This window comes from Sinohyriopsis cumingii, unplaced genomic scaffold (assembly GCF_028554795.1).
Source record: "Sinohyriopsis cumingii isolate HCF-2022 unplaced genomic scaffold, ASM2855479v2 utg001392l, whole genome shotgun sequence".
NCBI classification, from domain to species: Eukaryota; Metazoa; Mollusca; class Bivalvia; order Unionida; family Unionidae; genus Sinohyriopsis; species Sinohyriopsis cumingii.
In genome coordinates, this window is record NW_028315992.1 from 120,468 (window position 1) to 344,884 (window position 224,417).

Genomic DNA, 224,417 nt, shown 5'->3' on the forward strand with positions numbered 1-224,417 from the left:
ATATACCGTCCCATTTTAATACCTATTCACCTTTTTTACATCTCCCGTTGATCGGGAAGCTTTATTTTGCACCGTTACCATCTTACCGTTTTTAATTTCAACCATTTGTTCTTTCATATCGCTGGTCGATATAGGACCTTTTATAAGTTTTAAAAGATTATACAAATAACACTTTGTTTGGCGCTAAATAGCCTAAAAGTGCTGATGCGCCGTTAAAAAATAAACAATCAATCAATCAATCAACAAACAAACCCAATGAAATACGCCCGTTAATTTATCGAAAGAGCTTGAATGCTCCTCAGACCTATCACGTTCCACTTCATACAATGTAGATACAGTTGACGTTTCTGTCAAGTAAATCGTACCATACATACACACATGCATGCATGCATACCTACCTACGTACGTACATGCATGCATACATACATACATACATACATACATACATACATACTGAGGCATACATGCATACTTACACATCAAGACAGACAGACTAACATTACTATATCAAATACCTTGTTCAATGCATCTAATTTCCACAATATATTTGAGAAGTTATATAGTCATATCCCTTTATGGCAAGGAGACTTACATATAGATAGACAGACATACCCTATCATAGGACACCACCGGTAAAATGACCTTGAACTTGATTCCATGGTGCTTTATTTAACAGCGTGCTTAAAATTACAGTACAGTGTTTTTTGTGTGCTAATAATTAAGAATATTACTTTAATTAAATGGAAAAGAAGGATACCATTTGTGATTTCCTACACTAGCTGTTGGTACAGTCGTAAGACTCGTGATACTGTATCGATTCAATACCATTTAGAGTGGCCACACTTGCGAGGTGTTCTCACTGCATGACAAAGCTACTGCAATAACGCAAAGCATGATCATGTTTAATTCACCCAAAGAAATCATCGATGTTTATGTGAATGTTTAGACACCACCCAGACAGCGTATTTACAACAAGATTTACATTTTGTATGGATCGATATGACTTGCAAGAAACGGATCAATAGAATCTCAACGGTAGAGACAAGTATTGCAAAGTATTCCAACATATAACCACTAATCGGTCAGTAAGATAATAGAAATAACTCAAACTGTTAATTACAAATTTCACCAGACACCTGTCAATAAGAATACAGAAACAATTCAAAGTGAAATTGGCACGTTCTTCTGAAAAATGCCATCAATAATTTGATGATCGCAGAAAGCACATCATTCATGAGCCACTGGAATTCTGTTGGAAATACAGCAACGCATTCATTACCGTTCATGTCTTAGAAATTATGCATGCATAAATTTTATTTTAAGAAGACAAAAGTACACATTTTAAATTAAAGTTTTATAGTCTAATATCCTAAAGCAGTTTTTGAAAATCTGTACAGTTCTGGAATGCATTACATATTTAAAGATAAAAGCACTTGGAGTTCTCGACATCTTAAAAATATAAGGTATCAAAGCTTAGTTTCTATGCCAGTTAGAAATGTTTAAAAGTAACATTTTTAGGATCTCATAATTCAACTAGAACATTTCAAGACCACACTTTTAAAGAGAATATTCTCGAATTCCAAGAGTACTGCGTTATTTCTGAGCGGACCGCTCATATTGAATGAGACAAATTACCATCGACTTTACTAACCGAAGTGTTGTTTCAAGCTAGACCGCTTGGCTATATTCTTAACTAGCAACAGTTCACTGAGAGAGCAAAACAAAGCAAATGAAAATATATTCAGAATGTAACTAATGAGCAAGGGACACAAATTCAGTGTTGTTTGCAATAATTCGAGTTACTTCCCTTTTCAATGATATTATGAGATATGCATATAGTAGTTAAAGAGCAACTGCTTCTTTGTGCCTTTCCTATATTTTGTTTTCAAAGCAAATTTAAAAGATACCAATGAGAAAATTTAAAAGGTAAGGAAACGTAATAAAGGGTTCATTTGAGTCTTCCTTGTTTCTAAGAAGTTCAACAATTAGCATCTTTAATATTTGGGCACATATGTACAATTAGACTTGATTTGTTGGGATAGTTCTGAGTCGGGTAGTATAGCACCAAATCAAGGCTATTGGTTAAAGCTTCTTTATACGAAAGGAGCTGTAAGACTTTGGTGCACCTTTGACCTCTGCAAACGATTTTCCTATTCCCTCGTCTGAAATACCTTTATGGCATGGAGAATTCAACCATATAATTGAACTAATTCAGCGACATCCCGGTTGACAACGTAAGAAACAAAGGCAACAACCCTAAGATGGCCACCCACTATTCCATCATTTAGACCTTTTCGTAGACTAGTACCACGCTCTACTTTGGGCTATAAATCGCTAACTGAACTAACTTTTGGCCGGCAGCATACTGAATACGAATACGATCGATTCTCGGTAATGGAATTCACGTCTTTCCTTAGCTACTTTACTTACTATCTAGCAATTCATTGCCTTAAATATTCCAGACATAATAATATCAATTCCTAGAATACGTAATTCATACCATTAAGACATATAGCTTTACACAGTTCTCACAATTCATGAATTTATTATAATTCAAGATTCCTATTGTACACAACGAGTAAATTTGAACAATTCTCTCAATATTCATATTAAGGAACTATCTTACTAAATTTAGAGAACACATGAGTCATATTATATTCAAGACATATTAATGCAAACAACTGAGGAACTCAGAATTTTCGTTTTATGAATTTAAAACAAATACATTCAAGCAAAGAATTGTAAACTTATATCAATAAACAAATGAGATTGTGACACCACCCCGTGCCGCCCTGATATCCCCTCTTTCTATACAGCTGAATCTCTATTCCTTTAAGTTCTCTGCCCATCAACTTCCTGACACACGTCCCATGGACAATATATAACGTGAGAATACTTTTTAAATCTACCCCCCTCCCGGAATCATGATCCCCCTTCCGCAGATAAACTTAGAAAACTAATTTCACGAGTGAGAATACTTAAAACATTTAATTTTTCTGGGACCTCCTTATTTATCTTAGCCAATCAAAATGATCTTTATGTATCCACCAAAAATTTAACACGCTCATCGAAGCGAGAACAATTATCTCTTTTCCGCCTTTATAAATAGCTATTTCTGGAAAAACTCATTCTATCACACTTATTACCAATGGCAACAAATTTTCTCATGATTATTTCAAATTTGACAATTTTCCCGCTGTTCAGTCTGTTAAGAGTCTATGTTCCTACAATAAGTAACATAAAAGAGTGAAAGACATCAAACTTTACAAAAGTTAACAAATGTAATTTATTTCCCTAAAATACAAGTGAAAATGAGAAAAAAAGAACTTAAGTATTGTAAATTAAATCCCAAAGTAATCCAAGAATTATAGATACAAGTCCTAATAATTTAAAGTCATGGAAAAAGGTCAGTACAAGCCCCGATGAATCAAGAAACTGAAGGCGATGACGTGTTTGTTATACCTTATAAATTGTTGATGTGTCAACGGTCTTTTCTTGAATCACATTAAAATAATAACAGGTTTGAATTCAGTATAAATTCCAGTGAGTGTCTTTTTCCAGGAATTGTATGAGAACACTTTTGTATTTCCAGAGAAAATAATCATTTGAATTCAATAATTTGAAGAAATAAAATTCAGCCAAACTGGTCACAACATAATACAACTTGAAATTGGATGATGTTAAAACAGGAATGACCAAGTCTTCCCAGATATAAAATATTATAGTTCTCTACTTGACCTCAGGTCACAATTAGTATTTGCTAAACAAACAACATTACCTAATGAAAAATATCCTTCTAGAATGATCATGATGTTTACAAAATCAAACCCATAACCTGGATTACACAGGAAAATCCAACATGTGAGCCAAATAAACATATTTATTTTCTATTAATAATGATCATGATATTAATCCCGTACACAGAGAGAATAATTTTTATACGTTGTGTGCACAAACTGAAATAAAAAATATGTCAGGTCAAGCAGAAATGAACTCGGTTTTGGATGAATTCCAGTCCAGCATACAATGTTGCATTACAATAGCATATAATGAAATAAAATATTAGAAAAACTCACAGACAATTAAATTAAATATACATAACAAATCTCAAATAAACCTTGTCTCTCTATGTCTCTAACCATTATCTCAGTTGAAAATCAATCATGCCCCAAACAGGAACATTAACACTTTCACTGGCTAACGATTTGTTGCGGGCCAAGCCCATTCATCAGTGTTGATTATTACGTGACACGGTGTCGTCTTTCAAAATTCACACTGTTAAAGAAAAATACACCAGACTGAGCGAACAAATTATGTGACCTGTACACAAATAGAATTTCAGCCCATATTGTAAAGTAGCATCATGCATAATCCAATGATTACACTTTCGCCTGTGTCCGGAGTATCTCTGTTGTTGAACCGTGCATTTGCAGATATTCATATATGCTGTTTTGGACATTACAAGTTCATAAATTCGTGTCCTTTATGTGTATTGCATAGCCGCATAATTTCATACAGTCAGCATACGGTCCCACTTTCATATCTCTTTAGCGATCAGAATAGTTTTATATCAGTCAAACTGAACAGGATATCAGTTTACGTTTTGTTGTCAGAATTATAGTATAATACATGTGTGGAATATGCATACAATAGTACATAATGTTGAATAGGCATGGTGTCGAAAACTTCTCAATGCTTTATTTTGTAATTCATCACGTTATTCATGCTGCAGTGTTTAAGGTAATTGTAGAACAATTTTAGACAATATTTGCTTAAATTATATTAATTTGATAACTGGCATTCGTCCCTTCATTGATCCAACTCCCATTACGTGTCCTTGTGACGATTTCTGCATTTCTCCTAACTTGTTGTTATTGTTATCTGGCTTGAATCGTCATTATTGTATACATATATTTTACACTCATACCTCTAATATTATAATCTGATTTGAATGCGTCATAAATGTGTGCACATATTTTATATCCATAACTATAATATTATTATCCTATTGTATTCCACCATCATATATTTGATATTGATACCTCTGATATTGTTATCGTATTTGAATGAACCATCATGTTGTAAAAATATTGTTTATTCACGCAGCGTATTTTGCATCTGGAAATAAACATGCAATACCTATGCTGATCTGAGTAGTTCAGGTGTATTTTTGTCAATTAAATACCTACGCTGATCTGAGTAGTTCAGGTATATTTTTGTCAATTAAATACCTACGCTGATCTGAGCAGTTCATGTGTATTTGTTACAACTATATACTACGCTTATTTAAGTAATTCACATGTATTGTCGTCAATTAAATACCTACGCCAATCGGATCAGTTCAAGTGTATTTTTGTCAATTAAATATCTATGCTGATCCGAGTAGTTCAGGTGTATTTTTGTCAATTAAATACCTATGCTGATCTGAGTAGTTCACGTGTATTGTTGTCAATTAAATACCTAAGCTGATCTGAACAGTTCAGGTGTATTTTTGTCAATTAAATAACTACGCTGATCTGAGTAGTTCAGGTGTATTTTTGGCAAATATTTGGCTGTAGTAAATCACAAAACCAAACGTTGACATCCACTCTGCTGAATTAAAATGATCATAACAAACTTTAACTTTAACGAGAACCTGTGATCAGCATCGCTCCATGGCTTCCTATCATCCAGATTTGGTTGCAGTGTCAGACTTTGTCTGGTTCACAAACTTAAATAGATCTATTTCCTGTCATAACCATAATCTCATGTACAAAATTACCTATAATGACTTGCAAAGATATGGCTGTTTCGTTTCATGTAAATTCAATGTGCTATATTTCAAACTGAACCACTTATCTCATGGTTGTTAGTTTATTAAAAAAATTCTTCATCTTTAGTTTAAACTTTACTGCGAAAGTTAAATTTGTTTAAAAGCAAATACAAGATAATGGAACATTTTCCTTTTTCATGGTGTTTTATTAGTCCGATAAATCGACCTTAAACTGTTTATGGTATTGATGTGTAACCTCCTCTACAGATTTGGGGGATTATCTATTGGACCAGGTGTCTTTTTACGCGTTAGCTTTCTTGTACTTGGCCACAACTGACCAGAAACATATGAATGTATTATGTTAATTCGAATTTACATCATTCGGGATATTTTGGACTTCCCTGCTTTCCGATAAATCTCGGTTTTTCCGAGTACTAAATTATGCCTTGGCTGTAAGTTAGCGCATTAATTTACGTACAAATTTACATACATTTTTTCGACGGAAATAAATAAAGCTTTAATCAATTCTGACTTTCTTGGCTATTTCTGCGGTTGGATTAGCATAGGATTACCCAAATTGTTACGAATGAAAAATATAGTTGAATAATTCGTAGCTTCTCGGTCAATAGCTAAAGTGGTCCGAATCTGATCGATCAACATACATTGGAATTAGGATCTGTAGGATCAATCTCAAAGTTGCTAATGCCGTACCTAATGGACAGACTTTTGAAGTGGTGGCACACGCAGTCAGATCAGCCATTTCCGACAGACAGTGAAATAACATCGGAAGTGGTTTTAGGAATACACATCAATTTGATGTGTTTAGTCTTTCGCCTATGATGACTCGGGTCACAATCGTTACTTGTGTCTCAGTACCCGCAAATGTAGTCCCAGTCTATTTAAAGCAATTTTAACTATCTCATTTTGATGGTGATATAAGAGTTAGATTAAGGCATTGTGTATTGATTTATAGGTAATTGTTAAACTAAAACAATTAGCATCATGGTGCGGTTGTTACGGTGCTTTGTTGTCAGTTCAACCTCTCAAAAATAGCAACATGTGATTTGTTAGGATATGGATAGTGTGGAAAGTTAGGTCTTAAGAAACAAACGTAGAGACCATACAGGAGAAACAATTGTGATCTGTGTCCTGATGGAGTACACCACCTATTTATGCGACAGTTAAGGCTGAGATTTTTCCTGTTGTGACCATGTTGTGAAAATGATCTTCGGGCTTGAAAATCGCAGGAATATAAATTTGGGTTTGGGGTGTGCGGTCTTTAATCATTGGTGATACCATTTCGTTAATTTTTGTGCAAGTTCATGTTGTTTGGGGCTTGTTTGGCGTTGTTGTTAGGTTCGTGATTTGATTTTATACATAGCTGGAAAAGTGGCGCACGAATCAGTTTCATAATATGAAAAATTGGGTGAACCTATGAGAAGTCAGAAATAATGGAACTAGACTTAACCCCGATGTAAATGATTGGGAGTGGGTGCAGTATTTATTGAAGTGAATGTTATATATATGAAACATCTATTCAATGCAGCAGAAGTTAATTCCTTCTTGGAAGCCATGCAATATGTAAGTTTGCCCATAATTCATTTTCTGCATTCACTTTCGGTTTGATGTGAAAATTTCCAAGTGTCTATCAATATTAAATTTTAATATTAGTGTGTTAGTTATCAATGAAATATGAGCCGATAGCTAAATTAATGAGCTCTTTGACAAACTCACAAATTCAGCCAAAAAAGGAATCTCTGAGAATAATCTTTATCATATATACCCCAAATGCATCAGTGATGGACCTTTTCATTATTCTTCTATCATTACAGAAATGTTTAAGGGATGTCATCCTCGTCTCTCGAGAGTGTCCTGCATGCATCTACTTTGAAATTAGTACTTCTGTTTGGTAACCACTAACACTGTCTGTGGAATTTAAAGCAGTGATTCAGCACCGCTAGAATGTTTCTTCCTGGATCTTGTACATGGCTCAGATCATTGAACATTGAGTTATATTTTGAATCTATGCAATATTATTAATTGTCTAAACAGTTTACGTTGATCCATTAATAGGGTCAGCCAGGTACATATAAAAATAATCAGTTATCTTCGAAATGCAATTTGCAGATGCAAATGAAACAGTCATAAAATTAATGCGTAATGTTAGTTGTACAGGTGTTTTGAGGAAAGCAATTTAAAAATATTGTTTTAAAAAGGAAACAATCAATAAGTGTAGTAATACAGTGTATGACTGAAAGCCTAATACATCAGCCAGTATTCCTGTTTTCCTAATGTTATCCCTGTGATGAATCTTTCAGTTGTGGCAAATGCCAGAAAATCGCATGAGCTAATTCTGGGACTGGGAGGCGGTCCCTGTCATAGTATAGAAATAATCCACCCCTCAGTAAGTCTCGACACTTTTGTAAATGGCCTCACATAATGTATACCTGATTAATGTGGTATAGTACTCTGCATTCACTGGTTTTTCTGGTATCATGTGGTTAAAAATTATTGCTTGTGTGTTGAATACCAGATTTGGAAAATCATACTTATACGTTTGTGAATTTGAGTGCTTATGCTTTGATTCATACTCAAAATAGTGTATCCAGGTTTTGTCATCTGTAATGATCTGATTTAAGAAATTATAGCCTTCTTCTTCGTACCTGTATAATAATTCCCCATGAATCTTTACCTTAAACCCATATAATTTTCAGACTTTTCTCTTACTAAGAACATACATATTTGAATTTTTTCGGCAATATCACAGTACACACTGCCGTCATCAGCATTTACTTTTGAAAAAATTACTTGTAATGAACACGTGATACAAGGAGACTAGTGTATATGGGTGGTAATTCAAGCCTCTTCTCCCCCTAGTGTTGGCCTCAGCTGTTGTATTTCAATTGCCTCCTCCACCTTCCTGTTCCAAGTGTTGTCCTCAGATATGATGACCTTGGTCTGATTGGGAATTATGGATTTTCCCATGTTTCTACAATGTTTATGTATTAACTATGATTCTCTACAGATGTGTTCCTTAATCCTTGTGTTTAACACTGCCAGTTTGACCAGTATATTCATTTGCACAAACAGTACATTTGATATGATAAAGCACACAAGATATTTTTAATTTTCCATTTTGTGTAATCTGTTCTTTCTTAAATAATTCTATGATATCTGTTAATCCCATATTGTCTGAATACTCTTGCTAGGACTTCTAATGTGACAAATTGTTGTTGGTTTTTATTTTGGCCACAGCTGGTTTTATTTGCTTTGTTTCTTCTCATGATTGTTGAAAATCCACTCTGGTTAGCCATTTACTGGCAGTGCAGCATTCACGTGCTACTTCTTCAAATTGATCTGTCCCATCAGTGACTAGTGTGTTAGCTTGGTGCAATTGTGATCTCACTACTAACTTCTTGTGTTCTTGATGATGATTGAAAAAAGTTAATGTTCTGGTCAGTGTGGGATGGTTTTCTATACACACTGACTTTGGCTGATCCATAATCATTTCTGCAGTTTGCCTATTTCTTTTTGTTCCAAAGCGAATTGAATATGCGAGTCAATGGAGTTGGGATCATTGGAGAACTCCTGCACACTGTACCCAGGTAGGTCATCAACGTATCGTCCACTTATCTGAATCACAGTGATGGTGGGTTCGTGGCTGATTCCAAGGCTATTTACTTATAGAACGCCATGCATAATTTGGCAACTATTGTTGAGGATGGGGACCTCATTGCTGCTCCCTGCTTCAGTCAGTACAACCGTTCATTATACATAAAAAAGGAAGTAACAATGGCGCACCGAAATAAACAACAATATACACGTTGACGTGATATATTTCCATCCGCTTTGACTTTTGTTCGCTATTTAGTGTGACTCGTTCTATTTTTATATATTGATGTTATAACATTTTGCAAGTCTATTAGAATCAGTAAATGGTAAGAGATTAGTTTTATTTGAACAACGCTTTGAAATCTATATCTATTTTTAATCGACCAATGTGTCCAGTTTGACAGACATGTTGGAACTATCCATTGGACCATGGATCAATAAGTAGCGTTAACAAGACTTGAGAGATATCCACAATGGTGTCCATATTGCCGGCAAGATTGGTATACTTTTGTTAAAGAACAAGTAGACAAATATGATGTATTCTGGTGAAAGCTGCACGTCGACATGATTTCCGTTATTAGTAGCAATAACAAGATTTCAAGACGGCTGCCACAGCAGCAATATTCGATATCATATCAGCACAATTTTTAATAAAGACAAACCATACATCATAAAATGTATTTAAGTGAAAACCCCGTGTTTATATTACCATCCATTCACGAGAAGTAGCAACAACTAAATTATAAAGATGGCTGCTATGACGACCGTATTGGATCTCAGATTGGAACTACTGTTTTGTTGAATACACACTTAAAAGTGTCTTGTGGCAAAATCCTCAAGTTGATGTAAATTTATTTTAAAGTTGAGTAGTACAAACAATAATTTCAAGACAGCTGACATAGTAGCTAAATAAAATATCACGTCAGCACTATTTTCATTTATGATCAACTAGACATCACAACATACTATGTAATTGAAAACCCTATGTTGATGTGGCCATTTACTTAGGAAGGGTAGCGATAAAACTATTGTCGAGATGGCTTATATAACGGCGACATGGGATCTCCAAAGGGAATCGTTTTCATTTAGGCCTAATGGAACATTCTTAAGAATGTTGCAGTGCAAACACTACGTCAACATGAATTTTGTTGAAGAAAACTAACAATAATATGCCGTGGTGGGAGCCATATTGGATGTCCAAGCGGCACTATTTTCGTTTGGGGCTATATCGACAATGGGATCATTGTAGAAATTTTAAGAGTAGTTTTTATTTGATAGCGCTGACAAACTTGTGCTAACGGATGGATGCTATACAACATGCCATATAATCGCTCCTGGTTTAGGATCAGTTGAGCGAAGAAACCTTTTCATTTATATATGTTCATAGGGTAGGGGTCTAAATAGTTTCTTTTATAACCCAATAACTAATTTCCGTCCATGGGATACGATAGGACACTACCTCGTTACGCACAAGTCCAAGTGTAATACATGCTGACATTGGGTAATTGATTCAACTAGGGACACATTCAATATCAGGATAATTGAAATGTACGTGAACGCACAAAAGCCCCAATCCCCAAAAGTATTGGCATAGTCTATGCTGATAGTACCCAGGTTAACCCAAGCCTCGCGTGTCTGTAATCTGTTTGGATGTAAATGTAATGTATACTTACATATAGGCAACGGTCATATGAACCAACGGCCTGTATCACAAAATACTGTATACATCATTTGGTTTGTAATTACAGAAATCATGTTTTGAAATAGAATATGTTCATTATTGACATGAACACTCGTTTTTCATGGTTTTCTTAAGTCATTATTCGTCATTTTCGTTAATGGATACTGAAGCATCCATATATCATGGCATTTAATTGAAAAGTTATAGAATGTGTTAGTACATAGTTAGGAAAAACACTTTTCCGATTGCAATATAAGTAATTCAGAACTTACATAAATGATGTTTGTACTTTCGTTTCAAAGTGCAAGGAAATTTTGAAGCAGACTGCAGACTACTAAACCAAAATACCACGTTCAGGCTTAGAATTTCGTGCCCATATCAATATGATCATTTGTTGTATATTAGGTCTTGACCTTATACAAAATCAAGAGTGAAGTACAAGCTTAATCAGCTGTGAACCTAAATTTTCTGGCCAGCTCAGCAGATTTGTACTATATCCCTCCATGAGGACCGAAAACTGGAGATTAATATCAGGTGTAAAATAGATCCAGTTATAAAGCTGTGTAGAAGTTGTAGCATGTACTACAGATATGTTGAGTTGCTAACGGAGTAATGATCAAGTATAAAAAGACCGGTAAACTAAAGATAAACACAAAATGAATGATGATCAAAATCTGTAGAATGCATAAGAATGTTTATATCCCGTGGATGACAGAATATCAATAATATTCTGTGCATATTTATTGACGATGAAGATACAATTTTCACAGAAGTTTCATATTACCTCTAGTAGAAATTGAAACAAGAGAGGAAAATGGAGAAAATGAAAACTGTAATTAAGATAGTATACATGTAATGACATGAAATGAACGAACGGCCATAGATGATCAATACGAAGAAGAAAATACCAATCACATTATGTCATGATTTGCTTTTAATATTGTTTAGCTATTGCATTAAGGACGATGTCATTCAAATGAAGTATTAAAAAACATTTCGTATTGAAAGAAATAATTGTTGTATGACATCACTACTCAAAGTTACAAGTATATTAAGATGGCAGACATTTTTGTTTAATTGTGTAGTAGATACTGTCACAAGCTTTCCATGTATTCATTATTAGTCATAAACAAATGCTACTGAACTTTGCTGTACAGCAAATATTACAGCAGCATGTATAATGTAGCCTAAAACGAATACAATTTAATTAAGTGTCCGGAAAAACACAGGTTTCCAATTTTCTTCTTATTTTAAAATTAAATTATGTTTAGTGTCGTTGTGTTGAGATACGATCGCAATATTAGAAAACTTGCCTGATTGCTGTGCACAGGTACACTTACATAAAAAGCGCATACATTTAGAAATTATTGTAAATTATGAGTAGAATGAATTTTATTTGATATATTTTCATTTAATTTTACACAAAAGAAACATGTCATTGTAAAAGCTTTCGTTTGTCTAGTACTCGCTAGACTACCGGCATTAATGCTAGTTATATGTATTCACGTTTAGTACTTATACTAGTGAATATCAAGTCAAAAAAGACTCTATAAAGTAGAAAAAAATTGTTATCAAGTTGAAGAAACGACGATCGGATTTAAAAGCGGTTACTGAGTTGAGCATACCGCATCAAGTTTAGAAAAGCTTGTATCCAGTTAAACAGATGGAGTATCAAGAAGAGAAAAGCAAGTATAGAGTTGAATAAAGCAGGTATTCGGTTAAAAATGAGTGTCGAATAGAGAAAAGCGAGTCACACAGGACATATGTCTGATAAAATATCATAGTGCTATATACTTCAGAGTCAATACCGCATATAAAGTCATAATGCTTTCATGTATTTCGATCCCAAGAGATGTAAGCGAGTCAGAACATAACTTGACATGTCAAATGTTTTGACTCTGTCGTCTTAAATTAAGTAACAGGAAAGAGCGAAGACAAGTTTTGAAAAATGTAACAAATAATTCTTTTCTCCCTAAAACACAAAGTGAAAATTAAAAATAGCCTTGAATAAGGTGAATGAAATCATAAATAGTCCTAACAGGTATATTACAAGCCCAAAAGAAGCGATTATTCTAAATGAGTTACAGTGGTGTTCTGAATGAAATCCAATATATTGTGCTGATTTGCTAATAGTCTTATTGCATCATAAACATATCATCCAAAATGTCTTTAAATTACTTCATAGTAATTCCAACCAATTACTAAATCTAAAGTATACGCTTTGTCCAATGAATAATTGACACAAATTAAATCCACACAACTGAATTGAACACAACTATCTGACTATATTACTGATGTTTATGCCAGGATAAATAACTGTCAGCAAATCATCCGTTATATACAAACCTAGGACGTAATGCAAAAACGGATGAGAGTCGAATATCCATTATATATCTATCTGTCTGTCTATCTCTCTCTCTCTCTCTCTCTCTCTATATATATATATATATATATATATAGTTGGCATATATATATATATATATATATATATATATATATATATATATATATATATATATATATATATATATATATATATATATATATATATATATATAGTTGGCATCGGTTAGTCTGGAGAGACGATGGAAAAACGCCCATGAGAGATTTCCCGGCTGGTGGTTGTGCAGCGTCTGCTGTGGTATATAGCCCAACATGGGAGTTGCAGTCCTTGCTGCGCTTGAAGGTTGGGTCTGGTGTGAGCTGGAGCTGCTTCTTCTTCCTCCGAGATCGCTTTTCATCTAGCAAGCGTAGCTTGTCCTCGCAGTCTTTCAAACTAGTGATAAGAGCGTGTTGCCAGCTGGGCCTGTCTAGACCGAGCTCTTCCCAGGTGTTGACATCGATGTCAAGGGCTTTCATATTGCGCTTGCAAACATCCTCGAAGCGGAGATGTGGCCGTCTGATCGACCTTTTGCCAGGGGCAAGTTCCGAGTAAAGAAGATCATCCATCCAACGTACATGGCCCAGCCATCTGATGCGACTCTGGCGGAGGAGAGTTGCCATGCTGGGAATCTTGGCACGTTCAAGCACCTCGTTGTTTGTTACTCGATCGCTCCAGGTGATCAAAAGTATGCGTCGGAGACATCGCATGTGAAAGGCGGTCGGTCTTTTCTCTTGTGAGGCAGGTTTCACTGGTATACAGGGGAGTGCTTAACACACAGGCACGATACAGTGTTCAGCGTCTGCATGCAGTTGTTCCACACTCTCTGCGACAACCCGGAGAGAGTTGTTCATGCCTTTCCAATCCGCTTTTTAAGCTCAGCATTGGGTGATAGGTTGTTGGTGAAGGTAGAGCCGAGGTACCTGAACTGACTGACTACCTCAAATTCGTAGTTGTTGGTGATGATGCTTGGGAGGTCAGAGTTCTGAGCCATCACGTTTGTTTTCTTTAGGCTGATGGTCAACCCAACCTCATCGCATGCATTATCAAAGATTTCCATCAGATGCTGTAGCTCAGCTTCTGTATGAGTGGCTATGGCAGCATTGTCTCCGAAGAGCATGTCCCTGATGGTTTGCTTCACGCATTTTTCGCTCTTTGCTTTGTTCGTGCCAGGTTGAACAGTCTGCCGTCTGATTGCATGAGCAGGTAGATCCCTTCTGGTTACGTCCCAAAGGCGTGCTTGTGCAGAACAGCGAAGACGATGCCGAAGAGCGTGGGGGCTAGGACGCAATCCGATTTCACTGCGCTACGGATGTTGAAGGGGTCGGACGTTGAGCCATAGTACTGCATTGTGCATTTCGTGTCATCGTTGAAGATCTGGATCATGCTTAGCAGCTTTGGATGGCATCCAATCTTCGGCAGGATTCTGAAGAGTCCGTCTCTGCTGACCAGATCGAACGCCTTAGTGAGGTCTATAAAGGCCTGGAAGAGGGGTCTGTGTTGTTCTCTGAATTTCTCCTGCAGTCGCCTGACGGAAAAGATTATGTCGATTGTGGACCTCTTTGCGCGGAACCCGCACTGCGACTCTGGATAAACTCTGTCAGCAAGCGTCTGCAGTCCGTTCAGGATGACGCGTGCGAAGACTTTTACCCATGACGCTGAGAAGGGATATACCCCTGTACTTGTTGCAGTCACTTATGTCGCCTTTGTTATTGTAAAGGGTTACGATGTTGGCATCTCTCATGTCATGAGGCACTGCACCCTCATCCCAGCACTGGCACAGGAGGTCGTGCAGGGGGTTTGAGCAGCACGCTGCAGCCGCACTTGATGACTTCTGCTGGAATGCCATACTTCCCTGGGGCTTTACCTAAGGACAGTTTCTCTAAGGCCTTCTTTAGTTCGGCTACGGTAGGTTTCTCGTCCAGTTCGGCTATGAGCGGGAGGCTTTCAATGGCGTTGATGGCATAGTTGGTCACGTGGTTCTCTCTGGAGTACAGTTCAGAGTAGTACTACACCGATCGCTCCATATGCTTGCCTTTGTTGTGGATAGTAACGCATGCGGAAAACTTCAGTGGTGATGTCACTTTCTTCGTGGGACCCATCGCTTTCTTTATGCCATCGTACATGCCTCTGATGTTTCCGATATCTGCTGCTGACTGGATGTTCTGGCAGAGCTAAATCCATTATTCATTGGCACACTGCCGTGCTAACCTCTTAACTTTGCTTCTGGTAGACCTGTATGCCTGTAGAGTCCTCTGGCAGGGAGATCGCTTGTATTCCAGGTGAGCGCTGCGACGCTCTTCTATGGCTGGCATGAGAGTGTCGGAGTTATCCTCAAACCAGTCGTTGATCTTTGACTGCTTCTTACCAATGATCCGTGTGGCTGTGCTGTACACAGTCTCTCTCATATGATCCCATCTCTCTCTGGCACTGCCGTTGGGAGGTTCTGAATCAAACGCCTTGGAGAGGGCATAAGTGAATTCCTCAGCCTTGTCTGAATTTGACGTCTTGCTGTTGTCAATGCGTGGTTTACCCTCTTGCCTAGAGCGGTGTATCTTCTTTGACTGGAGCTTACTTTTGCAGCACAAAAGCGAGTGGCCAGTGTCGCAGTGAGCGCTGTGGAAGGTACGGGTAAGAAGCACACTATTCATTGCAGACAGTCTCGTAATGATCAAGTCCAGCTGATGCCAGTGTTTGGACCGGGGATACCACCAAGACACTGTATGGTGTGGCTTTGTCTGAAAGAATGAATTGACGATGCTGAGGTCGTGGTACAAGCACATATCTAGGAGTCGCTGCCCATTCTCATTCATCTTCCCAATGCCAAACTTGCCAAGACAAGAAGGCCAAGCATCATGGTCCTCACCCACCCTAGCGTTTGAGTCGCCCAATAATATCAAGTTCTCCTCCTTGGGAATTTTGTCGATGAGCGATTTTGTATACATGTTTTGTGTGTGTAGTAGTAGTAGTAGTAGTAGTAGTAGTGGTAGTAGTAGTAGTAGTAGTAATAATAATAATAATAATAATAATAATAATAATAATAATAAATAATAGTAGTAGTAGTTTTTACAGAATCCCAACAAGAGGTTTCTCTTTCGCAAGGAAGAAAACATCCAGCTTACATGGAACTTAGTCAAGACCACAACACAAACAAACAAAAAAATGAAAGCTTCAGGCCGACTATTATCTTCCAGAAATTCTTTAATGAACTGCTGGATGTATGGTCTGTAACTTCTGAAACAAAGAAGAAACTATTTTAAAGGAGTTACCAGTACAGTATGAAAGTAGCAGGTTTCGAGATGCTGGACTGGCAGAAAGTAAAAATGCTAATAGGTCTCAGATCCATCAATCGCACCCTATACACAACCATGACCACCTTCTAAGTTTTCTTTCTATTAGAACAACACTCCCTAATATATACTACCAATCATCATTATAAAATGCCATTATATGCGAAGCAAAGTACATTTGGGCCCCTGCGGGTCCGGGGTTGTAGAATTGGCCCGACGTGCCTCGCTACGTGTCGTAAAAGGCGACTAAGTAGAGGCAACCTGTTTGCCGTGGGTTGCGTCCCGTGTCGGAGGAGGAAAGGATCCTTGTAGTTGAGCAGAGGCTTTCCCTGCAACACACTACTTTGGCCTCTACTTCTCTTAGACGGGTGGTCGGGATGGGCCCGGTTCCGACAAATCGGCTGGTCACGCCGAGCCCTAGGAGGTCTTTATTTACTCTCTCACCTTCTTTATCTGTCTCCTTGTATCTCTCTTGATACCACCGTTGCCCCTAAATTCTCTTCCTTTATCTTTCCCTTTTCCAAGTCTTAGAAGACTTCCAAGAAGGCGGTGGCTTAACGGGTCAATCGGGGGGTAATTTTACCGACCTTAGAAATTGGCGACTTCAGGGTCATTCAAAGGTAATTTTATCAACTGAGTATGGCATCTGTGTATCCCTGACACTTGAAAAGTGTCCCCTTGTTGGGCTCCTTGGTGGGTGGGGAGCACGGGTGCTGAATTTTTAATCTAGCCAAAATGGATATTTCCAAAAAAAATCAAAATAAACGTACCAAAACTTTATCTGACTCGGACGACGAACCATGTAGTGTGGACGCATTTCCACGCTTCATGGTAATACAATCTAAAGATGCCGCAAAATCCCTTGCTTCACTCTCTCCGTTTGTGATTGAGAAAACAATTACAGGTTTGATTGGTACGCCAAAGAGCGTCAAAAAATGAAATCGGGTTGCCTTCTCGTGGAATGTGAGCGACGAGGTCAGTCAGACAATATCGGGAAAATAAAAACTTTCTTCGATATTCCAGTGACCTCATTCGCTCACACCACACTGAATACGTCCAAAGGCGTGATTCGCTGTCGTGACTTGGCTGGAGTCACCGACGCAGATATCATCGAAGGAATGAAAAGTGAAGGTGTCACTGCAGTCCGTCGAATACGTATCAAACGTAATAATAACCTGCAGGACACCAACACCATTGTACTCACCTTCAACAAGCCAACTGTACCCAAAGTGGTCAAAGTTGGCTTCTTGCAAGTGAAGGTTGACATCTACATTCCAAACCCCCTTCGATGCTACACATGTCAAAAATACGGCCATCACGAAGACCGCTGCTCTAAAATCCAAATATGTGGCCGATGCGGAGAAAATTCTCATCAGGAAGCTGACTGTAGAGCAACTCCGCATTGTGTCAACTGCGGAAAAGAGCACCACGCAAATTCCAAGGATTGCGATACCTGGAAACAGGAGAAGGAAATTCAGATGGTAAAATACACAAATAATATTCCCTATCCAGAAGCCAGAAAACTTGTACAGGCGAAAACAGCCCATCCTGGCCCATCCTTCTCCACTGTAGTGAAGAGCAATCCTAAAACAACGAAGGACGCTCAAACACAAACAGAAGCACCCGATTCAACACCAAGCTCAAACACCCCTCATTACCAATCACAGAGAAACACGGCATCTACACAAACTACATTCAGCAATACCCAACAACCTAAATCACCAAAAAACAAAAATAAATCTCATGGAAACAGGCAACAAAAGGGGTCAGATGACCCCATCAAACTTTATGACAGGTTTGGAGACATCGAGAGCATGGATGCAGAAGAATCTGCTCCATGCGCTCAAGGGAACTCCAGACCTACAAACAAAAAATTCACCCCCGTACTTCCTCCAGAGAAATAACAAAACAAATTCCCTCTGCGAAAGGTCTAACCTAGCTCCACAATCTTTAATTTAAATTTATAATGAAAAACACTATCATACAATGGAATTGTCGAGGACTTAAAGCAAATTACAATGATCTTCTCCTGCTTTTAAACGAACATGATCCTGTGGTACTTTGCCTTCAAGAAACATTCTTGAAAGATACGGACAACATCACATTTAAAAACTACTCCCTGTTTAACACCTGCTCTCCAAATGTTGATAGGGCACAATCAAAGAAAGTAAACGAGCATCATGGATGAAATGTTTCCTCTTTAAACTCTCGTTCCTCAATTAAGAAAGTTTGGGACACGATCCGAAAAATAAACGGAAAGAGAAAACACAATTCTTTCCGACATCTAAAAGTGAACAATAACAATCTTAGCTCAAAACGTGACATAGCAAATGTTCTTGCTGATACATTCTCTAAAAATTCCTCATCATCTAATTATTCCGAAGCCTTCCAAAAATTGAAAACTCAAAAAGAAAAGTCACGTTTAAAATTCACATCCAACAACTCGGAAAGCTACAACCAGCTGTTTTCACTATCAGAACTTATGGAGGCTTTAGACAAGGCCCATGATACTTCCGCTGGGCCTGACAAAATACATTACCAGTTTTTAAAACATCTTCCAGAATCATCTTTAACATCTCTTTTAAAACTCTTCAATGATTTATGGATTACTGGTAACCTACCTAAAATATGGAAAGAAGCAACAGTAATACCAGTTCCCAAACCCGGTAAAGATAGTGAAGATCCTACCAACTATCGACCTATTGCACTCACAAGCTGCATGTGCAAAACAATGGAACGAATGATCAATTCTCGGCTTGTATGGTACCTGGAAACTAACAATTTAATATCTCCTTTCCAAAGTGGCTTTCGTTATGGACGGAGCACCAACGATCATCTGGTTAGACTAGAAACATTCATTCGCGATGCATTTATCAAGAAAGAACATTTAGTAGCGGTTTTCTTTGATTTAGAAAAGGCCTATGACACAACATGGAAGTACGGGATACTAAAAGACCTGCACGATCTAGGTCTAAAAGGCCGTCTGCCCTCTTTCATATCCAACTTCCTCTCCGACAGAGAATTCAAAGTACGAGTGAGCTCTACTCTCTCAGATTTGCACGAGCAAGAGATGGGTGTGCCCCAGGGCAGTATTTTATCTGTGACACTTTTCAATATCAAAATTAATAACATCACCAAGTGTTTGACTCCTGGTGTGGATTGCTCACTATATGTTGATGATTTTCTCATATGTTATCGGTCAAAGCACATGCATACAATTGAAAGACAACTACAGCAAAATATCAACAAGATTCAAAATTGGGCTAGTACGAACGGTTTCAAATTCTCGAAATCAAAAACGGTATGTATGCATTTCTGTCAATTACGACGACACCACGATGAACCTAAACTCACGCTGGACGGAACTCCTATTCCAGTTGTTGAGGAAACAAAATTTTTGGGTATTATCTTTGACAGAAAACTGACTTTTATTCCACACCTAAAAAACTTGAAAGCCAAATGCTTAAAAGCACTTGACCTACTTAAAGTAGTAGCGCACACTGACTGGGGTGCTGATAGAAAAGTCATCCTGAATTTATATAGAACGTTTATTCGCTCCAAACTAGACTATGGTTGCGTTGTGTATGGTTCAGCCAGAAAATCGTATCTTAAAATGCTTGATCCGATTCATCATCAGGGAATAAAACTGGCTCTGGGAGCATTTAAAACATCCCCGTGTGAAAGCCTTCTAGCTGAGGCGAATGAACCACCGTTATCGCATCGTAGAGAAATGCTTTCCGCACAGTATGCTCTCAAATTAAAATCAAACCCTCTGAATCCTGCTTTTTCGGCTGTTTTTCAACCCAAATACAAAATTTTATACGAAAATAAACCAAACGCCATACCTTCCTTTGGCATTAGAATATCATCCAGCCTTGACACTACAAATATAGATCTTTCTAAAATTCAGAAAACATCCATCTCCGAAACACCACCCTGGCTAATTAAACAACCAAAAGTACGTTTTACGCTACACGATGGAAAAAAATCCGAAACAAACCCTTCTATCTTCCACAACTCTTACCATGAACTCCTCACCGAATTTAAAAACTACACCAGAATTTACACTGATGGATCAAAGGATGAGGAAAAGGCTGCTGCAGCCTTTGTTTGTGGAAATCACACAACGCAAGTTCGCTTACCAAATGGAGCATCAATTTTTACAGCCGAAATCAGAGCAATAGACCTTGCTCTGCAACATATAGAAAAGAACCGTATTTCAAACTGTATCATCTTCTCCGACTCGCTATCAGTACTCCAGTCACTACACAATAGAAAACTGGAGAACCCATTATTGAAAAACATACTTGTAAAAAATACCGAGTTGAGTGTCTCCCACAATATAATATACTGTTGGTTACCTAGCCACATTGGTATTAAAGGTAACGAAAAAGCAGATCGCGCTGCTAAAATGGCCCTTTCTCAAGAACCATCTGATTTTAAAATACCATATACGGATTTTAAACCTTGTATCAGAAAGTTCTTACGTCAGAAGTGGCAGGCATCATGGAATGATGCTGTAAATAACAAACTTCACGCAATCAAACCAACTCTAGGAGAATGGACTCCTTCCTACAGAACCATTCGTAGGGAGGAGGTAGTCATTGTAAGAATCCGAATTGGTCATACTTATATCACCCACACCCACATACTAAAAGGTGAAGACCCACCAGAGTGCGTTTCTTGCAATGAACCATTCACTGTCAAGCACTTTATGATAGAGTGCTTTGACCTACAACCTATGCGCGATCGTTATTACATTGTGCCTGACATGAAAGAACTTTTTGATAATATAAAAATCACTCGTATTATAGAGTTCTTGAAAGCTGTAAATATTTACTCTAAACTCTGACTTTTATGCTATCACCTTGTGCAGTTTTATGCAATATATGTACCGTCCCATTTTAATACCTATTCATCTTTTTTACATCTCCCGTTGATCGGGAAGCTTTATTTTGCACCGTTGCCATCTTACTGTTTTTAATTTCAACCATTTGTTCTTTTATATCGCTGGTCGATATAGGACCTTTTATAAGTTTTAAAAGATTATACAAATAACACTTTGTTTGGCGCTAAATAGCCTAAAAGTGCTGATGCGCCGTTAAATAAACAATCAATCAATCAATCAATCAAGCAAAGTACATTTGCACTTGGGTACATTCCCATTTTGTGACAGGTTATTCTCTATTATTTTTAAACAATTGTATTATATTATTGAACCAGCTGTGTGTAAGAAGAATGAAAACACTGAACACGATGTATGCGAAAGAAATACTTAAGATAATGAAGTATGTGGGTCTCTACGTATAAACATTCATAATGAATAATTATCAGGTATTTATTATACAGAACTGTATTCATAAGTACAAATCCCTTCCCACCAGCCACCCCGCTTTGGTACACAACACAGGTTTACTGTTATTTATGTCATCTCTAAAAATAGCAAACAAGGCTGTGTTAAGCTATTGTAACACGAACTTTAATAATATTAATATCGCGTGTTATATCTGAAACAATATTTCTAAAGGAGGCGATATTTTTGTTATTTGTCAAGTTTCAAAGGTTTGTAAGAGAAGCGTCAGAAAATAGTAATGCCAGCTCTGTGAGATTTCAAGTTTTCATTTAAAATGACAGCAAGAGCTAGTGTGCCTTGTACTAATTGAAGTACTTTTCGATAGCATTCAAAATATTTTCATTGGTTTTCTGCTTACGACTGCACATGGATTTTCCATTAGCGATACAATTAAATGTCAATCTAACAAGATGAAAGATATATAAGTATATGGTAGCTTTATCTATGCTTTGTCGACTTGCAGCTGTTCTCAAATACCCAAGAACAGAAACTATATGCTATATACGGCGACAATGCCTGGAGATGACGATAAAGACATAAGTATTACCCATGCACACGTGTACATGTATTTCAAATAATAATAACCACAGCATTCAGTGTGACGTATAAAATCTTTGTTTCAGAGTTCCTTCTTCGAATTGATTTGATAAAAGTTAGAGATGGGTAGCCGTACTTTGTCAACAATGAGATATGGTTAAATCTACTTTTACAACAATCAGGTACGAGCAAATCTACTGTTCTACAAAGCAAAAGCTTTGACACCAGTTACAAGTACCTCTATTTTGGCACCAATTGAAGACGGATAAATCTGCTTTGACAACAAGCAGATACCGATAATTCTATATGGGCAAGAAATATAGACGGGTAGCTCTACTTTGACAAAATTTATATACGGTAACTCTTCACTGATACCAATCAGATACAGGTAACTCTGCTTTGACAATAATCGGATATGGGTAATTCTACTTTAACAAGAAACATATACTAGTACCTACGTGGAAATTATACTTAATGGCGCACTCCAGATAACATCAACATCTGAGAGACAGATATGTGCAAAGTGAAGTTGTTTACATTTGCAGCATGAAAAGTGGAGACAATATCGCAATACATCTATGTTATTTTCATGTGCTGTTGTGAAATGTCTTTGGATATTGCACTTGTGGAAAGTGTTGATAAGTAAAACGAATTTTGACAGACTAGACAATGCCACTTTAGAAAAGTGCAAGAAATTAAATACATAAATTTATACAATGTTAAAAACAAATACTGGCTCATTTTGTTAAAATTCACCTCTGAAGTCTAAGACGTGAAAATGACCAAGCAGTGGTAGTATTTTGTTGGGAAGTGTACATCTGAAGGAAAGGCAAGCTGCCTACTCTATAACCCATATTTGCACCCATCAATCATACACCAAAATAAAGGGCACTAAAGGTTATTTCAACAATACCTCAATAACTGATACAATCAGTGAGGAAAATCGGGAAATTCTTTCTCTATATAAATCTAACCCTATGTATAGTACGAAATTGTAGAGCGCCAAGTTGAAAATAAAAAGGAATATTTGTGCAATTATTTTCTTATCTTCATATCATCATGTATGACGATTTCGGCAAAACTGTACATTAACACTGACGTTATGCATGAAAGTAAGTTAATTTACTTATTTTTCTCTTGCTTACACAATATGTCATGGTTCACATTCCTGTCTTTCAGCATATTTTGTATTCTATGTTGAGAACATGCAATGTGCATTTTTCAAATAGCTCAGTTTTCATTATAAGTGGAGGGTGGTCATGGACTTGTGTGGGACTTTGCTACTAATATATACTGTTTTGCGGGGAAAAGAATGAGAATTGTACAAAAGGACTGTTTGGATGCTCGCGACTTATATGGTTTAGCTGTACAGTTAAACCATGCAATAATAATACTTATGTGGTTCTTATGGGGCGTCCTACATATATCTTGAAATCTGACAGTGACAGGTGTAAGGTAAAGTTGTTTATATTTGCAATATGTACAATATATATAATGTTTTCATATCTTCATGTTTTGTATGTACTGTTGCTGAAATTTATTTTAATATTGTACTTGTGGAAACTGTATATAATCTAAGCACACAAGTAACTAAAAAGACCGCTAACATGTGCTCAAAAAGCATGCACGAATTAGTGTAAAGAACACTATCTTTATAAGGAATTAATAATGGAAAACAAATTTACCAGACTAGACAATACCATCTTTTGTAAGTATTGTTAAGCAGCTTCGGTAAACATTCCAAAGATTTTTTTTATATTATCGTGTACACATTACTATTGCATGTTAAGGGCATAATATATAGGTAGATAGACAAATATCATTTTATCATGATGGCGTCCTAAATGAAAAAAATTCTATTTCACAAGAGGCAAATGACAGGATAAGCACGTGGGTATCACGATCTAATGCATGCGCACTGATCCTTAGCATAACTTTATCTTAATTTCAAAATGCAATAAATTACACGCACACATACACATAAATAGTCAGGGAATGTGAAATATCTTCCGTGATCGTCTATGACGATTGCAAATATATATATATATATATATATATATATATATATATATATATATATATATATATATATATATATATATATATATATATATATATATATATATATATATATATATATATGCAGGATAAGACGAAAAGTCTATAAATTCATTTGCTTACTATATCTGATGGCATCCATTATCACATCTCTGGAGACAATTTGTCTCATTTGTGCTGAATCGGATAAAGACTGCAAGGGCTATTACGGAGCCCCTTAAGTGACATGGATGCACATATTTTTATTTCGTTTAATCGAAATATATTTCGTTATTTCGAAATGATATTTCGTTATTTCGAAATACTATTTCGTTATTTCGAAATGTTATTTCGTTTAAACGAAATACTATTTCTTTATTTCGAAATGATATTTCGTTTAAACGAAATACTATTTCGTTATTTCGAAATACTATTTCGTTATTTCGAAATACTATTTCGTTTAAACAAAATACTATTTCGTTATTTCGAAATGCTATTTCGTTTAAACGAAATGCTATTGAGTTATTTCGAAATGCTATTTCGTTTAAACGAAATACTATTTCGTTTAAACGAAATACTATTTCGTTATTTCAAAATGCTATTTCGTTTAAACGAAATACTATTTCGTTATTTCGAATTAATATTTCGTTATTTCGAAATACTATTTCGTTATTTCGAAATACTATTTCGTTTAAACGAAATACTATTTCGTTATTTCGAAATACTATTTCGTTTAAACGAAATAATATTGCATTATTTCGAAATAGTATTTCGTTATTCCAAATATTTCGGATTATTTTCGAGATAACAGCTTTTCACTGATATTTAGGCGTTTAGTATTGCTGTAATTGTGAGAATGGATGAGGACCGTTTTGCTCTGATAAAAGTTTATTTTCACTTAGGTTTAAAGTATAAGGAGATTGTGTTCATTCTGAAAGAAAGACATGGATATAATCTCAGCATTAGACAGCTGATTCGTATTTTGCATGTTCTTGGTCTTTACCGTTATAAAAATCCCACTGATATGATGACTGTTGCCGAATTCATAATGAATGAACAGCGGTTCTCTGGTACCATGTACGGTTATAGGTGGATGTATCATAAGAAGAAATGCAGAGGTATACGGGCAAGAAAGGAAGAAGTTCGCCTTTTGATGAGAGTTATAGATCCTGAAAATGTTGACCTCCGCCAATCACATCGACTTCTTAGGCGTATGTACCTATCAAAAGGTCCTAATTACATCTGGCATATGGACTCCTATGACAAGTTGCACCCCTATGGTATTTGCATCAATGGTTGTATTGATGGGTTTTCACTGAAAATGATATGGTTAAATGCATATTGCACAAGTAGTAACCCTCGCGTTATCGGGAGTTACTATCTCGAACCTGTGAAAGCCTTCTGTGGTTGCCCCCTTATACTTCGAGCTGACAGGGGCACAGAAAATGGATATGTTTGTGAATTCCAACGTCTCTTTCGCCGGCATGGAAATGATTCATTCAGTGGTGATCGCAGTTTCATGTACGGACGCAGCACAAATAACCAAAGAATTGAAAGCTGGTGGGGCTTTTTGCGCAGGGAATGTGTAGAGTTCTGGTTGTCACTCTTCGACCAAATAAAAGTTGAGGGTAAATTTGACGGCGGATATCTGGACAAGAATCTTGTACTATTTTGTTTTCTTGGTATGATACAGGTATGGACAGTATAGCTCTGTCTCTGTCTGTTTGTCTCAAACACACACACACGCACACACAAACGCACACGAATATATATTAAATATGCATAATTCATCGTAAGGAAACACAAGTGCTGATTACAGATTACAATGTTCAAAGAGCACATACTATACAATAGAATTATCACATGACGCTCCTTTGAGAATTTTAATGCAGATTGGGAATATTTGTTTCAAAGTCTTACCGGTATTATAGATTCCGAACCATTATGTTCCCTATACTAGCTGATGTCACTGATAACAATTACTCTTACATGTTAGAGTTGCGATTTGATACATCAGTTGCATATTTTTTTAACAAAGCTGTGTTACCAAATATATATTTACAGTGTTTCGTTATGCCTCATAAAGGTCATATGTTCACATGAAGAAATTCTTTCTCAGCCTTTCTTTTCTTTTCATCCCTATTATCAAGTATTTCATGCGTGAACATTTTTTCTTATCTTTTATTTCCAGGATGAATTAGACTCATTAGCCGAAGTGTGGGATTCCCATGTGATTCGTCCATCCAAAAACTTAACAGTTCCAAGTGGTATTCCAAACATCATGTTTTCAGTTCCAGAGTTATATGAGACGGAGAACTACATGTGTCTGATAGATGAGGAAGAATTCCAGTTATGTCAGAATGATGCAAGGTACCGTGATGGAAAGGCTTCTGACGAGGATGTGTACAGTATATGTGTATATATAATGGCTGAGCAAAGTTTACACATGGCAAAGGATGCATATGAAGCTCTTGATCTGTATTTGGAGTTGCGGCAACATATTAATGACATACTGTAAAGGGCATCCTCCGAATAATATATGTACAGTCATTTTATGCGCTTGGATAATGATCATATTTCTGTTCCAGATGAACCGAGCTGAGACCAATGTTTAGAAATAAGAGGAGATGATATTGAATGGAACTTTGTCATTTGTGTTTATTATGAGAAAAATATAAATCTCGCACTTAAATCGCTTGAAAAATACATACAAAACTAAGTTCCTCGGTCATTCAAGTTCATTTACATAGCGTGCATCTATTTTAATTGGTAGCACGTGTGTTTTTGTCTTTTGATGTCGCAAATTTGACGACATAATTGATCTCTATGATCCGCCAGTGTTATTAAAACAACGATATCTGACTGTAGTTAAACAAGTTTAAACAGTTTCTAAACTATACTCATTCTGCATCCTTTCCTTCTCTCCAGTCACACAGATAAATGTTTTAATTAGTATTGGGTTCAATTTAAATTTATTCAATAAGTTTCATAGTAAACATGGAATCAATGCTGTGCTTGTAATTATGCACAAAGCATTTTGATCTCTGTAGCCTTCCCCCATCCCCCCTCAAATTTAAAAAAAAATTATTTTAAACAATTTGGATTCGCATCATTTTGTAGAAAACTAGGGTCAGTATTAGTCTGAGCTTTTCTTAATCTTGGTTTACCGTTTTTCTTAGAACTGAAAAAGGTGTGCTTATCTCTATTCTTACGAACTGCTGAAACATAAATGTTTGCATTTCTTGATTAACAATAGCGCCAAACGAGTAGGGAAATATCTGCAATGGAGTAAGTGACCAGCAATACACTCATATCTTATACAAATTAGGGTTCAAGAAACAAAAAGTGTCTGCTAAGAAAATGGAGAACTGTTGCTTGTAATTTTAATTGGTTCTATTTATTATGACTTGCTGAACTAGCAATGTTTACTTCCATAGGCCTATCTACTGTGGTGACATGAAGTGCAATATGGGAATTTTATCCCTCAGAAAAGATCACAAGGAATCTATTTTATATGTTTCAAACAATTTCTGAATTCAAATAGTAAGTTCAGATCGGATTTTACAGCAGGCTGTGGAAGCACGAGGGTTTTAGGCGCCCGGTGGGCAATATTGTTTGGTGAATCCTCTACCGATCCGCCCGGGGGCAATATTGTTTGGTGGATCCCCTACTGTCGCTACCGATCGGCCCAGGGGCAATATTATTTAGTGGCAGACCCCTACGTTGTCTCTCAGAATAGTTTTATGTCAGTTGCCAACCTCCCTACCCCTCCTTTTCTTGTGAAGAATTGCTCCTGTTTCACAAAAGTGAGGTGAAATACTACGAAAATCTCAGCTGAAAAAAAGATCCCGACAGCCACCCTCCTCTCGCGCTGTTGTTAACTGTAGAAATCATTGGATTGATCCGATTACCTAAACATTGCATTAGACACCGCATACAAACATTTAATATATAATGTTATTAACCGTGTGCATATGTGTGAAATTACTTATACGTCACATAACGCGCAATGTAAAAAATAAAGTAAATATCATACTGTTATCAAGCCATTTATCTAACTTTCAGCGTCATTTCCATCCATATAATACTAAAAAAATTATGACGTCAACCTTAAGCTGACAGTACAATATAAAAAGAAATTTGTTGGCGTTTAGGATTGTAAATAGCTCAGTTTGAATAAGAATGGAATATTGGAACAAAGCAAATAAGCGTCGATCCGTACATACAAACATATATGCATTCTTATATATTTGTCCATTAGGATTTGCTTTTCTTTGGCAAGCGTTGGTAGATATTAAGACAAACGTACATGTTTATGCGAGGTAGCCGGAATGGAGATGGTTGAAAATCAATCATGTTTTTAGTTAGTACCGTTTCATGTGCTTAAACTTAATACAGCAAACATTATATTTGTGTTAGCAGAGGAGACAATGCGATCCCTGAAAAACTCTACCAAAGCTTTTGCATCTTTTCTTTCTTTTGCTTTAAAGAAGGCCGACTGGGCCAAGTTTGAAACACTCTGTAAAACTAGGCTGAATGAGGATACAGTTTTCAATATTGACGACACCATTCAGCATTTTACATCTATTTTAATAGAGATTGCAGAAGAATCTGTTCCCAAGTCCTCGCCAGATTGTAAAAGAACCCAAAAACCTTGGGTCACTAAGGAATGTAAGGAAGCCATTAAACTACGCCGAGAAGCATTAAGGAAATTTAATAATCAACCGACGCCCGAAAACTTAAATATATATCGCATTGCACGGGCCAAAGCGCGCCGCATAATCAAAGAATGTAAAAGAGCATCATGGAAGAAGTATGTTTCTTCTTAAAACTCAAAAAGAAAAGTCACGTTTAAAATTCGCATCCAACAACTCGGAAAGTTATAATCAATTGTTCTCACTATCGGAGCTTAGGGAGGCTTTAGATAAGGCCCATGATACATCCGCTGGGCCTGACGAAATACATTACCAGTTTTTAAAACATCTTCCAGAATCATCTTTAACGTCTCTTTTGAAACTCTTCAATGATTTATGGATTACTGGTAATGTACCAAAAATCTGGAAAGAAGCAACTGTAATACCAGTCCCCAAACCCGGTAAAGATAGCGAAGACCCCAACAGCTATCGACCAATTGCACTCACAAGCTGTGTGTGCAAAACAATGGAACGAATGATCAATTCTCGGCTTGTCTGGTATTTGGAAACTAACAATTTAATATCGCCTTTCCAAAGTGGCTTTCGTTATGGACGGAGCACCAATGATCATCTGGTTAGACTAGAAACATTCATTCGCGATGCATTTATTAAGAAAGAACATTTAGTAGCGGTTTTCTTTGATTTAGAAAAGGCCTATGACACAACATGGAAGTACGGGATACTAAATGACCTGAACGATCTAGGTCTAAAAGGCCGTCTGCCCTCTTTCATATCCAACTTTCTCTCCGACAGAGAATTCAAAGTACGAGTGGGCTCTACCCTCTCAGATCTGCACGAGCAAGAGATGGGTGTGCCCCAGGGCAGTATTTTATCTGTGACGCTCTTTAACATCAAAATTAATAGCATCACCAAGTGTTTGACTCCTGGTGTGGATTGCTCGTTATACGTTGATGATTTTCTAATATGTTATCGGTCAAAGCACATGCATACAATTGAAAGACAACTGCAGCAAAATATAAACAAAATTCAAACTTGGGCCAATGCAAACGGTTTCAAATTCTCGAAATCAAAAACGGTATGCATGCATTTCTGTCAGTTACGAAAACATCATGATGAACCGAACCTCACGCTGGATGGAACACCTATTCCAGTTGTTGAGGAAACAAAATTTTTAGGTATAATCTTTGACAGAAAACTGACCTTTATTCCACACCTAAAGAACTTAAAAGCTAAATGCTTAAAAGCACTTAACCTACTTAAAGTAGTAGCGCACACTGACTGGGGTGCTGATAGAAAAGTCATCCTAAATTTATACAGAACGTTTATTCGCTCCAAACTAGACTATGGTTGCGTTGTGTATGGTTCAGCCAGAAAATCGTATCTTAAAATGCTTGATCCGATTCATCATCAGGGAATAAAACTGGCTTTGGGAGCATTTAAAACATCCCCGTGTGAAAGCCTTCTAGCTGAGGCGAATGAACCACCGTTATCGCATCGTAGAGAAATGCTTTCCGCACAGTATGCTCTCAAATTAAAATCAAACCCTCTGAATCCTGCTTTTTCGGCTGTTTTTCAACCCAAATACAAAACTTTATACGAAAATAAATCAAACGCCATACCTTCCTTTGGCATTAGAATGTCATCCAGCCTTGACACTACAAATATAGATCTTTCTAAAATTCAGAAAACATCCATCTCTGAAACAACACCCTGGCTAATTAAACAACCAAAAGTACGTTTTACGCTACACGATGGAAAAAAATCCGAAACAAACCCTTCTATCTTCCACAACTCTTACCATGAACTCCTCACCGAATTTAAAAACTACACCAGAATTTACACTGATGGATCAAAGGATGAGGAAAAGGCTGCTGCAGCCTTTGTTTGTGGAAATCACACAACGCAAGTTCGCTTACCAAATGGAGCATCAATTTTTACAGCCGAAATCAGAGCAATAGACCTTGCTCTGCAACATATAGAACAGAACCGTATTTTAAACTGTATCATCTTTTCCGACTCGCTATCAGTACTCCAGTCACTACACAATAGAAAACTGGAGAACCCATTATTGAAAAACATACTCGTAAAAAATACCGAGCTGAGTGTCTCCCACAATATAATATACTGTTGGTTACCTAGCCACATTGGTATTAAAGGTAACGAAAAAGCAGATCGCGCTGCTAAAATGGCCCTTTCTCAAGAACCATATGATTTTAAAATACCATATACTGATTTTAAACCTTGTATCAGAAAGTTCTTACGTCAGAAGTGGCAGGCATCATGGAATGATGCTGTAAATAACAAACTTCACGCAATCAAACCAACTCTAGGAGAATGGACTCCTTCCTACAGAACCATTCGTAGGGAGGAGGTAGTCATTGCAAGAATCCGAATTGGTCATACTTATATCACCCACACCCACATACTAAAAGGTGAAGACCCACCAGAGTGCGTTTCTTGCAATGAACCATTCACTGTCAAGCACTTTATGATAGAGTGCTTTGACCTACAACCTATGCGCGATCGTTATTACATTGTGCATGACATGAAAGAACTTTTTGATAATATAAACATCACTCGTATTATAGAGTTCTTGAAAGCCGTAAATATTTACTCTTAACTCTGACTTTTATGCTATCACCTTGTGCAGTTTTATGCAATATATGTACCGTCCCATTTTAATACCTATTCATCTTTTTTACATCTCCCGTTGATCGGGAAGCTTTATTTTGCACCGTTACCATCTTACCGTTTTTAATTTCAACCATTTGTTCTTTTATATCACTGGTTGACATAGGATCTTTTATAAGTTTTAAAAGATTATACAAATAACACTTTGTTTGGCGCTAAATAGCCTAAAAGTGCTGATGCGCCGTTAAAAATAAACAATCAATCAATTAATATTTCTTTGGCCCCCCTCCACTGATATGATTATTTCATTCTGTCACCACCAAAATCTATTTACTTTGTTCATCTCTTAAATGGTGGCGTAGTGGTTAGAACGTCAGCCTCGGATGCGGAAGGTCGCGGGTTCGAACACCGGTCGAGTCATACCAAAGACTAATACAAATGGTATTAACGGCTGCCTCGCTAGGCGCTCAGCATTAAGAGGATTGTGTTAGGAATGGTCAGCCTGGTGTCAGGATAATGTGACTGGGTGGGACATCAAGCTACATGTCTGCGGCATGATGCCCAAGTGCTAGACATCACTATAAACTACCACACTGAAGACATCGTAGCGATATGACTGAAAAAATTGTTAAAGCTAAGTAAACTGACATTGCAAATTCTGGACCGTTAAGAAAACGTAGTATACATCTTGCATTTCCCAACAGATATCCAGTGGGTGCGTGCATATAGCTAAGTATTAAATGGCCGTGTGGGTTTGGACACTGATGATAGTTGCCGTTACTAGCGGCATGTGTATGATTCACGCCGATATCGCGATTGCCAAACGATGACACCCATTAATCCTAATACATAAAATTTCCTCTTTCGAAACTTTGTCACAAAATCAATAGAAATAAGCACACAAACATGTAGCTGAACTAATCAAATTCGTTTTAATTCTTATTTCTAATATGCAAACCGTAATACAGTAATTAATATTTCCCGATTTTTAGAGGTCACCGAGAAAAGGATTTCTCTTTCAAGAATGGACTTGTTCCATGTTATATGGTAGATGTACGAAGAACATTAAGAACACCTTGACACGGAGCTGCAAGTGATAGCTTTTAGAATTCTTATTTTAAAGGAAGGACAGACTGCAGAAAGGACAAAAAGGTTTCATACAAAAGACACGGTGCTCTAGGAAAAGCAGCTCAAAGTATTTTAAAAAATTAAGAAAACAAACGTTTCAAAATATGAACACATCAACCAGGAAATAATAAATTCTGACTAGAAGCTTCTTTCCTAGCCATGTGGCAAGATAAAGCAATTTATGTGAGTTGAGGCTCAGGCATTTTGGAGTGAAGGTCATAAATAACCCTCATCCATTCTATTGCACAGTATACATTTGCCATTATTTATATGGAGGGGTTGATCAGACATTTTGGTTGGATTGAGAAGGAATGGAGGTAGGCTTTGGGCTTGCATTACCACCCATATCACACATGCCTGAAATTTCGGCAAGATACATACAATCCATCATTGCTTCAGGACACAGTGACTTTAATCCCAAGTCTTTGTACATCATTTTATCAAGGTTATCTCCTTCGTCACAGGATAGATTTTCTGAAGGTTATTAAAAGTATCTTCTAAGATATTCATCTGCACACAGTCAAGGGAATAATAACCTTGAACCACTTCATTCCACAGCTGATACAGGTTGTTTTTTATATCCTAAGAGAATGTGAAATTTAGTGCATTATATGCAAACATGTCAGTTTATATAAGTTTTCCAAAATTTTCGCCATGCGTTCTATCACCCAAGAAGTAGTAACATATGATTTTCTTATCAAACAACTTTTTTATTGGGAGGGGTCCCAGAATTAACTTTTACCAAGGTGAGCGAGAGCTAGAATTTCTTACTAAACCACTGTTTAAAGTAAAATAATCACCAATTAAATAGCTGGCCTCTGCAAAGAAAAGAAAGGAAATAATTTGGCTTTGAAATGTTGGCTCCTGTAACTGGACAAAAAAGAATAATAAATATTCTATTCTACAATAACAATTTTTGTTGTTGTTTTTGGGTTTAACGCCATTTCTCAGCGTAAGAAAGGCTATATATGGCTAAACCCCGGTAAGAACCACTGACCCACAAGAAGCTACTGGCAGCTCTCTCAAATACTGTACCCACATTTCCTGAGTCCAAGACTCGAACCCACACAGACTAAGGTGAGATGGCAGTAATCGGTAAAGTCAAACGCTTTAGACCACTTAGCCACTGGGGGTCCCCTACAATATCAACGTTGAAGTACTATAATTAGTTTAAGAAAATCAAAGGGTAATTGTTTTTCTTTTTAATACAACACTGATTTTTGAACCCTGTGGAAGTAAAGGCTTTGAGTAACCTTGGAATGATGGTCAGGAAAACCAATATTACAAGCATGAGTAATCACCATGATTAGCCACTACAATCAAGGCCTCACATGCAATGCATGCAGTCCACTGTTCTACTAACAACTCATTCACGTGTACTATTAACATCCAGCCTGTCAGAGTAGTCTACACCATTATACAATTTGTAGTAATTAATATGTTCAGCTTACCATTTAATAAAAATGTTTATTCCAACTGTAAACTGTGATGGTCAGAAAATGGCCTTATATGTAGGTTTGTATGTTTATAGCCTGTGATGTCATTTGTCATGAGCCAAACACAAATAATTAAAAGTTAGTAAGCATTAAATGCATGTGACAGTTATCATCTTTTAATACAAAGGTGTAGTTCTATTTTCACAATAGTCATGTTTTGTGCCTTTAAGATGAACTTTTATGATTAAATTTACAATAGTATCTATGCAGGCTGCAAAAAACCTATGTGGTAATGAAATACATCTAAAAATGGACTGTAAACAATTTAATGTTTTGAATCAAACTCCCAACTGGTCTCATGTATATATCTCATCAAAGGCTATATACACATTATATGCTTGGCCAGGTTGCACAACAAAGTTAATGGAGACCAGACAGAAAAGATGAAATTATACATCAGAAACAGTATTTAGATAGAACAGCCATACTAAACCTCTAGTCGATACAATAATCTTAACATCTAAAGCAAATATCAAGAGGCAATGAAAAATAAAATGTACTCAATCAAAATAACAGCTGTTTGCGTATTGATTACATCAAATGTTTGATTCTTCTTGAGATGATAAACATGAACGTAAGGAAAAAAATGCTTGCAAAAATCATAACAGTAATGTCTTTGATACCTGTTCTAATATCAAACGCAATATCTGTCAGTAATCATTACTAACTATGCAGAGACTAAAATATTATTATTTATCCCGAGAAATAAATTTTCATTTAAAGCACATCACAACAAAAAACATATATGTTCCTCATACACACACTGAACTTTTGTGTGTAGGTGAATGGCTACACAATAGCAAAATATAAAGTATGTATGGAATAAGTTCTTTTATGCCATATAACAGGAAACTCAAACTAACAGATTGGCAAAAGAATGAACTGTGGTACAAGAAATGAAACTTCTTCAGCCAAACAATTTTGAAAAATAAGATAAATTAAAGAGCTTGATGCCAAATACTATATTCTTTTCAGACAGACTAATGTGACCTCTTCATCTGAATCATGTTCTCACTTTAACCCATAACAGATATTTTATCTGTAGCATATATGGCATCCATGTCATCACTCTGCTTCCAATGCAAGCAATATGAGCTTAATACATATAACGTATAATGTAAGAAACAAACCCACAATGCGGATATGCATGGATTGCAAAATTTAGTTTGTCGAAAAGGTCTAAAGCAATAATATAACTATGCAAGCAATGATGTATAAAACATGCACAGCAAAGCAAATTGATCATGGGAACATGAAATAGCAACAAAAAATGACAACTATGTGAAAACTCAATTGTTAGTGCAAATAAGTGGATAATGAAATATAGGTCATGCAACTTAGTTCTTACTACAGTAAGTGGTTTTTGTCATGATGCTCCATATACCATGTTACACAACCTTTCAGGCAATAATGTACAATGAACCAAGATAAACAGAAAAAACTCACTGCACTGTACAAGCTGATAAGAAACATAAATATATGAGACTTCTCATTATTGTACAAATTAAAATTAAAGGTTCAAGAGCAGTGATATTCTGTATCAAAAGCTTCATAAAAAAACTTAAGGGATAGTTCTCTTACAGTAAGATTTGTCATGGCTAAAAACATCATAGAGTATGTACACACACATACACATGCACACACACACACATTGAAAATGCACATGGCATAGAGGAATCTCATGTGCCTGAACATGGCTTGGTTGAACAATTTGGAAAGTTCAAAGTTGTTTTCACATCAAACAGAATGGTTTTTATTCTTCACATATAACAGAATGTTACCAAAATGTTTAAACAGAATTTTACAAGAGTGTTACACACTGTTGATCTAAACTTTAGATCTCTTAAAATGATTTCCTAGGTTAGATGGGGTTCAAGCTATTCACACCCACCCACATGTAGACACACACACAGATATATATATATATATATATATATATATATATATATATATATATATATATATATATATATATATATATATATATATATATATAGACACACACACACAGAGAATATTGCAGAATAGTGTACCAACAATCCAACTCTTGTTACAATGGACTGGTTTGATTACATGCAAGTTGTACAAATGGTTGATACTATTTACCACAAAAATGCAAATAAAATGGTCACTATTTTCTGCAGTTATAAGAACAACTACACAATGTTCATTTCCATGCATTCTTTAGATTCAAGCATGCTTTCCCACTCAGATCTAAAGTCAGGGTAGTTTGCATATGTTGAGGGAAGTTCTAACATGGGTCCACAAGTGTGGACACTGGGAAGTCTTCCTTTTCCATGATGTACAATAAACTGAACATCAATCTTATCGACACAAATTACATCTGATCCAATCAGAAACCTGAGTAACTTTCTCAACTGCCATTTATTTCTTCCCCAAATAAATCTATGAAGAAATCCAACAGAAGCGTTTTCTTCCTTTGTTCTTGGTGAAGCATGGAGCAGCCCTATTAGTTTTGGGATGGTTGGGTTTAGTCTCCCATACAGGGTTATGATTCAGTATCTGGAAAATCAATTTGCCAAACACCTTCACCAACACTATTAATAGCATCCAGGGCATATTTAGATTCTTGGATTAATACTTTGTGTGCAATATGTATAATTGTTGATGCCATCTCACTCAGTTCTGGGATTTTACGACACTGAAAGCGATCAAGCAGACAAAGTATTTCATCTTGGTCATACTGTGTTCCTGTTAGAACAGCCTCAATAACACCCTTTTCTGATTGTGAAATATGCAAAAGGAAAGATTCTTTCAATAACTGTGGAGTGACAGAATTTTCCCCATGTACTACTGCAATAAAAAAAGCTGGAGCCAAGCTTATTGGATAGTATTTGTGTTCCTTGTATCCCTTGATCAAAATTCTACCTACAGCCTCCCATTGTTCTTTGCCGTAATCCTGAGTTAAAACAGGTATGCGATAAACCTCACCATCTGCATTTCTCAGGAAAAATGATTCCCAAAATGCTGCATAGGCATCCCTTGATACTCCATCTACATCATGGCCACACTCATTTACAAACTTGAATTTTAATGTTGTATTCAAAATATCAGATGCTTTGAAATATTGCAACATTTCCTCCTGTAAATTGGAGCGGTGCAGCATAATGGTCATAACACTTTTGTAGCCTGATGATGGAGCTTGTCACAGATCAATGGCTGGCTGAAACTGCTCTTGGGAATAAACTGCTGTCATCAGAAACTCATGCGAATCAAGTGTTAACTCATACACATCATGATTAGGACTGTTCGAAGGCAAATTATCATTGGAGCCAAAAGAATGAATGCTGTTTACTTCGAAGCAATCCCCATGACATGTGTTGTCAGAAGCAGTGTTTGATTCTTCAAAACCAATCATATTTTCAGCTTGGTTACTATCAGTTATCTGTAGTTCATTGGTAGACACAGATGTTATTGCAATTGTACCGCCTTCTGCTTGAACCCGAGGAGACTGTTGACCCAAATCGGACTGGTTTGGATGTATAGTCTGGGCAGAAATTTCTGGTTGTGTATTAGTTCCTCTTTCTTTGCTGTTGTTACCATTCGAGCTTCTTGTGTGTGCTGTTGTTACGACATAAAGCCTAAGAGTCTTCAGTTGTGTGGATTCATATATATCCTTCAAAGTCAGTTTCATCAGACAATTTTTCATGAGTTTGATCAGCAAGATAGAAATTAAAGTCATCAACATTTCCTTACTTTGATATTCCACTGGGAAAGAAAAGATCCTTTCCTGTGGATAATATGTCCGAGACAGTTGCATCAAGGTGGACTTTAACAGTTCTTGTTCCGCCACCATATGCTGACCTAACCTGCTTTGGACCACTAACACCATAAGTATTTAACCAGCCAATTTCCACTTTTCTTAGGATTTTTGGTGCATTTTTGTTACCAGCCTAAGGTGCTGCTCTCCTGAAATGCTCCTCTTTGTTCCCTGTTGCTCGTAATTTCTCCAGTAATCTATCTCTCAGAGATCTTTTTCTATCACTGGGAAAGCTTGCAGTCTCTTCAAGAGCTCGTTTTTGTTTGGCATAAGCTATTGTTGCTAAGCAATCTCCATATCTTGGCACATATTTCTGTAGCTGTTCTACATCCATCATGGAAATCACATTTCCATCTATCTGAAATAAAAGAACAGGACTAATGAAAACATGAATTACAATATGCCTGTCTTAAGGGTCAGTAGCCATATGGTAAATTTAAAATTCAACCCCATCTGTACTGCCATCCATGTTCCTGTCACTTTGTAATGTAGTATAGCTCCACCTGCACCAATGAAGACATGGATTTGAAACCTTAGGTTCGTATAGAGTGGTCTGTAGTTGTTCAAAAGGCTGAGAATATTGATATGACTTGCACATATATCCCATCTGATCTGGAGGCATGAGTGAGTTTTAGTTCCTCTTCACAAAATCCTGAACAGGTTATTTTTTTATTTGCAATAATAGATATAAAAGGTGCATATATATATATATATATATATATATATATATATATATATATATATATATATATATATATATATATATATATATATATATATATATATATATATATATATATATATATATATATATATATGAGAGACACATGCACACATACTTAAAGAGCATAAGAAGATTGGTTATCTAATAGTCAACATACCCTTTGTCCATAATTGTTTATTTACTCCCTTGTGAGTTTCTCACTCAATAGTTTCTTATGTGCATACTTCCATAACTGTTCATACTGTTGATTTTTATCAAGAAATAGTTATTTTCTCTGGTATACCTTGGAAGTTATGGTACAGAAATTTGGCACATAGCTTCAGAACACATTGAATTCCCCTCAAGGATGACCTAAATCAGAAGATATTCCCAAAACATAGTACCAAGTTTGATAGTGTGTTTCACAGGTTATTTGTTGTGAAAGGGTACAAGCTATAAAAATAACCAAAGGGTAGACTTTAAAGTTTAACAACTGTAAAGATAAATTTCTTATCTGCAATGAACACACAGATATGTAAAGTGTCACCTCATTGCATGTCCTCATCCATTTTGCAGTAACTTCCCTTGAGTAAGTCTGTTTACCATATAAACATAAAAAAGGGCTTTTCAACCCTTGATGACACTCTCCAGATTTTAGGCATCACTGTGAACTAGCTTGTGTAAAAATCTATCAAGTTCCATCAGTTATAGCAACAAATGTACAATAATGAGTGGTTATACATAACAAAAAGGAAAATAATTATGGTTTGATGCCCATGTCTCGCTATAATAGTGGATATTTCAACATCATGTCTTTTGAATTAAACAATATGGGCAAGTGATAACTTAATGAAATGAATCCTGTTTCACCTACTCATCCTGACTCATAAAATAACTCACACAAAGCAGTGTATCATGATGAACTGGCAGTGTTACTGGTCTAAGATGGTACATTAACACAACATCAAATGTGACCAATCACAATTCACTAATATGTGTACATGTACCTCTGTGTGCCACACACAGCCTGGATAAGAATGTGCTACCTACAGTACTAGGACCATAGGAAATGTTCACCCATGCATCAAAACATATAATGATCTTCAGGAACCCCAGGTCTCTATCATTGATGACAGTGAGTAAAAGGACACAACTCAAAGCCATGTTTCACTGGGGGTCATTTCTAAATCAGTGGTTGAAGAATAGCTTTTAAATGGAGACTTTTACCCATACAAGTCATCCTAAATGCTTTTCGTGTGCTAGTTTAAGTCATCCATACCATCTCAAAATTACATGACTACATGCTTAAACATGATGAAGATCAATTTTTCAATACATCCCTAACACTACTTGCTTCTTGTGGAGCGAACAGTGTCCTTTACAAACTTGTCCGTACGATATACTAATAATATTTAAATGCTGTAACTACACAATCTATACATGCCAGAATTATTTTTCTTATGTATTAATATCCTTCATCTTCATTTAAATCATACAGACCAGTCACAACTTCCAAGTTATGTTTGGCCAATGCCACACTAAAATCAAAATCACAAAGATTGGAAAAGGACAGAAAAAATGCCACAGTTATATTTTCATAGAAGTGATTTCAAATGTTTTTTTTCTTCAGATGGGTCACCAAATAAGTCTATGAAATCCATAGTTTATTTGACATTTTTTAAGACGTTGTTAACCCCTGGTTGAGCTGACTCAGATAATGTATCAATCTGATATAAAACTGTCATTTTGAAATACAGCAATCTATAGACTGAACAGACCAATAAATTCTGTTACTGAAGAGATTGTTCATAAACTGTTTGTGCTTTTCAGGTTATGTGTTCCACTTTTAATTAATGCACTCTCTAAAAACAAAAACATCAGAAAAAATAAACTTAACAAGCTTTTCTATCTTGTGTTATGGTATAATAAACAGATTGTTTTACACTGGTACCATTGTCTTCAAGTGAAAAAATGTTAATAAAATTATGACTTCTTTTTATCAGAAATTGTTTGAGTAAATTTACCCTATCTTCTTTCATCCTTGTGATGGCGTCTTCACTGATCTTTCTGTGTCTCAGAAATTCCTCCATTCTGTAGTAGACAAATTAACACATTTCTTAAATAATGGAATATTATTAAAATAGCTATTATAGAAGATAAAAGACAATATGTGTTATATTTGCATAATACAAATAATCAATTGAGGAAAGCACTTTCCCCCAAAGTGTTCCTTATCAAATAGTGCTGCCTAAAGTATCTGAACCAAGCCTTCAAATTTACACATTGTTTATACAATATATGGCACATTTAGGCCACCTTACTCTCCAATCTGTAAACAAGTTAAAAGCAAATGATGGTATGACTAGATTGCAAATGTTTGTTTTGTCTAAATGATGCAGTACTTCTTAAGGTGCACATATCAATAACATCACTATATATCAAGTTATATCTTATAGACATATATTATGTTACATCACATTATATCAAGTTATATCCTATATATGTATATCATGTTACATCACTATATATCAGGTTATATCCTATATACATATATCATGTTACATCACTATATATCAGGTTATATCCTATATACATATATCATGTTACATCCTATATACATATATCATATTACATCCTATATACATATATCATGTTACATCACTCTACAGTAATAGTGTCTAAGAAACTGTTCCCAGTGCAAAAAGGTAATTTAAATGCAGATCTCTGGTGTGTTAAATATAGGTCACAGTGACGTCATTTGGACTGATGGGTGAAGTACTTCTCAAGTAACTATACAGAAAGTTCCATGAACCTGCAGGAAACAGTGCATGAGAAACAGCTCAACACATGAAAAGTCAACAATTAAACAAGAGGCCCTAATGGACTGATATCACATACTTGGATTACATAGATTAACAGCTGACCATTTTACTAAACAGGTTCTTTTCTTTTTCTTTGTTTTAATGTTACTTTTAACACATTCTTGCCTATATTATGCCAAGAAAACCGGAGCTAAGTGCCTTTCCCATGGACACACTGAGGCAATCAACTTGGGCTGGTGGATTTTTCCAAGTAGTTTTGGAAGAACACATCCTATGTAAACAACTTTTGTATCTTCAAAACTTGATACCATTGGAGTTTACCAATTTTACTTTATCCTGATAACATTTCTTTTTAAACATAAATCATAATTAATATACACAGTCTCTTGCACTTCAGAAATATAAGCTTAAAAGATGGAGAAAATCCTAATTGAAATTTGGTCTCTGGAGCGATAACAAACTTCTCAAATATCATTTTATGATTATGCATTGATCATGCTAATAATCAAACTCATGCAAAATCTGTATGATATAAGACTGTTTGGCAAGTTTGATTAAAATCTGATCAAAAATAGTTGTTACATTAGTTGTTACATTATTGACATCAGCTGCATTATCACACCATTAATGAGCATGCTTTTCTCTCAAAATCATACTCAACCAAGAACTTGATGAGAGAAGGCCTGATTGCCAACTGTGGTCAAAATCCAATCATAAATAGTCTATAGACTGGTAAAAACTTTCCAGATCAGTTGCAAATTCACTTCATGCATATACATAGGTGTTTCTTAATAGAAGTCATCCAACACCTTGATGATATTCCCAAAATAATTCATATATGTGCATTTCTCACATGGAAACTGGTACCAAATTCAAGGTAAAAAGATCTCAACTAATTTGAAACTTTTGATTTATCACTGGTATTTAGTATATGTGACCAATTTACTGAATCCATTTTAAAAACAATTTTAAATTGCTCTCAATTTGTTTGATATTATTAAGTTTAAAAAAATTAGGTTTTCATAAAATATGTGGCTTTTCAAAAGCTGGTGTATAATATTTAAAGAGTAGTTTCAACTCAGTGTTTTCACAAAAATAGCAGTGCTAGGTTAAAGTGAATTGATTAATGCTCAAATTTTGGGGTATTTTTCATAACAACACAGGAACTGTTATGACATCTTTATTAATTTAAAAAATAAACGTATTCATGAATAAATGTTGCTTTTATAACCATGGGTTATAATACATAGGAATTGTTACCACTTATACAATTGCACAAGATTTCCATTGAATTTTATGTCCATATACTTTTTAAAATGCTTATCTGATATTCACAGGTGAAAAATGCTCATGTTCATTCTTTTTCTGAAAGAAAATTAAACAATTGTTAAAATATGAATGTTTCTTTGATAGTGAAATTTCAATTGCAAAGCATTACTAAGAAATATGGGCCAGTACAGCTGGAACAGTGAATTTCCCATAGACCTTATTCAATACAAAATGTAAATACAATTTTCATCAAGAGGTAATGTGTTGTTTCTCTATGAACATTACAATTTTACCTTGACCTTTCATAGAAATTTACCATTAGAATTGCCATGTTTTAATACATAGGATAATTCAATTTATCAAGCTGTTTAATTTCTATAGTATCTGTAGAAATATATATTACCAGATAAATCTACTGGACTTTTTTGAAAACTGAACAAACATTTGGCAAAAGAGTCAGATCGATCTACAAAAGCCCATTATTATGAAACCATGAAGTACATCCTTAAAATCCCCTTCAAACACCACAAGGCAATGGTAGAACATGAACTACTAAAAACAAGTTAACCATGCCAGGAATCATGAGGAAATGCATGTTGAAAATCACTCACCTCCTTGTTTATTTGAAACAGTCATAGAGACCCCCAGAAAAATGTTTCCTTTTGCACTGGTTTTAAAATTAGGGTAGCTGGGTATTTATATTTTTAAAAAATTCTTTTCTCTAAACGTTATATATTATAATGTAATGATTAGTATATATAATGTACTAAGCACTTAAAGTACTGGACTAAACCAGCTCAATTTGATGCACAAAACAATTTCAGAAATTATTTTTTAGATTTTTTTTCGTTCCTTCTTTTAACGGGGTGGGGTGGGGTGGGGGGTGCTAGGGTCGTCACCATAAAACAAGGATGGTCGGCCGACCAGAAATGCACACGTTTTTTCTTGCATAATATGTACAATGCTAAAATACACTGACAACAACAAGAACTAATACAACCACTATTATTATAGCTTGACAAATATGCAATGTCATGGTTGGGATTTTTAATATACATAGCGATGTTACAAATAACTGGGGCCCCGAGTGGCCGAGTGGTCTAAAGCGCCAACCGTTACGGATCACTGCCATCTCACCTCTGTCTGCGTGGGTTCGAGTCGCGGGTTCGGCCTATGTTGGTATGTGAGAAAGCTTGCCAGTAGCTTCTCGTGGGTCGGTGGTTCTTTCCGAGGTTTTCCCCTGTTCTTCCTCCACCATTAATACTGACCACCATGTACAGCCTATCTTGTGCTGAAAAATGACGTTACCCTAACAACAACAACAAATAACTAAAACTGGACCCAAATGAAATATCTGAAAGAAAAAAGCCAGACAAATTGCTCAGATTTACTTGCATGTTCTTACAAGAGTGATAGTGAATGAAAGTCCTGTGTGTGGTATACATTACTAAGAATAGCATGCACTATGCAACTGTTTAATGATTCAACGGCATGTGTGTGGTACACAATGCTAAGAAATGCATGCACTATGCAACTGTTTAATGATACATGAGTGTGGTATACGTTACTAAGAAAGCATGTACTATGCAACTGTTGGGTGGCTGATTCGTATTTAATCGTATCATGTGAATGAAGACAAAATATTGACTACTAATCATTTAGAGATAGACATGGAGGGTGAGGCACCCCCACTGAAAAATTATCCGTTTGAAATAAAGTCAGGCCAAAACATTGTCAACCGTTCGAGAGTATTCACCCACACTATACAGAGTTTGCATGCTACTGTACCACAACAACAGTTTATGTTTATTTATTGCTACATCTAGGTCTTACATAGAACTAAGCCTACACCTAACTCACCTTCGTATCTTTCACATAAATGGACATAGGACACAATTAATTTTTGCTATATGTTCTCTACATTTGTTTTTCAGTACTGACCTTTCCACTGTGTGACAATCAATACAAATCATATGTTAATCTAAAATACCTTCAAAGATGACTTCACGGTGAAGTTCTCGTCAAAGGTTGACCTGCTCTTTTTTTAGATGCTGAACTGTCAACACATCAACAAGTAAACAGAACACAGATTTCACTTCCGGATCATCACCAAGGCCTTATTACTCACTGTGCACTGTCGCCGAAATACACACATACAACAACACCCTGAGCTCATATTATCAAGAATAAACAGTTACCTTTAAATCCGTACCAAAAATGCATAAATAAACTCTTCTATCACCACCAAAATGAGAGAGGAAAAAATGTTCTAAAAATAGACTAGAACTACATTCGTGGGTACTGAACTGGAAGTATTAATTGTGAACCGATTCCAAATGACAAGACGCTGGCACAACACCTTTGACTGCAATATGTATCTCCACGTTAAGAGACCTCAACAATACAAAGGGCGATAATCGACACATACATTAATTTTTCAAATTTAAGTTACATATATGATTCCCAAGAACGAAATAGTATTTCGAAATAACGAAATAGTATTTCGTTTAAACGAAATACTATTTCGAAATAACGAATTACTATTTCGAAATAACGAAATAGTATTTCGTTTAAACGAAATAGTATTTCGAAATAACTAAATAATATTTCGAAATAACGAAATAGTATTTCGTTTAAACGAAATAGTATTTCGTTTAAACGAAATAGTATTTCGAAATAACGAAATATATTTCGATTAAACGAAATAAAAATATGTGCATCCATGTCATTTAAGGGGCTCCGTAGGCTATGACATAAGTTAAGTTTCACAGTGAAATATCACAGGAAGCTAGCTAATTTGTGTCAGTCATGTTTAGTTATTTAGCCACAGAGGGTGTAATACAAGCTTTGTCATACATGCACTAAATGTCGCTAAGATCGACTATGTAACGATTGTTATTTATTATTTTAAAATGCAGACTAAATTAGTGATTTTTTAACCTTATGTTGTTCGCTAACTCTGGAGATTGCGTTATTTCTAGCGACAGCCAAGCAGAGGTTCGAGAAAAATTATTATCATCTTCATATGTCACTGCAATTACAATTTTCGATGAGGACGAATATCACAAATATCACCAGATTGCGTGGCGTGAAAATAGTGAAAGAAGAACTACTATTTAGCTATGATCATTTACAAACTGTTGATTTAATAATGCCAAATTCCCATTAATTTTTGCTCTCTTGTTTTCCAGTTGACTTCAGCTTCTCTGTAATGAAATCTGCACCCAGCTGAGATAACAAGAGTTCTTGGTTTGTATGTCATTTATATGTGATTATTTAGAAAGGTCTTACTAAAAATGATCATGCTCATTAGAACTTTCTTATTACATCGAGAAGACGGTATAATGGCTGCCTTAAACTGTAGATGCTCTTACACCTGATGTATCATAACTGAGCTTCCAAAGACTTACAAAAATGGTACTAACAGCAGCCTTAATAGGCGCTCAGCATTAAGAGGTTAGTGTTAGGACTAGTCGGCCTGGTGTCAGGATGATGCGACTGGGTGGCACATTATGCTACATGTCTGCGATATGATGTCCTAGTGCTAGATATCACTATAAACTGCCACACTGCAGACATCGTAGCGATATGACTGTGTTTCTAAAGCTACGTTAAAAATTCTAACCACACACACACACACACACACACACAGCAAGTATTTGATGGGGACTAAAATTAGCATTCAGTCACTGTGATCATCAAAGGAGGCTCAAGCATGGAAACTAACACTAACTGTACATGCATCGCAAGCCTTTGAATCTGTGAATTTGGAATTTATGTAAGGGAGCAGTGAAACAAAATACAGTACTGCTTAACAAATATTGTTTTGTCATGTATTTAATCTTTCACAGGTTAATGCAGTATTGCGACAAGTATATATGATAAATGTTGATGTGCCTTCTAAGAAAGATTGCATTCTTGTGACACGTTACGTAACATTCAAGTAGTTGATTTCACGACAATGTATGACATATACTACATACTGTGGTATGGTTGTAACCAAAAGTTGATTTCCTGCCTATCATGAACCATACATTGATCAATCACTTCTCATGCACATCAGTAATAATCGTCGACATTTCATTATTTTGGGTTTTATTATTTTTCGGTAAACATAAGCCATTAAATATTGACCATTTAAATAATGAAGATGCTGCTTTTGTCCAAACTGGCTTTCTCACGTACCCACGTTAGCCGAGTTTGACACTCGAAACCAGGCATACAGAGGCGAGATGACAGTGATCCGGAACAGTGAGCGCTTTTGTCCAAACTGTAATCAAAGAATCTGCTTTATGATATTGGAATCTTGAAAAGTATTAAGGCTGTACTGAAATTTTCCATCTCACATAATTGGTGAATATACAGTATATATTACTTTCAGAACGTTAGCAGTTATCATAAAAACTTTATAAATGTTCTCTTAACATAACAATAGTCTTCTTTGGAAATTGGATTCAAGTCTTGACAAAAACTGTGCGACGAGTAAACTACTTGCCCTTTAAGGCTTGAAAGAATGGACTTTTGAAGTCAATACATTTGCTCTTAAAATACAATATCGAGAGTCGCATCCTACGCTGTTGTTAACAGTAATGTATATAGATTTAATCTGAACATGGATGCCATATCAAAATGCCGTCAGAAGTATTTTCAAGCTGACTGCAAATAGACACCGTCACATCCATAACGGGGGAACTAACCAGCCAGAAAGATCATAGAGAAGTATTTTTAATTCTATGCATGCATGTTTGTATATAGGGCGTAGCCTGTCAATGTTATGATAAAAGCATTGTCGTGTGTCTTGGGTTTGGGATATCAAAGAAAGTTAAATCACGTGTCCTTGAGTTTTTTCTTTTGATTTGCTTGCTATGCCACTATGTATGTAAAATTCACTAGTTGATACTTCTATCTACTGCTATGATTTGGGAGGGATCTTACTTTCTTCTACCGTCTGCCGGCATACTTTAATATGTTCATTATAAATGACAAAAACAGAGTTGTTAAATTAGTTTGGTTTAGACTTACCGACTTAGGTTAAATCTGAATCCAGCGTATGCGCTAGCCTCTGTCGTGACTAATATTTTGTGTATGCTACCCTAAACCTGTTAGCGAATCGAACAATAATAAAAAAAGAGAGAAATGTAAAGAGAAGAACATACTGACATGAATCATATTGTGCATTGACTTTATTTCTTACTTTTGTGTGAACTTTTAATAATGTACGGTGATTTAACTGCTACTAAAATTAGCAACTCGGCATTGCTACGTCAAAGAAGATTTTTGTTGTTGTTGTGGGGTTTAACGCCATTTTTCAGCACACTTTAGGCTATACATGGCGGCCAGTATTAATGGTGGAGGAAGAACCCGGGTAAACCCCGGAATGAACCACCGACCCACGAGAAGCTACTGGCAAACTTTCTCACATACCCACATTGGCTAAATTCGAGACTCGAACCCACGCAGACAGAGGTGAGATGGCAGTGATCCGTAACGGAGAGCGCTTTAGACCACTCGGCCACTCGGGGCCCCCGTCAAAGAAGAGGAATAAAGATTAGATACTGCAGTCAAGCTTGATTATAAAAATTTGCATTCAATGAAATGTGTGAAGAATAGTGCCGACTTGATTTATAATCAATGATCAGTAGCTTAGTAATGAGAAAATAAGTCTCTCAAGGCTTAAATTACATAATTACAGAAAATAATACTCATGCAACCTTTGTTTCGCATTGTGTATAATATCAGGCACATACTTCCATTCGCCTCATTGCTATGCAAATCCATGCATGGATTCAGACAGAGATAACAAAACCCTGGTCAAAGAGGTTACATTATTTTTCTTCTCTACCGCACTGCCAACTAAAAGATATATGATGATTCCCAGGATTAATATAATGATGCTTCAGGTCCAGGGCAATAACAAAATGTCACCGATTTCTTTATTTGTTTCGGTTTTATGATTGAACCATGACATTATTATCTTTCTGACATACAACTAACACATTTGTCTGAAATCTGCATCATCTAGATAACAGTCGAAGTGTGTCCGTTAATAAACGACTGAAACATACAATCGACATAGCTGACCTGAAATAACTGGCCGGAGACCATTATAATGTATGCCATGGATAGCATCGACTTAAGTAAATCATATTATTGGGTTTTTGAGGAAGCTCTGCCGATCAATTTCTAAGTAATGTAACTCCAACACTAACGGTTTCCTTGTCTTGAAAATTTTCTTCTCAAATATATTTCTTTTCTTGTTTATTTTTAATTAACCAATCTCGCTCGATCTCTCTCTCTCTCTCTCTCTCTCTCTCTTTCTCTCTCTCTCTCTCTCTCTCTCTCTCTCTCTCTCTCTCTCTCTCTCTCTCTCTCTCTCTCTATATATATATATATATATATATATATATATATATATATTTGTAAACAACATATTACATAGCTAACTTTTCTCCGCGATTGCACATTATACTTTAAGATAATAAACAATTAGTTTACTTGTATTTGAATTCAGGACATTATATTTTCACTTGGAAAAAATGTGGTCTAACTTATCTTTGTCAGATTGTTTGGCTACATTTTAAGCAAACAGTTCTTACCTTGTTTCTTAATTTGATGAAAATGTCCGTTGGAAATGAGGTAAGTCAAGGGCATTGTGTTGTGTCATAAGTCAGGTGACAGTCTGCATATAAGTTACACCTCTAAATTTGTTTTAGTTATGCTTAGATATAATTTGAGACGAATCATATATTTAAAAATGTATTCATTGGAAGTACACAGGACTCATTAGTATTAAATTACTGCTTTTGGACTATTTTGAATTTATTCAAGGTTATTTTGTCTTAAATTAATGTGATGCATCATGACTTTTAGCACATCAGCACATTCAATAATGGAATCATTTCAGACCACTCTATTCTTTTGGACTTGTGATAGAACGGGTATGATTAACTGGAATTAAGCTCACCAAACTGTATGTGCCTTTTAAATTTTCACTTTGTATGCTAGAGAAATAAATTGTTGAATTTTACTAAACATATTTGTTTTGCTTGCTCTTTACTTTGTTTAAGACCATGAAGTTTTAACATCATATAAATTATTTTTATGTCATAAATACTCTTAATCACGCTGTTACAATAGCAGCGCTAACATAGCCTTCCTACTAACATATCACATAATACCGACAAAAAACGTCTTTTCCATGTCACGCATATTTCATCTGGTTCGATATTCTTATTCTGCCCACTTGCATATGGCGATTTCTCTTGAGTCCACTCTAATGCATATGACTTATTCTATTAATCTATAAACTTCAGTATGATTTAATTTGGTGAATGGCAGTAGCTCAGCTGGTAGAGCGTCGAATTAGTCATTCCCTGTGTCACGGGTTCGATATACGCCTAGGTCATACTAGGTCGGCTGCCTCGGCTTGTCCTTGGGAATGAACGTTATGTTCTGTATCCTGGGTACGATATACGCCTAGATCAGACAAGGTCGGCTGCCTCGGCGTGTCCTTGGGAATGAACTTTATGTTGTATATCCTTGGTACGATATAGCCATTAATGTGTTTAAAGTGCCATTAAAACCAACCAAGAAGAATACGATTCAACTCAAAACTCACCTTCCAGAGACTAAGCATGCAAGTGAAAACGTCTCTGAGTTCTCAGACGATAAGACATTAAGGACATAAATGATACAGAAAGGAATTACCTACAGAGGTCACAATACGTTTTCTATGTCATTTGAAGGTTAATAGATAGGGAAGCAAGTTAATATGCAGTTAATTAGTTAGGAACTTATGTATGTATGTATGTATGTATGCATGCATGCATGCATGCATGTATGTATGTATGCATGCATGCATGCATGTATGTATGTATGTATGCATCTATGTATGTAACGTAGTTTTAGAAGTTGACAGGTTTTGCATTGCATGTAAATAATGTAAGATTTCTAAGTTGACGCAGTTTTGCATGCATTCTTGACAAGAAAAGATAAATTGGTAAATAAAGGAGAGTTGAAAGAATCGAAAATCAATACGAACTGAGACGCACTAATCCTTAAAGGATAGACACACGTATAATACCGTACCTTCTCTAGTAGCAATCCAATATCGGCATTTCATTTTCTTGCCAAATTTGTTTCGGGAATAATCTTTGAAAGTAGCATAGCCTTAACGTTTGTAAAAGTACGCGAACAAGTAATATGACCATTACAGGATGTCGAACCAAATATGTAGCATATCCTATCACATGCAAAATATGTGCCGCTCAATATGTGGCGAAAGCATTGATTTCTGAAAACAAAGGAATAACTGCAAGAAGCACAGTCACAACAAATCAACGAGAAACTCGCCAACCACTACGACTATACTAGGCATCCAGTCGAGTTTGGCGAGATGCTACCGATAGCATGGACTGATATAGATGCATACATAGAGAACTATACTGGATACTACGATTGAAAACCCCGGAGGAGTTCGTCCTGAATGATAAACTGTAATGCACGCACACACACACACACACACACACACACACACACACACACATATATATAGTGGGTAAATAATGTATGCATATGTGTCAACCTAGGAAGCTTGTGGATTATAACAACCACGAAATCCGAAATTGTTGATATCCGACGAAAAATTAATTTGCAGTAAACAAACATTTAAAGCTGATCATCATTTAACCCGCAAGTAATCTTTCCTTGTTCCAACAATATATATATATATATATATATATATATATATATATATATATATATATATATATATATATATATATATATATATATATATATATATATATATATATATATATATATATATATATATATATACATGCATATGGAGCAAGCTTTTTATTATTACGGTAAACCTGGAAAACCTTATCCAATACCCTGCCATACTTTACATTGTCAATCGTCCACTTATATGTGTTTTTGCTTTTGAACTGATGAGGTATGTTCGCAGTGAACAAAATGTGTGCAGTAAAACAGTGGATTGCTTTGTATTGCTTGATCTATTATATAGGTAAGAAATTAACTGACCTGGATGATGATGATAACGACGATAAGAACGATGACAGTTACTGCATATCCTGATCTTTTTCTCTCCTACTTAATATGACCAGTATATCAGCAATTATAACAATGACAAAATCTAACAAAGAAACAGATTTTAATTTTACCACCTCCACTACTGACATCACAACCAGCTACTACTACTACTACCATCATATCGACCTTTCATCTATGTCAATACAGTAATATTGTTCTCAACATGCACAATAAGCGAAACCATTACTACCTTGTCTGTCCACTTCTGTTACAAATTCTTGTATTGCTTCACCCATAGTTCAGACAGTTCTGCTTGTTAAATTTGAAATCTCTTTATCATTTAAAATAATTAAATTTATTATTATTATTATTATTATTATTATTATTATTATTATTATTATTATTAATTGTATTATTATTATTAGTAGTAGTAATTCCATTCATTCTGTTCAAAGTGTCGGATAACTTCGATCTGTTAGTTCACCCGTCAATCCGTCCGTCCTAACTCTTCTACAATACACCTGGGTGAGGCATGATTTAACCATGTGGTACCTACGCACCAATGATGTAATTGTTTTTAATTTCTTCTTTTTGGATTCATTGCAGGGATAAAATATTTAACTGCACTAAAATTTCAATTACATTGATAATGTCAAACTTTTCTGGACGAAAACTTATATCTCCAATTGTAAGAAGAAGGATAACGCGTTTCGTGATGCCTGGGTCAAGCTCCATGGTGTAATGGGAGGGGGTTATGGTGAAGGGATATGTTGCATTTGAAAATCAACCCACTTGCTGATATTATTATTATTATTATTGTTGTTGTTATTATTGTCATTGTTGATGTTCGCGTTGCTATTAGCACTTTGTTTTGTTAATACTTATATTCAAACACAGTTTGCTTTCTGGAATAAATTATTTGGCTAAAATGTTTCAAATGTAGTAGGAAGAACGTTAAAATATTAAAAAAGGCCCATAGGCGTGCTCAGCACACCAATAATGCCTTCGATCCTGTAATATTCTTTTCAGCTCCTAGCCAAACTGAGATTAATCCATGGATACAGATAGAAGGTAGTTTTTCCTTATATCAGAATTTGAGAAAGGTCGCTAATTTTTATAATTATTAATTGATTAGTGGTATTTCCATTTCAAAATTGTTCAACATGTAAATGTAATGTTTAAATATTAGGCTATACACTGAAATACACACTATACCATTCAGCATCTGCTTTCCAATTAAATCCAAACACATATCTGATTATCCATCTGGCGTTTTTTGATATACACTCGAACTCATGCCCTACGATACAAGAATGCAAGATGCATCCTACTATATAGAATCACCTTTTGAATTACACTCCGACAACACCACCTTTATTCACATCCAAGAAAAATGCTGGGAGAGTTTATAAACACGCTATTCTTATCAATCACCTAGTGTTATATATATATATATATATATATATATATATATATATATATATATATATATATATATATATATATATATATATATATATATATATATATATATATATATATATAATCTAAGACATGCTTAAATTACTATCCCACTTCCTGAATACTACTTTGTACATGTTCAAGTGATACCCATATCAATATTGTTTCCGAAAGCGGCTTCCAGATAGTATGGCATGTGTTGTATTGCATTATTACATACCTCTCTGCAACATGTTAAGCCTTTTCAAAATAGGATTTCCTGTAGACCCTTCAATCGCCCATCCTCCACTTTACCTATGGTGTAATATTAATTCCCCGTAGATCCCTCAATCGCCAAATTGTGAGATCGATTCAACAAATGTAACAGTTAAACCTCATTTGAGTTCAACCGCTTCTAGCTCTATAAAAATAAAGCCTCAGTGTTAAACCTATGAACACGTTTAATATAAAGGCTTTCCGGAGACCGCATTAACGGCCCACACTATAAACCTATGGCGTAATGTTAAACCCCTGAAGTCCTCTCAGTCTCCACATATTATTACCTACATTATTTATTTTTCTCCAGAGTCTGCGGATATAGTTATGTTCGAAGCCATAACTTCCCTATAGGACACACGGAAGAACTGTGAACCAGTCTAGAAATGGGTGAAGAAATAATAGAGTATTTACGGGTTTGGTGGTCCATAATTGGTTAAAAATGAAAATTAAAATTTTAGGAAAAATACCTTTTGAGAGCTTATCCTATATGTAATGTAAAAAACATATTGACAAATTTCTACTGATGCAATTTTAGCATTCTTTCAGGCTTGACTCAGGAGTACTCAATACTGAAAGTAGCACCTAATTCATTTGGTGCAAAATCAATAACATGTGTTTCATGCACAAATATGTAAACAAAATGTCGCGGGTCATATGGTGTTCTCCACACATAAGCTTGCACCAAGGTTAGATGTGCATGGAGAATTATAGGTCTCATCATCAGCACCAATATATTTTAAGTTATTGAATTTTGAATATGATGGTGTTTTCTTATGTTTACTATTGGAGTTGAATTAGTACCGTGTGTCATAAAATAAAGCTAGCTTTGAGATTGGGTCAGATGAAAGGAAATTTATTCAAAAGTCTGGTAAATTATACTTTTTCGAGACTCTTAATGTCAAGTGTTACTAATTGATCAAATATGTGCAGGCATAACTTCTTGTATCTAGAAATATAAATTAGTTTTGATATCTCTCTCTCTCTCTCTGAGGGAGTTAACTGGAGGACGAAGATTTCTGTCGCAAAAACATATATCTATATGCATCTTTCTTTCAAATTCACTGAAACTGAACTTGTAAGTTTGTTTGAACATTTCTTTATGGCTCAATCTGAAACGTCTTCTGAGTACTTTCTAACTTGAATATTATATGAACGACACGGAGAAAATAAATACATTCAGTAAAAGGTATCGCAAATTGCTCATCAAAAATAAACTTAACTTCGTTAAAATAACATTGGGAACCCCGCTCCCTTCAAATGTAACCCATTATTGTCTAACACGATGTGATTTCACCATTATCTCTTTGATATTTTCTGCTCTTATTTAACCATCATAAATCTATAAATCTCAGGTTGAATGTAGATATCTGCTTGAAGTTCAAATATCCGTACCCAAAATAAAGGGATGATTTATTTTTCAACATTCCCCTATCTATCACTCTCTTTTTCCATGACGATTGCTTACATATGTCCAAATAGGTTTTAAAACGTTTCGATAGATTTGTGATGAATTTATCGCTTGGCTTGGGAAACATTTAAGATATCAGTAGAGCCAACTATTTTTCTTTGAGCTGAGCATCAAGCATGATATAGTGTAATAGTGATTTTTCACTCGAACGTCCCGAAATGTAGCTAAAAGTTCAGAAGCTGAGAAAGACTTGTCCTTGTTATATGTAATCAGTCATTAGGACCACGGACATGAACTGAGGTCCCTACAAAAAATTATCCAGGAGGACCCTATAAAGTAGAAAAAGTTCTTCTCTTAGGCGCCCCCCCCCCCGCCCACGGGTCCCCCCTTTCCCAAGTTTTGTCCCGATTGCCCTACTCTGCTCGCTGTCCTGTCATCAATATATCAATATTGGTTCTGGAGTTATGGAATGGCCCATTTTCGATAAGGTACTATGCGGTTATGGGATGCGTCGAGTGCCACAGGTAAACAATGTCTACTCATCAGATGAATCATATCATAAACAGGCATCAATTAGGAATTTAAAATCCTTTTATGAAAACGAAATGATATAGTATCAACATGGTGAATTATATTCACATATACCACTATTTTTCTGCATGTACTAAATGAATGGTGTTGCTCTCTATGTTGATACACATGGTGTTTAAATCGTTCGTGCGCGAAAAGTTACGTACGTTTGTCCACATTGAGATATGCTCACGTGAAACTTCACTTTCATTCGTGATGCTGAGCTTAACTAAACTAAAGCTTTTTTGTTATCTCCCTGTCTGACACAGTATAATGGGTACATCCCAATTTTCTTAGCGCTTCTTAATTTAGAGTTTTGACAAAAATGAAATAATTACCCTTTCTCTGTCCTAGAACAATTAGTGACCGTATACAGTACGAACTCCATCTTTGTCTTCTAGTTATAACATGGCAGTGAGTAACATTCTATATTAGTGGCTGGTGGGCGTTGAATGGCGTCAAGGATAACACCAAACCATGCTTTATTGGGGAGGGGTGTGAGCAATGGATTCGTTAATTTTTTGACAATCTTATTTTATTTTGATTAACAGGAAATATCGGAAAGTCGTTTGAAGTAAACGAATATATCATCTAGACATAATGTGCTGTAAAAGAATGAAAATTATATATCTTGAAGATTTTCTCTATGATTGACCTTTACAATTCGAAGAAAAACTGGATTGCTAAAGAGTTGAATTTGTATATGGTACATAGTAAATTCTATCTAGTTACTCTTTTCGGTTAGGCAAGCTGTTTGTCCGGCTATCGATTACATATTGGCTCAAAGTTACGTAAATACTAAATTGAACCATATACCAATGAAGGCATTCGTCAATCGACTATTGCATATCAAATATTTAATTGGACCGCAAACCGATTCGGTCGCCAGCTAGGTGTGAAACGTTCCAACCTAGTAGCTCGATATAACTTTCAGAATTGTACTGAAACTTTCACAACATACTTAATGAATGTTATTTCAACGAAAAGGTTCAAGTTTGAAGTAAGAACACATATTGTAAAGAAATAAACATACATATAATTAGGCAGCGCATTCTATTTCTATAAGTTTCTTTTGAATTACTGTTATGCCCATGGTTGATTGATATATACAACCCTCTGTTGAGGGGTATATTATTTCTTAGCCCTAAAGAAAGCACCATACAGGTGTGCAGTGACTGATGGGAGACATAGACTAATTCGTGGGAAAAGTGTTGTATCGCAGACGAATGCAAGTTGCTGTTGCGTATCTTTCTATTTGTGCAGGTTGCTACAACATTACAGTCAATTCTTCGTATCCTCCAGGCATCAATATGGTATCACCTGCTCGACCTTCAGAATGTTTCAGTCTTTGTAATTCATCGGATACAGTGGCACTTCAGGTCTGATGTTTGACAAAAGCGGTTATTTATAACTTTTAGCATAGCAATGTCCATTTTCCCTGCTGTTAGCGGTTACTTATTGAGATTGGTGATAAGTTTAATTGGGTAAAATTGAAACAGTAGACAGTTGGCAATTTTACATTTAGCAGCCGTACAAAATAAATGCAAAACAGCTGTCATTGCATTCGCTCATTTCTAATTTTCAACTTGATTGCTACTGGGTAAGGGTGGATCTATAAAACTGTCATCTTGTTTGCCCCTGAAACCAACGGGTGTTTCTTTACTAACACGGCCGCCATATTTGCGTGGGTGAGTCTATTTGTTCAAACAACAGGAGTGAGATAGTTCATCGTCTTCTGTAAGCTCTGAATAACGGCCCTTTTTTGTTTTGTTTGTTTTGTTTCGGTTTTATTTTTTTAATAGACATATTAAAGCTTGACATTGCTAATATTGGATGCAGACAACTCTTGTTTTTACATTTTGTTGAACACTGAAAATGGACTTTTCCAGGAACACGAAGAGAGCAGCTAACAGGCTCATTGTTTACTTTGAAAACTTCCAGATGGTTTGATAAAGAAACAAGCTGACAGTTTTAGGGAAACCCTAATGAGAATTATGTTAGAAGTGATAAATTAATGAATTGTGCATTTTTTCATATCACCTTATGTTTTTCGTTCTTAAAATCACAAAGGACGTGGGAACAAGCTTCCAGGTGATAGGCGAGTACTGTTGTATTTTTATCACCCACCTTCAATAGCAGTTCATTCTCATATATAAATATGTACATATATGCGCGTGAGTGTGGGTACGTGTGGGTGCGTAAGATCATTGCAAGATGAGAAAAGTTTAGAACAACTTCTTAAGCGCAAATGAAGGTAGATATATGCTAATGTAAAAAAGTGTCCCGCATTTAAGAACAACTCAGTGATATATGATAAGTTCCAGGTTTGTTTTACCAATTCCCGGTTTTATTTGTTGACCGATATAAATCTTATATGTCCATTGTTTTCTTTTCAGGGAAACAGATGTTATTGTAATCCATATCGTAGTTATACTTATCAACCTCATAATTACCTATATGATGGGAAATGGTGCACAAACGAATGTCAGGATAAACCAACAGTTTTCTGTGGGGGTAATCTGTCAGCGATGTCGGTATACAGGAAAGGTAATTTCATATTTGCTTAATTGGATCATACTACATGATATCTACTTTTCAAACGAAAATGTAGGGGATGGGAATGATCGATAATATAAAGAGGAAAACCACCAACAGTCGATGAGTTTACCTCTGACCTCAATTGCTCAATGTAACTGACAATAAATTGAATTTTAAATTGTTTTTATTGGAATGTCTAAGGAGTACACGTAGAAAATAGGACAACATGATAACGAACGCGTTTCTAGAAATCTTTAACCGCGTTAAAATCAGATATTTTTGCTCCTAAAGCAATCAACATTAGTTTGTCGGGATTTCAAGGTTTCATAAGTAGTAGAATAAAAGGACCAAACAATACAAAATAATACACAAACATATAAAGCCTAAACAAGGAACAAATAAGCTAAATGTATTTTAGGGGGTCTTTTTCGTACCTTTTCGCCTTTATGAGAGAGAAACTTAAACAGAGCAAAATGAATACAACTTTGTCAATAAAAGAGTGTTCGATACTTATAGATTCCTCCATATTATCACTACTGGGAAACTATGCCTCTCATCATGGTTGCGTGTACGTGCAGGTGACTGACGATACTGTCATCAAGGGAGAGGTTGACGAATTTTGTGATCAAACACATGGAGTCCTTTGTTTTTCACGTAAGTATCCAATTAGTTTTCTTTACATTTGAGCATAAGTCTTAAATTGAAATTTGAGCATAAGTCTTAAAGTGCACGAAAGTCAAATATCAATTGCACCTTACGTGTGACTTTTGTTAAGAAACTTGGCAATTAATATCGTTTGAAAGCCTACAACAACAAGGAATTTATAGTTAAAATACAATATTGCCAATGAGAACTTGAGCGAAGTCAATATCTCTGCTGAACTCAAGAGGTAAACAGAAATTACTTCCTGTTGATAGTCACTTTTAAGATCCCAAATTCAACGTGAATTTGACCTATATATCCATAAATAGTTAAGTGTTCACTGAATTTCTGTAAACATCTTAATAATATTTCTGTTTGAACTGACCACTTGATGTGCGCTAAAGATTCATAATATTGTCAGTAATACGATCTTCTTGGAACCTCTAAACAGTAATCACAATTTACATGAAAATAAAACACTGAAACAGCGTACAGTGTGCGTAGATACTTTAAAAAAGGAACGTATTATTCGAAAAGAAAAATTAGACGATTCTAGGTCAGGTAACAGGAAAAATATCTGACTGTTGTGTGGAGTGTGATTTGCCAATCCAAATATTCTAGACCCTTATGATAATCCCTGGCAATAAGACATACTTTGTTCATTAACAGTGTTTTTGAACTCTATCCTCTTAAGATGCGACGGATTTGTTTTTGTTCTGTGAGTTTCGAAGTTCCTGTGTACTTAACTTTGCACCAATAAACTGGCAGGTCTGAAATGTGTAAAGGTTTTCAAAGCCATAATTTGATACGTCTCATATGCAGTATTTGCCGTACCAGATGATAGCTGAATTACCCAAGGAGAGACAGTACAATGCTATCTAATTTATTTAAAGGTTTCACAAAGAGATACTTAGTACAGCCGTCACATAGCATGCGAATTGTTGGAATATTATAGTTTTAGAACGAAGTTTAAGCTATATAATTGTTTTGGAAAGACTGAAAATATATTAAAGGTCAGATCTCCTTTGTTTAGTGGTTTACCTGTACTTATTTAATACGTGTTTATGCTATTAACTTTTGCAGCAGTGCAAAACAAAATCTAGAAAATATGACAATCCGATCTGAAAGCAGTGCAATAGGCTGACGAACAAAGACATTTATCACAAGAGCCTTGACATACACGTATTAATGCAAATGAAAATAGATATTATTGCCTACATGTGGGGTTACTTTATTAAAAATTTAATGTTTGCAACTGTTCAAGTTCTTTACACTAGCATACGTGCAAGTGAAACTGAATTTATATAAGCGAAAGTTGTTTAGTTTAAACTTTATCCTTAAACTATGGCAAAATTGTTTTCTGAATTCATCTTTGTCTTAGTTTTGAAATAATATACATCCCCTTGTTATATTTCCACCTAAGATTAATGTATAGCAACTGGCACTGGACCACTAGTGAAATTTTGTGCACTAGTATCCTTTCGCTTTTTCTCATCCTCGTCAATATCTTTGTGGGCTCTTTCTTTTCCCCTCGTCGTAATATTATTGTCGTCTTCTCTTTAGTCAACATAAATAAAGATTGTCATTATGTCAATAGTCATCATGCACACAATATTCTTCATCGTCATCCTTACTGTAGGCGTCGCCATTGTTGCTCTCTAATCACCGTTAAGTCATCTCTTCTTTCAGGTTCGACATCCAAATGTTGTAAGTCAAATACACCATTAAATTGGACTGCTGCCTTGAGGTACTGTACACAACTTTTGAGGGACATAACTGCGATCATTGCTCCAAACGATCGTGCTCTTCATTGCACGTACGATTCGTCCAGTAACTGTCCAGCGTCATCAGACGGGTTGTTTTGGATTGGACTATATAAGGATCAAGTGAAAGGTAAAATTATGCTTAATAAATTACATTATGAATGTTACAAGATATAGACTGAAATTCACTGACGCAATAGGAAATATAGGACACTAAAATTCCTCAGGCGGATTGAAATTCAGATCACTTGTAATAAGTAAGATTGTACAGACACCAGTCATGGTTCCTGTTCCCTTGACCATTGGAACGAATTCTGTTTTACTCAACAGATGAAGAGCTGCATTACGTGTTGGGGGTGAGTTATTGTTCGAAACCTAGGTTTGGGAAAAGGAAGATCCATTAAACATAACGTCGTCAGATCTCTAATATGTCGTAGGTGTCGATTTTAATCAGATGTTATTTTTTAAAAATCAGAAAAAGAATAAAATTTCAAGATTTTGACATTGCGTCTGCCTTGGGTTGTTTCCAACTGAAATATTTTTAAAAATACTTTTTTGCTAGTATCAAGTATAAATATCAAAATTTTAATAACAAAGAAATAGATAGAAAATATTTGTCTGTAATCTCACATTAGTTTCGATCTTTTTATGAGTTGTTAAATATGACGAATTGCAAACTGCTCACATTAGTTTAAGTTAGCAAATCTGTTACATCGTGTGTAATGTGTGTGTTTAAACAAGGGAAGTGATCATCTGGCCGGTTAGGCAACAGCTTTGAGGTATCCAACCGGGTTGCCATACAAAAATTTTCATACGGGTTATTCATCTGGCTGCATAGGCAACAGCTTTGACCTATCCAACCGGGTTGCCATACAAAAATTTTCATACGGGTTATTCATCTGGCTGCATAGGCAACAGCTTTGACCTATCCAACCGGTTTGCCATACAAACACTTTCATACGGGTTATTCATCTGGCCGGTTAGGCAACAGCTTTGAGCTATCCAACCGGTTTGCCATACAAAAACGTTCATACGGGTTATTCATCTGGCCGCATAGGCAACAGCTTTGACCTATCCAACCGGGTTGCCATACAAAAACGTTCTTACGGGTTATTCATCTGGCCGCATAGGCAACAGCTTTGAGCTATCCAACCGGTTTGCCATACAAAAACTTTCATACGGGTTATTCATCTGGCCAAACATTTGCATCCAATCAACATGTATTTGTAATCAATGTTCCAGCACTAATACAATATATGATTAAAACGGGAATGCTTGAAATTGTAATGTCCTGACCAATAACATTGTGACTGACTTCGTATCCAAACTTCAGATGTGATGCATTGTTCATGTGTTTAATAATAATATGCTGCTTCAGTTTTGTTTACTTATCCTTTCAATCGTGTCTGCTCTAAATAAATATTATTTTATCGTTGTTCATGTAGTTATTGTATTTGCGAACAAATATTTTTGGGGAGAGGTAGTGTACCTTTAGTCTTGCCATACGGGTTTCTTACTATAGGATACCAAGTCAAAAACTAAGATTACACGTCTTTCACTTCTTGTAATACATAATGAGATTTAAAAAGTTCGTCTTGCAATTTTGCTTTTTTCTTGATCACAGTTAAGCTCTCATGCTGATCAACTCGTATAATTTTGTGCAACAGCATATCGTGATCTCAAATGTTTTTGAAGGTTCAACTTCTGCAGCACAGGACAAGCTTTCAACAACAACACTTAGTTCTGCAATTTACCCATCATCAGATTCAGGGACAACTAATTTGTTAAAACCAACATCATCAATGAAAACCACGTCATCAGCAGTCACAATTCCGGTAGAGTCAACACCATTGAGCAAGTCGAATACAAACTCTCCCTCCACACAATTTAGTGATTCAACAATTCATTCGTCTGATACGAATGTTGGCGCTGTAATCGGTAAGTATTGTACATTTTGAGGTTTATTGACCATCCGTTTAAGAACAAGAAGAATAATTATTAGAAGAAGATTCTATGATAATGTAAGATGTAGATATCCTATAATCATTTTGAATTGTCCATCAGGACAGCAAATTGTCGAACAAAATACTTCACCCGAGACATATTATACAAACCAATCATTCACAGAATCGTCGCTTTTATTGTTTTGTTTGGAGGATGTATCCTTTAAATACACTTCCACTTAAAATAACTCTAGATACATTTCGTATTGCTGAAGCTTAGATTAAATATAGCCCGTAGGCAATTCAGAAATCATGTCCAAAAAGTTGTAGATTTTAAATCAATCAAATTAAATCAATGTTCATGTACTACATCTATGAATAGAGCAATGTCAACGCCTGATAAGATCCCTGTTTCAAACAACCATTTCTGTTTTTCATGTACTGCATATTCGAACATAGGTCAATGCGCCCTCTACCCGCCATTACCCATTCCATCGTTAATACCTCTTTTCTCGAATACATCTAAGAAATCGACAAAGATTACTGGCACTGGCCCGTATACAAATTTAAATATTGTGAGAGAAAGGTTCCTCAATTATTTATTATTATTTATTATTATTATTATTATTTCATCTGTAAAGGTGGATGTGTCAGCGGCATTGCAGTAGCTGCCGGAGCTGTTGTGATTTATTTTTACCGGAAGTATAGGTAACTATACTTACCTGCTTCATCTTACATATTTTAAACAAAATATAAATTATAAACATCAAACATTTTGCCAACTCAAATCTAATGAAAGTAATGTAATTAAATAGGAACCATGTAAGGTATTTTCAAATTTATTTCAAATTTATATCATTGTCTTCATAGGAAAGGAAATGGCATTAGAAGTGTGTCACTCTTTTAACTTTCATTCTATCACATTTTGTGTGTGTGTGTGCGTGTGTGTGTGTGCGTGTGTGTGTGGAGGAAGAACCTTGGGTACCCTGGTAAGAACCACCGACTCATAGGAAGCTACTTGACAAATTGCTCACACACCCGCATTGGCAGTGCTCGAGACTCGAAACCACGTGGGCTCAGGTGAGATGGTAAGATTGTAGTGATCGGTAAATACCGGCGCCTTAGATCACTTGGCTTCCATGGTCGCACACACACACACATCTATGTATCTCTCTCTCTCTCTCTCTCTCTCTCTCTCTCTCTATATATATATATATATATATATATATATATAAACTCGTGTCGCCTACAACCACATTAAAATGGAATATTGAAATTACGTTAGAAATATTATGGATGCAAACATGAGATATAGTAAATTTGTTCATTAGAACGAAATATTCATATTCAGCATATGTGTATGCATGTGTGTTTGTGTGATGGTGGTGGGGGTGGGGCGGCTGATCTGAGCAATATCGTTTTGTTTCTTCTTGGCTGCACGAAAGCTGAAATGAATGAAAGCATCAAAATTCACGCCAAACAAAACTGACAAAGCGTCATACTTTTTTGCCACTTTTGCCCCCCCCCCCCTTCGTTTGTCACGTTGTCCTGTTGTGGCTTTGTCTTGTTATTGCTTTTGTCCCTTTAATGCGTTGACATATTGTGGCTTTGACACCTTCCAGTACATCTTTACACTGGATATCTTCCAGTATTTCCAATGGTTTTAGTAGACGAAAGTAAGTAATGTTATATGTAAGGAGCATGTATTTACAACAAGACTGCACGTAGCAGCTGAAAGGCACCAAAACGACGGTGCACCTACCAAACTACTTTGCAGTAAATCATGGAGGGCAATTTGGACATATTTTGTAACATTTGTATTTTAATCCAAACTGAAAAAATAAGTAGATGAGACCTCTGTTTTAAGTCATTAATATCGACAATAAATTTAGATGGCAAACTGGTTCTTCAAAACGGTACACGGAAGAATCTGCCCCCTTTATCAGTAATAAGTTATTTCAACACATAATTAGTAGTATTGGAGGTCGTTCTGGGGACAAACATGTAACTCTGAGAAAATGGGAAATTACACTAGGGCACCATGTTTGAAAAGGATGTCGCTTTGTTGACAATGTGAACTAAACATTATTCTATATGATTAACATTATGATTGAATTACAATTTTCTAATGTTACAAAGGTCCATATGTTTAACACTGAGATATCATTCTTGGACAAAGTGAAATATAATGTTAAAATTACGTATCCTTACCAATATGCTGCTTAGATAGACCAACGCCTAGTTATCTACTCACCGAGACATACACTTACTAAATGCGCTTTTTTGACTGACCAACATCCAGTCATCTACAAATCAGCATCTATGCTTTTGTTTTACCATCGGAAATGGTAAGACGACACACACACTATAGACACAATTGCACCTTTAAATTATAACAGGAGGATGAAGTGAAATCCATTAAAAACAAAACGTTATCTCCCTATTACTATGAATCCTTTATGACGTACCTGCCATTCTTTCATTAACAAAGCTATGACCCATACCATTCATACAATCACTATACTCCCAGCAGTTAAGTGTAAGAAGCGGAAAGGGTACGAAAATACACACTATACAAAAACGAACATATATTTATAGACTGTCACACACAAGAGAACAGGAGTGCTTGCACGCTATACACTCAAATATCCATTGAAGATTTTTTGCGAATATACAAAGGCTAGACATACATACATAAAAAGAAGCAGAAGCGAAACAAATATTGGCAATGACTGAGTAATATCTCTGCATCTGAGAGAGTACCTGAACGCCATGAAAAGGGCAGTTGGTTTTATCCTTGTAAAGGGCTGTTTTTTGCCACATTTTTCTTTAGTGGTCATGTTTGACTCTTTGCTCACTTTCCTTTTGCCTCTGCCTAACTTGAACAATTTTGGTTGAGGTATTCCTGCTTCTCTGCATTTCTTTCAATCTCCCTGTTGTTCTCATCCCACGTTATCATGATCTTCACATTCTCCTCTTCCATCACCTTTCTGAATCAGTTCCAATCCTATACATTTTGATTTCATCTCCATAGTCCAGGAGGTGCTCCATGCTCCTCAGTAAACATTAAGTCTCAAACAACATGCCCACTTTGCAGTTTTGCGTGATCTTATATAATCTACGATGAATGTCACAAGAGATAAATGGTCCTCTTTATATTGTCTAATAGCGAATCGAAACCGATTCGGGGGTTTCATCAATCAACAAATACTTTAGCTTCAGCGTATTTTGTATCACTCAATCAGAATGTAGGAGGAGGCATGAAATCGTGTTTAGATCAGAACGTTGGAATACGTGGCTTTCAGGTCATGGAATGCTCTGGCGTAGTTTTACACAGGCCTGTTATCACTCACATTGATAAAAAATCATACAAGCTAGAAGAGTAGGGTGTAGTGGGTTCGAGTTTTTGTTGCTGTGTAAGACAAAGGCACGCCAAAGAAACATGTACAAAGATTGACAATAGTGCGAGTAGAATCTATTTCTGAGAGATTTGGATTTCCGGGAAAAGGACCTTTGGAGTTTTGTCAGACATTCTTCATTAGTAGCAGTACGTCCTGTGTTGGGCTCCGCAGGCAGCACATTATCGGCTCCATTGTTTCCTAACCTAAAGGTTAATGGACAGCGTGACAAGTGGGTATGGTACACAAGTGAGTATTGCACGCCTCACGCTACTGTGGTTGATACAGCTGTTGCTTTCGTTGTCATTGAATAAACATCTGGCATTGTTCCTTCTGTTTATTTTCATCCACCCATTCCATATTCTTGTTTTCTTCTCTTTCATCCAAGACTACCCTCACCATCGTTTTTGCCATCTTAAATGAAATCATTTCCCGCTTCTTCGAATATAGTTCCGTTCCTTCAAGCCAGTCCAAGAGTTACTTTGCTCTCAGTAAATACATAAGGGCTTCCCCTAAAATTCTGCCAATGTTCTGGTTCATTTTCTTCTGGTTTTTGTGGTGCACTATAGATCTGCCGACTTGTGAACGCACCACTTTATTTGCCAGAGACGCAAACGTAAAGGAAAAGTCCTGTAATAATTCAAAGATAAACAGAAGAAGAAAGGAATAGATTATGTGAAAAGTGCAACAGGATTAAAACCGAATGGATTTTTGATAGAGTTAAAACACCAATCTCGATGTATGCGAATGAAAAGATTTTACGAAACTAAAATAAAGGTATGTGACAAGGAAAGACGTAAAAACTAAAAAAAATTAAAGATAAAAACTGGATATCTGTGCGAGGCATTTAAAATACAGAATTAAATTACAAGTTTGACTTGTGTATAATTTACTACTCACCCCTATGGCTATATTAGGTCGTGTACCATAGACACTCCCTGATAAGACCCAGACGATCATTTTGCCTGTATATGACAATATGCCTTATACAAAATACAAAATAACATGCAAGAACCAGAGGTAAAGTACTCGTGCACATCGTGACATATGCGCATCTCGCTGCGAGCGACCTACTACGAGATGCATGTATTACTCAGTCAACATTACAAGAAAAGAAAAATCAATTACCCGCGGTAGCGCAGTACGCATCGACGAAATCAATTGCACTAATTGTCCAAAGGCATTGCCAAGTTATTTTCTTGCCTTATTCCGTGAGAAAACGAATTTAAAAACACAATCAACGACCACCATTGTATTGCTCTTCAAATGCAATATTTGAAACAAATAAACCCTGTTAACTCAAGTATGAATAAATGAAGAGAGAGGATTGGGGCTAGCCCTTTTATTTTCATGTCTGACTGACAAATAACCAAACAGATGTTAAATATAAACGTATCTGCAATGTTGACACCGTTGTGGAGTAATGCTACACTTCAAATGATCTATTACTGTGACATTTTTCCATCAAGTTATTTTCTTGCCTTATTCCGTGAGAAAAAGAATTTAAAAACACAATCAACGACCACCATTTTATTGCTCTTCAAATGCAATATTTGAAACAAATAAACCCTGTTAACTCAAGTATGAATAAATGAAGAGAGAGGATTGGGGCTAACCCTTTTCTTTTCATGTCTGACTGACAAATAACCAAATAGATGTTAAATATAAACGTATCTGCAATGTTGACACCGTTGTGGAGTAATGCTACACTTCAGATGATCTATTACAGTGGCATTTTTCCATCGATGGGCACTATGTTTCTAAGCTAAAGGAAACATATAGGCATGGTGGTTATTGGACCACATTCCATTTTTGTATTGCGTGTAGAGCGCTCACATTTAGAAGAAGTCAGTAAATTATCCAATGCGTTGACGATGAAAGTACGCAAACACTTTCGTCGAATCCTATCATTGTAATCTCACTTGACTGAATTAATTTAATCCAGCATTTCTTCTCCTAAAGTCTATAATATTTTCTTCGAGAGGATGTAATTGACTGCAATCAAAATATTCCACACTGTGGTCAGTGAAACGTAAACGATTACCCAATAAATTCTTGGGCGATGAATGTCGTCCATGATCATAACATTAGGCTGAACGTCTTTTGGGGTTTTGATGAAAAAGTTAAAATGTAGCACAAAAATGACTAGCTTCCATCAAGCTGAGTATGAACTGTGAATTCAAGTTAATACAGTTCCTGTTATTCCAATAATGATAGGCATGAGTTTTCACTTCTTTTGAAAGATCTGTCTACTAAGTTGATTGGCCGAAAGTCTCGGTACTCGTTGGAAGAGAGCTTCGGTGTGCTTCGTCTCTAAAGAATTCGCTGTATACTTGAGAATGGTAACTTAAGTCTTTTTACCACTTTATGTGATGATTTTTCGTTCTTCTTTTACTCTTCAACCTTTCCTCTTGCCTCATCATCACACTTCCGTCGTGTTGCACTTGAGTAGGGTGATCTATTTGACAACTATAATAACGTTCTCTGGTTCGGAGTTCGCTTATGGTGTGAAAAAAATGACTTAAGGTGTTTTTGATGTTTCCGGTCATAGTGACATCATGGCTAATTTTCATTTCTTCTTCTTTCCAATTTACAGTTTGGATTTATGACAGCCTGAGCTGCATGGAAAACATCATCGTCGCCTATGTCCGTGGCTTCGAGCTTTTGTTTTGTTTACTAGTCTAGACTCACTTCTGTAAGATGTTGAATTTTACAGCTGTATCAAATTATGCATGTACAATCACTGTATGTTTGTAGGACAAGTGCAAACGTAAGTTCAGCACGGAGTTGACCTGATTTATTCGGTAGAAATGTTCCTCTTTGCTGTCTTGGGCAGGAATGACATCAAAACCCTACAAAGCATATCCTCATGCTTAATATCGCACGAAATGTCGTGGGCAATGTTAGTTCCTAATTGTCCCTTGTTTCAAAGAGTCACGTAAGATATCATATCATTTTTATCGGCTAAGTAAGGTTCAAAAGGTCTGGTACACAAAGCCTGACCGTCTCCAGACCATCTCGAGTGACTTTTATCTTGAAGACTTTGAAATGGATAAAATGTTTGTGGAGCACAGATGACCATGCCAACAAACAACGTTTATGCAGTTGACATTCGAAGATATGGTCTTCTATCTTAGATCGGAGCCCTGGGCAATGACAAACCTTTTGACTTCCACTTGTTGCTTGGGATACTTGGCTGCTATTTTGATCAGAGCTTGACTTTTCCCACTTTAGTTATATTTCCACGAGACATACCTAGAGTCCGGTTTCTTCCATGTTAGTTTTGTTTCATCAAATGGAACACGGTACTGCTTACAGTCTTTGACGTACATCAATGCTATTCAACACATACTTGTCTTGCAACCACATATCAAAGTGTGAACGATTTATCATTCATAAACTACGCGCATATTTTATTTTCTCTTACCGATCGTTGACGGGAGCCACGCTGGCATCGATGTTCCGGTTGGTGTTATTCATTGGAGAATTGAAACCTGTGATTTTCTAGTACAAGTAAAGGATGTTGAGATCGATGTTACCTGCAGCTCTTCCTTTTATTTCAAATTCAGTATAAGCTGAGGTTGTTAAAAATGGCAAGGAATGAAATTATACCTATTGGATTTCTCGCACTCTCGTCGTCGTCTCCGATATGGCAAACATAACGAGGTTGTCTTGGAGCATTCGTAAGAATCTCGGTGCATCATTGTTTATCAATTACATAAAATGAAATATGTTTTAAGATAGGTGCCACCGTAGAAATTGTTTTAACATATCTCCAAAATAGGTCCTCGTTGACGAGCTACTCATTGGCACGCATGATACATTAATAAAAATTTACTGTAAGATCATTTTTGGAAATATACGTTTCACGGTGACTTATTTGTTAAACAATAACATATTATGTCCACGATCTCCTTTAATACTAGTATACAGACTGACATATTTACTGTCACGAAGATAACGTGTATGTCTACATTCTCGGTGCAAGTGAAACATAAGAAGCTATGGCTTAATCCAATTTGAAAGGAATGACTCTCTGCAACGTAGCGGTTGAGCTTTCCACTGCGCTATACTCGACAACATCAGCGTAAACAAACATCAAATTCAGTACTTCATTCAATTCGATAGGGTATTGAAAACATGCTTGGAGAATCAGTTGCTGATGTTGTTGATGATGTCTTTGGTAGAATCGAGGGCTGTGATTCCATACCGAATAGAAAACACAGTAGGAAAAACAAGTGGCGAAGTACTTTTTGCCGTGGAAACAAATCTAATGTTGTTGAATGAGAGAGTGAATTGTACATGATTAGTATACTTATGTGAGTTTTACCAAGTGCTTTGCCATACGGATCGTGGAAGCGGTCTGAAATCATTTCAAATAGACGTCGAACATTAAAATAACATTCTGAAGAAATTCTCAGGGTATCTTTGTTGTGCCGCTCAATAAATTAATCAACTACCTGTACTCCTTTCGTGCTGTGGTATTTCTTGCTTTCTTTTGCGTTACAATGAGTAGTGTGAACAAATAATTCATGAACATGGGTGATCAGTTCTTGTTTTACTTCTTCGTTCACTTCTTCTGCCAAGGGAATTGGCATTACCTTTCGAAGTCAACCAAACCTTAGCTGATGTTTCTTTTAAAACTCTTGAAAGTTTTTTCTTTTCTATCTCTCTTCCATCCGCCTGGCGGAGTCACTGATTACTGTTATTTTGTATTGCTTTTCATGATATTTTTGAAATCCGAGAACACGTAGCATTGACTTATTAACTTTTTGATGAAACCGTTGAAGACGTTGCAATAATTATTCACATCTTTGCGAAGTTTCCGTTTCTGACAAATCTGTTCGATCCAGAAGCAATTGTACCTCTTGCTGTAAGTGGCACGTTTCTGTGAGATTAGCGTTTTAGCTAAGTGCGGCATCAGTTATTCGTACCAACAATGGTGTTCCACAATGTTCATTTCATTCGTCCATAACATCCAAGAAACAGATGTGATGTCCTTCCTGACATGTCTATGCTTTCTATTTTCACCAGAAGACCCCTTACAAAGGATATCAGTAATCAATCATAATATAGGAGCACCAGCGTTTAATAACGTGTATATGATCTTCGGAGGAAAATATCCTCGCTTAGGGAGCATTTGTTCTTTTGACTGACTGGAAACATTTGGAGAAGAATGCGACAATATCACCGAATTTCTAGGTCTGTATCCTGGCCAAAGAAACAGTTCTGTTTAAAACGTTCGAACAACATTCTCCCACCGTACTGATGACTTCTTAAGGTATTTTGAATAAATGATTTCACATAGGCTCTGGTAGGTGTTTACAGGACATCATACTGTTTAGCTATATGAGGAAGGGTCGCATATTGTTCGAACAAATCCAGTAAAGTTCGTAAAATCCCTGTCCTCGCCTGTCTTAGACTTGTGTGTTATGGAATATTATCAGCAGCTAGGACAGTAGCAGAATAAATCAAATGAGGTAACACTTGTCTTAAATCACGTTTGGCCGGAATCGTCAATAAGGTAGTAGGAGAAGACAAATTTGGAGACGGTCACATATCGAACAGTTTCATAGTTATCAGTCTTTCCAAATCATTCAGATACCAATGGTTAAACTGGCTATATCATAAATGATGCAATTGTTCAATGCATTTCACTTAAATCTGAACATGAATGCATCCTCGTAGCTCCAAAGTTAAGCTAGAACTCGTCTCCTCTTCTAAAGCATGATTGAGCATAATTATCTGGACCGATGAAGGGAATGTAGTGATAGCAGTCATATCAAAGGGGCATGCACTACGAAAGCTGATTCGTCATACCCCCATTCGTGGATCGTCACACCACACTCTAGTTTATATGTGTAATTCATCATTGTTGATGGTCACAATGATCTATGTATCGTCAAACTCTATCCAATATTACGAGACGACAGTACCCATATGGCTGCGTGTTGTGATCGGAAGCCGTAAACAATCGGATACAGTTTTTCCAAAGGTCTACTCACAACTTGACAACGCAAAATCTTGTGAGGATCGACCGTTGTAACCTGAAAGTCTTCATCTGCCTTTTAACTATTCAATGTGCACCAGTTGACGCGAGTGATAATGCAAAGTGTGCCCTTTAAGTTTTCATTTGGTAAAAAGTTGTACATTGTTATTTCGGTATTGATTGCCTAAATATTACGATCTGCCACTGGCAAAACTTGGAATAGTATCTTCGGAATGTAAGCCGGTTTACGCTCCTCAGCCTTCATCTACTATGTGTGGGCCATCGATGTACATGCAGCTATCGTTGTCGAAGTAAAAGTTCCAACACCGAGCAAAATTTCAAACAGGCAATGGTTGTCACATAGGCTGCAAATATTACATTGCCAAACTTTGTAATTCACAAAGATCAAATATTCACGTATGATTTCAACGCGTTTAATGAATTTTCCTTCATCCTGAGTGAGCTGAAAATATTGACTTGGATTCATTCGCGAACTGTTCGGTATTTGGCAATATCGGACGCTGAACCATTTTCCCCCACATATAAGTCTGAATAACTTTAGCAAAGGATCGTCTTCTTTCGCTCTGATCGACATGTTCCAATATGATACATTCTAGGGATCGATTCAGTTGTTTTAATTTATATTTTCGTCTGAATTGTGACACCAATCTTGTATTGTCCTTTCGTTGGAAAGTGCCAACGTTCGTAAACATGTAATAATCAGTATCCACCATCGAAAGCATGTAACAATTCGACACTCAAACACCTTCCTGCCAAGGCACGTTCATGAAAGTCGAGGCGATATGGTTGCTGCTGATAACCCGTTGATGGTGGTGGTGGTGTGGGGTTTAACGCCATTTTTCAGCACACGATAGGCTATGTATGGCGGCCAGTATTAATGGTGGAGGAAGAACCCGGGAAAATCCCTGGAAGATCCACCGACCCACGAGAAACTACTGGCAAGCTTTCTCACATACCCACATTGGTCGAATCCGAGACTCGATGATAACCCGTTGAAACACATATACAACATAAAGGAAACACCTTGGAGGCGATGAAATAACACGGAATTGTACGAGATCGTAGGGTGAAGAACTGGACATTTAGTCAGATCTTGGTATTGGAGAATATGTTCAACGTAATAGTGTTCTGTTAACATTTCAGGATGACTTGTAGAGAATCACGCATATTTATCTTTTCCTCTGTAATGTGACACGAGGAATGATATCTTCTGGCTTGTTTCAAATTCGATCCGGCATTTGTTTCAATTCAGGCATTTACTGAAGCAGCCTTAAAAGATCTATAGACTCGTGTCGTCACATTATTTGTATTGTTCATGAATATTTGACCAAGCCTTCGTATTGGATAATGTGTTTGAAGCAAATGAATTCTGTCAAAATGTCTGAGTGACTTGTAGGAAATCAAGCATATTTTTTAATATAGAGATTGACACCAAGCAAAATATCGTCCTGCTTATTTCAACTCAGACATTCATTTATGTAGCATGCACGAATTCCAGTTATACAAGGAACACATACCGACACATTGTAATTGTTCTCCTGAGATCAGTCAGCTTCGTACAACAAGCGCGATGCGTGTGTTCGCCCTCCAAACAAACTGTCGCCTGAATAAAAAGGTTCGATATCCACTAGATGGTAGTCTTTGACGATCGGTTGATATTCTGGATCTGTTTTGAAACGTCAGTCATAGTCGTGTTCCCATATGTCTACTACTTTTTATCTTTGACTTTCCAAACTCATACATCATTTGTAAGTTTTGTCTTTCAGCCCTTTCATAATGAACGTTGTCAAAGAGGTTTATTATTTGTTTGTGAGGAACATAAGCGGACATCGATGAAAACAAACAAACAAACAAATACAACAACAGAAAAGCAAGAAACGAACAAACATGCACCTCTCCTCAACCCTGGAATTCGTAGATAGTTTCGTTTATCACCTTGTGTTTTGCTTGAATGTACCAATAATCGTCTTGGGCTATCAAATGCCTTTATTGTTTGGTCGGTCTTGATTCTTGGTCTGTGGTCGTGTTGAATAAGAATCACCTATATCTTCTTCAAAATCGCGAAGGTGAACATCTGGCAAAACTACCTGGACAATGTTTGGTGACACAGAACCTCGTCGGTGCTTTCCAACTGGTCTCTCCTTGGAAAAGTGCCATCGTTTCATGGCCATTCAAAAGTTATTTAACTAGTGTTACCGCTCTCTAACTATACACACAGACACACAGACACACAGACACACACACACACAGATATATATATATATATATATATATATATATATATATATATATATATATATATATATATATAACCTCACACACACACTAAGGAAATACACTCATTCAGTTTCAATCTGTGAAGATGGAAGGGTCACAAAAGGTTACAATTCTTGTCAGAAATGTACTGATATTCATTCCAAAATACACTTTCAACATGACGTCTGGCTGACTAGAGAAAATATTTACTAGAAATAGATCTTTAATCTACACGTAATGTGCAACAACAGGGTATGATAAATTAGAATTGGAATATTTTCTCCATAAGTGACCTTTAAAGAACCTATAGGTATCTTATATCTGAATTATTTGGTGAGATTAGGCTTGAGAGTACAACGATTGACATTACGTCTGGTACACAGTCTATAAAATTACAAGATCTGCATGACATATCTTACTAATAAATCTTGCAGGTATATTAGAAAAGATGCTGAGAACGTTTGAATAGTTTTCTTTTCTCACAATTTCATAAATGAACTTCCAGAAAATAATAATGCCTACACTGTGAACATTAATTTATGTATTTCAAGGACAGGCAAAATTTATGGGTTTTTTTGAGCTATAACTTGTACCTTTTCCTAGCAAACAAAGGGCAGATCAATGCATGTGCTGTCTTCTTTCGACGTAAATCCAAGTAGATGAACGACATGCAAGCTTATGTTCACTTTTTTCTAACTGTACGATTTGCAGAGTAAACAAACGTTGTCGTTGGATTTTCTCACTTTCAGTGGTGCTCTAGAACTCTGGATCAGAGTCTAAAAAGACCCAAAATAAATGTTATTGCTGCATAATTACATTCTGGTAATATAGTTAATAATTGTAAATGTAAGCCCCTAAAGATTCCTACTAAACAATCATTATACATTTGTTCTGACTGAACTATATATATATATATATATATATATATATATATATATATATATATATATATGCTTAAAAGTGAAGTAAGTATTAAGCATTTAAAGACTACTTTATGTATAAGCTTTATATATAAGGCTGAATAGGCTGCAAATTCTCATTTTCAGAAAACGTCAAGGAGATGATACAAATGATGAACCAATCACTACCCAAGTACCCATAGAAAACAATGGACACACATTAAATATTCAAAAAGACAAAACCGAGAATGGACGGCTCATTGGGGAAATTCGAAGGGCCCCCATCGTCATGAAAAATGTCACCCCTGCGAAATATCCTACTGGTAATGATTTGGATTCAAGCATGTCACCTAAAAGGCCACCTCTTCACTTGGAACAATAAACGGTTTATCACCTGTACACACTGATAACTTATACATAAAATAATACTCCGTTTCACAAAAAGTTTTATTTTCTGTATTGTCCATAGAACAAATTGTGTCATCAAAATCTCAGATCCCCCAATATAACAATCTGTTTGATGGTTTTGGAAATCTGCTTTCTCAAACGGCAGAGTATTGCCTATATTTATTGAATAACTAAATAAATAAAGAAAATACATATTAACGAGTAAAACGGTTTCAGACTGTAATTTGTTAATAACTATGCTTCCTTCATTTTTTCTTTAACATGGTTCCTACACCCCTGGAGATTTCCTTTATCAGAACTTTTCAAAGACTTCCGAAAGGTTCCATCTAGCATTGTTTCCCACAGTAACAAAATTGTCTCCACGTGACATTGTTTGTCATTGCATAAACAGGTAGAAAAGTATAATCTTAAATTAAACAGCGAAGGAATTCAGGTACAAAGATTCGTAACGGTGCAAATTCAAAACGGTTTTTCAGGATTTTGGGCTAAGCAAGCTCTTAACCATGGGATAAAAAAATCTACAAACTCTTCTGGCTTCCTATATGTTAAAATCACTTGGTGCACTTTGCAGCAAGAGATAACAATACAAAGTTGTGCAGAAATAATAGATGAGTGGTTTTTCTGTGTCTAACTCATAACGACCTAGTCAGTTAGTGTATATATATATATATATATATATATATATATATATGATTTAGTTTTAATGTTTTGGTTTTCCTTCTGTCTCTAAAAAATTCAAGGAATTATTTTGACACAATTCAATGAGCTTTTCAAAAGCTGAAGAATTTTTCAAGCGAAAAATCACATTTTTCGAATCTTGATCAATTTCAAGGCAATTCCTTACATTGACCGATTTTTCAAGGTACATTTAAATATATTTTATGTTCATATACAAAAAATTATGAAAAATGCAAATAAGAGTGACTCACAAGCGACCTTTGTTATTAGTCGAATATAAAATCAATATTAAAATTTAGCTTAATAGAGGAAGAACATTTACATTTCAATGCCATTGCGATTAACATTTTTACATATCTTTTCATTTATGCTCACATAAAGTCATTCATGTTTAATTTCTTTCCGTTTTTATTTTTTTTGAAATAATATCTTAATGCCACTGACACACTGAAATTCTACTACTGTCTCTTCTGTGACAGAACGCAGTTGTGCTACCACTATTGGTTATATAAGAATGGCAGATATAATAAAGAAGGAAGACACTATTACTTGATTACAGGCTGCCAATGGTCATTAAAGAATATTAAAAGGAGGCCTTAATGACCGCTTATTTACTATGTTAAACGTATCTATATTTTTTTATTTAATACCCTTATTTACTATGTTAAACGTATCTATATTTTTTTATTTAATACCTTTATTACTCAGTATACTGAGTAAAAATGAATCATTTGTTAATATTTCAAAAAGATTGAAACTACCCCTTTTTGATCTGTGGAAAAATAGTGAATATTAAGGACTATTATGTATGTTTAATTTGCTTTGTTTGTTAGTTATATTTAATTTCATTTTATTCTATGGACACTTTAAGTTTGGATTTGACCTTGTCCAAAACGAAGTTCATTTTCTACCTGGCATGAATAATTTTTCTTAACTCTGTAAACAACTAATACATAGCTAATATTTTATCTTTTTAGGCCTGTGGACATTTAGTGGATATTAAGGATTGTTATGCACATTTAATATGCATTGTTTGTTGGTTTTATTTTAAAAACATTATTATATGGATAATTGAATTTTGGACTTGACCTTGTCCAAAAGCAAATACATTTTCTACCTGACCTGAGTCATTGGTTTAATTCTGTAAACAACTAATACATAGCTAATAGTTTCTCTATGAGTATGAGCTAACTATCAGAATTATTATCTTTGTCAGGGTCAAGAACATTGTTCTTACTTTGTTATTTTAATTTTGCTAATAGACTTTCTAATTATAACTATGATTGTATCTTGTAAACATTTGGTAACTTCCAGAATAAATTTTCTATTAGGTAATAGTTTTGTTTTAGAAAATGTTCATTATGATCCGAGATCAATTCGAAATCTATACAATTTTGTTTTTCTACAAATTACTCTTTCATAGAGAAGATCTTGAGGAAGAATCGTTGTTGTGTCCAGTATTTCATTCGGGCTGAAATTTATTTATTTAAATTATTTTTTCACTGGAAATACAAAGCGCTCATCAAGTAAATGATACTCCTGGAATGAGTCATTAACTGGGAATCACAGTGAAATTTAAATATGCATATATTCTTGGATTGCAAAAATGCATCCACCAAAAGACTGTTGGCACATCACCACACCACGGGCCACAGGCACATCAACACTTTCAGAATTGGATTTATTTCGGATTGCGATTATAAAGTATTCTGAACTTAGGACTTGTGTTAGTAATTCTGGGATTATTTGATATTTAATTCACATTGCAGTATGTTACTTTATTTACCTTTTCAGTATGAATTCTAAGGAAATAATTGAGTTGTTGAATGTTAAAAAGCTTGATGCTTCTCGCTTACTTAGTTTATAGACCATATAGTTGTAATAATCTGATATGGATAATAAGGCAAATGGCAGTTGTGGACAGAAGTGATTGTGTAGTAATTGATTATCCATTTCCAATATATATATACTCAACATTTCATAGTGCTATAATATATACTATTTTAGTTAATGCGAAAATATATATGGATTGAAAGCTTGAAACTGTGATAATGAATTAAATTCAGTGTGATCTAGACTAACAGGGTTGTAGGATCTCACACTCATATGATATATGTTTGCTATAGATATTTAAATTCGTGTTGATTTTCTTGCTTGTTGTGTTTTGCATTCCATATAATCATGATCAAATCTTGATTATTAAAATGTTTGTATTATGAATAAGACTTTTCAGCATAAGTCTTTAAACAGAAAGCTATTAAAATGAAACCATATTTTCACTAATGTATTTATTCATGTGGTGTCAGACCTTAAGGATCACCTCCATGAAAACAAAGATGTAGAATTTATAAATCTGAAGAGAAGCGAGCAACTTCAACTTACGCAGATCCACACAAATTAAACTCGTACTGCTTCAGAAAACATAAAATTAAAATTAATTATGATAAGGCATGTTAGCATGTAATATCTACTTGCTTACAAAATGTATTCTACATAATGTTGCTTTGTCCATGGTATGGACTAAGATAACATAGCCTTCTCTTTATGCACATAATTTGGGAATTATAACTTCTAAAGGTACAAACTTATTGCATACTTTAATAATTCTGTACCAATGTTTAAAATTAATACAGTCAATTATATTGAATATATATATATAAATACTTTAACACAAATTTTTTTTGATGATGATGTGACTCCATCATTGGAAGAAAAGAGCCATTTAGATCTATGTATAAACAAGGTTGGATAAAATTGCTGAACAAAATTGGAAAACTATATCTAGAAGCAAATACATATTTCTGGTCACTTTTTGTACTGCTTTGATGCATATTGGATACACTACAGTTCTTTATTCTAATTTAGCATCCTTCATATTTTCATATGCAGTGTGCATATATTGTAAGGTATGTAGTCATATTGACCCGCTCAGTGTATTTTTTCAGTTTATTCTTTGTTACATTATTAAAGGTCATTGTGATCATACATATTAAAAATTGCATATTTTTTATTTAACATTGACTGCTTCTTTATTAACCTATTGTATATTATTTGTATAGGTTGCAAAGCTTCATTCTGATTTGACACATTTTAATTTTACAAATCCATGTCTTGGTGATTAAAAGAATAATTTGAACCTCGGGTTTTTAATTGTTTTGTTGTGATACACTAATTAGCTATTTTTTTGAAAATCAAATTATTTCTAATGATTTGCTTATGCACAATATTTAAATAGAAAAAATTCATACACACAAACGCACAAAATGATTCCTAACACATTTCTGGCAAATAATGATATTTTCAAAGATTAAGTTTAATATGAAGATGAGGCAAGAAATAAATATGTGTTTTGGGATCCACAATAAAATCTGAGTTTTGTTTTCTCCTTTGCACGCGATCTTTAGGGCAAGCTCACATTTTGTAACACAGCTTTGAAGGCTTCTTGAGCAAGCAGTGACAATCCAAAAATAAAATAAAATGAAGTATCCTAAACGTTAATCGATGCTTTCAAAGTTTTTCGTTCTTTTGCTTTTTCGCAAGATTGTGCATTGTGTGCTATTTTTATTGATCAGGCAGTTTAAACTAATTCTGCATTCGTACATGTCTTGTTGAAATGCATTATTTAATTCACATGTTCAAGTCTATAATACTGTAGGTACCAAATCTTCCAGTTAACATGGCAGTAAAATTTTAATTAAAATTAAATATTAATCAAACAAATTGTCTTTTAAATGTCAATTACCCACAACAGACTTTAAAACTATTTACCACCATGGCATCTGTAATGATACAATGCTCTTAACAATCAACTGTTACCTGGAATTAAACTAACCCATATTCATGAAAATATAATAGTAAAATATTTATATAAACACTGTACATTACCCATAATATCAATATATAGTCTATGCTACACACATCTATCAATATACAGTCTACACTTTACATACTATTTCAGTATTGCAATTTATCATTTGCTTGAGAGAAAACTGTTAACATAAAAGAAATTTTCTTTTCTGGAACCTTCTAATATCAGAATCATGACTGTACATTTAATTCAAACTAACGTTAGCATGTTTTTAATTAATATTGATCTGAATATTTAATTTTTATCATTGAGAAATATTAGACATAAGTTATGTTGTTTACAAAATAAATGCCACAAGTCAGGTAGACCATTCAATTTATTTTGGACAAAGACCAAATACAAAATACAGATATACATAACACATATCATTGCAAAGAGCCAACAAACAATACAAATTGAAAAGACATAACACCAGTTTCCCAAATTATATTGCAAATGTTCGTCAGAGTGTTGCGGGCTTTCTGAGGCAAGTATTTCAAAAGTTGATACTGGATCTCAACTGGTCCAAAAGTCCATAGTGGATTTCATCTGGTCCAAAAGTAGATACTATATATCATTTGATTCAAAAGTAGATACTGGTTCTCAGCAAATGAAAATGTCATGAGTTTGATCAAGAGTCTTGTAACTCTTTGAGAGTGAAACGATTGACTGAAGTTTGGAGATGTATGATCTGGTGCACTCTTAAGTAGTGCGTTTAACTTATTAAAAGCCTCCTGACATTTTTTTCAGTCCAACGAAACTTGGCTTTCCTGCTCAATAAATTTGTCAGGGCTTAAGCAATTATAGAAAAATTGAAACAAAATTTCCGATAGTATCCCGCCATACCCAAACATCGCATCAGTCGCTTTTTACCGATATACACAGGGCATTAAAATATAGCCTTGACCTAGCAGCTATGGGTTTAACGTGTCCATGCCCCACAATATGTTCTGAAATGTTACACAAACACGGCAAAACTCACTTTTGGATCAAGTAATTGTCTGTCAAAGAATTTCCGAACTGTCGCTAAATGTTCTTCCCAGGTATCGTTCCAGATGATAACATCATCGATGTAAGCATCACAATTATATTTACCAGAGTTAATCATGTTCATTAAATGTTGAAAAGTACTTTACGACCCTTCATCCCAAACGGCATCATTTTATATTGATAAAGTCCATCTGGAGTCACGAATGCCGATATTTGCTTTTCCCTTTCCGTCAGTGGAATTTGCCAAAATCGTTTCAGAAGGTCAAATTTGGTGGCATATTTGGCATTTCCAATTTTATCAATGCAGTCATCAAATCTTGGTAATAGAAATTAATCTTTTTTAGTGACATTGTTCACCGTTCTATAATCAGTGCACATGCGGAAAGATTTATCTGGTTTCGGAACATGTATACACGGTGGACGCCAGTCACTTTTACTCGACTCTGTGAAATCATTTTTCAGCACATACTGAATTTCGTTTTTCAAGTATTCTTATTTGAGACGGTTTATCCTGTAGGGGTGCTGTTTCACAGGTGTAGAATATACGATTTCAACGTCATGGTAATTGTCTTTGTTCTTGAAGGAACATCTGTTAAAAAGTGCTCACATTCAAGTTAAAACTGTTTAAGTTCATTCCTTTCTTCGGGTTGAAAATGTAAAAGTTTCTGGTCTAGATTATTCACTATTTCTGAATTCCGAAGATTGGTTACTCCAAAATCATTATAGTCCTATTCCATTCCTTCGCTTAAATCTTCAGTGAGTGGGACAGGTACAACTAAAAATTATTGAATGTTTATCCTGGATATCTGTCTCAGTATACTGGTACTTCTTTAATTTATTTACATCCCAGGAGCACTGTTATTATAATTTGACTCATTCACTTTCTTCTTATCTTTGTAAGGGCCGTAATACCTAATCTGAAGAAAATTCTGATGAATTAGCAAGAGAGATAACTCTATCACCAGACTCAAAAGTTCTCTCAATTGAAGTTCTGTCATACCATAATTTCACTTTTGACTTAAATTCATGCATAACAAGCTGGAAAATTCCAAGCATAAAAATTGACCCTTGATCAGATTGGATAGTTTTGGGAAGGACAATTTGAGTAAAAAACTTTATCAAAGCTTTTACTATTGTTTTAGTTTTAATATTCCTCAAAGGATTTGTCTCTAGGAATCCCGTTGACACACACACTATGGTCAGCAAGCATTGGTTGCCTGACTTGGTCTTAGGTAAGGGACCAACACAATCCACTAATTTTCTGCTAAATGGTTCGTCAAATGCAGGAATATGTTGCAAATGAGCCTTAGGTATCTTCTGATTTGATTTTCCTACCATTTGACAAGTATGACAAGAACTACTTTATTTATAAACATCACTATTAATATTTCGCCAGTAGAAGTGATTCAAGATCTTGTGACAGGTCTTGTTAATCCCTAAATGACCAGCTACAGGAGTCTCATGGGCCAGACTACATCTTTCCTGTCTGGATGATTTTGGAACTATAAATTGATAGTTCACGGTCCACTCGTTATCAAGAAGTACCTCGGGAGGTCTCCATTTTCTCATAAGAATCTTATTGTCGATTGAAAAAGTAACATGTACTTCTGTAGTTTCAGTTTCACTAATGGCTCTTTGAAACAAACGGGAGATGTCATGAACTTTTCCTGTTCGACGACAAGTGTCTGTCGTTCGTTAGCCTGATTATACTAAATAGAATGAGTAGTTTAAAGAGGATCAATGTGATCGATACATATTGATTGATCCGAACAAGAAGTGAACGTGATCTCTAACAAAATCCTTACCTATTAATACGTCAGTTAAAGGAATACTTTCCTGTTCAACGTCATTCTCAAGAGCTCTCTTTGCCATTGCTCTAGAAACTACATAAGGTGGGTATAAATCAGCGAATACTTCTTCAACACGATCGACTTTCTGATCCAAACAAGGCCTCTCAGTTACAAGTTGATTAACCACAACCTTATCTCGAGCTAGGTAGTTGCTTAGTAATAAATGATTGCCCTCAACGGGTAAAGAATGCACTATTCCGACTGTCACGGGTCCTGAGACTAAGTCTGATAACAAATTTACACAATGGAGAGGAATATTAACAAAGCCGCATTCTACTTCCTGAATAAGAAAACTCTCATTAGAAGAAGACTTCTCAGAAAATGGCAAAATACCTGCTAATTAGAGACTCTGATAAGCTCATGTGTCCCATAAAATTTTAATAGGGATGGGTTTGGCTGAATCACTATTAAGTGATATAGAACCCTTTGTACGAATGGTTCATAATTCTCCATAATGAAATCAGACTGGGGTTTATTAGACCCAACAAATGTATTGCTTTCAATACATAACAGTGACTTTCACCTCTGAGAAATAAGAGCGTCTGGAATATATCTATTTTGATTCTGTTACTTATTTTTCAATTTGTAGCAATTAGGAATGACGTGTCATTTCTTATAACAATATATACACGTAGGAAGAGATAAGGATGTTTGATCATTCTTATCAGAAACATGATTTCTAAAAGTTGTGCCATATGGAAATTTGGAATTGCTCGTATCAGGCTGAAATACTTTTTACGAGACGACGGCTGGCGGAAGACTTATTTACAAAAGAAACTTTATGAGCTAAGATATACTCGTCAGCAGTACGAACCTCATTTTCCAAGGTGTCGACCTGATGCTCATCAAGATAAGTCTTATGGACACAGTTCTTGAACTCTTCAAGTAATACGAGTTGCCTCAGATTTTCATATTCTTGATCAACTTTCTTGGCTAAGCACCACCTATCAAATAACTGCTCTTTATATCTTGCAAAGTCGACATGAGTTTATTCAGCTTCTTTTTTATAGTTCCAGAATATTTGCCGATAAGCCTTAGGGGCTAACTCATAACCCATTAAGACCAATTCTTTAACCAGATAATATTCGGCACTTTGCTGTACCGACGGGGATGCATAGATATTTCGGGTTTTGCCAAAAAGTGCACACTGTCATAACTGAGTCCAATGCTTCCTTGGCCATTTTAAATTTTTAGCAATTGTTTCGAAATAAGGAAAATATTTATATACTTTTTTTTTCTCTAAAAGGGGTCAATAACTTAATGTTCTTAGTAATATCAAAATTTGAATTTGTGTCTGAAGTAGGAATGTGATTTTCATTTGCCAGCTCTTATTCTCTTAATCTAAACTGATATTCCGTTTCTTCCTTATCACTTTGCATTTGTATTTGCATCTATCTCTCTCCCCTTTCTCCGATTATAACTGCATTTGTTTCTCTCTCCCCTCTTTTCCATTTGCAACTGTATATTTTTCTTTCTCTATTCTCTTTCTCCAATTGAATCTGCAATTGGTTCTCTCTCTCCTCTTTCTCCAGTTGCAACTGCGATTGTTTTTCTTCTTTCTGAAGGTCCAGCTTTCTAAACTCTAATTCCATCTTGTACTTTAATTTTAATTCCTTTACTTTTATGTCAGAGTCTAATACAGACTTACTGATCAAAACACTTTGATCCAAAACATTATTTTCCACCAAATATTTGACCAAACTATTTTTTATTTCTTGCTTAGTTTAAGAAGCTTTGCCTCAGAAATATCATATTTTCTGGCACGCTGAATCGACACATTTTTTCTTAAACAGTCTAACTGCCTCTGTGTAGGATTTGAAAGAAAGATGTCCACTTTTGATGACATTGTAAAAAAACTTGTTCATTCCACTAAAGATTTGTAAAATGTGAAATAATACTCGGGATTTAAAATTTCGAATCTAGGGGAACTTAAATATCAAAAACAAAGGATTTTGAATTTTTTTAAAGCCATAATTCATATCCCAAGGTCGAGTACCCTAATTTTCTGTTAAAAGTCTATGCTCTTAAAAGAAATAACAGAAAATAGTGAAGACAACAAGCCTTGTAAAATTTAACAAATAATTTGTTTCCCTAGAAGAAATAGTGAAAATGAGAAAAAAGAATTTACCGAATTGCGAATTAAATCCAAAAATAATTCAAGAATTAAACACAAATCCTATCAATGAAAATTTCTAAGTGAATCTGAGTTCAAATTCCGATGAAACGCAAGATGGAATGCGATGACGTCTGTAATATTCAGGGCTGTGCTGATGTGTCAACAGTCTCTTGTTGATTCACAGAAAATATTCCCGTTTGTGAATTCCGTATAAATTCCAGTAAATGTCTTTGTCCAAGAATTATCAGAATACGTCTGCATTTCCAGGGAAAACAATCAATTAAATTCAATAATTTGAATAAAATAAAAACTCCAAGCGCCAAACTATACACAACATAAAACATTTTGAAGTCTCAAGTGCTTAAGCACGACTGATATAATTCTTATCATAACATTAGTTATTACCAAAGATACAAATCGCAAGACTGAACTGTCTGTCCGTGTATATTGTCACTTTGTTTTGTATATGTAATTTAATTATTTGTTTGTTAGCTTCAGATTTTTTAATTTTATTCCACTACATGCTACTATAATATAATTTTGTTTAAATGAGTTCAGTTCTGACTTTTGTTTTTTAAAATATATTTTGGACGTAAACAACTAATAAATTATGCATTGGATCTTTCAGCTGACCTTGTTTCACAATCAGTGACAGTTTTAGTAAACAATCTTTTAAATGTTTAAAAATATTCTTTCTCAGAGTAATAATCTTTAAGTTGAGTCAAGGTCACAGCTGGTCGACGTGATATTTGACATGTAACAAACTTCCATTTCTTTCTAGATAATTGAACTCTAAGCCTTCATCCAAGAATGTTTTGCGTTGTGGTTAGTTTTATAGCTGATGTTATGATAAGAATTGTATTAGTTGCGTGTTAACACTTGAGACTTCTTGCTGTTTTATGCTGTGACCAGTTTGGGGTGAGTTTTTTTTAAACATTTTCTTCAAGTTATTCAAATTTAAAGTGATTCGCTTCCCTGGAAATACATAAGTGCTCTGTTAATTCTTGGACAAAGACATTATTTTGAAATTACACAGAATTCAATAACTGGAATAATATTTTCTGCGACTCTACAAGAGAAATTTGACACATCAGTACAACGCTGATTATTACAGACGTCATCGTCTTGTCTTCCATCTTGGATTCCATCGAGATTTGAACTCTGAGTTACGTAGAACTTTTCATTGGTAGGACTTGTGTTTTGAATTCCTGGATTAGTTTTGGACTTAATTCGCAATACCGTAAGTTCGTTTTCTTCTATTCACTTAGTATTTTAGGTAAAAAACTTAATTGTTTAATTTTACGAGGTTTGTTGTCATCACTCTTTTCTGTTACTTATTTCAAGAGCATAGACTCGTAACAACATGCTGACACAACTGAAGATGTAGGCGCTCCATATTCTAGTATGTGTGCACGTATAAGATACGAATACACAATTCTGTCCGTTTTACCTTTGAAGGACCATTGATACACACATATATATCTTCTCTCATAATTTCGCACTATTCGTCTCTCTCTGTCAATCTTTATCTCGTAACTACCAGCGACCACAACCTCGTCGACGACTCTGCGAATGACTCAGCGACACAGTCGTCAACTCTGCGACCAATTTAGCGATACAGTTGACCACACTTCTACTGACTCGGCAACCCAGTCGGCGAATTAGCAACCAAGTCAGCAACACATGCGACACACTTGGGGACTCAGCAACACAGTCAGCGACTCAGTCGACGACTTTTCGACGCAGCGACCCACTCAGTGATACAGAAGGCGAACCAGGAGGACGACTCAGCGGCTCAATCGATAACCCAGTCGGCGACAAAATGCCAGGAATAAGACGGTATCCCGTTGGGTAGAGATATGTGGCACTTTGGAGCGCCAGTCGTCAGATAGATAGGTGGGGTATCACTCCAAATGCAAAGACCTATCCTAAAGAACCCGAGACAGCGAGGCTCGGGGTAGTGTAGCCGAGGGAGTTTCCGCTACAGTATCATTAGTAGATATCATTTCCATTTACTTTCATTAACAATGCGCTATTTATGCTGGACGTACGGGCATTTTGGCATTTTATTGTAGAGTATGAAAATATTAGAATTTTCTGTGGGTGGGTGGTGGTGGAGAGGAGAACTTGAAAAAAATAGTTTTTCTGTTTACATTACTTTTCATTTTAAATATTCTAATAATTTCATACCATATTCACAAAATTATCAAGAGTTGTGATCGAAAGTACCCAAGTACACAATTTTAATTGGAAAAAGGATATAGAGAAAGTTTGAGGCGAAGCTTATTTGCAATACAACCAAGAGATAAGTACAAAAGAGCGAAAGAATATTTCCCCTCCAGAGAGAAACAGTCTTTGAATATCTATATCAAACTTGAGGCATATTACAATTATTGTCGTTATCTGATAAGGCTAAAATTAGGGATCTATAAGTTTGTGTATTATTTTTCATACCAAGTTTATCATTATGTAAGAACTAAGTACTCTTAGAATCAATGATTCTATTATGTATGAATATTACCGGTATTATCGGAATGCTATCTTTTCCGTTACTGGTTGCTGGGGCTGGGGGTTGAAGATGAAGCAAGCTCCCAAACTACCGTGCCAACGCTGCGTCATGCAAATAATGTATGCAAGTGTACACGTGCGCGCTCTTGAGCACAGTATCGCTAAACTCCTCTAATTCTGTTAATTCAGACCAAACTCCATTCGTACCATCGAATGTGGTTCGAAAATGTGTAACTCCGTTTAGGGCAGTAATGTCCGTCTGTCGATGACGGCGATGACAAAGTTAACAACAGAAAGCAAAGATGATAAGGACAGAAAATGACAAAGATGGATGTGACGAAACATGCTATGTTGATTTTGATCGTGACAATTTATTGAACACTGAATAATGTTGAAATGGAATACCACTCCGGTGGCCTAGTCGTTAGAGAGTCCGATACTGATGCTAGAGGACGCGGGTTCGAAAACCAAGCACGTTATATCAATGACTTATAAAAATGGTACTAACAGCTGCCTCGCTTGGAGCTCAGCGTTAAGAGGTTAGTGTTAGGACACACACACACACACATGTTGAAATATTCGTATGACATGCCTAGTGTGATATTGTTTATCTTGCATGAATTTTTCACTGATAAAACTCTGTTACTAAATACTGTATTCTTTGTTTTGGAGACTCATATACTTGGACTTTTTTCCCAAAGAAACGGAACTGAATGTCTGCAAATTTTATTTTATCTTTATTGACATGATTCAAGCGAAATTATTTACTTTAATGCGACAGGTATTGATAAAATCTGTGGAAAATGAACCCTAGTGTCTGATACTTTATACATGTGTTATTTGTAACTGCTTTAATGGTGTGGCATAGAATCGTCATGATACCATCATGGAAGTACTTTTGAAACTAGAGTCGTAACCCAGGTATAGCATTTTATGATATGTACGCGACTGTTTGACAAACGTCTAGTGGTGACGATGAAAGTGAAACATATGTAGTTTATCCAATACATAATCGGATTCTTTAGGTAGTTTTGTCTAAGGGTCATGTGTAATGTATATTACACGGGGTTTTCATAATACATAGCATCCGATCATTGTGGTTAAGTTTCTTTTATAACTTTTTGATATTTCTTTCCGTATAACAGATTACAGTTTGCGGATACTGATGTATGCTTCATTACTTGCAGTGACATATTCGTCATTTGGTCGCTGGCTTAAGCACAATATATTATAGACCCAGACAGCATTACTCGCACCATTCATGTAGGCCATATATGAAGGAAAACGGTAAATTGTGTTGAGAAATACTCATGCATATTACTGTCTTTGATTCCAAGATGTTTCCATGACACGTTTTATATAAGAATGTTAGTGTGAATGCATGTGTTAACGATATTAATCTGTCCATTTTTCTAATGCATCACTTCTATAGAAAAATTGATCTTTGACATGTCAAGCCACTTCCTTTGTGTTTTCATTAGAATGAATGTTCGTATCACTTGCCATATGGATAAAATACTGAAGAAATACCAACGTTTTAAAATAGCCGTGTTTGTATTTATTAGAGCGTCGACGTCTGTTTGTAAATCCCTATGGCCACATAAAATTGTAACTAAATCTGAGATGAGTGCTGCTATTCTCTGAATGGCGCTAACTTGGTCGTATTTACTGTCAACAAAGATTTCTTGGTCAATGTACATTGCAGGTATCCAACAATAATCTTTTTGATAAGTGTGTTGTTTAAGTATAAATTTTGTAAATGGTATTTTTCGGGAGAATTATATCCCATATATTGTTTGGTATTAGTGTTCTTAAAAGCTGATATAATCACGGAGACTCCATCTATGTACCAGAATGGTTTGTTATATCAGGACGTTTCACATACATACAGCTAGATGATGCAACAATCTTGTTTATGTGTAATGTAAAAGATACAGGATCAAAATGTAGGCAATAATTTCATGATAACGGTGTTCGAAAAATCCCCATCGTGAAAAGATGAACTTTGAGTATTCATTCCGTGTCGCTTAAATCCTTTCAACGTACTGTTCGTTTTAGAGTAGGATGACCTAACATATATGTGGAATTACTTTAACCGATTATATAGTAGTGAGGGACAAGTCTTCAACCTTGAATAAAAAAGTAAGAGAAACATTCGATATTATAGGATGCATCTTCTCAGTTCTTGCATTAATTTGCACGAAAGTATTTTGGGCATGTCATCCAGATAATGGAAGAAAAAATACTTAATAAAAGCAATAAATACGTATCACGTACCATGATATTTGAATTATGTATCAACTACAATGGAATTTGGGGTACGTATCACGTACTGTGCTATTTGGAGTACGTACCACGTAGTCTGCTATTTGGAGTACTCTCTGGCTGACAATCTCCGGCCATTTAATATTTTCATGAGACGTATGAAAGTCATGTACAAAACCTGTATATGAAAATCTCGAACATTAGTCGGTACGTGCACATTGCTTTAGCAACCAAAGAGTTTTAAACCTTATACATGTCTCACTATTTGATCTCTACTAAAATCTGGAGGCGTTCATTTTCAAATGACGTATTTAACGTCTTTACTTCTTTTCAGAAGTTTGTAACCGTCCACTGGGATTAGAAAATGAGACTTTAAGAACTGATCAGTTCTCAGCATCATGTACCTACAATAGCAGTACTTTGTTTCATGCTGCTAGACTCAGCAGTGGAGGAGGTAAATTACTGTCTCATTTTGTCTCCCTTTATTGATGAATTTGCGTCCACTGCACACAAGCAAAGAGCAATAATATGTAAACTGTACCAAAACTGAACTATGCTATTCATTATCCCGATGCTCTTGATGAATTTTATGTACATAGAGTTATTTTGAAATTGTTCCTTATCTATAATTTATTTAATATATTCTATTTAATATTGAATGTATCCTAAAGTAGTCAAACCACTTATTAACATAGATATAAAGACAGTACAGTTCAAAAACGATTTGTCTGAAACCAGATATGTGCTGAGGTTAACTCGAAAGCAGGGAGCGAGATAAAAATGGGCATAAAGGAATCCCTGGGTTGTGTAGAAGAAAAGAAGAAGAAGAAGAAGAAGAAGAAGAAGAATTAGGATATGTCTCTTACGCGAAGATGACAAAAACCAGGTCAAAATTGCCGAGTGTTACTGCAGGCGTCAAAACGCACTACAATGCAGATGGTGTACAGGCATCCATATGCGCCCACATGCGCCTTGGGCGTCGAAAGGCATTTCTATTGGAATAAGGTAGGGTGTCCAAAAATTGTTAAGTGAACAAAAGCCTTAACTAAATGATCAAGAAACATATACTCTTCTGAAACGTTTAAGAGAAAAGGACAAGCCGTTAAAATATTGGCATTTCAAGTCTCTTTTTAATAATTGTAGTCTCTTTCAGTTGATTTTTTGGTTGGGCTAATAAAGGCTGTCATTAAATAACAGCTTTGAACTATAGTTTTTAAATATTGGTATTTTCTCTTTACTTTTTCTTCAGTCCTAAATGACGTTAAAGCAGATATCTCTATATGTTGTGTTTTTAGCGTGTTGTGAAAGATTACACATGTCTCATAAACAGTTAGGGCATTAGAGGCATTATTTGGGCAATTATATTGCAGTAGCGGAAACGTAATTCACTTTAAGCACTTGGGTTCTTCCCAATTAAATTTTACTCAAAGTTACTAACTGTGCTAAATATCAAAGTTTAATCAGTAGTCACTTTCAGTTAAAGGTACTTAAGTTAGGTTACTAGTTTGGCGAATATTTTGAGGACGAAACTTGAGATGAATTATTTCATCAACATTACATCAAATGTAAATCATACACAATTTGACCAGAAGATTACAGATTGCACAAAACGGGTTTTTGATAGATTTGAATACGTAACTCTGGACATCCGAATTTACAAATGTTTGTCATGCTGCTCATATAATCAACTTACTTGAAATTCGTTCCATTTAGGAGTGTTTGTTTCAATGTCACCAAAGTACATAGAACGGAGACCATCAATGGCAGAAGCAAAGCATACACTATATTCAATACGTTCAATACAGCTGCAACATTATTCACACCAAATAATGACACTGATAATCAATTCAGTGTTACAGGATAAGTTCATAACGTTAATTTTAGGCTCGCCAATTTAGAACATAACAGTAGAAAATTATATAACGTTTCCAATGATTTAGAGTCAAATGGGAGGGACAAGTATCACCAGGAACACTATGTGGATAATAAAGCTTACAAAAGCCCTAAAAATGAATAAAGGCGAAGGCAGTAAGTCAAAACCCAAATTCTTCACTTTTACATAGGCGCAGCCACCTATTATATTTAGTCGTGCATTGTTGACTACAACAACTTGTGCAGAAGTCGAGTATGTTACATGGATAGAAGACCACCTTATTACAAACCAGAAGATAATGAAGCTGGGTTCACCTTATGAATGTATTTGGAAGTGCCACATGCCTTGAACAATTACTGTAATAACTATCCTGTGTCATCATAAATGATTTTACCACCTCTAAAAGGAATGAAGCATATATAACCAATATTTCAATGAACAACAAAAACAACCCTAATTTAACAGTTACAGTGCGTAGAAAAAATAAAATTAAACAAATTATTCGCTTCAGCAATGTAAAAATTTACATATGGGTAGCTATACAGCTAAACAATGAGAGAGTATGGAATTCCTGGAGCTAGCTCAAAACAAATTTGCGACAAAGAGCCACGAACGAATTCAAAAAGAAATTTTTAAATTGGCGAACGACAGTGTATTCGGTAAACAAATGAAAAATCTATTTTCAAAGAACAACTTCAAAGTCATGTCGAAACTAAGATACATTTTCTGAATGGGAAAATATATACTTTTCTTAGTTTTCCAGTAAAACAATAATGCATCAGAATACGGTTTAATTAGCTACGTTAGTTTCACTGTGCTAAATCGTCTAAATATCTAATGTGCTACTATTAAGTTGAAGTTTGTAGAAGATAATAAACAAAACTATTCAAAATTTAAACACACTCAGTCTGAATCTGATTGGAAATTTGCAGGATTGACTGCGATACAATTCACAACACGTGTAATAAAAAGAAGGAAAATATTTTCAACGTAACACAAGTAAACAGAAAGATATGACTTTGTTATATGGTTCAAAATTATTTGTTTATAGAGTTGAAAATTGTGGACAAATGAATAAAATGATTAATGAAAAACTATCTTAGGTTTGATATGTACTTTGTTGTTATTCTCTTCTGTTAAGTTCGGCTTTGTTGCGTTCGTTCTTTGCTACTGATCAAGATTATAAGATTCAAAACATAAGCATGCTTATGTTTTATTATAATGAGACGTGCATGTTGAAATTGGTAACTTAAGGCAAAAATAGAAATATCATGATGGATTTCTTTTAATTACTGTTAATCTTTAACGTGTTCCGGAACTCGGAAAAGACTGTAATATAAGAAGAGCACACAACATACCAGTGCACTTGTAAGATCTTTTTATAAAATCACTATGTATTTGGTACAAAGTCTCATTTACCAGACAAATCTTAAAATAAAACGTCAATCCCTTGGGAAAGCAGAGGCACTCTTTTTTCTACTAGGTTGCTTCAGTGTTTCACTGCAGAGGCAACTTACAACCTGAGATGAAATAAATTCATCAAACAAAACAGAAATGATATGCAAGGTAGAAATAAAATACTAAGTAGTGTACCATTGAACATTTGAAAAATATCCACGCATTGTCCATTGCCCTTTCTGAAAATCAAAATGTCGAATATTTTAATTGAGATTCAAGGAAGTTATTTGCATTATTGCTAGTAAATTCGTTCACTTCGCTTGATAACCTTTACTAAATTATTTCGAGCCTGGAAAATGTTTATGCATCCTTTACAATGCTTTTACCAGTATAGCAAATGAGAGGACCCCTGAAATATCTACCATAATGTGGTCAGTTGAAAAGCATGAAATAAAAGTACTGAGTTGAATCTGTTGAATGATTCACATCTATCCTTGTACACAAGTGCACAGTTAACACTATATTCGTTGATGCCTTGTCACCCTTAATTCTACAAATATTGAAAGCATTTTCTACACTCGACTTGGGCGAACTCTGTGATTGATATTCAAAATTCTGAATAGGAATTATTAAAGACAACTAAGCAACGTGTATGTAATCTACGAAAGGAGAATAAGTGATCATTACAGCAAAAACATTGCCGACAACCTCGGAATTAATAGGAACTGTCCTAGACAAACCGGAAATAAAGGGTTTTACAAGCTCCGAAACCAAAACCTCTTTTACATCTAGTACGGAGTAACCACAGTTTTACAAGGGATGCCTGTTTAAAACCATTACACTTTACAACCCACATTATTAAAAAAAGCAGTGCAATTAGTATACATTGTGTTAAGATATTCGTTTGATTTAAAGTACTATCTATCTATCTATACAGTCTATCTATCATTATATCTATATTCAGCTGGATGGATAGCTTATGGACATTATGGTATTACCAGTACCTCAGAAATGATCTGGAAGGTAAATGGAACATCAGTAGATTTGCTGTACAGGGGGGCTACAAATGGATGGTGTACAAGAGAATTGCGAATATCATATTGGTATAAACTTTTGATCTAAATTTTGAACACCGTTGACGTGGCTGGGTTTCATGTTTGTTTGCACGGTACCTCGCATCTGTTTCAGTGTATATCTACGAATTAAGGCATATATAAAGCTAATTAGGTAGATGTGGTTTTCGATACATATAAATATGCATATATTTACCGTTTTGTGCTTTGTATCCCATTCCACATGCAATAATTTTGGTCTACCAGGGAAACAATAAATTGTGTCATAAAAGCATATAAACTTAAACGGTTGACTCTTGGTTAGTAGCTAAAGTGGTATAAAAATTGATAGTTCAAGATGCTATTGCAGCTTTAGACGAGAGTTACACAATCGAGAGACCAGACCATATGTTATCTCTAGATGAGTTCTGCTGAGGGGTAGCGATTTCTTTTGGTGCACTCAGCAATGCAGGAAGCATATGATCCTGCCAGTCTAATGGTAAGGTACATTTGTCTATATCTCAATAGATTTTTCTCCTAAATGGGTGATGAAGCTTCAAATCGAACAAAGCTTAAATATATCCAGCTTAATATTGTATGGCTTAACTAACCCAAATAGATTGTATTCAGTGTTAACACCTGAATGTAAGAATAAAATTGTATATTTTCAGGGAACACTAAAACACAAAGTCATAGAAGAGCGAGTCTCTCTTATCGTCCCCAATAGCTTGCGTTGTTTCTGTAAAGCTTGAGTAGAGAAGATTGTATCTGATTATTCATAATTTGTAAATACATATCCCCCGTCAGCGACATTACGGCGCCTTGGTAGGACCTGAGTTACTCGTTTCATGTTTGACTTGATCAAAAATTAGTAAAATTACATATGCAATAGGTTGCGAAACTTCCATTAATAAGTCATGGTTAATTGCCAAGGTCAAAATAAACAACGATTTTGGTCAATGTACTGCAAGAATAAGTATGAATGCAAGTTATGAAAACATCACTTGATCCAAGAAGAGCACGTGAACTCTACATATATCGTGAGAGCACTAGCAGTTGATTGAATCAATATTATGAAAAGGTCAGAAGTCACTGCTAACAAGTTTCAAAATAACATGATTTAAATGTTTGGGAATATTTTAGTGAATCAGAGTGTTGTTTCGATGCGCACATGGTGGGTATATAAGAGACTTAAATACGCAGCGTGTCATTCTACTGTTATGTTCATCTTTTGTAAGAATCGTGAGAGGAAGTTAGATTTAGTGATAACTTGTTCATTGAAATTGCAGAGAGTAAACTATTCAGTATAAATAAATCGTAGTTTGTTGAACTATTGTGAACTTATTAAATTACTTGCCAAATTTAAACAAGTGAATTGGATTCTATGAAATATTGAAGGACTTCAGTGATATTCTACTTTGATTTAAACTATCTTGAAACACAAATATTTAGATAAAATATCTGTTCTGTGGTGCTCTCATAAAAGTGCATTAGAGTCTTCGTTAGGAATACCATTGGATATGATCCGGATTAATGTGAAATTGATAATACATTAAGGATGTTGATCTAGGATTAAACACACTGACAGTTAATTTTAATTCTTTCACGTTGATCGAATTATATATATAAGTTATACTGATATATAATCACTCCGTACAAAGAATGATTTTACGCGAAAGTGTGAAATACATGTTAGCGTTCATATAAATGATATTCAAAGAAAAACATAGTATAAATGTTGTGGTCCATTGTGTAGAGTCGACACTATGCTAAACATAACTACAGGGACCGCATATACTGTCTGCTGTGAACAGATGCCAATATACATAATTAAACTGATATGAAACGTAAGACTATCAACACAAACAATAGTGACGCATGAAACATTGCCTTACATGGGAGGTGAAGGTTTGGGTAGGCTTTAGAAAATCCCTCGCTGATACGAATGTTTTCACTGCATGCCCATTTGTACAAACAAAATAACATTTATTCACGTAGTCTAGTAAATAAATTGTAGCCGAACCAAAGTTGTATGCTTGTTTCTTTTTGCATTTTATTATATTATCTTTCTTTGCTGTTTGATTTTTTCCGAATGTCATGACTACCGGAGCCATATTTTTGGCTCTTAATGTTCCTATGTTAGTATTTGTTCACAAGATAAAGAAAGACTTTATTATTGTTTTGATTTTTAACATGTGTACCACACTATTGCTCTTTAGGGAATCATTCTGAAGAAGATGTATATTTCAGTTTATTTAATATAATCTGTTTTATTTATTCAATCAAGGTTTACCCACTTAGTGTTGTAGTAATAAAAACAACATGAATTAATGGTAGGACGATGAATACAGTAAATATCGTGCCGAACAACGAGGCCGGTTAAAATGTGCAATTGCAATATGCAAAGTGCTTCTAAATGCCATAAAACTCGCTTCGACAAATTGCTACTGACCATAATGTAACAAACTGTATTAAGCAAGGTTCACAAAAAGCGCTAGGACGTATGAAAGTTCGTTTATAGGTTTACCGCTTGCTCCATTTCTTTTAAATCTGTTTTATCGAAACAACGATTAACGTCATACATATTTATGTTTAATATATTATCACATTTGATACTTAAATAATTCAATACTGGCCGCCATGTATAGCCTATCGTGCTGAAAAATGGCGTTAAACCCCACAACAACAACAACAACAAAAATTTCAGTCTCTTATCATTCGAACCAATCGGTACAAAATTTATTTTATGGTGTATACTTTCCTGAATGTTTGAGTCGAACAAGACTTGTCAAGGAAAAGGAAAATAAAACAATACAGTAAGAATAACTGAAGTAAAAATCGTTTCCCAAAGAATCTATGCAAAAAGTCTTTTCGATCAAATATGTCATTTAAGAAATTTCGGTGAAGTTCTAATACAGTTCGTGTCTCACAACTGGAAATGGAATCAATGCACGTCAAAACAACTATCTTTAGATAATCAAATTTTTGGACCATTTTGCGTTAATGGTATTCATTATACACATTAATTCTTGCTCCTTGTTACTCCGTCTATAGCGTAGCTTTTTATAAATTAAACTTGTTAAGTTAATGCTCTTGCTGCTACTTAACCGTATGAATAATACGTCAAAGCTTTCTCATTATTTATGGAACAGCGATGACAACCTGGTTTGGTATCTGTACCATTCCCATCTATCGGACGACATATTAAGCAAGATCATGGCTGCAAATAACCAATTTAATCAAATAAAATGAATTCAACTAAATTCAACAATTAAGATAAGGTGTTATATTTCAATATTGTTGCGGTGAATTTACATTTGAAAATTGACATAATGTATTTCAACTCATAGATAAGTTTGAGAACAGTTATTTACTACTGTTGTGCAGTTTTATTTGAAAAGACGTAGGTGTTAACACTGACCACATATATTACGTATACATCCAAACAGAACAAATACTCCAAATGTATAAACAATTAGTCCATGTTAAAGAATCTAAAATGGATGAATATAAAAATTCAACCGAACTTGTTGTGATTATATTTTATGAATTTGGCCTGGCTTTCTACACATTATTGTATTACACGAACCTAGTTCTCGATGCCTCAAAACCAACAGCGAAACATAAAACAAAGACAAAAGAATACACACGATGGTTACTATGGTACATTATTAACTGCCACAAGTTAACTTTTACATATATGCGCCAGTAAATATCATTCAAGTAATAAAATGCGATATTTATACAAATGGAATCATATGTATCGAATATCATAGAAATAAAAACATTATATTATACTACGTAATAAACCTTTCACAGTTACGGTTAATCGATTGCAAGCTGCGAGTCCCAGAGGAGTCTCGACATTGAATCTGCTTTACTCTAAGTGATATGTCTAAACGTCTCTTGTTTGTAAATGTTTTAGTAGGTGGATTTTGTTAAAACTACTGACTGTTTTATCCAATGAATAAACCTCCAAAAATGTCGAGAAATTTTTGACATCTTTTACTCTCAGTATATATCATATATACATATATTTAGAGGCAAGATTCATAGCTTTCAATTCTGTTTTCTTCTCCGGCAGACCATCTCTGACACTTGAACTATACGGCGGAACATCGCGAACTATAGTAATCCCATATTCACAGCCATTGACAAGGATGTCGAGTTAGTTTTTCATAAACGATTTGTTCAGTTTAGTTACATTCAGTTCGATTTTATTCAATTCAGCTCGTTTCAAATATATCTTTATTACACTTAAGATATACTGATTTATTGTGCCTGCATCCTTCACTGTGTATAATGTGCTTTTGCCAGGCATATTTCTCCATCAATTCGTATATTAACAATTGCTTGTCAAACCAAACATTTACTTAAGCGATATTGTCCGTAGCATTACGTTATTATTTGTCAAATACATTCTCATATTTGGTTATAATAGTTTCAACCATTTCCTGAGGGACAGAAGACTGGAAAGATAGCAAATTAACAGTTTTATAAATATCTCCCACTGTCACTAATTTCAATATTTTTTCTTGGCTTTTATCTGTATGCTTGGGAAGGAGTTGAGGGATATTGAAGCACGTTCCTGACTGATTGTTTTAATAAGGTGTCTCGAATTTAATCAGCTTTGTTCCCATCAATTTTACAAAATAAATGATAGCTATGATGAAACAAATTTTAGGATAGCCGAACATAGATTCCAAGTCAAAGTCCAGTTGTCGTTGACATAAAAATAAAACTCAGACCTTCCGGAAATGTATCAATACAACCAGGCGTCACCACTCCAGAAGCAGAACTAAGCGTATTTGGTGAGTAGATCGCTCTCTCTCTCTCTCTTGCAATGCATTGAGGGTCACACTGCTATCCAGATCAAACCAGTTAGTCTGCCCTCTACTAAACAAAAGGTAAATCTATCATCCTTGTTTGAGTAGTGTTAAGAATGGAAAACTCACAAATGGGACGACCTCTATATATTAAAATAAGTTTTCGTCTCTGTGGTCAATTATTTCATAACTTCCACGGACATGTTTTAAGATGCTTTCATGAAGCCGTTAAGATCACATTTCAAACATATACCGTAAACATAGAATATGAGTTGTAATTTAATGAAGCGTTGCAAATCATAATCGCATAAATTAAAAATGGAACTTTCCGGTTACTTGGTAAGATATAAATTAAAAATAATGTATTGCATGCAGCACATATATGCAGGTAAATATTTAGACAAATGGTTAAGGAGACTGACTTTGCCCAGAGTCCAATTTATCCATAAACGTGGTATCTTTCCTTTATGCTGTCACTGACCATACTAATCATACAATTCTTTATTTTTAATTTTGTCAGAATCAAATGTCTTTTGCTTTTTGAAAAGAGACATTGTATGTCATTCTTTATGGAAATCTAATCATCGTGCAACGATTATATGTGTGAAGAACGAGATAGTTCCGTATTTTAATCTTGCATGATATTTCGATGTAACCTCTAAATTTTGCTTTCATTTAAAATAAGTTTGATACTTTTTTATAAAACTGACTGAAGTAAATTAGTTGTGTGGCAAAAGTTTCTGGTCTTATAAAAAATGAGGTCCGTTTAATTTTTAAACAACTGTTTTCAAACATCATCTTTAAATGGTAGGAACAAAATCTAAAAATATTTTGCAGTCTATAAGACGCGAGTAACCTTTAGATAGTTTAAGCAGCTGCTGATACAAATCACAAGTTCCTTTTTTAACGCTTGTGCGCAACTTTTGCATAGTCAGTGGGCAAATGTTTTTGTTTCCTTCAGCATATAATTTAGAAATAGTGGTAACCTTTGTGATGAAAATATATTTGGCCGATGAGACACAAATTGTATATTCTAAAAGAATTATAATTTGGTGGCTGAAAACTCTTTTAACTGTAAAAGTTTGAAATGACAATTTATGTTTACTTTTTAATTACAATTGCATTACAGGAAGGCCGTCTACAAATGGGGTCAATGTCGTACCAGTTTTCTTCAGTGGTAGATTCACGTTGATATTATATCTTTCGAATTGCAGCAGCATAAATGATGACCGAGCGCTGCTTTAAACGCACGAACCGTGTTTGTATCAATTGTGCATTAACCTTGTCTATCGAAATGCATGTTTTTTAAAACCCACATAAATTATAAATATAATTGTCAGAAATAAGTAACATAAAAAAATGTTTAAATTTGTATACATACTTCAATGCATCACTTTGAACATGTAATTTATAACGACACATCCTTACCCTAAACTGAAAGTGTTAATCGGATTTGTTAAAAGAAGAAAGTAAGGTTGGCGGAACATAATTCTTTATCTGTACCTGCCACGTCAGCTTATAATAAGACACAGATGATTTTGATCAGGTTAGGTTTGATTTTGTGAATGGCCCGTGTGGGTCAGCTTGCGTTGTTTTGGAGTGGAGCAGACGTTACCAATTGTCTATCATGCCATAGCAACATAACAGTCAGCTTGGTCGTCTACTTATTCTTGTTTAATATGTCGCTAGATATTTAGAAAACAACTAAATAACCCAATACCGTTAGTATGGAAAGATCTTTTATAATTGATTTTTTCACATGTTTTAGTAACTGAGGTCGATTAACCTCGGTGCGGTGCACTGATGTAGATATCAAAGTGTGTATGATTTTGTTTAAACCCGGGGATCCCATTAGGGTAAATTCAGCTCTGAAATTTGAAGATTTCGCGACATCATGACCTCACCGTGAGGAAAGGCTGTGAGTACTGTCCTTGAGGGCATACATGTGTAGGCAAACCTAAAAGAGACGGCTTCAAGGTTCAACGTCAATTGTCGAAGAGCACGTAAAGTAACAATAATTTAGCACTGCCAATATATTTATAAAGAAATCAAACAAGGATGCTGATACCTGATATCACTATAGAAAATAAAACATAATGAAACTACAACCTTCGTTAATACGTATTTAAACTAAAAAGTAAATAAGTTTGATAAAAATAAAGATTGGAAACAAAACCTTACTGAAAATATTTGGAACTTCATTAAAACAATATTTGACCTTGATTATAGTATATTATATTGGAAAGGATCATTACACAATAAACTCGACAATTTGAATCTGTAAGAGCTAAATTCCATTTACCAATGAGATCTATGAGAACCACATCTAAGAGAAAGTTGAATACAAAGAATCGTATCTTAGATCGTGGTCTCTAAACGTATCAAAGAGAGGCAAAATTAAAAATAAATATTGATATCTCATTCGACATTATACATACCATACAAAACAAGACATTACCAATAACGCATGATAGAATTGAATACTTCACATTGCGCAGGTATATGTAAAATCCTTCTACAGGAAGCTCATGCATACAATTTTTTTCTGCATATATATGCACATTGATACCGTTTATGAACGTATACACGTTTTGAATATAATCTGTTTCTTTCCGATTCTGGTTTTGTCGTTTACCTTATATGCTGTGGAAAGAAGGATAGTTATTCTGAAAATGATCCTAAGAGAAGCTGAAATCAATTATTAGTTCAAGCATTTTCCAGTCAATATAGACAACATTGATAAAATAAATATTAATGTGATTATCTGTAAATAATAATGGCATCGTTGGACCATTTCAAGCTAAAAGACTGAAAGAGAAGTTAATTTGTCTGTTATGTTTAAACATAATTAAAACTAACGAGTAAGTAAGTACCATTATTCTGAATTATTTCTTTTCAAGATTAGTATGATCACATATAAACATGCATTATGGAATGAAAATAATCTGTAAACAATAAAGAAAGAAAGAATTAAAAATAGTCAATGCACCAGAGCAAATTGTAACACAAACGACAATACAATTTTAAAATGGGATGAAACACTAACACAAATTGAGAGTTTCAAAAGTTTCTGTTTTGAAAGTAATACTGTTCATTTGAGAGAAGAATACACAAGAAGACTAATTCATAATCGTCCTTAGTAAAACTAATCAAACACATCCATCTGTTTGCATGTTACCTCATTTCATATTAGATAAACGAATCGTCCTTAGTAAAACTAATCAAACACATCCATCTGTTTGCATGTTACCTCATTTCATACTAGATAAACGTCAATAGTTAATCAGTAAATGATTACTGCTGAGCAATTTAAGCTGCTTTGAAACAAGATAATAAAACTAAAGTGTATAATCAACTCGTATAAAAAACTGCAAATGAATGGTGTCTACAAACTCAAATGGATAATATTAAAATCCAACAAATACATGCCATAATCAGTGGTTTGCGGTAAACGATAACAACGATTAAGATCATTATTATTAAAGCTGTAAATAAAGAGGTACAGCACACAATAACAGCAAGTTGCATTTCTAAATATCAAGAATATGTACCTTGTTCATTAAGCACCTATCTTGTCATAATAATCATTTGTTCATCAATAATCTTGCAAAACGAATCCATAGGAAGCACTCCGAACAGCGTAAAATGTATAGTTTAACCCAGGCAGATGCAACTTCCTTCTTTGCGCAGGCCAAGTGCAATGATGTTAATAGGCGGAGAAAATTGTCCGTAGCCGCATATGCCTGGTTTATCCAATGATAGATTCACCAGAGAAGGGAACGGAATAGCATTTGAAATTACATTAAAGTCTGTACACATCTTTAGGTGATATTCTATATAATTGTTGGCATGATAGGCAAGTGATGCAAAATCTACAAAGATCCTAACCACAGACATGACACCGAACTATTTGAGGACATACATTCAAACCTACGAATTAATAGATAGTTTTGATAGGTTTTCCGAAGCAAATATGTCACCTAATGAAAATATTTATTCGAGGTTAGATGACTGAAATATGTAAGATGAAAAGTACCAGTATTCTCTGGATTTCATGGAAGACATCAGCATAGAGAAACTCGGGCCCTGGATTAAACATGGTTGAAGTTTAAAGACACCTGGTTCAGATTTAGAACTACTGAGGATGATGTTTAGCAAACTTTACAAAATGCTCGTGAAACAAAATATTTTCTTACCACCACATTCATCCAGAAATGAAAAAATCGAAACGAAGAAAAAGAAGAAGAAAAAAAAAAGAAATAAAAATCAATAACAGTAAAAATTAACAAATATAATTAAAATAAAAACGTTATGTTCAACTCATGAAATAACGAGATGGATAAAATAGCTGACTTTGAATCTCTCTGGATACATCTAGTATAGAGCTTCAGGAGTTTTGTTAGTCTCGTTGTTTACTTTAGTTTATGTGTCGACAAGAGGTCGACAGAGGCTGATTGAGCGGTAGGATTATAAACATTTTCGTTTGTGCAGTTGTTACGATAACCACTGAGAAACTGCGCCTGTACCATAAGAGCATTGTGACGTGTTTACATGAACCTATGCCAGTCTCCAAACATTCTTCACACGAACTGTTAAGTGTATAAAGTCGTCAAAATATCCAGGTCGTACAACATATATGTATGCGTATCTGTTTGCATGTATCATGCGTTGGGTTTCCTTGTTTGCCCATTGCCATATGACCACAGATGCGTCTACACAGTTATTAGGTCAAAACAGGTAACTTTCGTACTGTTAAAGCACAACCTTTACATTCGTAACACGGTCACATGTCCTACTTAAAAATATCGCTTTAGGCCAAACAACGCAAACGAAACGTACGATGGAAAAATTTTTCACCGAGTTTTAGCCTATGTATCAACTCTAAAACAGTGTATTCGATAACTCGAAATAATATGCTCAAGATTGGGTTTTCCGAGTATATCAAATTGATCATTTGCACAGTTGGGTTATGTCTTTGATGCATGCTCTGAGCTAGGAAATATTCCATAAAGTTTATCCAGTCTGTGTCCGTTAAAATATTAGTCTTTTTTCAGTATTTTTATTTATGATATAAGTGTGAAATACAGACTTATTCGTTACATAAGTTTAATATTTTTTTCAAGTTTTATTCTGGATCAAGTCTGGTACATACTAAAAGAAACTTTTGATTTCCTACATTAATATGGGATATATTTCATCTTGTGGTACCAAACATGCTATATTTTAACTCGTCGCATTGCCACTCGTTTACAAATCACGTTGTTGGTGCCACATGATGAAATATATATAGTATTAAGGTAGGAAAAGAAAATATCCACCCCATATCTGTATAGAGTCAGAAGTGAGCATTCTATTCCTAGTATCATTGGCAAAATACTATATATATATATATATATATATATATATATATATATATACGTATTCCATTTTCCATTTTTGTGACCATTGCTACGAAAAATGACCTAAACCACAGACTTGAAGAGCGCTAGCTACTGCATGATAGTTTCTTGATCCTGAATTTTACTAAGAAACATGTATAAGATCGACCTGTGCAGTAAGGATATATCGTTGTATCTAGGAATATGACGTAAAACTTTAATCCATAGTCCACTACAAATACTAACTATTTCATGCCATGCTATGCACATTATCATTTAAATTTAACACAAAACGTATTGCATGTTTAAGTTAGGGTATTTTGCAGATCACTGATAGATCACAATGAAAAAGTTATTGGTGTATTTGCAACTAAGTGTCAGTGTATTATCGCATCTGTGAGTCGATAATAAAAACACATAAACATAGAAACTAGGAATTTATTTTGTAAAATATTTATACATTATACTTATAGTTATTGAAAAAGATGCAATCGAGATTCTGCAATGTTCTAGATTTCGTTCAAAAAATATATTGGATATACGTCATAAAAAATGAAAGCCACGTTGAAACGATAAGAGACAAAAACTGGTCCTATTTTCCTAGACATCACATATGACATCACACACACACACACACACACACACACACACACATATATGTATATATATATATATATATATATATATATATATATATATATATATATATATATATATATATATATATATATATATATATATATATATATATATATATATGGTTCAGCTGGATAACGATCAGAGATGTTCGAATCTAGTTCGGTATTCAATACCTTGGGTAGGACTATTCGGACTCATTCATTAATGTACGCGGGTCTACGCTCCCCGATGCACCAACTATAAATTATTTAATGACAATTTAATTTAAACTCTATTCAAAAGTAATTCTGACACTATTCGGAACGGATAAAGGGACTGTTGTATGCTCTCTCTCTCTCTCTCTCTCTCTCTCTCTCTCTCTCTCTCTCTATATATATATATATATATATATATATATATATATATATAAGCTTTATTTTTGACTTCTTCTGGATCGACTGAGACAGCTCGTTAGATTTGGTATAATAATTAGTGTCTGCCTGATGGCCTTTATATAATTAAGCTATATTAGACTTGTTCCGAATTGGAACAGAACGCGTATCCAGATTTTGTGTAAATCTTGTACAAGCACCGCACGAGCGTTGATAGCCTCTGATATTGCAATTTTATGAGACATCTGCATAATGTAACAGCTTAAATGAAAATGATTGTTATAACCTACCTTGAATTATCGTTTTAAAAAGACCTTGAAGGTATGTGGTCCTGAACTCATTTAGAACATAATTTTGACGACACGACTAGGTTGCATAGGTCAATGCAAAAGTTACTGGGCAAAGATACAGAGAGATAAGATAGAAAATAACAAACAATAAAAATGCAAGAAAAATAAATATAATGAAAAAGTTATAAATACATTTAAACACGAGTTAGAGGATGAAACACATTAAAGTATCTTGACTACTAGCTGCTAGAGAACAATAAAACAACAATATGTCAAAATGGGTATAATTGTGCGATTACATTCATAAAAATCAGTTGAGATCATATAAGACTGAACATATTTTAAAAAAGCTCATAAAACAGCATAAAAGATTACTGAGACCAGCGTAAACACAATGCCTATTTTCTTATTATTTACGAATTTCAGAAACAATTGGTATTTATGAGAGGTCAAGTCTAGCCAACACTTCTTCCATATATGTTTTGGAAGAATTTGTATGAAATTCATCATGATCGAAACAATGATAAGAAAATCAACAATATGGTTAACTTTTGTTCATGTAGACTCTTTTCGTATAAACATCGGATCAAATGTGTCGCAAATGGGGATATATTGAAAAATATAATTTTAGATGCCTCATTTTCATCACGTTTAGGAAACTGCTTAGAGAAATAAACTCAAATTAGGAAGGTTACATGATTTAAACGCACAACATTGTGGTTATAAAGCAAGTGAATTGCAGGAATCGACCTGTATGTGACGGCATCAATACTGGAATATCTAAACATTACATGATCAAGGAAAACATATTTTATTCTATTCTTTAGGTATAATCTAAGAGAACGAATCTATATCGGAAACAAACAACAACGAACAGAGATAATATTAGGTCGAAAAGAGAAGGTTGACTGAATCAGGTCTCCTGTGATGAGATTTATGAGAAAAAGTAGCAATGTATAAAAAGGACTGTGCTATATACGATATTGGTATACATAATAAATGCATATGGAATTCATTAAATGCAGTATTATAAGATGGCTACATGTTCCATAAAATTATTTGCAATTCGCAAAATATGTTCTTGATAATTAAATATTCCAATAATGCATGTTCATTTTAAAGGCTTTAGTACTACTGATGTGTCCCTGTTATTGATAGTATTACTAGTACCTGTAGGAGTATGAGTAGTAGTAGTAGCAGCAGTGGTAGTAGCAGTGTTTCTATTTGCAATGACACCACACTAATTATTAATAACTGAACCATACGGACATGAACTCAAACGACGTATGCTTTTAACAATGACCTTTTCCTTAACGCATAAATTAAACCTAATATGGTTATCACTAGTAATACAAGAACTGCTGCGGCAATAGCAGTGGGAATGACCCAAAAGGGTGTGCTTCCTGCTTGTTCCTCTTTGTTTGTTACATTTCTTGGCGTAGTTGACATTATGATATTTGTAGAGCTGGCTAGAGTATGTGTAGATGATTTCTCAGTCACAACAACGAAACTGGAAGATGGCATTGTATCAGTTACAATCGAATCCGACTTGGTAAGAGTAGAAGCGGTATAATTTGGATTAACATGCGTTGTAATCACTGTTCCGTTTGTAATAGCATTAGTAAGTCTTGTGGAAGTTGCGTTAATTGATGATGTTGAAGGTGACGTTATAGTATGTATTACCAGGGTAGTATTCAGTGGCGATGAGGTCATGTCTCCATCATTTACTTTCACCATCACGACCGAAAATGATGATTTGGATGGGATACCAGAGTCTTCAACGACAACCTCAAATGTGATAGTGCCTACAGAAGTAAATGTCTTCGCCACGGTTATTTCTCCGGTGCTCTTTTCCACAGAAAACTGTTCAGAACTTGCATTCTTGAATTTAAATGAATATGTGTCGTTATCTATGTCATGTGCTTTCAATGTCAAGACTGTGGTACCCAGTACAGCGTTAATTGAAACTTCTGCAATATATTCAGAAGAGCTGAATTTTGGGGCATATATGTTTCTTGGTCCGAATGTAAGGTTGTAGCTTATTGCGATCGCTTCGTTACTATCTTGTGATATAAAGTCCAATAAATGAAACAGGAACATATTCTTGATATGTGTGGTTTGCCATGCATTTTTCTCCACCCAAATTTCTCTTCCATCGGTTCTAACTACTTTTAACAAATATTCATCATTGGCAAGGTTTGGATTTGTGACTTTGTTTTCAGCTCTAGCGTAGAACCAAGAGGATGCATTTGTAACAACTGTAAGCTGCACGACTTTATATCTTTTCGAAGATGGCTGAGTGATTTTGTCCAAAAGCTTGAATGTCGTTACATTACCAACAAGTACTTGATGGACATCACTTCCATTAGCGCTGTTAAAAAGTCTATCTGGCATGTCATTTTCGTCAACAACGTCATTCACAAGAAAGTCGTCTAGACCGTCGTCTTTGGAAGAGAGGTCAATGCGAACTAAATATATGAGCTCATGGTATCCAAGTTCGTCAAGTAGGGATAGCTGTGGATCACCAAGTGGATTTATGTTTTCAAACGTTGCACTGTAATTATAGAATGTACCTTTCAAATTTGAGGTTAGTAACCACCTTGCGGTTTTTGTTTGCAACGAATTAATATCGCCAAAATTAACTGTAAGTGAGGGTGCAAGAGGATTGTTTCCAAGTTGAGCGCCAATAATTTTAAATGTGATGAGAAGCCCCTTTTCATTTTCTATAATTTCAGGTTGAGCAGAAGATATTTTTAAAGCACGTGCAATTCCATATCCAGCATTCATTACCATTACAGCCAAAGTGAAGGGCACAATAGGTTCAATAACGTTCTGAGTGAGAGGGTCATCGCCTCTCACGTACTTTTCGTGGAAGTAATGTACGACGAGACTTGGATTAGGTTTCACTGTTATCGTGTCAGGTAAAAGGGGCACGGAGAAATTGGAACCACCCACAGTATAGGACAAACGTCCACCGACGTCGTATCGAGTATCATCCTGCGGTGCAGCGTTTGAATGAGGTATCATCAGCCATTCTGCAAATCCAGATATATCGATGCCTAACCGCCCAGTACCGTCAACTGCAGTTATACCATTCAACGTTGGTTTTCCTACAAACAAATGAAATAAGAATAACTGCTGAAATTTAACGATGTAAATTTTATCTTGCAAAGTGATGACCTCCGCTAAATTTGAATTAATTAAACATGTAACATCGTCGTATTCCATGTTAATGTATTCCATGTTAACGTATCTACTTCATCTATAATAAAACCATGGTAAGAAGCACTGGACTACAATATCGGTGAAAGATGTTTCATTGTGGTTCTCGAAAAAAGGTTGTTGATTGCGCAATGTTTTCTACAGAACGTGTTTTTTGAACGTAGTTTTCACATAAACCAATGCCCAATAGTTCAATGTACACAATTTGCTTCCAATAGGAAAAAAGGGATACATAGTATCCATGCATTCAACAGATGCTATTAAATGTGACGTTCCAAAGATATTATTGATATAGACCAGTTAGTAAACATCTTCAATTATTTACGGAAGTCTCAAGAAAGGAATACACTTCAAATCGTGGACAATTATGGTATAGCATGAAAATGTTGCATCTTAGTGAAGATAAATCGCTCATAGAGGTCTTATTCTAGAGTAAATATTCCATGCCTTTCATTTGTAAGCAATATTCACAAACAATACTGAATCTTAATTCACAACAACAAAAACTATTGCTGATTTAGATCGGTTGATCTATTCAACCTAGAGTGTTTTATATAACGTTTCTTTGCGTAATTTATGGTCAATCGCAATGATGACGTCGTTTTAACCGAGTAGCCTGATGCAAACACGCCTTCATCTGATGACACCAATATGTATTCATCAAGGAACAATTTCCGAGGAAAAATGGTATGTCGTATTGGAAGGCCTTATAACATACGAAACATCAAAGGGAGCAGTATGGGTGGTGTAAGAAGCACCCTTTCTTACCAATAGAAAACTTATTGTTTGCAGGTTCACCAATTCCATAAGTCTGTCTAATTTCTATTTCAACCTTGATATTTTCTAGAGAAGCCTTTTCACCATTCTCGATTTCAAGGCGCGCATTAAAAGCGTCTCGTGTGAAAACGAGCTCTTGGACGATCCGGACTCTAACTTTCGCACAGACTCCGTCATCTTTGGCACTACCCTGCAATAACGATTTAAATAGTCTTTTTAGGACGTGTGAATCAATACATGCAAAATACTATTACAGTAAGTTACGTTTCAGTAAAATTTTTGTAAAAGTCACTTCGGCGGAACTTGGGTTTGCAGTAACATTATACTTAAATCCAGTGTCAGTCTGAAACCACTTTATAATAGATAAACAAATTTCATCATCATTATTACATGACACAGACCATACGGATTAATGTGCTTGTCAAGCTCTAGTCAGCGATTGAACACTAATGAAGGCTCGTGGATCCAGTAACATTTGCATGAGTCTTAATGAATTTAAGAAAGGAAATGAACTACAAATTATCATTTTATATTTCTAGGAAACGTTGGATTCGAAATATTTGCCTTGCGTTCGTGTCTGACTTAGTTTTAGGCTCGGATAGTGGCCCTTAGCACCGCAACGACCAATTCATATTCCGATATCAACATTAAACAAGTTTTTGAATACTATTTAAATCGTTTTGAAACTAATATATATATATATATATATATATATATATATATATATATATATATATATATATATATATATATATATATATATATATTATATAGATATATCAGTTAAAGTTACTAAAACTGAGATCGATGAAAGATAGTACAAAACGGATGATGTAAACTAAGATAATATTTTCCTCAAGACCTATGGCTAATACTTAACATAAACTGTATGACCATGATGAAAGCACATGTATTGAACTGATTAACAATAAAACGAAAGATCATATCAAATGTGTTTCTTTGTTAGTTAGTATTTTTTTGGTTTATAAATTCATTACATGTTGTATCACTCTCAGAAATGGGCAGGTATGCAAAGAAGAGTAAATATGTACAGTGAAATTACTAAATATTCCATGGACTACGCCATATGACTGGATGAAACTAGTGTCATTAAACAAGATAAGCCCCTGCTACGTCAATTTTATATGATAGTACCTCGTTCAGCTTCTCAGCAGTCTTGTACGTATTTGCTGCATTGTCAAAATTGGCGAATATTGAATCAAAGCCTCTCTAAAAAAGAAAATGAAACCGTGCACATCACATTATATTAGAAATTGGTATCTGTTTTGAAATATCCTGAATATAAAACAATATATTATTTTGAATGGTGAATTATGCTATTTTAATTAATTTGAACGATAAACACACGATATGCTGTTAACCGTAAACGCATAAATAAGTTGATTCACTTTGAAAACACCGTTACACTTTCATTTGCATGAAACACTCGAATAACTTTGATTCCAATTACCTTCAAAAATGTATATAATTTTTTTAATGTTACTTATACCTTAAACTAGATTCATCGCTATTGTTCATAGGTATTTAGTTCTGATACTTTATAACCAGCTGTAAACAGAGAGATCATTTCTTCCTTTGTACATCCAGACAGTGGAAATATAAATATCTTAATAATGAAAAGCAATTTACGGCTAGAGGGATTAATCGTCAGAAGCTCTTAAAGACAGAAAAAAGAAAGCAGTTACAGCTGAACACTAGTTTTCATGGATTCTGATACTTTGTATTTCGGTTGCAATTAGTAAGATGTGACCAACACAATGCGAACATTCGCGCCAAGCTCTGACAAAAAGAGACAGAAAAATATCTACATATGCCACGGACAAAACACGACAAAAAATCCCAAGTTATTGTGAAAACTGAAAAGATGAAAACAAAAGGAAAATAACAAGTTAACAATAATATTCTATATGAAGAATGAGAATAAGAAGTATGGAGGCTTCGAACAGGATCCAATGCAATTTTGTAGCATGATGGCAATGTACCCTTAGAATGGCTTAACTATATACGTCATTACAAAGACTTTGGGCTACATACGGTGAGATCTATTTCGTTGCTTTAACTTTCGCTTCTAGTCTTTACATTTAAGAAATAGTTTTTGCAGCTTTAAATCAAAATCGGCTGAATTCTGCGGCCTCTAAAGAACCTACCCTACTGTACCTTCCGATACGCAATAATGAAGCCGCGCCAGTTGTATATTCTTTAGCAATAACATTTAAGTCATATTAGAAAAAAATGAAAAAAATAATATATGTGAAATATGCAAATATGAATTTGTATATGTGACCTGCTTTGCAGTAATAACATCATTCAGATATTGCTTAATTCTAGGTGAAAGTTTATTTAACGGTATCACAAGACTGGTATCCGTAATTTCCGGGAGAGTTCCATTTTCCCAGGAGGCAGCTGAAAGAAAAAGAAAGATATATCAGAGACACGCATATGCTTGTTAAACTTATTTGTGTCCATTGATTAATTTCAATAGGATTTACTTTTTAAGAACTTACAGAACCAATGTAACATTTCTGGTGCATGTAAATCGTGTATTTTAGCAATTATTTTCACCGATAGAAATAGCACATGATTAGGACGTTTTGAAGGACGATACGTTAAATATATTATTTCCTTTATTTCAAAATAGAAAATGTGAGTGCTGGGGAAGAAGAAAAATAAAGATAATTACATTTTAACAGGAAATTGTATATTAAGGATACCAATGAAAAGCATTTTGTTACGAGGTTACCGAAGGCCGCATACATCAAGCATCAATAGTTTTAGAATAATTCTGCAAATAGAACATAAACAGTCTCTGTAGTTTATTTGTTTAAATCTACGAACGAACATATTCTTATTATATAGACAGACTTTGAAGTATTGGCCAGGCGAAAGATTATTTCTGTTCTGTACATTGTTAATCACTAATTGGTGTATTAATTGTTTCAGTTTTACCTGTGTTATTCCAGCGAATAAGAAACTTGTTCAAAACTGTTTTCGATTCTTGGTTTCCCACAGTTCCAAGTACTTTGGTTCTTTCATCTGCAGTTAGTAAGGTTCCCCCAGGACTATTGTCAGATACAGCCATTTTGAAGGAGTCAAACCAGGTTCTGTTCAAATTGTACCTGTAAAAATATAGTTCTGCTTATTTCGAACTATTAAACCTTAATAGATGTGGACGGGGAGAAATTAGCTTCTATTTAGTATATGCAAATGCTGTGGAATGATTCAACACAATCGCCAGGAAGTGTCATTGTCGTCAGTATACTATGAATATCCAACTGAAACGACGTGTAGGCGATAGTGAAAGCAATTAAGCGGATGAAAATTTCTGTGACATGGTCTCTGACTCACGCAGGCAAAGACTGAGAAGATTGAGCTAAACGAAACAATGACTTGGTAATATTAAGTTGGTGGAGATTGATCAGTAGAGGCGAAACTGTCTTAAAAGTGAATCTTCCGAGTTTAGAAAGAGACCATGTATGCATTAATGGAATATACGAATATCCACATGCATTGCCTTAACACTGACATAAATGAAACTGGAAAGAAAAAGAATAAAAAATCGGAAGGAGAAACGAAAGTACAAGGGTATAAATATATGCTGCTACCATATTCGCTTTGAGGTACACCTTGGACAATGTATAAAACATAAGATGAAAAGGACTCATGTATGCATTAAACCCATAAATGGAGTAATTTGAGCAAACATGATAACAAAGATGATAAACATATACATAGCGTCATCTCCATAGATGTCTGCCATCATTTTTAAGAAGTTGTCTACTGGTTTAGTGGCTTGTATCATGTTTTCAACCACTTCAGAACTGACGTCACGTCGTCGTCTCGCACTACCACAGTTGTTAGCGACATCGATGACACATCTAGAACCAAAAGGAAAGTAAGTATTGACGTAATTATACGAGAGGACTTTCAAATACCAATAGCAAAAAAGTAGAGAATCCCAGCCTTATCTATCTCAGCTTGTTTTATACATATACAATATAAAGGACAGATTCCATTTAAAACAATGCCCCGAGTACCTCGGTGAATATGTACATTCTTGTACGTGTGAAATATGTTATATTAATTAGACTATTACTCATTATAATTAATGTTATTTGCGTGATGTAATAGTAATGGTTCCTATTCATGCATTATTAGAAAGGAGGCAAGAAATAAAATTGATTTGCTCGATATTAATAATTAAATACAGTAATGCAACATATGAAGAGCATGGATAATGCTCGACGTTTCTGGTATGCAAGCTATTTGATCTGTGCAGTAGTGGTAGTGGCTGTGTTAGGTAAACGAACAAAGAAAATACATTCCTCCTCTCTTGGTAATTCAGTTGAAAAGTAATGCTGGGTAAAAAACACAGTGCATTTTGTTCTTAGTTAGATGGAACCAATTTCGTTTGGCAAGTTCATATCATAACGGAAAAAGTATGCTGAAATTATTCCGTAACATTTACGCGGCAGATCCAGAATCCATACCACATTGTGATTGTTATGCAATGTACAAATGTATCCTACCTGATTGTTGTGTAAAACAACCCGCATAGGTTGCAAACGACACCGAACACACAGGCGAATGCGGTATCGGCTAATCCCAGAACGGCATTTAAGGTTCCAAGAATGGCATCGCCGCCACTTCTCTGGGTTAAAAAAGGGATGTCGTAAGTTTATTAACTTGTACGCTTCATAACGAGAAATAGGCAGATTTTGATTTGATATATCAATGAAGATGAAACAAAGAAATGTTCTCGAAATTAGCAGCCTTCATTACAATTATTTTTAAAACAAATTGATATTGAAATGATCGATCGTAACAATACTATTATATTTAAAGAAACAATGAAAACAAGATAATACATTAAATAGATATTTAATAATGTGTATCAAAGCATATCGAAAAGCAGTAATTACGAATGTTAACGACTATATGCTATTAATTTGAAACAAATGCAACTACTCGGTATTCAAAACCCTCTCTCATTACGAACTCTGATAAAACATATCGGAAAGCACAAATAGAATAATCAATAACTTTCACGTTTAAACTAGTGTTTTTCGGAGTATTTAATAAAATGATAGATATTTGTAAAGCATAAGCGTAAAGTATTGTATCTGACTATGTATCAGGTTTAAAACCTCAATCCAAGACAATCATGACGGCTTTAATGACTTTAAGAAGAACAACACTCACTGCATATGCAGTTCCCAAGTCAGCCACAGCATAAGCACATCCTACAATGGGATGATAAGCTAGAGCGCATGATTTGATTAATGTCTTTGCACAATCACATGACAATGGCGTCACGGGATTATAGGAAACCGATGAACCGGAACCACTAGAGCCACCGCCGCCACCGTCTGCAAATATTTATATGAGACAAACATTATTTAACATCTCAGTAGAAAATGGTTTATAAAGTTTCTAAGTTCGGTATGTTTTACGCATTTGTGTTTGGTGAATTATGTTTTTGAAAATATTAAAGAATTATTGACTCAAGATTAGTATCTGTATAAGAAATGTGTATAGAATATTGATTATATTTTCATAAGGACATATTCAAATGATAATAATACTGCCACAATGACCATATTATTTTCATCGCCACAGTGAACGATCTCTCTTTTGGAACTACTTTCTTTTCCCTTCAGGAGATATATGTGCCCCTTTTCTGTTATTTGAACTCATATTTCCATGTTTTTATTTTTTACATGCATCATGGACACTCACAGTGACTACACGCACATGACCTGTTGATTTGCGAAGAATTACCGTATACTGGCACACTATATTTGTCAGATACCAATCAAGGAGTCATACATAAAAGATGACCAATTAGCTGTAAATGAATGTTGCAGTACTAGTTTATTTTGTCGTTTCTCTCCTTCCTGCTAACATGAACTATCGTAAGTGATGCCAATTTCGCAATGCAACGTACTGTGTCTACTACATCCTAAATCGATATTCACGTATTCTTGAGAGAAATGATTTGTGTCTCTGTACTGAGGACCAACTTTGGTATGAAATGAGTACGATGTACCTAATAACACATCTCACCATCGTGCGCAGCAGAAAACGTACAATTAATAGCTTCACACCATATAATATCTACAGTCTTTATGCGTCCCTACACTTATCTGTTCAGTTATTCTTTGAAGAGGCCGTGCAGACACTTGAACATTGTATACATATAATACGCTACGATAAACATTTCTAGGAGAATAAAAACTAATAATTATATATAGCGATGAGGTGTTCAATGTAGCAGTTGTTACATGCACCATAGTCGTCTTTAAAATGATCGTTAAATCAGGCGTTGATTAGTATTCATAGCGAACAGAAATGAAGTGACAATCGAAAATTGGATGCATCCTCTGCTACCGACCTAGACTGAAAGCTTGCCAAGGCCAAGCACAAATCATTTTTAAAATTTACAAATAAAGAAAACGAAGAACCATTTCATTACAAGTAAATTAACAATCATTATACTATTTTGTGCAAAAATATTACGCTCTGAAGTCTATCAAATACAATCGCTCTTTTATGTTACTGCTTACTCCAAAACGGCGTCGTCAAAATCCCTGCATAAAATATGGTAGTAAAATAAAAAGGTATTATTTACGTACGAAACATAGTCCATAATTCAAAATTCACATATTGAAGCATGGTATGCACGCGCTAATTTCGTCAAACATCGCCCTCCCCAAACAATTTGTAAATGTATTTTCAGCGATCTAGCAATGCAGCTTTTAATAAAGTTGGATAAAAACTGAGTAACCCAATGGAAATCGGATTGTTTTTGCCTTTATACATGTATAATAAAAAGCAACTTAAGGCAGATATTCGAAAATATTTCAATCGTGAAGTGGTAACATTGTATAGTGTGGCTGATGGTTTACCCACCCATGATATTGCAATGTTTGCACTTTATTCTTCAAGCATTTCCGTATTTCTACTCAAAAATGCAAATAAGTTCCACGCATTATTACAATATCGATTTAAACATCCCTGGATGAATATAGGGCATATCCAAAAATCGAAGGGGGTATTACATGAAATATAAATTGAATGTGTTTTTTTTAAAATGTAAAATATTTAAAATTATTGAAGTAATGGAAGGTTCTTTCTATATGTTTATGCTGTATTTGATTATATAAAAATTATGTTAAAATAGTTTTAGTATCATTACTCACAAGAAACACCTCCTCCTCCACCACCACCTCCACCACCGAATCCACATGGCAATGGCGGACGTCGAGGGTATTCTCTTGTTAGTGTGACGTCAAGATTTCGTGTCTGCAACCCGGCACAGTCATAGTCGTATAGAAGCAAGAGTCCACAAAATGCCGCAGCAGCTACATTTCGCTTTGTTTTACTTTTTAATGTGGCTTTCACCGGAACGATTAGAGTTGTATTTGCTTCTATGCTGCCTATTGACTCTATCGTCTTGAAATTGAAAACAAAATCTATGGATTAATCTTTTCACCACTTAGTATTAGCAATTTCATCCTCCTTGTTTGTCGAGTTTGTTCAGGTGAGGTCTGAACACAGCAATTAATTGAAAGCATGACTGTTTTACATAACTGATTTTATCATTTGCTTTTCCTTCCACAGTTTTTGATGTTACAAGACAAGCGAAGTATATTCAAATATTGTTGTAGACGATATACCAGTAACTCATCAAACAAAAATCGATCAGGGTCGGAAAGGACTTTATGTCAAGGACGAGTACACATACTTCGCGTCAGGGGCACCTCTTGTCAGTGGAGCAGAAGTGCGACTAAGCAATCCACAAAGACAATACTCGGAAAAGCGTTTCACTACCAATGAAACAGGTATGATTGTCATTAATATGTGTATTGCTGTCAATATCTCTGATCATTTCTATACGCAGACGCATAGAACCACGGAGATGGTCCTCCTTACGGCTGCGATAAATTATTGTAAACAAAATGCTTTCTTAAATATTATGCACTCCTGATCATACGTCTTTAATATTTTAACTTCAGTTCACTAGTAATAACTCCTTCTATCATTTTAATTTAATAATTATGATTATATAGTTGTAAGTCTTACTTTTTCATCCAACATCCAGCTTTAATTATCATGATTGAATCGTTTCGTTACACATTATCATGATACTATGAAACGCACATATATACATGTGTGTATATGCATATGAATGTGCATTCTTGATTGGATATTACACATTACATTATCAGAAACAGTGGGAGAGTTTCTTTCTTACCTGACGTCTTGTATGAGATATTTCCTTCTAGGTGTTGATGCTGACGTTGGTGATATAATTTATTCATTTGAATGTCTTTCCGAAGGTCTGGACTATCCAGATCAAGTTATTATTTTAAATAATCTTATATTTACATTGCCAGGCCAATGAGAATTAAACATTGCTGTAAATTAGCGAAAGAAGCAAATAACTCATGGTATCACAAATACTTATCGCATTCCAGGAACTGCATAGCTGTTTAAATAACTTGTTAGATTAACCCTACAAACGTAATAATGTGTATGTCCTTTATTTGAAAACGCTACAAAAATATATGCACTTCAACGTGCTAAGCTAATCGACCTCTACAACTAATATAAAGTCTAACAACTTGTATAATTTCCATTCAGCAAACTGCAGTTGATGATGTGATAAAGACGTAACAAAAATACAAAAAGCTAAGCAAATGAACATAATTCTTATTATCTTTAAGATACTGAACAATTATACGCTTTGGTAAATTCAGTGCTAAAGTGAAAAATATTGCAAATCACTAGAAACTAGATAAGAAGCGCAATTTTTCAGTAAATATCTGTCACAATAAATTTAAACAAAAAATAGTATATTCTTATGTTACAGAAACATATGGTATAATGGATAATTTATTAACATCATTTGCATTTCCAATGTTTTCTCACTAGTTATCTATTATTTTATATTACAAACGGTATTTCCTATAATATTGGTTTGATTTCTAATAAAGCGTATTGGCATAAGTTTGTTTCTTGTCTTAACCTCTATGTCAAAGATCATTGATTCCGTTAAGAAAAAGCAACTCTTCAATACGATAAATATCTTTCAAAACGATAGCTTATTTCGTAGGTTATTCAATCTGTAGAACATACTATCTTTATCAACGATTTACAGGTCGCGTGACATTTTAAAACATCTGCGAGGACCAGTATACGTTCTTTGCAGGAGCTGATGGCCATTCCACATACAGTGCAGTCATATTGGCAAAACCCGAAAATAATCATATGGGTATATTCCTACAGAGAGTTGCGGTAAAATATACCTGGACCGTAATCCCAACTACTGTTCAGGATATTTACATCATTAAACTGGAATCTACATTTGAAACATTTGTAAGTACTAGCTAGCTGAATGGTGATTGAGAGTAAGACAAACGTGTTTTGAATATTGATGTAAATGATATCTGAGTATCTGAACTAGTGCAATCTCTGCGACATCATGGTTAGGAGACAAGCATGACAAAATTGTTAGGTGTTGAGGAACTGTGAAGAAAGCTATTCCAATTCGTGCAGATCACGACCTTTTTTCAAAATTGAACATAATAACGTTAGAAAAGTATCCGAGGTTTATGTGAATAATAGGAGTTGGTACCGTAATAAAAATGTATATTTAACATATTTAGATATCTCCACCAAATCACTGAATGATTCTTAACATCATTCTTATTCAAGGACTGCAAGACCAAGCATATTTGTAAATGTATATTTAAAAACAGATTTGGACGTCATGGTGCTTAAAGGGATACTTTTTTAACTTATTCCTCGAAAGAGGCGAGTGGTATATTTTTAACTGCATCTCATGTTTCCTCAGATAAACGTATTTGTCTCTGAATGATGGGTGGTAAACTTCAACATTAAAATTTAATTATGCGGTCTTGATGGATACATTTACAAGCGTTTAAGACTGTTGGAGGTTAGCCGTTGTTGAGCAACCATTTGTCACAATGTATTTTGTGTGCAAAATCTATTTCTTTTCTTCGTGTGAATTCTGAAACTATAGAAACAGAAGTTAAAAAATGAAACATTTGCATACTTTTTATCCTTCTAAATTAATCTTCTCTACTTACTGTGGAGCTTTCTCTTCGTTAGATCTTTTTATCGGTTTCTTCCGCATGTAACAATACGTATGAAATGTATGCTAAGATAATCTCTTGATTTGTTTCGGCAATAACTAATTAGTCAAATTTCTTATTTGCTTTCTAGATTATTATACAATGTGGTCTTTTGCTCAAGAGTATAAACATACTTAGACAGTGAAGGTCAAGTTGAGGCGCCGAATAGATGTAATAAAGAACCTGTAGCCAAACGTGGCAGAAGCTAGATCTGAATTTACAGCTATTGTTCCGCTCATTTCTCCCAACCCTGCGTCTGGTGGTATCGTTACGGCAATCAACATTGTTGCAACTTCTCCAGGAGCTATATTTATATTTTCTGAAGTTGTGGATGAATTGTCTTTAACGTTAGAAAATTACACAAGAGAAAGGCGCCGATCATTTGAAAGGTCTGGAACAATATTTGTGGCTGCGACTTCTCCCTGGTTACTCAACTTTACCTTAACTATAGCCTGTGTCCCCCGAATAATATTTTCTGATATTGAAGTTGGGTTGAAAATAAGTAATGGTCTTCTAATTGTTAAACGAATGTATACTTGTAGTCTGGCTGTTGTGCCCTCATCAGAAGCGAATATTACATATATCGTCCCACACAAAGGTTTGGCTTCAGTCACCACTAAATCAAATGCTATTTCTTGTGCATTATTAAGAGTTGCCAGGAATGGATCAGAAGACCTATTTGAATTGGAACCTAATACTCTTACAAATGCACCACTTAATCCATCAACCTGAAAAATGTCAAGTATTACATGTATAAAGGATTCATAATGGTAAACATTACATTTGAAAATACCTTTATTGACAGAAAGACGCGGAGAGATTGGATCACTCTAGGTTTAAAATTCGACACTACTGAAGAATATAATGCAATATTATAGCAGCAACAGAAGTCAGTGGTTTTTTATTACTGAGATATACCTTTATGTCCAAAACGATCTCTTTCATTCGAAAATTTTTTCTAAATAGAACTAAACAAATAGTATCTTATAAATATAAAATCTGAGTTACTATCTATACAAGTCTTATGAAATTCGTCCTTCAATATATAATGGTATCAGATCATATGAAATTCTTCCTTCCATATACAATAATTTTTGAGATTATTTATACGTCCTCGTGTTCATCAGTTTTAGTGAAAAGGCAGATCTATGATTAGCCATCTTGTAGTACTTTTCTAAACTAACATGTCCGCATGGTAATTATCTTTGCAATACAAAAAAAATAATAGTAATAATAATTAGTACTTTACTTGGGAAAGTCAAATATTTGGCCTAGGGTTGCAGTTTCTTAGGAAAAGAATAATTCAATTGTAGGGTTACATCATCATTAAACACTCTCGTTTGGTCATAAATGCCATATATGTAAATAATGTTGTATAAATGGATAATATATTGTTCTCGCTAATGAAAACCATTAAATAACATTTATCAGCTGTTATATGTACTTATTTTTCTTAAATATTACGAAAATATACATTGTCCATTTCCAAATGTACTTTGAGACATTCTATTATTGCCTCGTAGCCTCAACATATCAGATGTACGAAGGTATTACGTGTAAGCACACTGTACATACAAGAGTGAATGTACTTAACACGTAAATGAAATGAGCAGTACGTACCTCTATAAAATAGACTCATTTCTTACGTCATCAATGAAACGTTGGCACAGACAATGGCTATATTGAATAAGTTTGTACTTACCTCATAGCTCTCAAACTGATTAACCTTTAACGTATTCTACATATTATATTATCATGTTATTGATTCACTATGGAACAAATGAACTTAACATTTCTTGAGTTTTCTCTTTACTTAAGATGATGTCCTTGTTTTTAAGAAAATCAGTGAAAACTAACTGAACAATTTCAGTTGAACGGATACTAAAGTAGCGCCAACATGTGTACAAAATTGGATTATGTCTGATTTTGATTTTCTACAAATCGTTATCCTTGTTAAAGAGAATGATCAATTTGTCCTTAATACAAAATGTGATCTTGAGATATGATTGAAATAATTTATTACAGCTAACATTTTTCATTCCGATATAATATTATGTGTCTCACATTTGTATCCATTGGACCACATTGAATGATGAGAATGTATTTGAAGTAATTGAACACGACTTGATATTTCTTAGATCTAGATATCATTATCATGAAATAGAAGTTGGTGATTTTAAATATATATCCAAACTGTGGCTGATCACATTGAAAATAACAGTGCATTTGTTATCATAGAAGAGCCAGTAGTCTTATAAAACTAGAGTGAATTGTGTGATCATTTAACCTGACCCAAAGGATATTAATAGTCACAGAGTTACATTTATTATCCGATAAAACATCTGCCGGTCTATAGACTAATAAGGGTAGATGTTGAAGCTAGTTGTCTACAAACATTTGTAAATATGATGTTTACTCTGCGATCGAATAGTTTTGCGCAGAGGACGAACTATACATTTTGCACATACCTGATACTCTAGAACCGTAAGACAGCTAAGTAAATAAAGTCAGATATTTACTGACGTTACTCCATACTGCGGAAGCTCGAATATGCATGAGGAATTGGCTGGTTTAAGCATTATGCAGACAAATATAAGGACAATTTAGAAATATAATCACACAAACATTTTGCACACAATTATCTGCGTTAATAAGGATCTGTGAAATGACAATTTAAAAATCGTTCAAAACGCAGAGGGGATAACAGCATCTATACTAATACTACTACCGTTTGCCACACTACCTGTTAATTTCTACAATATATATATATATATATATATATATATATATATATATATATATATATATATATATATATATATATATATATATATATATATATATATATATATATATATATATAAAGCAAACAAGTAGTGGTTCAGCAAGTGAAGTTTTCCATGAATAAATTTGATAGATGTTACTACCAAGTTACTGACAAAAGAGTGAAATGGTCACAAAGAATAATTTCGATATACGATGCTGTGAGCGCTAAATCACAACAAATAATGTAATCTCATGTTTGCTCATGTCTCATCAATGCCTACATATTACATTAGTAGTTAGAAAAATCGATTTAAATAATTACGAATATAAAATAACTGTGACCTTAGAACAAGGTTTTAGTATGATCGGTGTAGTTGTGTGGGTGTTGAACTAAATGCACGGATTCCGACTAATATAGACTTTTTCATATCATATATGGTAGATTTCGTAAGATTTCATTGATATTTAATTGGTAGTTGACATGATCCTCGAATAGTTTATTTGTTTCATTTCGACAATAACCGATGGATTATACGAGTAGAAGACCTAGTTTTCTAGGAAACATTGGCTCTGTCACGTGTGCACTTGGATGTAAGCATCATCACCAACTGCAGCTGTAAGATACGGGGCACACGTTATTGCCTAAGTGGGAAAATATGGATTGCGTTTGTTTCCTTTCTTTACTAGTAGTTCATGCAAACAACTGTAGTTTATTTTATCTTGTAGAATGGCTGATTAAACAACAATCCGTTTAAATATTGCTGATATAACTGAATATTATGCATTACTGTCAATACGAAATTACCTGTAATTGAACTTGTATATATTAAAGTTGCATCAATTATAGATTTTAAAATGTGCTGACCGATTTACACAATGAGTCTAGTTTGGTCCATTTTTGCAGAACCATTGCATTACTGTTACAATATATACTGCAAAGAACTCGTATCGTTGAACTATGTAGATCTAAACGGCATATACTATCTCACAAACAAAGACTTTCATATTCAATAACGTTAGCTAAATTTTATACAGAAATATGAAACTTTCTAACGACAAATGAAAGTTGTTGCAAATCATTAGCATACAGATATACGCTGTATTATATTTTCAAATCTTAAGCCAGTGTTCTTGATGTTTAAACGTGGTTTTAGACATCGGTGTACAATATGATTTAGTTTGCGCTGGTGCTTAACGGCACAACCTTGCAAAAAAGTTAGCTCACGCAAGCTGGTTCTGTGGCAGTCCCGAGTCTGTAACGATAACCGATGACTCAATGCTCAGCTTTATAAATTTTGCAAACTCCTTGATGTCATAAGTTGCTGGGTTTCTATGGTTGTACTGTGAACGACTTGCCAAATAGTCCGCTAGATTACTTTTCAAGTATCGAATACAATATTATCTCTTGCCAATTTTATATTCCAAGGCAAACGCATACAATTCAAGCACTGTAGTTTTAATTTTAACGGGAAATAATCAATATTTTGTAAACAGACGTAAATAAATACCTTTGTGGTGATTGCAGGTATTTGATATCCACCCACGTTGATAAGTTTTGATAGTCCTTGGAAAATAATGGTTCCATCTTCAATAACTTTTTCAACGGATACTGAACTTGGCTCACAGCGCATGTCCAAAACTGACCAAGTGACGGTCGAATTGAAAGTAGGTTCAGCAGGATGATAAGCAGCCTGAAGTTAGACATTAGATATACAACAATTATTTTCGGCAGGTAATTCGTGCCATTGCAAAGAACATGTGATATCGCAGTAACGGTTGATATCTTTGTACCTTTGTTTAAAATCGTGACGCTATCATTATGTTGATATTTGTGAAGATGTCTCCCGCAAAGATATATTGCAAATGAGTATATTGTAAAATTAGGATAATGCCACCAATTCATTAAATTTTCTGACTAAGAGAAGCTAAACTGTAGTCAATTCTTCTCGTTTGATAACGAAGTATATTTTTATGAGAAAGATATAAATGTATTATTGTAAATTATATAAGAAAAACATAAAGGAAAAATGCAATTGTGCAAAAATGTATACAGTCTTAGGTACATTTAGGCTTGGAAATATACTTAACTAATTTTGTAAAATATGTATCGGATAAGGAAATCTTTCTTTGTCAGGATTATTGCTGAATATTCTAGATATACGTAGAAGATACCAGATCTGGAATAATTACCACTTCAAACGTTCCAGCATCATCCGGTCTTGGGTAGTAGGTGGCTGTCCAACTAGTAGGTTGCAGTGGATTGGTCAACTCTGATATTACTGATGTCCTTCCCGTGGAGAGACTTCTAACTCTACAAAGTATCTTATATTTTCAGCAGCCAATCCCAAGTACAGAATCATATAAGCCACATTAAACATTTGGACTGTGATGCTCTGAATTTATATCGATTTAGGTGTGCCATTTTCACCCAATAATCTCGAATAAAAACTGACAATACCAGTTGCGTTTGCGTTAACTGCTCTCCCAAGTAATTGTACTTAAGAGACAATCATTCTTAGTTAACTTTGGCGAAACGTTATATTTCTGTTGTTTAACATGAATGGTAATGTTCTTGTTTCCATTCGGGAATTATATATATTTGATTTGATATTAAACGATATTGTGAATCAGTTACTGAACGAGCGATACGTATATAAACCTGATCACAATAATTTACTGTTTAAAAGCAATACTCTTTCTGTCATATTATCCGTAATATGCCACTTTGAATTGAATGCAGTTCTAGTTTATAAAATTAAAAAGTAGGTAAATACCATAATGACAATAATAAACTAAAGTTGGTGGAGCATCCATTGATATAAATATCAAAATGGCATGTACTCAAAATTACCCGCTCTAACATATGACTGGGAAAGACACCATGTAGACAGGAACGTGATGCAAAAATATTAAGAATATTTTTTCACAGACAAAAAAAATACAGTAAGTGCCACTGGTTAGAAATCAGCAATATACATTTGCAGCTGAGGTTCAGTGGCCGTTTCGTATTGTACACCAACTGGAGTAAAGACAATTATGCACCTAGACCGGCTTTAGGACAAATACAGGGCAGTATTCTGGACATTTGACGATCCACTATAATATCTGTTTTGCTCTATCTACTGCGAGACTCGTTCTAATTGTAGGAGAGGCTTCAAATCATTATTCGGAACGTATTCTTCGATAAGGAAAGACGGTAGTTAATTAAGTATGTATTCGATATTAAACACATTTAATATCTCATGACATTGACTACGTACATTAATTTAAGGTCCAGAATACATGATTTAGGATGTATAATACTCAGAACTAGGCCATATATACATTATCTGGATACGGAGTTCCTAACATGTCAAGTATTCACTAGTTAAATCAGTATTGTGGAAGTTGAATATCTGTATCCAGTGCAAACATATGATTCAGTGAAAACTGAAGAATACGATGTTAAGAATAATGAAACTAAAATATAAAGATTGGTCAGAAAACGATTTTGCACAATTCTTGCTTTAAAAATAAATAATGCCCTTGCCCAATTGTTTGATGAAGATGATGGGAATTTATATTTAACCTTTGTATATTCTTCAGTTTTGTTTCCCAAGAAACCTTTTTGGAATTATCATATAAATAAAATTTCGGGTAAAATGACTTACCTATGAAACAACAAAAAAGAACCTTGGCCCAGTTAGTAAAATAACTATACAACTATGCAGAAGTAATTGTCTTGGGAACAGCTCTCTCTCTCTCCCTCCTCTCTCTCTCTCTCTCTCTCTCTCTCTCTCTCTCTCTCTTAGTCGTCATGCGATTGTCTGTGCTACACACGAGTACAAATAAGACCGATTAAGTAGGATGACGTTTAAAGTTTAAAATGTTACTACAAAGCAGTGTGGTATACCAATACCTTTTTCATATCAAATTGTGATCCGCCCGAATGGTATTTCATAATAGTTTTTTAATATTAGGTTATATTTCAGAAACAGGCTATCGTTTCGACATTCTATAAAATAACGATATCATTATTAATAACTCCAGACTTCTATCTGAATTAAATATGTACACAACTTCATGGAAATACTCTCTGATTTTCAATTGATTTTTCTCTCTCTCTCCCTCCATCTCTCTTACATAACGTAGAGAATACGGGAAAGTAGGTGGTGTGAGAAAAAAGAAACCTATACTTGCATCAAGTAATATGCAAGATCAAGTGACTTCTTAACTGTTAAGCGTACACTTTTCATGGTATTTTAACACAAAGTTCACAATACAAAAGATGCAATTTTGCACATATAGCATTCACGTGAATAAAGAAACTACTTTCTACTGTAAACAAACAATGGATGCAGACGCCAGCACTTTTGATTTATTTAATTTGTCCGCGGATGAAGTAAACCAGTTGTTTGAGCCATTTGAGAGCAGAGATTTCAAAATTGAAAATGTGGATGAATTCATAGAATCACAAAATAAACTTTCAAAAGGTAGGCGACTGAGCGTGAGATCAGAAATGTGCAGCGATGAATGTATGATAACAAACTTGAGACACGGTGCATTGAAAATATAATTCCGGATCATTTAAACACGTATTTAGCCGAAATGTTTATAACGATTCGCAAAGTCAATGGTTCTGAGTATGAGCCATGCTCTTTAGATTCCAAAAGAAACAGCATAGAACGACATCTTAAGGCTAAAGGGTATCAAGTCTCTCTGAGAGACCTTCAATTTCAGAAATCAATCGAAGCATAAATTCGATAAAAAAATCAACTGAAAAAAGCAAGATAAAGTGACTTCTTAACTGTTAAGCGTACACTTTTCATGGTATTTTAACACAAAGTTCACAATACAAAAGATGCAATGTTACAATGACCTGTTAAACATGCACCGTACACTTATTGGTTATCTTATATCATTGTAATGGTTTGTTTGTTTTTGTTTATTTCTTCTTGGTTTCTAAACAATATTAATATGGGTTTATAAAACTTAAAATATCCGACGGTCGCCCTACGCTTATCTAACATTATACATCACAGTGTGGGCTGGTAAGGGTATAGACTGCTCGATTAATACAGAAACATAGGGAAGGACAAATAATAAATGCCTTTATATTAAGTCTCATCACCCCCACCCCCAGTCCGTCAGTCTGTATATCTGTCTATCTGTCTCTCTCCAAGCACATTGCTCTCTCTCTCTCTCTCTCTCTCTCTCTCTCTCTCTCTCTCTCTCTCTCTCTTCGTACGCAAAGAACCCTTACAAGAAGAGCCTGACTTATATTAAATTGTGTCATGCAACGAGGATTCTTGACTTACAAATGTTGGCATAATATTTAGGTACTTATTTTGTGTGTGACGGATGTTTTCTCCACAATATTAACCACGCATGTCATTGGACTCTGATTTATAATCTTCGTTTGGTTGCATATACATTGTTAAAATTACTATTGGCTGTGTACGCACTATCACTTGCCCATTGTAACGTATATTTAACTGCAAGCCTGTGATGTGTTGTCGGAAACTTCTTTCTATCTTGCTGGTTTGGCTGTATTTATATATACTTGCAAGACACAATATATTAATTTTTTAATTGTTCGTAAAAAGACACATTAACTACATATTTGGTTGTAAATTTTGTCTCAATTTATTTCTTAATTTGGGAATACAGAACACTGTCACGGTCTTTAGTTTGAAATCTTGAGCTGGAGTTAACGTACCTGACATCAACTGGAATAACTCGTGGCAGGCTCCCATCTGCAAAGTTTACAACACCTGATATTGACACAGGTTTGGGTAATGGTAAAATGCCGCTCGGTTCAATACTAGTCGCCTGTGCGGAATATGAGAGTGGAACCATTATTGACCACGTGGTACTATGAGAACCAATAATATTGATTGCTTTTGCTGTAATTTGATAGGGTGTTGAACCAGCCAGTGTGCGCCTCCACTCCACCAAGCCATTTCGTTCATTTATTGTCATGCTACTTGGATAGTTAGTCAAAGTCCATGTTAATGGTGCACTTCCCTGGAAAAAGGTGGATGAAATCGTCATCAGTTTTTGTGAAGAAAATGGTTTGTATGGATACTTAGTTATACGTTGGATAGAGTTAGTACGTAGTGTGACATTTACAATATTTTGTTTTTCAGTGCATTTACGAGAATGTCTGAATAAGTATCTGCTAGTTGAATATTAGGTTGGTTGACTTAAAACAGGCTTAGTGGTATATATGTGATCAGGATTTTCACATTTAATCAGTTATTTGTACATTTAAGGTGTATCATACGTATTATTGCTAATGACTGCAAAATGACACTGCATGACACTTCTATCGGATTTAATATTTCGGAATCGCAGTTGATTTCATTGTAAATAATTAATAACATATGTGACAAATCAAATGATAAAAAATACGTATATTTGGAATATAATTTTAAGGAGAACGACGATGAGTTTGTAAACAAATAATGCTTTAATTTCTTCCACAGCATTTCTCATATATAATCATAATGTCACAACAAAATAAAATCGGTTATTTAAATGATGCAAGGAGAAATAAATCAATAACAAAATTAAAGCTACAGTTTTGAATGTAGCGCACGAGTAAATGTATACCAACCTGAGTTAAATTCAACTGGTATAAATACGAACTTGATTCAGAGACTGTTGATTGTACAGGAGGGGCTTGTATGATGGGAGCGAGCAATTCTACAGTACACCCATCTCCAGTCCATGGAAGGTTGCAGGAACAACCACCGAATAGACATTGGCCGTGGGGAGGATTCAAACCGCGCTCGCAAGCTCCTGGCGGACATGTTGCATAGTATGTGTAAACGAGCTGAAATTACGTGCAATATGCATGGAATGTAAATTTCATATTAACGTTTGAACCATACAAACTCAATAATAACAATATCAGAACTCAGGAAATGAAAACCCTATATTTGGCACTAAGAAGTAATTCTAATGAAACATTTTGTCATTACAAGTCATTGTGTTCTCTCGAACTCCTTAATAAAATAATTAATCCAACTATAATCATAATACAGTTTCATAAATCGCTAAATAGTCTTCCAAACACGACACCATTGTTTCGGGTCGGAGGGTGAAGTTCCAATAGCAACTCAAATATATATTGTAGTTCTTATTGTTTTGTCTTTGTAGGCGGAGCTAAGATATACTTTCACGACTATTATTTTAAAGAAGAAAAAACAGAAACTGTCACCGAATTGTAAAAAATGAGAAACATGTTTTAAACGTTTTGACTTCATTTTTAGTTCTATACAGACAAAATCATGTTTTCAAATCCACGAAGGGTATCAGAACAAGGAAAACGGATTGATGACAAAGGATGTTTCACATGCAGAGATAGGCTATTTTAGCAACACAAGAGTATATTTTGTAAATAGAACAGCCTTGACAAGTGCTAACTTTGTTGCTAGTATATATCGTTCCATTTGGTGAAACTTCAAGTATGATGTCGCCAGAAGGAAGCGCAGGAGCGTTACAAATCACATGATTCCAAGCTACCCAAGTGCCATTGGAAACGTTTGTTCCAAATTTACAAAAGCAGGTATTATTTTGAGTCTCAGGAAAATTATGTCCCCAGACATGTACTAGGTTACCTCCCTTGTCAGTACCTTGACTTGGTATGATATTTAATGCCATGATCAATGGCAAACAGTTCGGTCCATAAAATGTTTCATTGCATTGCATCTGTCACGTAAGTGACCAGTCCAGATGTTTCCATTAGAAACGCAGAGTCCTGTAAGTACAAAAGCGACTGTTTATGTATATATATATATATATATATATATATATATATATATATATATATATATATATATATATATATATATATATGTATATATATTTTATATATATATGTGTGTATATATATATATATATATATATATATATATATATATATATATATATATATATATATAACTAGAAAGTCAACTAGGGTCTATACTGATCGCATTGTATTAATGTATATAATCTAATAACTTACATTACTGTGTTGAATGATGTATAATATCTACTATTATTCGGAGACATTCGGCTTGATTGCACAGTTTAGGTTCAAATACATCTCACTTTTTCCGAAATTGTAACTTTTCTTGAACTCTACCATCAGCTATGAAACTTTTCTAATCTTGTCAAGTAAGTTATAGACTTTTATGATTTGTCCAAACCTATTTCAGGAATAAATAACGTCAATTATGTGTAGACCTTGTTTCATCCTTGCTTTATATATTCTCTCAATTTTATAAAGTTTAGGAGGATTATGAACTGACGCCGGGAACTGAAAGTTATACTGTTATAGTTTCGTTAAAATAAAAATGTGTCTTGAATGTATTTGGGAAATTGTTTTTCTTTCATTAAATTCTTTTACAATGAGGAGTTTTGTTTACGAAAATGATACCTGTGTTTGTGTCGCAGACTCCATTTCTACAATCTGGTCCCCAGTGTAAAGCAACGCATCTGCTGCAGTCATTGCCTGTAAAGTCACCTGCGCATGTACACACATTTGGTCGAATACAGACTCCATGATCGCTACAGTTATTGACATTGTTACATGTAGCATAAATGTATTCATCACCAGTCCAACCGTCCAAACAACTGCATCGGTCAGGTCCGACACATTCTCCATTTCCATAACAGAAGTTCACACCTGCGCAGTCATAGTCTAAGCAAGATTGGCCCGCCAATCCTGAATTACATCTACAGCCATTTGGACGCACGCACTCTCCATGTCCACTGCAGTTGTTAACACTAGAACAGTCGAACGTTTGATCGGTCAAAATAGGTGTGATATTAACACTTAAAAGAGTAATATCTCTTCCGTAGTCAAATATTCTATTGGAAACAAAAGTTGGGTTGGCACTACCCCACCAATTATTTGCAGCTGTAATTGTACTGTTGCCTTGCTTGGTCACGTATAAATCAAACGGTGAACCCGGATTATCGAAAATATTTTGCGAAAATTTGTAATGCCGGGTATTGATTTTAACAACAGAATCCCTGTCTTTGTTGGACAAAAGCTTATTATAGAAAAATGTTCCATTCACCACGTAATCGCTCGCATCCAAGTATATAGCACACGCTGCATCGTTTTTCTCAAATACATTTGTTGAAATATCAAATCGTCTGTAAGCGAGATCAGAATTTCCACTTGCAAAAGCATTTAACATGCATTGGTTAGTAGAACTTGTCTTGTTATCCTTCTTCACAATATTATCATGAAATGTCAAATTCATTAGATTCCATGTTTTTAACATGATATCTCCATTATTCTCAAAGTAGTTATTCCCTATGTCAATCTGTTTTGTAAATTCATTGTCATACACGCCCCACCGATATGATGGATCATTTACATCTGAAGTTAGGCCCTTGTCATTCATGAAGTTATTTTTAAATAAGTTAATGGTATTAATATTGTAGTAACTCTGGTGCAGTTCTCCATGTAGAAATTTCCGGCATCAGTTGCGGAACCGAATGTCACTTCGATGGCTTTGGCGCAGTTACTTATAGTGCTTCTGCTTAGTTTGAACTGACCCCAGTCTGAGTTCAAATATATTCCTCGTGACGATGCATTCCGAAATGTAACGTTCACAATGGAGATGATTCCGTTGTTTCTCAGAAAAATTCCATCTCCATTCGTGTTCTCGATAATTGTTCCCAAGAAATCATGAATGGTGGCTCCTTGCTCGAGACTTATAGCAAGTCCAAAACCGGATGAATCCGATATAATGCACGACGATAAAACAAAGTATGGACTTTGAGTCTTTAGACCAAATCGTGTTCGTAATATCTGTGTAAAGATCAGCCTTGACTCATCTGAAGAAGAAAATATGGTAGAATGGGAATAAAAGTTCAAAGTTTCATAAACAAATATTAATATTCGGAGAAGTGGCAAATATATATGATTTTTGATTGATTGATTGATTGATTGTTTATTTAACGGCGCATCAGCACTTTTAGGCTATTTAGCGCCAAACAAAGTGTTATTTGTATAATCTTTTAAAACTTATAAAAGGTCCTATATCGACCAGCGATATAAAAGAACAAATGGTTGAAATTAAAAACAGTAAGATGGCAACGGTGCAAAATAAAGCTTCCCGATCAACGGGAGATGTAAAAAAGATGAATAGGTATTAAAATGGGACGGTACATATATTGCATAAAACTGCACAAGGTGATAGCATAAAAGTCAGAGTTTAGAGTAAATATTTACAGCTTTCAAGAACTCTATAATACGAGTGATTTTTATATTATCAAAAAGTTCTTTCATGTCAGGCACGATGTAATAACGATCGCGCGTAGGTTGTAGGTCAAAGCACTCTATCATAAAGTGCTTGACAGTGAATGGTTCATTGCAAGAAACGCACTCTGGTGGGTCTTCACCTTTTAGTATGTGGGTGTGGGTGATATAAGTATGACCAATTCGGATTCTTGCAATGACTACCTCCTCCCTACGAATGGTTCTGTAGGAAGGAGTCCATTCTCCTAGAGTTGGTTTGATTGCGTGAAGTTTGTTATTTACAGCATCATTCCATGATGCCTGCCACTTCTGACGTAAGAACTTTCCGATACAAGGTTTAAAATCAGCATATGGTATTTTAAAATCAGATGGTTCTTGAGAAAGGGCCATTTTAGCAGCGCGATCTGCTTTTTCGTTACCTTTAATACCAATGTGGCTAGGTAACCAACAGTATATTATATTGTGGGAGACACTCAACTCGGTATTTTTTACAAGTATGTTTTTCAATAATGGGTTCTCCAGTTTTCTATTGTGTAGTGACTGGAGTACTGATAGCGAGTCGGAGAAGATGATACAGTTTGAAATACGGTTCTTTTCTATATGTTGCAGAGCAAGGTCTATTGCTCTGATTTCGGCTGTAAAAATTGATGCTCCATTTGGTAAGCGAACTTGCGTTGTGTGATTTCCACAAACAAAGGCTGCAGCAGCCTTTTCCTCATCCTTTGATCCATCAGTGTAAATTCTGGTGTAGTTTTTAAATTCGGTGAGGAGTTCATGGTAAGAGTTGTGGAAGATAGAAGGGTTTGTTTCGGATTTTTTTCCATCGTGTAGCGTAAAACGTACTTTTGGTTGTTTAATTAGCCAGGGTGGTGTTTCGGAGATGGATGTTTTCTGAATTTTTGAAAGATCTATATTTGTAGTGTCAAGGCTGGATGACATTCTAATGCCAAAGGAAGGTATGGCGTTTGGTTTATTTTCGTATAAAGTTTTGTATTTGGGTTGAAAAACAGCCGAAAAAGCAGGATTCAGAGGGTTTGATTTTAATTTGAGAGCATACTGTGCGGAAAGCATTTCTCTACGATGCGATAACGGTGGTTCATTCGCCTCAGCTAGAAGGCTTTCACACGGGGATGTTTTAAATGCTCCCAGAGCCAGTCTTATTCCCTGATGATGAATTGGATCAAGCATTTTAAGATACGATATTCTGGTTGAACCATACACAACGCAACCATAGTCTAGTTTGGAGCGAATAAACGTTCTATATAAATTCAGGATGACTTTTCTATCAACACCCCAGTCAGTGTGCGCTACTACTTTAAGTAGGTCAAGTGCTTTTAAGCATTTGGCTTTCAAGTTTTTTAGGTGTGGAATAAAGGTCAGTTTTCTGTCAAAGATAATACCCAAAAATTTTGTTTCCTCAACAACTGGAATAGGAGTTCCGTCCAGCGTGAGTTTAGGTTCATCGTGGTGTCGTCGTAATTGACAGAAATGCATACATACCGTTTTTGATTTCGAGAATTTGAAACCGTTCGTACTAGCCCAATTTTGAATCTTGTTGATATTTTGCTGTAGTTGTCTTTCAATTGTATGCATGTGCTTTGACCGATAACATATGGGAAAATCATCAACATATAGTGAGCAATCCACACCAGGAGTCAAACACTTGGTGATGTTATTAATTGTGATATTGAAAAGTGTCACAGATAAAATACTGCCCTGGGGCACACCCATCTCTTGCTCGTGCAAATCTGAGAGAGTAGAGCCCACTCGTACCTTGAATTCTCTGTCGGAGAGGAAGTTGGATATGAAAGAGGGCAGACGGCCTTTTAGACCTAGATCGTGCAAATCTTTTAGTATCCCGTACTTCCATGTTGTGTCATAGGCCTTTTCTAAATCAAAGAAAACCGCTACTAAATGTTCTTTCTTGATAAATGCATCGCGAATGAATGTTTCTAGTCTAACCAGATGATCGTTGGTGCTCCGTCCATAACGAAAGCCACTTTGGAAAGGAGATATTAAATTGTTAGTTTCCAGGTACCATACAAGCCGAGAATTGATCATTCGTTCCATTGTTTTGCACATGCAGCTTGTGAGTGCAATAGGTCGATAGTTGGTAGGATCTTCACTATCTTTACCGGGTTTGGGAACTGGTATTACTGTTGCTTCTTTCCATATTTTAGGTAGGTTACCAGTAATCCATAAATCATTGAAGAGTTTTAAAAGAGATGTTAAAGATGATTCTGGAAGATGTTTTAAAAACTGGTAATGTATTTTGTCAGGCCCAGCGGAAGTATCATGGGCCTTGTCTAAAGCCTCCATAAGTTCTGATAGTGAAAACAGCTGGTTGTAGCTTTCCGAGTTGTTGGATGTGAATTTTAAACGTGACTTTTCTTTTTGAGTTTTCAATTTTTGGAAGGCTTCGGAATAATTAGATGATGACGAATTTTTAGAGAATGTATCAGCAAGAACATTTGCTATGTCACGTTTTGAGCTAAGATTGTTATTGTTCACTTTTAGATGTCGGAAAGAATTGTGTTTTCTCTTTCCGTTTATTTTTCGGATCGTGTCCCAAACTTTCTTAATTGAGGAACGAGAGTTTAAAGAGGAAACATATTTCATCCATGATGCTCGTTTACTTTCTTTGATTGTGCGGCGAGCTTTGGCTCGGAGAATACGATATTTACTTAAATTCTCGGGCGTCGGATGATTGTTAAATTTTTTCAAGGTTTCTCGGCGTTGCCGTATGGCTTCCTTACATTCCTTAGTGAGCCAAGGTTTTAGGGTTCTTTTACAGTTTGCTGAGGACTTGGGGATATATTCTTCTGCAATGTCGGTTAAAATAGATGTAAAATGCTGAATGGGGTCGTTAACATTGAAAACTGTATCCTCATTCAGCCTGGTTTTACAGAGTGTTTCGAATTTGGCCCAGTCGGCCTTCTTTAAATTCCATTGTGGAATTACTTCATCAATTGTAGAGTTATGATTTACAAGGGAGATTGGGAAGTGATCGCTGCTGTGAAGGTCATCAGCGACCTTCCATTCATAGTCCAAAAGCAGAGAAGGAGAACAAATTGTCAAATCGATGCATGTGTATGTACCTGTGCCTGGGTGTAAATATGTAGGTGTTTTGGTATTATATAGACACAGATCGTGTCTAGAAATAAAGTCTTCAACTTTGTGACCTCTGTCACTTACATGATTCGATCCCCATAAAATGTTATGGGCATTAAAATCCCCGAGTAAAACAAAGGGTGCGGGAAGCTGTTGAACAAGATTATCGAGTTCGTTTGGTACTAGGTTAGTGTTTGGTGGTAAATAAATAGAGCAAAATGTAATCACTCGATGTAGAGTGACGCTTACAGCAATGGCTTGTAAATTGGTGTTTAAAGGAATGAAACTATGAGGAGCTCTGTTGTTCACAATAACAGAAACTCCTCCTGATGCCCTATCAACATTTGGAGAGCAGGTGTTAAACAGGGAGTAGTTTTTAAATGTGATGTTGTCCGTATCTTTCAAGAACGTTTCTTGAAGGCATAGTACCGCAGGATCATGTTCGTTTAAAAGCAGGAGAAGATCATTGTAATTTGCTTTAAGTCCTCGACAATTGCATTGTATGATAGTGTTTTTCATTATAAATTTAAATTAAAGATTGTGGAGCTAGGTTAGACCTTTCGCAGAGGGAATTTGTTTTGTTATTTCTCTGGAGGAAGTACGGGGGTGAATTTTTTGTTTGTAGGTCCGGAGTTCCCTTGAGCACATGGAGCAGATTCTTCTGCATCCATGCTCTCGATGTCTCCAAACCTGTTATAAAGTTTGATGGGGTCATCTGACCCCTTTTGTTGCCTGTTTCCATGAGATTTATTTTTGTTTTTTGGTGATTTAGTTTGTTGGGTATTGCTGAATGTAGTTTGTGTAGATGCCGTGTTTCTCTGTGATTGGTAATGAGGGGTGTTTGAGCTTGGTGTTGAATCGGGTGCTTCTGTTTGTGTTTGAGCGTCCTTCGTTGTTTTAGGATTGCTCTTCACTACAGTGGAGAAGGATGGGCCAGGATGGGCTGTTTTCGCCTGTACAAGTTTTCTGGCTTCTGGATAGGGAATATTATTTGTGTATTTTACCCTCTGAATTTCCTTCTCCTGTTTCCAGGTATCGCAATCCTTGGAATTTGCGTGGTGCTCTTTTCCGCAGTTGACACAATGCGGAGTTGCTCTACAGTCAGCTTCCTGATGAGAATTTTCTCCGCATCGGCCACATATTTGGGTTTTAGAGCAGCGGTCTTCGTGATGGCCGTATGTTTGACATTTGTAACATCGAAGGAGGTTTGGAATGTAGATGTCAACCTTCACTTGCAAGAAGCCAACTTTGACCACTTTGGGTACAGTTGGCTTGTTGAAGGTGAGTACAATGGTGTTGGTGTCCTGCAGGTTATTATTACGTTTGATACGTATTCGACGGACTGCAGTGACACCTTCACTTTTCATTCCTTCGATGATATCTGCGTCGGTGACTCCAGCCAAGTCACGACAGCGAATCACGCCTTTGGACGTATTCAGCGTGGTGTGAGCGAATGAGGTCACTGGAATATCGAAGAAAGTTTTTATTTTCCCGATATTGTCTGACTGACCTCGTCGCTCACATTCCACGAGAAGGCAACCCGATTTCATTTTTTTGACGCTCTTTGGCGTACCAATCAAACCTGTAATTGTTTTCTCAATCACAAACGGAGAGAGTGAAGCAAGGGAATTTGCGGCATCTTTAGATTGTATTACCATGAAGCGTGGAAATGTGTCCACACTACATGGTTCGTCGTCCGAGTCAGATAAAGTTTTGGTACGTTTATTTTGATTTTTTTGGGAAATATCCATTTTGGCTAGATTAAAAATTCAGCACCCGTGCTCCCCACCCACCAAGGAGCCCAACAAGGGGACACTTTTCAAGTGTCAGGGATACACAGATGCCATACTCAGTTGATAAAATTACCTTTGAATGACCCTGAAGTCGCCAATTTGTAAGGTCGGTAAAATTACCCCCCGATTGACCCGTTAAGCCACCGCCTTCTTGGAAGTCTTCTAAGACTTGGAAAAGGGAAAGATAAAGGAAGAGAATTTAGGGGCAACGGTGGTATCAAGAGAGATACAAGGAGACAGATAAAGAAGGTGAGAGAGTAAATAAAGACCTCCTAGGGCTCGGCGTGACCAGCCGATTTGTCGGAACCGGGCCCATCCCGACCACCCGTCTAAGAGAAGTAGAGGCCAAAGTAGTGTGTTGCAGGGAAAGCCTCTGCTCAACTACCAGGATCCTTTCCTCCTCCGACACGGGACGCAACCCACGGCAAACAGGTTGCCTCTACTTAGTCGCCTTTTACGACACGTAGCGAGGCACGTCGGGCCAATTCTACAACCCCGGACCCGCAGGGGGGATGATTTTTGAAGTTGTATATATATATATATATATATATATATATATATATATATATATATATATATATATATATATATTTGTTGTTTGTATGACAACTTATAATGAAATGGCGCGTATAGGGAAATCTCTTTTCTAATATATTACATTTCTTTAAAAATACTTCTCCGATGAAAAAAGGTTAGGACAATAATTTTTCGCAAATTCATCCCATCCAGGCTGATACATTTAGCTAACAATATAAAAGTTATCTGTCCACTTAGATGGCAGGTATATTGTTCTGACACTGGAACATGGATTGGCTCAACATATCATAAATGTTTCAATTACTGTTAGATCAAAATGGGTTCTATCTGTATGGACGTAACTGCGGATAGGTTGTGAGTGGTTTTGCTAGAATAGACAGGACGCTCTCCATATTGATGCCATTGCGGAGTTGTGTGTATATGTATATCGTGAATGGTTAAGTATAACTAAAGAAACATTTTGCTAGACAAAAATTGTTTGTTACTCAACTACGTTACACAATCATAATACCTTAAAATAATAGGTTCGATGTGGAGGAGATACATCCTCTTACCAAGGATATACCATCTGCGGTGTGCTAAGTGTGCGAGACAGTTTCTAGATAACACGAGTGGAGAACAAACTATATTCGTCGGAGGGACAACCGCAACATCGAAATATATTTCTTCCTGCAAATCAAAAGAAGTCGTTTACCTGAGTCCTGATGAAGAATTTGAACGGCCTGAGACTGTAACGTTTTGCGAAACGACTATATGCAACAGCAGATATAGGTGTGCCTTTTAGGATTAAAGATCTCTGAGATAATGTTGGAGAGGTGAACTTGATTCTCAATCGAAAGAAATCGATAATGATAGAGAACAGTTTCGGTCAAATGCAATGTATCTTCAAACTGCCCTCACTTTAGTGGCAGAGGTACGTTTTGTCTGGGCTTATTTTTCGATATGCGGAAGCACTAACGCACCTTTTAGGACAAAACTGTTCGTGTTGAAATGTTTTCCTTTCCCTCTAGTACGGGTTGGAATAGGTATGGGATTTTTACGTTACGGCTTTGTCCTTTTTAATTAACACTTCCTAGGTCGAAATGGTTCTCGTGGAATACATTGAGATGAAGGGAATATCGGATAGGTCTTTGTTTTGTTTGGTATCCTTTCTTTCACGATGTTTCATAGTGTCAGTACGTGTGAAACAAAACGCTTGATTGGTATCAATTGTTTCTTGTCAAAGATACATAGTAAGAAGTTAGATATTTGAGACACAGATGAAAGCGTGGTATGTTTTCTTCTTGGGCACACACCAGTTTGAAGATCACATTTGTTTTCGTTCACTTTTAAAGTGGAGAGCCGTCTCGCACGAGCGATATCTCAACTACTGGTTGTGAGAACAGTCTGTTCCTAAGGTTTGTGTAATACTATAAAGACGAGCAGGTTCAGTTACACTGGGATGCAACAAAACACCTGCCGCAGCTGTTGCTTGAGCAAGCGATGACATTTTCAATTCCTGGAGATTTCTGACCAGTCAGTGATGAGGTCGTTGATAACACGATTCTCTCATTTGAATAATGAAGAGTCGCTTCGATTTATTTGCCTTGTGTACAACCTTTAAAATCAGAGTTGTTGAAGGGTAAGCGAATGCTTCCAGGCCGTTCCAGTATATAGAAAGTGCATCGACCAAACAAGCCTTCATATCCGGTACTTGTAAGGCAAACGTTGTGCATTTGCATTCCAATTGGACGAAAATAGCTCCACCATTAACTGATCTCACCAGGCACATATCTGAGTGAAACCCGAGGGATTAATTGATCACTAATACATTTTAATCGATTTTAATCGGCATGGGACATGACGAATGTGGATGTGGATTTGTCGCTGAAGACACCACGTTAAAAAATCAAATTAAAACAGAAACGTCGTGGGACTTCGTTCCAACATGCAGTTTGAGATACCTCATCATAATTGATATGTCGGACAGATAAGAATATCAAATTCATGCTGGTTCTGAGTCCTACTGAGAGTGTTCTGAAATTGAAGCTGTGTGAATGGTTACGTAAAGATACGCATCTTCCAAGTCAACATTGATTGTGTAGTCTCCCGCGTGGAAGACATTTAGAACACATCGTGGCTTTTTCATCGCGACACAATGGGAGCGATTGAATTTTGCTAGAGTATGTTTGTGACTCACGTGACCCTTAACAATGGTACAGGGACGCTAAATATTACCCTCAGTCCCTAGGGAACCGCTTGTCCGGTCCATATGTTATCGTGTCACATCTTATCCCATTCAGTAGGGACGAACAAGATAATTCTCCATGCCGTGGTCGGTGCTAAAGGCAGGATAAAGATGATATAATTGTTTAGATGGTGGGCTGTAGCGGACCAAAACTCTCTGCCTCTAGCCCATGTTTGTTCAGAAGAACTGAGGTTGCGACAGTTGTATATTCGGTAGACTGTTCTCCAGTGGCTTGTACCATTTATATTGTGTCATTTGTATCATTTTGTTAATAGTCCTAAGAATAACTCCGCTTTAGCTGCGATAGTGAGGGACGTGGTTTGTTTGCGGATTTTGGGTGAGAATCGGTGCGTAAAGAGAAAAGACAAAAACAAAAACGACAAGGGGACTTGCGTGAAATTTCCTTTGTATGTGGATAAAGGTGTTGTCACTTGTGTTGCCTGTGAAATACCTGGAGAATAGTCGAGGATGGTGCCTATCTAACTCGCAGAACATATCGAGCTTGATAGGGTGAATTCCAAGCCGTTGCTAAGTACATACTTCCTTTGTGTGGCAAATTCTTGAGGACAAAGTGAAGGGATATCTCTTTGATACTGAGGTACTAAATTGGGCGTAGTACGCAGAAAGTGCCTTTAGGTACTATGCGGTTACCATATGCCACTGAGAGTACCTGGATAATATGGGTTCGTGAGACTGGATAAAGTCATTATTTTGGTGTCTGCTACTGAATGATCGATTGTGGTCGTCATCCATTACGATCACAGGCATAAGACAGAGACCGGTCAAGAACAGGACCATAGTGGCTGGCATGTCGTTGTTCAATTGATGATAGTGGGGCGGGGTATATACTATTAATCCACGATGGCTGTGTCTTTGCTGTCTATCACGGTATCCAGCAAGAGATATGGTGTCGAACCCAAGCGTGAAAACGGATGACATAAAAGTCTCTGAAGGTACGCTTCTGCGATTTCCCCGCCCATTAACTTTTGTCCATAATATGCATGTCTGTAATGTATTTGTAGAATGACAACAGGAATAAGCTACCCATGTTGAGTGGTTATCATTCTGATCTTGCTCATGGTCTAAAGCTGTAAGACAAAAGAGAACAAACAATATATACAGATTCAGCGCAGCACGAATAATGTTATGCTTTGAAATTCGAAGTTGAGATGAAGGGTTTCGCACTATGATCAATTACCTATAAAAATGCGCACCTGGCTGCCCATTCAGGCAGAGATTTAGATCGTTGCTATTAATTTTTATGAAGAAGACGCTGAGATATCAATTGTAATAAATTTTACCTGTAGGGAAGGCCAACTGTCTGTTTATATAAGTAAATTCATATAAGCCTCGCTCATAGTAACTTTGACTAAACTATAGATATAAAATTTACCTGTAAGTACATGACCGCGGAGAAAACAGTACAGCAAAATTATTGTGGTTCCTATAGTCCACACCATACACAAAAAATTAAACAAACCGTTTTAATTGATTTATAGGGAAAGTACGCTATAATATCACTTGCATGACAATATTACATCAAGTAAAGACCACATTAGAGACAGTAGATATAAAAATCATTAGAGCGGCACCTATATAACTACGAAATGGACGCTAATAATATATTTATATAAGAAACTTACATGAACTATTTAATTATACTTAGGATGAGTATATGGTATTATGATAACAGTAATAACGACAAAGTGGACTATCGTCATTCACATTTGAGAAAGAAATATTTGAAGATAAGGAATATATTATAATTATTGTGATGTATATTTAAGAGCGAAATTCGCCATCTATTCATCCCTGTAATTTAACATATTCAAGAGTCGCACATATATCCAATACACTGTGCTAGTGGAACATTATCATAACATTATCATAATCGTCTAAACCCCGATTCAGGTTAGTGGAAACATTAACTCGCTTGTATTCTCATTAAAGGCTAGACACATAATTATCAGTAATTGATGTAATGTTCAGAACATCGGAAAATAAATGTTGGTATGCTTTTCATGACATCAAATTCTCATATAAAGAACTATAAAAACCCAACACTACATACAGACCGTATTTATATCTTAGGTTTGAGGAACGATATTGATAATCAAAGCGCGAATCGTCGGAGAGAAAGGTACACCTATCGCGAGAATAACCTCTTTGGAGTAGTGGAAGGGGTAAAGAAAAGAAGAAATAACGAGTGAATCACCTTTGGAGGAGAAACTATCAAGACCTAATTGGTTTATACCAGAGATGTCGTCAATTAGGCAATGATACATGGTCTAACAAAATGAGATAAAATGATACTAAATGCAAGATCTGTCATAAAAAGGTCAACAATGTACCTTCCACTGTTGAAGTCAGAATAATCCCAAACCATCTAGATGCATTAGCTCCCTCTAATATTATCCTTGGGTCGGCAAGCCCTCTGGTGTGTAAGGAACCTAAGCAAGACAATGCACATAATTAAAATTGGTACGAAATATTCCATAATTATGGTCCAGTGATCCTCTCGGAATGGTAACGAGAAATCGAAGTAAATGTTGGAATAATAGAGAAAACTAATGTACAACGTCTGGCGGAGGTGGCTGAGTATAAAGGCAAAGATGAAATATATGTCAAGGATATATTATCTTCAATTGTAAAAAGTAAAATGAGATGTCATGTCCGTTATAGTGGTCCCTGAATGTTACATCCTCATCTCCCATTACGAATACAATTAAATGAACTAAATCATCTTTAAACATTCAATGCGAACTTCCAAAAAGTTATAAAAAGTTTTCCATCATTGTCTTATTTGTCAAAAATTTGGCGGAAACAAAGGAATTCATTTGATTTTTATTAAGACTTGGTGTGAGTTATATATCTATATCTATCTATCTATCTATCTATCGATCTATCTATCTCTTTCTCTCTCTCTTTATATATATATATATATATATATATATATATATATATATATATATATATATATATATATATATATATATATATATATATATATATATATATATATATATACATATACATAGAGCAGCAGAAGGGCTGAACAGACCAGGTTTATTTCCAAATTTAAAACCTCCTACGAAAAAATAATTTATTGAAACCTTTATTTTCGATTTCAAAGGCTGCTACGGGTGGTTATTTTCGATACGAACAGACCTTGGTGACATAGGTGTGTGTAAGATACATACGCGGTGAAGCAAATTTTATTTTTTAAAAATATTTGGTCGAGACCAATCCGATATCGCGATCGTGGATCATATAAATTTATCGTTATGAATCCATGTGGAGTTAACTGAGCACGGCTAAATAGATTTTTAAACTTAACAAAATCCATGTCGCCGTTACACCAAGTTTGATGAATATTTCTTAGCGTGTGTGTGTGTCAACGCCGTTAAATACCGCTAAAATGTTACAATTATCCCTGATTATTTTTGGTATTTGTGTATATCGCTGAGTTACATAGATAACGTCTGTATTTTCATGGCGTCCGTGAGAAAATATCCTAGCCGGATTTGCTTGTTTATCTAACATTACGTCATCGTACACAACTAAATTATTTATTTCTCCGTAAAGATCTTCGACAGATGGTGCTTCATTAATATCTGTGATAAATTCAATAACGTTATCGTTTATCTCGGACGCGTTTTCGTTAAAATCTTTTAATACTTGATAACATCGCTGATCATCAACAGATGGTGCAACTAAATATAATTTGTCCCATTTTAACCATCTCATTATCAAATTTAACAATAACTGAGTTTTACCAGATCCAGATGGGCCTATTCTTATCATTCTAATGGAATTTGGTAGCGCGGCGTGATGTTTAACTTCCTCACGTTTTTTTTTTTTTGTGGCTGAAAAATCAATTACATTCATGATATAATAATATTATGGATTTATATTGTGTAAAATGTCGCTCGCGTACTCCAACGATAGGTCTGACTGAAGTTAAAACGCGCAATGGTAAACCAGCAATGAGCGGTGCGTGCGCGAAATGTGGAATAAAGAAAGTTAGATTTGTTTCATCTGGGCAAACAAAATCAACTAAAACAAAACCTAAAAAAAAAGAAATACGGAGGTGATATCTCATCAACATTAAGTGGATTACCTGGTGCTCCTTGGGCAAAATATCCCGGAGAAAAACATCTACCTGGATATAATTATTGCGGTCCCGGTACTCGATTAGATATTAGACTTGATGATAATAATAATCCAAATCCAAATGAAGAACCAGTAAATGCTATCAATGATGCGTGTCTCATTCATGATATTGCTTATCGAAGTGGCGATTTACAACAAAGGCATCTCGCTGATGTAAATTTAATTCACGCTCTAAATTCTATTCTTAATAAATCTATCATATAAAGATTAGCTACTTTTTCAGTCAAAGGCGCAATGAAAGGAAAATTAATGATCGGCGCTGGTAATTAATAATAATGGAAGCAATTTATTATTCTCCACGAGGATTTTGGAGAGGAAAATTAGCAATTAGCAAACTTGCGAAAGCCGCTAAAGTAAAAAATCCCGTGGCGGCATCATGGTTATCAAGGCAAGCTGTTTGGCAAATTTATCTTCCTCCACCTAAGCGAATTGAACATGCACATTTCGATGTTAGTGTACCAAATGAAGTTCACGAGGCTGATATAATGTTTCTACCCCATGACACCGTTGACGGTAAAACTTACGAATTTGTGTTGACGGTTGTTGATATTGTTAGCAGGTACAAAGAAGCAGAGCCGTTAGCAACTAAAACAGCTACTGAAGTTGCAAACGCATTTAACAGAATTTATCTACAAGGACCATTAACATGGCCAAATCTTCATCAGGTTGATCCAGGTAGGGAATTTCTCGGTGCTGTTTCGTCGTTGATGAAAAAAAAATAATACAAATATACGGCGCGGTCACGCTGAAATTCACCGAGATCAATCAATTGTTGAGCGATTTAATAAAACACTTGATGAGCGATTATTTGGATATCAATATGCGAGGGAATTTATCTCCGATGAGCGATCTCAGGAGTGGGTAGAAAGATTATCTGATGTAATTAACGCAATTAATAACGAAATAACACGAACAATAAAAATGAAACCAGCAATTGCTATTACAAAAACAAATATACCGATAATTAGGCGTGATTTTTCAACTAGGCCGGTATTAGGTAGTATCATCGTCACTTATTTATATAAACCCGGCGAGGGTGAAGGTGGGCGAAAAAGAGCAACTGATCCCATTTGGAGCGTAGCATCACATAAAATATCTACCGTAACAAGGTCAACAGGAGGACCTGCAATTTATGTTCTTGATTCGTTAGCTCCTCAACGTGGATTTACTCGCGAAGAATTACAAATAATTCCCGCTGGTACTCAATTGCCACCTAAATCACTTAAACAACCAATTCGTCGTAGTTGTGATAATTTTCTAACTCTAGAAACGGCTAAATAAACTAAATTTGACCATTCTCTGCGATCATCAACAACCCAAACAGTTGTGTCCATAGTCAGTCCCTGCGACGAATGAATTGTCATAGCATACCCTAATTTCCACGGAGATTTTTCTATATTTAACGCCTCTTCACGAGATTAATATCAACAGCGACAATATCATTCAACACCAAATTCTTTTTTTTTCCTCCTGGTATATCAACGTCAATATTTTGTCGTCGAGTATCTGCTGGCCGATAACATAACGGTACTGGCAATAATAAAAACTTTTCACGTTGTAGTTGAAATAATTGTCGCTGAAGATCATCACGAACTATTTTTCTACTCGCAACTATTAAATGACATGGCCGCCATAAATCTAAGAAATCTTTCATTGATGTTTCATCGATTACTTTTCTCATTACGTAGCATTGGATTTTATTTGATTGTAATCGAATTAATTTCTTAAACTCAGTTAGTGATTCATCAAGAGATCTGTAATCGGTATTAACTTCCTCGTAATAATCAACAAAATTCTTTAGCCAGTTATGTGGTGATTCGCTGTCAATTGGATTTGGTTGACCGTGATCTCCGCACATTATTACGGCGGTGTTTTTTAACGACAACCAATCAAGAAATAATTTTAACGTTTTTAGATTTACTGTACAAATTTCATCAAAGGCAATAGTTTTATTTATATATTTTTCACCCATTCGCGAGGATGTCCAAGTACCACCGTTATATTTGAAATAGCTGTGATAAGTGCAAGAATTAACGCCACGTTGTTTCATTTCTTTCGCTAATCTATGTGTTAGCGTTAACACAACTAAATCTGAATTTTTAAATAATTCTATTGCTCGAGTAGTTTTTCCTGAAGCACCAGGTCCATTCACGTGCACAAATTTATGACGCGAAATTGGATCATAAACGGATGGTGCCGATGAAATATCTGGCATTGTACCGCGATGATATTCGTCACTATCTGCGACGTCGGCGGATTCACAATAACAAAGAATATTTTCATTTTTTATTCTCCAGGTGCCCCACGCAACATCACCAACTAGATTTTCTAACAACGATGCGTATTTGTCATCGATGTAAAATGAATCAATTGCTACTCTGACTGCGATATCAGGAAATTTAGTTATCATCTAAACTAAATTAATACTTATATATGCGAGTATTGATGATCTTAAATGAGTATATTGAGGTGATTCTCCGTCAAGATAACTAACTACGGTACCTAATTTTGTTCCATCAACGTAAATAGTTTCTCGGTTACAAAATATACCTTTTGATGCAGTATCAGCAATTATAAAATCTAATTCGGCGTCGTCCATAAATAACCTAGAATGATGCCGTTTGTGATCGTAAGCACCACCTTGAGTAAATTTACCAATTATTTTTCTACCTAAATCTTTGGCGGTTTTTTCGTCGAGGTCAGTTGGTAACCAAAGTTTAGTTTGTTTTTTATACGAAATAATTGCTTCACTAACTGTCAACGAAGTTGACATTGCTGAATCTAACATGTATCGAAGCAGAGCAGTATGAACCCAACGTTGATGTGCAAAATGTTTACCAAACCAAACGTAATATATTTTATGTAAATTTTCAGCAAATTCGAATGATACAACACGGGCGAATCCGGTTAAGGGAAAATCTGGCAAAAGACCGTTAATTGACACTCTAGTCATCTCACTACAAGGATGACCAAATTTAACAAAATATTTAGCGCATTCACCTAGCCCTAGAAAACTTCCAGGATAACACGCAGCCATGTCAACAGATATCATATTATCGCTGTCTTATTTAGTGTTCCATAATCCGCCGTGACCATATTCGACACAACTGTCCTGGACATCTTTGAGAAATTCACACCTGGTTGGCTTCCATGAGTTTTTCTCTCTAGCAGCGTGAGCAGCAACAGAAGGAACAGTAAAACAATTAGTTAATAATTGTTCAGAATTTGTTGAGTATTTATCTGCTAATTCACTCATCGAGTCATGTAATAATTTATTTCTATAAACGTCACCGTTAGGTCGCACAAACTGATCGTAATTATCTTCGCTGCGAAATAACCACACTGATACTGGATCTGATCTACTTATTTTGTGAATAAATTTAAACATTTCTGTAGGATTTTCAGAATCTTCTTCTTCGGGATAAAATTTAACAACTCGATCTCGTGGAAAAATTGTTAACGCAGATGTCCACGCGTGTGAATTATGATCAATAATTTCAATCGATGCTCCTCGAGATTTGTACGCGGACTCATATAAAATTTCCCCCGATAACGTTTTTACCACTTTGGGAAATTTTAATTTACTCGATAACACAGCAACGTCAGTTACTGATGCGCCATCAACGACTGATTCCGCCCAGGTATTTATTTTTTCTAACCTCAGCGATGTTAAACCAGATCCACGTTTTGTACTTTTAGATGTTCCATTACTCGTTCAGCTACACAATTTAACACCGAAGATACTTTCATCAAAGATAAATTTGTAACTTCTTGTTTATTATTTAGTTTATAAATTCCATAAACAACAGCACTTACTGGATAGGATCTAGTGTAGTACGGTTTATCTATGCCAGTTAATAATCCAGGCCGGCTACCTGCAGACAGAATAACATTTTTCTTTCCTCCGATTATAGGATCACGTTTATCACGAATAACCCATACGTCGTCGGACATTTGTGCGATAAATTTGATTCCAAATATAAACTGTTCGTTGCCGTGATGAGTTCGAATATAATGAATTATTTTTTTGGCTCGTTCGTCTGTCATTGTGTTATTAATTGAATTTGTTTTCCAAGTTGACCAAGTATGAACCGCTCCATCATCGAAAAACTCCTTCTTTGCTTTATCAGCGTCAGGTATATCGTATTCAACTTCATCAATGTCAAATAATTTCATATTATATTTTAAACAAATATTTAAATAATAATGAACCATTGCAAATGGCTATTGTTTAGTTCGTTGACTTGTCGTAATCAATCGTGCAAACGTGAATATTGCGGCGAACACATGCCAGCTGTCCGCGGTGGTAGTTTAGGACCGCAAAGATGTATAAAATGCTACCGGAGTTCGAGGAAAAACTCGATTATGCATAAAATGCGGCGAAAAATGCTATCGAGAACTAAAGCGACATTATGACAAAAAAACTAACATCAGTGACAGAATAATCAAATGTGAAGAAGATTATATTAACAGATTTCAAGCAAATCTTGATTTAGACAACTGGTAATTACTATATGAATTCAATATTCATGAAGCACCCAATCTTTGATAACTACGAGGCGTCATGCGACGGTGTTGTCAGACATTGTAAAACAAAAAATACGGTCGGTACTGTTGATATTTCTGGTTATCTTAGATTTACCACATCAAATCCAAAAAAATGTCATCGATGGCACAGATTTGTTGATGAATGTTTTAACGGACCAATCAAAGATAAACTTGTAATTGACCATATTGACGGAGATACATTGAATAATAAATTATCTAATCTAAAAGCGATTACACAAAGTGAAAATTTAAAATCTGGTAACGTCGGTGGACGAAAAGAATCTAAGGAGGTAAAATCAGTTAAGGTAGAAACCGGCGAGGAAATTACATTTCAATCAATGTATTCGGCTGGTAAATATTTTGATATTAAATCAGCCTCAGTGCGGTATGTTGCAGAAAAAATAATTTCCTCGACATATTCATATAAATTTGAAGAATGGATCGAATTTTATTATTTATCATCTGATGAATAAATTTATTTCAGAAATAAAATATTTACATTTATTGAAGACATAATATTTGTATAATGAACGAAGAAAACATCAACAATGTAATTGAAGCCATCGAAGAATTAAACAACAATAAAATAATATTATCTTCCGAGTTAGATACTGATAAAATTATCTCCGACTTTGAGATACTCGCACAAAACAAACATGAGGGTAGATACGTTCTACCAGCCGAATATAAATTCATAAAGAAGATTCAAGCAGCGATGTATCAGTCGTTGGCATCTGTTAACGAGGCACAAATTAAGGATTTTGTCGCGTTATCTAATGCCGTCGAAAAGATTAGATCAGAATTATCTGACGAGTAAAATTCAAGAAAAGTAATTAATACCCGAACAAGACAATTAAAAAATGGTAAATTCTGAAAATTTATAGATGAGATTTATAAAAATAAAAAAATGATATTTTTATTGTATTTTATCTATTTTTTTTTGGTCATTTTTTTACCGTGGCAAGAATCAAGATCCTTAGGATGTCACTAACAAATTAATATTTAACGTTTCGCCGCGTAAATCAAGTAAATTTCCATCTTGGTCGGTTAATCTGAAATTAATTCTCGATAATAATCGATTATAACACCGCAGATAAACAGGATTAATTGGTTCTTGTATAATCAAAAATCCTGGTGGTTCCTTTGGTGAAAACAAATAAAGAATAAATCCTTGCTGGGCACGATCTGACACAGACGCGTCTGCGCTGTAGCTGTTTTCGATGACATCCGCGTGAAGATTAACCGCGACGACGTTTGTTATATTTACGACGTGCGGAGAAATATGTCGTCCGAGTCCAAATTGATCATTATTATGCGCAAGTATAGATGCTGGCGGTAACGATTTTCTCCACGCGGCGATTAATTGTGAAAAATATTTATCGATGGTGTGAGTGACGGATTTTCGTAATTCAGGCGCGTTATACCAGAAAATTTATAATCTGGCAGCGTCGCCTCGGTTATTTCATGTAAAGTTAAAAATGTTTATTTGCTGTTTTTTCATCAATAATTGCCTGAACTATTCGCGTGTGAAAATATTCCATGTCAGATGCTAGTTGATTTAATATTTCTACGTGTTTGATTATATCGTTACATGAGCTCGATACGTTAAAAATACACTCCTGAAAATACTGCCGTAACAACCGTAGTTGTTCTTGATGTTTCTCATTACTTTCTTTGAAAAATGCAATAATATCACTTAGAAAAATATTTTCTCGTTCTATCGTCCTCTGTCGATAAGATTTTTCTTCTTCTCCTATTTTTATAACTTCCACGATAAATTGTTTTTACCAAAAACAAAAAATTCAATTCCTGCAGTATACATTTTCATGAAATCTAATTTATTTTTATGACTTGGAACAATTTCAGGATATGATTGTTTATCAGTGACATAGTCGGATTTTTCCGGTGGTGGTGATACTGGTGGTGTTGGCGGTATAACCTCAGGCCAACCTAGAACTGTTCTTATTGAACTTGCATAAATATCAACGAAGTACGGTGATTTTACCTCGATGATCGAAGTTGACGTTGGTTCATGCGCGGTTATTTTTATACCTGGTTCTTCTCCAGTTATATTTTTTATTCTAAGTAATAACTCATTATTAACTTCTTCGATCTGATAACTACCTGTTGGTAATCCAACAACGATCCAATCTGGAGTACCACCCGGTTTGATTTTATTAGCGAAAACAAACGAATTATTTGATAATAAACTACCAAATGATTTTGATCTAATATTGGGCCAACTGTGATAAACTCGCAATTGTGATAACGCGATTTCGTCGACGGAAATTGCTGTTGGAAAATTAATGTTAAATTCTGGCTTAGTCGAGCTCGTCGAGGTCATTGTTGTTCTTGGTGGTGTTGTGTTCGTCACAATCTGTTGCAGCTCCGACATTATTAATATTCGTAGCTTTAATATCGGCTTGGTTATAAATTTTTATCATTGCTGAGAACTCAAAATCAGATATATTCCCGTCGTTGAGACTCTCAGATAACAACGATGATAATGTCGAATATGCCGCCGTTGCCGTGTGTAATTTAAGCACGTACGAAGATAATTTCTCATTCGTACATGAAGATATTGTTTTTGCAATAATATTAAGAACACCTGCAATTGTTGTTGCCGTAGATACAGCGATCGTAACAACGACCGGTGCCATCATTGTCACCGCGGATAATATTATTCCGGCGCCAGCAACTGCTGCTGATACCGAATAAACAACTACGTCAATGGCAACTAATCGACGTTGATATTTTTTATTTTTACCTGGTACGTATTTATGATGAGTTTTAATGAATCTTGCCAGGTACGTGCGAGATTATATCTGTAATCGGACTCACTCATTGTACCTTACTAAGTAAATAATTGAGGTGACTCAGCGATAAATTCCATGAGCCACCAAAAATTTGTTGGCACTGCCGTCGCTCTTTCGGGTGGTTCTAGCTCGAACGTTTCTTCGACGTCTTTGTTCATTAAAAGATTTAAAAATCCAAGAAATCTATCGGCGGAGTGTCTCTATTTATATTTTTTAGTGATTATTCTGAATCTCACCGAGGAAAAATAACTGATACACGCCAGTAACTGGCGCGCTGTATTTGAAACTATTATCTTCTGGTGTCCATATTGCTGATCCTGACGAAATTGTAAACACGATGTTACTAACTTGTTGTGGTGTTATTGCTTGTGGAATATTAATAAAATTAGTTTTACCAATAATTTCTGGAAGCCGTCTTCCAACACCTTCAAATAGATCAGTAGCAGCTTTGATGCCAGCGATTTTTAGGTTAATTTCAGCTATTTTTCTATTTGCTTCGGCGGTTTTTTTATCAATTTTTCTATCTATTTCGACGGTTTTTATATTAATTTTTCTATCTACTTCAGCGGCCGTTTCATTAATTTTTCTATTAATTTCGGCGGTTATTTCATTAAATTTTCTAACAGTTTCTTGTAAACCAGTAAAATCACCTACGTAGGCGTTATACTCGCCTCGTTGAATTATATCATCTAGTTTGACGTTACTGGTTTGTAATTTTCCATGTTGATCCTGAAAAATAACAACCTCGTCGGGATCTACTCCTGATATCGCTAATAAATTATTAAGATCGTCTTTTGTTGCATATTTAGATAAATCAACATCAGCTGGTCCTTTTTGTATTCTTGATAAAGATCTTCCATAAATATCAACCATTATTTAATCGTGATTGATTTAATTTATCAGACGTGTAATCAAGTACGACTTTGTGATATGGCTTGATTGATCTTGATATCGCATCAAGAATATTAATTGTTTCAGCGTCACATATCGGTGGATCAGTTAGCGTCTGCGTTGGTTGCGTTGAATACCAAATTGGGATATTTAATTTTTTTGCATAATTAACCCATACGTGTCAAAGTAAATAATTTCACGTGGATTTATCGCGTAAGCAGCCCAGTGTGTTCCTGGACCAATACTGTTATCGAGATTTATTATTCCTGTTTCGTTGCGGTTTGGTTTGGCTGGTAATTGATCTCGCATAAATACACCTCTAAAGAATTTTTTAAAATATTTTTTACTTCGTTAGATAAATCTAAATTTGACATTGGTGTTATCGCGTTTTTTGGGTACCACGACGCTGGCGTTCCTGGCAATCGAAGGCCTCTTCCGTACCACGACGCTGGCGTTCCTGGCAATCTCAGTCCGCGTCCTTTTTTTAACTATATCGTCCTCCTGTTATTTTTTGTGCTAATTTGCTACCTGCGTATCCGGCCGCACCTAATACGGCGCCCTTTGCTATTAATGGAACCGCGGCTGCTGCCATTGCTGATATAAATGGAGCCGCCGCCGCTGCCTTTGCAATTCATGCTGAAATAATTCCGGCTAAAAGCGGCAAAAATCCACCAACCTTGACCATGTCTCTGATGGCACTTGGACTAAGATCAACGTGAACGCCAATATTCGCTGGTTTAGCTTTGGTAAAATGTTTATGTTGAGTTTTAGTTAACGCTAATTTATTTGGTCCACCTTGAATTTGAGTATTTTTTAATTTTAATTTTACCCCGCAGGTTTTTGTTATATTTAATTGAAGTTTTTTTTTTATCTGACATGGAGTCAGAGTGACACTAACATGATCGTATGGCATTTTATAATTATACGGTTGATTTAAATTTAGATCACATTTTTTCTACCGGCGCGTCAATGATTCTCATTCGGCCGCTAATACCTTCAAGAAGCATAGTTCTATCGCTAAGTATAACCGCGATTGCTTTATGATTAACTCCACCAGTATTAATTCTTGCCTTGAAATGTATATCAACGACAGATTGTTTTACCAAATCGAGATGTTCTAGTGAAAAATAATAAATCGGATAACGATTTAAAAAATCTAACTGTAATATTTGCAAACCTGTGTCAATATTTTGATCTCGTCCCATAAAACTTAACAAGCGATGATATCCACGTGCTACCGAATAAGCTACAAAATCTATCGATATTTCTTCAGACGGTTCTTGTTTTCCGTTCATTCTCAACGATACATTGGTAGCAGCAACTGGATCAAATATCATGTGACTATGTGTTTGATCATATCAATTAACACCTTGAAGAGTAATAAATATATGTCTAGGTGCAGAAACACCTTGTTGGGATGCAATACGCCAAGTAAAATCACCATTAATATTAGTAGTGGTAGAATCAGTAGTTGTTGTTAGCCACGACATAACTGATTTACCACCTTGATCCATAAAAGAAAGTAGTTTCTGTTCTTCATCTATTGATGGAGTCATTGCTGACATCCAGAGGGTAAATGTAGTTAATAATACCTTGCCAGCATCACCAGCTTCTCGCCAGATGGCTTCATTGCTACCTTTTCGAATGAAAGTAACTGTGTGTTTGGCTCCAAAAATTACCTTTCAAAAAATTTCTACAAAATCCAAATATATGAGATAATGGAATCGCTCATGAAAATCTTCTGCTATTTCCTACTAACATAGCTTTGCACGTAGCAAAACCTAGGTTGTAATTGGGATTAGCATTCATAACCACTGGCGCAATATCAGCGTCGTTGTTATCAGCATGATTTCTCGGTCGTCCTATATTATACGGATTATGATCAGCTTCATTAGTATTATCCTTGGCAAACATCATACTTGGACCAGCTGATCTAGTAAAATCATCTGAGTACCTAGCTAGGCCTATAATTGTCGTAGCGAGATCAACATCATTAGTAATTGCTTCAATTTCCTTTCCATCAATCATATATGTGGCGCTCTTAAATAACGCCATAATACCACTACTTACAAATCCTACTTTGAAATGCTCTCCATGTTCGGTATTATCAGTTTTTATAATCTGACCTACAACCTCAATAAACGCCTCAGATGGTAGAAAATATCTGTCTGTATCATGAATTTGAACTTCAACTCGATTATCACTATTTGGTGTTACTGCGTGTCCTTGCTTATAGGTTCATCCATGTCAAATGCCTCATTAGATGTCCGTGCAAACATTTTATTATAAAGATTATCTTCTAAAACGAAGACCGCTGCCTGATATAAAATTAGTATTTATTGGTTGATTGGTTTCTTGATTTATTAATTTATTTATTTCCTGATTGACTATTTTATTAACTTCTTGATTTGTTAATTTATTTGTTTCTTGATTCGCTAATTCTGTTAGTTTTTGATTTGCTGCACCATTTATTATCTTACTTACGTCGCTAGGCATTACAGCGGTGCTGGGTAATTTAATCGGAGCAGCAGCGATAGGTTTTTTCTGCCTATTAAATTCATTATTTTATCTTGGACAGTACCAATTACTTTACCGGCAAAATTATTAGCAGCAGCAGCGGCTTTATCACGAACAAAACCCATAGCTTTCATTGCTAATTGTTTTACAACAGATCCAGCTTTAGGAGCTATTCTTGTAATTAATCCTTTAACAACTTCACCGAGTCCGTTCCCGTGAGTAAATTTATACATAGGCAACCGAGCATTTACCAGTCTAGCTTGCACAGGTCTACGATGATGTTTGTGAAGGATCATCTTATTTAATTAGTTATTTATTTAACAACTAATCGCTGTAATCGTCAATAATTTCATCTATGAGATTTCTATAAACGTGAACATCTACGATGCCACCACGAAATAATCGCTGACAAATATCAGCTGCTTCATTAATTATTTCACGTGAATTATTTCCGGCTCGCTTTACCCCGGTAAGAACTTCTAGCCGAGAAACATCGTTAGCAACACTATCAGGACAGATAGAATTATAACCGCTACCGGTAGCACCTGGCGATTGTGGTGGAGAATAAAATTCTTCTTCCCCGGTTAACTTTTTTTTGTTGTAATATATATTTTCTGAAATTTTTATAATGTGGATCATCAAGATTAACTCTGGTATTTTTATGAGCGAAATATAACGCAGGAATCCATTCATTGCTGGTAACAGTATCAATATAATTTTTTTCAGATATTGTCTTTTATTATTATATTCAAGTGTAGCAATACGAATTAATTCATTTTGATCCTTAATTCTTTCAATAGTATCATCTTTAAACATAGTTGCAGTTACAAGACCTTGAAATGTCGATTTATCTTGCGGAACTTCTTCTTCTTCTTCTTCTTCTTCTTCAGGTTGTCGTTTTAGTTCATCTACTTCTTCGATAATTTTTTTATAATCTGGATCAACTAGATTAATACTAGTATTTTTGTGAGTAAAATACAAGTAAGTTGGCCATTCATCTTTACTGACCCTATCAACATGTCTCTGTAGTAAATATTTTTTTTTTCATCATCGTCATATGCAGCAATTTTAGCTGTTCTATCTCGATCTTTTAGAGATACAAGGGAATGTTTGTTAAACATAACCGCAGGTAAATCTTCTATTTTTATTTTTTGAATTTGCACAGGTAAAAGTCTTTCTTGTTCTTCTCTATCATATCCTCGCATAAAGGCAGCATAATTACCGGTTCTTTTGTCTGTTATTCGAGTAATACCTAACCTTGCTTTGTACATCCAATCAGCAAATTTTTGACGATTAGTAACATCAACATCAGATTTTAAAAATCTTTCTCTATCTGTAAAAGAATTATAAGCAAAATAACCAAATTCTACAAAATCTTCTTGAGTATTAAGTGGATACTGATTCATTCTGGCTATTCCATATGGACATAACTCTTTATCGTATTTTTCACGCACAGGTGCAGGTAAAGGTGCAGCTACAGGTCGAGGTCGAGTTTGCATTTCAATTTGTTTTAACACTGGAAGAATACCGCGTTTTCTAATACCAGGATCTCTAATATCCCCAAGTAGGATTTTTTCGGTGGTTTCAGTAACTGGTTTAAATACTTCGGTTGATAACTCTCTAAATACACTTTTTTGCATCTTCAACTGCTCGTATTTTTCTTTTAACAGAATCTCTCACAGGAATATATTATTTTATTGCTTCTAATCGTTCTCGTGCTAATATAGCAGAATGTGGTTCTCCGACACTCATGAATATTTATATACTAATAATTTTAATTTATAATAGCAAAAAATTACTGGTTAGTCTCGACCAAATATTTAAAAAAAATAAAATTTGCTTCACCGCGTATGTATGTTACACACACCGATGTCACCAAGGTCTGTTCGTATCGAAAATAACCAACCGTAGCAGCCCTTGGAATCGAAAATAAAGGTTTCAATAAATTATTTTTTTGTAGGAGGCTTTAAATTTGGAAATAAACCTGGTCTGTTCAGCCCTTCTGCTGCTTGCATAGGGTAAAAATAATTTCTCTTTAAAGATGAATAATTTTTAAAGACACTTTTTAAATTGTGAAAACGTAGCATATTCCATTTTTTATTATATAATATGTGACCAGGTACCATTTTGCAAACTTACCAAATGCATAAATTCCGCGATCGTTCTCAAACTGAAGTATCACCCCATCTTCGATGACGAGTCTTGAATCGTTTTTGGAATTCAGATGTTTGCTATCTGCATAATCAAAAGAGTATAGCAGGTGCCACTTTGGTGGAGCACTACATTTCAAACAAGGATTGGTTTAGAAGAAATTGTAAGAATTTCACCTGGTGAAAATCCACTGACATTTCATAATATAGTTTCAAAAGGAAAGAATGGATAGCAAATTTAACTTGGGAGGAAAATTACGTTTATATCTTAGAAAGATAAAAGTAACAAATTTGCGTTGAGTCGATACAATATTTAAGTGCACCAACAGGGTAAGTAAAGTTTATCAGGTGAAAAAGACTGTCATTTATTACGACTGAGACAGAACGCAGTTCAAATAGTTACACATGTCAAAATTCAAATAAAATATATTTATAAACACAAACAGTTTTGAAAATATTTGTATGAAAATGTTCGAGAGAAACAGTTTGTTATACATTGATCCAAACATCGTATTGAAAGTTGAACGATTTACCTCAACATGATCGATCGAGTAATGCTATATGGTGACATCTGCTTTAATAGATTGACTACTCCTGTCACTTCTCCTCCTAGGGCGCCATCTAGGTTGAATGTGTCTTGTTCCTGTGCAAGTTGTACTTGCATGTTGACATCAATATAACATGGAACATAGTAAATGAAAGATTTTGTCATGTTTCTTTCAAAACCGCACACCTTTTCTACAACCCTCTCCCCTTTTGATTCGCCCCAGAAGTTGAATTTGGCATCAAGAGAAAAGGTACTTTTGAAGTCTGGTCTCACTACTTCACATTCACATCCTATATTTTTGAAAATATTTTTAGATATTGTTACATTATCGCAATAAGTGTTCAACACGATTGTTGACTTTACTTTATTGTCTAGAAAATTGTTTTCATAAATGGTAATATTACCATTGTAACTAACGTCGACATTTCCTGTAAAGACAATTAAGTTTGCGGTAATGCTGTTTTTGAAAGTGTTGTTCATTATCTAAACGGTAGACACTTTATCTATGTCAATATATGCTAATTGAAACACAGATTCAGTGATATTCCCGAACGTATTATTACGAATCGTAATGTGTCCGATACCGTTTGCGTGCGAGTACGATTGATTCGTAATTAAGAGTGTTCGATTGCCATTCTGAACTGTATTGTGTTCTAAAGTATAAAAGTATTCACTACTAGTATAGTAAGTTTTGTATAGACGAATTCCGTCCGCTGTATTATTTACGAATCGATTACGTTTCATGGTCACGTTGAGACGCGATGATTGATCAAGATAGATTTCTATATATTGCCGCGTATTCCATGCTCCCCATTCAGCATAACTGCCATAATTATGATTCGACACATTACAAGATTCAATGAGGACTTCATAGGGCCTGTAAGCATTTAAAGCATACTGATGGTTCAGAGACAGCATGGATGAGAAGAGGTGGGCTTTTCCCCCAGTGTTTATGTATACTCCACTCAAATAATTATCCACAATATGGCATTTTGAAATGATTACTGTGGCATTTGCTTCGACACTAAATCCACTTTCGGTGTTTCCTTGTACTAAACAAGTCTGAATCTCTATCCTTGGATAGTTCATTGGTATTTGTTCTGACCGGATGAGAACGCCACTTTTAGTATTGTTGGCAGCAATAAGATTTTTAACCTTTATTTCATAGTAAGAAGAGTTATCCTTTGTAGTGGTGAAGATAAACCCATGTTCTTGTGAGAAGTTGGATACAATACCACTCATCTCTGAAAAATTTTCATTGATAGAGACACCACTCAGCGTATTGTTAACGTGGATGCTGCGTAAAGTTGACATTACATTGCCTGCAAATATAGAGAAGATACACACACACACACACACACACACACACACACACACACACATATATATATATATATATATATATATATATATATATATATATATATATATATATATATATATATATGTATGTATGTATGTATGTATGTATGTATGTATGTATGTATGTATATATATATATATATATATATATATATATATATATATATATATATATATATATATATATATATATATATATATATATATATATATTCTACACTCTCGAACTCCGCATGTGAAGCCTGAGAGTGCTTGCATCCAGAACGGATCTAAAACTAAATCATTCCCGCTAGATGCAACATCTTCACCCGCATAAACCCATAAGCCTAACACGTGAATCTAATGGAGAGATCTAGAATGATAACACATTTAACGCAAATTCAAAAGACCTGACCATCTCCAATGGGATTATATTTACATATTTCAAATTCATTGAAACTTATCGAATGACGCTGATATTATTTAAATTTTACACTATGAAAAATTATCAATTATTAAGTCTAATTCACTTTCTGAAGAGTATTGTTTGTACCACATTGTTCATTTTTGCACGCTGACATACCATTTTTCTCTTTTTATTTCTAGTTGCATTATTGGACAAATGTTGACAGTAAATGATCTAATCCTAACTAAGGAAGATAAATAACCTAGTACAACTTAACTACCATCTCATAACCTTGAATTGCTCTATTATTAGAGAAATTGAAACAGTAACTGTACCTCTATTTCGCTTGAACTCTATGCCTCGCCATTTTTGGTCATGTCTTTCCGAGAAAAGCTGAACTGGATGTGAAGCATTACCTAAAGCTATTAAAGATCCTGAAATTTAAACTGAAAAGGGTAATATGGCGGTTTACAGGAGGGAATATAAGAGAGCAACTGTTTATCAGAATATAATAAATGACATAAACTTGATCGGGGCATGCATACAATGTAAGAGTTTTATGTTATGTCAGAGTGCAATTTCGACCTAAGTTAGATACGAAAAGTAAAATGTAATCCACGACAAATGATTTTTGCGGAGTCCTGGATTCCGTCACTATCAAGTAACAAGAATGGACCAATATATAGCAATGTAAATATCACCAGATGGAGAATCAAGATAGAAAAACAAGTCCACACATGATTTATGAGTATCTGTCTGTCTATTCATGAGAACTTCCAAGCAAACATCGAAAACATTCATCGATAGTCAAATAACGAACGCATGATAATTGGAAAACGTACTTATAAAAGAGAATCTATTAGAATCCAATATTGGAGCAGTTTGAATTATAAGGTCATCAAATGCAGTTGAAATTATACAATCTACAGTTTTACTTACCAAAGACAGATATTCCAAGATTCGCTTTAAATTTTAAGATTACTCCAGTACCGAACGTAAGTGTTCCCTCTTCTTTAATTTCAATGTTCGAGGTCACCAAATAAGGGCTTTTTTCAATTGACAAATAAATATTTTCCTTTACCATGCCTCCTATTTCTCCGTTGGGACTTATGAATGCGGCGTCTTCATCTTGAATGTTAGATATGTTGACAGAGCCGAGAAATGGCCGGAAAACGACATCAAATAACAATGCATCGTAGGTTGCGTCATATATCTGTTTTCCAATAATGTTGACATTCGCGGTTTCCCAATAATTTAAAGAAGCATTAATAATCTTGCCTGCAAATGAAGTTCCTCTGTCAGGAATGACTCTCAGGTTGTAACTGGCATTCTGATTTGCGAATAAATTATGTCTAAGAAGTATAAAAGGAGAAGACACTTGAATTACCGAGCCAGTATTATTTTTAAATGTGTTGTTGACGACATGAATTCGAACGTTCTCATCAGACACAGAAGGCTGAATCTGAAGGATTCCATCTGCACTGTTATGTTCTATACGGTTCTCAGAAATATTTACAAACCCTGTACCGTAATCTCTGCTGTTTAGTTTCAAAACATACGAATTATTGAAAAACATATTATGGGATATCTGAATTTCATTTGCCTTTCCACTGAAGTTTAAAGCAGTTCCATACCCATAGAATGAATTTTCCCTAATGAAATAATTATTGGCTGTGTTGTACCAATATGGACTGTAGACTACAAAGCCTTGTTTATTTGTGACTCCCGGTTGTGCAAAAACATTATCCTGAATATTGAATGTGTGTATTGCAACATTTGTATACCAGCTGTTGTAATAAATATCCTCCCCATTAGATGATGTTGAGAATGTATTGTTTTGAATACTTATAACCCGACTAACGTTCACATTTTCAAACTGTCTGCTGCAGAATTGAAAAAAGAACGCTCTTTGACTAGCAGTAAAAGAGTTTTGGGCAGCCAATGTGTTAGATGAGTGTGCATTAATGGAAATGATATAATATGAACTGGAGAAAATGCTACGATGTGTCCGAAAGCTAAAATGAACAGAACAAGTAGAAACCGATATCGTATTACTAGATATGCTACTTAATCTACTATCCTGTATGTCCACATTAACTTGTGTTAAATTTGTCTGCGGTCTTTGTTCAGTGATGCTTATGATATTGGATGTGCTACTTTGAAATGTGCTATTAAAGAGATGAATATACATATTCTGTGTATCATTCAGCTCAATTAGCACTGTCTGTCTGTTCAAATTAAAACGTGATGAATCTATTAGAATACTCAAGTCTCCATTTAGACCCGGTACATTGATGAAGGTGCCAGAATCGCTTGCGTAGGTGCCTCGAACTTCCAAGTAGTTGGATGATGAAAATACCGATTTTACGGTGGTGACATTCTCTGATGCATTGATGCCTGTCTGGGTTTTAATGTTAAGTGAGTTCACAGTGATAGCTTCACTTACGCCCCTGATGTTTGTATTCGTCAATATCAGTCCTGAAAATAAATTTGCTATCAAAGTAAGTTGCACAATTCGACAAAGAAATATTGCTGATAATAATAAACACAGAAACTAACATTTGGGTTAGTATCGTGTTTTTACTGACGAGTTAAAATGTGATTTAGTAGGTAAATTTAGAAAATAACCACCCTCTCTATATAATGTCTGTCAATAGAAAGGTTATTTCTCATCATGCGTTATAAAAGTTTGTCTTTATATAAACATAATTTCCTTGACTGTCTTTCAACGAGTGATGTATTGACGTAGATTTAATTTCTGTTCAAATTTGGATAATATAATTTCCTACATATAACCGTAAGAATAAATCGCAATATTGTATGGGTCATAGTTTCATCAGGTGTTCAATTCCGTAGTGAATATGTAAGGTACATTAGTACTCAAATGTTACGTTTAATATACCTGAATTCAACTGAGATGATTTTTTCACACCAGCAATAATTGCATATTATTTATATTTGTACTTCAAAACAGGTTGATTGTGAATTAAAACGGCATTAGAAAGTGGAAACAAAGCTACTGCTATTACACTTATTCTTGGAAAAATATATACAATATACGGTTCAATAAAAATACTACTACTACTACTACTAATAATAATAATATTAATAATAATAATAACAATAATAACAAATTTCGAGAATTGAAATACAAACATAGTTTCCGCTCCTGACCCCGCCTACAAAAATATATAAACAAAGCAAATCATTGTTTATTTTGTAAGTTACATATAGATCATTTAAAGACAATATATTTCATCTCTAATTCGACATACTGCAGTTAGTGGGGGAAAATACGTCATCGCCTATGCGCCAATATCGTTACTGAAGTGGATCCTTTTCTCACTAATTCAAATGTGTCTCACTTATGAATGTGATATTCCCAAACATACAGATATTTCATTCTTCTTGTTCTTCTTCTTGCTCACTTACGTTTAGAGACGATGGAAATTTCGGGACAAATTAATGATTAATACGAACCGAAATTAAGCGACTAATGACGGTCATGTTTATTGTCTGTTATTGAGTACGACTAGACTATATACTTGCCAAAGATATATAATTTAGCATTGAAACTGAAAACACGTTGAGTAAATAACCATTGTCCTATATTACCTAAAGTAAGATGTTAAAATATCTACTGAACAGACGCTACACAATGAAAACTGATAGATCTGACGGATAGTTCCATTAATAGTACGAAAATCTATATTAATTATAACAAACACACATCATGAGGCATTATATAGGATGGATATACATTTTGTGCAAAATCAGTGTGGTATTACTGTATACTAATTCGTAAACTGTATCATTATTAGAGTTAGAGATTCTTTTATCACATGGACCCAAATAAGGAAAGCTTCCAATCAAGTCGACGTCCTTTGCTTTCATAAATATATAATAAATCTCAAAGGTATGCTAGTATAAATAGGGATCTATTTCATAAATTAATTTGTAATCGTTGAAATTATTAATTGCAGTGTGGCCGGTTTTAACAATTTCGTATTAACACTTCACTTGTGTAATTAATTGTTAGAGAATACTTACCCAATTATAATACGTTAGGTAACTTACTAGTAATTCCCAAATCAAGCCCACCCCCTTCCCGATACTGCTCTTAGTCCAGGAGAGCTAAACGTTTTCTGCCGTCCTATCTGACGGTCGGGCAGAGTTATCTCTCGTTAGGTACAAAACTTGCGGCGAAGCCTAATAATACATCAGTCGCTATCGGAGCGGAAGGCATGCTCTCTATGGATGTAACTGCGAGGAGAATGGGTTGGTGAATGTATATTATAATTAAGTATTGTCGAAGAAACATATTTTACAAGGAGAAATTGGTTTCGGCTTTAAATACATTATAAATATTATCGTGTGCATTGCATGCTCAGCCATTTAACAACGTCATCATCAGCAACGTTCAGCGCCTGTAGTCCACCGGGGAAATTTGGCAGAGGACAGTTGTACACAGTAGGTGATATGGTTTAAAGAGCTCCACATCAACATGAAGAGTAGCCGGCCGGGCAACATCGCATAATGTTTACTGCACAACGAACCAGTCCGAACTCTTATTATTTTAGGAAAATAAGTAAGAGGCGGAGGGAGATGCATCCCTTTGCCTATGAGATACCATATTCGATCCACTGTGCTAAGCGAGAGAGATTCTTGGAAACTCAACTTCAGGGGACTCCATCTACGGGGACGATTCTTCAAATAGGGAAACATTTAGCCCCGCAAATTCAGCGGACGTCGTGAAGACGAATCTTATGAAGCTGTTGATCGACCTGGTGACATATTCAGAATCGGATAAAGATTATACTATATCATCCCTTTCCGACATTGATGAGGTCCTTGTTTTACGATTTCTTCCATCCGAGTGGTGCAATGAAGATAAGGCTAAACTACAAATCTCCTGCTTTCTTTATCAATTTTTGAAAGCAAAAGATGTTGGAAGGTAGCGTATAACAAACTATCAATATAAATTCGCCTGCTCGGTCTTTGAGTCAGGGACTGGAAATATGAAAGTTGGGATTTGTTTTTCCACTTTGTCGATAACAGATCAGCCAAAGGTCAGTCCCATCTGGTACATATCCGTACTAAAAGCGAGAAATGAAAAGACCATTATATCTTTAGTAATGAATTGTTCCAGTACAAGGCTTCGTCTATTACGTTAGGAGTCCTGGGATAGGGCACAGTTTTACGTGGATTTGTTGTTGGCTGAATTCAGAAATCCCCAACCACAATGCAAAAGTCTCGGGTCTTGGTTCATCATTGTCTTTTGTGATACGTAACCACTGTAGAATGTGGTTCCTCCTTTTCTTTTAAGAGAAATCTCTACCGTAGAAGTGTAGGAGAGAATGGTAACTCCTTTGCCATGCAAATAAATCTGCAACGAATGAATGGTTTTGAAAATGGTGTATTTTAATGAACTGACTGATATAAAGATTTCGTACCAAGGGAAAGCATGCAGAAACGGCGGTTGGAGGTGGACTCCCTAGCCTTCAAGCACTTGCATCGGTACAGACTTTGATTTAGGGAGGCTACACTGGTAGACGTATACTCAACGTGAACGAAGTTATATTGCTCCAAAGTAGCATATTGTGATCCAGTTGTGTGTGGATGGTGAGAGTGTGGCCTCCATTCGGGCAAAAGATTCATTTACAATGGGCGTACAGGAAGGCGATCTAAGACCATGAAGTCCGTGGCCACATTGATAAAGCCTAGCTGGCAAAACAGTCCCGTGCGTATATCATTTCTCGAAAGTGAAGGTACTACCATGGTTCAGATTACAACGCCCGATATTGAGGTAACGAAACATATTGTTTTTATGTTAAATTCTATGCCTAGGTGCCGAAATTGTTGGTACTAGGTTGGATATTGCCTTGTTGACGAGAAGTCAGTATTGGTAAATGGGGATATCATCTCTTGTTAGATCCAACTCTTTGACTTTTCTGCATGATGTTGTCCATGTAACGTGATGATGCAAACATAGAAATAACTTGGAATATGCACCATTGCTTGATTCATAGGACAAGTTAAGCCCTAGGGTCGCTGCTAATCCCAAGTGGCAGTGCTCTGAATTGATAGACGGATTTGTAGGCGATCCGCATCAACGCATGGAAGTCTTTTTAATAGGGACATGAAGGGATACACCGTTCAAAGTCACGCTGATGGAGAAGTCTCTTTCGTGGAGGGTATTCAAAATACGCTGATGTGTTTCCACAGAGAACCAAGGGGCGCGGAAAATGTAATTGAGGGCGTGTAGGGTAATGACCAGAGGAATAGCGCCGTTTGTATCTGGAATCAAAATAAGTCTAGAAAAAATGATAGAACCCTCTCGGTGCTAAATCCGTTATTGTATGCGAGAATTGTGGCTTTCGCTGGGTAAAGCGTCAGTAGAACTTTTTAAGAGGTTTGTGTCCAATAACTTGGAATTGGATCGTTTTCTTGATTTCCCACACTAACCCTATATCGACGCTGTTGTTGTGGCAGAAAGCGGAATTGGTCTCCATGGATGTTTGTAGACTTCACCAATCTGGCCGTGAAAAAGAAGGTCAGAGGAAACAGGATGTGCTCTCAGCATGGACTTATGGCGGTCCTTCAGGAAAGTGCAGGCAAAGATCACTAAGTTGCATTCCTCTAGTCGTAAATCTGTAGATGAGGTTAATGCACTGCATAAATTGTTATGAGCTGCTCTGTTACGTACAAATGCTATTCGTGAGGCCGACTCCAATGCATAACCTAAGATATTCAAAGTGGGAGAAGATAGGCTATGTTGAGCCTGTTGGAAAATAGCCTTAGAGACTAATATCCAAATTCGAAACCACGACAACTATTTTACACACTAAATGAAAAGCGTCATCAATGGCCATCATGGTCATATGTATGTATTGTGCCTTTGTCATACCCTAATTGTTGATATCACTGTCAACTGGTGGTGGTCCAAATGAAATACTGGTGCGTTGCATATGTATAAATAAGGACAAATTGATGAAGGAGGCTAGTCAGAAGGTTGTCAGGTCAAGAGCTGCTGAAGTTCTATTTAGGTTGCTGATGTGTGAGGAGGAGGATGACAAATCTTCAGCACTCAAAAGTGGATAACGTCCTCAATGAAGGTTCGGAAATCTATATCTTCCATTGTCATCTGATAGTGCATATAAAGCAATATCAACTTGGTTGCATCAGGTGAAGCTAATGTCCCCGATAATTCGTTGGACTTAGCTGAAGAAGAGTTGTGAGGTCTGTCGCTTTCAAAACGCGTAGAACGCCTTGGATTAGAAACCGTGTATTCGTGAGAGTCGCTGAGTAAAGAGTTACTCCTCGTGGCAGAGTTTTGAATTATTGCGAAGCGACGTTGGTTGAAGCGTAAGTAACTATTCATGTCATCGTGAGGAATGGGTGTCTTGAGGTGGTATGAGGGTTTACACTGTTCAATGAAAATATCTACAAAAGTTCGGTTCGACGTACCGGAAGCCGAGTTGTTAGTGACCGAGCCCGTAATATTGATGTTTCGTGATCCATATAATATGACCAAGATCGGTCTCAGCGGACGTAGGCCATCCATTGAGAAGGATAACGTTAAGATTATCCGTTGGGATGGGTTGTATGATGTTTGATCCATGTATTCTGTTCGAATATTTGTTAAGTGTGATTTTGTGTGTGATTTTGATCTTTTAACATATCATTAACGCCTTTACAGTCATGTTGCTACATTATCTTCAGTACGTTGTAGTGGTGTCGAACAGTGACCCATCATGCCTCAGACATGTAGCATGATGTCCCACCCAGTCACATTATCCTGTCACCAGGTTGGCCAGTCATAACACTAACCTCTTAATACTGAGCGCCAAGCGAGGAAGCTGTTAGTACCATTTTTATAAGTATTTGGTATGACAGTTACCTGTAAAAATGTGATAGTGGTAAGATACGATCGCAGTTACAATGCTACCTGTAGGGAAGGTCTGGAACCGTATACACAGGTAGAATCGTTGAAGTATGGCATTTCGAGGTGAAGGATGTCGTGGCTAAGGAAATTTGACAATAAATTATACATACGTAAGGAGAGTTGCGAAGTCACATAGGCTACCCGTGCGAGTGACAAAGTTCTCTTTAAATATGATCAAAAGTTTCTGGAGAGAAAGATGACTCAAGTTTCGCTTATAGGAACCAGGCGTATAAATCTTCCCTTTACTTGTCCGACCAGAGGGGAAGCAATAACACAAGTTTCTATATCACACTAAAACGCTTCACATAAGAGCAACTCAGACTCCGTTTCAGATACTTACATAGTATTTGCGTCATTGTCCGAAATGAGGCAATTGCCTGCAGAAAAAAGGCCCACAGTAGGCTTGTACAAGTAAAAACGTTGAAGTTGACGTCCGGACGCTACGGATACCTTGGAACAAAATCTCACCAATATGTACCTGTTATTAATGGCATTACTATATTTTATAAGTTTTTATAAGCGCTTGAGACTTGCACGTGCGTAAAATAATTATATCCCGCACTTAAGGTGAAGCTACTTATGCTTCAAGTGCATAAACCCAAATCTGTGACTACGACAACGTGTTAGCAAATGATTGAGGCAGTACTTTGTAGGGATAGGAAAAGATAACGTTTGATGGGGGACACTTTCTTTAGAAGTGAAAATCTCCCCATACTTCTAATGGCTTATTGTCCACGTGAATTATGGCTTTTGCGAGGGCTCTCGTGACGGGAGCGTGCTTCTTGGCCTGAGTGGAAATAACAACTGACATATTCTTAGGTTTTGCCGGCAAGTCTTATAAGTAAGGGGAGATAGATCTGTCCGACCGCCATATAGGTCGGCAGCCACGGTTACCTCCGTTCAGTAAAATGCAATATTTGATAGTGTTGTATTGTCGTGGAGGTAGTGGTTCTCTTAAGGAATTATGATAGTGTAACATATTTGAGAAGAAACAAAGCCAAATATTAACAGGTAATTTGTTTCTAGAACACGACTAAGAATGTAACAGAAATTATTGACTCCTATGGCTTTTCTCGTATAAAATAATTTTGTTGTTTGTTTAAAAGACAAAACATTCAAGTGTATTTTGCAAACAGAGGATCGAGTTGCAGATGGCCACACTTATATTATTGTAAGTGATACAAGGGAAAATGCGAAGATTTCTACTTACGTCCTCCATGCAAGGTGATACCTTTCCAGACTTGGCCAGTTGTATTTGATCGAAGAGTTGTAATATTGACCAAGCTGGTGTTACTGCCAACGAATAACTGACCTTAATAATAATAATAATAATAATAATAATACATATAAAGACAACAAAAAAATAGCAAAATAAATATAAATTTAGTAAAACGATAATAAAAATGAGCTTAATAATCACGGCTTTAATTAACTGCAAAGTCGTTCGCATGAAGGACCATACATATAAAACAGTATTGTATCCATTCGTGTTCAGCAATGCAAAGTGATTACTTTGAGGATGTTTGGTTCTATTATATTTCATTACATATTGGACCAAATGACAAATATTTGATACATTTTGCATTCGAGCTTGCAAAGATATTGTAAATAGTTCAGTTTCGATTATAATAACTAACCCAAATAATAAAATAATATTTTCCTCGGAAATACTTGAATTAATGCACAATTGATTATATAAAACAAATATATAAACCTTTGACAGCGATTCCCCTATTCTCTGTAAACGATACGTTGTTTCCAGGGATCCATAGCATTCCTTCCTCTTCTATTAGAATACTCCGGTTTACAAGTACTGGGGTATTTACTTGGTCTTCCCCGTCTAGTGTGCCTGTAATAATGCCTCCATACAAGAAAGAACCATTCAATAACTGTGGAATATCATCAAATTTATCTCGTTATCTATGTGTGTGAGAGTCCAATTCTCCATGGAAGGGTCTGCAAAATAAAACTGCAATTTGACACGTGCCACCGTAACGTTTAAATAAAAGTCACATATTTTCTGCTTTATTGTTGTAATGTTAGTGTCTCCCCAATAATTTTCAGGAGCCAAGATAAACTTGTCTTTATCAAATATGGTCATAACTTTAAGAAGACACGATATGCCACTGTTTGAAGTAAAGTTATTGTGCTTTATGACATGATCAAAGCCACTTCCGATTTCAAGAAGAGTCGACGTACTGCAATTTTCTACCTTATTGTTCGTGAAAATAAGTACAGCCTTATCGGAACTTACGACACTGTTTGAAAGCCCGTATATGTTCTTAAATCGATTGTACGTGATGACTGCCTTCGTATCAATACTGCTCTTTATAATTAGACAAGCAGAAGAATCCAAACAAGTGTTATTCTGAAATTGAAACTCCATCCTTCTTGTATTTTCAAATTGAAGGGGATAAATCTGTCCAGGGCTAAACGAAAATACATTTTCCATAATTGTAATAAAGTTAGTTCGGTCGTATGCAGGATTAACGTACATATACACTGTCTCATTTAGATTTCCCGTGAAGTTATTATTGTTTAAAATAAGAGCATATGAGTCAATGTAGTCTTGATAAATATATATTCCTCGCCCACCATTGCCATAAAAGTTTGAAGTAGATACCGTTATGTTCATGCTATTGCCATAACTGTACCACCAGTAAACAAATATTCCTTGCTGCGAATTTTGTTCAAAAGAACAATTTTCAACCCGAATATACCCTGGGTTAGATTGAGATATTTCAAGTCCATGTTGTGAATTCCTGCTTAATTTGCAGCTAATCAGGTTCAATTTTGTTGTAGCTGAAGGATCTTGCGATGTACTGTCCCAGTTTTCCACAACAACTCCACTCTTTATATTCAACATGATTTCTGTTTTCTCTTTGGTAATATAGGGGACAGCATTACTACCATGCAGAACGATCCCTCGTTCATTAAACACAAGCCTCGATTCGATTATCACAGAAATGTTGCTATTTTCCAACCCATTATATATTCGAATTGCATCACTGCAGGAATGGATTACAGTCTTAAAAATGTTCAACCCCTTAGAGGCGCCTGTGATGCCTACAGTTGCTTGTCTAATTCGGGTGTCAGCAGTAGAAATGGAACCTGGAAAAAAAACAAGTAGGCATGCATTTATCTTTATTGCAATTAAGAATTTAAATTAAGTGCTCAGTGACGACCAACGATGACGACGACGATAATGATGATGGTGACTATATGAATTACGTTATAGATGTAAATTATTTTCATATTGCACATAAATGTCATAGAACATGTCATCTGTTGGAGAAAGAAAGTTATAATGTAGGTGTGATACTCGGTCTGGACTTAGCTATTGAACATACAAGAAAATGTAGTTTTTCAAATGGAACACTTACGTAACGAAAGTAAATTAAAGAGATGTTAAAAAAAGAAAGTGTGACCAGCATTCAAAAATATTAAATATTCAATAGCTTCTGTATAGGACGTACTTAATTTAATATAGAAGTATGTATACAAATCTAGACATTTTTGATATTACCTATTTCTGATAATTATGTTTGTAATTTATGAGGGTTTAAACAGAATGCAATTCGATAGACAAAGAAGATGCACAATTGATATATATATATATATATATATATATATATATATATATATATATATATATATATATATATATATATATATATATATATATATATATATATATATATATATATATATATATATATTGTGCGTTTAAAGCAGTGCTCAGTTATCATTTATGCTGTTACATTTTGAAGGAATATCAAAGTGAATCTTTCTGTTTCAAAAATGAGACACAAACACACACATCTTATTCATGTATTTTTTTATATAAATTTATTAATAAAGTGTAAAACTTCAACTGAAATACTTATCTTAATATGAATGTTCTATAACATAAAGATAATCATGAATTTCTTAGCATACTCTTGAAAACTGCGTTTGATGGCCGCTTAAACTTTACATGATTAATGTACACAAGCTTTGCGGACGAAAATCTGGTTAGAGTGTTGATGTTGGAGAATATTTAATTTGCGAAACCATATGTATAACAATTTCGTACGCATACCACTAGGATTTAATGGGAAAAGGCACATTTGTGAGGACCTTTAAATTCAACCATCAGAAGAAAAATGTCCATTTGCAAGATAATACAAATCCAGAAACAATTGATAAGCGGCTCGATCTGATCACCGTCCATTACGACTGAGCTCACTGCAGTAACAAAAATCATCTCGAGGACATGCCTGCTTTATGATCGGTGGAACTTTGTGTCATTCAAATAACGTGCAAATTCGCGTCACCGATTGTGAGCCTTTCCGTCTAACCTACCAGAAAATGAAATCTGTTTTGTAGTTAGAAATTACATATTTATCTCCAGCCTGAAGTTTTATTCCACTCCATTGATTCATGGCTTGCATGACCGGATGACTACCACTGAACAAGACTGGTACTCCATTGACCACATTTGTAGACAGTCTTCCTGTAATACAATTATAATTAACAAGTGGACCTAAAATGCTATTTTAAACTTTTACAATTAAAAGAGTTCAGCCACCAAATTATAATTTTTCAGAACATACAATGTGTGTCGCATCGGCCAGATATATTTTCGTCATAAAGGTTACCTCTATTTCTAACTTATATATCAAAGGAAGCGGAAGCATTTTCCCACTGACTAACCAAAAGTTGCGCACAAACGTTAAAGAAATACTTGAATTATCTTAAGGTTATTCACGTCTTATAGACTGCAACATGTTTTTAGATTTTGTTCCTGCCATTTGAAGATGATGTTTCAAAACAGTTAAAATAATTAAACAGACTTAACTTTTACAAGAATGGTAACAAGACCAGTACCTTTTGCCACACAGATGATTGATTCAATCGTTGTGCAAAAAAGTATCAAATCTATTTCAAATCAAAGCACAATTTAGAGCTTACGTCGAAATATCATGCAAGATTGAACTACGGAACTACCTCGTTGTTCAATCATAATCGTCGTAAGATAATTAGATTTGCATAAAGAATGACATGCAATTGTCTCTTTTGACTCGCCGTTTCACAATTCGTCGTTGCCTTCTTTCTTCTTTGAAGTATAAGCATATGGTTATACAATTTGGAAAGCATGAGATATTTTATTCTGACGGAATTAAAAATAAAGAATTGAATGATTGGTACGGTCGGTGACATAAAAAAAGGAAAATACGTCACGTTAATGGATAAATTAGAATCTGAACAATGTCAGTATCCTTAACCATTTGTCTGAATTTTTACGTCAATATACTTTGTTATGCAATACAATAATTTTCTTCTATCGTATCCAAATAGCCGGAAGTTTCCATATACCATAGCTCTCTTTTATCAGGATGATCACTCCCTTTGTAAGACTAAGACATTTGCCATATCTCTCTCTCATCAGGATGATCAATCCCTTTGTAAGACTAAAGCATTTACCATATCTCTCTTTCATCAGGATGATGATGTCCTTTGTAAGACTAAGGCATTTGCCATAGCTCTCTCTCATCAGGATGACTAGTACCTTTGGAAGACTAAGACATATATCATAGCTCTCTTTCATCAGGATGACCACTCCATTTGTAAGACTAAGACATATGCCATAGCTCTCTTTCATCAGAATGACCACTCCCGTTGTAAGACTAAGGCATATGCCATATCTTTCTCTCATCAGGATTATCACGTCCTTTGTAAGACTAAGGCATTTACCATAGCTATCTTTCATCATGATGATCACGTCCTTTGCAAGACGAAGTCATGTTTATGCTGTTGAAAATGACAATTGTGTAGTTAAAACCATATATTTGCCTGGCACATGTAGAACATTAAACTCTACACATACCGAATCATTGATGTGAACGTTTGATAGCTACCAGCCTGGTACATATTGAGTAGTAAACGCAACACATATGTAATCAACGATGCTAATGTTTGTTAACAAACCGCTAAAGAAAATTTAAAATTAGAAGACTTATCTCAACACTGACATACAAAAGCCTGAAAGCGTAATTAAAGTAATCCGAAGACATTTACCTCAAACGTAACACACATGAGTAGTTTATATGCATAATGTCACAGCAACGTATACAGCAACACTATCCCTCGGTATTTGATAATGAAACTGCAGAGCTTCTAGATACCCTGTTGACCATTCCCTGAATTTATTCATCTATTCGTTTGACCCTAGATAAAAAACAATAAAAAACTAGGCTTAAATATGCACCAGAATTAATCTGGTTCTAAATCCCAATGGGAGTTGATATAGATGAATTTTTTTATATGATACATTTATACCTACCTATTGCCTACAAATAGGTCGACGAGGGATAAATTAACATCTGACCCGTTCGACTAGACCTTTTTATCTTTTTCTTAATATATCCAATATATTATTCAACAATATCTAAATATATATTAAATTTGTTTGCTCTTCAATATGCAACGAGTTTATTTGTTAAGGTCTTGTCATATGAATAAAGTCATTTATTGCTGGACTGTTAAAGCACGCACTGTTTGCAATGTAAAATAAATCTATTGAACGAAACTATTTCTATTTTATTACAAAATCGATAAGTAGACGTGGGCAAATAAATGTATTTCTTGTTTATCGCCATTTAAATTGTGATTTAACACATAATGTGTACCGAATAACATGTTCAAGGAACATGATGATTTAGAACACGGAAAGTACCGAGTAACATGTTGATTTAGGACACAGAAAGTACAGAATAACATGTTGATTTAGGCTTGGAAAGTAACGAGTAACATGTTGATTTAAGTATGGAAAGTACCGAGTAGCATGTTGATTTAGGACATGGAAAGTACCGAGTAATATGTTGATTTAGGCATGGATAGTACCGAGTAACATGTTGATTTAGGCATGGATAGTACCGAGTAACATGTTGATTTAAGTATGGAAAGTACCGAGAAAAATGTTGATTTAGGTATGGAAAGTACCGAGTAACATGTTGATTTAAGTATGGAAAGTACCGAGTAACATGTTGATTTAGGCATGGAAAGTACCGAGAAAAATGTTGATTTAGGCATGGATAGTACCGAGTAACATGTTAATTTAGGCATGGAAAGTACCGAGTAACATGTTGATTTAGGCATGGATAGTACCGAGTAACATGTTGATTTAGGCATGGAAAGTACAGAGTTAGAAAGAAATATGAGCATCCTCACCACAACCTAATCATCCCATCCTCTTGGCTCTTAAGGCAAAATAAATAGCTGTATGGATAGATGATGTCATAAGCTCGGATACAGAAGGATATGATTACCATCTATTGCATCCAGATACAGAAGGACATGATTACCATCTATTGCATCCAGATACAAAATAACCTGATTGTCATCTATTGCATCCAGATACAAAAGAAGCTGATTACCATCTATTGCATCCAGATACAAAAGGACATGATTGTCATCTATTGTATCCAGATGCAGAAGGACCTGATTACCATCTATTGCATCCAGATACAAAATTACACGATTACCATCTGTTGCATCCAGATGCAGAAGGACATGATTACCAGATTGCATCCATATACAAAAGGACCTGATTACCATCTATTGCATCCATATACAAAAGGACCTGATTACCATCTATTGCATGCAGATACAGAAGGACATGATTACCATCTATTGCATCCAGATACATAAGGACCTGATTACCATCTATTGTATCCAGATACAGAAGGACATGATTACCATGCATTGCATCCAGATACAAAATTATACGATTACCATATATTGCATCCAGATACAAAAGGACCTGATTACCATCTATTGCATCCAGATACAGAACGACATGATTACCATCTATTGCATCCAGATACAAAAGGACCTGATACTTCTATTCCATCCAGATACAAAATTACACGATTACCATCTATTGCATCCAGATACAGAAGGACATGATTACCATCTATTGGATCCAGATACAGAAGGACATGATTACCATCTATTGCATCTAAATACAAAATGACCTGATTACCTTCTATTTTATCCAGATACAGAAGGATCTGATTACATATATTGTATTCAGATACATAAGGACCTACTTACCATCTAGTGTATCCATATTCATCTCCAGACGAATCGACATTGTTATGCAATTGGACTCAGACATGTCTGGACGAGATTGAGGGTGATTCTATGCCACGTTTCCTCATTGAAGTCCAAATCATAGGAAAATCATAATAGTATCGCCTTATCCAGCCAGTTTCCTACTAAATAAAATTAATCAGCAGTGGCTCTTGGCAACCCCCTGAGAAACATAGGTTAAGATCACACTTTTCAACTCAATAGCTTGAAGTGTTATCATAAACACTGGCTGCTTCACTTTATCCTTGGAAGTACTGTATTCCCTGTCAAAGGTAAAACCCATACTAGTAGCCAATGAGATAAAGGATAATATTTATTAAGACTTGTAGACATATGCATCCACCATGACCTTTACTAGATGAGACGAATAGTAACATGTATGAGGACTTATAGTCGTATTCATTCACCATGATTAAGCCAATGAAATCAAGAATAATATTTATGAAGACTTGTAGACATATGAATCCACCATGACCAAGCCAGATGAGATGAAGGATAACAGGTATGAAGACTTGTAGACATATGCATCCACCATGACCTTTACTAGATGAGACGAATAATAACATGTATGAGGACTTATAGTCGTATTCATTCACCATGATTAAGCCAATGAGATCAAGAGTAATATTTGTAAAGACTTGTAGTTATATAAATCCACCATGGCAAACCAGATGAGAATAATAATGAAGATGTGAGGTCTAGTTTCGTAGAAGAACCTAAAGCAGACAATCGCGTCATCCTTGTTGATTTCAATATAAGAGATGACGCAGATTAAGAATATTATTTTACCTTGACCACAACACAGACGTACCCTTCCTTCCGAATTTGACATGTATACGCACTTAACCTTTCATTTTCGCCAGTAGTATGTATTGCGGTAAAAACGGTGACTTTTAGTAGAACGCCATTCAATTAAATAAATCACTTTTACTGTCGTAAACAAATGGCAAGACCGTAAATTTGTAACACACTTTAAAACCAAATATGCCTCAGTTGGATGGCGAAATGGGAAACGGTAAAAAGAAAGTCTAGAGACGCTGGACACTACACATTATTTAACGGACACGGTTGTGTTTGGATTGTAAAATTAAGCCAATGCACGTATTCACTCTTTACGTAAGAAATTGTGTAATTTGGACCAGTGGCCTATTTTACCTCAATGAAGACACTATGTAATTTGGACCTGTGGCCTATTTTACCTCAATGAATACACCATGTAATTTGGACCAGTGGCCTATTTTACCTCAATGAAGACACTATGTAATTTGGGTCAGTTATCTATTGTACGTCAATAAAGATATTATGTAATTTGGGCTAGTGGACTCTTTTACTTCAATAAAGCCATTATAATTTAGGCCAGTGGCCTTTTTGTTTTAAATCAGACATTATGTAATTTAGGCCAGGGACCTATTTTACCTCAATAAAGACATCACGTAATTTTGGCCAATGGCATATTTTACCGCAATAAAGACATTATGTAATTTTGGCCAGTGACCTATTTTACTTCAAAAAAGACATTATAATTCTGACCAGTCGGCTGTTACCTCAATAAAGCTATTACGTAATTTGGGCTATAGGCTTACTTTACCTAAATAAAAACAATATGCAATTTGCGCCAGTGGTTTATTTAACCTCAATAAGGACATTATTTAACATTGCATAGGACAATTGGAGCATAAAACATGCTAACGATATGTTATCTTTCACAAGTGCGCAACGAAAACTTTCCAATATGGCGTATAGAGTCTCCAGTATGACTTGCACAATTCCCAGTATGACTCAGTCAGTCTCCATTCTGACATGCAATGTCACCAGCATGACTTATTGTTTGAAAGAGATTGCTCTTTGTTAACCAAAGATATTTTTGTGCTTGAAAAGCAGCCACAAACATTCATCAATTCGTGCATACTTGAATACACACTTGCGTACATACATACATGTATACATGCATATATAAACGGACATGAGGTGGTTGGATAAAGTGTGATGATTAAGACAATGTGAATGTATGACAATGGTACAGTTCCCTGTATGACTCAGTCTCCAGCAAAACGTGTACAGTTCCCAGTCTGACTCAGACAGTCTCCAGTAAAATACGTACAGATCCCATTACGACTCATACAGCCTCCAGTAAAACGTGTACAGTTCCCAGTATGACTCAGACCTCCTCCAATAAAACATATACAGTTCCCAGTCTGACTCAGACAGTCTCCAGTAAAATACGTACAGATCCCATTACGACTCATGCAGCCTCCAGTAAAACGTGTACAGTTCCCAGTATGACCACAGATCCGGAAAAACATGTACAGTTCCCAGTATGACTCAGACAGCCTCCAATAAAACATATACAGTTCCCAGTATGACTCAGACAGTCTCCAAATAATTGTACAGTTCCCAGTATGACTCAGACAGTCTCCAGTATAACATCCAGAGCCTCCAGGCCGACTTATTATCTGATAGAGATTTTTCTTTATTAACTGAAGTTAAATATATGCATGCATACATGTATACATAAACAGACATGAGGTGGTTAGATAGAATGAGGATTAAGGGTGATGTGGGTGCATGAAGATGGAATAGTTTAAGTAATAGTTTGCTGCGTATATATCAACATATCTTCTTAACGTTAAAGTAAAAAGAGTTGATTTAGTCTTTCGTACAATTATGTTTTTGTTATTGTAATTTGTAAAGTGTGATTTAATAGCTGCATGTCAATTTGCAGTGGACAAATACTCTTAAGTCATAATATAGCAATTGTCAGCGGACGAATATTGTTAATTTACGTCATCATAGCAATTAGCAGTGGACGAATATTGTCAAAATGTAAGTAATCACATGACAATTGGCAGTGGACGAATATTGTTAATTTAAGTAATCACACGGCAATTGGCAGTGGACTAACACTATTAACTGAAGTCATCACACGCCAATGTTTGAAGAGGGAACACGACCAGTACACAGCGATACTTCAATCAATTACGAGCAAGAGAGTGGTTTTGATATTGGGGATTCGTGACCAAAGTCAAATATAATACACAGAAATGTTATTTCATCTTCTCCTAAACTGTACACGTCTCTGCAAAATACAGTTAATCTAGAGATTGTTATTTCACAAATTAAAACATTACATCAGCTATACAATGGATAAAAATAAAGATGAGAAACAGCGGAATGAGTACTAATTTGTTTTTCAGTTTGCACATCATAAAGAAGGACATAAATATAAGTTATACTGATGTGTGTATACATTCATTAGTTTTCTGAGATGTGATTCGAATATTTCAACACGTCAGACACTAAAGCCTACAATTGACTGGTTGTACTATTGATATGATCGGCAGGGAGACTTTGGGTATGCCAAAACACTCGGGGAAGATATTTATCAGAGAGGGCCAGTAAACATAAACACACTCAACAAACCAGAATATATTTAGCAGTCTTGAGAAATTACGTAAATAGATAGATAGATAGATAGATAGATAGATAGATAGATATAAAGAGTGAGAGAGAGAGTCAATAAATTCTACATTTAAATAATAGAGATATGTCATGTATTTGCATGCACAAATAATTATATCTGGAGCTTTACCGTTACTGGTATATGTTTCTGCTTTACTCTTGTGGGTTTATGTTCCTGCTTTACACTTTTTGGGGTCTAAGTTCCATGAAAGTTCAGATAGACACATAGTAAGGCGTGGACATTTTATTTGCTTTTGGTGCGTTCCAGCATAGCAACACGAGTACGTTATTAAAGCTGAGGCACTTGGAGAATAATGCTTTTCCAATGGACACGCTACGGTAGCTGAACCGGGATGGTCCAATGTTAGGATTCTAACTCACACCCTTTCTGTCGTGAATTCTATATGCTAACCATATAACCATCCCCCCTCCTTACTCTAACTATCACGTGATTAATCTATAAACGAGCCAAATATCATCATTGCCCGAATGTCGATTGACCAATAGCCTTGATTTATTTAACTTGTTTTAGGTCGGTTTGATTGGCTATCAGCCTTGTCTTATTTACAATATTTTACAGTGTGCTTGAATGGCTAGCAGCCTTAATGTACTTACCTTGCTTTACATTATTTTGGATTGGCTAACAACCTTGGTTTATTTAGCTTGTTTTGCTGTCTGTTTACAAGATCCACATGACTTAGCTGTTAGTTACCAATAGAGTGGTACGAACGGTATAACTTTGTTATACAGCTAGATTTACAGACATTGACTTATCGTGTGGCTGGACCGAATCTGTATGCAGGTGACATTGCCATTTGTATATCCAGGTTGTAAATTAAATGAAACGAAATAACAAGATAATTCAATATACATTATATTATTATCCTTATTTCTCGAGCTGAGAAATGTATTAGAACCATTAGTCCGTGTCGTAAATATCATTTAAATCTTTTAGCCGCTTTTAATCCAGCGTTTATACGAAGTTTTGATGGACACAAACGATCATGATGTACAGTTATTTATCACATCTGTTTCATTAAACAGAAAGTGGATAGAAACTCTTTCTTTTTTACTAGTAGGAAATATTTCAATATTTTAAAACAAGATCTATGCGTTTGATCCTACAACGTCAAGGACCAAAGTAAAACTTTGCTTTTATACAGCGTTATATGGTCTATAATAATCAATGCGCAAAAACGCGTGTATATCTTTATGTCCTTGCATCCAATGTGTACCTTCGGCTAGCTCACCGTACAGCAGATCCTTGGGAATGCAGCCTGGGTCCATTCTCTTGACGTGGCCGAACCAGCAAAGGCGCCTATCGCTGAGAATGGCGAACATGATGTTCATGTTGGCGCGTTCCAGAACCTCTGTGTTGAGTATTTTATCTTGACACTGGATGTGCAGAATGCGTCGCAGGCATCTCCGGTGGAAGCTGTTGAGTTCCTGTCGTGGCTCGCATAGGTGGTCCATGCCTCGCTGCTGTAGAGGAGTGTACTGAGCACGGCCTGATAGACATGCAATTTGGTCTTCTCAGTGAGTCTGGGGTTATTCCAGACGCTCTGGTTCAGTCTGACCTTAACAGCTGCGGCTCTGGCAATCCTGTCATTCACCTAAGCATCAATGGAGAGCGAGGTATGTGAAATTGTTAACAACGTCCAAGTTGTACCCAACGATGGCGATTGTGGGAGGGAAGTTTGCATCCTGAGCCACGACGTTCGTTTTCTTCAGACTGATTGTAAGTCAAAACTCCTTACAGGCGTGGGAAAGGTGGCATACCAGCTGCTGAAGTCCATCTTTCATGTGCGATGTCAAGGCTGCATAGTCGACGAAGAGCGATTCACCGATGAGAACCTTTATGACTTTAGTATTAGCATGGAGAAGGGCGCTGTTGATCAGCTTTCCGTCAGCTATGGTATGGATGTGCACTCCCTCGCTGTAGTCCTTGAAGGCGCACTGGAGGAGCACGGAGAAGAAGATGGCAAAGAGCGTCGACACAAGGATGCAGCCTTGCTCTACTCCGCTGCTGACTGGGAAGGCATCCGATGTTGCGCAGTTGAAGCACACTGAGGTGATCATGTTCACGTGGAACGACGTGACGACACCGAGCAATCGTGGGGGCAGTCGATTTTGTGCAGGAGCTTGAAGAGTCCGCTCTGACTGACCAGGTCAAATGTCTTCGTCAGGTCAATGAAGGCGATGTAGAAGGGCATCTGTTGGTCACAACACGTCTACTGCAGCTGGGATAGTTAGAAGATCATGTCTATAGTTGACCGGCCGGCTCGGAAGCCACACTGTGACTCTGGGTATACGCGGATGATAGGGTCTGCAAGCGGTCAGGGCGACACGGGCGATGATGCTGAGGATGACGACGTTGCAGTCGCTGCAATGTCCTTTGTTCTTGTACTAAGTGACGATGTTGGCGTTGCACATGCCCTGCGGAGATGTGACCATGTTCAAGAAAGAGGCAGAAGGGTACGTGCAGTGGATGGAGCAGTGCTGATTTCCCGCTCTTGATGACTTCAGAGGGGATGCCATCGTTTCAGGGGCCTTTCCACAAACGAGGCGATCGATGGCTTGTCCGAGCTCTTCCAGGGTAGGCGGTGTGTCCAGTTTTTCCAGGACTGTCAGGTCTGAAATTAGGTCCAGGGCTGTGTCGGTGACGACGTTTTGGGTTACATACAGCTCGAGATAGTGCTCAGCCCATCGTAGCTCTTGTTTCCCCTGGTCTAGGATGACTTCTCCCGTCTTGGATTTGAGCGGTCGGTCTTGGAGGTGGGTACATGCCTCAAGCATCCATGTCGCCAGCAGCTGTATGTATACTGGTGTTAAATACTAGTATAGACCTACACAGCTTCTACAACTAATCGAAGACAGAGAAGACATAAAACCCAGAATATATATATATATATATATATATATATATATATATATATATATATATATATATATATATATATATATATATATATATATATATATATATATATATAAGCCAGGGAGTATGGGTGGTTTATTTTACGTTTATTATATCTTTGCCGTTTAAATTGCTCATACATATGTATGTATGTATGTATGTATGTATGTATGTAGGTAGGTATGCATGCGCGTTCACATGGCGCATACGTATATATATATATATATATATATATATATATATATATACACACACATTCGTGTAACCTTTTTCTCTTCTGTGCTGTTTATTTTTTGTGCCTGTGCTGTCATATTAATTTTACTAATCATATATATATATATATATATATATATATATATATATATATATATATATATATATATATATATATATATATATATGTGTGTGTGCCCAGGGGTATCGGTGATTTATTTTACATTCATTATATCTTTGCTGTTCAGATGGCTCCATCGAATCTTATGTGATGAGTTTTATACGTGAATCACACGATGTCATGTGATCAATAGTAGCTGGGCGTTTTACGTTCAGTTGAGCGCTGACGATCTTTGAGATTATCTGATCATTTCCATACTGCTGCTATGTCGTACTTTTTAACGTCTAAATAAACAGCTTTTGAAGATCTACATGGAATAATATATACGTTCATCAATCGAGTAAGTAATTCAATATTGTGTTCTATTAGACGTACATTTAAATATTGCGACGTAATATATTTTAATTTAGTTTATCATTAACCGTCAACAAACTTTCTGCTTTCCATTGAAACGCTGCGGTACATGATTCATAACAGGTAGGTGACATTCTATTTTGCATGTGTATTTAATAATGTTTTGCTATATCTGACCAAGGGAGTATTGTTATATTGAAGATTTTACACGAGTGAGTATTTCGAATGAACTTTATCAAATGAGTTGAATAATTCCTATCTCGGACAATCCATTACGAGCATAAATTGAAATTATTCGATGCCTTTCTCCGGATATTTATGAAATGAGCTGAAGTCTTTTTATCGTTTACGAGTCTTTTGGGTGATGCAAAAAATATTTGAAATATTTATTGATGTAGGATTATATTTATCTCATGACACTATTCTTGTTTTAATTTGACAAAACCTCAAAATAGCACTGTGAACGGATTTACATTTACATTCGGACCCCTCGGTCATCGTCCTTTTCTCTGAATGATTGTATGACGTAATATGTGACGTCATATTCATTATTACAGTAAATAATTCTTTAGTGATGTGATAAACATAGCTATGGCATTTGTTTAGAGAAAAATATATACTGATAGCAACATTATTATATTATATTCCCTAGGTAATATTCTTTAATTAGTTGAGGTCTTCTCTATATAAATATTTACTTTTTTATTTCTGATATCGTTTTTCTGTTTACACGTAGACATGTAATAAATTCATTATTTCATGAAATTTATTTTGGTGATGTGTGCTTATTTGTGGTGGTATATGGATTGGTGCGTGCAGGCAAAGCGATGGGCGCCGTTTACCCGATGACCTGGATTGAAATCTCCATAGAGTACGAAGTAAAATTCTGTAACCTGTATGATAGTATCATTTATATCTGCCTAGTTTATTTCCAAACATTCTCCGGTTAAATCGAGGGATAGCACATTCCGTTCTGTTTGATGTGTGTATGTTTGGTACTCTCTCTCTCTCTCTCTCTCTCTCTCTCTCTCTCTCTCTCTCTCTCTATATATATATATATATATATATATATATATATAATTTCTTTTCTTTTTTTCTTTCTTATTCTTCTTCTGAAGCAACGGGTATCTAATTGGTAAACCGCTCCGGTTAGATCATCCGCTTCGGATGCGGGAGGTTGTGGGTTCGATCCCCGACCGAGTCAAACCAAAGACTTACAAAAATGGTACTAACAGCTGTCTCGCTTGGCGTTTAGCATTAAGAGGTTAGTGTTAGGACTGGTTGACCTGGTGTCGGAATAATGTGACTGGGTGGGACATCATGCTACATGTCTGCGGTATGATGCCCAAGTGCTAGACATCAATATAAACTGTCACATTGCAGACATCGTAACGATATGACAGAAAAACTGTTAAAGTTACGTTAAATATCCAAATCACAACAACAACATCTAATTGGTAAACAAGACTTATTTTCTGGACAGGAGATATGTGAGCCATGTATCAAAAGGTGGGTTCCACACCTTAACAAGTGCATTTGCTACGCTCGAGTAAAGATGAAGTGTATTGGTCGAATATCATTACGGAAGTTTTCCACTTTCAGGTGTTTTTCTCGTGCCATTTAGTCACACTTTATTTTAAAGCTTCATTCACACTAATACCACGATTTATCTATTTTTGGTGGATAGATGCATTCAAGAAAACGCTAGCTATACACGAAGTCTACACACATGAATGAGGTCAACAAACCTCTAGGGGCTTATCGGACTCTTGAGCACGCACCAAGTCATTCAAGGGTGAAATATAGGGCATATTTACTTCAAGTTAACACATTTACGCAGCAAGTACACAAGACGAAGTTAAATACAAGGACGAATAAAGTCTGGTTTCTAGGGTGCTCATGTAACTGTCATTAAAGAAAACATCGATTGAGGTCGCCAATGCATGAATACAGATCATGGTTTCTAAATTGGATAATATAATACAGACACGTACACACAAAAGCAGCATAATATTGCAGTCAACAATAAAAAAGAAAGCAAGTCGAAATAATTAAACGATATCTCTGAGGCTTGAAAGGCGGATAAGAGTGATTTATTTGTCTATAAACTGATGTTTCATTCAACAAGTAGCATTTGCAAAATAAAATCTCCAAAATATCTCTCAAGCCAATAAACTAATTTGCCCTATGCACATATAAGTTTACTCCAGCAAATACAGGCCAGGAATCGGACATACTCATAATTGAATTTCTTCATGTATTTAATACCGGATCTAACTAACCTCCCATAACACAAAATGACGCGATATTACCAGATCTAACTAACCCCCTTAAAACCAACTTCACGCGATGTTACAAAATCTAACTTACCCCCGTATAACACAAATTGACTCGATATTACCAGATGTACCCATTATAAGACAAATTGACGCGATATTACCAAATCTAACTAATCCCCTTATAACACAAATTGACACGATATTACCAGATCTAACCCCATTATAACACAAAATGACGTGATATTACCATATCTATCCATTTAGTACTATGCATGTCACTGGTTTCATAAAAACCCCAAACAATGCAAGTCTTTGTCATAGTGTAGAAGTGGTCGTAAGTAAACATATCTAATACGCCTGAGGAACGGAAGCCCCCAAACCATCCATTGCAAGTCGTACACTGCGCCACACGGAATAAAAGAGATAATATGCGTCTGTGCCTGACTTCTTTGCGTACTCTATGTATATAATCCAGTCTTGTAGATCTACCCTAATGATTTATATCCATTAGATTCGTTTTTCGCACTATATATATATATATATATATATATATATATATATATATATATATATATATATATATATATATATATATATATGTGTGTGTGTGTGTGTGTGTGTGTGTGTTTATTTTGAACTAAAGTATTCCATTTATATAATTATTACAGATTTGTTATTAGCCGGCAAAATTATGGTATCCTTGGGAACATCAATCCTACTATTGGCATTCTTACAAGGTGGCGTTGGTAAGGACCTTTACTGACCTTATAATAATGTCCTCTCAGTAATATGAATGTAGCAACAACTCAGTTCAAAAAGGCTAAACTGGGCAATTAGGAGTAAATTTCTAGTACCATAAAATATGATATATACTTAAATAAACCTCTCCAAATAAATATAACTGATAACAAGGCAGACAAATTGTGTTTGAAATGAGGGGAGCGTTAGCGTTATTCACAGAAGTAGAAAGAAATTATTTTGAATTTAACGTTAAATCTACACACTTACTCTAGTTATATATGGTGACAGTTTGAGAAAACTGTACTTACTGAATATCAATAAACACATTCTTGTGAGTGATGTAATAGCTCTGTTCGATGTCATGTTTTGCTTTTGGGTGGGCAGATAAAGTAACTTCACAGGGTATTTGCATAAACATTGTCTCATTGCGGGTGGGTGGGTGGTCTTTTTGCGCTAAAATATGTACAAGTACACTTTGAACAAATTTCGAAACATTTTTGTACGTTTCACAATCCGAATGAGTCATTTCCAAATGAAGAAATAAATAATTTTATGTGAGATAAATATGAAAATCATCTACTGGATCAAGTAGCAATCTTTAAAGAGCTAGATAACTAAATAACTGATGAAAAAGATAACTTCTAAACAGCAGGACAATTGCTATCTTTTAGGTGAGTGTTTTGTTAATAGGGTGGAGATATCTAGACACTATAGATGCAGAATATTCAATGCAATATTCGATAGTGGTAATTTTATGACGCAGTGGGGCTAGGGTTCAATTATACCTATATTGACGTCTAGCGATGCTTGTAATACATGAAATCATACAGGTATAACTTTATTTAGTTGCTTTTCAAAATTATTTCCCGGAATTTAAAATGAAAGACTGTTGAACTGGGCAAAGACAAAATGACAGTCTAGGGATGTTCAACTTTCTTTCAAGAAACGAAGGGGAAGACGTTTTATTTTATAAAGAAGTGGGAACTGCTGACAGCTTTTGTTATACATTGCTTTCTTGTTAAGTATTTAAGTGAAGGTATCAGTTTTTATGCCACTTGTTTTCTTAATTTTCAAAAGGCATGTGATAGTGTCTACGTAAAGGTTTGTGGTTGATGGTTAAATCATGTGTTTCACGTTGGCGAACTCATGATCATTTATTTAAAATCGATTAGGTTTGATACAAAGTGAAGTGTTATCACCAGTACTATTTTCGGTATTTATTGGAGATATGGAAATAGTATCACAAGATAAGATAACTAACTGTATAGAGTTAAAGGAATTGTCTTTATTGTTGACACTTGAGGAATGATTTTGCAACGGAAGTATCGTATACGACATGTATATATACGTTCGACTTGTTAATTGTCTTAGAATTATTGTTTATTGTTTATTCACGGGTACCGTTATGTTCATATCTGATTAACCATGTCAGATAAGTGTGTTTGCAAATGAGAATGTTCACAAAATGCTGATAGTATGTCAGATAGTATAATGTTTACTGTTAATATATCAGGTAATGTATCTGGAGAGCATAATATTGAAGATATCTAATTTTGCAATTTTTTTGTTCAAGTGCAACATTTGTTTTTGAAATTGCATATATATATATATATATATATATATATATATATATATATATATATATATATATATATATATATATATATATGGGTTGTAGGATATAGTACTGCTAAATGATCATAATTTCATTTTCTTTATAACACTTATTTAATAGGGGAACAAATTGGTCCGCTAAATATTATGACATATTCCAAAAGCACAAATGCCATTTATTTAAAACAAAATATTAACAAAATGTTCTAATAATCCTTTTTTGAATTCAGGTTTGACAAGCACACCAACGTCACATGATTATCCAGCTACTACTACAATAATACAAGTTACACAAGGTACTACAAAATCACAGCTTACCACAATTTCACATGGTATTACAACTTTGCAAGATACAATAACCTCGCAGGATAATACAACCTCACAGGGTACAACAACTCCACAGTCTAATACAACCTTACAGGGCTCTTCAACCTCACCGGGTGCTACAACTCTACAGACACCTACAACCTCACAGCGTACTACATCCTCACAGGGTACTACAACCATACTGGGTATTACAACTCCACAGACTACTACAGCCTCACGTGGTACTACAACTCCACAGACTACTACAACTTTAGAGACTACTACAACATCACAGGGCATTACAACCCCCCAGATTATTACAACCTCACAGGGTACTACAACTCCACAGACTACTACAACTTTAGAGACTACTACAACATCACAGGGCATTACAACCCCACGGATTACTACAACCTCACAGGGTACTACAACTCCACAGACTACTGCTACTTTGGAGACTACTACAACCTCACAGGGCATTATAACTCCACAGACTACTACAACCTCACAGGATACTACAACTCCACAGACTACTACTACTTTAGAGACTACTACAACCTCACAGGGCATTACAACTCCACAGACTACTACAACCTCACAGGATACTACAACTCCACAGACTACTACTACTTTAGAGACTACTACAACCTCACAGGGCATTACAACCCCACAGATTACTACAGCCTCACAGGGTACTACAACTCCACAGACTACTACAACTTTAGAGACTACTACAACCTCACAGGGCATTACAACCCCACAGATTACTACAACCTCCCAGGGTACTACAACTCCACAGACTACTACTACTTTGGAGACTACTACAACCTCACAGGGCATTATAACTCCACAGACTACTACAACCTCACGTGGTACTACAAATCCACAGAGTACTACAACTTTGGAGACCACTACAACCTCACAGGGCATTACAACCCAACAGATTACTACAACCTCACAGGGTACTACAACTCCACATACTTCTATTACTTTAGAGACTACTACAACCTCACAGGGCATTAGAACTCCACAGACTACTGCAACCTCACAGGGTACTACAACTTCAGAGATTACCACAAACTCACAGGGCATTACAACCCCACAGTCTACTACAACCTTACAGGGTACTACAACTATACAGACTACGTCAACTTTGCATGTTACATCAACTTCACATGAGGCTAATGCAACTTCACAGGCAACAGCAACTTCCCAATCTGCTTTAACTTCTTCAGGTACTACAACTACACAGTCATCTACAATTGCTAGCAAACCAAAATTGGAATTTCTTCATTTGTTGCAGGAAAACAATTAATAATACTACTCGAAATAATATACGGTCAACCATTATATTGACTTTTTGCTATGTACTAACAACAGTAAATGTAAGAGGCTCGACGACATTGGGTATGTTGCATTAATATATGGTTCTGAAATAGACTGATCTTTGTGCGTGTTAAGAATTAGTCAAACGAAAGGAAGAGACAGTTATAAATACATAGTAGAGGGTGAGTTTAAGAAAATTGGAAGGTACGTGACTAAACTAAATGTAGTGCAGGTAAAATAAATCTAACGATAAATGTGTAATTCGGATAATATAGTTTTCTATTTGAATTGAAAAAACCGATTCTATTTGATACAAAGCGGGTTGATTTTAGTTGGAATCGATTGAAATTAGAATTGTATCACCCTTCTATTATACATTTATCTATATAAATGTTTTTTGTTCGAAAGGCCAGATGCAAACAAGAGACCGTTCAGACGTGTAGGGGCCTATTTTGTTTGATTTCCTTATAAGATTGCGGTATTTATATTAGCAGCATGGGTATATTGAAAGAAATTGTACGATTCTGCTTATTTTAGTGTTCGTTATCTGCAGTTCCACACACACATACACAAGCACAGTTAGACTTTTTCAGCTGTGTTCTTGTACGTTTTCGCTTTTTGTAAACCAATTTCTAACCTGTCGTAAGTGGTACAGTTTGCCAACCACTTAGGAGGCTTGCCTTTAGATTGTTTGAAGGTCATATTTTCGTTTATTACCAAATACTTGTCAACTTGATATGAAGATTTCATTCAACAGAAAATAATAATCAATAGTTTTTAACATTATTGTACAATGACAGTTCTGAAACACCTTTTGGAAAACAATAGTAAATTTTATTCAGCATAGATTTTCGACAAGAGTACATTTAGAGAACACCGATAAATGTATATAAGCTGCAATGCCAGCCCTGTCATTTTCATTCCTTTGATAATACCAGCACTGTCATCTTCATACCTTTAACAATGACGCTAATGTACTTTTCACACTTGTGCCAGTACAATCAAATTCTTCAGTATCAATAGTTTCTATCAAACAGAAGGATTGATGCTCGGTTTCAAAGTCGATATTCTAATGCCTTTGATTGTGTAGTTTGTGCTATAGAAAGCGATTAAGATATGCAGCAAAACAGAAATTAACGAATCTCTCAAAGTATTTAGCTCTGCTATAGATCAATGCTGACACCCAATATAAAACCAATATATGATGCCACTAAAACATTGTTATGTACTATAAAATAAATAGAAACTCAGTATTCTTAAACATAGTCGACAATAATGAAGATATTGTATCGTATGTACCAACAATATGTACATCATCATACATAATGAGTAACACCATTGTCTTTAATCACTTAATATATAACAATCGTACTATATTGCAGCGAAGTAATTCTACTAGCAAGCTAATGTAGGTTTCGAATTGCAGGGATACTATAGAAAATGTACACCGATAGGCAATCGTTAAAGGAGTGCCGGGGTCATACTTTGCTGAATATTTCTTGTTATGTCCATTAATACATCTGTTCTTAGGACCAGTATAATTTATGCTAATTTATCTATACACGTGAGTCCTAGCAGTTAATAGCACACACACACACACACACACACACTAATAATAATAATGATGGCTTTGTATAGCGCCTAATCATTAGACGCTCTAAGCGCTTTACAACATTAGACAACACCTGTAAGATAAAAAACATATAATAATACTATTACAAAAACAAACACCATGAAATTAGAAAAACATAAAAAAATAAAAACATGCTGAGAATATTTCAGGTAGGAAACATTATTAGGTCTTTAAGTTTGTTCTTGCAGTCGAAATAAGCGAGTTTTGAGAGTCCTCTTGAATGTGATCACTGTGTCTTTGTGTCTTAGTTCAGTGGGCAATTCATTCCACGTTGCTTGCCCTGATTTGCAAAAGAACGCTGTCCAAATGACTTTGTTTTATAGTAGTGGAAATAATGAGTATACAATTGTCAGAAGAGGAGCGTAAGTATCTTGCTGGTGTGTACACATGGGTGAGATCGGATAGGTATATTGGACTTGAGTCCGACAGTGAAACGTAGCACAGAGAACAAATTGTATGCTGGATTCTGGATCGAATGGATAGTCAGTGTATGGTACAGAGCAGCGGGGAGGTGTGCTCTGATCGTGGTACTCTAAGTATGATCCGAGCAGCTGTGTTTTGAACTTTTTGAAATTTCTGGAGTAGATATTGAGATGAACCAGACAGAATTGAGTTACAATAGTCCAGTCTTGAAAGTACTCATAAACACACAAGTGTTTTGGTGGCATCAACTAAAAGATATTTGCGAATTGAGCTGATGCGTCTCAGCTCAAGATATACAGCCTTTCATATGTTCATGACATGTTGGTGCAATGTGAGAGTACTGTCAAGAGTAACACCTAGGTTTCGTACTGATTGTGTGAATTTAATGTTGGCGTTGCTGATATTTATTGTTTGAGGTAAAGGATGTGAATTAGAAAGTCTTTGTGTTGTGATCAGAATGGCCTCAGTTTTATCATCATTCATCTGTAGCTTGTTACATGTCATCCATGATTTCACATCAGAAATACACCTCTCTACACCTTGGATGGTAGCATCAACTTCATTTGGGTGTCTAGATTTGTATATTTGGGTGTCATCAGCGTACATTTGGTGAGACACTATCTTAACAGCATGAAAAGCAACGAGATATTCCGCTTACGTGCAGTCAGAGTTGTGTTTGAGTAACAACCCTAGCTAAAATAATGTACCGAACCAGTTTTAAACAAACACCATAAAAGTATTTGGAGAAGATCTTCATCAAATTAATGAGTAAGAAAGGAATACTTTGAAGAAATATTTGTACGGACGGAAAGAAATATGACCAACATCAAAATGATATTAATTTTGCAAACATAAACTAATTAGCTAATACTTGGTAAAATAAAAGATCAAAGTCACTCAACGGTTTATAACGAAAAATAGTGCTGAACACATTGACACAATGGGAATATGTAAGACTGATGCAGGCTAAATTTGTATTCATGTATAGACCAAAACCTTTTTTAACAACATATGGCGAAAACATACACTTTTATGGCACTAGTGGCTATACACAGGACAACGTACTTGGATTACAAGAAATGGATGAGACGATATAAGATCTGACTGGAATACCAATTAGTGGTGCCTTTGATTCAGATCCAAACTATATTTGTCCAAGACGGATTACGATAAAAAGGTAGGCAAAGTCAAAATATACTAAAATACCCTCCTTGCTGTCATACTGTATTTGCAGGATACATGTGTAGAAATAACTGTTATAAAACAAGCACAGTGTTGTAGTGTCGGTGCTGCCAGTCAAAATGCACCCTGGTACTATATTAGTCGGTTGACGCCAATTCGATGTATGCTTCGATAGATAAATGTAACCAACAGGCTGTGAGAATGGTGACAAGATTTCTAACACCATCGACTTTCTCTGTCCTGTTCATGCTGAGATAAGTGACTGCCGTTACATTTGTATGTTCTATATTTCAGCTACTTCACTCTCGTCAACAATGACAATTACGACAACACCTCAGTCAACTATACCGACAATTCATGCAACGACAATAATATTCCCGGAGACAACGTCGACATTGCAAGGTAAATATTTAGAAACGAGATCACATTTCCGAGGATAAGCCGTTTTGTTTTAAATATAGCTTTATTTACATTTAAACATTTTATGCTGATAATATTTGTCGCACCTGTCGCACGAATTTTGCGATTGTTTACGATGATGACACGTCTCAGTGTAAAATATTTTTTTTTTGTATGTTGATAAAAGTACCTCGAATGTGCCAAAGCCTAATTCTTCATATTTCATAATATGATAAACCAATAATATTTTAAGAGATCTTACATCGTGATAAATAAATAAATCGACAACGATAATGTACCGTTTCGTATGTGTGTATTTGGTTCGTATGCTTTGATGCCAGCAATGTCTACCCATTTTTGGTCATCTATTTGATTAAAACAAATCACTCTGTACAGGAATCGTTTCTTATCTTACGTGCGAGGCTGTTTGTAGATTGTACTATTATTTTTAGTAATTTGCAAAGTTTCTTCAATGTTTTCAATAGACTCGAAGACATTTTGGGTTAACATGACAATAATAGTTTGAGAATTTGAGTTTATAGAATTTGCTTGGCGAATTTGGGAAACGAGAATGATTGTGGCATTTAAACATTATTAACTTGTCTCTAATCCTCAGTTTCACAACTGCTATAATCCAGTGATAACATTCTAACTCTTTAAATAAAAAACCATTCCTCAGGAGCATTGAGCCAATAAATTCATTCATATTTTTAATGTTTCTCTATACTAATAACACTAATAAGTGCATTCGTTCGTCTCACTTTTCATTCTAGCTATATTATAATTACAAGGTACAACCAGCACGAGAAGTCCCGATTCAACGCCATCAAAAGAATCTGTGTCGTATCAACCTGATCCAGGTAGACCATCTTATCGTTCATCCTCTTCCTTCCAGTTTAAAGCAACATTTCATTCATCTAAAACTGTTTTTAAATACTATATCAAGTAATATCCATAACTGCAATAAAATCGAGTGACATCAAAAATGGAATAATTAAATGACAAGATTTTAAACGAGGATGATATGTAAATTATTGTTACGGGCGTCAAATAAGTATTGTTATGAATTACTAAGGTAAATCCTTTTGGAAGTTGGAGGTAGTAGCCACGTGCAAACTTTTTCACTGGCAGTTTTCTATCAGATAGCAAATATAAAAAATAGCATGCTAAAACGTAAATGGGCAGAGTCCAGTGAAAACGTGAAGTATATTTTCTTGCACAAAACGAAGACTTTTAAACAGGACAGTTATGAACTCTTCTTAATTAGAGCTAGGTTATCTCCTCTCAGAAAATGATATATCACCTTTTTAAATGGACTTGTGCAAAGCATGATACCAGAGGAGAGCGGCTGATTTTTTTTTTACCTTTCTTCTCTTTCGTGTACAGTTTGATGCCTCGTGCTTTAACTTCGAGTTCAGTGTAATGTTTAATGCCTTAATTTCGTGCAGCATTTAATGCATCGTGCTTTAATTTCAGGTTACTATGACCTACGTTTACAGTTTGATTTAAAGGTTTATCTGGATTTCAAAGACGTATATGAAGACAGAACATCGTTAGAATTCCAGAGCTTGGCCACAAACTTCAGTGTGTCAGTGAGTTAGGCAAACTCGATAAACTAATTTCAGTGTGAATTACTTAGGTTAGACTTTATAAATACTTTCTATGTAGGCTAGACTTCAAAACTACCTTAAGAACGAAATATAATTACGAGAAGAGAGAGGACACTTAATTCACTTGAATTACTAATATTCGCAGTTGAAGTGTCAGATAATATCTACATGTAGTTAAAATATACAGCTTTAATATGTTAAAGCCATTATTTACAGAAGACCCCATAAAATATTATATTAACCAAACTGGCTCCCATGTGCTATAGCCAACACACACACACACACACACACACACATATATATATATATATATATATATATATATATATATATATATATATATATCTTTCTCTCTCTCTCTCTCTCTCTCTCTCTATATATATATATATATATATATATATATATATATATATATATATATATAACACCATAACATGGTGTATTCTTAAGACCGTGTTCCATGTTCTGCAATCAATATTTACAGACCATTTAACATTATTTCTACAAGTTATACTGTTTTGGTAATTTCCTTCCGGAGTGTGAGTTAACACATTCATTGCTTCACAAACCTTCTTATTCTATATACAACCAAACACATTTTCGTTTGATAGAAATGATATCGTCGAATAATATTTATAATTCAGCAATCTACTACATATTGCACCTCCTTCTCTCTTTATATATATATATATATATATATATATATATATATATATATATATATATATATATATATATGTATGTAGACAACGAACAGTGCGAAACTAGTACCTAGCTTGCCTGAGCGCTTTCGATTCTAGTGAGTCTTTTTCAAAGGCAAATACAAAACATAGGCAAGACATAAAACCGATAAAACGGTTATGTTTGCGAAACTTTACATAACTGTTCTACAGGAGTTCAAACTTTCAGCTATATTATGTGTAAACTAGTTTATTTCATCTTGTTGCTGATACTGGAAAATATTTGTATTGACCTAGAAATTGATGAGCCATAACAACATATATTATTTGATGTAAATTTATGTAAACGCAGATTATATCCCGGATATTTCATTGTTATTTTAGTCATACATTATTAAGCAAATTTAGTGAATTATTTCAAAGAAAATATGTCGGCTGCAAAAGATAATTTCATTTGTGCATGGTAGTTTTTTCTAGTCTTCTTGGTTTAAACCGCTTTGTTTCAATGTTCTAATGCAGCGTATCCAGTAAGATTCCTTTTTTTTCCCTGGTTTTGGGATTCTAGTTGGGGTTGTGAGCAATAGCAATATGTGTTACATCACTGAAAGTGTTGCATAGGGCGGAGAAGTGTTTTGCGACCGGGCTTCTGTATAGCTTATTTGTCATCCAATCAGATCTATGAAGGTTGGTCCTTTTGTGAAGCTTTTCAGTTTCTCCGACGTACTGAAGGCTACAGATCTTGCATGTGATGATATAACACTTATTGCTATTGCTCACAACCCCCAACTGAAATCCCCAAACCAGGAAACAAAGAAGGGATCTTACTGGATACGCTGCCTTAGAACATTGAAACCAAGCGGTTTAGACCAAGAAGACTAGAAAAAGACAACCATGCACACATAAAATTATCGTTTGAAGCCGACACATTTTCTTTTAAATAAATTTTTAAATTTGCTTAATAGCCTATGACTACTAAAACAATGAAATATCTGGGATATAATCAGCGCTTACATAAATTTACCTCAAATGAGAGGTGGCGTTATGGCTCGTCAATTTCTAGGTCAATACAAATATTTTCTAGTAAAAGCAACAAGCTGAAATACACTAGTTGACACATAATATAGTTAAAAGTTTGAATTCCTGTAGAAAAGCCATGTAAAGTTTATCAAACATAACCTTTGTTCTATTTTATTTGTTTGTCTTGTCTATGTTTTGTATTTGCCTTTGAAAAAGACTCATTAGAGTCGAAAGCACTCAGGCTAGCTAGATGGTAGTTTCGAACTGTTCATTGTCGGTTTGTTGCATTTATTTTGGTAAATCCCTATATATAAGTAACAGCGGAACAGCAAGGTTGTAAATCATGAATTCATGAACCATATTTTCTCTTTAGTTGATACAACATTTCCGGTACATCAGAGGATTCAAGTCGATAGAGATTCTACAATTTAGGTACCAGTTTTACTTTGTAATAAATTTATACGCGTTTTCTCTTACCTCTAGAAGAACTATATCTAGCTGGAATATTGAAATGCGACACATGGTTTCCGATGCATAAATTTTATTTGATCAATTTGCATTGCTGTCTTTGAACGTCAACGAGTTACGTTCTTGTTTTCCTTCATGTATATTTTAATTGTAATACTTCTAAGTTTTAAAGCAGATTCAAATATGAAACTATACAATCCTCTCAAATACCACTGCGTACATTAATGTAGAATGATTTATTGATGCAGCAATGACATTTTAATGTCTTCAGGCAACCAACCTTTCACGTACTTGAGATAAATTATGACTCGTTCAAGTATGACAATTATATAGCCTCAAAAGACGATTGCTGATATAATTGCATATTACTGTGTTCCTCCTTTGTCTAACAATTGCTGTTACGCGGCTCATGAAACAAAATAATCTTTATTAATTTTAGGTTTGCCATTAAATATTCACTTATAACTGTTAGTATAATAAAGACAACAAAGGCACGTGTTTTGTGCCAAATTGTGACATAAAAGGAACATTTTAGACCTATAAAGTTTATTCATTTGCACAAGAATGTTGAATTGGTAACTATCTTCAGATTTTTTTGTTCACGATTACAGTCCCGGATCTGTTATTGTGGACTATTCAGTCAATGTTTATGGAACAGCGGACATCCTAGCTGTTACAAACCAAATTGAAAATGAAGTTGTTGATTCCTTGAAGGAAGTTGCAGGCGCGCCGGTTGATATAGGGTATACTCGAACATCTATGAAAAGCAGGCTAGGTAAACTACTCTCTCTCTCTCTCTGAACAGTTAAGGGACATATGACCAATAATCCTTTAGTTACAAGCGTCACCCACAAATGCTTAACTGGGCCTGCAGCGTCGAAAATTATTGTTGCAGATTGATTATATTAAGAAAGAAAGACTTTATCAATGTGCGAAATTTCAGTTCTGGAACATTCATATTCTTCTTTATTACAGTCTGGTATACATCCTGTACCGGAACATTTTCGGGACACTATAGCCTCTTTCTAATTGAAAAATAACCTAAGTTTATTAGAGCATACATTGGTACTGTCTTACACGTCAAAAATAAATAATCCAGGTATCTAAGTTTATGGCTGTCTCACACGTTATCTTTCAAACCAAAAAGCATCCCCCGGTTCATTGTCTGTAATATATCTTCGTGTTGTCTTACATGTTGATTTATTTATAACACAAAACGTTCCCATTTTCATGGACTGGAATACTGTCCGACAGGCTGACATGTTCCAACGAAAATCAGTTTCAAGTCCGTAACCTAAAGTATAATTTGGTGTTTACTGTTTTTTAAAATGAATAAATCTTTTGTTTCATTGTCTCTGTTATACATTGGTGTTGTTCGAACATCGATAGGCAGAAAAACATGAACGTTACTATCTTGTCTTGCAAAAAGTTTGTTTCTTAAAAAATATTAATACCTCTTCTTAGAAGACGAAATTATTAAACATAACAATGTTAGCTTTTTACTAAGATTACAGGCGAAGAATGTTGTGAATGAATCTTACCAAGGACAGAAAATTTGCTTCCACCTGAAGCAAGGTATTTTTTCACCTAATAAACTTTTTATATAAAGACTTGTTAGAGCAAGTATCAATCCGGTAATGTGATTTATTAGGCCTATGCTCTTGTTGGAGTGTTGGAGACACAGTACGAATTATTCATCATCGGAAACAAAATATTTAATTATAGACTATGATCTGTCTGAGCCATTAGAAAGAGTCAAATTAGTGGTAGAGAATATACTGTTGCATCATAGGGTAACTCTGTCTGTCTGTTTGTCTCTGTCTGTCTGTCTGTCTGTCTCTCCCTCTCTCTATGGCTATATATATATATATATATATATATATATATATATATATATATATATATATATATATCACCAATATCAGAATTTTATTCATCTCTACTTAAAAATCAGACATCAAGGAAAAAGACTACACCATCTATAAGACAATTACATAAAGAAAGAAACATTGATGATATCTGACATTTGTACTAGTTTAGGAAATACAGACAAGGCCTTGCGCAAGAATTCATTAATCCGATGCACGTTTAAAGATATCCAATGTAGAGTTAATCTGTTAAAATATTATAACGTGTTCCTAATGCTTATGGATGATTGTGTGTGGACAAAGAGGTTTAATTACCAATAGACAGGTTTGCTGAAACAAATCACGAATACAAGAAAGCTGTTCAGATCACGAAACAATAACTAGATAATTCATTATGCACCTTCGTAAGTTTATTTAAGATTTGGTGAATAAAGCTAAAAAAGGTTTGGAAAATGTTATAGAAATTAAAAGGCTGCAAGGGAATTCAACGAAATATCAGATGATTATGACCGTGTCTTAAACACACATGCAAAACTTAATACTGGTGGTAATTTAGAAGTGGATTCCAATAATATTTGCAGGACTATGTTAGAGAATCCTGTTACATACAATATATTTAAATGCATATGAAAACAATTTATCTTTCTTACCAATGAAGCTGCCTGATAATTAGAAGGCACAAAACTAACATAAACAAAATAATAATTATATCAGTACTTCAGATGCCTAAAACTTTACATACAGTTGGATTTAAAAATGAGTACTGAGTTTTCATATTCGAACAACAATACCTTGTATCTTATAATGACCTAACTACATTTAAAGTGTCATACATATGTATAGTAGGACATTGGAACACAGAATTAGTGTTAATTTTCAAATAAAAACAAAGTTATATTAACACAATGAATATATGGTAGATTGATAGTTTTGTAGCTGACAAAATGGCTGAATGTATAAAGTTTACTACAGCAAAGTAAACATTGACAGAATGGGACTGTTAATATCATTACATCAGGATTCAGACAGAAAACGTTGATAATATCAATAAGTATAACATATCTGGACGTTTTGAAGATGAGTGAATGGTGTTTCAATTAAAGGTTTCAGTGGCCTAATATATATAAATTGTAAAGGAATTTAAAGACAATTGGTAAATTTTATTTTAACATCTGAGTTATATAGGAATTGTACATGAAAAAGAAATCGATCGGAATATACATCCATATAAGCATACTTCCACATATTTCTTATTGAGACTTAAATTCAGTAAGAAGACAACTTAAAGGAGACCAGAAACCAATGGAAATATAGAATAATAATAAAAGTACTATAGCTGAAAACCTTATTCTGAAGTACCATCTGCGACCGTAATGCCAATATTTAAATATTGGCCTATCTTCTAGGAGCTGAATTTCCGTGACCTCGTATGCAAAATTTCCGCGCCTATTCGGTTACTTTCGGGATGTGACGTCATAGTAGCGACTCCAGCAGCCCAAGTGGGAGTTGCCAGAGTAAAAGACAATACCGTTTTGCGTTGCTTACGGGTGTAATAGAACATTAAGAAAAGCCTGTTGACATAAATAAAAAAAAAATCTTTTCCGAAAGATAAAGGCATAATGAAAGAATGGGTACATTATTACAAACGAGTCGATTTCAAAGCAACACTATACAGCACTATGTGATCGTTACATTTCTCAAAGGAATGTTACGAGAGGGATCATGAAAAAATAGCAGCTCAAAGATACGTAAATGCTAGGCCTAGACTAAAAGTTGGCGCTGTTCCAGACATACCTTTGGACATTTTAAATCCTGGGAAAAGTGTTAAATGTGTGAGTTACGAAAATAGGCAGAAGGACGAGTAAGTGACCACAAAATGCAACAATCAATCCACATATCTTTTATCTAAAAACAGCAGTACTAAAAACAAATCTGATAGCCCGACACCCTGGGCTCCTTCTGGTTTTAGTTCCGGCCCATCCTGTATTCAAAGTAAGGTGCCCGTCAGGCTTGCCGAAACAAAAATTGTTTGCCTGAGGAAACTTTGATTGCGCTGGTGAAATGAGTAAATGTATTTTCAAGATGTTGACATACATGCCTTAACACGGCACAGTCTAAATCAAATCACCACTGTCCTAGGTGAAATTTAGATTTGATTTTAATCAAATGGAAGCTTTGCTAAAAATAATAGTCTAAAGCTGTCGTGTTTCGAGAAAACACAATTTTCAGTAATCTTATAAAAATTAAAAATTTTTAAAAAAATGCATTGTATACATGTAGTATGCATAAACGGTAATCTGTAATAATTGGAACTGATATAAAACTATTCCTTTTGCAGTTTAAAAAGCAGCGATTAAAAAAAAGAGGTAAGAGTTTCACATTAACTGTCTGACAATAGAACGGGGGGGACTATTGACCCCCCCCCCCTTGCCCCAATGTGCGACCGCCCATTTGACGTGCCTTTTCTCCCTGTGATACGCCTTATTATTCCCCCATGACAAGCCCCTTTTGCATATTCTGGTCAGTTCTGGCTAAATTGCAAAATAGCTAAAGGTTTGATTTAAGTACGCAGACGATAAAGCCGGTGTGACTAATGAACATAATCCTTATCCTTGCATTGATCTTGTGAAAAGGACTTCCCTTCGGACATACTTCAAAGAAACCATGTTCGACAGTGTGTGTATGCGTAAGCACCAGCAATTGATTACCAAATAGACGATGCCTATTTTGTTGTTACTTATGATGCCATGGACTTCATTTTAACAGTTCAAATCTGCAGTCACAAGTTACCGTACTTGTGGCAACTGTTTTTCTCACGTTTTATGCCCCACCTTATTTCCTTAGGTTTAAGTCTTAATGCATGTAACACTGTTTGCTGAATAAAATATTTATTCAGAATTAGTTATTTAGGCCTACATATACTGCATGGTATATTTTGTTTTATTCCTTGTAATTTAATCATGATAATTAAACTTTTCATATACAGTAGAGGAATGTCAGGTGTTAACTGGCCGAGCTTCTTTGGCGGAACTGGAGATGCGATTTTGTTTGCAGAGAAAATTTCAAAGTGATCATTCATTTAAACTAATTGGTGACAATTTTATTCTTTTAATTTTTTTTAATACTATAGTACTGTTGTAGTTGTTTAAAAAATCTGAAATTTACTTGAATAATGTTTAATCTTCACGTTCTATTTACTGAAGAAGAAAAAAACTGTTGTATGATATTAATTATTTCGTCCAGTGCCGGTTTAGACGTGTGTGCGTGTGATTTGAATTTTTAACGTAGTTTTAACAATTTTTCAGTGATATCGCTACGATGTCTGCAGTGTAGCAGTTTAGACTGTGGATTGCATACGTTATATTTAAAAATGGTTTGAGTTTGGGTTTTTTCCTTCTGACAAATGAAAATTGACAGACATAATGTAATAATCGGGACTTCGCTGCGCAAAATTGAGAGATATTACGAGATCGGGAGGTAGATGAGGAAATACCCCCAAAATCGGGATGTTTTTCTCCCGGCTTGAGAGTTGACAGGCATGAACTGTCCGGGCTTGTGGAATTTCATTCAGGGCTTTAGTTTGTTCAAGTCACCAGCCCGGGGCCTGTGCCTAACAAATTTCTTTTAGCACTTACCAGTACAGTACATAAACTATTATATCAGACTGCAGATTCAACTTTTGAATGTGCAACCCAAATATGGTCTCCTGTCTGCCTCGCTCGCCAATGTTTATGTTTGTATTCGAGGACTGGCTAGTATAGCGTCACGGTACCACGTGATCTGTCGTCTCATCAAAACTCGGAAAAACTCGGCAATTTACGGACTCGTGGTATCTTCCACGCAATATAATCACTACCCGCTTACGATATTTAATTTATAAACATTGCAGTCGAATTAAAATCTGTAGAGAATTACATACGTAAAAGGAAAATTTTGATTTCTAGTCAACTTTAAGGTAAAACGCAACAAGCATTCAGTTTTCCAAAATATAACTCGATTTCTCTAAAATCTAAAGTCCTTTTGAACAATTTTATCCCAGTTTGTACTATTAATTTCACATTAATTCAGAAACTATCCAAAGATATATTGCGAATCAACGTTCTGTAATAAATTTGGAGTATGCGTATTTGGTGACAGTGCCGCGTTTAAAGGAATTCTTAGATTGTGATCACTTGTCTGATTATTAGAATTCGGTGCAATAGTAATATTGATTTGCCCGAAATAATTAGCGAATTGCTAGGAGCAAATGTCAAGGAGTAAAGAGTTAGTGAGGTTCCATGATGCCATGGTTCAATAGTAGTGGATTCAGGTTCAAACGAAATGAGTGTCCATTGAATAATAAAGTACCTACTAAATATCCAGTGTTGCACATTGGTGGTGTGATTGCAATGACATTATTTACGGTAGGAAACCGGTTAGTTACACAATGAAATCAATAAGAAGGGAATCGGCAGATATCGTTTATGTCGCCACGGTGTCAAATGTAGTGCAGTTATACTGTCGAAAAGTGAACGGAAACCTAAGTTTGACTGGCCTAAGGCAGCTTAGTTAAAATTGTTCCCCGTATTAGGGCCATTTGCATAGTTTCCACGGCGAGAACTGCTGGCGGTACGGAAACCTAACGAAGATAGGCCGTGTGGGTATGCTGTTGGTGGATGTTTGACAGGTTGTGAGATCTCTGGTCTTGCATTGATTAGAGTACAATTTATGTATAGAATGGACACGTCGGGCGTTTGAATTTAAAACTTAAGTTGTATGAAGTCTTTGGAAATTTGAGGTAAACTTACGACTTTTAGCGGGAATCGCGCCAGGGTTTTGAAACCGCTCGGTGAAGTAAACACCACTGGCTTATAACAGTACTAATGTGCATTTATGCTAAAGTGCTTGCATCACAGAATAATCAGCTCTAAAGCCAAAAGATTTTACACCAAAGTAAAATCCACGAAATTTGAATATCACAAGGTCATCGTATTTTTCATACAATTTGACAGAATTATTTAAATGGTCAAGTCTTTGAATAATTGGACATAATTCAACATGTACTGCCTATTTTTAGAATAAATGTTTTCCACTCTGCAAGCCCAAAGAACAAATTATAATTAAATTACGATTCCCTCCTCTCTCTCTCTCTCTCTCTCTCTTACAAAGCGATTTAAACTGAAGAATGAGACAATGCATATTTAATTCCAACATTCACATCGAATCAACAAAATATAAATAAATATTAAAGATTATCAACCTTTTAAATAATTATATTGTAAAATATACTTAATAGCCATGTTCTAACCTTCTCTAATAAGTGGAACAATCAACATCTAGGGCGTGGATACTATCGCTAAATCCCACGGGTTCTCCTTGGCTTACGTGATGCTTTTATGACCTCTATTCAAACAAATGCGTGGTGTACTCTGACCGAAAAAGTTGTTGACTTGACCTCGGCAATCAGCTTTGGTTTATGAATGGCTATTTCACACGTGTTCTAAATATTTGTTTACTACAACACAAGCCAGTCTTCGAATTCAATAACTAAAATATAATGTAATGGACCCAACTAACTGATATAAAACTGTATTATAAATTAATATATATATATGTGTGTGTGTGTGTGTGTGTGTGTGTGTGTGTGCATGCAAAGGAGTTTTTGTTGACAACGTAGACATCTTACTCAATGTTCACATGAGCATGCCGAAGGCAGTATGTTCCAAATAGAATAAGTACAGTAGAATGAAAATGAAATTGGGAATGTATATGACGTTATTTCATCGTGGAATTTTAAGTCTGCGTGTTCCGATGGGTCTTGTTTTATTCTTTTGTTGTTGCCTGTTTGCTTGTTTTGTTTTGTCTCTGTGTGTTTGTGTTTTAAATCGTCGATTGAATGTATTTTCACTTCGTCTGTATAAGATATTGTTCTTATGACGGAGATGGTTTGATTTTATCTGCAATATTTGATTACAAAGTTTTTATATTTTGCATTTCTGTTTCTCCCTCTATTTTTCTCTCCCTCCTGGTCTCTGATCTCTGTTTCTTTTTCTCCCTCTTAATCTTGCTATAGAAACAACGAATTTAATTGATATATGCATACATGGGGAATTCAATATATGTTTAAATCACTGCATGATTTAAAAACTAATAAATTTATATTTGTATCGTACCACAGACAAATATTTTCCAGTGAATATTCTTGGTTTAGAACCTTCTGTAGCTTCAGCGGCGTTTTGAAGTGCAATGTTAAATCTAACATTCTGAGGATGAACACAGTACTAGATGAAAATGCGTAATGTTATAATACTAAAGTCAACTACAGTTATGTACTTATTTCCATACGCAAAAGCTGTATCGATTTAGTATTAGTATTTTGTTAGAATTACCGTCATTTGTTCGTAACTTTCTCAATTTACCATTCTTTATTCCTTGTTCAATATTATTTGTCATAATAAATATAGTCAATCAAGATTCTTTGGATGTTATGAAAATATTGTAATTCAACGTGAAACCATTATTTCTAATGATCCTTAGAGATATGCAATTCGTTCAATCCAAATTGCTTTAGCATCTCCTTTTATTTTTTATGCCAAACGACTCTAATGTACTATCAATACAATGATAATATTCAGACGTAGAATTTTAATTTCTACGTTTAATTTTTGTTCAAGTTAAATGTGGCATGGAATCATGCGATACAATTATATGTTGGATCGAGGTATTTATCTCCATGTAATATATCTTAGCTGTCTTCCGGAGTTAATATTTTACCATAAGTTACGATTGTATTATTTCTTTTGCAAATTTCATCGCAACCACCACATATGGTACTAAAGGCTTATTCTGCTTATTACTTGCCAAGACCCCAGAAAAGTTTAAATACTCTTGTAAGCGATATACACATCCATGGTAATGTGTTGTGATTATTAGTGGTTGGTAAAAAGTATGAAGTTTAGGCTGTATGAACTTTCAAGTTTTACATTGTTCTCTGGTCAACCAATGTTGATTGCTGGATGATTAGCTGATGTTTCAATATTAGTAGCAATTTTGGACACCGCTGACTTGTTTCATTTTATTTCTCTTCTATACAAGTATTAAAACAATCTTCTCTTCCAGATAATATCTTCGTATTTCAATGCACGTTACAAATTAAGTTTAGTATTTATTTAATTCTGATGAGAAACGTTTATTATCTACACATAATTGAATGTAAAGTTCAGAATTAGAGTACATTAAATATACAAACTTATATGTATCGTCAATAGGACGATAGGTTTTATTGTAATAACATTGGTATTGCATTGTGCTAGTGTGTGACCGTTGTTCTGTAATACGTGGTGAAACATAGTCGAATCCATGCTTCGTATCATTTCATAACATATCTCATAAGCACTAAATCATAATGAAAAACAGTTATAAAGAGTTTCTCTTACATTATTTCATTTTATACCTACTTTCGATTGTTCAAAATGATCATGCGACTTCTTAGAAAATTATTTGAATGAGACATTCCCTATCCATTTCAACTGATTTTGGTTAATTCTGAGATTACTGCGTGTCAACTATGTCTGCTTTAAAAAGTATCATCATCGTAACAAGCTTAAACACGTTTAAAGATAAATGTTCTTCTTTTGTTTGCTTATTCAGTTTTGGAGTAGATTGATCAATTAAACATTCATTCAGTTTAAAGCACTTCTTTCTCGCCATATGTTTCTTTTGCAGTTGATCGCTATTTGTAACTGCTTAAAGATCGTAATAAAGATGCTCTTTATTATCGTATCGATGGATAGATTACCTTGGAGTATAAGTTTAACGAATGAAGCATCAAAATCATACGTTATTCTTGAGGACTGGTTAATACGTGCTATCGACAAGCTAACAAAGGATATAACTACCATATATACATATATAGTTTTGGCCAAGCATTCCATTGATCCTTTTGAACTATAAAAACAAATTCACATTTTTGTTAGATCTTCCATAACTCTAACTGAATCTTAAACTTTGTAAAATAAATCTAACTGTATTCTTATTAATTACGTCTTTGCTTTTGTTGAATAGTTCTATAGTACCATTGTGAAGTTTGAGAGACCTTCAAGTTGTACTGTTACATTACCCTAATATTTATTCATACCAAAACGCAAGCAACCCCATCACCTTCAAAACTTAAGTTAGCACGTCCACATGCTGTGTCGTTCTAAACATCTTGCAATCACATCTTGCAATCGCAGTTTATACTGTTAATCTCGATGATATTACCATTGTATACAATATGTAAATTACTGCATCTTTGCAGTGTGTGTGTGTTTGTGTGTTTCAAGTACAGAAACGTATGTATTCTCGTATATGTTAGTTTGTTACACAACTGTCTCTGAACTGAATTCCTTGCCATTGTAAACACATGCTCATTATCGTTTGATAAGATTTTTACTTTGATTTCTTGATAAAGTAATGCTTTGTTTCTAGCATTGCTCTGAAAACTGTTGAATTGAATTGAAGTTTGTTTTATGTCCTTAATTCTGTTGTGGAAATAAATTGAAATGTTCTTTCTTCATATTAATTGCCTATCACAGTCGAACAATGATATGCGTTGTTCTGCATTTCAATGTGGAAGACAGCAATTTCTATAACGGTCCTGGTCAAAAGTAGAAAAAGTAATTAGTGGCTTGAAAACGTTACATAGGATAATAATTAACAAATGAATGTCTGGATTAATCTGGCGGCTTTAACTGTTTTATTGGTCAAGGTTTGCATAACATTGTGTACAATAGTACAAGTCCATACTCTAATGTAGCGACCTTGAGTATTTGTTTTTAAATATGAGTGGTAAGCACATTATAGCTTTATTTGGAAGAAAAACAAAATCTAAATAATAATATGATTGTCCTAGCATTCTCAATGTGAACAATACTGACAACTGGTGCATATGAATGTATATTCGTTTTGCCCATCACCATGGCGAATAATAAAAGTTAACTTTACAGCAGGTAAATAGGCTTGTTTAAACTTTTGTGATTTCATCTAAGACCAAATTTATTTATAACAAAGACTGAATAAGCGTTGAATAAAATTAACATTAAAAAGTGTTGTCTTAGTTGAGTAAGTATACAGGATGATGATATTTTGTTTTCAGGCAATTTGCGGACAAAAGACAGATGCTCGCTGGCTTCAGCAAATTTGTGTCCTTTTGGGTACTATTGCAAGCTAGCAGGTACGGCGACATTATTGTGCATAGACCGCTGTAACGTGTCTGTGTGTCAGAACAACGGGCTATGTTATATCGGACATCTCAACCAGGATGTTCAGTGCAAGTAAGAACATTTACTTTTGTCTGTTACAGAGATAATGTACGGTAATTAACCCTGTATTTTAGCTGTAATGGTACAACTCAGTATAAGTAGCTATTCTTGTTTCAAAGCGTTCCATGATAATTGTGATCACACGGAATGTTCCAAAACAAAGGTTTATGGGAATAAAGGTGTTTGATGGTAAAATGTAAATACAGGGAATATTCCAACGGAAAGCTTAATGGGACCGAAAGTGTATGATTATACATGTGATCCCACGGAATATTCCAACATAACATTAATGGGACCGAAACTATATGATAGTAAATGTTATCACACGGAATATTCATCTTCTGACATATACAGTAATTTCGCTGTAACAAACATGCATGCTTACTTGATTGAAGTCGTTACAATTACATTGTCATTCATTGAAATTTTACTTTTAACGGGAATATGTTTGACAATTCTATGCAAAAGTTTTATTTCTAAGACTGAGTCCTAAATGAAGGACAAAATGCACGAGACTTACAAAGTAATGACAGAAACATCAGATATGAGGCATATATTTGTATTTCTTGTTTATACATGGTATTTTGGCTACGATAATACAAGGACGACAACTCGCTCAAAATTAAAGTATGTCTTTGCAGTGAGGTATTATTTCAAAATGGCTTATGTAATACTTAATCCTTATACTGAAAGTTGTATGCACACTTATATCTTGAAACTAAAGTATTTTAATTACTAATGCCTCACAGAATGTATTCGTTAAATCAAACACACGTCGTTTATAACTTAACGCAAAAGATGAGGATCTCGTTTTACTACAAAACACGTCACGCGCAAGTTAACACAATATACATTTGTTATTGCAAAACATGTCACATGTAGCATAACGCAAGCGACATGAATTTCTGTTCATTACAAAAGACTTAGCATCCCAACAAATGTAACAACCTTTTTTCTCCTCGGAATGCATGTGATTTCATAAAGAGCAATTGGTCATTTTGCGCCTAGATCTGCAAAACTAAGGAAGGACTCACAAATTATGACCTATAATAGCTGATCTTTTACCAATAAGCCAATTTTTCATGTTGCGGGTTGATAAATCTATACACCAGCGCCCGCAATATAATAGTATAAACTGATCTCTAAAACACTTTAATACGAATAATATACTGATGATGGGCTTGAGGGTGATGTCAAATAATATTAACGAGCATTTCCGTAATTAGCGTTAGAACACGTTTTCTCGCGTAACTGAATTTGCAGGTGCACTTTTTCGGATGGCGTTGTATTCATTTGGGTGATGTCAAATAACGTTGGCAGGTTTTGTACACGATAAACGCTGAAATCTTTACATTTTAGGTGCCCTAATTCCGATGGCGCTATATTCACTGGCGAACGATGTGAGACAAAGCAGGTGGTGATGACAATACAGGAGAGAAATCTCTATCTTATCATTGCCTGCTCAATAATCGGTGCAGTCATCTTCAGTTTTGTGTTGACGGTCTGTATCATCAACAGGAAACGTAGAATTTTGAAGAAAAAGCTCTCCATCAACCTTAGGTAGGTTTCCGAATTAGCACAAAAAATCTCTAAGAGCTACAAGAATGTTGCCATATTAACATACAAAAGCTCTCTAATAACCTTAAGTACGTTGCTATATTGCAACTTAAAATGGTACCTAACAGCATTAAGTAATTTGCCGTATTACCATATAACATACAAAAATATCTCTTACAGCCTTAGATAAGTTACGGTATTAACAAACAAAAAGATAAGCGCCCTATTAACACACAAAAATCTCTTTGCAGCCTTAGGTAAGTGCTGAATTAACACACAAAAAGAACTCTTACAGCCTTAGGTAAGTTGTCGTATTAACGAACACAATGATCCCTAACAGCTTTAGGTAAGTGGCCGGAATACTGGACACAATACTCTCTAACATCCCCTGTTTACCAGAAATAAATACAACTCCAATGCATTGTAAAACCACCACATACTATTGTGACAGCTCGCTCAGGGAACAATATATTTTCTCTGTAAAAGGACTTAAAGGTTATACATTTTACGGCTGATAGCAGCTTATGGTTGTACCTAAAACAGGGTTGTAGCAGCTTAAAGAGAATTAGGCACGAACTTGAGCTTAATGATGGTCAATTGGACACGTAAGTTTACAGACGGACCGATACGGGCCTAACACCACATCCATGTAAATCGTGGATATTAAAGAATCACGTCTGAATGTCGTATGAGTTCCTGTATTGGATGATACTAACGTATGACCATATATAGGTTGTTATGTAAATTTAATTTGTACTGTGTCTTTGTCCATAATTGTGGTTAGTGTTTTGGAGTGTAGTGTAGCTGCTCTTTGTCTTCCTTGTAAATTATACATATGTGGTTTATTGATAGCTGAGATAAAGTTCTAATTTTTTAGAAAAAGTTTGAATGTTTAGGAATAGAACGTCTGACCCACGTCCAGGTCATTTTATTGTGCCTTAGGATTTTTACATATGGTTTTGTCAATTAAAATATCAATTCCTCCTGTTGTGTTGGATGTCATAAGGCCTGTTGTGCTGAATGTCGTACCACCTGTTGTGTTGGATATCGTAGGACATGCTGTCCTTTATTTTGGGGAATACGTGCTGGTAAAATTGGTGAAGAGAACTCCATTAATGTACGGTTCAATATATGCAGGCTAATGTCGTTTGCCGGAAATAACTTACAATATATATTGTTACAAGCCAGGGGTATTTGTTTGACAGAGCAGTGTTAACCCTGGCACGATTCCCGCTAGAAATCACAGGTTTACCATAAATTTCCAATGACTTCTATTTAACTTCAGTTGTAAATTAGAAAGCCCAAAGAAGTCCCTTCTTATTGATTCCATTGTGTAATTTACTGCTTTCCTACCATAAATACTGCCACTGCAGTCACACCACCAATGTACACCACTAGAATGTAATAGGAACTATGGTACGACAAGGACACTCGTTCGGGTTTGACCTGAATTCACTACTAGTGAACCATGGCATCATGGAAATTCGCAAACACTTTACTCCGCTTTGTTTGCTTTTAGTAATTGGCTAATTATTTTGGGCTAACGGATATTTCCACTGCACCAAATTCCAACAATCAAACAAGTATTCATACATATCTAAGACTTCCTTAAGACGGAGAGCTATAACCAAATGCGCATACTCCAAATGTATTACAATATCATACACATAAACTGGCATGGATAGATTACACTAAGAGCAAATCATCGACAAGTAAAATAAACATTACGCTTTGAACCATAGACAAAAATAAATATAATTATCATTCAAAATGGTTTGATAATTCATATAAATGAGTTTTGCGTGAATAACTGTTTTTTGCTTCGAAGTTATCCTGAACACCCGTTTAAAATGAAACCATTTCGTCTTGCTCTAGGGTATCTGAGTACCAGTAAAGTTCTTTTGGCGTCCTGTAGAATACCTGAATTCCAGTGGCAAATAAAGCGATTTATTCTCTCTCTAGATCACCTGAATAGCAGTGTAAATTAAAGTCACTTTATCTTCCCCTGGAATATCTGAATTTCAATGTTAAATAAAGCCATTTGTTTTCCTTTTGGAATACCTGAAGTCCAATGTAAAATAAAGCCATTTGGCTTTCTTTGGAATACTTGACTACCAATGTAAAATGCAGCCATGCTGTCGTCTTCTTCTAGGGTATCTGTACACCAATTTTAAACAACCAATTTTGGTCTTTACAGAATGAAGCAAGGCGAGCTACACAAGACAGGTGTCAAATACATTCGTGATGTATACAACAGATATGCTGACGGCAACGAAACGGCTATTAATAGACAACGACAGAATATCTTCAATACAACCGTATATATTTTCTGTCTATCCACACACACAGACAGATATATATATATATATATATATATATATATATATATATATATATATATATATATATAACACATATTTAAAAAAAACACCTGGATATCTGTTATATTAATCCCTACTGAAGTTAGGATGTCGCGCCAATAATACAATCTATCTACAGACATGCAAGATCTGTCATTCATTATGTTGACAGACTCAGTGAATTCAGAAAGCGAATTAATATTATCTCAAATGACGCATTTTCAATAAAATCAACGCAAAATTCACAAGCCACTACAACTCGAATGGACATTCAGTTGAGTTTTCGAAATTTTACCAATTTAATCTAACCTGGGGTGGAAACACATCAGGAACGATAGTGTATATAGCAATTGAAAACTCATGGGGAGTTTCGCCTAAATGAAAAAATCTAACCTAATTGTTGCAGACTTGTCAAACTTACAGCCAGTCATCGGTTTAGTACCTGAAAAAAATTTTGCGCTATTATCTACTCAAGTAATTACATCATTTATTATTATTATTATTATTATTACCGGTATTATTATTATTGTCGTTATCGTCCGTTATCCCCACGCACAATTATCTACCATACTGGTTCTCTATCTGACAGACACGTTCGTTTATTGTTTTTGCGCAACTTTGTACTGTTATATATGTGTGTGTTTGATCAGGATTTTTTACATAGCTTTAACAATTGTTTAGTCATATTGCTACGATATCTGCAGTGTGGCAGTTTACAGTGATGTCTAGCACTCTGGCATCATGTCTCAGACATGTAGCATGATGTCACGCCCAGTCACGTTATCCAGACACCAGGTCGACAAGTCATAACACTAACATCTTATTGCTGAGCGCCAAGCGAGGCAGTTATTTGTACCATTTTTGTAAATTTTGTATGACTCGGCCAGGGATCGAACCCACGACCTTCCGCATCCGAGGCGGACGCTGTAACCACTATGCTACCGGAGAAGTCGTGCTGTTATATATCTTGTTGCAAATTAGCCACGCACACACACACACACACACACACACACACACACACACACATATATATATATATATATATATATATATATATATATATATATATATATATATATATATATATATAAATCGATCGTATGGTAATTTTGGTTAAATCTGTTAAAATGATTTTATAATTTCATTAATCCGCCGTTATTCCTTGTATAGTAAAAATGATGTTTGTTCCTGTAAGTCTGTCTCAATATTAAAAATAAATTGTCAAAGATTACTGATGATTTAATTAATATCCATGATTCAATGAACCAATACTATATTAATTATCATTTCCTTTTTCGCATACTCAAAACACGGAAACATTTACAGGATAATGTTTACTTTATACAGGACAATCCCTATCAAGGAGGAACAGCACAGAATGTGGATGATGGTTATATACGAGCTGTGGAAGACGTTCGGGGAGATGACGGGTATCTACGAGCGGCGGAAGGCATTCGTCGAAAGGACGACTCTGAATACGACTATATCAAATGAAATGTTATGTTTTACTTTTGTATATAGTCCATTATCCCTTTTCACAATTTGTTATGGTCAGGAATATATCTAGTTCTTCATCACTTCCAACATTGTGTCGTGCTTAGTCATAACGTTCATTATCCTTTCCGATAGTATGTTGTGTTTTACAATATTTATTCATTTGTCCCTTTTTACGCCGGGACTTAGTAGTGTACGCTAGACAACCAAATATACGTCGAGACGTGTGAAGCTGGTTTAACTCCTCAGCGGACTTTGTTTGGTTGAGGTAAACTGGCTCAGTTATTGGAGTGGTAAAACAGGATGTGGATGATTCTGTGGAATGATGGATGAACTGACGGACAAAAGTAGTTGCATTTTGTATGCGTGAAATGATTGACAAATTAATAGACAGATGATATCGTATAACATTCACAGTTCGTTAGACAAAAGATGCAATCAGTTGGATTTCATTAATGACATGAAGATAATAATGTTGTATTAATTTCCTTCGTCAATGGCATAAATCCTTCAGTTGTAAGTGCAAACAACCCATTAAAGCCCCCCCCCCCAAAATAAAATTATAGCTATTTTAAACCTTTTCTACATGTTCCCATATCTGTCTATATACATGTGCGTATATGCTTTTGCTCTTGTAACAGTTCATGCGTTCGAATTATTTTAATCTACATATAGTTGTTTACAACTTTACCTATGGGCATGTGATTTGACTGTGCCAACAAAGATAAGAAAGGTTTCGATAAATGCAACGCGATTTTCTTAAACTCTACCATAGTGTATTATATGTTATTGTTTTACTTAATTTGGGATATCATGTTTACTGCAATCGCATATCCTCCAAGGGCAAGTTCAATTTTCCTTTCAGAAGCCGATTGAAAATCGAACAGTCACAGTTTTTGACCTTATTTTAGCACATTCTTCCAACTGCCTATTGTCTATTCAACAAACACCAGTATTCGTATTTATACAATTCTATTAACTGTCAAGGAACGGAAAAAATTGAAAATCATTTCTTCTTTATACATTACGGAGCAGAAAGTTAGAAAATCGGCATTTACCAGAGAGCTCCATCATATTCTTTAAAAGAGAATTAAGTTATAAAACTCATTTAGCTTGTGGTGGACAGAATGACTACGGGAACCCATTTTATCACCCGTTATTATGGTTTGCTGGAATGATATAGGATACGGCAGGTGATATTAGAGAACTTAGTGGCCACTTATGGTCGCACATATGAATATTGTTCATATTGGTATGATTGTGAATACAGAGTGTGTCAAGTTATAACCTACTTGTTTTTTTCCATGAATCGTGTGCAGGGAATTACAACGATAACATGTACCAATGCTGGTAAAGATAAGAATTGGCCTTGATACAAAATGAATAGGTACGCTAAATGTTTTGACCTGTGGATATGACTAAAGCATTCAGAACACATTGAGGTATTCTCTACAGCCACATGATCATGTCCGCGGAGCAATCCTTTCCGAGCAGTAAACCTCGATGTTTTCCGAATGATGTATACAGAGAGAAACTTTATGGCATATGTAAGGACCTGGCATTCATTCATGGATGGAACTGGGCACCTCTAATATATCTGCGTTCGTTCATGAGTGGTATTAGGCATTTCTAAATAAATCAGCGTTCATTCATGAGATTAATTGGGCAGCTCTAATGAGAGTGCGTTCATTCATGGGAAGCACTGGGAAGTTCTCATGAGTCCGAGTTCATTTATGGGTGAAATTGGACAGCTCTAATGAGTCCGAGTTTATTAATGAGAGGAAGTGGGTAGCTGTAATGGGTCTGCGTTCATTCATGAGAGCAAATGAACAGCTCCATAGAGTCTCCGTGAATTTACGAGAAGAATTGGGCAGACTTAATGAGTCGGTATTCATTCTTGAGATGAAAGAGGCAGCTCTAATGAGTCACAAAGTTATAAAAATTGACCATTAAGTTAAAGGCTAGAACAACCGTTTAAAGTAAAGAGTTTACAATAGGCATGATAAAATCACCATTTGCTCTGTCTATTGCTAACACTAGTAGCTGTATTACTTATGGCCATGGACGAGGTTCCGCTCCATTTAGAGACAAAGATGATCCTCCGTTGACACGTTCGAAGTATGTTAACACATGCTCCCATCTATTTTTTGATTAGTCCAAAAAAATAAACACTTATTATTTCCCATAATGACGAAATGTATTCGTCTTAATTATTCAAATATCATGGTGGTTTTGGTAGTGATGGTGGCAGATGTAAACAACAATGTCGGTCAAGTACTCCATGCTTTAATGCTTTAATGCAACTGATGGACACGAAATATCACTCGAAACTAGTAGTGCATTTGCCCTGTTAGAGCTATCATGTACACCCTAATTGCTGATTGGCTCAATACTTTGACTGTATGAGTAATGTTAAAATATCACGATTTAATTGTTCCAGAATCTTTTCGTGAATCATATTTTGTTGAATTGATGCGTATATGGAAACTATATAATTAGAATAAGCACCGCGTATTCAGTGGTTCGGTTATGTCAGCTTCGTGGAATTAGCTGAGGAGAAATATTCATTTATTTATACAATATTTATTCATTTGCAGAGTAGACTTATTTTTAGTTAAAACTGTCAGTTCATATCGAATTGTGTGAAATTATTCCAGGACTTGAATATTGTACGTTCACATGGTTATATTAAATTAAAAACATTTGTAGTTAATATTTGATTCAGATTAGAACCTTTATTCGGAATGCTTTTGAACAGTTTCCGGATTAGTGAGAAAATGAAAGTACAATTTAGGGTAATATTCTAGCAATTCATAAACTGTAAGTTATTTTTAACTCTTTCACTTTGCTCGATTTCATTTTTTATTTAAATAAATTTGGAAAATGTAATGCTTGTTTGGTTTTAGCCAAAAGACGTAACAATCATATAATGTTCAGTTAATCTTAATTCATATTTCAGAGGGTTTCAGATAACATAATTATAATGAAACCGAATCTTAATAGCACGTATACAGTGATTTTAAGGATGCAGTCAAATGGTACTAAATGTTTCGACTGCTTGCACTTTACAGTTTGATAATGTGAATTGAACCGAATGCATGTTGTGTTGAAATCTAGAAATAAAATGAATGAAAGGATAATATATGCTGATCACCGTTAATCTTACGCATTTTGCTGATGCAACGCGTTTTGTTTTCTTGTTGTTTTTGTTTTTTCTAATCTGAGATTACCGGCTTGATTTAAATCGATTAATGGGTTAGCAACAATTACTCTAAAAATATAACAAAAAAAAGTGACCATACATTTATTTAATCGTTGATAACTCAATTTGTCATGTATTCCACGCAGTCGCATTCTTCATTTCAATGATGTGCATGCCTTTAAGGAGACCACCACATTTTAAACGGCAATGTTCCAATCGAAATGCGTCTAGACTATCAGCGTTTACTTGTATGCTTCATTAGCGCTGTGATAGCGTGGTGATATTCAATTAAAACAAAGTGAAATGTTACATTTTCTCCAGTTGCTTACATTTTTACGTTTTTAAATACTTTTGGATATGATAACTGCATGAAGTCACGTATGCGACAAACATTTCTTGCATTTTACCAATACTTAGTAACACATATATCACATAACCCCGGACCATTCAAAAGATAGATACAGAAAATCAGCCATGCGAACATCTGCCAAATAAACAACTTTATACAGAACATATAGTGTTAAAAAGGACACTCCACTGGAACGGATTAGAGTTAACCATATCCACATTTCTGTAGAGCGGATTAGAGGTAACCATATCCACATTTACCCACTTCTCAAGAACGGATTTCTAGTGGTCACATCCACATTCATGCACTTTATTGGAATGAATCTTTATGGCAAACCAAAAAAGGCAAACCATATCTGACTTAAAGGTGGCCAAGATGATAGGACAATAGCAATGACAATCATCGTTAACAACATAAAAACGGAGCAAAAGAATCAGTCAAATTCCATTCAGGGATTGAAAACAACATACCGATATAATTAAATACTAAGGCTTTGATATCAACGGATTTTCAAGAATTTCAATAAAAACGTTGGGAACACAAATTATAAACATATATTGCATATTATGAAACAAAATTTGAAAGACGGCGTGGGGGTGAATAAGAATGAATCCATATGTTTCCACCTAAAGTCTTCTTCGGGAGAAAATGAACATATAGCTACAAATGGGGTCTTTATTGTAAAACAATAAATTTTTATATTTTGGCATTGTGAAAAGGTCTGCACCAAAGAAAGTAAAACAATGACAAGAAATAATTACAATTCTTTCTGCTTTTTTTCTGAGAAAAGAGGGAGAAATTGAATTCCAGGCAGGAAACGTGTAAGCATGGAATGTATTGAAACTCCTCAGTGTAACGTTGAACTTCAGCTTAAGGTCTTTTACGTGAATATCTCCGCTCTCTCTTAAAAATCTATATGCTTACAAACCCTTATCTACCTATGCATCTATTTTATATATGTATATGTTTGTCTTTGCTAACTGTATAAGTATTATAGACATTCTTCATCAGTATATCTATTTACATGTATATTTACGTATATCGTTTTGATAACTTAAACTAAGATTTAAAGAAAGATACAAAATACCAAAAGGTTTTATATTTCTAAAATAAACTCAACTAAACTGAGAATTCCTAAGGAATCACGCCTTTCATTTGATCGTTACAATAATTGTGATATTGTGTTATCATATTTTTTTTTTTTTGGGGGGGGGGTAAGCTGAAACCCCTCAGTGGCAAGTTCAATTGTGCAGTGTCCCGTTAATACATAACCTTATCAATATTCCTTAAACGCTAGACGTTCTGTAGTTATATATCTAAATTCCAAGTCGACATACAGACCAACGAAATACTCCGGTTAATTTATCGCAACAGCTTGAATGCACCTCAGACCTATCACGTTCCACTTCATACAATGTAGATACAATTGACCTTTCAGTCAAGTAAATCGTACCATACATACACACATGCATGCATACATACCTACCTACCTACGTACATGCATGCATGCATGCACGCCCACACACACACACACACACCCACACACACTGAGGCATACATGCATACATACACATCGAGATAGATATTCTGTCATTACTATATCAAATACCTTTTTTAATGCATCTAATTTCCAAAATATATTTGAGAAGTTATACAGTCATATCCCTTTATGGCAAGGAGACTTACAGATAGATAGACAGATACTCGGCAGAGTCAACAGTTGCATGATCGGTTGTGTTCGCAACCGGTACAATGTATTTAAGAATATATTCACTTTTGTGTTCAGGTGCCACTAAACCCTAATATTACAAATACGTATATTCATACGTATATACATAGACTATGTTATTGCAATATAATTGATAAATACATGATTACTTATGTTTAGTTCAATATACTTGACGGATTAATATGTAGCTTACCCGATTATTTTGTAATTGTGTGTTGCGTAAATATTGATGGTTATTACCCATAAACATATCAGTCGCATAGCTATTATAGGACAACACCGGTAAAATTACCTTGAACTTGTTTCCATTGTGCTTTATTTAACAGCGTGCTAATAATTACAGTACAGTGTTTTTTGTGTTCTTATAATCAGGGCCGGCGCTACCATATAGGCAAACTAAGCAGCCGCCTCGGGCGCTTATTTCAAGGGGGCGCATTTTTTTAAAAATGTATTGTTCATAAATTTTGAAATTGATATTTCGGGGGGGGGGGGGGGGTGCCTGAATCGAACCTTGCCTAGGGCGCCAGATAGTCTGGCCGGGTCTGGCGCCGGCCCTGCTTATAATTATGAATATTACTTTAATTAAATGGAAAAGAAGGATACCATTTGTGATTTCCTACACTAGTTGTTGGTACAGTCGTAAAACTCGTGATACTGTATCGATTCAATACCATTTCGAGTGGCCACATGACCGCTCCGGCGGTCTAGTGGTTAGAGCGTCCGCCTAGGATGCGGGAGGTCGTGGGTTCGATCCCCGGCCGAGTCATACCAAAGACTTACAAAAATGGTACTAATAGCTGCCTCGCTTGACGCTCAGCATTAAGAGGTTAGTGTTAGGACTGGTCGGCCCGGTGTCAGGATAATGTGACTGGGTGGGACATCGTGCTACATGTCTGCGGCATGATGCCCTAGAGCTAGACATCACTATAAACTGTCACATAGCAGACATCGTAGCGATACGACTGAAAAATTGTTAAAGCTACGTTAAAAATCCAAATCACATCACATCACATCGAGTGGCCACACTTGCGATGTGTTATCACTGCATGACAAAGCTAATACAATAACGCAAAGCATGATCATGTTTAATTCACTCAAAGAAATCATCGATGTTTATGTGAATGTTTAGACACTGCCGAGACAGCGTATTTACAACAAGATTTACATTTTGTATGGATCGATATGACTTGCAAGAAAAAGAACAGTAAAATCTCAACGTTAGAGACAAGTATTGCAAAGTATTCCAACATTTAACCACTAATCTGTCAGTAAGATAACAGAAATAACTCAAACTGTTAATTACAAATTTCACCAGCCACCTGTCAATAAGACTACAGAAACAACTTAAAGTGAAATTGACACGTTCCTCAGAAAAATGCAGTACGACAGCAGAAACACCTCAAAGTGCCATTAACAATTTTCACATGAAAACTATAAATAACATCAAAGCCAGCTTTAAGTGCCATCAATAATTTGATGATCGCAGAAACCACATCAGCCACGAGCCACTGGAGTTCTGTTAGAAATACAGCAAAGTATTCATTACCGTTCTTGTTTTAGAAATTACGGATAAAGAAATTTGATTTTAAGAGGACAAAAGTAAACATTTTAAATTAAATAATATCCGAAAGCAGTTGTGGAAAATTTGTACAGTTCTGGACTGCATTACATCTTTAAAGTTAAAAGCAGTTGGAGTTCTCCACATCTAACAAATATAACGTATCATAGTTTAGTTTCTATGCCAGTTAGAAATGTTTGATAATAACATTTTTAGGATATTTAAACTAGAACATTTCAAGACCACACTTTTAAAGAAAATATTCTCGAATTCCAAGACTACTGCGTTATTTCTGAGCCAGACCGTTCGTATTGAATGAGACAAATTACCATCGACTTTATAAACCGAAGTGTTATCTCAAGCTAGACCGCTTATATCGAATAAGACAAATTACCATCGACTTTACAAACCGAAGTGTTATTTCAAGCTAGACCGCTTGGCTATATTCTTAACTAGCAACAGTTCACTGAGTAGAGCAACTCAAAGCAAATGAAAATATATTCAGAATATAACTAATGTGCAAGGGAGATAAATTGTGTGCTGTTTGCGATGATTCGAGTTACTTCCCTTTTCAATGATATTATGAGCTATGCATATAGTAGTTAAAAAGCAACTGCTTCTATGTGCCTTTCCTTTATTTTGTTTTCAAAGCAAATTTAAAAGATACCAATGAGAAAATTTAAAAGGTAAGGAAACGAAATAAAGGGCCCTTTTGAGTATTCCTTGTCTCTAAGGTTAACAATTTGCATTTTTAATATTTGGGCACATATGTACATTCATGTTTATTCTTTCATTCAACGATTAGACCTGATATGTTGGGGTAGTTCTGAGTCGAGCTAGTATGGCACCAACTCCGTACTCAAGGTTATGTGTTAAAGCTTCTTTATATGAAAGGAGCTGTAAGACTTTGGTGCACCTTTGACCTCTGCAAACGATTTCCCTATTCCCTCGTCTGAAATACCTTTATGGCATGGAGAATTCAACCATATCATTAAACTAATTCAGCGACATCCCGGCTGACAACGTAAGAAACAAGGGCAACAACCCTAAGATGGCCACCCACTATTCCATCATTTAGACCTTTTCGTAGACTAGTACCACGCTCTACTTTGGGCTATAAATCGCTAACTGAACTAACTTTTGGCCGGCAGGCATACTGAATACTAATACCATCGATTCTCGGTAATGGAATTCACGTCTTTCCTTAGCTACATTACTTGCTATCTAGCAATTCATTGCCTTAAACATTCCAGACATAATAAAATCAATTCCTAGAATACGTAATTCATACCATTAAGACACATAGCTTTACACAGTTCTCACAATTCATTAATTTTTTAGAATTCATGATTCCTATTGTACGCAACGAGTAAATTGGAACAATTCTCTAAATATTCATAGCAAGGAACTATATTATTAGATTTAGAGAACAAATGAATCATATTATGTCAAGAGAAATTAATGCAAACAACTGAGGAACTCAGAATTTTTGTTGTATGAACTTAAAACAAATACGTTCAAGCAAAGAATTGCAAACATATATAAATAAATAAACGGATGAAATTGTGACAACACCCCGTGCCTCCCTGAGACTCCGTCTTTCTAAACAGCTGAATCTCTATTCCTTTAAGTTCTCTGCCCATCAACTTCCGGACACCCGTCCCATGGACGATATATAATGTGAGAATACTTGTTAAATCTACCCCCCCCCCCTCGGAATCATGACCCTCCTTCCGCAGATAAACTTAGAAATCTAATTTCGCGATTGAGAATACTTAAAACATTTAATTTCTTCTGGGACCCCCTTATTTATCTTAGGCAATCAAAATGATTTTTATGTATCCGCCAAAAATTTAACACGCCCATCGAAATTAGAACAATTATCTCTTTTCCGCCTTTATAAATAGTTATTTCTGGAAAAACTCATTATATCACTTATTTCCAATGGCAACTAATTTTCTAATGATTATTTCAAATTTGACAATTTTTCCGCTATTCAGTCTGTTAAGAGTCTATGCTCTTACAATAAGTAACATAAAAGAGTGAAAGACATCAAGCTTTCAAAAGTTAACAAATATAATTTATTTCCCTAAAATACAAGTGAAAATGAGAAAAAAAGGAACTTAAGTATTGTGAATTAAATCCCAAAATAATCCAAGAATTATAGATACAAGACGTAATAATTTAAAGTCATGAAAAAAGGTCAGTACAAGTCCCGAGAATCAAGAAACTGAAGGCGATGACGTGTTTATTATAGCTTTTAGATTGTTGATGTGTCAACGGTCTTTTCTTGAATCACAGTAAAATAATAACAGGTTTGAATTCAGTATAAATTCCAGTGAGTGTCTTTTTCCAGGAATTGTATGAGAACACTTTTGTATTTCCAGAGAAAATAATCACTTGAATTCAATAATTTGAAGAAATAAAATTCAGCCAAACTGGTCACAACATAATACAACTTGAAAGTGCATGATGTTAAAACAGGAATGACCAAATCCTCCCAGATATGATATTATTGTTCTCTACTTGACCTCCTAAAATCCTTCTAGAATGATCTTGATGTTTACAAAATCAAAACCATAACCTGGATTACACAGGAAAATCCAAAATGTGACCGAAATAACCATATTTATTTTCTATTAATAATGATCATGATATTAATCCTGTACACAGAGTCCCCCTGCGGGTCCGGGGTTGTAGAATTGGCCCGACGTGCCTCGCTACGTGTCGTAAAAGGCGACTAAGTAGAGGCAACCTGTTTGCCGTGGGTTGCGTCCCGTGTCGGGGGAGGAAAGGATCCTGGTAGTTGAGCAGTGGCTTTCCCTGCAATACACTACTTTGGCCTCTACTTCTCTTAGACGGGTGGTCGGGATGGGCCCGGTTCCGACAAATCGGCTGGTCACGCCGAGCCCTAGGAGGTCTTTATTAACTTTCTCACCTTCTTTCTCTCTCTCCTTGTATCTCTCTTGATACCACCGTTGCCCCTATATTCTTTTCCTTTATATTTCCCTTTTCCAAGTCTTAGAAGGCTTCCTAGAAGGCGGTGGCTTAACGGGTCAATCGGGGGGTAATTTTACCGACCTTAGAAACTGGCGACTTCAAGGTCAATCAAAGGTAATTTTATCAACTGAGTATGGCATTTGTGTATCCCTGGCACTTGAAAAGTGTCCCCTTGTTGGGCTCCTTGGTGGGTGGGGAGCACGGGTGCTGAATTTTTAATCTAGCCATCATGGATAATTCCAAAAAAAATCAAAATAAAAGATCGAAACCCTTATCAGAGTCTGACGATGAACCATGTAGTGTGGAGTCATTTCCACGCTTCATGGTCATACAGTCAAAAGATGCCACGAAACCGCTTGCCGCACTATCTCCATTTGTCATCGAAAAGACTATCACAGGATCGATTGGCACACCTAAAAGTGTTAAAAAGTTGAAATCGGGTTGTCTTCTTATTGAGTGTGAGCGACGAGGTCAATCAGACAATATCAGGAAAATGAAAACGTTCTTTGATATCCCAGTAACCTCATTCGCTCACACCACACTGAATACGTCCAAAGGCGTGATTCGCTGCCGTGACTTGGCTGGAGTCACCGACGCTGACATCATCGAAGGAATGAAAGATGAAGGTGTCACTGCAGTCCGACGAATACGTATTAAACGTAATAACAATCTGCAGGACACCAACACCATTGTACTCACCTTCAACAGGCCAACTGTACCCAAAGTGGTAAAAGTTGGCTTTTTGCAAGTAAAGGTAGAGATTTACATTCCCAACCCCCTTCGGTGTTATAAGTGTCAAAAATACGGCCATCACGAAGACCGCTGCTCCAAGAGCCAAATATGTGGCCGATGCGGAGACAATGCTCATCAGGAATCTGATTGTAGAGCAACTCCGCATTGTGTCAACTGCGGAAAAGAGCACCACGCAAATTCCAAGGATTGCGATACCTGGAAACAGGAGAAGGAAATTCAGAGGGTAAAATACACAAATAATATTCCCTATCCAGAAGCCAGAAAAATTGTACAGGCAAAAACAGCCCATCCTGGCCCATCCTTCTCCACTGTAGTGAAGAGCAATCCTAAAACAACGAAGGACGCTCAAACACAAACAGAAGCACCCGATTCAACACC

The 224,417-nt window shown here is 35.4% G+C and overlaps 3 protein-coding genes and 1 pseudogene across 5 annotated transcripts; 3 read left to right on the forward strand and 1 right to left on the reverse strand.

Annotated features, from left to right (window-relative positions):
- The first annotated feature begins 26,161 nt into the window (after positions 1-26,161).
- LOC149772568 (uncharacterized) lies at positions 26,162-27,504 on the forward strand. Its single transcript, XM_089947628.1, has 2 exons — positions 26,162-26,335; positions 26,834-27,504. Exons 1-2 carry the CDS (start codon positions 26,162-26,164, stop codon positions 27,158-27,160), a joined length of 501 nt encoding a protein of 166 aa, XP_089803754.1. The 3' UTR covers positions 27,161-27,504.
- A 25,713-nt stretch (positions 27,505-53,217) lies between these two features.
- On the forward strand, positions 53,218-76,348 carry LOC149772569 (uncharacterized). Its single transcript, XM_089947634.1, has 8 exons — positions 53,218-53,255; positions 57,145-57,260; positions 58,278-58,428; positions 58,936-59,073; positions 60,751-60,954; positions 62,520-62,762; positions 63,409-63,475; positions 75,478-76,348. The coding sequence occupies exons 2-8, from the start codon at positions 57,192-57,194 to the stop codon at positions 75,710-75,712; spliced, it is 1,107 nt and encodes a 368-aa protein (XP_089803760.1). The 5' UTR covers positions 53,218-53,255; positions 57,145-57,191; the 3' UTR covers positions 75,713-76,348.
- A 29,625-nt stretch (positions 76,349-105,973) lies between these two features.
- LOC149772570 (uncharacterized) lies at positions 105,974-181,078 on the reverse strand (annotated as a pseudogene).
- A 1,982-nt stretch (positions 181,079-183,060) lies between these two features.
- Positions 183,061-218,130, forward strand: LOC149772571 (uncharacterized). Of its 3 annotated transcripts, none has more exons than XM_089947619.1 (12): positions 183,061-183,196; positions 186,158-186,235; positions 188,075-189,385; positions 193,009-193,116; positions 193,905-193,973; positions 194,590-194,705; positions 196,794-196,852; positions 197,500-197,663; positions 207,872-208,049; positions 209,397-209,597; positions 211,792-211,912; positions 213,302-218,130. In XM_089947619.1, the coding sequence occupies exons 2-12, from the start codon at positions 186,181-186,183 to the stop codon at positions 213,446-213,448; spliced, it is 2,529 nt and encodes an 842-aa protein (XP_089803745.1). In that variant the 5' UTR covers positions 183,061-183,196; positions 186,158-186,180; the 3' UTR covers positions 213,449-218,130. The 3 variants fall into 3 exon arrangements, with proteins under 3 accessions (XP_089803745.1, XP_089803748.1, XP_089803746.1); XM_089947622.1 differs by having other exon boundaries at positions 188,075-188,140; XM_089947620.1 differs by lacking the exon at positions 183,061-183,196 and adding an exon at positions 183,204-183,333.
- The last annotated feature ends 6,287 nt before the right edge of the window (positions 218,131-224,417 follow it).

Coding starts and splice junctions, on each gene's coding strand:
- LOC149772568 (XM_089947628.1), top strand. CDS start 26,162: ATGTACGGACGCAGCACAAATAACCAAAGAATTGAAAGCTGGTGGGGC. Junction 26,336..26,833: donor GTTTTCTTGGTATGATACAG/GTATGGACAGTA, acceptor TTTTATTTCCAG/GATGAATTAGACTCATTAGC.
- LOC149772569 (XM_089947634.1), top strand. CDS start 57,192: ATGGTATCACCTGCTCGACCTTCAGAATGTTTCAGTCTTTGTAATTCA. Junction 59,074..60,750: donor TGGAGTCCTTTGTTTTTCAC/GTAAGTATCCAA, acceptor CTCTTCTTTCAG/GTTCGACATCCAAATGTTGT. Junction 62,763..63,408: donor GAATGTTGGCGCTGTAATCG/GTAAGTATTGTA, acceptor TCATCTGTAAAG/GTGGATGTGTCAGCGGCATT.
- LOC149772571 (XM_089947619.1), top strand. CDS start 186,181: ATGGTATCCTTGGGAACATCAATCCTACTATTGGCATTCTTACAAGGT. Junction 209,598..211,791: donor AAGCTCTCCATCAACCTTAG/GTAGGTTTCCGA, acceptor TGGTCTTTACAG/AATGAAGCAAGGCGAGCTAC. Junction 211,913..213,301: donor AGAATATCTTCAATACAACC/GTATATATTTTC, acceptor TACTTTATACAG/GACAATCCCTATCAAGGAGG.